The sequence below is a fragment of the Mustela putorius genome, unplaced genomic scaffold, assembly GCF_011764305.1.
Source record: "Mustela putorius furo isolate JIRA1106 unplaced genomic scaffold, ASM1176430v1.1 tig00537227_pilon_pilon_pilon, whole genome shotgun sequence".
Classification (NCBI taxonomy): domain Eukaryota; kingdom Metazoa; phylum Chordata; class Mammalia; order Carnivora; family Mustelidae; genus Mustela; species Mustela putorius.
In genome coordinates this window covers 17,311,263-17,538,978 of record NW_025422368.1, presented here as the reverse complement: position 1 = coordinate 17,538,978, position 227,716 = coordinate 17,311,263, and the positions used below count along the sequence as shown (strand labels likewise).

Here is a 227,716-nt window from a genome sequence, read left to right as displayed (position 1 = left end):
ACAACTGGGAACTTTGCAGAGACCTGATCAGTTCAGGATAAAAGCATTCATTCTGGGGGCACCTGGGTGGCTCAGTCAGTTAAGCATCTGCCTTCAACTAAGGTTGTGAATCTGGGGTCCTGGGACCTTGCCTCTTATTGTTGGGCTCCCTGCTCAGGGCAGAGCCTACTTTACCCTCTGCCTGCAGCTCCCCCTGCTAGTGTGCTCGTGCTCTCCCTCTCTGTGTCAAATAAATACATATAATCTTTTTTTTTTTTTAAGATTGTATATATTTATTTGACAGACAAAGATCACAAGCAGGCAGAGAGGCAGGTAGAGAGAGAGGAGGAAGCAGGCTCCCTGCTGAGCAGAGAGCCCAATGTGGGACTCGATCCAAGGACCCTGGGATCATGAACTGAGCCAAAGGCAGAGGGTTTAACCCACTGTGCCACCCAGGCGTCCCCATAAAATCTTTTTTAAAAAGATTTAAAAAAAACATTCATTTCAGCTGGAATAAATCAGGTTATTTTCCTTCAGACTGGTCACAGAAGAGGTTCTGACAATCCCATTCATTTACTTCCCAAACGTTTGTCTTTTCCTAGTAATAAAACCAATACGTGTTTATTTTAGCAAATTTGCAAGACGTGGGAAAGTTGAAAGAGGGCAATGAAATTCACCCATAATCATCTCTCAATAGAAACCGCTGATAACACTTTGGTGTCCTTCCTTGAATCATACTGAATACTCAGTTTTGAATCCAGCTTTTTTTCTCTTACTATTTTATGGTGCATTTTTTTCTAGGGCTTTAAAAGTTTTTAATTAAGTCATTTTTAATGCTGATATATTATTCTATGGAATGAATAAACTATACTTTATAAAATACTCTTGTTTTGGAACATTTAAATTGCTTCCAGACTTTTACTATTATAAATAATAATGCCATTAAAATCCTTGTACAGAAATTGTCATCTAAATTTATGACTCTTGGGATCCATTCCTTTAAGAAGAATTACTATAATGCACATTTTTCCTTTAATGCATATTTCTCCAGGAAATTTCACTGAGCATTTTACTATATAGAAGTCACTGTGCATGATACTACAGACAATACAAATATGAATTAAACCGAGTTCACCACTAAGAAGCTTACAATCTAGAAGGGAAAATCAGATAAAAGTATACATAACTGTAATAAATATGGGAAAGGGATACATTTCATGAACAAAGGTTTTGATTTGCCCTTTGGAGACTCAAAAATGAGGACTCTTTTCTCATGACAAATTGAAACCTCTTTGCCTGAAAATGTTTATTCCCTGCTTTAAAAGCTGTTTCTGATTGCTAATATTCTCATTGAAATGTTTATCGTTTCTCTGTGTCTACTTTGGAAAAAAAAACCTCTGTTGGATGTATTGCATAAGTATTACTGACTTCAGGTTTAATAGTTTGTCTTTTTCCCAGCAGAAATTTCAAGCATTTGAATATGAGCACTTTGTTTTCTAATGATGCAGGGTTATGTGGGTGGCTGCAAATCCCTATAGACGCAAGCCTTATAATAAAGCAATGGTGTCGCGAACCTTGTAATAAAGCAATAGTCACTGGGGAAAGGTGTAGGTTGCGATTATAGATTAGCACACACTCTCACAGATTCAGTATGTTAGCTTCCATTGATTTGTTATGGTAGGTACAAAGGCATCATCTCGCTGAGCTTAAATGACAGGTTTTGATAATAGTATTATCATTTTTCAAAGTCAGATGAAACTTTTATGTAGGTTTCTTATTTCCATTGTATCAAAAAACTTTGTAAAGGATCAGAGAGGAAATTTTCAGACTGTCCTTCTCATCTGTGTCACAGCCACCCAGCTCTGCCATGGTAATGTGAAAGCAATTGTGAACTGCTGACTGGCTCAATAAATATTTATGGACAGGGAAATTGGCATTTTACATAAATTTTATATGTCATAAAATACTATTATTTTGATTCCCCCCCCACCATTTAATTAAAAGCCCTTTTTCGTTCATGGGCCATACAAAAATAATCCGTGGGTGGGCTGCATTTGGGTCACAGGTCATCGTTTGCTGGCTTGTTGCCTAGACTATCTCATTCAAAAACAACAGTTATGTACAAATTCTAAAATAAAACCCTTTAAGCAGCAATACTAAAAGATTAAATACGAGGCTTTATAATTTTACAACTCCACAATAGCCAAACTATGGAAAGAACCTAGATGTCCATCAACAGATGAATGGATCAAGAAGATGTGGTATATATAATTTTACAACTCTAAGTACTTTTCTTAAAATTTGGATCAACCATTTCCCTTGTATTGGTATGCTTTTGGCTACAGGTAACAACAAAGTGTGACTAATGGTGGCTTAACTCTGAGGACAAGTAATGTTATCACTTATCAAGGATTCAAGACATAAGACATTTCAGGGTTGGTTGCAGAGCACACTGAACTCTGCAATGGCCCGGGGCTCTTTCCAACATGCTGTTCTGCCACCCTTAGTAGATCCCGCAACATAGCCTCTCTTGGTCACAAGATGATAGGCATTTCAGGACTTATATCTGTATCCTTACAAAGCCACATCTGCAAGCAAAGGGAGCACGAAGGAGGTGGGTAGGGAATCAGTTCTTTTCAATAGGTTATTCTCTTAATGAGTAAGAAAATTCTTCCCAGAAGTCCCACAGCAGTTTTCCCCTTAAGACCCATAGTGCAGAACCAGTCATATATGCATGTACACTCTCCCCTTAACTCATCAGCTGACAAAGAAAATGGGATTACCATGATCATCTGGCCCCATCTGGCCTCTGCTGTGAAGGAATACAACTTGTCCGTCCATATTGCCGCCAATATTTGAATGACATTGGGTTTTGTTAGGAAGGAAAAGTGGGGATGGCAGTTGAGTAGACAAGTGCTTGCCACGTTGTTTTAATTTTTAATAATTTATGAGTTGATATATTTAAGGTGTATAAAACCAAATCAACAGGAAAAACACAATTTATTGAATAAGATATGAGGCTTTTGTTACACCATATGCACTTTTTGTATTTTGTTATGTATTTTGTAACTCCATGGTACATTTTCTAACTCTTTCTATACTCTGCCACTAATTCACTCTTGATCAGTCCTGAATATTTCAGCTCTTCAAGGCCAAACTTGTATCATGACAGGTTTAGGTGACACCTCAAATTTGTGCAAATCTTCTAAGAGGTGTGTATATATTTTTCCTTGCACAAGTCACTAATACATGCAACACCTGGTAAAAATGCAGAAGTAGGAACTAAATTAACATGGACATTAATTAACTTTAAATAATACATGTAAAATTATATATCTATGACTATAATTTCTAACGTGTCATTTCATATATATGGCTTCATATATATGAAACTATTGAAATTTCAACTTGCATCCGCTCAATATATCATACTGTTTACTAAGTTCCTATTAAAATAAATGCATCATCTTCTTCAAGTAGGTTTTTATAAAATTATCTCCTGTAAATGCTACTACATAAAGGCAGCATGGCTCATGTTCATGGCTTTTAGTCACCTTTATTACTTTAATAGCATTTATATAAATTTCTACCCAGTGATAGCATCAAAGTGTATAACTAATAAATTTATAATTTATTTACTGAGGAAATAACAATTTATTATTAAAATGAGAGAACTTTTATCTTTCTCTCGTGAGATAAAAATAAGAATAACTTTGTTACAAAGTGTTGATTTCCCTTAGATTCCAGTTTTGGAAATGATGTCCTATTAATAGTTGAAGCAGCTTACTGATTCCTAATTTTTCTTCTGAATATTCTTTTTTGGTTTTATCTTGCTTATTAGGGACTAGATCAGTTGGAGACTGGTTAGGTTGTTAAAATTAAATTGAATGTTTGTTTAAAACATTTAAACTAGAACGAAGAGACATATGCCAATCTACATGTGATTTTTGCTACATTGGGAAGTCTAAAGATAAAATTTAAGGAACATGAATTAGTCTATAGTCTTCCTGTGCATTTTTCTAGTCTGACCCTATATGTTAATTCCTAGGAAAGAGTTGATTCTGAGCTGCCACCTCCTCTCCATACTGTGACTCCACCACAGTGTGGGGTTCCAGGTTCCTCCAACGGTCCTTCTGCATTCCAGCAGACAGAGAAGAGGACTAGCACATCTCCTGGTAAGGGTGCAGAAGCCAGGCCTGAGGTGACACATACCACTTCTGTCCACAAAATTCTGAAGACTGTAGTGACATGGCTCCACCTAAGTGCAAGGGAAGTGTGTGTCCAAATGAAAATGATGTGGGATTTGGTTAGCGTTCAGCGCTGTCTCAGTCACAGAGAGCTGTCGTACATAGAAACCTGTGAAATATGCACATCTCAGGCTGCCTGGGTGGTTCAGTCTGTTAAATGCCCAAGTCAGACTCCCTGCTCAGCAAGGATACTGCTTCTTCCTCTCCCTGCCCCCAGCTCTTGCTCTCTCTCAGATAAATACAATTTAAAAAAAGAAACAAACAAACAAAAAGAAACCTGCACATATCTGTGTCAGTATCCAGCAGAGCTCTCATTCAATATGTGTTAATTAGTGGTAAACTTCCTATTAGATATATAGATGAATAAAACAGTATATGAAGACTATATGTACAAGGTGATACTCAATATTTTGTTCTACTCTAACCTAAGATAACTTGAGATCAAATGGAGTCATTTGATCCATTCACCTAGTGTTTCAAAACACAGCCATCAAATGCAAAGTCTGTTAGAAATTGTTGCAGAAAATTGTAAGCAGCAGTAATATTGATAGAAGTAATGTCAGATGATATACATATATTTTTAAAGATGGTATTTATTTATTTGTCAGAGAGAGAGTGTGTGTGCACAAGCAGGAGGAGCAGCAGGCAAAGGGAGAGGAAGAGGCGGGCTTTTCTGCTGAGCAAGGAGCCCAATGTGGGACTCCATCCCAGGACCTGGGGTCATGACCTGTGCCAAAGGCAGATGCCTAACTGACCGAGACACCCAGTGCCCCCAGATGGTGTATATAAATTATAAACATTCCATCTGAAAATAAAGACATCCTCTGGTATATTATTAGGCAACTATGAACAACTTTGAATCAAAAAAGAAATAGAAATATGTATACATAACTCAAAATATCCAAATGAGGAAGCATAGAACTCTTGCTACAAACACTTGTGGTAAGACACCTTTTTGCCCGAAACAGGTATGTTTACTGCAGTTCTCTACAGAAAGAATGAGCTTTCTACATAGAAAGTATTTCTGTGTGTGTATGTGTGCATGTGTGTGTGTGTGAGGGGGGTGATTTTATCAGTAACCAGTTCTCTAAAAAATGTTGCAGGGGCGCCTGGGTGATTCTGTTGGTTAAATGTCCAACTCTTGATTTTGGCCCAGGTCATGATCTCAGGGTCCTGGGATTGAGACCCACATCAGTGTCCCTGCTCCCTGCTCAGTGGGAAGTCTGCTTTTCTCCCTCTGCATCCCTCCAGAATAAATAAATAAATCTTAAAAAAAAAAAAAAGATTGACAGCATCTGCCCACTTAAAAAATAGGTTATTTCAAGGTTATTCCATAGGTGGCTAGTATGATAGTATTGATTGCAATGCCACTTTTTTATAGAACCAAATACATTAAGTTATAAATTTTTCAATTATGATCAACTCATGGTAATTGTAGTAAAACTTCTTTCAATATTAACTTGTCTTTGAAACTACTTGCTTAAATTATTTCCAGTACTATACATGGCACAGTAGATAACACTGCAATTACACTGAAAGTGAAACAATGTTTAAGGGCAATGTAGTGATATGCATAATAAATCCAAAGGGAGCAAAACCTCCTTTCAACAAGGTCTGAAAGGATGCATTAAAAATTAGGGGGTATTTCCTTCTCCTCAGTGGTGTGTCTATTGAAGTATCAGCCAAATAACTGAGACAGTTGAATTGCCCTCCTCAAAGGTTACTTCAGGAGGACTGGATTAAGGGCTAACCTCAGTTTGCTAGAGGAGATGTTACCTGGGTGAAGGACCATTTGAATAAATGTGGAGTGGTTTCTCAGGTGGAAGTGATGGCTGGGGAACTTGATCTGCTTGAGTTGGAACGCTGGAGTTCTTGGAATGTCCTTTCCCCTCCTATCTTTGTGATTTTGGAACACAATCCCTTCATTATTAGAGTCGCGAGTTTTTAAGTGCATATAAACCAATTTAACATGTATTTTCTTCAATTTGCTGTTTAGCTAGTGTTAAAACAACAAATTAAATGGACTCTAACGTGATTACTAATACAGTCCTAAAAGTGTTCATGGTGATGGAGGGTTCTGATGCCCTTCTGGAAATCTGTGGATTGTTAGCACCACCTTTCTCTTTTACTTCCACACATCCCTCATCATCTCTAGTCTGATGCTTCTGGTAAGATAATTTGATTCGGTGAGACAAGGACAGACATTGATGCAGAAACTCGAGTAGGGATTCTAGGTCTGCAGCGACTCACTGTAGGTTCCGCGCTTTGGTTTCCTTGTCTGAAATACTTAATTCACTGGGTAGCTCTAGGACATAAATAAGATTATTATCGAGCGCCCGGCACAGCGGCGTGAGACCGCAGGTGAGCGCGGCTGACCTTTTGAGCACCCAGGTGTGTGCCGCAGGTGCGCGCCTCTCGGCCAATGGGCTTGCCTGTTACGCGCCGGGCGGGACGGGGGCGGAGCCGTCCGGTGAAAACCGGCTCCCGAGCCGCGCCCTGGGCGCTTCCAGCAGCACTGCGAGTCCTTGGCTGCTTGCCCGGCTGGAGGCGGAGGCGGAGGCGGAGGCGGCGGCGCGAACTGCCTGTACTCTGCGCGCTCTGCGCTCCGCCCTCGGGGCTTGCGGCCGTCCGCTCGCAGGGAGGAGGGTGGACGCAGCCCGGCCGGCCGCTGCAGCGGCGTCAGGTGAGTGCGGGCGCCGCAGAGACTGAGGCGTTGCGGCAGCACCAGGAGTCCGAGCCAAATTCTCAGCGCGGCCCAGAGCGTCCCGGGAAGGAGGGGACCGCGGGGCACTCGCCGAGGGGACGCCGGCGCCGAGCAGCCCGCAGTCGCCCCTCTTGAGTCGGACCTAGCGTGGAACGCAGGCGACGCCCCCCCCCCCCCCGGGGTCCGGTCACCCCGAAGGAGCCGGTCGAGCGCACATTTGCTGACGGACGAGCGTGATAGAGGCGGGAGCTGCGAGCGAACCCGGCGCGATGAACGGCGAGGGCGGCTACAACTTCAGGCGGACGGCTATACGGCGGAAGCCCGGTCCCTTCTGCCTGCCGCTGGGGACCCCTCAGCCCTGGAGACCCTCGGGGTCGCACTGGGGACGGCCCGAGACGGACGCCTTCAGGAGCCGGGCACCTGCGGACCGCCCAGGTGAGTGCCCCGCGGGGCAGGGGCGGGCGGAGGCGTTGCCGCGGGAGAAAGCCGCGCGGAGCGCCCTGCAGGTGCGCCCAGTCTCCTTTTGCTGCTAAGGGAGCCCAGTGGGGGGAGCTTCCCAGACGGCTGAGCGGGGCCGTCCACCCCTTACCGATTGTGTCCCTTTCCCCCAAAGATTGTGTCCCTTCCCCCAGAGGACCTTGGGCAGGAACCCGCGGGGGCCCGAGCTTGCCCTGGAGGTCCCTTATCAGGGAATTCCGGGACTATAGGTATTATTTTAAAAGTTTGGCTACGAAGTAATAAAGCCCATTCTTTTGAGACACTGAAGTTTAAGTTTCTTAGTTAAATTCCTGCTTCGTCAGACCTCGTGAAGGACTAGTACAACACATGTAGCCTACTTGTACTAGGCTGATGTTCCCCTTGGGCTCGCGTAGTTGTTGGTAACCTGGGACCAGCTATCCTGAGAGCTCCGGTTTTCGCTTTTGCAGAATACGCTTGACTCCCACCTTACGTGTGAAAGGCGGCGTCTCTCATAAGGAAACAGATTCCTAGTATCAAGAAATGGAACTATTATTGCTCTTTTCGTATAGATAAATTCAGCTATCAGTAATGCGGTATTTTGAGTAGTGAATTCTTGTCGAATCTTAGTATTGGAAGAAATCCTAAAGATCTGTTTCAAGCCCTCGGCATTTCGGAGGGGAGCTTGAAACTATGTGGAACCGCTAGGGATTTTTTCTTGATTTTTGTGCTCCTATCATACTATACCTAGAAACGTTTTGTATGTAGACCAGTTATGAGACAAAACCCTCATTCACGCAGCAGAAACGCAAATACTTTTATTCACTTTCATTTTGTTTTGATTAAGCAAATGTGTCATGATTATTTAAATGTGATAACTGTTGGAGTTTTAAAATTTCTGTAATCCTTGTCCTGAAGTTGTAGTTAGTAGTCCTAGGGTAGAAAAACATGATGGATGATTTACAAATTTAAAGCCACATTAGATAAGGGCAGAAATAGTGATGTGAGAAAATAATGCAACCAAGTAACTGAATTACAGTTGGTTACCTCTCAATTTCCTCTTCTGTGAAATGAGGACAGTGAAATCATCTCTTCTAGATTTAGGTGTGATTCACTCTAAAATGAATGGAAGAGTATTTTCCTTTCTTAGTATGTTTTGCTTTTTCTGAAGTTATTTACACATTTTAAAATTGAGCTACCATTTTTTTTTTTTAAGTGTGATCTCTACATCCAACATGGGGCTAGAACTCATGAAGCCAATGTCAAGACTCTCATGTTCCTCTGACTGAGTCAGCCAGGTGCCATGAGTTACCAATTTCTTTTTTTTTTTAAGATTTTATTTATTTATTTGCCAGAGACCGAGGGAGAGAGAGCAAGCGAGCATAGGCAGACAAAGAGGCAGGCAGAGGCAGAGGGAGAAGCAGGCTCCCTGCCGAACAAGGAGCCCGATGTGGGACTTGATCCCAGGACCCTGGGATCATGACCTGAGCCAAAGGCAGCTGCTTAACCAACTGAGCCACCCAGGCGTCCCAGAGTTACCAATTTCTTAATCACTGACTGTTTTCAGTTTTGAGGGCAATAGGATTCAAGTTCTTTACATCATGTTTTTATTTAAAATTACATTACATTCAGTTTCCAAACTGAATAGGTGAGCAAAAGATGAAGTGACTTAGAAGTAGGAATGAAAGGAGTTGTTGGAGGCTATAAATAATCTTCTATAAAGTACCTTTGCTTATAGAAGAAACAGTCCTTTTTTACTTCAGAGAAAATCCAGAACACTTTTTTTTTTTTTTTGAAAGATTTATTTATTTTAGAGCGTGAGTGAGTGCACATGCAGGGGGCAGGGCGGTGGGGGGGGATAGTGAAGGAGAGGGAGAGGAAGAGAGAGTCTTACCCACCTCCACACGGAGCATAGGTTTGATCTCAGAACTCTGATATCAGGACCTGAACTGAAACCAAGAGTTGATCACTTAACTGACTGCCACCCAAGTGCCCCCACAACAGTTTTTTTCTTTTTCTTTTTGAATTTTTAAAAACTATATTTCTTTTACAGAGAGAGCAAATGAGAGCAAGTGGGGGAGGGGCAAGAGAGAAGGAGACTCTCAAGCAGAGTCCCCACTGAGTGGGGACACTGCCTGGACTGGATTTGATGACCCTGAGATCATGACCTCAGCTGAAACCAAGAGTTAGACACTCAACTGACTGAGTCACTCAGACACCCTTTTTGTTCTTTTTAAAATAGTAGGTAGGGTCGTGATAGGGAGTAGAGGTGCAACTCTTGATCTCCCGGTTAGAAGTTTAAACCCCATGCTGGATGTAGGGATTACTTAAAAATAAAATCTTTAAAATAGGGGCGCCTGAGTGGCTCAGTGGGTTAAAGCCTCTGCCTTTGGCTCAGGTCATGATCCCAGGGTCCTGGGATCAAGCCCCGCATTGGGGGGGGGCTCTGCTCAGCGGGGAGCCTGCTTCCCTCTCTCTCTGTCTCTGCCTGCCTCTCTGTCTACTTGTGATCGCTGTCTGTCAAATAAAATCTTTTTTTAAAAAAAGTGTTTAAAATAATAAAATGATATGTAGAGTGTAGCAGTAACTTTTCTAGTCTGTTACATTGTCTTAATATTGTTTACACAAACTCAGAGTTCTTGGTGCTGTAGTTTCAAAGTTGAAAAGTGAAAATGACTTAATCTTCCAAGGTAAGATTGTTCCTCTTTACCAGGATATATAATCTATAGTATCTATTGGAGAATGATCCAGTGTTCTGACAGGAAGTCTTAACCTATTGAGTGGCCATGCCCTATTTAACTGGGTAGTGTAAAAACATTTTAGAAAGCGCTTCCTTCTTTGAATCAAATCTGCCTCCATATTCAGTCTCATCCAACCATTATTTTATAAGATCCTCTCCAAATCAAAAACTCAACCAGGTTTAAATCTGCAAGGAGTGCCAGTTTCACTGCAGCACCTAGAAAAGTATTTATATATGAAACCACAGCATTTAGACCCATTACATACAGAGTGGATGTTACTCATAATTGTTACTTTCCCTCTTAAAGAAGGAACAAAAACTTGAGAGGTCAAGAGCTTAACAGAAAATTCAGTTTCATGGTATTGTGTTATATCTATGATTGTGAAACCCACTAACTTTAGAGTTTTGTGATTTTTCCCAGGGGAAAAGAAAAAGTCTACCAACTGCATATGCTGTATATACCTGGCTATAAATTTCCTCGTCTAGGTGAAGCAGAGAGTTGAGGTGATTAAGATCTAGGCTTTGGGGTCATATAGCATCCAAGTCCTAGTTGTGTGAATTAGACCAAGCCTCTTAATTTCTCACTTTCTTCATTTATAAAATGGAGAAAACAGTACTTTAAAAGATAATAGAAATAAATGGCACAAAGCAAACATTCCAGGTAGTATCCTAACAAGGAATCTTTATTCTCTGTGTCTCAAAGAATCTGGCACTAGGATACTCTAAAAATACTTGTTGAATGAATGAATACCCTCCCCCTATAATGTTCATAATAATGATCTATTGAGTGTGTTTTCTGTATGAAATACTATGTGATACACACATGTATATGTATATGAATTTATTTTATAACAGTCCAAATAGTAGCAGTAGTATGCCCATTTTACAGCTGAAAAAAATGAAAGCACAAAGAGTTTTACTAACTTGCTTGGAGTCCTAAAACTGGTACTTGTTTTATTAGGATTCAAATTCAAGTGTGCTTAGAGTCAAAGGTGATGGTCCTATGCATATAACATTAATCATGTAATTCGATTACGGGAAAAAAAATCCATAAATTTAAACGGTTACTTGTATACACATAAAGTAAGATGAAAATTTTCTGTTGTGCTTCCCCCCAACCCCATACTCTGCATACTGGTTGCCCTTGATGGTGGGGAAGAGTTGATCTAGTCAGTTCTTTGTTTTGTTTTGTTTTGTTTTTTCTGCTATCATTCAAGGCAGCTTATTTCCGTAATTCTGTAGTTTTATGGGAATCCTGAAGGCCTTTATTGAAGATGACTTCCTGTAGAAAATATTTGTTTTTACTTGCAACCCAATGCTACTTTTATTAGGCAGGCATTTCCATGACTTGAAGATAGTGTAAATTTGAATTCAGGCTTTCTCAGGGGAGATCAGCATCATTATCATCATTAATTTTTCCACTTGGTGTAGGGGCAGACTTTATCGTCAGTTTGTTGTGATGGCAAATTTTTCCTAGGCCACCTTTTTATTCAGGTGTAGCTCTTTCAGTGTGGAACATTGGTGTCTGGTTTGAGGTTCAGTCCTTTCCCATTTCACAAGGTCAAGGCCAGTCTCCCTCTCTCCTGCAAGCCCCTCAGTTCTTGGGCTCTAGGTTCTTGGGAATGGTATTGCCCCCAGGGTAGCACAGGCTTACGAATTAGTTTGCCCTTCAGGTTTAGATTTACTGTTCTTTTTCTTTTTTTTCCCTCTTGTCCTTGGGAACTTCCTTTCTTATAATCTCAACAATGAAACTACATTTCAAAGCATAACTGTTGTAATGTATTCATCATCTTGGTACTTTGTGGCCATAGATGTTTCACATTGTATGATGTGCTAGCTTTACATAAGTAGAGTTTCTTTTTCTAGTTCTCACCATGGTTGGGGTACTTGGATTTTCAACACTTAACTCCAATATCCTGAGTGATGAAGATGACTTCTTCATCCATCTTACTTGGATTTCCTTCCAAGAGCTGTTAGTCGTCTCTTAAGGATGATGTCACCACTGTTGGGGGGAGGAGGGATGGAGATTTGGGATCCCCGGATGAGCACTTACTGTGTATTGAACACTGTCTCTGAGCTAGGACCATGTGTGTTTTACTTCCACTTCTTATTCTTATGACAATCCTATAAGATAGGGTTTATTATCCTTTTAGAGAAAAAGACCAAGTTTCAGAAAGTCTTAACTTGTTGCTGTACAAATGGCCTAATCTTCGGGGGCAAGATTTGAACCAGTTCTCTCTAGCTTCAGTGCTCACATGCTTGACCCACTAGTTCTGAAGGTTTCCCAGGGCTTTGAGAGGCAAAGTGCAATGCAACAATGATGTGTTATGTATTTAGGACTAAGATTATTTGTGACTTTAATGAATATAATGATCTGAGCAAATAATTTATCTGAGGATTTAGAGTAAAATAACAGTGTCCATCAATATTGTTTGTTTCTTGGAAGCTGCTTAAAGATGGACTTTGAAATAAGAAAGTCCTTCAGAGGGGCAGGAACCAGGAAGCGTTTTCTTACTTGGATTTCCTTCTAAGAGCTGTTAGTCGTCTCTCAAGGAACAGCTCTGCCAACTTGTGAACCTAAGGACATTCAGAGACTTATTCCACATTTACTTATTTGCTTGCATTCTTCCTCTGCTGATGGAAACTTAGGTTCATAGATCCAACTGGTGACAGAAGAGGATGTGGGACTTTTGGGGAATGGAATTAGGGTCTGCCCAAAGCCCTGGACTAATGGGGCACTGGATTCCTTCCTTGTTATAGTCAAGGTTGTACTGAAGTTCTTCTGTACATGCGTCTGCTGAAAAGTTGCTTGAAAAAGGAGTCAAACATGATGCATTTAATTTTGTGAGTATAGTGTGAGATTCACTCCGTTTGGATAGAAGCTCATGAACCTTTACTTTTTTAAAAAGCACATCAGATAATTCTCATGATCTGTTTGATTTCCAAATGTTCTCCTGATGGCTGCATCAGAGTTACTTGGAGTGCTAATTAGAAATTCCCAGCCGCACCCTAGGTATAATGAGTCAGAATCTCCAGGGGTAGGGTGAGAAAAGCCGTATTTTTAACAAGTGCCCCAGATGATTCTGAGGTGTAACCAGCTTTATGAACTACTGTGCATTCCCAAACATGGGCAAACCCTGCCTTCAGTCTTGAGCACAGGCAACCAAAATTTGCAGGTGCAAAGCAAAGAGTAATCTAGATGGCTTCTCAACTAGCACATCTTCTGGGCCCTCTGTAACTTTTGGCAAATTTTCTGCCCCTAACTGGCTGATTCTTTTTTTTTTTTTTTTAAGACTTTATTTATTTATTTGACAGACAAAGATCACAAGTAAGCAGAGAGGCAGGCAGAGACAGAGAGAAGGAAGCAGGTTCTCTGCGGGGCTCGATCTCAGGATGCTGGGATCATGACCTGAGCCGAAGGCAGAGGCTGTAACCCACTGAGCCACCCAGGCGCCCCTAACTGGTTGATTCTTAATTGCATTTTTTTACATCTGTTATAGGTCTTTTCTACTTTGTCTTATTTCTCAACCCCATCCTGTTCCTCTTGAAGGAGACTTTAATTTATGCAGATGTACAATTTATATCTGACTGGATTATCTGATATGAACCCACGTACCTTCCTTTCACTTCAGACTTGGCTTCTTTGTACTTGATAGCTGACCTCTTTCTCCCGTGGACAGATCTGGTCCTCAGCCACATTTCTCCTTTTTTACCTTCCCTGGGCTGCATGCCTCTTTACTATCCCGTCCTGGGCTTGTCCCTCACCCCCTCTTTTCCCTCCAGATGAGGTCTGCCTACACTTTATACTTGGAAGTTCTTTGGAGCTATGACCCAACAGCTTTCTCCCTTAAACTACTCTGTACTTCCCTTGTTGCCTCCACTTCTTTTTTCATCCCGGTCACCCTGTCTTTCTCCCCACTTCCTCTTCTTTTTGGCTGGCTTCTCTTCCCAAGCTGGCATTGGTAGGTAGTCTAGGTCAGCTGTAGATTCCCAAGTATTCTCCTATAGGCTGTTTTGGGACCTTTTTCTTAATTTCTCTGTGGTGTTTGCGTCCTTTTGTGTGTGTGTGTGTGTGTGTGTGTGTGTGTGTGTGTGTGTGTGTGTATTTATTTGACAAAGAGGAAGAGGGGGAGGGAGAGAGCGCACACTGGCAGAGGGAGCGGCAGGCTCCCTGTGCTGGAGCGGATGTGGGGCTTGATCCCAGGACTTCAGGATCATGAACTAAACTGAAGGCAGGCACTGAACTGATTGAGCCATCCAGGTGTTCCATGTTTGCTTGGAGGTGTTACTAACTTTAAGGCTTCAAAGTTTATTTTAAATCTGCTTTTCTCTCTTGTCTACTTGCCACCCTGTCATCTGCCATTTCTTACTGACTCACCTTCATTTCTTGATGATGGCCTTTGTCTTATTTCAGACCAGCTTCTAACCAGTAGTGTTATTATCCACCTCACACAGTCCCATTAATTTTCTTAAATCTGGGTCTTGATCATAATCTTCACATTATCAGCCACCTTCTGTGGCTCCCCAACTGCCTGTTATTGATGTCTCTGTTCTAAAATGATCACCTTAGTGATTCTGGGTCAGACTTCACCAGGAACCTCTCAGTATGAAGATGGACCTTTTAAAATTCATGCAAATATTAACTCTTATTTGAACTCTGAAAGTTGGACTAGTCATACATTGATCACACCTGAGAAATTGTGTGTGTGTGTTCAGGAATAAATTTGGCATGGTTTGAAGAGCATTGTCTAGAATTAGTTCTCTGTTCCTGGACTATAGTTGAAGGTGTGCACATCACCAACAAGTGTTCTCGTGCCTGTAATCAATTTTGTATTGCCTCACTGATGCAGGAATGGAGTGGAGAAGACAAACCCAGCTGCCATTCCCCCTTATGCATACCCATGCATTGAAACCAAACTCCGCTTCAGCATCTGCAGAAGCTTGGGAGCTGCCCCCATTCTGGGGAATGCATTGAGCCACCGGGCAGCCTAGCTGCAGACCAATCTGCCACCTGCTCTGCAAGGCTGGGCTGTTCTCTGGGACCTCTAACAGGATTTGGGTTAGGCCACATGTTAATAGTAATCCTAAAAAGTGCAGTGACTTTAAGAAAAGGTTATTTGTATTTTTAAAATGTCCACCTGCTCTGCAAGGCTGGGCTGTTCTCTGGGACCTCTAACGGGATTTTGGGTTAGGCCACATGTTAATAGTAATCCTAAAAAGTGCAGTGACTTTAAGAAAAGGTTATTTGTATTTTTAAAATGTATGCTAGTGAGTGTATTTAGGAGTGGAAAGTCCCAAATAAATAAGATGCCCTAACTGAAGGATACAGAGGGATCATGCTTATAGTTTCACATACAATGCAAAATGGTATATGTGAGTTTATCAAATTATAGCCAAATTCAGTTAAAAATGCATTTAATTTTCCTATCAAGGATTTTTGTAAACAAAGTCATCTTCATTTTCCCTGTAAAAAGTTGAGTTACCTATACCTTTTTTTCCCCCTAAATTATGCTACATAATGGTATCATATTGACAACATACCATACTGATAAATGGTATCGGGAGTCCAAAGCTGAATGAGACAGATGCCGTGACCTTTAGTGATTTCCATCCTAGAAGGAGGAATATGATCTATAATAAACACCAGGGTGTAAGTTAGTATTGTGTATAAGAGCAATAATTAGTGTGCTTGTAGTTCAGGGGAAGGAAATCTGTACCAGGTTGGAAAAACGAGTCTCCAAGTTTTATTCAGAGCCCTGTGCCAGCTACCTCCATCGGTATTTCTGTTCTCTTTTCAGATCCCTGTACCCTGCACTACAGAGTTTGCCTCCTCTAATCCCAATAAAGCTAGGGATTCTTCAGTCCTTCAACAGATATTTCAGTGTTTACTATGGATCAGGCATTGTGGCAGGGTCTAGAAATCAAGGTGAGAAGAATCCATGATAAGAGCTAAGTGTGGGCTTTGGAGTTAGACTGGCTGGGTTTGAATCCTCCTCTAGTAATTAACTGGCTGATTTGGATCTCTTTTTGGTTCTGTTCTCTCATCTATAAAATGGGAATATTAATATTACTGCATCATAGAAATGTTGGCAGGATAAAAATTGATATTCTTAAAGGGCTTAGAACAGTGCTTAGGAAGTGTTCAGGTAAATTTCAGTATTTTTGTTGGGATGAACACAAGTGCTAGCTTCACAATCTGGTGTTCTCTTCTCATTTTCTGTGTCTGTCTAGTCTACTGCTGTCTCACAAGATTGTGATTAGTTGCCTCCAGTCATCCCCACAGAGTGTGAGCTCCTCCCCAAGCAGCAGGCTATGCTGGGCACATGTCTTCCATCCTTTTACATCCCCTTCCTGCTCAGCCCCACCCACCCCCTCGTGAAAGTGCCTCTCACTGCTGACCTCTGTCCTAGGTCTTTCCTCTTGTGCTGTCTTGAGTCCCACTTTGATGTCAGACTTCCCTAAAGCCTGGATTGTGTTACAAAACCATCACCCTCTGCCTCTGTTTCCTAACATTCTGGCCTTCTCCTCTTTACCATGCTGCTTTTCTGGTGACACAAGTACCTGCTGGGCATCTTGCAGGATCGATCCACAGATCTCCTGGTCAGGATATGAGGCCCTCCCTCCCTTAACTTTCCCTGACTATTTGTTGTCTGTGTTCCTAGAAGAAAATCTTCCTGCACTCACTCTTCCCAGCCAACTCAAGTTGCTGCACCTGCTGTCCAGTCCCTAACTTGTGTGGTCCATTGCCATCACTCCTTAGGGGCTTTTTGAAGTCCATTTGAGGACTCAATAAATATTACGTACACAGAAGAACCCTGAATTAGCTTGGCACATTTTGGTTCAGCATGAGAATTTTTTGGCAACATTGCCAGAAAATGGAATTAGGTTCCTTTGCTGGTTGTGAGCTTCTTATTAATGAGGATGCTCAAGGAGGGGCTGGAGGACTGAGCGGCTGAGCTTAGAGGAGATATGCTGTCTCTCTGGCCTGTGCACCTTGTGCACAGACCCTTCTTGCCTCAGTGCTTCTCTGCTTTCCTTCTGAGTCTACACGGTTCCTGTGCTCCCATCAGCAACATGTGTTAGGGAAGGCCAGGGAGTGGTGTACTTTGGTCTTTGAGAATTCATGTACTAGGTGTCCTTTTTAGGTTACCGGTTGTGCTTATTCAGGTATTCTTGCTGCTGTTGATAAGTCTTGAGTAAGAGACCATTGGAGTTGGGAGGACCTGGGTGGTTCCTGCACTGGAAGACCCCGAGTGCTTTGTTGTAGAAGTTTTGTTCTCTTCTAGCTTTGCCTTTTGTTTTCCATTCCTGCTGCCCTTCTTTCTTCCTTGCCCACTTCCAAGCCTTGTTCTTCCTTGCCTGTTGGGTTTCTCACTAGTAGGACCTGTCTTTTAAGGTCAAAACTCTTCCCTCCCCCCGCCCCAAAACTCTTAATAATCATTGTCTTTCTGCCCAGATCTAATAGGCTTGTCTTAAAAGCCATCTGAGTGGTAGGTGCTAGGTATGATCAGAAGCAAGGTTTTAGCTTCCAGCTCTTATAGCAAAAGATGGGACTGTGGAGCAGCTGATACCTGAAATAGCTCTATATTATTTTCCAGATCGTAGTGTGTTTCATCAGATCTAAAATGTATATTTTATCACATTTTAACATCTCTGAAATGGGATGCTTTCTGTTGATGGCATTAAAAAAATTGTAAGATGGTGAAATGTAGATTGGCCTGAAATTTAAAACATGACTGCACAATATTTACTGCCTCTAAATAGTAGTAAAGATGACGAAATATATTCCTGGATTATATAACTAAGAACATCGACTAACAGCTTTCCTCTTCCTCTCCTCTAAACCCAAAACATACTTTGCATTGCTATCTCTCTGTATCTCTGGCAACTTCTTCAGCCTCCTTAATTATAATTACTATAAGAGTCATAATAATAGCTACCATTTATCCAGCACTTTGTTGGTCAGACACTGTCTTAAGTACTTCATGTGCATAAACTTACTCATTACAAATAGAATCCGTAATCTCCACTGTAGAAAAATGGAATCAGGGTGCCTGGGTGGCTGAGTGGGTTAATCCTCTGCCTTTGGCTCAGGTCATGATCTCAGGGTCCTAGGATCAAGCCCCACATAGGGCTGTCTGCTCAGCAGGGAGCCTGCTCCCCCCGCCTGCCTCTCTGCCTACTTGTGATCTCTCTTTCTCTCTGTCAAATAAATAAATAAAATCTTAAAAAAAAAAAAAGAAAATTGGAATCAGAAGCCCAGGCAGACTCAATAATTTGTTGAAGTTCATATGGCTGGGCGAGTCAGGATGTAAACTCATGCCCTTAACCCCTGGACTTTTCTCTCTCTCTCATTAATTTCTTATTGCCAGTTTTTAACATCTCTGAACCTAAAGATATTAGTTGTTGATTTTGAATAATGGAGGAAATACATTTCCCTGATAATTTTGTCTACTTTATCCATAGTATTAAAAACAAAAGCAATGCTCTGGCCCACTGTAGCTAGCAAGGAAGGAAAAAAAAAGATATTTTCAAGAAGAAAGAGAAACCTATTCTTAAAAAAGATTCTGGAGATGGAAATGGAAACCAGAAATAGCTTCCTGGTCTTTGCTGTGCAACCCAACTCAGGAACACTCACCTAATTCAAGTCCTTTACTGCTTTCTTTCTAGGAAGTTTTGATTAGACTAGATCCTACCTTTAGCACAGTGATAGTGACCTATTGAACTTGGATGGTACATGAATGGTATTGATTTTCAAGAATCCAGTTATTTGTAGATGTGCTGTGAACAGGCAAAACTACTTTTCTCCTAACTAATTAAAAAATAGAACTATAGTATATGGTTATATAATAGATCATATCTACTATACACGATATGTGTATATGTCTAATGTTAAATATATCAATATCATGAACCTACTGGTATTTGCCATTTTAATTTTTCAAAGAGAATTATGCATAACTCCCTCTTCCCCCACTCCTAACATCTTAGTGTAATAAAACTGGGTGTGAGTAGTCACACTCAGATGCCCGCCGCTGTGAAAGAACTAGGCAACTGACAAGGGTGCTAATTAGAGCCCCTCTGTAGTCCTTTTATAGAAAGTGGCAAACTCAGGCCACTGGTTATGAAAACAGTGAAAAGAAGGGAAGAGAAGGATTCAGGGGGAAGCAAGGAGGAAACTGCCAATGATGGCAATCATTGTTCTGAAGTCAGTGTGGTGCCCAGTGTAAGCTCCTTTTCAGTGGAGAACTAATGCCCGTTTCCAAGTTTGGGAACTGAATGGCCAACTTGCATGTTTTTGTTAACCTGGGAGATTTGCTTTAACCACATGGTGGGCACTGGGGAGATAGAACAAAGAATTCGAAAATTAAGATACTGATCTAATCCCTACTTCTCTTCCTCATGGTCTTGACGGTAGCTCATTTCTATAAATCCGAGAAAATTATATTGGCAATTACATGTATCATTGCACTAAAAGCTCTTGTTTTAGAATATTCATCCCTACAGATCTTTTGTTAATTGTCCATTTCTGGCAGAGATTTCTGGGTCCTACTATTTATACTTTTCCATCTGGAAAAGGTCTCAAAGCCAGTTCCTTACAATTAGTTCCTACAAATGTTATAGCAGCTCATTCAGAAAATAAGCTTTGTCATGGACTTTTAGAAAAGCTTAATAGTTTATATCTGCTTATTTTCTCTTATCCAAAAATACCTCTGCAAGAACAGATGAATAAATTATTCCTCTTTATTTTTTTCTTCTAATATTTCCTCTTTGCTCATGTGTTAAGTGATACAACTTATTGTAGACCTGAAAGTCTTGACTAATAGAAGTTTTGGCCACTTGAAACATCATTTTTAATGTTAAAAAAAGTATTGAATTCGTCAGTTTCATGTGTTTACTTACATTTGCCTTTTCACTGAGGACCCTCCCTGACCACCTGATTTAATGTTGAAAGCCTCGCTTCCACACTTCTCTCCTCGATCTTTTGTTCTTTATAACACTTGCCACTATCTCTGTTTTTTTAAGTTTTATTTTCTATCCCTGCCTCTCTTGCCCTAGTGCATATACTAAATTCCATGAGAGCAGAAGGTTTTTGTTTTTAAGATTTTACTTGTTTGAGGAGGAGAGAGAGGGAGGGGGAGAGAGAAAGAGGGAGAGCTCATGCATGAGCTGGGGGGAGAGAGAGAAGCAGGGTCCCCCCTGAGCCAGGAGCCCAACGTGGGGCTGGATCATGGGATCATGACCTGAGCAGAAGGCAGAGCTTAACCAGCTGAGCCACTCAGGCACCCCAAGAGCCGGAGGTTTTGTCTGTTGCATTCTTTTTTTCCAAAGGCAGGGTACAGTCAGGATCCCCATTGTGGAGACTGCCCAGCCTAAGCCTGCAGACTTGGGAGACAGGGAGGTAGGAGGTAGGTGTGTGTGGCGTGTGTGGTAGAAGTGAGCATAGTCCTGAGAGAGGGGGTGTGAGGCCGAGGCCCTTCCCAGAGCACTGGTGGCTGCAGCAACCCAAACACTCTTGGCTGAGGTTTTAACAGGAACAGGTGGAGGTAGAGTGTGGGGTCAAACTGATTTTAAGAATAAGGTAGAGACAAGAGTTGGTGTGAGGCCTTCAGTTCATTAAGTTGAAACTATGGATTCTGAGAAGCTTTCTTCATCACCTCTTTTAGTAATTTGTTAAATCACTTTGACATGAAGATGAAACTTTATGTTAGTATAATGAGAGCAGTGACTTTTAGTCTCAGTCCCTTCCTGTTTCTCCAGTACCTAGAAGAGTTCCTTGTTCACTGGGTTTTTGTGAAGTTGAGCAAGAGTATAAAAATGTAGCACTCAACATAGGCTTTCAATATGTCAGCCCAATACTTAAAAATCTGGCTAATACACACGTTTTATCGCACCTTACCTTAATTGTTTTCTTTACTCGGTTTCTTTATTTTTCCGAAATAGAGTTCCTTTAAATAAGTTTTTTTTGGTGCTGTTGAGAAGTAATTCAATTTAAAAGTGTATAACTTTTAAAAGTTTATTTGTTTGATATACAAAGTATCCTTTAATTATAGCTGTTGAAGTTATCTCTCTGAATTGTTTCTTTGAGACAGAGTTGTATCTTTGAAAATCTCCCCTGGGTTGGGGTGGGATGCGAAGGAAGAATCCTTTGACAAGCGGAGGGATTAGCTATTTGATCATGTACATTTAATCTGAACTACAAAACAAGCTGAGCCTTTTCCCTTGGTTTTCTAAGGTTTCTCACAGGACCCAGGAAGGTTTCTCCTTCAGCTCTTATTTAATAGTACATTCTAAACTTTCCATCTACATTTATATAATGGAGGAAAACCTTAAACCACGCTAATTTGTTCTGTGTTAGCTTGCAGTAGATCTTCCTTAGCTACGAAAAAGTTAGTTATCCTGTAACTAAAGCAGTAACTGCAGGTGAGCAGTTAATCATTTGAATACAAAACTTTTTATAGCTGGAATATCTAAAATGGTTTTGTTCTCCTCCCCATAAATTTAATGCACATGAAAATAATTTTAAATTCATAGGCTAAATTCATTTCTTAGCTCCTTTATAATAGTCTGGCGTTTTCACAGAAGAAAGCTTTAATTATGCTGTCTACAGGAAGGTCACTTCCTTCATGTAAATTAGGATTTTTGTGTATCTGGGCCCACTCTGGTTTCTTTATAGGCATAATTAACTTAATTGCCTTCTCAGTTCTTCGTGCCAGGGGGCAGGGAACGGTTTTAAACTTCTGTAGATACTGACATTTAGAAAATGATTAACTTATGAACAGAGTTCAGATTTATTCTAATGCAAAAATCTGTACAATGTGATGAGGCATCATCTGGTGTTTTGATGAAATTTTGTCTGTGCCCTGTATATAAAGTCAGTAGTGGACAGTAGTGGAGTAGCAGACAGATGAAAGAAAAATTCAATACAATGATGAATGTTAGAAATTTCTTTTCTGAGAGGCGTAGCTTCATTTCTTGAAAGTGGGACAAACTGGTTAAGAGTTCTGGCTCAGTAATCATACAGGTCTGGGTTCAAATCCTGCCTCTGCTACACTACAGCTTGAGCAAGTTGTCTTACCTCCCTAGGGGTTTCTTTATAATTAGGATTATAATGAATAATGAAAATATTCATAAGGTTGTAAGGGGTTAAATGAATGGCAAGTTTAGTACATTTACATATTCAGTCCTCAATAAATGCTGGCTACTAATTATATACAAACTATGTATGTGTGTGTATGGTGGTGTGTACATTTTTTTTTTTAAGATTTTATTTATTTGACAGACAGAGATCACAAGTAGGCAGAGAGGCAGGCAGAGAGAGGGAGAAGCAGGCTCCCTGCCAAGCGGAGAGCCCAATACAGGACTCATCCCAGGACCCTGGGATCATGACCCAAGCCGAAGGCAGAAGCTTTAACCCACTGAGCCACCCAGGTACCCCGGTGTGTGCATTTTAACTGGTAATTAGAATTGGACTGGGCTCTTTTGAAGACATCTGCTAAAACTAATGTAGCAAAACTTCTAGACAGATACCCACAGTATTTAAGTAGAACTAGCAGATTTCAAATTAGGAAGTGTTTTTATTAGCTCCTAAAAATCTTACAAAGATTTTAATCTGTTCTTAGTTTACAAAGTTATGCTTACAAAGTTTTTTAAAATATATATATATATTCTCCTTATTCCTTGAAATATCCTTTTCGATGTTTCACATTTGACCTGTGTCTTTTCATTTTCAGTACAAGTGAAATATCTTTCGTAGACCCACAATCTTACTATTGCACATAATTTCACTCATTTTACTCTCCCATCATCCTCTGTAACTCTGTATACCACTGATATATTGTCACCATGAAAATTATTTTTCATAATGTTGCTCTCCAATGTTAGGGTTAGGAGTTGGCAGACAATGCTTATTTACTTCTTTCATTTTAGAAAACAGTACATTTACATTTGCATTATAAAAATGGCTTGGAAATACATAGCACCTGACAGCATTGTACCTCTATAGGTCAGTCTTGAGATAACAGTAGTAACTATTAGGACACCATCCCACCTTGGAAAAGGAAGAAATATCTGCTCTTAAAATAATGTTGAAAGCTCTGCACTTAATTCATGTTAGCCTTCATCAGCAAATTCTTTAAGCTTGGTTTTACTTTTCCCCACTGTTCACAGCAGATGAAAAGCCACAAATTAGGAGAGGCAAGAAAGTTGGTCTGCAAGAGAGTGACTACAGGTGTGTGCTTTTAGACAATACTCCAGAAATTACCTGATAATCTGGCATAAAGAAGAGAAAAAAATTAGATACCATCCAGTGTTTCATTAATGGGTATTCACAACTATATCTTTCTCAATAAAAATGTTAAATAATGTCCAACATTGTAAAAGGCAATAGTATATAATTTCCTTAAAATTTCAACTGTAATAGTTTTCAGGTATACCTTCATGTACCAGACTAGGATTATAGTGTAATATAATAGAAATAACAATCTGGCTGTTAAATCATGACCAGGCGGCGGCGGCTGCTGCTGCTGCTGCTGCTGCTGCTGCTGCTGCTGCTGCTGCTTCTTCTTCTTCTTCTTCTTCTTCTTCTTTTTCTTCTTCTTTTTTTTTTCTTCCCTGTGGTTTCCATTGGCTTATCTCTTGGGTCTTCGTGAGAACAAAGCAAACAGTATAGATAATGGGTTTTAAAATTCTTTTCAAATGCTAGTGGTTGGTAAACAGGATTTTCTTTATCAACCCCAGTTATGATGTTTAAGAGTACTGCCAATAAGGAATTTAGTTGGGGCAGAATTTCTCATCTGCACTATTGGCACTCTGGGCTAGATAATTCTTCATTGTAGAGGCTGTCCTGTGCATAGGAGGATGCATAGTAGCATGCCAGCCTTTACTCACTACATGCACGTAGCTCCAGACATTGCCAGGTTTTCCACTAAGAGACAAAATTGCCCCAGCTTGAGAACCACTGGTTTATTGTAAGTGTATTTATATTAGGTATAAACTTAAAACCAAATGCATTGCTAACATTGTTTTAGCCATGCAAAAATATCCAATCACCATCATCTTCTTTTGGTAGTTCTGGGTACCTTCTGTTCTCACTTTTTTTGTTGAGTGACGAAAGAACTGCCTATATTTGGATATTTGTTTCCTACTTGTTTTATGTTGTCCCTATTGTGACTTTAAAGTACTGAAAAAGATGTCTATGACTCATAGAGGGGAGTATACATCATTGTTTTAGTTTCTCATTATCAAAGCTTCTAAACATTTTGGTGGGGCATATAATTCTTAGTAGAATGCCAAGTGCTGGTTGAAGAGGAGAGTATTTGGAACTTGCCGATTTGTAGCTGGTGCCCTGGAATAGCTGATACCCTTAACGCTGGTCTCTGGCTATGCCGATCAGCACGGACAAAGTGGGGCACAGTGCCAGAGAACCTACCAGGGAGATGAATGTTGCAGCCTTTGCTTCCTGCCGACCACAGAAGGTGTTGAAGGTTGCCTTTCTCATTTTTTTCTTCTTCCTCCTCATTCCATCAGGAGTCACATCATTTTTGTAGTGGTTTTACAGAAGCATGAATTGGACCAGGCGATGGGCAGGAGAACCAGAGAAGGCTGGGGCAGTGGGGAATGCTTTGAAGGAGAGCTCTGAATAGGTCCAGGAACAAGTGCAGAGTGTAAGAAGCACATGGGAGACCAGAGAGAGCTTTAAGAGCTGTTGCTGTGGAGTGGGCATTGTATTCGTTGTGCTTAAATGTCTTCTATATGCCAGGTGTTGAGCAAAGCGCTTTCTATGTGCAACTTTATGGAATTCTCCCTCCAATTTGCTGAGGTGAGCACTGTTCCACTCATATTATAGATCAGGATACCAAGGTCTTGGAGAGGTGACTGACTTGTTCTGAGTCTCACAGCTAGTGTATGGTAGAACCAGGAAGCACATCTAGGTAGGTATTTGTAAGGAGATTACATACATGGTCACTGTTGCTTTTTGGTAAGATAAATGTAAAATCACCCAGGCATGTCTCAAACCATGGTTTCTGCCTACTGCCATCTTTATAGATCTCTGGATCCGTATTTAGAGAATTACTTTTGGTGATATCCGTTCATGAGCTAGTAGTCCTCTGGTTTTGTGGAATGTTTTTACAGTAAATTCCTCTGCCCCTCCTACTTAAAGTTCACTGAACCATCAGCCCTAGGATCTGGTCATGGTGGCTTAGCTCTTTTCTGTCCCCAGCCATTCCTTAGCCAAAAGTTTTATCTTTAGAGCACCATTCTTGTTTGTAAATTTTCATGTTCCTCAGTGTTCTTGCTTTCTGACTAAGAAAAGGGTCAGTCAAAAAAATCTGTTTTAAGAGAGTTGTAGGAAAGATGTTAGGGTTCCAAGCCAATAGCCAAGAAAGAATTCTTGAGACATCTTTGGTGCAAAAAGGGGGTTTTGTTAAAGCACGGGGACAGAGTGCCTGGGTGGCTCAGTCAGTTAAGTGGCTGTCTTCAGCTCAGGTCATGATCCCAGGGTCCCGGGATGGAGTCCCACATCCGTCAGGCTCCCTGCTCAGCGGAGAGTCTGCTTCTCCCTCTGCCCCTCCCCCTGCTCATGTTCTCTCTTGCACATATGCACTCTCTCCCTCACTCAAATAAATAAATAAAATCTTGGGAATAAAAAGAAGAAAAAGCACAGGGACAGGTCCTGTGGGCAGAAAGTGCTGCACTGGGGTTGGGACTGGTGACATATATACTTTCAAGTTTGGAGGGGGTTAAGGATAACATAAGTCTCTAAGGAATTTTGGAAGCAAGATTTCCAGGACCTTGAGGGGGCTAGCTATTGTTGGGAAAAGAGCATTTATTACTGTCTAATAAAACCTTAGTCATGAGACCCTTTAGATATATATCAGTGGGTCATATGCTTTGGGGATGACTGCCAACATACATTTTGGGGGATAGAGATAAAGGAAGTTTCCAAGGAATTTTTATATGTTAAAGTTAAAGACTTACAGGATCCTGAGGGTCGGGCTAGGATTGCCTTTTGCCCTTAGCAAAGTATTAATATTAACATCAAGGCAGCTGAGTTCCTAGAGGAATGTCACTCTGCCTGCTTCCAGGACTTGTCAGTAGTGGGCTGTAAGTAGTAAGGAAATTTAATGTTTCTTTTGCATTTGTTTCCCACATCAGTAGGGGTAGTCATCAAAAAAAATGAAAATGAACCATAGTCTTTTGCACTTGATTGTGATGACAGTTTTGAAGAAGGAGCAGTATTTGAAAGGGCTTAAAACCAAATCAAAGTAATATGTTGTGAGGTAGTGGATTTTTGTTTGTTTTTTGGTTGTTGTTTTTTAGAAAATTGACAAGGTCTCTTTTTAAAAACCAGCTTTATTGAGATATAGTTAAAATACTATACACTTTACTCATTTAAAGTGAATCAGCTGACTTCTGAGGTGAAAAAACTTTGGATTATTTCAGTATAGTTCTGTAAAGCTCTGAATTAGGCAATGATCTCTGACAGGAGTCTCCGTTCTTCAGAAGTGCTTAATTATGGAAACGTAGGAACAAGGCAAAGATCAAACAAAATGGGTGGCATTTCTTCAGAGATCAGTGGAAAGTTTTGGCAACCCTTAAGAAGACACTCTGTCCCAAATTTGTAATGATTTAAGTGCGTTCTTCCAAACTGCATAACATTTGAAATGGTGATTGATAATGCATGAAGACACGGTTGGCTTATTAGAATATCTTTCACAGAAGCTTAGCAAATTGAAATAGAAAAGCAAGGGTCCAGGGTGCCTGGGTGACTCAGTCATTAAGTGTCTGCCCTAGGCTTAGGTCAGGTTGTGATCCTGCAGGGTCCTGGGATCATTCCACATCCAGTTCCCTGCTCAGTGGGAAGCCTGCTTCTCTCTCTCCCACTCCTCCTGCTTGTGTTCCCTCTCTCTCTGTGTCTCTCTCTGTCAAATAAATAAAATCTTAAAAACAAAACAAAATTAAAAAAAAAAAAAGGTCATTAATAAATAAGTTCCTGTGCAAATATTTGCTTTCTTTAACACTTCCCAGTTGAAGACTAAGCGGTGTGTCATGAATTGGCCATGAAAGAATGTGAGACAAATGGAGTATGAAGATGGTTCAAAGGTTCTTAAAGAGCTAGGAGAACATGTACTTAGCATAATGAGATTTATTAGAAAAAATGATATCCAGTGATGTCTTTAGTGAAATCTCTTTAGTCCTTATCAGAAAAAAAAAATCCTTTAAAAGAATATACAGTCTTCATAATACAGCTCTTTAAAAGTAAGTTTTGACATGCTTAGTATTTGTAAAAGCCTGTGTCAAGGTTTTCTTTTCCATTTACAAAATAGGTATTTAGGAAGTTGAACTTTGACTTACATAATTCTTACCCTTTGACCATTGCTTAAAAATGATGAGGTTGAAAGTTGGAGGTTGCCTCTGGTACAATAGCTTTTTATATGGGTACGGACTGAAGGAAACAGCTAGCTCATGATAGGATTATTGAATTAAATCTTTTGTTTCTGTGGGTGCTGAAAATGGCAGAAAGCCTATTTACTGCATTTCATCAGTAGGTCTTTATGCATTCATTATTTTGGGACTGAACTTACATGTTTCACGTAAGCAGTCACTGAAAATGAGGCCCAAGTTGAGACTGGGAATTGGGCTATACTGTGAATTGTGAATAAGATACATATTCTTTCTAAGTTTGAAATTTCTTTGCTAAATTACTAAACATGGAGACAGATCTGTCTATTTATGTATCTGTCTCGATGTGCTTCTGTAAGGACCTCCTGCCGGTGGAACTTCTGATTTTTCTATAGAAGACCAGAAGCGGGAATTGTATGTAAAAATTTCTTCATGGTTGCCACTAATGAAAAGTTACTTTGTTTTGTGGGCCACACTAACCTGCTCTTTTTAGCGGTGTGCACTCTCAGGCTGGGTGGTGTGGGTATGATTCTGTCCTCCGTGGAGAGACAACAGCAGCACCTGTTCAACACACTCAAAGTTGACAAGTCTGGAGCGCAGGGACATGCTGCGGTCCTGCAGCGGGACCCAGAGGAAGAGTGTAGATGGGAAGTGGCATTGATCTGGAGCCTAAAGCACAGGTCAGATTTAGAGGGGGGTCAGTGAGGGGCACACATCCTGCCCAGAGGGGGAAAGCACCAGCCGATTACTGGGAGTGGCAGTTGGTTCAGTGTGCCTCCAGCCTTCTGCTCTGGAGATGTCCCCAGGAGGAGAAGAAGGATAAAGCCAAGCGCTTCCCATAATCTGTGTGCCCCCACACCCCCAGCCTCTCAAAATGATTCATGCACTATAAGTTAAAAAAGAGAATGTGAAAATTCAAAAATAAGAAAAATCAGCTTTAAGACAGGTCCCCTAGACTGACCGGATTGTTGATTCTTAAAAAGTCTCGTGCGGGGGCGCCCTGATGGCTCAGTGGGTTAAGGCCTCTGCCTTCAGCTTGGGTTGTGATCCCAGGGTCCTGGGATCAGAGCCCCGCATCACATCGAGCTCTCTGCTCAGCAGAGAGCCTGGTTCCCTTCCTCTCTCTCTGCCTGCCTCTCTGCCTACCTGTGATCTCTGTCTGTCAAATAGATAAATAAAATCTTAAAAAAAAAAAAATGTCTCGTGTGTAGTGGAGCTGCTGTCCTGAGTAGTCTCACATTTTACTTTTAAGTAAAGAGGATATTGGCTGAGTACCAGAAAAATTAAAGGCTTTGGTCCCTTAAATTTTGTGTTTCCTTCACTAGACTTTCATATTTTAGAATCACCTTTATATTTCTCAGTAGTTTCCTGAGGTGTGGTTGGATGACTCAAGGTTACTAAAGTTACTCTTTGACTTTCCTGGAGTTCAAGTTTATTGTCTTTACTGTTAAGCATTCGATTTCTGATTTAAGGTGACGCCAGTGTGCTGTATGAACTATTGGGTTGTATTAGGTGAGACTATCTGTTCCATTTGCATTGTAGGAGATAATCTAACACAACTGAAATTAAATGTACAACGGAAAGGCTTAGCCTTTCTAGTCCTGGGTCATCCATTAACTTGCTCAGTGACCTAGGGCAAGTCACTTACCTTGAATGACGTGTGATGTTTTTCATCTGTTAAATAGAGATGTGTAGCCAGGTTAAATGCCTGATAGGGCAAGATTTGGAACAGACACACGCAAATGCTGTCCCTTCCCACCAGTGTACTGTCTGATTTGTTCACCTTGGAATCCTAGTGTGGTGTGTCATAGATAGCAGGTTCTCAAGTATTTGTTGGATGAAATCAATATGGAAAAGAAATCCACCCTCCTCCCCCACCATGGTACTAGAAGAGGCAGAGATAGGTATCGTCAGTGTTTGTTTTGATGAGTGTGTGTGTGTGTGTGTGTGTGTGTGTGTGTAACAAACTCAACTTATTGAGAGAAGGACACAGGTACAAGACAGAACTGTGTGGCAAAAATTAAAAGTAAGTGCTTGCCTGATCTGTTCCCAAATCTTGAGGTCCTACAGATTGTAATCTTGGCCTTTTTTATGCCTTTACTTGCTCATTCACTTTGGTTGATGCATTTATTTATTCAGAACTCATTTCTTGAGCACCTGCCAGGTCTTGAGTCCTGGTTTAAGCATGACGGTGGCTAAGATGAATTAGGTTCATACCATTAAACAGACCATCACCATTTTTTTTTAAAGATTTTATTTATTTATTTGACTGAGAGACAGAGAGCATGAGAAGGAAGAAGGTCAGAGGGAGAAGCAGATGCCTTGCTGAGCAGGGAGCCCCATGCGGGACTTGATCCTGAGACTCTGGGATCGTGACCTGAGCAAAGGCAGTCGCTTAACCAGCTGAGCCACCCAGGTGCTCAGGAGGCTGTCATCTTAATAGAGAAATGGACAGAAGCAGATCACAGTGCTGTATGATGCTAGAGGTATTATGGTGAGTGTATATAGAAGGAATAGTGGAAATGCAAGTAAGGGAGCCGTTGTATCTGGGCCCTTGGAGCAGAGTCCTTTGGGCTCGTAGAAAAAGGGGTACTTGAGCTAGGTCTGGAAATGTGAATGTGTGTTGGGGCACCTGGGTGGCTAAGTCGGTTAAGCCTTACCCTCAGGTCATGATCTCAGGGTTCTGGGATTGAGCCCCCCGTCAGGTTTCCCACTCCTCAGGGCATCTGCTTCACCTTCACTGCCTGCCTGCCCCTCACTCACCCTGCTTGTGCTCTCTCTTTTTGCCAAATAAATAAATGAAATCTTAAAAAACCGCGAACATGTGTTGAGTAAGAGGAAAGAAAAGGTAGGGCACTGGGGATCACCTCCTGTAAGCTGAATTATGGGGAGAGACATAAGGGAGGGATGCAAGGAAAAACCTGACACCATAAGATATCTCCTGAGACAGTTTTTCTGAAGTAGAGTTATAAAGTAATGTAGTTTTATGTTAAAATATTTCTTCCAGCATACTAACCTTTGTATTTTTATGTAATTTAATTTTCATAATACTCCTGGAAAAATAGGCAATATTGTTTCCATTTGTAGACTGAGAATTTGAGGTAATCAAAGTCAGATGATGTGTTTAGGGTAGTTAATAAGTACAGATTCTGTGTCTTTTAAACTTAAAATTTAACTTAAAAGTTTATTTTATTTTATTTATTTATTTTTAAAGATTTTATTTATTTATTTGACAGAGATCACAAGTAGGCAGAGAGGCAGGCAGAGAGAGATGGGGAGGCAGGTTCCCTGCCTGATCATAACCTGAGCTGAAGGCAGAGGCTTTAACCCACTGAGCCACCCAGGTGCCCCTAACTTAAAATTTTAAATAATTTTAAAAATTTTAAAAAATTTTAAATTTATTTAAATTTTAAATAGTATCAAATATGCCAAAAAAATTAAAATTATAGTACATAGAATTGTTTTTCCTGATTGATAGTAAGTGGTCTACCTGATGATACCCAATCAACCCTGAATATTTAGTGCATATGTATATTTTAAACTAAGGATATTCACTTATGTATTCATAATACAGCCATCAAAATCAGGATAGTAAATAGTTTCCAACAATTCAGGTCCTTTTCAACAGGTCCCATTCGAGTCTCACCAGTTGCCCCAGTCATGTCCTTTATGGCAGGAGATCCAGTTCAGAATTGCCCCTTGCTTTTAGCCGCTCTGTGTACTTATAGTCTCCTACAACCTGGAACAGAATCTTAGTCTTTCCTTCATTTTCATGACCTTGACACTTCCAAAGATTGAAGGCCAGCTGTTGTATGGAATGGGTTTGTCTGAAGTGTCCTCATGGTGAGATTGAGTTTAGATGTCTTTAATAGGCATATCACAAGACTTACACTGCTTTCCTTCTAATTGAATCTTAGCAATCATAAGATGACTGATTTCTCTGTCTCATTGCTAATGCTGTTCCCTTTGATCCCTTGACTAATGTGATTTCTGCCAGGCTTCTCTAATGCAAATTTCTTTCTCTGTAATTAATTACCAAGTATTTTGTGGTTGAGTACTTTGAGACTGTAAATCTCTCCTTTCTCATCAAACTTTAAGTTTATTTGGTTACAGTAGTATGTATGCATCATTTCCTGGTAGGTTTTTATCTGTTATACTCCTTTCAGGTTGTAGCTTTTGTTTCTGTTTGACAAGTTCCCATAATTCTTTGAGCACTTCTGGTGGGCACAAGTTGTTCCAAGGTCATCTTGTTCTTCCCTTTTGCTTCCGTACTGGAATTGTCCTGGCATCAGTGATTGTCCAAGGAGTCCTTGTTTTTCTTAGTGGAGAATGGTATAGAGAAACCAAGATCATGACTATGGGGGTGTTAACTGCTCTCAGGGCTTCTCAGCTAGGGGAATATATGCGGTTATATGCATACATCCATACACACACACACACACACTCACATATTTATACATTCTCAATCTAAAAATTGTGAGCTGTTCATAAAGATATACCTAGTTCTAACCTGACACCACAGGATTCATTCCAGTTTTCTCCCTTGCCATATTTGCAACATCTTTTCAGAAAGTGGGTATTCTGGCTATTAGCCTTAATGTATTTTCTTATTTGGTCAGTTCTGCTATACAGACCCAGTCTGTTGTTGCTGCTGCCTCTCCTCCCTCTGTGCTCTTGTCCTCATACTGCTTGGGCTCTGATATTCTGTCCCATGTTGACCCCGTTTGGATACCTTCTTGATTGAATGTGGGCATGACTCTAATTAGAAGAGTGGCGAGACTGGAGGCACTAGGTTTACCTCTCTTGCACTTCAGATGAAGCTTTGTGAAGGGGTAATTGAGATCTTGCCTGTACTCTCCTAATCTTAAATTGTATATTTTTAGTCAGTTTTTTCATGTGGTTAGGTTTCTTTCTGTTTTGTACTTTGTACAAAAGCAATGAATATATTTATGTGTGGTATTGTGATTCTTGTATAATGCCTACATGTATCATTTATTGGACAGCTTGTGGTATAAGTGGTGAAGCCATATGTTTGTGTAGTAACATAAAATGCAAAGATGTAAGAACCAGTTTCATCTGTAATCCTCTTTCTCATGGATTGCAATATAAATTAGAATATTGCACAATGTCATGATCCTCTAATTTTTTTTTTGAAGATTTATTTATTTTAGAGTGTGCATGTGTGTGCACACACATGTGAGTGGGGGGTGGGCAAAGAGAGGGAGAAGAAGAAAATCTCGAGTAGATTCCCTGCTGAGCACAGAGCCCAATATGTGGCTTGATCCTCGGACCTTGAGATCATGAGCCCAGCACGGTTCCACTGTGCTACTCTGCTCCCATGACCCTGAGATCATGATTTGAGCCAAAATCAAGAGTTGATTGCTTAACTGTCTTGAGCCACCCAGGCACCCTGTGATCCTCTAATTTTAAAATTATAGCAAAGACATTGCCAGTGGTGTATCAGTTTCTTTTGGTTTATATTTGTGTTTTTCCTTAAATTTATTTTTCTTTTAAATATGCATAAGGAGGAAATTACTAATTAAGGTCATACCTGTCTTTTAAAGATAACAAGAACAGGGTTTCTTACTTTCCTGAACTGCATGCCTTTGGAAATCCTTCACAAGTCAATTTGTTGGGAAATAGAGCTTTCTGGACTTTACTTTCTTGTGTGTACTTGTGTGTTCTGTAGGAAGATTATGTAAATGTGGGCACTCTGAATAGTTGTTGACTGATTGCCAATCTGATTGATTAAAATTGATTAAATATCATGCTGAGGGGCGCCTGGATGGCTCAGTCTATTAAGAATCTGTCTTCCACTCAGGTCATGATCCTGGCATCCTGGAATTGAGCCCTGCATCAGGCTCCCTGCTTGGTGGGGAGCCTGCTTCTCCTTCTCTTTCTGCCTGCCACTCCCCCTGCTTGTGCTCACTCTGTCTCTGTCAAATAAATAAAATATTTTAAAAAATAAAAAGCATGCTCACATTGAGATTCTTTTAAACTTTGCTCCTTAACATTTTCCATTCGTAAGTCTGTCCTGAAATAGCACTCTGAGAAGCCATACTTTTTCATTGTTCTTCAGTGATTTGGGGAACAGTTTTATAGGAAAATGTTTTGCATATATGCCCATGGTACAGGATAGTTCTTGAGGAGTTTACTGTCAGTATGTACCAGACACTATTCAGATCTCATCTTTCTTTCTTAGTGAATGTGGAGATCACTATGCACCCATGAACGGACAGATCACTCTTCATCCAAAAACAAGTTAAAGATGCATTTGTCTAAGAATGGCATGTTCGTTTAAAAAAAAAAAAAGTGGGAATCTGCAGAAAAAATTAGCAATATACATGTAGGTATACCAGTTTGTGAGGTACAGTTCTATTGCAAAGTAATATAACCAACTGGATTGGTTGGATGTGCTACTTTTTGGAAGTTGGGACCCTGAGACAAAAGGTAGAGAACTTAAGGGATCATAAGATGGGTGAATTATTTGAGCATTTTCCCTGCTCTGAATTCTAGCCCATCATTGCCCTATGGAACTATGTGATCCTTAATAGCTGAAGTGTATAAACACCTTATGCACAAAATGAACAATTTTTTTGTTACGGAAAATCTCTACTTTGCATAAGTTCGGAAAGAGTATGACCTCCAGTTCTGTCACCCAGTTTTGCCATTTAACATATGGACAAATGATTTTAAGTTACAAAGTATTTTTAAAACCCTTTGAATTTTAATGAAATGGGACTTGGAACTTTTAGCCTGCTATGTTCTCAGAATTAAGTAATTTATATTTAAAGCATCGTACATATGTAAACTTTGTCTATACCATGGCAAATGAGAAATTTTCCTTGGATTCCAGTTTATCATTGCCTTAGCTACAGTTTATTCCATTTCTCCTTTTGTTTTGTAAAATCATTAAGATTTCTTTCTGGGAAAAAACCTTTCCTCAAGGCTTAACCAACAGTAAATAAAACAAACAAAAACATTAATGCACAATGTGCTCGCTTCGGCAGCACATATACTAAAAACATTAATGCACTGATGATTGTGAGTTGCCTGAATTAATCAAAGGAGTTCAAGATGTTTGTGTAGCAAGATTTCTTTTGCTCCTGATTTTGTGGTATTCTTTTTTACTTCTGTGTCTGCTCAAACATCTACATAACTTTTTTTTCATTTTCAAAAACTGTGGTAAAATAATCATAACATAAATTTTGTTGTCTTCATCATTTTTATGTGTACAGTTCAGTGGTATTAAATACAGTTTTGTGCAACCATCTCCACCCTCTATCCCCAAAATTCTTCATCTTTAATAAAATTGAAACACTATACCCATTAGACACCAAATCTCCATTTTCTGCACCCCCCCAAAAAAAAACAAAAACCTGTGGGTATTTTTTTTTTTTTTTGAGTTTTAGGAAAGCTATATGTAGTCTAGATATTAATTCCTTATCAGAGTTGTAAATATTTTCTCCCATTATGTAGGTTGCCTTTTTATACTCTTTTGATAGTGTCCTGTATGCACAAAAACAGATTTTCATCAAGTCAAATTTGTCCATTTTTATTTTGTTACTTGTCCCTTTGCTTTGTTGTCAAATTAAATGTTGTGAATCTTTTGTCCTATGTTTTCTTCTAAGACTTATATTGTTTTAGGTCTTGAATTTAGGTTCTTGACCCATTTAAGTTTTTCCATGTGGTATTAGGTGAAGGTCCAACTTAATTCTTTTGCATGTAGATACCTACTTTTCCCAGCACCTTTTGTTGGAAAGACCATCCTTTCCCCATTAAATGGTATTGGCTTCCTTGTCAGACATCATTTAACCGTATATGTAAGGGTTTATTTTTTACTTCTCTGTTCTATTCCACTGGTCTGTATATCTTTATGACAATCCTACACTGTTTTAATTATTGTAGCTTTGTATTTAGTTTCAAAATCAAGAAGTGTGAGTTATCCAGGTTTTTTTTCTTCAAAATTACAGCAGGTATTCAGAATCTCTTGAGATTTCATATGACTTTTAGGATGGATTTCTCTATTTCTGCAAAAAAAGGTTTTTTTTTTCTTCAAAATTACAGCAGGTATTCAGAATCTCTTGAGATTTCATATGACTTTTAGGATGGATTTCTCTATTTCTGCAAAAAAATCTATAGAGATTGAATCTGTAGGTTGATTTGGGTAGTACTGACATTTTAACAATATATTTTTTAAGGATTTTATTTATTTGACGGGCACCTGGGTGGCTCAGTTGTTAAGCATCTGCCTTCGGCTCAGGTCATGATCCCAGGGTCCTGGGATTGAGTCCCACATTGGGCTCACTGCTCAGCAAGAAGCCTGCTTCTCGCTCTGCCTACTGTTCCCCCTGCTTGTGTTCCCTCTCTCGCTGTCTCTCTCTCTGTTTAATAAAATCTCTCTCTCTGTTTAATAAAATCTCTCTCTCTGTTTAATAAAATCTCTCTCTCTGTTTAATAAAATCTTTAAAAATATATATTTTATTTATTTGAGAGAGAGAATAAGCAGGAGGAGGGGCAGAAGGAGAGGGAGAGAAGCCGATTCCCCATTGAACACAGGGCCTGATGCAGGACCGCATCCCACAACCCCAAGATCATGACCTGAGCCAAAACCAAGAGTCAGATGTTCAACCGACTGAGCGACCCAGGTGCCACTCCATTTGTCTTTTAAAATCTCTTTCAGCAATATTTTATAGTTTTCACTGGGTATTCCTAAGTAGTCTACTTGATGCTCTTGCAAATATATTTTTACAATTTTCTTTTCAGTTCATTGTTTACAGAAATGCAATTGAGTTTTGTGTGTTGACTTTGCAGAATTTATTTTTCATTTATAACAGGTGTGTGTGTGTGTGTGTGTGTGTGTGTGTGTGTAATCTTTAGGGTTTCCTAAATGGCCAATAAGATCATCATCTGCAAACAGATAATTTTACTTCTTCCCTCAATTTAGATGCCTTTTATTTCTTTTTCATGCCTGTTTGCTCTGGCTAGAACTTCCAGTACTATGTTGAATAGAAGTGGTGAAGGCAGGCATCCTTCCCTGGTTTCTGATTATAGAGGAAAAGCTTTTAGTCTTTCTCAAATGAGTATGATGTTCACTATCAGTTTATCATATGTGGCTTTTTTTTTTTTTTTCATATGTGGCTTTTATTATGTTACAAAACATACCACGATCCCCACAACACATACCCTCCCCAATGTCCATTACCCAGCCACCCTATCCCCCTACCCCCACTTCTCCAGCAACCCTCAGTTTGTTTTCTGGGATTGAGTCTCTTATGGTTTTTCTCCCTCTCTGGTTTTGTCTTGTTTCATTTTTCCCCTCTCTTACCCTGTGATCCTCTGCCTTATTTCTTAAAGTCCATGTATCAGTGAGATTATATAACTGTCTTTCTCTGATTAACTTGCTTTGCCTAGCACAAAACCCTCTGCTTTCATCCATGTCATTGCAAATGGCTACCAGAATTTCTTATTTTTATTTTTATCGTTTAGTAAATGATGAAATAAGACAATTACTGGTTATTTCATCTAAAGTTTAAAATAAGTTATTTCTAAAACTAAGCTTTGAAATTCCTATTCTGACAAGATTTCTTAGCTCTTCAATGCACCTCACACTTTTTTTTAAATTGAAATATAGTTGGTATACAGTGTCAAATCCATTTCAGGCATATAACATAGTGACTCAACAAGTCTGTACATTTTGCTATGCTCACCACAAATGTAGTTACTATCTGTCTCCATATGATACTGTTACAATATCATTGACTATATTCCCCGTGCTGTACCCATTCCTGTGACTTCTTCATTCCATACCTAGAAGCCTTTACCTACCACTTCCCTTCACCCCTTTGCCCCTTCCCACAAGCCTACATTTACTACTTATTTTGATTTCTGAGGTTTGATTCATTTCAGGACTCTGCACTACATGGTCATCTGTCACTCTTTATCTCAGTTTACTCAGAAACTGTTTGTTTCGTCTGTCTTCTCTACTGAATTAAAAGCTGCAGGAGGACAGAAGTCACATGTTCTTCACTTATCTTGATAGTCTGGAACATATTAGACACTCAATAAATATTTATTTTAAAAAATCAGAAATGTCAAATGTGTCTGTCATGATGTGATAAATTCCATGTGTATTCTTTATTATAGAATCCATGCAGTGTGGATGCTTTTTGGGGTATCTGCCAGTCAGTCTCTGAATTGTTTCTTCTTTCCCTCTTCAAATGATAGATTTGAACTTCTGCTTCTGCCTATGATGGGATAACTGAATTTACCCTCCCATCTAAAACAAAACTAAAATAAGCAAGCAAGCAACCAACAAAACAGACAAAAGACGTGGCATAAGGTAACAAGGAACAATGATTTTGAGAAGTGTTATCCCCGGGAGATGGGAAATAGATGAGGCAAGTATTAAGATTTCCCAGGTTTTACTGCTTTGAGTCCACAGCTCAGGGAGGGCGAAGATCTCAGGAAGAGCACAGAGGATTCTTTGAGTTGAGAAGTTAGACCACTATGGTTAGGATTTCTAGGACAGAGTACCAGAGCTGCAAAGGGAAATCTCCAGAGATCTGTAGGGAGACCCCCTATAGAATACTGATCATTGTTTACATATAAGGAAACTACCCAAAGGCCATGATAAACCACTGATATAGATTATAAGAAACAGTGCCCAGTGCTCAAAGGGAATAGTCCTTTTTCTGAGTCATGGGACCTTGGGGAGAATACTCAGAAAGATTTTTGCCTTCATGGAGCAGAATAAGTTGCCCTAGACTGAGCAATGCCTTGGACCTACCTAACACATCATAAAAGCAAGCCCTGAGAGGCACAGATGGTTTTCACGTAATTTCTAATGGCATTTTGGAACAAAACTCAAGAATATTTTTAGTAGTATAAAAATATCCAGTATCCAGAAGAATAACATTAGCAATGTCTGGCATTTAATCAAAGATTACTAGGCATGCAAAGAAACATTGTAATCCTTAATAAGGAGGATAATCATTTGAAACCAATCCAAAACTAACAGACATTGTAACGATCAGAAGTCATTAAAACCGGTTACTATATATGTATTACATGTTGAAAAAAAAGGCAAAACAAATGAAAAACAGACCTGGGAGATGGAAAAAAGACCAAATTGAACTTTGAAAGATGGAAACTATAATATGAGATGAAAATCACACCAGTTGGGATTAATGGCAGATTAGACATTGCAGAAGAAAAGACCAAGGAACTTTTTAAAAAAGATTTTATTTATTTGAGAGAGAGAGTGTACATGCATGCAAGAAAGCATGGTGTAGAGGGGGGCAGAAGACAGTGGAGAAGCAGATTCCCTGATGAACAGGGAGCCCCACTTGGGGCCCTGTCCCAGGACCCCGGGATCATGACCTGAGCTGAAGGGAGATGCTTAACTGGAGGCAGACACCTAACTGACTGAGCTACCCACACGCCTCCAAAAGACTAAGAAACTTTTGAGCATAATAGACATTATCTGAAATAAAATGAGGGTGGGGGACAAGACTGAGAAAAACTGAAAAGAAGGTAAGTTAATCATGGACAAATTTAAGTGGCCTGATATAATTTACCTGTAATCTTTGAAAGGCATAGGAGACAGAAAATAATTTTGAAGGAATGGCCAAAAAAATTACCAAACTTGATGGAAACAATAAATCCATAAATACAAGAAGCTCAGGAAACTCCAAACACTAAGTTACACAGAAGCACATCATAATCACATTACTTCAAATCCATGATGAAGAGAACATCTTAAAAGCAACCAGACTGGGCCACCTGGCTGGGTCAGTAGGTAGAGCATGCAACTTTTTATCTCAGGGCGGTGTTCAAGCCCCATGTTACATGGGAGTGGAGCCTACTTAAATTAAAAAAAAAAAAAAGACATCCGGTGGGGAAATGATACCATACATACAGAGAATAAAGGCAAAGGTCTTTGACAGCAGATTTTGTCTGAAAATGCAGGTGAGAAAACAAGAGAACAACATCTTTAAAGTACTCAAAACAAACAAACAAAAAAACCTTAGAATTCTGCATCACCAAAAATGTCTTTCAAAAATAAAGGTGAAATAAAAACATTTTAGACATTTTCAGATGTACAAAAGCTAGAAGAATTCATCAAGAGATGGGCTTCCTAGTACCCTATTTGATTGGGCCCAGATGACTTCCTTAGCTGGGCCAATCCAAATATTCTTCTAGAACCAATATTACACAGTGTGTTAACTAGAATGTATTTTATTTTTATTTTTTTTAACTGGAATTTAAATTAAAAAATATATCCTTGTAGGAATGTGAAACTTGAACTGAGGAAATCCTGTTACTATGTGAAATTGGGGCTTATGTGTAATAGTCCAGGGGAACTGAATAACAAAGTTGAGCACAGAAAACAGTTCATGAAATGCAACTTGGAGGCAAGAAGCAGACATTCCCATGGTTTTCAGTGGTCTTCCAATTCCCAGTTCTAGTCATTCTTGAGGCTGAGTTGCAGACCTGCATTTTGAATCTGGAGAAGCCACTCCATCGTTAGGATAAATTTACCTCTTTTTTTTTTTTTTAAAGATTGTATTTATTTGACAGACAGAGGTCACAAGTAGGCAGAGAGTAGGCATACACAGAGAAAGAGAGGTGGAAGCAGGCTCCCCACTGAGTAGAGAGCTGGATTGGGGGCTTGATCCCAGGACCCCTGGATCATGACCTGAGCCGAAGGCAGAGGCTTTAACCCACTGAGCCACCCAGGTGCCCCTAAATTTACCTCTTTTTTAACATGTTCTTAGATACTTGTCACCCTCCCCCCCCAAAAAAAAGATTTATTTTAATGTAAATTAGATGTCCCATCTAGGCATAAGAACAGAAAGAGGAGTCAGTTGTGAGGATTTAGCATTTTTAGGCCAGTCACCTATTTAGGATTGTTATGGTTTTCTCAACTATAAGGTCTTAGATTTCTGTTGAGTCATGGAAGGAAAAAGATGCTCTAGCTTTTGCTTTTTTTTTTTTTTTTTTTTAATAAATGTAAATATTTATTTATTTATTTATTTTTTAAAGGATTTTATTTATTTATTTGACAGAGATTACAAGTAGGCAGAGAGAGAGAGAGGGAAGCAGGCTCCCTGCCAAGCAGAGAGCCCGATGCGGGACTTGATCCCAGGACCCTGAGATCATGACCTGAGCCGAAGGCAGCGGCCTAACCCACTGAGCCACCCAGGCGCCCAATAAATGTAAATATTTAAATGAAAGTTTTTTTTATTTGAGCATATGAATTTTGTTATCTATTTTTCTATTTTTATTTTTTTAAACATATAATTTATTATTAGCCCCAGGGGTACAGGTCTGTGAATCGCCAGGTTTACACACTTCACAGCACTCACCATAAAGATGCTCTAGCTTATAAAATTAGTTTTCTGTCTCACTATCTGGAGTACCCACACAGCCAGAAATTGTTGAAGAAATGAGGAAAACAGTGGCAAGAGCTTCACAGTGTTGATACAAGAGTCCCAGAGAAGTTAGGGTTTTCTGTATGGACTGTTTGCTTTTCTAACATCCTCCACAAGATGCCCCTATGCTCTGGTTGATATTAGATAAAATCTTTGACTTAAAAAAAAAATTGACTTTTGCCTTTCCATTAATCTCTAGTCTTTTTATTTTTACTGTTTTTAAAAAGGTTTATTTACTTATTAGAGAGCAAGAGTGGGGGGAGGGTCAGAGGGAGAAGCAGACTCCCCGCGAGCAGGGAGACCAATGCAGGCAGGGCTTGATCCCAGGACCCCAGGATCACGACCTGAGCCCATGCAGAAATTTAGCCAGCTGAGACACCCAGGGGTGCCCCTTTTCACTAATGTTTAAAATATATATATCAATGTGATATGCCAGCCTCTGGGTCTTTACCAAATGCTTGTTGTTTTAAGTAAGGTTTGGTTTCCATGTAGTCTGTATTTCTATCCTAGTCATTAGATATTATTTTTTTTTATTTAACTCAATAGGATCATAAGCATGCTTTTGACCAAATATTTTGCTGCTAAATATCTTAAGTTGACTAGACTTCAATTCAGAATCTTAGAAAGTTTAAATCTTTAAACAGTTGCTCTTTTTATCATCTTTAATATTCTTGTATCTAACAGTGTATTTTGTGATTCTTTGTATTTTTCCACCTTTTGGGTGATGTGGCAGTATTAAAGTCTTTTTTTGAAGGTTCTGGTGATCCTAAATATCGTTTGGGAGTGTTTTGACCTACTTGGAATGGCTTTTTGCAGTAGAGAGAATGTTTATCCCCAGGGTAACTCTGCTAAAGAATTGCCCCGTGTGAATGCTTCGAAACTTCCCACTTACCAGATCTTTTATTATTTGAACACAAGGAACAGCATGTAGCCAAAAAGCAGGGAGGAAGATTGCATTGTTCTTGACTTCCTTGAATTAAGACATTTTATTCATCTAGTGTTTTCTACAGATTGTTTGTCAGTAATATCCTGACGAGAGGATTTTACAACAGTTGCTTGCACGTGTGTTCCTTCTCAGTATGTTTGCTGTAGTGAGAAACAAGTTAATCATTTTGTTTAATACAACATGATACTTTTAGATAAAATTTTACTTTATACCTTACCTTTCTTACGCGTATGGCTCTATTAAGTATAGCAGTGTAGTCTTTTTTGGTATTTAAAGATGAACTGTCAGGTCACTGTATTTAAACTTACAGTATACATTTTCAATGTTTGCATTTACTCTATGCCATATATTTTTTAAAGATTTTATTTATTTACTTGACAGAGAAATCACAATTAGGCAGAGAGGCAGTTGGGGGGTGGGGAACAGGCTCCCTGCTGAGCACAGAGCCCAATGTAGGACTCTAACCCAGGACCCTGAGATCATGACCTGAGCTGGAGGCAGAGGCTTAACACACTGAGCCACCCAGGCACCCCTCATACACCATATTTGTAATTGACAGCAGAATATTTAGGTCATTTGCTTGATCTTTTCAGGTTTGGGTCATTTACAGTAAACATTTTTACCTACCCATTTCAGTTTTTGTTTTGTTTTGTTTTTTAAGATATATTTATTTTAGAGAGAGCACAAGCAGGGGGAGAGGGAGAGGGAGAGAGAGTCTCAAGCCAGCTCTGAGCTGAGCACAGAGCCCAATGCTGGGCTTGATCTCAAAAGGCTGAGATTGAGACCTGAGCCGAAACCAAGAGTTGAAAGCTTACTGACTCTACCACCCAGGTGGGGCACCTGGGGCACCAGTTTTTTTTTTTTTTTTTTTTTTTTTTTTTTTTTTTAATGCAAGTATATGCTTCTACAGAAATGAGAAAGAATCACTTAAAGTAAAAAATAACAGGACATGTTTTGTTTGGTGATTGCCAGCACTTGAACTTGAGGTTTTGTGATGTTTGTTGAAAGTAGACAATTGAGATAAATGTAGTATTCTTATGTACTTTGGCCTCCAGGAGGCAGCATGATCTAGTAAAATTTCTACATCCTAAGGATCCTTGGTCCTTTGTCATTTTAAGAACTTTTCATTATGAAAACATTTGCTCCTTGATTCATAAAGTTATACTGGGAACAAGTAACAACTGATAGTCATAGACTTACAGCTGGAGATTGTGATTGTGTTGTTCTCTTTTGTGACTATTTAAAAAGAAAAAAGAATTGTTGTCATTGCCATAGTAGTAGCCTAATGATTGAGAAAACAAAGGACTTAATAATTTTAATGGGCAAGTACTTTTCCATTTGCAGATCAGTTTTCTTATGGAAATGCTGTGTGAGTATTACTGTCATTAATAGTTTGGGACTCTTATTTCTAGCTGTTGTTTTTGCTAAAATACTATGGTAAGCGTTTAAGTATAATTTGATTAAAATTACTGGCAAATGTTATGGCTCTCTTATAGCTATTAAATGCTATCTAAAATTGGCTGAAATTCAAGAACTACATTATGTTAGTATTTTCATTTTAATTATACTTTCTGGGTGTGATCAAAATGTGTTCATGACATTAAAACTATTGTCTTCAGGAGAACAGGAATTGTGAATGTGTTGTCAGGGGATAATGCTTGAACAGCCATTTTGACCTATTTTTCTTTTCCTGTTTTCATGCCCCCTGAATGATTGCTATTTAGTGATTTGGATGACGGTAATACTGTAGAGGAATAATACCCATTGCTTTTCCTAGAATTGCTACTTTTAGGAGAATGTATTCTGCTCAGAGTTCAAAAGTTGGTTCAGGGGGCAAAGGAACTGGTGGGAAGATTTACTTATAACCTTATTTATGACTTGATATTGTTAATTTCAGTAATTTAGTTTTGGGTCTGTTTCAACCCAAACCTCAAAGTTCAGGTCACACTCTTTTGACCTTGAATGTACTTAATTCAGAAAGGGTTCATCAAATTCTGAACGAATTGATCAATGTGAAAGAAAATTAGAGTACCGTATATTCTGAAGAAGTCCAGTAGTTCTTTTTCCATAAAAGGATACAGTCCTTTAAAAACAGAAGTCTAGGGTGCCTCGGTGGCTCAGTTGGTTGGACAACTGCCTTCAGCTCAGGTCATGATCCTGGAGTCCCGGGATCGAGTCCCACATCAGGCTCCCAGCTCCATGGGGAGTCTGCTTCTCTCTCTGACCTTCTCCTCGCTCATGTGCTCTCACTGTCTCTCAAGTAAATAAATAAAATCTTAAGAAAAAAATGTTTAAAATAAAAACAGAAGTCTAAAAAAATATATAAATTATAAAAATGGAAATCTTAGCATAAAATCTGACATTTTCTGTTTGGAATGGTCTGAGGTTTCTACCTCCCCTTTTGTATTTCAGACACAAAGGTCTACAGTCACCTAATGCGCTGGGCTGCTTTTTGCATTTTTTTTTTTTTAAAGATTTTATTTATTTATTTGACAGAGAGAAATCACAAGTAGATGGAGAGGCAGGCAGAGAGAGAGAGAGGGAAGCAGGCTCTCTGCTGAGCAGAGAGCCCGATGCGGGACTCGATCCCAGGACTCTGAGATCATGACCTGAGCTGAAAGCAGCGGCTTAACCCACTGAGCCATCCAGGCGCCCCATTTTTTTTTTTTTTTAATGTTCGTTTAATGTTTATTGTCTCTGCATTTTCAGGGTTTGATACTTGGGACAGAATGGAAATGGGAGAGCTTGAGCTGGCATAACCTGTGTGATTTCTGTAATGAGCCGGCATGTACTTGAGGGAATTAAATCATTTGGAAATCTTTAGATTTTAAGAAGCAAAATAGAGTTTCTATCTCAACTTTTTTATGTATCCTGCGTTAGGTCACTAGAACATTACTTATAGGAAAATATAGTTTGTATCAAAAAAATTGAGTATTCTATTTCAACATTGTTTAGTTTCTTGTTTTTCTTTTCTTTATTTTTTTTTAAAGATTTTATTTATTTATTTGACAGACAGATCACAAGAAGGCAGAGAGGCAGGCAGAGATAGAGGAGGAAGCAGGCTCCCTGCGGTGCAGAGAGCCCGATGTGGGGCTCAATCCCAGGACTCTGGGATCATGACCTGAGCCGAAGGCAGAGGCTTTAACCCACTGAGCCACCCAGGCGCCCCTCTTGTTTTTCTTTTAACTAGAAATCAGAATTTTTTTTTTTTAAGGATTTTATTTATTTGAGAGGGAGAGAGGGAAGGAAGGACAGAGGGAGGGTGAGAGGGAGAAGCAGGCTCCCTACTGAGCAGGGGGCCCCATGTGAGACTCAATTCCAGGACCCCAAGATCATGAACCTAGCCTAAGGCAGACACTTAACCAACTGAGCCATCCAGGTGCCCTAGAAATCAGAGTTATATGAAAGAAAATCACTGTGAAACATTTTGTATTTTTTTTAACATTTTAAAACTTTTATTTATTTATTTATTTATTAACATTTTATTTTTTTTATTAAAGAGACAGAGAGTGAGAGAGTGCACAAGTGGGGTGAGGGGCAGAGGGGGAAACAGACTGCCTGCTGAGCAAAGAGCCCAATGCAGGGTGGGATCATGACCTGAGCTGCAGGCAGACGCTTAACTGACTGAGCCACCCCGGTGCCCCAAACATTTTGTATTTTAGCCCAAGTGTATCTAGGGTTATTTTTGTCCATTAACTTAATTCAGGATTATTACAGCTGAAATAATAATGCTTAAAAGATGTCCAGCTCCTCTTAAGATGGGGAATTGTAGTAACAAGGGTGAGATTTCAGTATCTAATTGCTAGGATCTTTTGTAAGAAAACATAAGTTATGCTTGGTTTATCAAATATGGAAAAAAATGTACGGTTAGAGCATTAGGTGTGCTTCAAGGATAGATTCAGGGGACCCAGCCCTCCAGGGTTGTGTTTTGTGGGTATGTATTTATGTGTGAGTATATGTACATGTGTGTGGGATGGGCTGTTTTCATTAAAACGATCAGCTTATTACACATTATTAAAAGCACAACATTGGGGCGCCTGGGTGGCTCAGTGGGTTAAGCCGCTGCCTTCGGCTCAGGTCATGATCTCAGGGTCCTGGGATCGAGTCCCACATCGGGCTCTCTGCTCAGTGGAGAGCCTGCTTCCCTCTCTCTCTCTCTGCCTGCCTCTCCATCTACTTGTGATTTCTCTCTGTCAAATAAATAAATAAATAAAAATCTTTAAAATAAAAAAAAAAAAAAAAAAAAAAAAAAAAAAAAAATAAAAGCACAACATTGTTATTTGTGCCCAGAACATACAGCATATAGGCATAGAATGCAAATTTCAGTGGAAACCAAAGTTCTAGAGCTTAAAGGGACCTTAGAGAGTATCCAGGTCTTTAGTCATCCATCTCTGCTCCCAGGAGCTGGGGTGAAGACTTCTGCTTTTAAACTTAATTATCAAATGATTAATAATTAAATTCAGTAAGGACAGGATTGCTTTCCTTCCTGTTAGATAATGAATAGCATTTCCTCATTAAAATTTTTTTTAACTCAAAATTTCTTTTAACCTTTATCACTTCTTGCCATCTATCTGTTTGGGAGTATGAACTGAATTCACGGTGAAATTTATTTAAGTACATATGAATGCAAATTAATGGGAAAAACACAAACAGCCTATTTTTTTGTGGCCTTGTTTGCTTGTGGCTGTGATTTTCTTTCTTTCATTCTTTTTCTAATTGGTATAATAGAGTTACATTTTCTGGTAATAAGAGTCCCCTATGTGTTATAACACTGAACTTGTTGGTAAATCAATATTTTATCCACAAGAACATGTTTTGCAAAGAGCATCATGAATTTCAAGTGCTCTATAGCCCAGACAATGACTATAGCCAGTGGTCTGGTCTGGTGTTTGTTCTTGCCAAGTAAGTCTAAGGCTCCGTTACAGTATTTTTCACATTATGCTGTAATCTTATTTATTTGATAATTGTGCTGGGAGTCTGGGCATTTGTAGGCAATGAATAACTGGGTCTTCCTTTTTTTCCTCAATGCCTGGTATATAATAGGTAGCCAATAAATGCTTGCTGAATGAGTGAAGGTATACAAGACCATATGTTAGAAACATCTAACAATGCGGTAGGGCTCCAGAATAAGGCGTGGTGGAGGATTGGTAAGAGATAAAGCTGGATGTAGATAATACCCTTATCCATATCTTAGGCTTTTAATGCAAGGCCAAAGGGTTTGGATTTACCCTGTAAGGAGTGGTAGGGCCATTGAGGATATCTGAAGAGGGAGTGGGTAACATGATTAGTTTTATAATTTAAAAAGGTAACAGTTTTAAGCCGTGTAGAACAAAGACTGGAGGAGCTGTATCAAAAGTTGAAGGCCAAGTGCGGTGTAGGGTGTGTGTATACTTGGAGGTATCTAAGACATTTCAGGTGTTGGGAGAAAATTTTCAAACTTTTGGTTATTTAAAAAAAAATCCTTACCAGGAATTGTTATATATGTTGAAAAATCGTTATTACATTCTGTTGATGGTGACTTCCTTGTGTGAATGTTACATTGTCGCATCCCATGTGTTAGGTAAGGCTTCCTGAAAGGAGAATTGCAACTCTGTGACTCAAAGGGCATGGCAGGGCTTTTTAGTCTTTGCTTTTAGTATTTTGCTAAAAGTTACAGTTCGTATGTACTCGGTTCAGCAGATTTACACAATTTGTTGGCCAGCTTTAAACTCTTACAGAATGATATAAGAGTGCAGAAATACTGTTAAGGAAACCACAGTTTGAAGATAAGCCTAACAGTAAAATGCAAGTGAAAAATAAGTAAATGGTAGAGCTTACACTTCCCTGTAGCCCTGAGTCACATTATGATGCAAATACAAGGTTTAACCTGATAGGACAAGAAGGTGACCAAAAAACTAAAATCAGAATTATCACAAAGATTGCGGTGCCTGGGTGGCTCAGTGGGCTGGGCCTCTGCCTTCACCTCCGGTGATAATCTCAGGGTCCTGGGATCGAGGCCCCGCATTGGACTCTCTCCTTGGCAGGGAGACTGCTCCCCGCCCCCCGCCACCCCCTGCCTGCCTCTGCCTACTGGTGATCTCTCTCTGTTAAATAAATAAATAAAATCTTAAAAAAAAAAAAAAAAGAAAAAGAGAAAGTTGACATCTGGGTGTTCATCCAGTGTGAAGTATGTGCTTGGCTTAAGCTTTATTGTGCTTTGAAATATTAAGTAATACTATGAATCCAGTATTTAAAACTACTTTTCATTTTATCTTTATATCCTTTTACTAAAAGTTCTATTTTTGTGTATTCTGTAATATATTAGTGTAGTCATACATATATAATTTATAAATGCTCATGTTCTGGGGTGCAGAAGCAGAAGTTTTAATGGGTTGTATGAAAAAAACCTCAAGAAGATTGGTTTAGAGAAAGATGCTGAAAAACTAAGGCAAAGAAGAGTCGGTGATCAAAGGATCTACTTAGATTCTTCCTAGGCACTGTAGACCTTATTGTGTCCTTTGTATATTTTCTGTGATAAGTTAACATTACTCCCCTGAAAATAGATACTGTCATTCTATAGACAGCAAAACTGAGATTCAGAGAAATGGAATACCTTGCCCAAGATCACAGTTACAATATGTATTACAGATTGAGTAGTTCAGCCCAGGTCTCTTAAAAATTCATGGGCTTTCTACATATTGTTTCTATTGAATAACTAGGGATTTTAAAACGCTATTAACTGAGAAAAAGAATATAAGTATCCCATTTTTTTCCAGTAGATTACTAGTGAATTTTTAATGGAGTTGTGTTTATAGAAACCCTACTTGAAACATCTAATCCATATACGATGTGTGTTATTCCTGTGTCTGAGGGTCCAACATTTATTCATCATGATCGAAGTCAATATGGATTTATCTAAGTTTTTGTATGATAATAGAATACCCAGTTAGAAAAAAAAATTTTTTTCCCTTTGGAATGTCTGTCCTAATTTGAATCCGGAACATATGGGAGGGGGGAACATAAGCACTATTGAAGCAACTAAAACTGATGTAAGTACAAAATTTACTGTTGTATTTAATTAAGCCCTTGTCAGATGAAGGCTTTCATGGCTCCTTATGTATCTCCAGGCTTGTAATAAAAGTTCTCAAATGATTTCTTCAGTCTTAGAAGCTAACAAGGTGAAGAAAAATGCCTCAGAGCTCAAGAGGCTTTTACTTATTGAGTTCAGTAATAATATTTCCCTTGATTCATCTATTTCTCTGGTTCTTTTTGATCTCCTTTTGCCAGGTACTTAATTTATTTGCTGTGAATTTATATAACTAGCAAAAATGGAATTTGAGTCTGCATATTTTCACAGAACACTGAGAGGTGCTTCAAAGCAAACAGAAACCTTCCTGGGGGAATTTCAAGAATGTTTTAAATGGAAATATCTGCTTGTTCCCAGTTTATGCCCTCTGCCCTGTGACTATTATTTTGTCCTTTTAAAGGTTTTAACTTTGCCCTTTTTGTTATGGATTTGGTTTGGTTCCTGCATGATGTCAGGTGGTTAATAACAAGTAAACACTGCATATCTGTTGTAGGAAAGTTGTCCATCCACCATACGGCAGCCTTAAGTGCCTTCACAGCTTACTCCACGGTTTGCCTTTAATGATGATTGTCAGATACGATAATGCATTACTTCTTTTTCTGCCTATTTCTTTTCCATCTATGAGGAAATGACTATATGCTTGTATTTAAAATAAAACTTAATTTTCATCTAAATAGGTTTGCAAGTATTTTTAAAAATAGACAAATCCTGAAAGCAGTTTTCTAAGTGCAGAAATGTTTGGGACCCAACTTAGCTCCCTAAAGCTGCCGCCCCTCCCCGCCTGCCTCCAGTTAGAAAGTATAACTGGGGCCACAATAAAGGAGAGAATCCAACCAACACATGCCAGGTACAGTGCATAGCTGTGTAGTGCTCACTAGGAATGTAGTATTTCCATTTTACATGGGAGGAAAGTAGGCTTCAGAAAATTTAAATGTGTTTTCAAGGTTATACCCTCAATAACTGACAAAGTGGGGATTGATTTCTGACTGTGGTCCCATTGCTTTACTTTTTCTCAAGAGAGATAACCTATATATATAAAAAAGTCTTAGCTTGGGCGCCTGGGTGGCTCAGTGGGTTAGGCTGCTGCCTTCGGCTCAGGTCATGATCTCAGGGTCCTGGGATCGAGTCCCGCATCGGGCTCTCTGCTCAGCAGGGGGCCTGCTTCCCATCCTCTCTCTCTGCCTGCCTCTCTGCCTACTTGTGACCTCTCTCTGTCAAATAAATAAATAAATCTTTAAAAAAAAAAAAAAAGTCTTAGCTTGCTGTCTGTTGCTTGGTAGGTTCTTAATAAATGTAGATTCTCCTTTCTCTTTCTCTGAACTTTTGTGACTTTCACTGAAACAAACAGAAAACCCACAAAGGGGATTGGCTGCTGTTTCCCCCCTTTGGGGGAAGGGACAACTTGATTAAAAGAAAAGAAACCTATGCTGATGCTGCTTTATCCCTTTTGGGCTTAGCATAAACGGACCACTCAAAAGAGACCTTTTCTTATCTTTTTAACTCTTGTTACTGAAGTACAGTTGACATAAAATGTTATTGAAGGAGCAGGAGGCTGGCTGAGGACAAAGCAAAAGCTGGCGCCTTGCACCCCCCCTTCACCCGCTCCCTTCCATATGTGTAGCATTCCTCAGGCACCCCTGACTGCCATAAAACGATAAATAGTTAACTTGCAGAGATCACAGTCCTGCAAGGTAGGAGTCTCCCCTGGTTTGCAAATGTCCTTGAGATTTACAACAAAGAAGTTACCTTATCAATAGCCCTAATGTCACCCTCCCCTCCATGAAAAACCAAAGAAGGAGGCGGAGGTAGAAGGAAAAGTAAATACTTCTAAACCTAAATCTCATTAACAGGGATGCTTGATAGCAGGAATGTAACATTCCACCAGGAGACTCCCAATTGTGTTCAAACTATCAATCAATCAGCTCAGCCCCACCCGAAACTTGTTTGTATCTGTCTATAAAAATCCCAGCTCCCGGACCTCTCGGCGTTATCAGGCGTTATCAGCAACGAGCCGCACAGAGGTCCAGGTTCGAACCTGCAATAAACGACCCTTGCTGATTGGCTTTGACTCACGTCTCTGGTGGTCTTTTAAGGTGGGGGTAATATTCAATTGGCATTTCATTATATTATTTTCTGGTATACAGCACAGTGATTTGACAACTCTGTATTACTCAGTGCTCACTGTAAGTATAGTTACCATCTGTCACATACAATGGAATTACAATATTATTAACAATATTTTCTCTGCTGTACTTTTCATCCCCATGACTTATTTTATAACTGGAAGTTGGTACCCCTTCATCCCCTTCACCTACTTGCCCACCCCCGACAGAGTTTTTCTATTTTGAATATAAGTGGGAGCTGAACAAGAGGTGCAGGGAGCTAGAAGCCATTTGACCCCTTAATAATTAGGGTTATTATGGGAGACTATGGACTCTGAAAAACAATCTGAGGATTTTGAAGGGGTGGGGGTGGGAAGTTGGGTGAGCCTGGTGGTTGGTATTATGGAGGGCACGTTTTGCATTGAGCCCTGGGTGTGGTGCATAAACAATGAATTCTGGTACACTGAAAAGAAATTTTAAAAATTAAAAATTAAAAAAAAATAGGGTTTTTAAGGAAGGGTTTGTTTGAAGATTTTTTTTTTTTTTTTAAATGAGTAAGCGTTTCAGGAGCTTACCTTTGCTTATAAGGCCAGACAGCTCCTGTTGCAAAGAAAGAAGTAAGAGGGCGTTCTGACAAGTTTAGGTTCTCAAACTTAGGTATATTAAATACTGGTGAGTCTCATCAGGACCCTTGGGTGTTTGCGAAAGGTCCATGCAGTCCCATTCATATAGGCTAGCTTGAGAATGCCCCGTCGGGACCTCAGAGCTGTATAGCACAGTGGCCTTGAATCTAACAGATGGATAATTTCTGAATAGAGATCATTTTCTATTTGTATGGGTGTTTAAGTCTCTTTAAAAATCCCATCTCGGGGCTTCTGAGTGGCTCAGTGGGTTAAAGCCTCTGCCTTTGGCTCGGGTCATGATCCCAGGGTCCTGGGATCGAGCCCGGCGTCGGGCTCTCTGCTCAGGAGCGAGCCTACTTCCCCCATCCTCTCTCTGCCTGCCTCTCTGCCTACTTGTGATCTCTCTCTCTCTGTCAAATAAATAAATAAAAATCTTAAAAAAATAAAATAAAATAAAAATCCCATTTCTGTGTTTTACCATTTAAATAAATGGTAACAAATACAGTGGCTTCTCAATTGATGGCTCATCTGAAAGTGAAGTTTGTCCTAATGAAGACAGGCTTTGTGAGATAGGTGGCATCTGAAGACTAGGGTCCAAGCAAGGGAGAGGCTCTGTCTCAGCAGGGACTGAGGAAACAAACAAACAAACAAACAAACTTGAACACGGCGCCTTCACTTGCTCTGGTCATGTGAATCCTTGCTGCCACTAGGTGGCAGGACAGGCAAGAATCCTGGGGCGACCTAGAAAGTTAGGAAGCCAGGTCAGCCCTACCTGCAGGGGGTGGGAGAGGGTGGTCTAGCCAGTCAGGATTCCACAGGGAAAAAAATGTGTGCCCTAGGGTTTATGTCTTTGCTACTTTTTAAAATTCTGTCCTTAATTCTGAGGAAGTTTCTGTTGATGGGATTTATTACTTAGAATGTGTCCTTTAACGGTATGAATCATAAAATCTTTGCTGTCAAAACCTTGCAAAGTTCTGTGATCAGGGAGTTAAGACACAATTATACTTATTTTATAGACACGCAAATAGAGGTCCATGGAGAAGTCGGCTTTCCCAAGATCTTACAGCAAGTCGCTGGCTGTTCTTACTCATCGAGTTCCAGTTCTGTGCCAAGTAAGCTGTTGTTTTAAGTGCTATTTGTGGAAAAATCTAGAGATGGGAGGATGTTCTAAATTGTACCTTCTGGTTATCCATAACCCTAAAGGGAGGCCCTGTCCTACCCAAACCAGGCACTGCTGGTCCATGGGTGGTAAAGACCAAACTTGTCAGGCCTGTGACTACAAGAAAATGATCTTCATTAGGTCATTACTTAAAATGCAGAACTGTGAAGGGTAGCTACCACACCATGATACTTACAGGATTGGGGGGATTAAAGGGGGAAATCTATATTTGCGCCTAGAATATAATCTAACACCATACCTAGAATTAGTAAAGTTTTTCTTCCCCTCTGTACCTGCCCTCTCCCTCATGATTTGCTCCGTATCTGCCTCTTGACTTGAAGATATTTGGACCTATTAATGATCAGTTGGACCAACGTGCTAAAGGAGGAGGGAGAACTTTCTTCTTAACAGTTCAGCCTTTTAAACTGTCTTTGTGATAGCAATGACCTTTTAAAAAATAATGTTACCATCAGTGACTTACTGTCAAATGGAGAGTAGTCAGTCACTGTGCTTTTGAATAGTGGTTTTCAAGCTTATGAACCACAACCCTGTATGACACCATGTTTGTGTGGAATAAAACTTATTTTTTCTGTGTGCACACATAACTCTGTTTTCTGTCAGGCCTGCTAATGGAAGGAGACTGCACTTTGAAAAATCTTATGCCTTAGTGAAAAAGATGGTAAGAAAACGAAACATTCTTTTTTGGCAGATTGGCAACATCCAGGGCCGAATTCAAAGTGAAAAAGTGTTGGAAGGTCAGGGAGAGACAGTAAAGTATCTCTCAAATGGAGTGGGCACTTTGAGACGGGAAAATACAGCCAGCTCCCTTGTAGAGTTTACACAGAGCTTTATTCAAGGTGCCTGACGGACACCGGGTATCTGGGCAGAGGGTGATCCTTGGCAGCCGCATAGCTGTTCTCACAAAGTCCAGCCCTTAGTCCACAGATTTTACAGGGTGAGGGGACACACAGAAGGGCACTGTAGTAGTATCAAAGGCTTCACATGCACCTCAAAGGGCTTGCATGCACTTACTTGACAGTTACCCTTTAATTAGATCTGGTGGCATCACCTGTGCCTCAAGAAAGAAAGACTATGTTATCTCTAAGACATTCATGAGAGGCCAAAATAAAGTCTTCCCCATCCTGGCCTTGGTGGGCATCTCTAAGGTATATATATTAATCTCCAAGGGACCCAGGACACGTAGCCCCAGGAGAGGTCATTGAGCAAATATGAACAAGATGGAGGCCCAAGATGGAGTCAGTATTGTCAGCACTCCTACAGAAGAGGAACTTAAAACATGCAAGTTTGGGCCATAGTCCTTGGAGCTTCAGATGGGGCGTTGTCTTTTTTATCAGCTTTCCCTACACGTACTCGTGCCAGACCTATGATTAAAGGCAGTGAGAATGGAAAGAAAATGCAACATAGGTACTGTGAATCACAGCTAACAGTCTTGCTTAAACTTTTACTCCTCCTGTATTTCTTCTGTGGGTAGGTTTTAAACTTATCTTGCAGTTCTTGGATCAGCGGACTTGTGTTAACTCACATCATCTAGCAAATCCATTTGAGACAGCTTGGAAATCCAGGTGTGAATGAAACAGACTGCTGCCACGGCTGCTGATGGCAGAGGGCAGCTGTGTTGACTGGTGCTGCCTTGTTCGTAATGTGCTGTGTGTGGGGGGCTCATTTGCTCCTCATCATCCTGTGAGAGAAAAGATGAAATTGTCTTTTTTGTTCACTGTGACCACCAGCACCAAAAGCAAACAAAGCACAGGGATCTACAAGGTTAGCCAGCTTCTCAAAGTCACGGAGCTAGTGGAAGAGACGCTAGGAAAAGGCTTCAATCCAGGTCTGCCTTACTACTAAAAATCTGGATACCAAAACCTTCTATGATATGAGTTTGGAAAGGTCAATGTCGAGAGTATTTTTACTGTGGATTACATACAAATTAAAATACTAATTCTTGGGGCGCCTGGGTGGCTCAGTGGGTTAAACCTCTGCCTTCGGCTCAGGTCATGATCTCAGGGTCCTGGGATCGAGCCCCGCATGGGGCTTTCTGCTCAGCAGGGAGCCTGCTTCCCCCTCTCTCTCTGCCTGGCTCTCTATCTATTTGTGATCTCTCTCTCTCTCTTTCTCTCTGTCAAATAAATAAATAAAATATTTAAAAAAAAATAAAATACTAATTCTTTGGGAGACAAGTTAAAGAGCACAGCACATGAAATTGTCCCTCATCTGTCATTGTTTCAAGGCAAATAACCCATTCTTACAAACTTTGTACTTTAGATATTTAAGATGCCTTCATTGGGAGGAACATTGATACCATTCCCACAGATGATTTTTTCCCTCTGTGCAGCAAACTTGGAAGCCTGTGCCTGTGTTTCATAGTTTGTCTTCACTGTTTTTGTCTGAAAAACCTGTGCAGTAAGGGGACTGGTGGTATCCTTGTTGGCAATATTGAGGTCTGAAAAGGTTATGTGAGAATTTAAATGAGAACTTGGGTCTTCTGACCACCTGCCCACTTTTTTTGCAGAAGCGTTAAGCCATGTGGGCAGAGTAACTGAATGTTTTGAGTAAAGGCCCAAGGTCTAAAATGGCAGAGGAAGAGCACCACAAAATGTACCTGCCACTTAAGTTTAAAATGTAGTCATGTCAAGACTGTTTGATCAATGTTCTATAAAGTGACCCCGTGACAGAATAATTAAGTTTTGCACTTAATGGCTATTTCACATATCCAGTAAGCAACCAACTCAACAGGCAGAAATGTTATTTGAGTTGTGATTTTTCCTTTCTCTCCCAACTTTTTTTTTTTTTTTTTTAAGTAGGCTCCATGCCCTGTGTGGAACCCAACGTAGGGATATGAACTCATGACCCTGAGATCAAGACCTCAGCTGAGATCAAGAGTCAGACATTTAACCAACAGAGCCACCCAAGCACCCTCCCCCAGCTTTCTTTTAAAGTTTTTGCTAAGCACTTATTTGCATGTGACCCAATAAAGCATGTTATGTAAATAAACCACTGGATATATCAGTGGTTTTTAAATCTTTTTTTTTTTTCTTTTTTAGGATTTTATTTATTCATTTGACAGAGATCACAAGTAGGCAGAGAGGCAGGCAGAGAGAGGAAGAAGCAGGCTCCCTACTGAGCAGAGAGCCCGATGTGGGGCTCGAACCAGGACCCTGGGATCATGACCTGAGCTGAAGGTAGAGGCTTTGACCCACTGAGCCAACCAGGCGCCCCATATCAGTGGTTTTTAAATGTGTTCAGTCTCTTTCAGGTGAAATTCATGACTCTACAAAAGATTAAAAAGGACAAGTGTGAGTAGGTCATGTATATCATAACCACTGAAAAGCTGATTTCATTATAAAACAGTAGGAGAATCGATAAAGTTTATTAATATTTCCTATGTGTTAGGCAGTGTTCAAAGGTTTTATCCTTTTTATTTTGTGAAATTTCAAAACCCAAGGTCAATACTATTCTGGTTTTTACAGTTGAGGAAACCAAGTTTTTTGTTTTGGGTTTTGTTTTGTTTGTTTTTTTAAAGACTTTATTTATTTGACAGAGACATAGTGAGAGAACACAAACATGGGGACTAGGAGAAGGAGGAGCAGACTTCCCACTGAGCAGGGAGCCTGATGAAGGGCTCTTCTCAGGACCCTGGGATCATGACCTGAGCCAAAGACAGGCACTTAACGACTGAGCCACCCAGGCGCCTGGGAAACCAAGGTTAATAAACTAATTGCTTCATATACTTAATTGAGGGTCATACTGTGATAAGTGGTAAAACAAGTATAATCTGACTTCTGATCTTAGGCTTTTGATAAAAAGGCTTTTTGATATATAGCCTCCTGGTGTAAAAGAAATTTAAGTTAATAGAAAAATTGGTCCTAATTGTCGTTTTAATAATTTGTAGTCTGAACTTGTACAAGTCACTTCATCTCTTTTTACCTTTTTGTCCTCATCTCTAAATTGTGTATATTATCTATTCGGGGGGTGTCTGGGTGGCTCAGTGGGTTGGGTGTCTGCCCTTCGGCTTGGGCCATGGTCCTGGAGTCCTGGGATCAAGCACTGCCTCAGACTCCCTGCGCAGTGGGGAGCCTGCTTCTCCCTCTGCCTGCCTCTTCTCCTGTTTGTGCTCTCTCTCTCTCTCTGACAAATAAATGGATAGAATCTTTAAAAAAAAAAAAAAAAAGAAAGAAAGAAATCTTAAAAAATCTATTCTGCCCACATCTTCAGTGGGGATTAAAAACTAGAGTGGTATAGTGGCCCTCGAGCAGGATATATTGTGGAAATGAGAGGCAATGAGGAGGTAAAGATGATAGAAAGTGCTAGAAAGTGTAGGTTTAGCAAGCTTATCTGCAAGAAATATTCCAAAATGTTGGTGTGGTGACGCTTATTTTTCTCCTAACATGGAAATGGTCAGGGTAGGCTGCAGGTACCATATTAATGGGAAGATGAGGAGCTGTAAGGAGAATGGAGAAGCAGCAGTTTTGGTGATCAGAGGATGGATGTATAGGGATGCCCTCTGGGTGCTGCTGCTTAGTGGGGTCGCCACATTAGAGAGCAGCAAGAGTGGGTCATTTGCTTAACCAGGCAAATGTTGATGGAGGGGGCGAGAGCTGGGTGGAGAGGTTCCACAACTATGTAGATAGATATTTGGAAATTCTGAGGTATTTTGAGGCAAGCATGAATAATTCAGCCATTTGTAATGGAGAAAAAATGTGTGTGATGCTCCAAAACAAAAATCAGTGTACTTTCTGCTACTGTCTGTTGTCTCTACCTGCCATTTCCCTTTCATTACCACCATGGCCTCAGCAGGTCATTGATGAGGCCAATTTATCTAGTTATGTGATTTTTTAATATTATGTTTGTCTTTTGAAGCTTTGAGCAAAGTATAAACTCTCTTCAGGACTCTTTCTCTTCTTAAGAAGCTAATAAGTAAGGGATAATAAGGTGTGCCTAGCTATATCCTATTCCACGCGTATTCATGTGTTCCTAAACAGCATGATTTGCTGGCAACACCATGATTGGAAGAAGGGTTAGGCATGTTGTGGTCAGGAGAGGCTGTTTCCCCTCACTGAATTACTCTTCCTCTGTAGTTATTAAACTGCTGGTAGCCAGGCTATGTCCCAGAGGGGATCCCTGTATTCAGGATTTTCCAGAGAAACAGTACCAGTAGGGTATGTGGGTATGCGTATGTGTACATGTGTGTTTTAAGGAATTGGTTCATGTGTTTATGGAGTCTGGCAAGTCCAAATCAGCAGGCTTAAGACCCAGGAGAGCCAACAGTGTAGATGACGTCCGAAGGCAGTCTGCTGGAGACTTCTCTCTTGGGAGGGCTGGGTTTTTTTTTGTTGTTGTTGTAATATTGGGGCTGTCAACTGACTGAACAAGGCCTACCACATTATGGAAGGCAATCTGTTTACTCAGAATTCACTGATTTAAATGTTAATCTTATCCAAAAACACTCTCCAAGTGGACACATAGAATTAACATCATACCCCTCTGTGGGGTGTGCTATAGGCAAGGCCTTCATAGAACATAAGAGCCTTTAACATCTCATCCTCAGAACATCTCTTAAATGCCAGCTTTTTTTTTTTGTTCAGTGTATTAGGTAGAAATTCTGTATTGAATCAAATTAACAGGCAAGAAGGTAATTTTAAAATTGTGTCATAGGGGCGCCTGGGTGGCTCAGTTGGTTAAGTGTCTTTCAGCTCAGATCATGATCCCAAAGTCCTAGGATCGAGCCACTCTTTGGGCTCCCTGCTCAACAGGGAGCCTGCTTCTCCCTTTCACTCTGCTGCTCCCTCTGCTTGTACGTGCGCTCTGTCTCTCTCTCTCTCTCTCTCTCTCTGAGATAAATAAATAAAATCTGTAAAAAATAAAACAAAAAAACTGTAATAGTTTACAAATGCAAGGAAATTAGGGATGTGGTGAGGGGAGAGAGTGGGAGGAGTTAAGTGTAAGACTATGTATTGCCACCTGTCGTGATGAGTACAGTTTGGCAAGAGAACAATAAACCCTTGTTTTTGTGACTGGACAGCATGTTCCCATATACTGTGTATGTGTCGGGAGCTGCTCCTTAGAATCTTCTTAGATCTGCAGGAAAGTCCCGTCTTCATTCTGGGAAGGAGTGGCTTGGTGGGGGCCTTTGACACTCTGGTCTGCTACCTAACCATTGAATTCTTCCTGCTGGCCATGCTACTGACTCCCTGAGAGGACCCCCTTCGTGGTGCCGTGAGCCCATAGGTTGAAGAATTGCATAGATCAATACAACTTGTTTCCATAGTAGCTGTCTTCTGGGCTGTATTATCTCATAAACCGTGGGAGAATCAAATGATTTGGAAGCAGTGATTTTGTTGCTAATACCCTTACAGATAGAGCAACCACAATTTTAATTTTTCTAGTTAGTACAGAACTGTATTTTGCACCTAGTTGCTCAGGAAGAGTTTGGAAAGCTTTATTCTCTTTCTGTATTCATTCCCTTTTCTCTCTCCCTTCCGATGTTCCCTGCAGCTCACATTTGAGTGTCTGTGATACGAAGAATGCTGTATTATTTTTTTCCTTAGGAGAAATGAAGTAAATAGGAGTTTTAGATTCCCTTGAGAAATGTTTAAATGAGATTGATCTTAGTATCAGGGTGGAAATAAAGTGCTTAATACTCATTGTTATGTACCCTCTAATACCTTTCAGTTTTTATAACTGAAATCTTTCATTTTACTCTAGAGAGTAAGCCTTTCTTTCGTTTGACTTGCAGAAGTGGTGGTGGTTTTATTTTCCAGTGAACTCTTACAGCAAGATGTTCATTAATTAAAAATAGCTGCCCCATACAGGAAACAGCTCATTTAGCAGCTCCTCACACTGTTCTAAAAACAGACTTGAGCCGCTCTGAGTGCTAAAGAGAAGTGAACACTGAAGACCATGTGAGAAAACTCAGGTAAAAGCATGCTGTTTTTTAAGAAGGCTCTGTGTGCCTTTCTCTCCATGTCATTCTGATGATAAGAGTCATGTGCTCACTATTAGAAAACCAAATATTACAGCAATATGTTCTGTAGAAAGTGAAATTCTCACCCAGATTGTGGTGTCTTCTTAGTCTGGTGGCTTCTGGCAGATTTTTTCTGTGCATATACAAGCAGTGTAGAAATATTTTAAAAATGGGATTATATATTCTTTCAACTTGGTTTTTCATTGATATGTATTGGAAATTTTCCACATCAAATTTTTCAAAATCCTCTGGTTTATTATTTAAGTTAGCATAGTATTTCACTGTATAGCTGTACTACAATTTGTTCAAACCAGCTCTCTGTTAATAGACTTCTGAGTTGATACTCTATTTTTTTTCCTCGAAGATCATTGTTTTTAGGGTTAGATGCACTTGCAATTGAACAAAGTTACCACATACAACATACTCCTAGTGTAATATATTGAGAGTTTACTACCTGCCTAGAACTTTTCTAAGCATTATCTTGCGAAAATTAGAGTAATTCTGTTATGAGGGATTTCTTCTTGTCTGTATTCTTGAGATGCAGAAAACCTCTGAGATCTTTGCATGCCATCATGGCCATCCCTAAGATAAACTGAAAGACAGGAGTCACTGAGGCAGACAAGTGAGCACTCTTTAAACCCAGAGGAGCTAAGCAGGACAGCAGGTGTGTCAGCTTAAGAGAAAGCAGAGGTGAGAAAATCTTAATGGTGTTACTGATGTTAACAAAAAAAAACAAACAAACAAAAAAAATTCACTGGTTGTCATAACAACTGGCTTCAGAAGCCCTGCCATCTTAACCCTTGTGACTGTGCCTGGAGGATTCCCTGGCTGTCACCACAGACTGCTTGGTATTTGTGTGTCCCCACTTCTCTTCCGAATTCCTATTGTGAATTTGTCTGATCAGCAGGGCCTTTCCTCGGATTTTCCTGTGCTCCTGGAGTGCCTTACTGAGCACCAAGAGATGTCCTCTAAAGCTGAGGTTCCCATCCCTGGCCAGTCCTCTCTGCTGGCTTATGTAGCTGCTCAGTGCTTGCTACTGGAAATGGAAACTTTCAAGTTTTTGTCACTCTTAGAGACTTGAACTCTAAAATAGACTCTGTGAAAAGTCTCTTGAGACCTAGAAGGTATATTTCATTTGCTTAAATGGTTGTTGAATTAACCCTAGGTATAATAGGTTAAATTCGTAGAGGAAAAAAAAGTGTACGCACATTATAGTTCTTCATAATTAAGTAGCCTAGTGTGACTAGAGAGAAGTAAAGCTTAAAATACTGCTAAAAGTGTTTGGGTTATTTATGGTTTATGTAATAAACCACTCCAAAATTTGATAGTCTAAAACGGTGACTTATCTCATGATTCAGTGAGTTGACCAGGAGGTTCTGTTCTGTTGGTGTCAGCTGGATGCTGGGATGGCTATAGTCCTCTGAGACTTGCTTGGGAGCTGGGACTCAGTGGCTGTTTAGGTAGCCTTGTGGTGTCTGTCTTCCCAAATAGAAGTAGATGCTACCCAACCAGTTAAGTTGGCCCCAAATTGGCACTGCATCATTTCTGCCATATTCTAATGGTGTAGGCAGTGATAGACCCAGCCCCAGCCCAGCGTCCGTGTGGGAAGGAACTGTACAAGGACATGAATACCCACAGGTGTGGTTCATTGGAGGTGGTCACCAGAATGACAGTTTACCACTGTGTGCTCTCTGGCCCGCACACATACAGACAGACTATACTCACCCATACATAAGACTCCCACACGCCTCACTCTGTTGCTACGTTAGCTTGGGTCCAGGAGCTCATCTAAATCAGGTCCAGGTGCAGATGAAGCTCTTTGGGTACAGCTACTCTCAAACAACTACCTGTGAACTAAAAGCACAAGTTCTTTGCTCTCTTCTCCCCACCCAATATACAATGGCAAGACAGGGACAGGAAAATTGCAACAGATACTCTCCTTCAAAAAGGTATTAGAGGGGCTCCTGGGGGGCACAGTCCGTTAAGCATCTGCCTTCGGTTCAGGTCATGATCTCAGGGTTCTGGGATCGAGCCCCACTTCAGGCTCCCTGCTCAGCGGGAAGCCTGCTTCTCCCTCTCCCACTCCCCCTGCTTGTGTTCCCTCTCTTGCTGTGTATCTCTCTGTCAAGTAAATAAATAAAATCTTCAAAATGGTATTGGAGGTTTTGGAGAGGTCACAACACTGATACACTGCTGGTGGTAATATAAAATGGTACCAGTACTTTAGAAACAGTCTGGCAGTTCCAGAAAAATTTTAAACATAGAGTGACCATGTGACCTGGCAATACCTTTCCAAGTGTATACATAAGAGAAAGGAAAAAATATGCCCACCCAAAACTTATACCTGAATACAACATAGCAACATTATATAGTCAAAAGGTGGAAACAACTCAAATATCTATCAACTGATGAAACATAAAATCTAGTATATCCATACAGTGGAATGAAGTACTGACCTATACTGCACCATGGATAAACCTTGAAAATATGCTAGGTTCAAGAAGCTAGTCACAGAGAGTACTTACTGTATGATTCCATTTATATGAAATGTCCTACATAGGTAAATCTATAGAAACAAAGTAGACTAGCTTCTTCTTAGAGCTGGTGGGTTGGGTGTAGGGTGGGGTAATAACTAAGGGTACAGGTTTCTTTTTGAGGAGATGGAAATGTTTTAAAACTATCTGGTTGTATCTGTGGATATATACTAAAAAAAAAGAAAATCTGAGTTGCAAACTTTGGGTAAATTTTATGATATGTGACTTATATCTCAGTAAAGCTGTTTTTGTTTTGTTTTGTTTTGTTTTTTAAACAAAACAGAAGAGGGAAATGAGAGACACCTAGCAGTCCCCAGTCCACAACAGTTCTAAAATCCAGCTAGGTAAATGTCAGTGGTTCCTTGTTTGGGACTAATTTTTTTGTTCTTGTTTTTGGGGGTTGGGGAGAGAGAGAGAAGGGAGGGAGGAACAGAGGGAGAGAGAGCATGCCAAGTGGGCTCCACACCCAGCACAGAGCCTGAGGAAGTGCTTGGTCTCAAAATCCTGAAATTATGACCTGATCTGAATCAAGAATTGGATGCCCAACTGACCGAGCCACCCAGGCACCCTGGGGCTAGTTTATAATCTAGGTGGTTCTCTGTGGCTCTTGTCTCTACTCTCTAGGCTCTTGGTTATGTCCTCTGAATCTTATTTTTCCATAAGAAATGACTTATGTTTGTAGCCTCTTCCTATCTGAATAAGGGCCCTGATAATTTTCATTTTGAACTATGTCTTCTTAGTCCAGATCGATGGTCTTTCCATTCATATGTTTTTATTTAGAGTTTGAGTATTCCCATGGATTTCTTTGGGGTTCACAACATTAGATTAAAACTGTTCCCACTAATCTCTTTGAGACAGGGCTCTACCTCGAACTGCCTTTAAGTCAGGGCATTGTGTGAAAATACCATTAAAATTCTTACAAGCTCAGGGTGCCTGGGTGGCTCAGTTGGTTACGTGCCTGCCTCGGCTCAGTTCATTATCTGGGGGTCCTGGCATTGAGCCCAGTGCTGGGCTCCCTGCTCAGAGGGCAATCATTTTCTCCCCCTCTCTCTGCCCCTTTCTCTCTCCCCCATTTGTGCTTTCTCTCTCAAATAAATCAATAAAGTCTTAAAAAAAAATTCTTACAAGTTCTACTGTCTGGTAGAGATGGTTCTTAAGACACACTTACAATCCTCCAAAGCCTTTTGGTCTCACACTGATTCGCAAAGTATGGTCTCTGTATCAGCAGCGTTAGCATCACTTGGGAACGACAGGGGTCAGACAGCATTGCAGACCTACTGAATCAAACCGTGATTGGATGCTGCAGTCTGGGTTTTAACACACACACACACTGGCCCCCCACCCCACAGCTGAGTCTGGTGCACATGAAGTTTTAGAACCACTCGTCTTAGTCTGTGAGGACCCAACCACCTAAAATCTTTGAGGGCTCAAAAAATGTTTGGAGGCCACATTTTACGGGCACTATAGGATTTGATCTTTGCCTTGAGCCATGTCCTACTTTGAGACATGCTTACTTTGAGCTTGCTTTTTGCTAAGATGCTCAAATGAGGAATGGTTTTATTTTTGAACCCATCAAGTCCGGCTCCTTTTTATTTCCTCTAAATTCTACTTGAAAAGGAACCACACTGTTCCTTTTTTAGTTCATTTCACTACTCCCATATTTTAGCATAGGCGGCTAACATGAACCATTTGGTTCTTTCAGCATTCTTCCTGAAATTCTCCTTCGTCAGATCCATGAGTTCACTAGGCACCCTTTATATTTCCATGTTACTGCATGCTTTGGGTTTGCTAATTATTCTGCCAACATGGATGTAGGTTCCTTTTCTTCAGCCACCAATAACATTTCTTCACTTTTTCAGATTTTTATTAACTGTCTCCTCAAGATTCTTTTCATTTCTGCCCACCACCAGTGTATATTTTAGGCTTTTTTTCCCAGGCTTTCTAGTTCTAAACTTTGTTTTGGTTATCTGTTGCTGCCTAATAAGTCATCCTTAAATTTTGTAGCTTAAAGCAACAACGATGTTTGGGCACCTGGGTGGCTCAGTCAGTTAAGCGTCTGCCTTTGGCTCAGGTCATGATCTCACGATCCTTGGATCAAACCCCAGGTTGGGCTCTCTGCTCGGCAGAGACCCTGCTTCTCTATCTGCCTGCTTATGCTTGCTCTCTGTCAAATAAATAAATAAATCTTTAAAAAAAAAAAAATTGTTTTCTTGCTCATAGCTTTGGAATCTGGCCAGGGTTTGGTAAGGATGACTCATTTCTGGTCTATGTGTTGTCTGCTGGGACAGCATGTTTAGGGCTTTAAGGTAGCTCACTTGCAGGCCTGGCAGCTTGGTGCTGTCAGCTGTGATTTTAGCTGGAGTCGTCAGCTGGGCCTTCATTCTTTCCCGTGGAGGCTTTTCTCATGTGTGTAACTATTTGGACATTTTCATAACATGGCAGCTGGACTCCAGAAAGGAAATAGAAATGGCCAGGCTTCTTAAAGATTAAGCTCAGAACTGGTACAGTGTCATTTCTGCTGTTTTCTGTTGGATAGTCTTTCAAGGAGGGGGAAAAAATAGATCCCATCTCTTGGTGTGGGAATAGTGGCAAAGAATTTGTGGCCATCATTAACCCACTGTAATCTGTTAGAGATATTTTTGAGTTTTGTTTTTGGTGTTTTGGTGTTGGTTTTGTTTTTTGTAATACTGAAAAGGCACTTGGCGTAAGTTATAAGTTGGTGGCAAGTAATTGTTTATTAGTTGGAGAAAGGTTCAAGCTCTGAAAGGGGGTGAAAGAAACATTTACAGATAAAGAGCCTCTCAGTATATCTGTGGAAATTTTAAATGTTGTACTTCACTGGTACACAAAAGTCATTTTTATGGGTAGAATTAAACTTAAATTCTTCATTAACAGAATATAGTTTTTAGCACCTTTGTTGTGTCAAGATTTGGATGTGGCAGGGATATCTGAATATATTTGTGGTTTTAATTGGTCTGAAAACAGAAATGGTTGTTTTTAGTACAGATGGCCTTATATATTACCAAAAGTAGAGAAATACCCCTCTTCTACAGACTTTCCTTTTTATAATAGGGATTAAATCTTGTTCAGGAATTGGGAACAATAAAAAGCAGACTCTGGGTGCATTGTAGAAATGATTGTGGTAAAGGCAGAAATAAATAATGGGCTGAAAGAGTCCCAAGGTTTTCTACCATTTGGAACTTTTGTGTGCAGCTGTTTCGACTGGTGAGAGAGGACAAAACAGCCAGCAGAAGTGGCCTCTAATTTTGTTTATTCACCCGAATCACGTATTAGATTTGCTCATATAGCCTGGTAAATGGCTTCCTGAATTTGTCAAGCACTTGTGTTAGTAGATTTTTTCACTATTCAAATTGGAGCTCTACTTAAAAAATCAAGCAGTGCTTTATTCCAATAGTTTATTATAGATTTCGTTTAGATTCAACAGTTTAAATACAACTTGTAGCTTTAAAATTAAGACTCTGACTGCTGTTAAATCTTTGACCTTTAGTTCCTATTTTTAGCTCAGAATCAAACATTTGAATGCTTTTGGTTTTGGTTATACGTTATCTTGATAGTACTGATAAGATGTTGTTAAACATAAAATAAGTTGAATATTTTTTCTTTAATTTGATCTTTTGTAAAAATGTTTAAGGCAGCACTTGTTTCCCTTAGTTTTAGTTTTTACTCTCCTATATCTAAGTAGTTGTCAAGCTGACTAATAACGTACTTCCTCTTTTTTTTTTCCCCCCCTTTCTCCTTGGTTCTTCTGTTTGTTTTTTCTTCTTTATTCTCCTCATACCCTGCACAGTCTGGTGTAGTGACCTATCCGGGAGTGAGATTATGGATAGTGTGGATAAGATGACCATGATACCTGTATTTGATTCTGTGGAACAGCCCTTTCTACCTGTCAGTGTCCAACTTCCCTGGCATGATAATCATGACCAACGGTTTAGAAAATGATGCCCATGCTTTCGGTTTTCAGAAATTGTCTTCCTCTGTTTCTCCACCAATTAGAATTCCGTTTGCTTTGGGATATCCTAGGGACTCATCAGCCCATCAAGCAATTATTGTGTGTGAACTGATAAACATTCTAGGAGACACAGAGGTAAGCAGGGATGTCACTGTTAATCGTTCCTTAGTCTCCAGTCCTCAGATTCTTCTTTATCCGTTAGATTTGAAAGCTGGGCATGGTATTTGGAAGACTTGGATCATACACTGGTCTGAATTACTGTGGTGCTCTCCTATTTCACAAATACACTTCACAATTATACTCATCATGAATAGGACCTTACTTATTTGTACAATCTACTGTGTTCTATTTTGAACTCCAGCTGTTAAGAATGTATTCTTGTGTATATTTTTAAGTTGTTCATTTCCCTTGGGTAGGTGCATAACTTCCTAATTACCTAACAGGTATTTTCACAGAATTCTCATTTCTGGGCTAAATAATTTTAATCTCTTCAAAATTTTCTTGTATCTCACTTTTCCCTGCAGCTTTTATGGATTGTCCAAATAGTTACATACACTTACTATTCAACAGAAGTTTTTCCACTTGACCTGCCCTCTGTAGATCTCTGAGCAGCAATGTTCACAAAGCATTATTTTCTATCACTTTTCAAAAATATAATTCATAAAATACTGTGGGACTTGGAATGGACCTTTGCAAATGTGTAATTTAGAGCTCCCATCTTGCAGTGTTACTGCACATGTAATACACAGCTTTGATACCTAGAAAAAATAACATCAAGAAAGGGAAGAAGTGCTACTTGTAATAGGAAGGTAGATATTCCATCCTTTAAACTTCCAGTGTGTCCTATGTACTGTTTTAATTGCAGAATTACCTATAATGCCCTTTTATTTCTTTGTAAATGATAGGAAGCCAGTCTTTCAGCAAAATCTGCTTATTTGCCCCAAGTGAACTTGTGTTTGTGTGATTCTTGGTTATTAACTTTAGTTAGCTCAGTTCACGCTGGATTCCAAAACCTGTGTAGACTACCCCCTTTGTATTTTGGTGTCATTTATAAGGTATTTCTAGGTCACTTCTAGGTTTGCTTTTAAAAGATATACCCATGAAAACTATAAAGTGCTGATGAAAGAAATAAAAATCTAAATGAATGGAGAGACATACTGTGTTCTGGGGATATAAGACTGTCAATACAATGAAGATGACAGTTCTCCCAAACTAACATATAGGTTTAACAACATTCCTGCTAAAATTCTAGCAAAACTTCTTATAGGTGTAGATAAGATTATTCTAAAATTTACATGGAAAGGCAAAGTAACCAAAACAGCTTAAAAAAAAAAAAAGTTTTGAAAAAGAAGCATAATGTGGGGAGAATCACTTTAATTTTAAGAAGTGATGTAGTGGGTGCCTGGGTGGCTCAGTGGGTTGAAGTCTCTGCCTTCAGCTTAGGTCATGATCCCAGGGTCCTGGGATCGAGCCCCGCATCGGGCTCTCTGCTTAGCAGGGAGCCTGCTTCCTCCTCTCTATCTGTCAAATAAATAAATAAAATCTTTAAAAAAAAAAAAAAAAAGAAGTGATATAGTTACTGTAACCAAGACTAGGGTATTGCCAGAGGGATAAACATATAGGTCAGTGCAACAGAATTGAGAACCCAGAATTAGGCCCACACAAGTGGAGCCAAATGATTCTTGATAAAGGTGCAAATACAGTGAACCTTTCAACAATGGTATCAGAACAATTGAATATCTATGGACTCCCCCACCAAAATTAACTTCCACCTAAACCTTAGACTGAATACATGAATTAACTCCAAGTAGGTCATCAATCTAAATGTAAAACATAAAACTGTGAAACTTTTTTTAAAGAAAACCTAAGAGGAAAATCTTCTAGACCTAGAACTCAGCAAAAAGTTCTTAGCCATGACACCAAAAGCATAAAAACCATAAAAGAAAAAAATTGATAAATAAGACCTCATCAAAGTTTAAATCTTTTGGCTCTGTGACTTTTAAAAAGGGCAAAAAGACAAGCTATAGACTGGAAAAAAGTATTTGAAAACCCTATATGTGACAAAGATCTCTAGAGTGTATAAAGAACTCTCAAAACTGAAGAGTAAAAGAAAGAAAAAAAGAACAGGAAAGAAAGAAAGACAGACAGACAGAAAGAAACCCTAAAAACCTAATTAGAAAATGGGCAAACACCACAAAAACATTCAGGTTAACAAGTGAAAATAAGCTCATGTGGACACTCATCATATATGATACTCAGTCATACCCGGATCATTCATCCCAGAGAAATGAAGACTTAGATTCACACTAAGGCTGTACACGAATGTTCATAGCAGTTTTATTTGTAATTGTCAAAAACTGTTGTCAATGAACATTAAATTGTTATGTTAATGGCTGAACTCACTGTGGTATCACCACAGCATGGAATTCTACCCAGTGAAAGAAAAGGAATGGACTATTGATATATTCAAGCACTTGAAAGGGCCACAAGAGGGGCACATGGGTGGCTCAGTCGGGTAAGCATCTGCCTTTGGCTCAGGTCATGATCCTGGGGTCCTGGGATCAAGCCCCGCATCAGGCTCCCTGCTCTGCGGGGAACCTCCTTCTTTCCTTCCTACTCTCCCTTGGTTGTGTTCCCTCTCTTGCTGTCTTCCTCTGTCAAATAAATAAAATCGTAAGAAAGGAAGGAAGGAAGGGCCTCAAGCATTATGCTGAGTGAAAAAAGCCAGTCTCAGAGTCACAGTCACATTCTGAGTAATTCCACTTATAGAGCGTTCTGTAAACATGACAACATGAGAGAGAACAGAGTAGTGAGTGCCCGGAGTTAGGGACAGTGAAGAGAAAGTGTTGATGACTAGAAATGGGTAGCATGAGGGAGCTCTTAGTGATGCTGGAATCCTTCAGTATCATGATTGTGACTGTGCTTACCCAGGTCTATACAAGTGTTAAAGTGGCATAGAACTAAACACACACATTGTACCAATGTCAGTTTCCTGGTTTTGATATTGTACTATAGTTATATAATATGATGTAATCATTAGGGGAAACTGGACCTCTCTGTATTATTTTTGCAATTTCCTGTGAGTCTATAATTCAAAATAAAAATTTGAAAAGACACCCAGATCTGAGGCCTATGCTGTCCATTAGCCACTGGTTGTTTTTAAAATTTCAATTAACAAAAATAAAATTAATTTTAGCACTCTGGTCACACCAGCCATGTTTCAGGTGCTCATGTGACTACTTTCATATTACACAATACAGAACATTTCCGTCGCCACAGAAATTCAATTGACAGTGCTGATTTAGACCAGCTCAACAGTGCTGATTGCCATATGTGTGGGTACCAACCCATTTCTTAGTGTACTGTCTTAAATTTATATATTAAAGATCATGTTCTGCATCAATAAAATTTAGATAGAAGAAATGGATTTAACATGACACTTCTTGAAAGTATCAAACTTCTTGAGGCTATATCCCATATTTTAATAAGAAAAGGAAATGAAACTTTGCTTCATTTTTGAAATAGGAGTAAGGTTTTTTTTTTCCTTATCTGCCAAAGCAGTTGCAGTTTCTTTCCATAATCACAATACAGGATATATAGGAAATGGGCAAAATAGAGGGGAGGGACAAGTTAGGGGAAAGAGATCAGCAAAATAAGTATTTTAAATATCCCATGCTTCTTGTTATTTTTTGTTTCTTAATAACCAGTCTACCAATAGTAGCTTACCATTGCAGAGGAAGCGTGGTTTAGCAACCAGACCTTAGACCAGAATTATATTTCTGGCTCAGAGTGGCCTTGAGAAAATGACAAATGTACTCTTCTCATTCTCCTAACCAATGAGCAAACTAAGCTAAAACGACTATTGCTTGAGAGAACTAAGGGCTGAGGTATACAAAAGGAGGATCCTTTGTAAAACTATTGGTTTACAAGTAGATTAAATACAAAGTTTTGAGGAATTTGGTTATGAAAAGGTCACATGGAATAGAAAGCAGAAGTTTACCAGGTACAGACCGTTTCAGTTTTCGAGTTTGGAGTTGAATACAAGAAAACTCAGGGTGAAAGTTTTTCTTCTTCCATCCAAGGTTAATAACTTCAAGAAAGCTTTGGGAGACTAAGTAGACATTTTGGATTTTAGAGACCAGGTTTTGAAATTCAACAGTGCAGGGTTTGAATCACAGCTCCGCCACTCAGTCTCTGAGAAAGCTGCCTAACTTGACTTCTCACTTTCACCATCTGTAAAATGGGGCTATAAAAAAACCTCTTTGTCAGGTTTTTCTTGAGAAGGACACATACGTAAACAGCTCTAGTTACTGATAATTTTATCAAGTCATGGAACAGAATGATGGTGTTAGGAACAGTTAAATAGCCTTGTTATTGTCCTTTTTTAAAGGTGTATTTTTAAAAAATATTTATTTGACAGAGAACACAAGTAGGCAGAGAGACAGGCAGGGAGAGAGAGAGAGAGGAGGAAGCAGGCTCCCCGCTGAGCAGAGAGCCCGATGCAGGACTCGATCCCAGGACCCTGGGATCATGATAAAGGTGTATTTTTAGTTAAATATTTAGATAATGTTTTTGGAGGTAGGATACTAATTTTTAGCTTTGTAATAGATTGGTTAATATCATGGTTTCTAAAGCCATTCTCAAATTTAAGTGCTGTATATAGTAATGACTAAACAGAGCAAATCTTGATTTGAAGCTAAGACAGATAAATCTGTTTTGTTTTTTTTTTTAAGATTTTATTTATTTATCAGAGAGAGAGAGCACAGGCAGACAGAACGGCAGGCAGAGGCAGAGGGAGAGGGAGAAGCAGGCTCCCTGCTGAGCAAGGAGCAGGATGTGGGACTCGATCCCAGGACGCTGGGATCATGACCTGAGCTGAAGGCAGCTGCTCAACCAACTGAGCCACCCAGGCGTCCCAAGATAAATCTGTTCTTATAAAAAAATCCAGTAGACCAAAATATAAGCAGCAAACTGAACAACCCCCACACATTTATGAGAGAAATGTTATTTCAGTATAATTTTTGTAACCTGTTTCTACAACTATAGCCACATAGTATCTGAAAGAACCTTGAGGAAGAGTCTTAATTAGTTATAAAGACATATAAAAATCTACAATATACAGGGTCAGATCATCAGAAAATACTTGCTTTTGATTTTTCTTTTTCTTTGATTACCACACTGCTAAAACAGTGAAAAAGATGTCGGGAACCAGAGCCAACCTACTCATTAGGATCCTTCTGGCCCTGGTACACTTAGCGGAGGAGGACAGTTGCAGTTTTAGCCAAAAGTTTACTGGCATGTGGTCAGTTTGAAGGGAACCAAGAATGCTGACATCCTCATTTGACTTCATCACTGGAGCCTAAGTACATATACCAGCACTTCCTGTATAAAACCTATCCTCATTCTGCAGAGGACACCCCAACCCTTGACTGATCTGGGTGGGGATGATGGCTTGGCTTGGTGAAGCCCTCACCTTGCTGGTATCCACACTATGTGAACATGTCATGTCTCTTTACTGTACCTTTCACTTCTTAGAATTCAGCTTTCAAAGCTGATAATAATATTTATCAAAAGCAAGACATTGTTGCAGGTGGCTTATTAGCTCTTAAAATCGCCAATCCTTGGAATATTCTACTGGATAACAGCATGTTTAAGAACTAATTTAGAAATATAATTCTATGGTGGGGCGCCTGGGTGGCTCAGTGGGTTAAGGCCTCTGCCTTTGGCTTGGGTCGTGGTCCCGGGGTCCTGGGATAGAGCCCCGCATCGAGCTCTCTCTGCTCTGCGGGGAGCCTGCTTCCTTCTCTCTCTCTCTCTCTCTCTCTGCCTGCTTGTGATCTCTGTCTCTCAAATAAACAAATGGAATCTCTAAAAAAAAAAAAAAGAAAGGAAATATAATTCTATGGAAATCATACAAAAAAAAAAATCTATCAGAAGATCTGGATTATATATAGCTTGTCTCCCTAATAGATCAGTATGGCTACATCTACCTTGACACCTATGGTTTCTGTTTTCTCACCCATACAATGGGAGGGTTTCTAAATTCCTAAGACTTCATGATTTTAATGAGTGTCTCCAAGTAGTTTCCTCTATACTTCTACTTGTTGGTTGATAAGCTACATGAAATGCTTTTTCTATCCATCAGAATTTCCTCACATATTTTCAAGCTCTTTAAGGTAGTATGCTATTTTCAATTTGTCATTCTTTCAGAGATACAGTAATTTGAAGAAGTGATACAGCAAAAGTGAACTGACCCTCAGTATTAAAGTTTGATTCTGACAATATCTGAATATCACATGAAAGGCAAATTAGCATTTGGATTATTATGTAAATGTTGAATTCACATGATAAATCATTAAGTGTCTTGAGAAGTCTATGATTTATTAACTAAAGCATTGACTTTAATCAGTAATTTTTTCTGATATAATATCTGGCAAGGATGAGAAATTTGTTCATTCGTAACGCTCCTCCTCTAAAATTCTGATGTTTTTATGAAGTTATTTGGCATTGTTAGGTAACCTAGGAAGGAAATAGAAGGCCCTTTTGCTCAGGAAACAGAGGGCATAAACACTATTTCACTGTGTTTTGCTTTTCAGCATTCTTTATGACTTTCTGATGAATGTGAAAAAAATCCCAAGACCATTTAAAGCCTGTTTTTAAAGGAGAGTTTGTTATGAAACTATAGGCTATAACTGCTGTAAAATCACATGCCGTTGGCCCCATCCTTACCATTCCAACCCAGGACCGTAGAACTCTCTCACTACATTTTGAAATACCTTCATGGAATTTTGAAATGCTATACTTGCGTAGATCTTTGAGGCTACACCAGTGCTAGAAAAGTTATGAAACCTAGCTCTGCACTTCCTATTAGTTAGTTCTTCACCATGTCAGACAGAAGATGTGTGCGTGTCTGGTGTCTAAATACAGACTTTTAGGTTTTACCCATAAATCAGAGATCCAAATAATTGCTCCACAAGCAGGAAAAAAGTATGATTAATCAGAAGAATAAAAGGCACTGCTGGATGTTGTTGGAAAAAAGTCCTTTATGGGGGGCTGTGAGTATTGTTATTTTTGCAATTTCTATTTCTAAAATATCTCAGGTTAAAAACATTTGAAACTTTTAATATACAAAGTATATGAGTAGATGAAGTAACTGGTATTTGTCTTTTGGTTACTACTAAATGACAAGTAATTTGTCGCTATTAAAATTATCATGGCTCTTGTTTAGAATGGTTTCATGGTGTGGTTTTAGCATGAGGGTGTACTTTTTCTTTTTTTTTTATGGTCCATGTCTAATACCTTGAGGTAATGGACCTTCTCCCTGGGATTTATAGCATAACAGTGTGCCCTTAGAGTGATGGAGGTGAGCTGTGCTTTGAGTGAAACTGTTGACCCTTCTAATCAGAGACTTACAACCTCTTACTATTTCTAATATCCAGTTCTTCCTTCTGTTTCTAATACATAAAAGCTATACTTCAGTCAATTTCTTAAAACTCCAATCAATTTCTTAGAACTTATTTGTGTAGTTAATGTTCTCTTAGTCATCAATTATTTGGGGATAAGATTCCCTGTACTTCTTTTTTTTTTTTTAAGATTTTATTTATTTGACAGACAGATATCACAAGTAGGCAGAGAGGCAGGCTGAAAGAGAGAGAGGAAGAAGCAGGCTCCCTGCCGAGCAGAGAGCCCGATGTGGGACTCGATCCTAGGACCCTGGGATCATGACCTGAGCTGAAGGCAGCGGCTTAACCCACTGAGCCACCCAGGCGCCCCAAGATTCCCTGTACTTCTAAAACATTAGCAAGGTACACTGATCATGTACAAATTTAAGGATTTCTTGAAATTACATGCTAGAGTCTGAATTCTAGTTGACTTGATCCTCTGTCATTATGGCTAAATAATGTTCTCATGGTCTTTTGTATTTAACTGAAAAGCTACTGAATGTTTTTATTCAAAAAAAGTTTTAAAAAGATTATTCTTAGTAAATAAGAAGATAAACATCAAGGTGCAACTAAAATTTTGAGGTGTTTTTCCTCTTTGTTCTGTGAAGTTGAGGTCCTATTTTATGTAGATTTTTAAATCATGGTTCTCCATTCCCATTTAACATTATATTACTTCTTGTTACTAAAAATCTTTAGTAAAAATTCAGTAACTGTATGGTTCCATTAAAAACTACATTAATTTAGTTAAGATGTCCTAGATATTTAAAATTTTTCAAGATTTTGGATTAAAAGTAACTGAGAATACCATCATTTTAAATTAGAAGACTATCTTGCAAAGTGTGGGAATTGCACTTTACAATTGAATTGCACTCGCAAACATTGCATTAGGATTTCAAACAAATGTGTTGGGTTCCATATTGGTTTAAACTATGGATTTCACATTTTTTTCAGCTTTTGCTTCTGTGTGGCAGACAGCCTTGTGCTAGCTGTTTTTCAAATGTGGATGACATTGCTTTCTTTAGAGAGACAAACTGGAGTGGAATCTGTAACAGTTTTGCAAATAAATGGATCACTGAGGAAAACTAAAAGAGGACTTCCCTAACTAAGGTTGATTCTTAGATGCACAACATCCTATGAATGGAAGACTAGATCCATGCAACAAAATAAATTAAGTAAGGGCTATGAAGATGTGCCTCAGAAAAACAGATTTACAGGGCTTTGGCCAGAGTTTTTCTCTTTGTTTCACTAGGTTAGAAGTGGCCTGGGATTCTCCTGATAATTCATCCGCAGAAGAAAAAAAAGCTTGTTCTTCATTCCCTTCTTACGGAGCCCCTATGTCACTGACTTGGTCAGACAGAGTTCTGACCTTTCTTGTGGAATGACTGGAACTGAGTATAGAGTTACTTTGAATTACTCATAAATTCTTTAATGTATCTTCTTTTTAAAACTTGATAGGCCCGATGATAAATTTTAATGGAATTGAACTAGCTATTATTTGACTACAGTCAAAATATGAAATTTTGGACCTTTCTCTTCAAGAAACTATTTTGGATAAAGAAATTTGATTTCAAGATTTCAGGAGACTTATTCTTTTTTCTTTGCCCTACCTCCACCTTCCCCTTCCTAGTTTAGACGGCAATATAAATTAATATCCTAACCTTTCTTAATAAATGAGTAAAAATTTTACTGAATATATATTATACTTAAGAATAGTCATTTCTCGGGCGCCTGGGTGGCTCAGTGGGTTAAGCTGCTGCCTTCGGCTCAGGTCATGATCTCAGGGTCCTGGGATCGAGTCCCGCATCGGGATCTCTGCTCAGCAGGGAGCCTGCTTCCCTCTCTCTCTCTCTGCCTGCCTCTCTGTCTACTGTGATTTCTCTCTGTCAAATAAATAAATAAAATCTTTAAAAAAAAAAAAAGAATAGTCATTTCTCTTAATATTTATTATAACTAAAATTTAGGATCTGGTTGCTACTAAATACAAGACCTTATACACACACACACACACATTCTTACATTAAGAAGTCGTCAATGTGAGATTTATTGTAGCACCTGTTTGTTTTAGTCTTTAATGACAAGTATGAATAGATTTATTTTTGAGACTGAAGTAGACTAAGAATTGGGCTGAAAACCGCAGTAGTACTAAGGGGCGTTTTGTCCCATTTTCATTCTTTTGTTTTTCAGACATCCTAACCTACATATGCTTCTCTTCAGAGTGTGCATCCAGTGTGCATAGTTTCTAAGGATCAAATTTGTAACTGAACCATTTGGACTCCTGTCCAGTGTATGCACTAGTTGACATTTCTCCTGCCCATTTGTTTAATCTTTCCAACTCATTTGATCCTCTGGCATTAGAGGTGACAGCTGCAATTGCATATGGGTTCATGAAGTAGCTGAGTAATAAAATGCCATGAACTGATTCTTGTGTAGTTTTACCAGTGACTGAGTTGGCAACTTAGAAATGCTACAAATGGTTTGGCAGGTCAGATGGAACATTATCTTCATAGGAAGAGAGTTTATATATTAAAAATTCTGGTATTGATCCTGACTGATAGAAGTTCCATTTCCTAAATCCTAGAAAATGTTTACTGAGCACCTATTAGACATAGTGTTTTGTGTTATGTGCATATTACCTTTAATCCTCAGATTAATTATAAGAATAATCTTGTAAGACAGGTGATATGACCCTCTTTTTCAGATGGAGAAAGCAGGTTTATGTACTCATGTCTACATATTTAGTATTACATGAGAAATAGCAGGGCTGAAATTCGTGTCCAGGATCATTTGTTTCCAAAGCTTGTGTCCAGTCCATTACACATTGTAGCAGTAGTTTTGTTCATTTTGAAAGGTCTTTATTTCCACGGATGGACATTGATCATTATGCTGAATGGTGCTATGAACATTATGTACATGTCTTTTGGTGGAATTATTGGGTCACAGGGTATGCATATATTCAGCTTTAGGAGATGCTAGCCTAAAAGTTTTCCATAGTGGTTGTAGTGTGTGAATATTTTAGTTATTCCAATTCCTTGCCAGTACTTTCTGCTGGTTTTAAAACATTTTAGTCAGGTGTCTAACGATATTTTGTTTGACTTTAATTTACATATCTCTGATGATTAATGATTTTTATGTACTTATTAGAGACCTTCTTTCTTGAAGTTCCCAGTCAAGAATTTTGCCCATTAAAAAAAAATCAGATTGTTTTGTCTGAGTGCTTTGTGTATTCTGGATATGGTTCCTTGGACAGCGAGTTACAAATGTTTGTTTTTGCTTTAATGTTGTCATTTTTATAATTAGTGGTGCCCTTTCATCAATGATGTCCAATTTAAGTTACATCCTTTAAAGTTAGGTCTCTGTGTTCTTTTTTAAAATTTTACCTATCTGAAGGTGGTGAAGGTGTTTTCATATAGTATTTCTAGAAGCTTATTGCTTGTTTATAATTGTTTAACCTTTTAGGTCTAGGATTCTTCTGAAATGGGTTTTTGTAAAAGCTGTGTGGTAGAAGGTCAAGATTTTATTTTTTTGTGCCATGTGGATCTTAAGTGGATTTAGCACCATTTACTGAAAAGACTGTCCTTCGCCTACTGTCTCTCAATGTCAGTTTTGTTACACAATTTTAAGGGAGAATTCTGACATTTGACATTTCCAGAATCCAAACCATCTTAAATTCTCTTCATGGCTTTCCTTAAGTTGTCTCAAGTGTAGGCCATGTTTTCTATTTCCTCTAGCCTCACCTAGGATAGTGCCCTATACACATTGTAGGAAAGAGTAGAGAATTTGCCACTTGTGGAAAGGTTTTTATTGACAGAATGGCAGCCATTTGGGTATATATCACTGCAGGGGCAGGAAAAGGAAGTGGCTTTGCTTTGCTAGGTGGGAGCAGTGTATGGGTTTTTTTGAGGCAAAGTCTTCCTAGCTGCACTTTTCACCTAAATTTCTTTACACGGAAAACTATGGAGGTTTGGATTATAGTTCTCACTGGACTGAAAGCAAGAATCACAGGACTCATTCACCGAAAACATAGTTCTTTAGCTGTACTCTCTGATGCGTTCTATATTTGCTCGATAAACATACATGTTCCCCATAGTGGGGAACTCCCCCCCCCTCATTTGTTTGGTTTCATTGGTTTTTAATTTGATTTTTAAGTAAGCACAAAGAAAGCATCCATGAAGGATTTTGGGTTCTGGCCATGATGGAATAATTGGTATTGGAATACTTTTCTGCCATAAGAAAACTATAAAAATGGAAAGATATATGCAGCTTTGTGTGCTTATATTAGGAAAGAAGTTTTAGAATCAGTGACGGTAAATACAAGGAAAGGCATAAGAAACATGAAAGTGAACAATATGCAGTAGAGAACAGACAAGAGAGAAAATACAACAAAATGTTTCTCCGAAATATAGTAAGATTGATAAATCACTGTTGAGACTGATCAAGAATAAAAAACAATTCCAATATCAGGTTTCTTATAGATATTAAAGGGATAAGTAGTTACTATGAGCAACTTAGATGCAATACACAAATTTCTTTGAAAGACAAATTAAGGTGGCCCCTGGGTGTCTAAGTCAGTTGAATGGCTGACTCTTGATATCGGCTTGGTCATGATCTCAATCAAGGCCCTGGATTGGGGCTGTGGCAGTCTCCTTGCTCAGCCAGGAGTCTGCTTGAGCTTCTCTCCTCCCTCCCCCCCAACTCCTGTATTCTCAATCTTTCTCTCTCTCTCAAATCTTAAAAATAACAGAAATTTTCCTTTTTAAAAAAAGGAAAGACAAACTGAGGAAACAAAACAAATGGGAAGAAATAGGAATTTGAGTAGTCATACAACCTACTAAAGAATTTGAACTGGCAATTCAGAATTTTCAGAAATAATGATGTTAACATGACGTTGCTGAACCCAGAAACCATTGTGTTAGGCCATGAGGTCTGTGAGGGCAAGGAATAACTTTCGAACCTCTTTATTTGCATGTGACATAACATTCTTGGGAAATGTTTGTTAAATAGAATTGATTGGATAACTCAATACTAAGTAGAGAAATTTCTTCCCTTGAGAAACCCTACAATTCTTTACCTTTCTTTAGTAAGGAACTGAACTTTGATCTAGTTCATTTCAGAAAATGTGCACACCCTACTGAAATGAAAGCACTTTAATTTCTTGTGTTTGTGAAACTATAGGATTTGGAAGGCCTCAGGGTTTCCTTGATTGAACATATAAATCATGTTGGGTGTGAGTGTGGGCTGTGTTGGTCCCAGACATGATCCTTTAACCTAAAACCATAAATCTTGCAGTCATGAGTTAAACCAAAAGTAATGTGGATCCTCTTCCTAGCAATGGCAGTTTGGGGTGGGCTGGAAAGGGCAGATTGTGGAGGGCAGCGTGTGTGTGTGTGTTTCCTAGCATTACAGTTCTGTTGAACACTATGTTGCCCATTTAAGAAAAAAACCTTTTATTTATTTTGGTGGGTGGGGAAGGGACAGAGGGAGAGAGAGAGTCAGCATGGAGCCCCATGTGGAGCTCAGTGGACTTGAGATCATGAATGGAGCAGAAATCGGAGGCTTAGCCTACTGAGCCACCCAGGTGCACCTATGTTGCCCTGTTTTTTTTTTTTTTTAAAGATTTTATTTATTTATTTGACAGATCACAAGTATGCAGAGAGGCAGACAGAGAGAGTTGGGGGAAAGCAGGCTCCCTGTTGAGCAGAGAGCCTGATGTGGGGCTCAATCCCAGGACCCTGATATCATGACCTGAGCCAAAGGCAGAGGCTTAACCCACTGAGCCACCCAGATGCCCCTATGTTGCCCATTTTTAAAGAAAGAATCAAATTATAGCACTCCAGTTGCTGCTTAAAATTCATGAGTTTCATCTTGCATGAGACATTATTCAGCTAACAGTTAAAAATCCTCCAAAGTGAACAGCATTTAGGAGACTATTAGAAACCTTATTAGAAAGTCAGATAGCAACTCTGCACAATAAATTAGCTTAACCTACAGAAGAAAATGGTACATCAGCTGAAAATAAGTCTCCTTTGAATTGGGAGGCAACTCTTCTTGGGTGGAAAGTTTTGTTTATTTGAAGAAACTTGAAATGACTATACTGGTATTTATTGGACTGTAACAGAAATTATGTTCCTTAGCTGTACCAACCACTACAACATGTTAAATAGCTTAATTATATATCAAAGTCACTTTTTAAAAAGATTTTATTTATTTAAGAGAGATAGCACACAAGGAGGGGTGGGGGAGGGAGAGAGAATCTCTGGCAGACTCTGTACAGAGCACAGAGCCTAATGGGGCGGGGCAGGGGTGGAGGAACCTCGATGCCACGACCCTGGGATCATGACCTGAGCTGAAATCAAGAGACAGAAACTTTACCAACTGAGCCACCCAGGTGCCTCACAAAGTCACCTTTTTAACCCCATCTACCCTGACATAATTAAGAATAAATTATTTATTTATTTATTTATTTATTTTATTTTATTTTATTAAGAAGAGTTTGCTTTTTTTAAAAAAATTTTCGTAAAAATTTCTTTAAAAAAAAGATTTTATTTATTTATTTGACAGAGAGGGATACAGTGAGAGAGGGAACACAAGCAGGGGGAGTGGGAGAAGCAGGCCTCCAGCTGAGCAGAGAGCCTGATGCAGGGCTCGATCCCAGGACCCTGGGATCATGACCTGAGCCAAAGGCTGACACTTAATGACTGAGTCACCCAAGTGCCCCTAAATGATTTCATATAATTTCTTAAAGAGCACAATATTTAGAAAAATTCCAATCCTGATGTGTATTATATGAATGTTTTAAAGGAAAGGCATCAAAATATTGGTCATGATTATATCTACATGATTGCTTTATAGGTGATTTTAATTTTATTTCTGTAATTTCTTAATCTGTAAAAATACATTGCTTTTTAGTCATTAAGATATTTTTGTTTAGTAATATTTGCAAGAGTTAACTAAAAATAGAATTTTTTTTCACGGTGAGCATAGCAGTTAAAATTCGTTGTACTTTGGGGGTGGGGGAGGCTGGCTGGCTCAGTCAGTAGAGCATGTGACACTTTTCTTCTTTAAGATTTTAATTTATTAGAGAGAGAGAGAGCATGAAGGAGGAGGGGCAGAGGGAGAAGCAGACTACCCACTGAGCTGGAAGCCTGTCACAGGACCTGGTTTCAGGACCCTAGGATGGTGACCTGAGCTGAAGGCAGAATCTTAACAGACTGAGCCACCCTGGTGCTCAGAGCAGGTGCCTTTTGATCTCAAGGTCCTGAGTTCAAGTCTCATGTTGGGTGTGGAGCCTACTTATAAAAAAGAAAAAGAAAAAGTAAAAAGAAGCCATACTTTTTATTGAAATACACTTAGAAACATGTTAACATAGTGCATATCTGAAATTGCTATAATTTTTCATACAGGTAAAGCAGGATATGTAATACATTGTTTTTGTAAAAATAAAACATTTTTGTTATATACATCTGTATGATATATGAATGTGTAGAAAAGAGTTCAGAATAAGTACCGCAAAACAGTAATTAGGGGTTATCCAGAGATAGTAAGGTAGTGAGAGTAAGCTGCTTAATTGCCTTTTGCTTATTTTTTTTAACAAATTTTTTTTCTGGGGTTGGTGCCTGGGTTCTCAGTCAGTTAAACATCAGCCTTTGGCCTTAAACAGAGGCAGCCTTGCTCTCCAGGGACAAGGCAGTGAAGGTGGAGATGTATGAAGAGAATGTAACTGGAGGCTTACGAACTGGCCAGCTATTTTCGACTCCAAGATTGGCTGACTCTGCTGTTTCTTTCTTTTTTTTTTTTTTTTTTAAAGATTATTTATTTATTTATTTGACAGAGATCATAAGTAGGCAGAGAGGCGGGGGGGGGGGGGAGGTAGGGGGAGGCAAGCTCCCCGCTGAGCAGAGAGCTCGATGTGGGGCTCGATCCCAGGACCCTGGGATCATGACCTGAGCTGAAGGCAGAGGCTTAATCCACTGCGCCACCCAGTCGCCCCGACTCTGCTGTTTTTGAGAGGAAAACCCCATAGTGTGATCACACTGGAATAGGATTAGGATTTAGATGACTGCCAGGTTTGTGTTGTGAGGTAAAGTCCGGGTCATAGCCAGGGAACATGGAGATCTGGTGTCAAAGTCACCAGTCACTGTCCAGCCACCCTGTAGGAGACCAAAGAAATAGGAAAGTGCCAAAAGAAAGTTAAAAAAATTTCCCTTGATGTACAGTTTTGCTAAGGCAGACGTCTCTTTTTCACTTTTCCCACTGAAAGCATCTAGGATATTAGTGACCTCTATAGGATCCCTTATATCTCCTGGGCTGCTAGCCATCTTTCTTTTGAGCCCCCTCATTTGTCCTGGACGAAGTGTGATATCCTGATGAGTCGAGATCATTAGTCCTAGATACAGGCTTACTGCCTGCTTGTTTAAGACCAGCAAACATACCTGCTCAACTTGCTTCAGAAATTCGTCACCTATTTCCACTCCCATTCACTCAGATGTGTTAGGGACCTGGCTTCATGGCCACTTCCCACATAGGTTACAGAGGTGTAGCCCATCTTTATGCGGTCTTCTTTCAGTCCCTACCCTTTTTTATTCTTTTCATTTGTTCTTGCAGCAAAGATGTAATGAGCATCTACTTTGGGCCAGACCTTGAAGAGTCCTTAGTAAACAAAACAAAGGCTCCTTATTTATGGAGTTTACCATCTAGGGTAGGAACCCAAAAATGAGTGGAAAAAGAACAAACATTTAATGTTGGGCAGTGATTAGTGCTATTAAGCAACAAAGAGACGAAGGTGTTGGGGTCGGTAGAAAGTCACAAGAGATAGGGTTGTGAAGTGACATGGCATCTAAGCGCAGACTTGTATGGAGTGTGTTACGGAAGCAAGAGGAAGATTTGGGGAAATGTGCTAGGCAGAGGGAACTGCAAGCACAGAGGATCTGAAACAAGAATGAGGTTTGGCATCCGAATGTGGTTGGGAAGTATTTAAATTCCTGTACAGTTGTTGGGCGGACTATTATGACGGCTGCTAAGACCTTTACTCTGACCCACCTCCTGCTCTATGCTCAGTAAGATATCGTTTACATTGGTTTTTTGTTGTGTGTGTGTGTTTTTTTTTTTTACATAAAGGGATGAAAAGCTTCTCTTCTGCTAATGGGGTCCATGTTTGAACTGATAACTACATATTTTGCCCATGAATTGCTGTATAATATCTAAGCACATTTGCTTGGGATGTGTTTTATGAATTTATTCAGTGAACATTTACTGACCTTCTCTGATTAATTGGTTGTGACCAAAGAGGGAGAAGGTAGAGAAGGAGTTGCTGATACAAGAGAAGAAAGGAGTTGCAGGAGAGCGTCCTGGAGAACCAGGAGAGGTGGTAGTGAGGTGGCACGGGAGGAAGGAATGTCAGAGAAGCACAAGGTCAGCACAGCCAGACATATGCAGGAAAAACAGTGTAGGGATACGGGAACGTAACAGTGCAACCTGCGGGTTGGGCAACTGGAATGTCCCTGCTGATCTTGATGGGAGCAGGGTCAGTGCGTGTGGGTCAGACAGAGGTGAGCTGAGGAAGTGGAAGCAGTTGACTGTAGAGGTCTCACCTTTTGAGAAGTGCAAATGAGAAAGAAAGGAGCAAGATTGGACAGCTTGACAAGAAAATGAAGCTGAGAGGGGTTTTGTTTTTTATTTTAGAAGAAACTTTTAAGTGTATGTGTGTGTGTGTGTGTGTCTGTGTGTGTGTTTCATGACAAGAAATGCTCTTCTTGGCTCACAGAGTAAACAGTTGTTTGTGTATGTGTCCCATCACTCTACTTTCAAACATGATTAAAACATCTTAGACCTGCATAGTTTTCCAGGTATTCAAAGAGAGTTCACCTGTGTGATCTTGAACTTCTTGAGAGGAAGGTACCAAGTATTGTGCCTAGGTTTCTTAGATGCAAGTCTCAAAGCTCAGGTTGGAGCTCCGAAGTCACCCCACTAATATTTTAGGGACAAGAAGTTTAATCCTGGGGCGCCTGGGTGGCTCAGTGGGCTAAAGCCTCTGCCTTCGGCTCAAGTCTTGATCTCAGCCTCCGCAAGGAGTCTGCTTCCTCCTCTCTCTCTGCCTGCTTGTGATCTCTGTCTGTCAAATAAATAAATTAAAAAAAAAAAAAGAAGTTTAATCCTTCCATCCCATCTTGCCCAGAATTCGGCAGTCTGTATTCACAGCATTAACTAACCAGGATTTGCCCCCCACCCCCCCATTCAGCCAGTTATCCTCTGGTTGCCTAAGAAAAGAACCCAGGGCATTTAGAAATAATTTACAGGGCAGATGAAGAAACTTTTCAGAATATGCTGTTAGGTCCTATGTGCCACACACACCCTTCTCCCCCACATGTGCATCTTCATACGTATACCCCCTCACACACACACTCCTGCCACACATACCACACACGCGCACACACACACCTTCCAATGTTCACAGTTGAGTTTACCTCAGTCCTAGTCTTAGAGGATTCTTGCTCACAAAGCCTGGCTACTCTTTTCAATACTTTCCTCTCTGGGGTTTGGGCTTATGATAGAAAGATAAAGCTAGATTGAGAGAATTGATTTTATAAGACCAGATAGGCCATAAATAAATCTCCAGGTTTCAACAATAAAGGTTCGGTTGATTATTTTTGCAGGATTTGCTTTCCTTCCTAGCAAAGGAAATCCTGTACAACTTAAGCTCAATAGTTTTGAATAAATTTGATCAAAAGTAATAGTGGTTTGCATGGGTTATCTTTCAGGATATTTATTTTTTGAGCTATAAGTGGTAATTATTGAGCCTTGAGTTTTACGAGCACAAAACCTGGGTTGTCATTTTCACTCTGGCCTTATCTCAGTCTCTTAAAATAAAAGAATTCATCATTTTGATCATTTTGATAATTTTATGGAATGACATTTGTGTGATGTATCTTTGCCACTTCCCTAGCACTATAAATCTATCACTGCTTTACCTTTTTTTTTTTTTTTTTAAGATTTTATTTATTTGACAGACAGAGATCACAATTAACCAGAGAGGCAGGCAGAGAGAGGAAGGGAAATAGGCTCCCTGCTGAGCAGAGAGCACTATGCGATGAGATGTGGGGCTTGATCCCAGGACTCTGGGATCATGACCTGAGCCGAAGACAGAGGCTTTAACCCACTGAGCCACCCAGGTGCCCCTATCACTGCTTTATCTTGTTAGCACCATACCTGCTCTCACCCCTGCACCAGAGGTAAAACTGTTTCTTAAACATGCTGAGGACTCCTTTGGAAAAAGGAGCCTGTGTCTCCTTTTTCTTACCTATAGAGTTTAGGTTGGCACTTTGCAAACTGTGGAAACCTAATGTCTTGCTTAGATAACATTCTTTGTTCTTATCCCATTTTCCACTTATTGAACCCTCTCATAAACATGTAACTTAAATGTATTTACTAATGTAATTAATTAATATAATTATTACATTAGCAGAAATGTATATTATATTAGACATAGGTACTCTCTGTAAAGAGTCTTCAACTTTCATATATTTCTGGAATTTTCTTACCCAAGAATTTAAAACATCTAGATTCCAACTTAAATGAATCACTTCTTTTAAAAAAAATGTGGGTACAAATGGAGAATGGGGAGAGCAACAGACTAGGACCCAATGCGTGGGTTTTAGAGTCAAAGTGAAGGATTTGGAAGGAGAGGGAATATTACCCTATGGAAGACAGCAGTAGATAATCTAATGATGTGAAAAATTGGATCCCGTTATTCACATTGGACTATGACATTGTTCTTCTGATTGTAAATAAAAATATCCCTGTGGGGTGCTTGGCTGGCTCAATTCTTGATTTCAGGGTCATCAGTTCAAGACACACATGGGGTATGGAGCCTACTTAAGAAAAAAAATCCTGACGCATTGTTAGACCTGAGTCTATCTGATGGCTGGACTTGCATGGAAAATGACTAGTATATAAGACCCCTGATATAGATTTATCCTCCTTATAATTGTTTTCTTTACAATATGGTAGCAAGTCCTAGAAAGGAAAGTACTTCTTTCAAATGCTAACCACAAGAGAGGAATGATGGGCAATTAAAAAAAAATTTACTTCCATCAAATCAGACCAGATTTGTTACTGTATCATCTTAACCCCTTGCAAACTAGGCAGAAAATTTCCATTTGTTTATTTCCATTTTATTTTATTTGTTTTCACTTATTTTCTTTTGCTCATAATAGGCTCTTTACCCTGCAAATACATTTTTTAAAAAAATTATTTAAATTCAATTAATTAATGTATTATTAGTTTCAGAGGTAGAAGTCGGTGATTCATCAGTCTTATATAACACCCAGTGCTCATTATATCACATGCCCTTCTTAACGTCCATCACCCAGTTGCCCCATTTCCCCCATCCCCCCCCCCACTACCCTCAGTTTGTTTCCTATGATTAAGAGTCTCTTATGGTGTGTCTCCTTCTCTGGTTTTGTTTTGTTTAATTTTCTCCTCTCTTTCTCTATGCTCCTCTGTTTTGTTTCTTAAATTCCCACTTAGGAATGAGATCATATGATAATTGTCTTTCTTAGATTGACTTATTTCTCTTAGCATAACACCCTCTAGTTCCATCCATGTCATTGCAAATGGCAAGATTTGGAGGTTTTTTGATAGCTGCATAATATTCCTGAGTTTGTGTGTGTGTGTTCACATCTTCTTTATCCATTCATCTGTTGATGGACATCTGAGCTCTTTCCGTAGTATGGCTATTGTGGACATTACTGCTATAAACATTCGGGTGCAATGCCCCTTTGGATCACTACATCTATACCTTTAGGGTAAATACCCAGTAGTGTGATTGTTGGGTCATAGGGTAGCTCTATTTTCAACTTTTTGAGGAACCTCCATACTGTTTTCCACAGTGGCTGCCCCAGCTTGCATTCCCACCAACAGTGTAGGAGGGTTCCCCTTTCTCTGCATCCTCACCAACATCTGTCATTTCCTGACTTGTTAATTTTAGCCATTCTGACTGGTGTGAGGTGGTACCTCATTGTGGTTTTGATTTGTATTTCCCTGATGCCGTAGATGTTGAGCACTTTTTCATGGGTCTGTTGGCCATTTGGATGTCTTCTTTGGAGAAATGTTTGTTCATGTCTTCTGCCCATTTCTTCGTTGGATTTTTCATTCTCTGGGTGTTGAGTTTGATAAGTTCTTTATAGATTTTGGGTACTAGCCCTTTATCTGATGTGTCATTTGCAAATATCATCTCCTATTCTGTCAGCTGTGTTTTGGTTTTGTTGACTGTTTCCTTTGCTGTGCAAAAGCTTTTGCCATTGTTTCCTTTGCCTACATATTTGTTCTAAACCATTGTTTTAAAAACTAATTGCAAAAAAAGTCAAATTAAAAACAATAGAATGTTCATTAAGAATACAAAATTCTTGGTAACACGGTATAAATATCTGAGAAAATGTCACCTCTTTTTGAATGTTGTATTTTGTGTTTCAGTGTCTGTACCTGGTTAGTGCTGTTTTTTAATTTGGTGCTGCTTAGGCAGAGATGATAAATTTGATTTCCAATCAGGATAGGTCATTTGAATCTGTTTCATTATCATACTCCAACCCTGACAATATCCAGTCACTTAATCATACAAACCTTTTGTCTAGAGGAGTTTCATTAAGAGTAGAAAGTGCCGAAAGTGTGGCACTGGTGACAGGGTCACTCAGAGTGTGCCCTACGTGGGATCCACTTACCACCTTACCTGGTACTTTAGTAACACCTCACATTCAAAACTTTATCATGGCACACATGAATTTTAGTCTGGGTTTCCTTCTGGTAAATAAATACTTGTTCTGCCCTTTCTCCTTTTCCTCTGAAACTAGTAAGAACGAGGAAGGACCCTCTTCATCCAACATTCATTCTTACTATTTCAGAAGAGAAGGAATGTTGGAGATGATCTAACCTAGCTCCTTTGTTTTGTGATGGAAGCGCACAGGATAGAGAGGACAAAATGGCGTGCCTATGTCATGAGTGGCTAAGCAGGCAGTCCAGGCTTCTGGATTTCTAATTAGGGAGTCTTTCTGTCATGGGGCATTACAAAATCTAAGAGCTTAAAAACATCATTGCCAAAATATGTCCCTATGCTTATGTGCTTGGAGGGCATAGCCCCTCAGCTCACTGGAGTGTGCTGCCTGCAGGACATTTTAACATTTCTAGACAAGCACTGTCACATCTATAAAACACTGTGGGAACTATATTAGCTCTAGGTGTTTCTGCTTTAGTATTAGATTGAACTGTATTTCTTTAGGAGACATCCAAGTTTTGCAGAGCTGGGGTGTTGGCAGGTTATTGTGATAACAAGCAAATACCTGTTAAAAATCCATGTGAAGCAAGAATGAGGAGGGCAAGGTCTACTATTAGATCCTGTGGTGTGAGAGGTTTTGCAGGACCCAAACCCAACAGGGACCCACATGCCATTAGTAAGTAGACATAGTGATTTAAGAGTGGAGTAAGAGTATTTTTCAGGGTACCTGGGTGGCTTAGTCAGTTGAGTATCCGACTCTTGGTTTCACTCTGTCAGAGTCTCGGTCATGGTGTTGGGGTCTTGGAATCAACCCCAAGTCGGGGTCCATGTTCAACGTAGAGTCTGCTTGTCCCTCTCCCTCCCTCTCTGCTTCTCTCCTCACTGGCACATGTGCGCATGCTCTTTCTCTCTCTCTCTCTCAAATAAGTAAAATCTTAGAAAAATTTATTTTTTCCGAATGTTTTATATTACATTTTCAAATGATGCTAAGTTGCTGGGTTAGAAATCGTTATTAAGTTGTTTATACCTAAACACGAAGTAAATGAGCCCGTTAGGGATGTCTGTTGGCCTGGAGTGCCTTGAGAGGCTAAGGGCTCCATAATTTGAAAGAGGTTGGGGACCTCTGACTTAAGAGTATCTTCTTGCTAAGAAAGAGATAAAGGTTGACTAAGGGGGAATGAAACCAGGTACATTCAATAGTGAAGGGAGATAGAACTATGCTCACAAGGTTATTTCCTCCCTTAGCTGGCATAGTTGCTACTCTAACAGATTCTAGGCAGTGATGTTGCCCCCATCTGAAGAAGATAAATTATTGGGCCTCTTTGCTTCCAACACTTTTTCAGCTTGAGAACCTTTCTGAGGATTGTTGGCTCTGTGACCTGCCCTACAGTTTACATTTGGAGGTCCTATTACTAGATTCTGGGCAATGTGGCTTGAGGTGCTGTTGTTGTAGACAATGTCAGAGTGCCCAGAGTTGACTATGGTTCTGAAGAGGACACTGTTGTTGACATGCCTTTCTTGAATCTGCCACTGTTTTTTCTTATGAATTCCCATAGAATCAATTCTCAAGAAATCGTGAGTCAAGTTATTTTTAGATTTTTTTGTTGTGGCTTGCTACTTAGTAGATCCACCCAAGAACATAGGGGAATGAATAGTGAAGAGGACGTGTAGTAGGAATAAATATTATTTTTAGAAAGTAATCATTCCTGATATTAGGAATTTTGGAAAATAGAAGAAAGGACAATATCACCAATATTTCTTCCTCACAACTGCTCTTATAATTTTGAGATAGGTAAGCCTAGGCTTTTGTTCCTAAGAATCTTTTCCTTTTCATTTAGTTGTTCATAGTGAGTGTTCAGTTATGTATTTATTTTTCCCCTTTTACTTCCAGGAGGGAGTGTAGCAATAATGACGTAGACCCTAGCTTTGGCCACAAATGAGGTTCAAATTTTAGCCTTGAGACATAGGACACTGAGCTGAATTTCTGAGTCTGTGTTTCCACACTTATAAAACAAGGATAATAAGATCTACTTTATTTTATTTATTTTTTTTAAAGATTTTATTCACTTATTTGACAGACAGAGATCACAGGTAGGCAGAGAAGCAGGCAGAGAAGCAGGCAGAGAAAGAGGGAAACAGGCTCCCTGCCGAGCAGAGAGCCCGATGCGGGGCTCGATCTCAGGACCCTGGGATCATGACCTGAGCCAAAGGCAGAGGCTTTAACCCACTGAGCCACCCAGGCGCCCCAATAAGATCTACTTTAAAGTCCCTCTGAAGTTTGAATAAAATATTTGTAAAGTGCTTATTACAATGCCTGGCACATACTAAGGGCTCATTGTATATTGTTATTAATATGCCATCATCATTCTCCTCATTTTTGTGACTTTATTTTTAATAACCACATGATATTCCATTAAGCACGCATTCTTGTGTAATCATTCACTTATTATTTAGATTGTTAGGTTGTCTCTAAAGGTTCACTGGAATAAAAAATTCTGCAGCAAGCTGTTACTCATTGCAGATTTAATAAGTGCTCGTGATACACAAGGACCTTTGCTTGGCACTGGGAGCACAGAGTCCATAGTGGAAGTCCCTGGCCTTGAGAGGCTCACAGTCTGGTGGGGTTTGGGGGGATGTGTACAGATAACTGGCCTGTGGGAAACACCATCGCTGTCCCAGTTACTGAGAAAGTGCTGAGGAGAGGACAAAAGGGCAGACTGCTTGGAGAGCTTGGGGAAGGCAGGAGAAGGTTGTAGGAAAGGAGTTGAGTGAGTTAATGGGAGGGGGCCCTGTTATCAAGGGCTCTTTAAGCCTTCACACAGAATGGGACTTGTATTAGTGCAATGGGAGTGGCAGTTTTGAGAAGAGAATTGGCATTGTCTGTTTAGGTTTGCAGCCTGTAGGAGGTGAGATGGAAGCAGGGTTTAATTAGGAAGTTATTATGAGACCAGGTGGTAAGAAGTGGCCAGATTGGAAGAAATAGCTCATGACATGAGCTGTCAGGTTGGATGAGAATGTGTCAGCGAAGGCTGGGAGGTGGGCTCTTGGGTGTTAGATTGAATGATTGCAGGAGAGGAGTTGCCATTTCCAAAAACAAAGAAGGATACAGGAGGAGTAGGTTTGGGGAGACAATCAGAAGTTGAGTTTGGGGGACTTAGATTTGAGATATTTATTAAACATCCAGGCAGAATAGGTAATTAGATTAGGAATTCAATGAGAAAGAGGTTTTTCCTGGAGATATAATATGGGAGGTATCAGTATGTTGTATTTATAGCATGTTTTAAAAACTTGGTATAGTTATTTTACCTTTTATTACTTATCTCATATAGAATTTTCTTTGGTATTTTCATCTTTTTGAAATCCAAATAAACTTTAGAGTCACTTTGTTAAATTTATTTTCTAAAGTATGTTGGAAATTTTACTACTACACTCTGCGATAATTTGGGAAAACTTGGCGTCTTTCAAATAGATATTTCTATTCAACAAAATACTAGGTGTCTTCATTTCATTTTCCTTTACCCCTTCTGGTAAGAATTCATTCTTTTTTGCCAGGTAGTTCACACAAATTTCTTGCTACTATTCTCATGAATTGTATACTTTGCCTTGCCCTTGTTAGTAATTCCCCTTTCGTTGGTATTCTGATAGTTTTTGCTCTTCTAAAGGAATTGTATTAATTTATTGGATAGTTCACTGAGCTTCTGGTACTATAAATAATAGCCTACTTGATTTCTGTTTTTTTTTTTTTTTTAAAGATAGAATCATCATCTGCAAATAATTTAGTCTCTTTCCTTTCGATATTTGTCTCATTTATGTTCTTGCCAGGAAAAGAACTCCTCAATTTAAGATAGGAAGTAACTGTGAAGGCAATTAATACCTACTTCTAGTCATAACGTAAAAGTTTTATTTTCTTTTTACCTTAGGCTTATCCTAATTATTTCTTTGCTGTTTTAAAATTTTATTTCTGATGGATTTTTGGAGTATCTGGAGTTTATCTGTTTTAGATTTGTGCGTTACTTCTGATAGTTGGTTTTGGTGTGAGGTTGTACTTGGTTTTCAGCCATTTTGCTCCTTCAAGGACTTACCCTCTGATTTCTTGAGCTCCACGGGTTGAGGGGAAAGCTGTTTCCCTGCTGACCCAGCATTTAACTTTCATGATTGCAGAAACAAATTAAACCTGTGGGAAGCACCTAACGAAGAGATTTCAATCCCATAATTGGGTAAGGCTCTAATGAAAAGTTTAAATTTAATAGCCTTCCCCTCAACCCCCAAAATCCACAAACACAGTAAAAATGAATATATACAAGTTATTTTTTAAATGACTAGGTGCACATTTATAAAACAATTGGTTTTGAAAACTTATTTTCAAACTAAGGTAGTTCAGCAAATTTAAAAGTTATATTGTTTAAAATAAATCTAAATACAAAACCAGTTCCACTTCTCATGTGGATTGCAAATCAGAAAACGATTTGCTGATGCAGCTTAGATTTCTAGACTGCTTTATCTTGAATTTTCAAGTTAACTTTCAAGTGTTATTTTCTGTTTCTCAAGTTAAGCTGCTTGTGACCTTTCTCCCTGAATGAGCAGTAGACATTATCTGAAACGTTAGGACTTTGAACCACCAAGGGTAGATTCGCTGAAAAGCTTTTAATTGGCCTGCATTGCCTTGTTTAAATAGCCAAACACCTGCTAGGCAAGCCCTTGCGCATGTGAGTGGCTATATGTTGCTTCCTTTAGGATTTGCAAGGCTGGAGCACAAAGACAGTGATTGTTACCCAATAAGCTGTAGTCACACACTTCTACCAATCGCCTTAGGAGGGCTGGTTACCATGGAATCCACCATCTGTTCACTCCCCGCTGGAATGTGATTATCCTTGCTGGGCTGGGAACTGGGAAGCGTGTGCTGTGTGAAATTATCTGCAATGGACTGGGTTAATGCGAAGCTAGATTTGGCTCGCTGGAAGAACAAATGAAGGGAGTTTTACTTAAACCATTTGTGACTTCTAATCAAGAGGAAAACATCCAGCTTTTATAAGGTAAGTAACCCCAGTTCTGTGTATCCAGTTTGTACTACATTTGGTGTGGGGCACTATCTCCATGTGGTCCCAGGAACCGGAGCTACAAGCTCTTCTGGAACACATCTCCAGCATTATACACTTCTCTTGTATTGAATCTGAGCAGCTTAATTATGCCTGTACAATTTTATGTTGATGGAAAAAATGAAAGAATTGCGTTTTAATCACTTTAAATGCTTTGTGCCTGTGAAATTGTGTTATGACCTCTGAAAGGGGCAAAGAGGCAGTCATTTTTAATGGTGTCTGAGAGTGAGTTATACCCATATTCTTTTTGAAATACGCCCATGGCCACAGCGTGTTCTTATGCCTGTTCGTTCAATAAGAAAAGGTCTCAGGTCAGGGACATTTGTAGGTTATGGTTTAATTAAGGATTATTCTAGCCCACATGGCTGACCTACCACTACTAGCTCATGTTTTGAAATGCAATGTTGATGCAGTTTTATTTTGCAATGCTTTTGCACAAGTTTTGTGGGCCCTGAGCATGTGGAAACAATGTGACCGTGCTTTACCGGCAGGCATGCAGGCACAGTGATAAGGGCAGGGGCAGTGCTAGGGAGCTCCGTTTCTTTTTCAAGGGCTTCCTTTGTTTTTCTGGTTCAACAGCCCCTTAAAATGTGTGGTGCATATTGTAAGCAGTCGAAGGAGATTTTGGTGCTAACAAATGGATGACTGACATTTTTCTGTGTGGCTAAGAGGTTGGTAGCTCAAACAAGGGACTTCTATGTCCTTTGTAAAGCAGCATTGTATCCCCTTCCCCAAAACAGCGCTCTAAAATATAAAAGTGAAAAACAAAAAGAGTGCTGTCTATACTCCAGATACTCCTTTTGTGTTTTTCTGTCATTTAAACCATAGTACCAAGGGCTCTCTGAGTCTTGCTAGGTCTGCCATTTTTATTTGCTATAGGAAGGGTTGCAAAGAAAAGCTTTTGCTTATGCAGCTGGAGTCCTTCTAATTGTGCTGTTTGGCTGTCACCTTAGACGTTGATGTCAGTGGGTCATTGGCTGCCTGGAGAGCTAGAAAAGGTCATTGCTAATAGGCCCTACCTTGTTTGATTTTCTTTTTTTAATGATAGTATAAAATTAGATAACCTTGTATTGGTCAAGGACTCATGGTCTTACTTCCAGAACAGGATTTGGGGCCTGACTGCTAGTTGTGGGTTCTTGGTATTAACTGTAGTTTACTTTAAAATCCTAACCTTCTTTTGCACTTACTGATCTATATACCTTATTATTATTTGAACTGTTTTTACTATGAAGAATTAAATTAGGTATATACCTGCTCTAAAAAGCATCTTTTTCAATAATAATGTGTCTCTGCTTGAAATTTTCCTTAGCATCTGTAAGAAATTTTAGGCTAATCTTGTATTACTGGAGTGAAATTTTCACCCATAAAAACACAAGCATTGTAAGTTTAAGGAGGAAATGAAATATTCAAAAAGCATCCATATTTAGGATGTTCATGTTGCTTTAGTTACCCATTATCTTAAAAACCTGAAAAAGGCTCTGAGTAAATGAGCGTGTGTGAGCATCCATGTGCCTGGGGTGTGGTTGAGCACAACTCCTTGAGCAGTTGAGGGAGGCTGGATCAATCTGTGTATTTCTCAAGTTCTCTAGTGTTTGTGAACTTCTTTACCATTTTTATCATTACCGAATTAAAGTTAAAAGTTTGTGTTTGCTTTCAGTGGGTATCCATGTCAGAATTCATCCCGGCGTTTTATGGATATTGGCAGGCACTTAATCACTTATTTTCACTTGTTAGCATATTTATTAATATCACCCTTGACTGAGTTTTCCGAGTAAGAAATAGTGAAGCCACAAGCATATTTAAATGTGTTGAAAACCACGGACGTGAAACCTAAGGCTGCTCTTTCAGAAATTAATGAATAGGACTGGACAGCTGGGACACTCCTGGAGCATTTGAGATCCCTACCAGCGTACCCGAGGGACGGGAGTGCACGGTCATAGAACTATGTGAGTTCGTTTGAGGGGATATGACTTTGGGACCTGGTGGTTCTTACTGCAGGCGGTGAGGTGTTTGTCTCCATTCATGAACACTGTCGGGAGTGAGACCCAGCATCATGTCCACAGTCTTGTAACGAGTTCAGACTGTACTCCGTTCTTGGGTCTCCTGCCAGGTGTTGCTTTCTGATTCTCACTGTCCTTACCTGTAGGTGCTAGATTTTTGTGGTTTCTGAGCCTTCTTCCAACTTTTCAAACTGATGGCATGCTACTTTTCAGTCCTTCAGTACAACTTAAGATTTTACCAAAAGGCAGTTTTATAATGTTTGTTAACCCTGGTTCAGAGTTATTTCTTATGAAACTACTATGTAGATGATGTATTGGAAACTCTGAATAAATAGCTTGTACTGATTCAAACCCGGAACAGTCTGAGTAGACAGCAAATCAACCCACCACTACTACAGGGCAAGCAAGTGCTTCTGTTGTTTCCTTTGACACATTATACTGGAATGCTGCCTGACTTGACTTACATTTGAACAAGTAGACTGCAGAGGTAATACATAGCACTTAAATGCTTACATTTTTCTTCCTGCATTTTATTGCCACATTCTTTGTAACTTCTAAACTGAGTCTGTCTCTTTGCTTTGGGAGTACAGTTTTCGAATCCCATTTTTTGAAGCTAATGCTTTTGGGCAGCTGTGGTCCATTTGGCCCTTGAGCTGTCTGAGATGATGGAACACTAGGGATTTGATGTGGAGAAGAAACTGCGGATGCTGTCATTGCTGATGCTGTGTTCACATGTCCTTGGTATTGATGCTGTTGCATGTTACATGACATTTAAAAACAGGTTTATGGAAAATTGCTCTCTTACGCTCTCCAACAATTCCATATTGCTGTGGTTTCAAGAAATGCTTAGAGTGAATGGATTTTATACACAAGTAAAGTTTTGTGTTTGTGTTAGATATAGACCTACGGGATGGAAAGCCTCTATCTAATGTGTGTGTGTGAACGATGCAAGCTCACCCAAAATCTGTGGTGCCAACATTGAATTTGACAGGATGTTCCTCTGTATGAGTGTGCTGTATTTTTGATTATCAGAGGCTGTTTCTTCTGAGATGCTTCCTCCTCTGTGTTTGTAACTCCTGCTCTGCTTCTGTAGAGGCAAACTTTGTAACAATTGGCAATGAATGGGTCTGTGGAAGCTGCAGCATGTTTTGGAATGGTTTTGTGTAGCACGCACATCCTATTCTGGTTCAGTTGCCAACACTTTAGGTTTAGAGGAGGCTTGATGGGGTTGGGTTGAGGGTGTCTAGCAATACCTTATTCTTAGAAAAGTTCCATATTTTACAAATAACCCCCACACTGAGGCTGATTGTTCTTTTGTAACAAATGTGTTGAGTTGCTGACTTCCCTTGTAAGGAGCTGTTTTCTTTCCTTCCCTCCTTTGCTTCCTTCTTCTTTGTGTAAATCCTGTGTTCTTTTTACTTTTTCACCAGTTTTCGGTCCTGAATTCAGATTAATAAGATCATGAGGCAAGGTATGTTTTCCATAAGGCAAACAGATGGAATTTATTGGATTTTTTTTAGATCCCTGCTATATATTGCTAGATATTTATTTTTTTAGATCCCTGCTATATATTGCTAGATATTTTTTTTTTTAATATTTTATTTATTTATTTGAGAGAGAGACAGTGAGAGAGAGCATGAGCGAGGAGAAGGTCAGAGAGAGAAGCAGACTCCCCATGGAGCTGGGAGCCTGATGCGGGACTCGATCCCAGGAATCCAGGATCATGACCTGAGCCGAAGGCAGTCGTCCAACCAACTGAGCCACCCAGGCGTCCCTATTGCTAGATATTTATTTTCACATAATTTCATATAATTTTCACATATTGTTACCTATTTTGGGGATCTGTCAGGATCATCTTGTTTCACAGCTCTCATTTTACAGAAAAGAATCAGAGACCTATAAAGATTAAGAAGCATATCCAAGGTCACAAAATTGGAGTTGCAGAAATAGCTAATATTGAGTATTGCATGTTGAATGCAAAGATACAGGGTAAAGTCAACTGACTTCCTACACTGAAGCCTTATGTTAAGAGCAGAACATTGGGTTGTCACCATAAAGTCCCACAGGTGCAATTTTCAGTATGTCCAGAGGAAGAACGGCTTTGAAAGCTGGTTCCTCAATAACCAAAGTCATGAGAAAGAGTTTTTAAAAAGCTTAGGCATTTTATTTATTTGAGAGAGAGATGGGTTGAGAAAGAGAGAGCATGAGCAGTGTGAAGGGTATAGGGAGAGGCAGATTCCCTGCCCAGCAGGGAGCCTAATGCAGGGCTCAATCTGGAACTCTGAGATCATGACCTGAGCTGAAGGCAGATGCTTAACCCACTCAGTCACCCAGGCACCCAAAGTTTAAGCATTTTTTAAAAAGATTTATTATTTTAGAGAGGCAGGAGGGGCAAAGGGAGAGAATCACCGGCAGACTCCCCACTGAACATGGAGCCTGAGGCAGAGCTTTATCTCACTACCCCGAGATCATGACCTGAGCCAAAACCAGGAGGTGGACGCTTAACCGGCTGAACCACCCAGGCAGCCCAAAAGTTTAGCTAATTAAATGAGAGCTAAAACTTTCAAGCCAACTCGCTGTTTGTGTTTTTTTAGTTTGCATGTTTTCTTCCTTGTGTCCATATCTGTGGCAGAAGTAAAGTGATGATCAGAGTGTTGCTTGGTGATTACGGAGTGCACAGCAGGTGGGGGTGGAGCCTTGGGGAAGGATACCCTGATGGACAAGTACAGTTCCACTTGAGGGCACACTTGTCATCTGGCTAGTGGCTAGTTTATTTCTGATGTGGGCTAATGCATCCTCTTTGAACATTGCTGGAGACATACAGCCTGTGATTACTGATCTGGCTCCCCTTTTCTCTGCTTCCCACCATGCCAACCACCTGCTTCCCCTTGCCCAGGACCACTCTGTGCTACCTATTGAGACTTTCTTTCTTTGGTTTGTTACAGTCATCAGTGTTAACCTTGCATTCACTCATTAAACATTTATTGAACATTTACTCTCTACTGGGCAGTATTGTAGGTGTGGAGGGTAGGGCTCAGAACACAAAGGAAAAAGACTTAATGAGAAGTATATAGTAGAAGGGGAAGACAGTACACAAATAAATGAAGACTGTTCGTTTCAAATAGTAGTGGCAAAGAATTGTGATGTATTGAGGAATTTCAGGGCAGCAAATTTCAGATTGGTTAACTGGGAAGTGCTTATGTGGGAGGTCTCATAAAGCTGAGACACAAATGATAAGAAGCCAGCATGAACCAGTGGAGTGGTTGGGGAGGTTGCTATCGCCACTTCAGTCAGGAGGAAATTAAGGAGCGCCTATGGGGATCATACTGTGTTCAGTTAGTGCTTCAAAAGCACACTGTGTGTTGTCTTTACTTCAGGACTTACTACTGAATATATGCTCTCTTCCCAAGTCAGAGTTTAGTGGGCTAGCACGGGAAAGGCATTCAGTACAGTGGTTTAGAGCACAGGCAGCCTGGACTCAGACTGCCCACCTGGAAGTCTAGGCTTGTTATTCTGGGCAAGTTACTTAACCCCTCTCATCTTGCATTCCCATTGTTAGAATTTATGGGGTTATCATGGACACTGAAGGAGGTAATATTCAAAAAACCCCTATTAGCTGCTAAAGATGATGGTGATAGTTGTGATGTTCTCTAGGGGGCATGGGTGAATAATCCCATGAATGTTGAAATATTTGCTCCTGTTTGGCAGTGAAAGACTGGACGTACTTTTAGCCTTCTCTCTATAAGGTAAAATTTTCTTTGATCTCTCCCATCAGTTTCACCCCTCACATCCATTCATTCATCTCATACATTCATTTATTCAACAAACACTTTTGTTTTAAAAACTACGTTGAGGTATGAGTGATGTACAAAAAGCCATACATCCTTGACATCTACAACTTGATGAGGTTTGGAGAGAAGTATACACTTGTAAAATCCTTTCCACCATCTATGCCTCCAAAAGGACGGTTTTTGCATGCTCATCTGCCCTTCCTAGCTTCTGGATGAAGGACTTAATGAGACGTGGTCTGTGCTCACAGGTGCTCAGTTAACTATCTGCTCATCAGGCAGTTGCATTCACTGTGGTTGGTGACTGAGGACATGCAGGGCACCGAGGAGCAGGTGATTGACGATACAGGTAAAGTGGGCTGGGAATTCTAGTCTGAGGCAACAAGAGCAGGGAGGCATGAGTTGGTCTGGCAAGTGCAAGTAGCTGAGTGCAGAACTTGAACTAAGGCAGGCTTGGGGTTCGAGAGTGCAGAACTTGGCTTGTGTAGACGTTTTTACTATCCTGTAAAGAATGAGGAACATGAAATATTCTGAGACTAGATCTCCGGTTTTGTAGTCTAGAAAGATAACTGGCAGCATAAATGATGGAAACCCTGGAAGGAATAATATCAGAGGCAGCATAAAAATCTTTTTTTGTATCTTTATCGTCTTCTTCATCCACAGGAGGTAGAGTTTCTCTTCTCTTATCATCACCACAATACAGTCGTCCTATCTTACTCCTGATATTTAGATTCCAACATCAGCACATAAAGTAAAACCTGTATAGAGCCCCCCCCCCCCAAAAAAAGTCCTTGAGAATTTTCTTAGGAAGGCATTGCTTTGGAGATCAATTTTTTCATTGAGGTTGGCCTGGTGTTTTTTTTTTTTTTTGTTTGTTTTGTTTTGTTTTGTTCCTAGGGTTGGAAGAGAGATTGCTACTGCTTTGCTTTGGGCATGAGATGAAATATTGACTTTGCTTGCATTTCAGGGCTATTCTGTATGCATATGAAGGAGCACCAGGTTTATGATTTCTAGTTCATGCCTATGACAAGGCGCAGGAGCATTGGTTGCCTCAACAACTTAAACTATAGCTGCCGTGTTTGTGCTGCTCACGTATAGCCGTTTTCTATGTCTGCAAAGGACATTAGTTCAAGCAAGTTTAAATGCACCTACAGCACAATTGCTGCTGTTGCATTAGTACTAACTTTGAGTGTTTTCTGTGTCAGACAATGCAAAGTGTATTCATCATCTCATTTAATGTTTAACAAACATGTGAGATGAGTGGGACTATCCTCGTTTGAACAAATTAATCTTGTTATGAGATGTATATTGTTCTCAAGTATACCAATAGTTAAGTGATAAACTGGGATTAAAACCTCAGTTCACTCTGGCTTCAATAAAGCGTTACCTTTTTTTTTTCCCCCTTTGGTCTAAAATCTACTATAACTATCTTAAAGATTCTAAAACAGCTAAAAAAGATCGTGTATTTAAGTTTAAATGTGTATGCAGAAATAGTTTTTTAAAAAATGATACACATATCTATTTTGGTGATGACACAATAATGGAAACATTTCCAAACAGTCCTTTCAAAAATGTTTTGTCCATAATGCACTTTTTCCTCTGCTGATTACAGCTACTTTCTCACTCACTCAAACTGTTACCTTTACCTCAGAAGGACAGGTTTTGCTTATTTTTTCAAATGTATCTCTAGGTAAGAACCTGTTAAATATGTACTGATACACTTCTCTAACAGGGTTAGTAAATGCGGAACATTTCTGTTTTCTTATAAAAGAAAAGACAAAGAGGTCTTTGGTCTGACAATTCACTGAAGTATTGTGCCATTAATAACTAAACCTGATGTTTACGATGACTTGTTACGCTAGAATCCCAATACATTATCTAAGATATGTAATCATCACAATTACATATGATAACATAATCTTGGTCTTTTTAACCAACCATGCCTAAAATTCCATAGGGCAGAAAAACCAGTGATTCTTCAAATATTTTGAAGATTTCTGGGTATGACTCATTCTTCTCATTCCTTCATCAGATGCTTTATCTAGCACTTTCCATTTGCTGGGCGTTAGCCAATGATACGCATAAATTTGATTAACAAAATCCGTGGCCCTCACCAGCACCCAATGTAATCACGAAGAGACAATAATGGATCCAGAACCATCAGAGATTTGAGGAGGATTTGCTTAGTTCTCTTTTCTGGGGAAGGGCTCTTTCCGGAAGAAGAAATACAGGAGAGCTGGGTGAGGCAGTTACTCTTCTAATCCTATGGGGATTTTGTCATTTACAACTTGTTGGTAGATTTTATTTTTAGTTTCTTTTTTTTAAAAGATTTTGTTTTTAAGTAATCACTATACCCAATGTGGGGCTCAAACCTCCAACCCCAAGATCAAGAGTTGCATGCTATATCAACTGAGTCTTATCTTCCAATCTTTGAAATGGCAACACACAACTATTGCAGGTAATTTGGGTAAATTGCTTTACATTTTTTTCATTTGTTTTAGTTCAGTTCAGCGATCTAAGTGTAAGCATGGGTTCTGTGCAGAGCCAAAAGCTGGGGACTGAAGATGAATAAAATAGTTCCTGGCCTCAGGAAATCAATTCAGTTGGGTAGAGAGACAAGGTAACAGCCAGTTGCAAAATATGTTGATAGCAGATAGAACCACAGAGTGCTTCCGGAACTCAGAGGAGAGGAATGCAACTGGAAAGAAAGGTTAACTGGAAGACTGGTAGTTCAGCAGTGTCTTAGGAGTGCGATAAAATTTCTTTGTTGTTTAAAAACAAAAATATAACCATTTCTTGCCTCAACATTCACACTGCTTCAATATTTTACTACTAAAATATATGTAACAAACTAATTCCATGCTTGGATAGATTTTAGACATTTTACATAAATATACATATTAAAACAGCCTTTTTCAAAGCAATTGTGCTTTTGAGGTAGTCAAACTATTGAATTAGCCAGTGGCTAGTATACCAGGTACAGAGCTGCTTCTTCTGAGAAAAGAGACTACTTTGACAATATTCTACGACAAAAAGGCAGTGACAAACTCTAATGAGGGATTGGGTGCTAATTTAGAAAAGGAGTGCCAAATGCTGTAATTCTATCAGGTAGGTGAAGGCTGAAGCTACATGAGCTCAAAATCATAAATACTCTACACCTTAGAGCTTTCCAAGTGGTCATGACCATGAGTTGAAGATGTACTCATAAGAATTGGCCTATCTCTGCTCAGCGGGGAACCTGCTTCCTTCTCTCTTTCTGCGTGCCTCTCTGCCTGCTTGTGAACTCTATTAAATAAATAAATAAAATCTTAAAAAAAAAAAGATTTGGCCTAGAAGTTGTTAATCATCACAGAAGAGACTCAATGTATGCAATGATCAGAAAGCAGAAAAATAAATCAAGGAAGAGCTAGATTATTGATCATTTTACAGCAATAATTTTATGCCTATTCCAATTGGGAAAATCAGCTTTACAGAAAAGCTACACCAAGTGTCAGCCCTGGGAGCAGCTTACTCTTTAAGGACCTACACTGTTTTCTAATGAACAGAAAGAACATGCACTCAGTATTACTTTACTTTGGCAAAAAGTAAACACACACACATAGACACACACACAATTAAAGGTCCTTGGTTCCTGTGTAGTTGTGTGTAGTTTCAAAAAACTTTAATGTCTGAAGTTAAACAAGCAGGTTGAATTTATAGCATAGCTATTAATATATTACTGCCACAATTTAACAAACCCACCAAAAATCGTGTCCTATCATCCTGAAGTTTTCTTCTCAGAATATTGTTAAGGCCACAAACAAGCAGACTGGCTTGACTTTGCTATTGTGCAGTTTAAGTTTTGTACCATTTCACTTATCTCAGTAGAAAATGAACAAGGAAAATGCTTCTCCAATTTGGCAAACCAATTTGGTTACCATCCTTATCCATAAATGGCCAAATCCAAAATCTGCCTCAGCATCAACCATTAGCAGACCTTAAAATGACTTTTATCACATAATCCAATCCCTGACGATCACACCCTTCAAGATATGACTCAAATTCACTGCTTCCTGCTTAATCCTACAGATTGTGACATCCCCCCTATAAGAACTTCACATCTCTTTCACAAAAGCTACTTGCCTTGTGTATTGTCCTAACATCAAACTTTTTTTTTTTTTTTTTTTTTAAACAATCACCACAGTAAACCTGTTTCTCTAATAAAACATTAGGGTTGAAAAGGACTTTAGATGCCATCTAACTCTTCATACATGACAGATGAATCTTCTCCACAGTTCTTGTAAGGGCTTGTCTCATTTCTATTTGAATACCATGAGTGATAGGAAAGTAGCTCTTGAATATACCATTCTACTTCTAAAGAGTCTAATTATTAGGAAACCTATCCTTAAGCTTTTCTTACACAATCCATAACACAAAAATACATATGAGGTTATGTCAGTTACTATTATTTTACTTAGGACAGGTTTATCTTCCTTACCAGATTATAGTTTGAGTCATTTTATATTAGTTTATTTTTCAATATTAAGATTACTGTAAGGTAATTGTTAATCATTTAAAATTTACAGACAACGGGAGCTTGACTGGCTCAGTTGATATAGCATGTAACTCTTGATCTTGGGGTTGGGAGTTTGAGCCCACATTGGGTGTAGTGATTACTTAAAAACAAAATCTTTAAAAAAATAAAATAAAAAAATAATATCTACAAACAAGTTGTAAATGACAAAAGGGATTTGAAAATCTCATAGTAGGGGCGCCCGGGTGGCTCAGTGGGTTGAAGCCTCTGCCTTTGGCTCAGGTCAGGATCTCAGGGTCCTGGGATCGAGCCCTGCATCGGGCTCTCTGCTCAGTGGGGAGCCTGCTGCCTCCTCTCTCTCTGACTGCCTCTCTGACTACTTGTGATCACTCTCTCTCTGTAAAATAAATAAAATCTTAAAAAAAAAAAAAGAAAGAAAATCTAGTAGTAACTGGTGTTTGGCATTAATTCCCTCTAATATTTTTTTGTGTGTATTATATAAACTGTAACAGTACAGTGCATGCATACTACATTTCATTGTAAGCACTTTCTATATTTTTTGAAAACCTGTTTTTAATATTTCTGTAACATCTAATCTCATGACTAAGTCATAATTCATGTAGCTATTTCCCTGTTATGGAACATATCCATAGTTTCCCACTTCTCTCCATTCCACTGGAGCACCTGATGTGAGGAATCATTTACTGGATCACTAGATAACTTACTACCGGTAGATTTCTAAAATTGGGACTGTAGGATCAAGGGACATAAACATTTTTAGAGCTCATGATACATGTAGCAGGTGTGTTCTCATATTTGCCTACCCTAACTATTTCCTTTCAAAGAGTTTCTGCTTCACAGGACATTCTGAGTAGGTAGATAAGACAAATGACCTCTGTGTTCTGTAGCCACATCTGATGGGATCATGGGTAAGTGCCGATCAATGCTTCACCATCAGAGTTTCTCTCCAAGGATTAGTAGTTGGGACTTTTGTTTCTGCTGGGCACTGGGACTAGGAAGTGGTGTGACTGAGATTTGGAGTGACCCTGTTTTCTGCCATCCACACAGAGATACAGAAGAGGCTGGTCTGAGGGAGAGAGAGAATGTAACTGCCTTGGCTCAAGGGTGTACTGTCCGTTGGCTCCAGGAGATAGTTTTTAAAAATTATTTCTATACATCCCTCTTTTCTTTTAAATTACAGGGTATTCTTCTATCTCCTGCAAAAAAAATATTTTAAAGGTTTTATTTATTTATTTGACAGTCAGAAATCACAAGTAGGCAAAGAGGCAAGCAGAGAGAGAGAGAGAGAGAGGAGGAAGTAGGCTCCCTGCTGAGCAGAGAGCCTGATGTGGGGCTCGATCCCAGGACCCTGGGATCATGACCTGAGCTGAAGGCAGAGGCTTTAACCCACTGAGCCACCCAGGCGCCCCTCAAAAATAGTATTTTATCTTTACCTCATCTTACCTTAAGTTTAATTTTTGTATTTTACAGTATGCATTTTAGTGCATAATACTTGTGTTTAATGCATTTAACTTACACACATACCAATGGATACATCCACACTTGAAGGTGCATTGCCTAGTTTTCACACTGAGAGGGAGATGCCATCATAAAGTTTGGATGTCACTGTTCTAACAAGCCCTTCTTGACCTCCCTAACCCCATGGCAGTAACTATGCCCCCCTCAGATGTGTCGGTCACTGTTCTACTTGTCTGCTCTCCCTTTGACTCCTTGGAGGAGACAACCATTCAGTGAGATTGCATTAAGTGTCTGATCCAGTGTGCAGAGGGCCTATAGACACAAACAGGACAGTCATGGTCCTTTTTCTTCGGACGCTTTGAGAATGGCAGGAAAGACAAATGCTGAACAAGGACACTGTATGAACTTTCATTTAATTACAGTTGTAAATGAGTCTTCAAAGGAAACCTACAGGGGATAGTGAGACCTAATCATACGGAAGACCTTAAGGCCATAGGAACTGAAAAGAATAGTCTGGTAGAAGGCACATGAGATGCCACTGAAAGTGATGGTGCAGACTTCTCCAAAAAATTCCCAGGTATTAGCAGCCTGCCATGTACGCTGTATTAAGCCCCATGTAAGGGCTCAAAAATTCCTTGTGAATAAATGGATAAAACAATTTCAGAACAAACCTCTAACTGATGGTTCAAAATTTTATTTGATCTGCACAGTGTTTTTGAGTTATTTTGTGTTTTTGAAATTTTAGAAAAATCCATAGTCTAGGTTGCCGTAAGTAACTCTAATTCATACTGTTTTAGACTGGTATCCTTACCCATTTGTTATGTGCCTAGATGCGAGATCCATTTGCCTTTCAGTCCTCTATGTAAAGAATAAAGGTTACGCTACTGACAGTGAACTGTTGACTAATAGATTATTTGAGTTCTAGTGATTATACAAACTAAGTATTAGATCTTAAAGACCATATGGTTATTTTATCATTCTTAGTATAATATTGAAAATCTCTTTCACCATTATTGGTAAAGTTCACAATACACAGATTGCTAGGATAATAATTTGAAAATTTCAAGCAAGTAAATGTGTAATTTATCATGTACTCATTCTTCAGTTTAAGGCCCTTATGATGGAAATTGCCCATTTTCTTTTTTAAGTTCTTTTTTTATCCTTGATCTTCATTCCTACCACAGAAAAAGGTATCTGAAAGCTTACTAAAATTTGGAAGGACTAATATTCTTTCTCTATTTTTTGCAGTTTTCTTTATTTCTGTAATAGATTCCTGAGATGGCATCAAAAAGGAAATTGCATGTTTAAGTGAGGTATCTGTGGGAGAAGAGGGAAGAAATAAGTAAAATGGATGATTTGCAGATGGGATGGTGCTGGTTATATTTAAGTTATCTTTTCTTTCCATATTCTGCGTTTGTCCTTTAAGAATGTTTGGGCCAACACAAAAGGCTAAGCAGCTGCTGTTACCCCAGCAAGCTGGGCATTATGATCTTGAGGAAAGGAAGACAAGTAATTAAAAGAAATCTGGATGAGGCAGCTGATCAAGAAAGGAGAGAAACAAAAGCCCTCCCACTGTTCTCCCAAGTTCATAGCAAGTAACTGGCTGTACTTTACCCTTTATCTGACCTGCCAAGGGCAAAGCCTAAGTTTTATTTTCTTAAAGCCCCAGAGGAGCTTTTCTGGAAGCTGTGTGGCTATTTCAAAGTTGGAAAAAATAATAGTTAGGTTCCTGTGGAAATTTATGGAAAGAAAACATTTTTCTTGACTTCCTTCTCAAAACCAGTGATTGATAGAGGGAGCATGGTTTGGGAACATACTTTGACAGCAAAGTGGCAAGAAATGAGTCTAGAAAGGTAAGCAGGGGACAGAGACTTGAGCCTTTGTGTAGTTTGGATTCCTTCTGAGCCCAGTAAGCAGCCATAGAGGATATCATCTGGCAAGTGATGAATAACTCTGTAAGCAGCAGCAATGTTTGCAAATCTGCCCCAGATGTCTTCACCATACAGCCCGAAATCAGGCCCTTTCCTTCCCCTTTGCTGCCTAACAAAACCTCAGGAATCCTTCAAGGTAAAGTTCAGTCTTCTTCAGTGAAGGAGGTCACTTGCAGATATATGGAAATGAGAGCGTGAAGCTGAAAGAGAGGTCAGTCCTGGAAATGCTTCCAAATCTTCTGCATAGTGGAGGAGTTGTAGCCGTCAGGCGGGCCCATTGTCCAGAGTAGATGCTGAAGAAAGAAGAATGCAAAGGAATGGTACAGGCAGTAGAGAGTTGGCGAGGGAATTCATAAGCGTGAAGAATTAGATTGGCCGTGGCAAAGATAGGCTGGCTGAGGTTGAGTGTCATGAATTCATGGAGGAAAATGTTCTAGTTGCAATAACTTTTTATCGTGGTACAAATATACATGGCATAAAATTTACCGTTTTTGCTGTTTATACGTGTACAGTCAGTTCTGTAGCATTAATACGTTCACATTGTTCTGCTACGGTCACCACCAGCCATCTCTAGAACTTTTTCATCTTCCCTAACTGAAATTTTAGATCCAGTAAGATAATTGCTACAGTATTTTGTTCACACACAATGTCAACCTCAGCACCAGAACCCTGTGGGTAGACATTGTTGTGGTGCACACAGGGGAAGGAGCTGCGGTGCAGGACAAGCACCTGCTGGAGAAAGCAGCTGTAAAGAGTGACTCTGTTGTGAGATGGGTGAGGCAGGAGGACTGCGATAGGGTTGAGCAGAGAAGAGAAACGGATATGTAGTGTGTGTCCAGCATCATGTTAAGTGCTGTGTGTATGTTCTTTAATGAAGCTATTATGAGAGCTAAAGAAGACGTTGATTCCAGAGTTTAGGAAAGGGAGGAATCTAGGAGGTGGCAAGATGAGGATGGTAGAATTTGAAACCTCAGAATTAACTTGCTGCTGAAGTAAATGTGATTTCCTCAAGGAAATGCACAGCTCTTCCAAGGTAGGGTAGTCACTTGGTATGGATCAAGTGGAACCCAAAGAAGTTGTGCAAAAATAATAATGATCATAATTAAAGAAGAAACACTGTATTTATCAATTAACTTTGTTTCTCCTTTGAATTTAGATAATACCAACTACCTGGGATTAAGATAAAGGCTAAATGAGATAAAAAGCATGTCACTGAGCTCCTGAGTGGCAGTGTTTGTTTAGGGTCTGACTCTTGGTTTTGGCTCAGGTTATGATCTTGGAATCATGAAATTGAACCCTGCTTGGGCTCTGTGCTCAGCAGGGATCCGGCTTGAGATTCTCCCTCTCCCTCTGCCCCTTCCTCATACTTGCGTGCTCATGTGCTCTCTCTCAAGTAAATATATCTTTAAACAAACAAAAAAGCATGCCAGATGTGAAGGTGGACTGCAATAGAGGGAAAGGCCAAAAAGAGAGACATATCACCCACTTAAAGTGTGTTTGCTGTTGAGCTGTGTAGGCGAACATGTGAAATGAGTGGTGTGATGGAGGAAATCCATAGTGGTAAAATCAGACAAACAATAAATTGGGATATGGAGATGAATTCCATAATTTACGTTAGAGAATAGTGTTTTTATTCTCTAGGATTATGCATTTTTACTTAGAGAATTATGACATTTCAGGTACAATGTTTCTTTTATATACCTAAAATATATAAGCTATCTCTATCCACATGCCATAAGAAAGATGTGTAGCTTTCCATGGGCTTCCGAAGTAGAAGAGTAATGGAGTTGTATTAGAACCCAGAGTGAACAGTGATGTTATCTAAGATTATATTATCATCCATCTAGAAACTCTGGTCTGAGGGGTGCTGTCTACTTTAATACTGTGCTATGTGGTTGGGACTTTAAGCATCTAACTGTGGAATTAATATAAAACATTTATATTACATATTTTTTTAAAGAATCTAGGTTCAGGGATAGTAGGCTTTCTTTGAAGATCTCTATAAAAATAATTTGGTACAAAATATTTAAACAACAGCATTTACCTGGCACATATTCAAAAATATGTAGGTCTTACTTCATTAAGTCTCAGACATGCAAAATGGAAATTATGCATCAGTTGGTTGGCTTTTTAAATTAAAATGTGTTTTTTTAGGCCAACAAAGGAATCATTTTAATATCAAATTGTTATTTGATTTTATTAGATTGTTGTTAGATGACTAAAGAGTGCAAAATGGGTTAAGATTTAGATTAGTTTGGGGGCACCTGGGTCGCTCAGTGGGTTCGGCCTCTGCCTTAAGCTCAGGTCATGATCTCAGGGTCCTGAGATCCGGTTCTCTGCTCAGCAGGGAGACTGCTTCCTCCTCTCTCTCTGCCTGCCTCTCTGCCTACTTGTGATCTCTGTCCATCAAATAAATAAGTAAAATCTTAAAAAAAAAAAAAAAGATTCAGATTAGTTTTGTTCTGTGATAATGGAGGTTGCCTCTCAGTTAAATAACATTAGAGAATGAGTATGAGGATTTTACTCCTTAGCTGATAATTGAAAGTCACAAGTACTTATTGTTGTATCTAAACAAACTAAAATACGAGTATTCACTTGGTGTAACTGTCCTGTTATTTATTGCCAAAGTACGTTTATTCGTAAATAATTATTAAATCTACTTTTGCCATTAGTACATGGAAGTTTTCAATTACATGACAGATGATGTGCTGGATAGCTTTAAATAAAACTGCCAGGTCTAACAACTTAATCTACCACCTTTTTAAAAACATTGTAGATTAATAAATTTTGTTCAGGAAGTACAAGTTGCATGGTAAAATTTTTGTTTTAAATCATTCCCATTAGAAATGGTAAGCTATTGAAAATAATAGAAGTAGGCTTTAACAGAAAAAGTAAACTAAGGTCAATATAATGAAAAAAAAAACAAGTGGTTATGAAGTACCATCTGAATGTGCGGCAGAACTTTCTAAGACCTTATTCAATCAATTAGTGAAGAATAACCTTTCTTTAAGGAGACACATAAGAACAGAGAGCCAGCCCGTTAGATCTTCAGGACATAGGGTATTTTATGAATAGCTGTGAGTTGTTTAGTATTGATTTTGGGTATTTTCAGGGCTGATATCTGTGACAAATAATCATAATAAATTAATGAAATGCCATACACTATTGTAAACTTCAATTTTCCCAAATAGACTTTATGTGAAACTAATTAGGTCACTTCTGAATTTAAGATTTTTTTAAATCACAGGAAACAGATAAAATGAACCAGTGATTATCTTTGCTATTGATGGGAAAGGCAATGAATATACCCAAAATCATAGTTTTGGGTTTACAGTAATACCATTCATTTCATAGCCTGTTGCTTTTTATTTGCTTCTTAATTTTTAAAATTAGAGGATAATTTATATACAACAAAATTCACCCTCCTGAGGGTAGAATTGAGTTTTGACAATTGCATTTGGTCATGTAACCACCACCACAATGAAGATCTAAAGCAGCCCTATCTCCTCCTAATATTCCATCATGCTCTTTAAAAAAATTTTTTTAAATTTATCATGCCCTTTTGTAATCAGTCAGTCCCTCTCCCTACCACCTGCTGCTTCAGATTTATTTTCTGTCCCTATAGGCTTTCCTTTCCATAATGTCATATAGAGTCCTGTATGTGTAGCCTTTTAAGTTGGCTTCTTTCTTTTTGTTTCAAGTTTTTATTTAAATTCTAATTAGTTGGGGTACCTGGGTGGCTCAGTTGGTTAAGCGTCTGCCTTTGGCTCAGGTCATGATTCCAGGGTCCTGGGATCTAGTCCCACATCCGGTTTCGTGCTCAGCAGGGAGCTTCCTTCTCCCTCTGCCTGCTACTCCCCCTGCTTGTGTGCGTGTTCTCTCTCTCTCTCTCTGACAAATAAATAAAATCTTTTTTAAAAATTCCAATTAGTTAACGTAGAGTGTAATATTGGCTTCAGGAGTAGAATTTAGTGATTCATTACTTACATATTACCCAGTGCTTATCACACGTGCCCTCCTTAATACCTATCATCCATTTAGCCCATTCCCCCCACCTCCCCTCCAGCAACCCTCAGTTTGTTCTTGATCTTTAAGAGTCCATTTTATAATTTGATCTGTCTTCTTTTTAAATCCCCCTTCCCCTTGGGGCGCCTGGGTGGCTCCGTGGGTTAAGCCGCTGCCTTCGGCTCAGGTCATGATCTCAGGGTCCTGGGATCGAGTCCCGCATCGGGCTCTCTGCTCAGCAGGGAGCCTGCTTCCCTCTCTCTCTCTCTCTCTCTGGCTGCCTCTCCGTCTACTTGTGATTTCTCTCTGTCAAATTAATAAATAAAATCTTTAAAAAAAAAAAATCCCCCTTCCCCTATATCATCTATTTTGTTTCTAAAATTTCACATGAGTGAAATTATATGGTGTTTGTCTTTCTCTGACTTATTTCACTTAGCATAATACAGTCTAGCTCCATCCACATTGTTGTAAATGGCAAGATATAATTTTTTTTGGTGGCTGAGTAATATTTTATATGTTTGTATATACATATATATGTATCTGTGTGTATACACACACACAAACACACCCCCCACATCTTTTGCAGGGGCAGGGAAGGACAAAGGGAGAGAGAGAATCTTAAGCAGGTTCTATGCCCAGTGTGGAGCCTGAGGTGGGGCTGGATCTCAAAACCCTAAGATCATGACTTGAGCTGAATCGGATACTTAACCAACTGAGCCACCCCTTACTACATCTGCTCATCAATGGATGGACATTTGGGCTCTTTCCATAATTTGGCTATTGTTGATAATTCTACTATAAACATTGGGGTGCATGTGCCCTTTGAGTCAGCATTTTTGTATCCTTTGGGTAAATACCTAGTTGTGCAATTGCTGGGTCATAGGGCAGCTCTATTTTTATAAGTTGGCTTCTTTCTAATGCACATGTGAGTGTCCTTACGTATTCCTTCTTATTGCTCAGTGTTATGCCATTGCATGGATTTACCACAGTTTGCTTATCCATTCACTAATTGAAGGATGAGTGGGTGTTTCCAGCTTTTGGTGACAATGAAAAAAGCCCTGTAAGCATTCCTGTACAGATTTTTGTGTGAATGTAAGTATTCTTTTCACTTGGTTAAGTACCTTGGAGTGTGATTGCTAGGTCATGCAGAAGTACACGTTTAACTTTGTAAGAAACTTTCCTGGCTACTATTGGGGTAGCTTAGAATTTAAATTTAGTACAAGTTTATGGTAGATGCTGAATATAATCACAATTTACCATTTGTGGACAATAAGAGTCGGTGACAATAGTTATACTTTATTTTAATTACCACTTACTAGCTGCAAATCATGTCTTGATTTTCTGGCTTTCATCCATAAAACTTCAAAAGTGGATTGCATTATGTCTTAATTTATTGTACAAAAGTGAATTTAGTTTCTTAAAGGTTGTCATTTTATTCGTGTTATTGGCCAAAATTTTCAACCTCTTGAAACTCATTTTCTCTTCTACAAAATGGGAATTACTATTTCCTACCTTACCTGTATTATTCCTTTTACAGAAGAGTCTGTAAAATAGTGATAAATTATTAATACCTTACAGTGAGGATTTAATGAAATGCTGCATAGAAAGTGCCTAGCAGTACCTGGCACAAAATAAATACTAACTATTAAAAAAAGGAAAAGCTATTTATTTGTTTGAAAACCAAGCCTGAATTTACAATTTAAACATTGCTATCAAAGCTAAGAAAGCACAGAAGTTGGGACATTTTTATGACAGGGACGTGTTCTGTTTTTTACATTACTGTAATTTGCCAAGGTTAAGTGGTCTTGGAATCAAATAGAGACAGTTTTCCTGCTGCAGTGAAATTCAAATCCATGGGTGGAGTTTGCAAAGGAAACAAAAGACAATTCACATTTCTTCTTTCTTTGACTCCTTCTCTCCGTGTTTCTAATTATCTATTCTTTTTAGATCAGTTGTAAAACCTATTTCTTTTATTAAGAGTTAAGTTGATAACCCCCACTTCCTAATGAGCAGGTGGTGGTTACTGTGAGTCTCATTTGAACAAATACATAGCCCGTCATACCTCATCCTGAACATTGCCCTCCTGTCCAGACATTGAGCGTTTCCTAAGCAGGTGCAAGTGACCCAGAGCTTTAGGACTCCGTGAGTCAAGAGTCCAGACAGGCAAGTCTCTGCCCCATTAGCTCTCCAAGTGCGGTCCGTGACGTGCAGACCCAGACTGGCTGTGTCTGCGTCACTTGGGAGCTCGTCAGAAAGGTAAATTCTGGAGCTCCACCACAGACTTCCTGAATTCAACTCTGGAGACGGGGTTAGGCAACATATGTCTTAAAACGCCATCCAGGTGATTTGATGCAACTGGAGGGTGACAGCGATTGTGTGTGGACATCTGAAGAGGGGATTATAGAGATTATTTCCAACCATGAGAGTGATGTCTGTGTAACCTGTTACTTCATTGTGATTTTATAAATGTCTTCATTGATATTTTCTGGTATTTCAGGGGATCAGGAATTTTAAAGCACTTATTGAATGATATATACTTATAAAGATATACAAAATAAGTAATAAATATTATACCAGTTAAAAAGTATTCAGAAATCACCTATAAAATTTGTTTTCCTTAGGAAATCTGTGAGTAGTATTTACTCACCAAGCTCAATGAGCTGTGCTAAAATGGAAGGTCGAAGTGGCAGAATAACATTTGTGATCATTCAAAATGACATTTTTAACATCTGAAGCCTGTGAATCCTGGATTCTGTAACCTCTTCAGTCCAAGGCATGGACCCAGTTAAAGTGGAAACAAACAGTTTTCATGTTGGCTTTTTTAGAACATTACTAATAGTTAAGGAATTAGTCAGTTTATAAACCATCCTATTCCCAAATGTATTTCTAGTTCACTCGGAGCTTCCATGTGCCTCCGTTGTTGTTTCTTTTACCGTAATAAATAGAAGTCTCCCATCTTCAGATACTTGGCCTCATGAACAGCACTGCGGCAGCCCTTCCTCTGGGGGAGGTGTGGCATATTATGCATGAGATTGTCTGAGCTGTAAGGTCTAAGAATGCCCTGAAGTAAACAGTGTCCTGGTGGGGCTTCTGGCTTGCCTGTGTGTGATCTCCAGTCTACCAAAGGCTTTAAGCCAGAGTGAGATTTTATCACATGATCATTAAAAGAGTAAAGGCAAATATTTTGTCAAACCTGAGTAGACTATCAGTATATGTGAAGTCATGTCCACTGATCAAGGTAAGTGGTTTTATTTTCTAGTGTATCTTTCTTATGTTTTTTTAGAGTGTGTGTGGTCAGTTGACAATTGAGCATGCCGAGGGGCATACAAGTGGCAGAGTGTAGTTTTGTTTCAATGTTAAGAATAAGGTTCACTTTATTTTTCAACTTTAACATTAAAATATGTACTATGGCTCTTCCAACAGGCGTCTTCTGGGTTTGCAAAGTACAAATTTGTTTAAGTTCTGTTTCTCTGACTCATTCTTACTAACGTTAGAACAGTTTGAAAATTGAGTCAGTAAGCAGAGAAATGCAGAGAAAGAAAGAATTTTCTTTTTTCTTCCGTTTCTGGTGTGAACAAAGCTCACAGATGTTTACCACTGATCCTTGCCTAGAGCTATTGCATGGAGCAGCACTGTGGTCAAACACCCCCCCCCCCAACACACACACACCCGCCACCACCACCCCAGTCTGCTCGTTTTGGTAAAGTTCAGGGGACTGAGTGTTCTGGGTTTTTCATTTTAGATAACATTGTAGAGATAGGCATGGGGTATTTTTAAATTGTTAGTGGTATTGAGCCCCTGTTGTTTCTTCCAGTATTCTAGAGAGCATATATATGGGAAATTATTCAAAGAAGAATGGAATTCTACTGTGTGGTAGAAATATAATCATGTGATAGGAAATTTCTGCTAAAAATATTTTTTAAGACTAAAATGGGTTCATTTTGTGCAGCTAATATTCCCTTTGTTTCTGCATGGACAGAATCCCTCCTAAAGAATGCTGAGCCAGGTGGGCTGCACCTTACAGCGGCCGGCCTGCGTAGCTACCAGGATTCTCTTCCCTCTGATGTCACTCCTTACTTCTCGCAGGCGGGCTCACTCGGTGGGGTTTGCACTGCATGTGGAAGCCCGAGGGTGGGGTTGGTTGTAGCACTGCAGCATGGAAGCTGAGGCTCCTTTCTGGAGCTGCACAGCCTTGGCTGGCTCTGCTCCCAGGTTCCCGTAGTCTAGAGAGGAAGGAGCCCAGTGGGTGCCTGCCCCTGGTCTCTCCATCATCTGGGTGGAAGCCTTCACTCCTTTGTGGGGGTTCTACTCTTCTTGTGTAAGTAAGTTCAGAGTTTGTGTCCTCTCTTCGGGGTTTACCAGCATATTCCAAATATGAAAATATTTTTTAAAGTGACAATAGGGAAGTATTTTCTTTATTCGAGACTAAAGTTGTTCCCTCTTTGCTTGAAATAGCTTCTGTCCCTTCTCATTCCATTGTCAAACAGTTAGGGGTGATTAGAGGGACTTGATATTCCCTCCTGGAAGGCAACTCTTAAATGGAGAGAGAACTACTAGAATTTTCTGCTCCGAAGGACATCTCCCCATAGTGAGTGACCTGAAATGTAGGCTTAAGAAGCTACTTTTAAGGTTTTTAAACTGAAAGAACAGTAATAGAGCACTTCCTGTCCCCACCAGTGGTTTATTTTGTTGCTGTTATGTTGTCTAAGAAAACATTTTTTGCATGCATATTTAGTGTACATGTTATTTTGTAAAAGTTTTATCTCCTTTTAGCGACTGGAAGAACTTATCCTTTACAGAACCTGTACTTACAGGCAATCTCATATGGAAACTGAAAAGTGAAAAGTAATATGAGGAGCACCCAGTAGGAAGTATTATTTAATCTTTGCAGGGATGATAATATGGGCTTCATTTCGTAGTCATCCAAAATATATGTAACTTACACTGTGATCCAAGAGTAAGATTTAAACTTTCCCAGGTCTCCTTAGACACTAGAATACCATTCATTAAAATAAATAAATAAACACACCTTGTTTTTTTCTTCCTGCATTTAAGGCATTTAACTTTGAAATTGTCCCATAGGAGGAAAATAAGAAAAGAATGAAGATAAAATAAAATGTAACCATCTAGAAATGTTTCCTCTTAATAAGTTCTTGTAAAGCTTGATTTAAAGGGGACAGAAAGCCAATTCATGGATTAAAGTGTGAGAATTATTTATGGGTTTATCCTTCATCCAGTTTCTTTCAAAATTCATCTGGATAATTGGAAATTGACCAGCATTTAAAAATTTAGAACCAGGAGTTAAATTCTGTGAACTATTATTTGCTATGCGATAATATATTTCTCAGAGTAATAACAATGATATGTTGCTGGGTCACATTACTGGGAAGTATGAAATCTATTTTGAATATAATGAAAAGTATATAAAGCTTGATTTTATATACTTTTACTTTATATACTTAAAAATGATTATTTTTGTGACTTTGCAAATATAAGCCCCCTAATGACTATTGAACTGGTGAAGTTACCGATTTATAAAGAATATCACCAGTTTTTCTCTTTTAACATTGCCCAACAAAATTTTTTTTTCTGATTTACTGTCAGGTTTGCTAACTTAGAATGGAAAATAGCAAAATACAGAATGAAATGATTAGCAAAGAAGATATTTTTTGTATTTCTTTATTCTAAAATTCACTAACTTATTTAGATACAGGACAATGTTAAGGAGACATGCTTAGGGATAGGGAATATAACTGTACAGTAGTTCTCCTTCACCCAGGGTTTCACAAGCAGATGATCCTTCTTCTGATGTGTCGTCAGAAGGTCAGTAGTAGCCTAACAGTATGTCACAATAACTGTGTCATTCACCTCCCATCAGCTTATCATGCAGACATTTTATCATTCCACATCATCACAAGAAGAAGGGTGAATATGGAGCAATAAGATACTTTGAGAGACAGAGCAAGCGCAGTGACATAACTTAGCATAGTATGTTATAATTGTTTTATCTTATTATTGCTAATCGCTTGTCTGTGCCTAATGTATCAAATAAACCTAATCATAGGTATGTATGTATAGGAAAAAAGAGTAAATATAGACTTCAGTACCATTTGCAGTTTTAGGCATCCACCTAAGGTCTTAACATCCTCTGTGGATAAGGTTGGGGGTGGGGCAGGGAACTAATGTATTCACTAGACCCAATTCTTTTTTTTTTTTTTTTAAGATTTTATTTTATTTATTTGACAGAGTGAGAGAGCACAAGCAGGGGGAGAAGCAGACAGAGAGAGAGGGAGAGGCAGGCTCCCCACTGAGCAAGGAGCCCGATGAGGGGCTCTATCCCAGGACTGTGGGATTCCAAGGTCCCAGACCTGAGTTGAAGGCAGATGCTTACCTGACTGAGCCACCCAGGCGCCCCTCACTAGACCCAGTTCTAAAAACCTTCCAATATTCCTGCCTTCAAGGAAGTTTAAGTATGTCTCTACCCAGACACAGGTAAAAGCAGTGACTATGCCTGACAAATATAATAATATAGATACAAAATATGTGTTTGGAGAACAGAAAAGGAGGAACAGCTGACTGATTAAAGGAAATTTCCTCAAAAAGGTAACATTGGAACTAGAGTAATATGATAAAAGACTTTCAAGCAAAGGGAACCAACAAAGGCAAAAAATACAGAGACCTAGGAAAAGAATATAATTATGTTATTGAAGGTAGAGTGCTGGGTTGTGTATGGCTGTGAGTAGATAGACATGAAACCTTTATAGGTAAATGTCTAATGCTAAGATGTCTGATAGTGAAGAGCCTTTTATGCAAATTAGAGTTTTTTTCCATGGGTCTTGCAATTCTGTTAAAGGATTTTAAGCTAGGGGAGGAATAAGATTGGTTATACCATGGAATGAATAAAATAAATTTGGTCTTTGTAGGAACAATCCTCTTAGACGTAAGTAAGCATGACACATATAATGCAATTTTAAAATTCAGAACTAGAAAAGTGGTTATATATGGTGAATTGGCTTACTTTTCTTCCTTCCTCTGTCAGCCGGGGTTGGGGGGGCAGAAATAATAGAAAAACTAGATGGAATATTTGCTTTTTAAGTTTTCATGACTGAAACAATCCCCTACACTGTTAGAAGCTGAACACACAATGCTATTGTGTTCTGCTCTAGAACCCAGCCAGGGAAAAATACAAGGCCGCGAGGCCTGCTAGTCTGATTACATAGCAGGGAAAGCAAAATCTAACTTGTTAAGCTGTTAAATATTACATATTTAGTAAAATGGGATTTATATTAATGTTTGTGTTAAAAGAAAGGGTAGTAAAATTAAAAAAAAAAAAATTGGGGTGGGATAGATTAAAGACGGTCTCCAAACCTTTTTGTGGAAAGCCACCTACCTTGTCAGAGTTTTTAAAAATTGCCACTCTTCAAATAGAAGTGTTGAGGTCTACGTACTACCCACCTGTGACCCATAGCCAATCAATGATAATACAGCAGTAAAAATTTCTCTCATTTATAAAGGTAAGTAACTTTCTCATAGTCACAAAAGTAAATAATCACGTCAGAACTTTGGCCTTTTACTAATCTACCCTCTTTTCTCTTAGGAAAAAAATGCCCTTCCCAGATAAATATTGGCCTTGTTTCCCACAGTAGGTCTGGCTGGTTGTTTTTTTTTTTTTTTTTTTTAAGATTTTTATTTATTTATTTGAGAGAGAGAGAGAAAGAACACAAGCAGGGAGAAAGGGAAGGAAGAAAGAGAAACAGACTCCTCACAGAGCAGAGAGCCCAACGCAGGTCTCAGTCCCAAGACCTGGGACCATAAACTGAACTAAAGGCAGACACTTAACCAATTGAGCCACCCAGGTGCCCTGCTAGAGTTCATTTTTACCATGATTGCTGTGAAACTAAATTTAGGTTTGAAAACTGAATGAACAGTGTCAATAACTGCAAAATGAAGTGTAAGAGGACAGTGGGCTGAGAAGTAGAAGTTTGGCAGTAATTTTAAGGAGGCACTGTGAAGTAGGCAGAAGCTTATAGACACTAGTTAATAAAGAGTGTTAGTCTGGAAGGTTTTAGCTGCTGGAAATCAAGTTTAGAGAAATCAAGTTCAGTAAAGCAGGTACAGAATTAAAATAAGCAAAGTCAAGAAGGATTTGGTTATGAAAATGATTTTGTGTGTGTGTGAAGAGAAACAGTAGTCAGTTTTTGGTTGCTTATAATGAAGATAATTAACAATTCTGTTTGGTCTTAGCAACATCCTTGTCAAACCTTATGCAACACTGGCCAGTTTGATTTTCTTCTTTCTGGATCTGCAGATAAATTTATTGTGAATAAATGGAAAATAGTTTGGCAGTGGGTAGAAGGAAGAGGAAAAGCCAAGATTCTGGTTAATTTATAAACCAGACATCTTGAATAAATGAGTTGGCTATAGCTCTTAGAAAAAAACAACTTTATTTTGCCCTTCAAGTTCTTTTCTTACATCTGTTTTTATTCCTTTCAGAGTTTTTGAAGTCAATAAAATTTTTTAATTTTATTGTTTCAGAAGTCTCCTTTCATAGCAGGGCTTTCCATACTTGGCCAGAATAATCTCCCTCTTTTGAATTCTCAAGCTTCTAATTGATACCTTTTCAAATATACAGAGGATGTCTAGATTTTTGGCGTTTTGTGGTATTTTAGAGAGAGCATGTGCATGCACACAGATGGGGAAGAGGGAGAGAGAATCTCAAGGAGACTCCATGCTGAGCACAGAGTCCATCATGGGGCTCGATCCCATGACCCCGAGATCACCACCCAGGCTGAAACCAAGAGTCAGATGCTCAACTGACTGTGTCACCGAGGTGCCCCTCAGTAGTAGATTCTAAAATCAGATAATTTACTTTATCTACCATATAGCAAAGAGGGCCTCATTCTTTAGATTAAATTTTGGGTTTACCTTAAATAGCCAGTTGATGCTGTGAACCTAAAAAATTAAAAAAATTCATTTCATACAGCTTCCAGTGAAAATACTAATTTGATCTATGCCTGTTATGATATCAGAAACAGTGGATCTCAACCTTGACTATGCCTTGCAATCACTTCAAAACAGATACCGTGGGACACCTGGTGGCTCACTTGATTGAGTGTCTCCCTTCAGCTTCGGTCTTGATCCCAGAGTCCTGGGATCAAGCCCCAAGTGAGGCTCCCTGCCCAGCAGGGAGTCTTCTCTCCCTCTGCCCCTCCCCTGCACTTGCTCTCACTCGCTCTCAAATAAACAAAATCTTAAAAAAATACAAAAATAAAACATAGATACCTGGCACCCCTCCCAATGATTTCATTGACTTGGGATGCAGTGCAGGTATTGCAGGTTTTATTTTTTAAAGCTCCAAAGATGATTCATGGGTGAGCGCAATTGACCAAGAGCATGACCTATTGATTTATTAGTTCAACATGCTGTAGATAACTGGAGAAGATAATTTTTACTAAAAATACTAGGAAGGCAACTGAATTAATAACATAGTAAGCATGTGGTATTTAGACCAATAAGAAAGTAAAGATCATACCATGTAGCACTATTAGGTTACCCCAAAGTCATTTGTAAGCCCAGATGTGCTAGATGAACTATGTTAGATCAACTGTGCCATGATGCCATTAATGAGTTTCCTGAAACCTAGAAGTTTTTACTCAAAGAGGTCACATGGCTAGCTGGGGACAGAACCAAGAGTGGTTCTGGAAAATTATAGTGCTAACGTAACACAGTGTATACGAATAATAGTGTTATCATACAGCACTTACACCACTAATCCATAGTTTGTTGACTTGAGTATTTAGATCAAGGTCTGGAAACCTTTTCTGCGAAGGGACAGATCATAGGTATTTGAGGCTTTGCAGAACACAGGGTTTCTGTCACAGCTACTCTTTTCTGCCAATTTAGTGAGAAGGCATCACACACAGTATATAAAAGAATGAGTGTGGCTATATTTCAGAAAAATTTTATTGACAAAAATAAGTGATGGACCAGATTTGCTCTGTGAGCTGTGGATTGTAGACCTTGAGTTCAGGTTTATTTTAATTTTCCCACTGAGGGACTTGTGGGCTCTAGCTTGTAGCCCCCTGATTCAGGGGCATTTTAAACTTCCTAGTTGAGAGCAGGGTGAGAATCCTGGTGACCCTAAACACTGATAACTCCACTGGTACTCATTGATCCTGTTTTGGTGCCCTCTCTTGCAAGGTGCTAAGTACACACTTATTGAATTAATGTATACATGCAACTTTTAAACTTTTTTCTATTATCTTCAACCAACCTGTGTAACCAGTCTCCCAGTCAGGGAAAAAGTTGGCACATATGCCAGCTATGGAGAAGAAATGCGCTTCTGTTCTTTGAAGTCTGTGGCAGGCTGTAATTGCTGGGTTTGGTAGAATTCTCGAAGTGAATAGGGATCTGATTTGCTCTGAGGACATTTATTATCCTAATTTCTTAGAGCAGATTCTAAGACTTTATTTCTAAAAAGGCATTCTTTTCTTTTTTAAAAATTTAAATTCACGTTAGTTAACATAGTGTATTATTAGTTCAGGGTAGAATTTAGTGATTCATCACTTGCATGTAACACCCAGTGTTCATTATATCCAGTGCCCTCCTCATTGCCCATCACCCATTTAGCCCATCCCCCCACCTCCCCTCCAGCAACCATCAGTTTGTTTCCTGTAGTTAAGAAGCTCTTATGGTTGGCCTCCTGTGTTTTTATTTTTCCTTCCCTTCCCTCATGTTTATTAGTTTTGTTTCTTAAATTCCACATATGAGTGAAATCATGGTATTTGTCTTTCTCTAACTTATTTTGCTTAGCATAATACTCTTAAAAAGTATTTCTTAAACTTGGTTTTGTAATAACTAGGGTGTTGTTAGTGATTAAAGAGTATGTTTAGTTTCTCAGAACAATATTTCAATTCATTTGGATTTAAGATCTCTATCATGCTTGTATGTGGTGAGTGGAGACTTTGGCAAAACAGAGCAAATACTGGAAATCGCACTTCAGATCATGAGTCCATTCGCAGTACAAAATACAAATGGCCTGACCCTAGTTGTGGTGGAAATTTAAAGCCCTGGTGTGACTCTTGGCTTTACCACTATTTACCAACCTTACTAGAACTTGGAGATCTCTGTCCTACATGCTTCTGTCGATGCTGAAGATCGACAGTGGTGAGATCTGTGGGAAAGTGCTTCATGAGCTCTTTCCTAGCCTCTCTTTGTAGAGTCTGAGTCGACTGTAGTAGGAACCACAGAGCACCCCCAAGCTGACTAGGACTGCACTGTCATGGAGGGAACCTGAAAGATATGTCCACTGGTACTCAAAGAAAATGTGTAAAAGTATATAATGGAGTGGGCTTCTTGGCCTCAGTAGAAGATGAGAAATCTCAAAAATTGAAGGCCAAGTGAGAAGAAGGTGAAAACAGGTTAGAGGCAGAGAAGTCTGGAACTCTGTCTTGATCTGTTTAGATACCCCAAATCAAAATACACATTCTTTTTTTTTTTTTTAAGATTTTATTTATTTATTTGATACAGACAGAGATCACAAGTAGGCAGAGAGGAGGAAGCAGGCTCCCTGCTGAGCAGAGAGCCCAATGTGGGGCTCCATCCCAGGGTCCTGGGATCATGACCTGAGCCGAAGGCAGAGGCTTTAACCCACTGAGCCACTCAGGCGCCCCTTAAGTGGGATTTCTTGAACCTCCTGGCTACCCAACTTTGACTGAAACGGAGGCACAGGAATATAACAGTGGCTGGAATATAACAGATGCAATCACTTGATGATCTTCTAAGTGACAGCCAAAGAATTATGCACTAGAGTCCTTATCCAGAGTGTTTACAAACTGTGTGTGGATGTGACCTCTCACATTAGCCTAGTCACTTAACCTCCACCACCTCCATTTATCACTGCCTCCATTTACCACCTTCATAAATGACACAACAGTGCCTGCCTCATTAGATTCTTGAGAGGAATTAATGAAATGATGCATATAAAGTGCCTCACATTCTGCATACTTGGCTCAGAATAAACAATAAACAATGTTGTGTGTGGTTTTTTTTTACTACTGTGGTTAACAGTATCTGTTGTATACTGTGTAAGTTTTAAAGCATTAGGAAATCCCAAGTTATGATTGTTAATATTTTTGTGATATTTAGGGAAACAACCTGTGTATGTTGCTGAAGGATATGTATCTTGGCATCAATGCATCCCTGTCTGAAGCTATGCATTGTACTGCATTTATCCAAATGCTTCTTCCTGTCTAGAGAACAAATCAGTTGAGAAAAGGCCATTTTGAATACTAGTTTTTTTCAGGGAGCATAAGCCTATTCTAATTCCCTGTTGGAATTTTGGGTTATAAGTCTTCAGGAGGAAGTCAAGCTTCCTATCAAATGCATTGTTTTGCCTGATCTTGGGATTTAAACCCCAGGGAGGTCACAGCAAAGGAGCAGTTGGATCTGTTTGTGACTCATCAGTAAAGGCGAGTGATGTGCTTTTATACTCAGGGGTCTTAGGATATTTTTCTCAATGAAGTAAAACTGTCCACAGTATTCTATGTATTGCTGTTCTCTGCATGGTTAATTATTGTAATACTTTACATCCTATTTTATAGCCACTTTGAAGGGGAAAAAGTCCCTTTGGAGATTTTTCTGTGTTTGCTAAGTTTCAAGTCTGCTAGGCTGTGAGAGTTTCCAGGTGAGAGGAGGAGACGGTGGAGAGACAGTGGACTAGCAGAATTAGAGAACTGTGATCTCACCTGGGCTCTAAAACTTGAGTTTTAGATTACAGAACTCAAACATCCAGGGCCTGGTGCTAGTGCTGCTTTTTTGGTCAGCACATTGTGTTGTGGGATTGGGCAGCCACAAAGCTGGGGGCAGCAGCATCACCTCAAGAGCCAAGGGCAGCTTAGAGTTTCAGCTCAATTTGAGTCAAGGACATGAGTGCAGCCAAAATGAGGGCGAGGTCAGAAACAGATGCCAGTAGCAGAGATGGGGAAGTGGGGGGGAATAGCCAAGCCTATAGCTGTCAGAAGGCAGGAAGGATCCTAGGGCCACTTTTCCAAAAAATATGTTCCAAGACACATTAGCCCTGTAGGATGTTGTCTTGTAATCTATGATGACAGGTTTTCCTGGACATATAGTGGGTTCAAAATCAAACAGGTTTTTCTACTTTAGGGCTTGTTGTAGCCTCTAACATACCCAGTGGTATCATGCAAATACAAGGTAAAGCTGTAAAATTTAGCAGGTCATTAGTATTTCACAGAGAATCATTGTTTGTGTTGGGGGTAGTGGGAGATGGAGTGGACAAGAGGGTTGGGGGGGGAGGGAATGAGAGATGCTGTTGACAGAGTAGAGTTTCCCAGAACACACTTTGGGAGAGGCTGCCCTAGGGTATGTGGCATGTGCTGTGAAGTTTGCTGTGGCTTTTCGCCTGGGTTCTTGAGTGGACAGCTTGAACCCTGTGGAGTCCTGAAGGAACCTGCAAATACCCACAAATTTTCCCCAGGCTCTCAATAACTGTTCTTGTTTCATCATCTAGCCTCATCACTTAACTAATAATTGTTATTGCTATTAATAAAATTAAGGAAATTAGTCCTCATATAAAAAAGGTTAAGTGATTTAACCCGTAGTTACTGAGACCAAAAACAACAACAACAAAATGGGTCAGAACTTTTGTACCGTTGGCCCTGCCTCAGGCATATAGGTCTACCCTGCTCCCTTAAAAGGCAACAAAAAACACTTTTTTTAAGGTTTCAAAGGGAATACATTTGAAAAATTTAACAATGAGTTTGAAAAATGAGGCAGATGGCGTGTTTAGGGATGAACTTAATGAATATCAGGGCATACTGTTCATTCAAGCATTCCCACAGGCTTCTGGAACTGAACATGCAACTGTATCCTTGCATGCTTACTTAAAATGAAAGGCACTGTTTCCTTGTCACATTAGCCAGGAACCTAAGCAAACATCATCTTACTCTTCTCTGTCCATCTCTTCTTCAGCCAGGCCCCTCCCTGCCGCCCTCAGGATGTCTCACCAGGCACTCGTCTCCTCTCTTCAGCCTCTGCCATGGGCATGGTGCCAGTGCTTAGCCTACACTAGACCAGGGCAGGTAGCAGGGGGATGAGGGAACTGGGGGAAGGCGAGCATTCCAGATACCCATGGATTTGCACATACCTCTTCTCTCGTGTAAATCATGAGTTACATGAGGGTGCAGATTATGGCTTATTTGGTCTCTTGTCCCCAGTAGTTAGCAGAGTCATGGGGCATTTTTAATTAGGGAGTTACTGGTACATTTAAGTAGACAGAAAGAAAAAGCAAAGAATGAAATGAAGTAGGAACTTGATAGGGTCTGTTAATCCCTTTGTGGCTGATTATTAGATATTTGCATTGCTGACAGAACAGTTTGTATTTTGGAGGCATAAAGACAAGACCTGCTAAAATTGAATACCAAACTTCTTTAAGTGGTCATAAGTACTTATCTGTGCTTTTCAGAAAATTGTCAGATTCACTGTCAGATTTTCAGAGTCATTGTCAAAACGGCAGTTATGATTAAAGTCCAATGGAAGAAAATTGAAAAAGGTTTATGGAGTCCAGGACATGGTAAAGGGTGAAGGATAATGATTAAATCATTTGAGATTGAAATTATCTGCAGTAAATTCTCTATAGCAAATATCAGACCTCATTTTATCATTACAGATGCTGTTACCTTTATTGAATAAAGATTCATGTTTGTAGCAGGCCATGTGCTTATTAATTAATTATTAATTTGCAGAAGGGTCATTATGTGGCTTGAATTGAACCAAAGTGGTTTATTGGGCCTCCTAGAAGTAGCAGAGGGGCTGGGTACTGAAGCACATGACAGGTGCTGAGAAACTAAGCCAGTATGAGCAAGTGCTAGGTGGTAAATCGAAAGTTGGGCAGTGGTCAGGGCAAATACAAGCAAGGCATGCAGAGAAGGAGGCAAGCGAGGAGGGCCCGAGGAAGCCGGAGGGAGGAGAGAGGGAAGGATCTGGTTCCCTGATCCACTACCCTCACATCCTATAGCACTGAGTATTCAAGGGGAGGGAGAAATTCTCCTCTGTCTAGAGTTCTTCTAGCTGGACTAACAATTAAATTTACATGAGACAGATTAACTGGAGAAAAAGCCACACCTTTATATGTGTGTATGGAGGCCCAATTATAAAATTGAGACCTAAAAGGATGAGCAAGGCAGGCAGGTTTTATACTTTTGGGCAAAGAGACAATAGTGAGAAATTGACAGGACAAGGAAAACGTTAGAATTCCCTACTAGCCAAAGCTCCCAAACAGAACTTGGGCTGAGGTTGTAGATTAGTAAGAAGTCACCAGGGTGGTTTATGCAGCCTCTCCACTCTAAATTCCCTATCTCTATAATAAATATATCTCTACCTCCTGGAACAGGGAGAGAGATCTTCCACATAGAAGCTATATTTTCTGCTTTCAAGAAGACAAAGGAGGATCTGAGTGTCCTTGTACAAACTGTCTCTTAAGTAATTTTTATTTGAAATAATCAGCTTATGCAGAGTGTTTAGATAAATCTAGGTCCCAGTTTAATCCACCTGGTTACTTCTTACTTTGCAGTAAGAAGCAACTCAGAAATGGGTGTAATGATAAATTGAAAACAACTGATCAGATAAAGCACAGCACCTCTTCTAACTCTAGGTGGTGAAAACTAGAACCACCCTTTGCAAGGAGGCAAAAAGAAACACATACTTGATTGTGGTTTCTGTTTACTCCCACCTTCCGCTCTAGTCAAGGCGACAGACAGAATGATCTTTGTGCTTTAAATAGCCAGAACTTTCTGTAATCTTGACCGACAGTCTCAGCTGAATATAACAAAAAAAATGAACTTCCATCAGTGCATGATTTAGGGGTGGAAGAACTACCTCTTGCTCCCTTCCTGATGCAGAGGGATGCTGGAGGAAGTTCAGTCTCTACAATCATACCATGCCAAGGGCACAGCAGAGCTATCCCAGCACCAATACAGAAGTCATCGTGGAATGTATACTTTCAACACGTCTATGCAGGAATTCATGGGACCTAACAAATGGTCACACTGAAAGGGGGAAACAGATTCAGAAGCCTAGCACCAACATTTCTTAAATTGTAGTGGTAAAATGTAGTCAGCAACATAACAGGCACTCTGGTCCTGCGCCTCTTGCTACTCAAAACTGGAATTTTGACAAGCTTCGTGCAGTTTGTTTCAGTTCATCTAACAGAATTCTAACTTTTAAGGGAGCAGACAATAGCATTCTTTAGAAATGTTATCGTTTTTGTTCCTTATACATAACAACAAAAAAAAAAAAAAACGCTCAGTAAATAATTATGGAGCGTATTTCAGGAACATAAATATTTCTCTTTTGAAAGCATTATTTCTGTGTCTTTAAAGACTGTACATTTCTTTCATCTCATTGCATGCATGCAATGTTGCATTTGATTAGGAAAAATGCAGTAGTCAACAGTTGCCTTTTTATACATTTTATTTGGGCTCATCCAGCTATGGGACCTTGAAAATATTGACTGTCTACAGTTACCTACCTTCAAGGCTTATTTTGAATTCATACTGCTTTTGAACTTTAAAGACATCAAGCTATCTGCTTTCTCTGATAGTATAAAGTTCTGTAATTTTAGGTAGCATCATCTGATGAGGTCTGAAACATTGGCAGCCTACATTGCCTATTAGTGATTCTAGTAAATGTAAACAAAATTACAGATTATGATGGATGGAAGCATTTGAGTCAGTTGCTGAGATTTTTAGCTGCTGCTGTTTTTATCAAGACATCTGGATAGTTACACAATTCCAGATGTTTAGAAATCTGCGGGGTTGTGAGAAACATTACTTGAGTAAAAGGTTTTTCCTAAATACTTAGAATTTGTGTAGAAGTAAACTTGAATGTTTTAAAACTTAGATAAGAATGGAAATGTTTGAAATTTCATGTAGAATTGGTCTCTCAAATAGTTATATGTACGTACTTATTATTGAAATTTAGAAAACATCTCTCATGGGGATGCCTGGGTGTCTGAGTTTGTTAAGCATCTGCCTTTGGCTCAGGTCATGATCCCAGGGTCCTGGGATCGAGTTCTGCATTGGGCTCCTTGCTTAGCAGGGATCCTGCTTCTCCCTCTTCCTGCAGCTCTCTGTGCTTGTGCTCTGTCTCTCTCTCTCAGATAAACAAAATAAAATAAAATAAATTCTTAAAAACAAAACAAAACCCTCTCTCATGAAAGGCAAATGAAGGTAGGCAAATGAAGAGAAACTTGCCTAAGGTCTCTAGAGTTCATTTGTTCAAAACTATTTATTGAGCATCTACTGTGTGGCAAGTGATATCAGAACAAAGGTCACTGCTTTCTCAGAGCTGTCATTCTAACCAGGGGTCACAGATAATAAGTAAATATAGTTTCAGGTGTACAGCATAACTCAATATTTGTATACATTGCAAAATGTATACAAATATACATTTGTAATATGCATATTTTGTAATATGCATATACATTTGTAATATGCAAATATACATATGTAATATACATATTACAAATGTAAGTCTAGTTACCATCCCTCACCAAAGTTACAATTTTCTTTCTTGTGATAAGAACTTTAAAGATTTTACTTTCTTACTTTTTAAGTTTGCAGTACATTATTGCCTGTAGTCACCATGGTGTGCATTACAATCCCATGACTTATTTTAGATCTCTAAGCTTATACCTCTTGAATCTCTTCACCCTTTTAGACCACCACCCTAGCCCTTTTCCCTCTGGCAGCCACCAATCTGTTGTTCTCTATGTATGTATTAGATCCCACAGATAAATGAAATCATATAGTAATTATCTTTGACTTATTTCACTTAATATAATACCTTCAAGGTCCATCATGTTGTCATGAATGTCAAGATTTCATTTTTTAAAATGAGAACTATATTCCATTGTGTGTGTGTGTGTGTGTGTGTTTATCCATTCACCCAATGAAGAACACTTAGGTTTTTTGCATGTTTTGGCTATTGTAAATAATCCTACAGTGATATAGGGGTACATATATCTTTTCAAATTAGCGTATTCATTTTCTTTAGGTGCTGGAATTGCTGGATCATATGGTAGTTCAATTTTTAACCTTTTGAGTAACCTCCATACTGTTTTCCATAGGTATTGCACAAATTTGCATTCCTATCACTAGGCACATGGGTTCACTTTTCTCCACATCCTTACCAACACTTGTTGTTTCTTGTCCTTTGGATACTAGCCAATATGACAGATGTGAGATGATAGCTCATTGTGACTTTGATTTGTATTCCCTGACGATTAGTGATGTTGAGCGTCTTTTCATGTGTCTGTTGGCCATATTTGTGTCTTCTTTGGAAAAATGTGTATGCAGATCGTTTGCCCATTTTTTAAAATTGCATTGGTTTTTTGTTGAGTTATAGAAGATTTTTGTATATTTTGATAATAATCCCACATTGAATACATGATTTGCAAAACTTTTCTTCCATTCAGTAAGTTGCTTTTTAAATTTTTATTGGTGGTTTTCTTCATTGTGCAGAAGCCTTTACTTTGTTGTAGTCCTGTTTGTTAATTTTTACTTTTGTTGCCATTGCCTTTGGTGTTAGATTCCTTACCCCCCGCCAACTAACTAACTAACTAACTAACTAACTAAATAAATAAAATAACCCCATAAAACAAAAGACCAATGTTAAGGAGCTTAGCCATTTATGTTTTCTTTTAGGAGTTTTATGGTTTCAGGTCTCTAATCCATTCTGAGTTTTTAGTGTATGTTATAAAGAAAGTGGTCCAGTTTCATTCTTTTGCATGTGGCTGTCCAGTTTTCCCAACACCATTTATTGAAGAGAGTGTCCTTTTTTCATTGTATATTCTTGGTTCCTTTGTCGTAAATTAATTGACAGTACATGCATGAGTTTATTTCTGGGCTCTGCATTCTGTTCCATTGATCTATGTGTCTTGTTTTTATGCCAATACTATGCTGTTTTGATTCCTATAGCTTTGTAATACAGTTTGAAATCAGGGAATAGTATGCTTCCATCTTTGTTCCTCTTTTTTAAGATGGCTTTGACTCTTCAGGGTCTCTTTTGATTCCATACAAATTTTAGGATTGATTGTTCTTATTCTGTGAGAAATACCATTGGATAATTTGATAGGAATTGCATTGAATCTATAGATTATTTTGGGTAGATGGACATTTTAACTATTAATTTCTTTAATCCATGAACACAGAATAACTTTCCATTTGTTGGTATCTTTTTCTATATCTTTCATCAGTGCCTTACAGTTTTCAGTGAACAAATCTTTCACCTCCTTGGTCCAGCTTCTTACTGTTTTATTCTTTTTGATGCAAATATATATTTCTTAATCTCTCTTTCTGATAGTTTGGTGTTACTGTTTAAAAATGTAGCAGACTTTTGTGTATTAATTTGTTTATTCTAACAGTTTTTTGGAAGCCTTCAGGGTTTTCTATATATATTAAAACCATGTATCCAGATAGTGACACTTTGACTTGTTCCTCTCCAGTTTGTATGTCTCATTTTTTTTTCCTGCCTAATTGCTCTGGCTAGGACTTCCAATACCAAACTGAATAAAGCTGGCAAGAGTCGGCGTCTGTGTCTTTTGCCTGATTTTAAAGAAAAGCTTTTAGCTTTTCTCCATTGAGTATGACATAGGTGTGGATTTGTCATATACGGCCTTTATTATATTGAGACATTTCATCTATACCCACTTTGTTGACAGCTTTTATCATAAATAGGTGTTGAATTTTGTCAATTTTTTTTTCATCTATTAAGATTATCATAGTGACTTTAACTTTCATTTTGTTAATGTGCTATATCACATTGATTGGTTTGCAAATGTTGAACCATCCTTGTATTCCTGGATAAATCCCACTTGATCATAGCATATGATCCTTTTAATGTGTTGTTGAATTCAGTTTGCTAATAATTTTAGGGATTTTTGCATCTACGTTCATCAGGGATAATGGACGGTAATTGTGTGTGTGTGTGTGTGTGTTGTCGTTGTCTGGTTTTGGTGTCAGGGTTATGCTGGCCTCATAATGAGTCTGGGAACGTTTCCTCCTTGTTGTTTAGTTTGTTGTTGTTGTTTTTGTTCTTTGTTTTTTGTTTTTGTTTTTGAATAGTGGGGAAAGAATAGGTATTAAGTCTTATTTGAATGTTTGATAGAATTCACCACTAACACTTTCTTGTTCTGAACTCTTGATTGTATTAAGTCTTATTTGAATGTTTGATAGAATTCACCCCAACACTTTCTTGTTCTGAACTTTTGATTGTTGGGAGTTTTTTTTTTTTATTATTATTATCATTATTGATTCAGTTTTCCTACTAGTGATTGGCCTATTCAGTCTTAGAAGATTGTATTTTTTTTTTTTTTTGTGATTTATCCATTTCTTCTAAGTTGTACTATTTAGGGTGAATAATTGTTCATATTAGTCTCTTATGATCCTTTATACTTCTTTGGTGACAGTTATAACTTCTCTTTCATTTCTGGTTTCATTTATTTGAGCCCTCTCTTTTTTAGTCTAGCTAAAGCTTAGTCAATTTTATTTCTTAGATATGGTTCTTAGTTTCATTGTGCTTTATTTATTTTAGTTTCTATTTCATTTCTTTTCACCCTGATATTTATTATTCCCTTTCTTCTAACTTGGGATTTTTTTCCTTTTTCTGGTTCCATTAAGTGCAAAGTTAGATTGTTTATTTGAGATATTTCCTGTTTCTTGAGGTAGGCATGTGTCTCTATAACCTCTTTTATCCCATTGATTTGGGTATGTTATATTTCCATTTATATTTGATTCATGATATTTTTTAATTTCTCCTTTGATTTCTTTGTTGACCCATTGGTTGTTTATTGTCATGTTGCTTAATCTCATATTTTTTTATTTTTTCAGTTTTCCTCTTTTAATTGATTTCTTGTTTCGTGCTATTATAGTTGGAAAAGATGTTTGATCTAACTTGTGTGTTTTTAAATATATTGAGACTTCTTTTGTGGCTTAACATGTGATCTATCCTGGGGAATGTTCCATATGCATTTGAAAAGAGTGTGTATTCTGTTTTTGTATGGAATATTCTGTATATAACTATTAAGTCCATCTGGTCTAATATGTTGTATAAGGCTGATGTCTCCTTATTGATTTTCTGTCTGAATGATCTATTCATTAAGCTAAGTGGGATGATAAAGTCCCCTACCGCTATTGTTTTGCTGTCAATTTCTCCCTTTATGTCTGCTAATATTTGTTTTATATATTTAGGTGCTCCTGTGTTGAGTGCAGGAATATTTATAGAAATTATATCCTCTTGCTGGATTGACCCCTTTGTTGTTACGTAATATCCATCTTTGTCATTTTTACAGTCTTTGGCTTTCTTTTAGCTTGCACTTACATACAATGACTTTTTCCATTCCTTCACTTTCCGTCTGTGTCCTTACATCTGAAATGAATCTCTTGTAAGTAGCATTTAGGTGAGTCTTATATTTTCAGTGCATTTAGCCATGGAATTTAGTCCATTTTTTTTAACCTAATTATTGATAGGTGTGCACTTACAGCCATTTTGTTAATTGTTTTTCTGGCTGTGTTGTAGTTCCTCTGTTTCTTCTTTTCTTGCTCTCTTCCCTTTTGGTTTGAGGACTTTCTAAAGTATTATGATTAGATTCCTTTTTTGTTATCTTTTGTGTATCTACTATAGATTTTGGCTTTGTGGTTACCATGAGGCTCACATATAACAGACTACATATATTATATATATAGTATATATATTCTAACTATATATATTTGTCTAATATAGAGAGAGATTTGTGAGATTTTTTTTATTATTAAAATGAAGTTTTTCTAGTCTAGATTCTCTTAAAAAATGGTACCAGGAGTGAAATTATACCTATTTCTTTTGCATATTTAAAAATTTTTTGAGAGGCACATAAGCAATTTCCCAACAATGCATTCATCCCTGTGAAGAAAACACATCTGGTTTACAACCAAATAGCTGGATACAAAACAATCATCTAGGAGAGGGATTTAAGGTTAACTTGCAAATTATCAATAATGTCAACATACCATGATAAACAAGAATTAAATTGAACACCAGAGGAAAGGTGTCAGGTTAAGCAGAAAAATGGTTTGGGGAGATTGTATTAAGAAAAACAGGAAGAAAAAACTTGGGGCGCCTGGGTGGCTCAGTCAATTAAGTGTTTGACTCTTGATTCCAGCTTGGGTCATGATCCTCAGGATCGTAAGATCGGTTCTGCTGCTGGTATCAATCGTCTCTCTCCCTCTCCTTCTGCCCCTCCCCTTGTCTCTCTCCCTCTCTAAGAAAAAAGAACAAACTTGTTTGTGGATTTACATGGTACAGCTAGAAAAGTTTTGGCGGACTAAGAATTTTGGTAGAAATAGAAAATTTGAGCCAGCCCATACAAAAAGGGATGTTTTTGCGTAACCAAAAGAGGAAAAATGTTTTACTCTTATCTCCACTGCCATCTTCCTGGGCTCTTCCGCTGTCCTTCCCACATTCATCCTCTGAGTTTTCTATTTCCTGGATAACCTATTAGTCTAGACTAATCTCTCTGTATATGCATATATGAGTCTAATCAATAGGAAATTAGGTTTGTGAATGCATTCTAAAACTTCACAGTTTTACTCCCCACCCTCCATGGTTGTATTTTTAATGTCCCATTTTACACCTTTTTTTTTTTTTTTTTTTTTTCCAGAAGAAAACTATATCCTGGGTGTATTTTCTTCTCAATTTTATTTTACTTTATTTTATTTTTTTAAATTTCTTTTCAGTGTTCCAGAATTCATTGTTTATGCACCACACCCAGTGCTCCATGCGATACGTGCCCTCCTTAATACCCACCACCAGGCTCACCCAAGCCCCCACCCCTCCCATTTTACATCTTTTTATTTTGTGTATCTCTTAACTAATTTTTTTTAAGACTTATTTATTTTAGAAAGAGAGCACAAGTGGGTGAGGCAGGGAGAGGGAAAGAATCTCAAGCACACTCTTGGAGTGTGGAGCTGGGCGCAGGGCTCAGTCTCACAACTCTGAGATCATGACCTGCCGCCAAACCGAGAATCAGATCCTCAATTGACTGTGCCATCCAGGCACCCCTCCCTTAACGAATCATTATAGTTACCGTTATTTTTACTACTTTTGCCTTTGAATTTTTGTACTAGCACCGTTATCATTACCATATATTTACCTATAACAGTGAGGTTTTTACTGTGGTTTTTTTTTTTTTTCTTACTATTCGGTGTCCTTTCTTTTGAGTGTAAAGAAGTCCCTTTCACATTTTTCTTAAGGCCAGTTTAGTGGTGGTGAACTCTGCTAGCTTTTGTTTGTCTGAAACGTTCTTTATCTCTCCTTCAAACGTAAGTAATAACCTTGCTGGATAGTGTTTTCCTGTTTAGAAGATTTTAACTTCAGCACTTTAAATACACCATCCTACTCTCTTGTGGCCTGTAAAGTATCTGCAGAGAAATCTGCTGGTAGTCTTATGGGTGTTCCCTTATATATAACAAGTTATTTTTTTTTTCTTACTGTTTTTAAAATTCTTTAACTTTTGATATTTTAATTGTAATGTGTCTTGGTGTGGGTTTCTTTGGGCTCATTTTTGAGGAATTCCTTGTGCTTTGTGGATCTAGATGTCTGTTTTCTTCCCTAGGTTAAGGAAGTTTTCAGCCATCTTCAAGTGAATTTTCTGACATTTTCTCTCTCCTCTGGAATTTCTATGAGGAGAACATTAATCTGTTGTCCCATAAGTTTCTTAAACTATATTCACTTTTTTTTCTATATTCACTTTTTAAAGTTCTTTTCTTTTTATTGCTCTGTGGGATGAGTTCCATCATGGATGCTTTTGTTTGTGTCATCTATTTTGCTATTGAATCTCTCTACTATATTTTTCAGTTTAGTTATTCTGTTCTGTAGCTCTTTGACTTCTATTTGCTACTTGTATTTCTAACTCATTTTTGAAGTTCTTCTCCTGAGTTCATTGAGCATCTTCATGGCCAATATTTTGAACTCTGTATCAGATAAATCTCATCTCTGTTTTATTAAGTGTTTTGGTGGGGGGGAGAGGTTAATCTTGTTCTTTCATCTGGAATATATTCCTCTATTTTCCTATTTTGCTTGATTCTCTTTTCATTTCTGTGTATACTATGTGAAACAGCTATGTCTCTCAGTCTTGATGAATGGCCTCATATAGATAATGAAACTTATTGCTAACCTTGTCCTTTATTATCTCTTGAACCTTTGTGATTGTCGAAGCAATGTGATTTATTCCTGATTGGCCCCAGGTGTTGAGGGAATGGCTAACCCTTTGAGTCTTCCAGAAAGTGGAATCTCAGTCAGCTCCTAGCTCTAGGCTAATTGGAAGCTTAACTCTCAGGCACAGAGTCACCATGGCCACCAGAGAAGATTCACCAAGAAAAGCGATGAAGCCAGGGAGATGCACTCTGCTCTGGATCTACGCGGCCGGCCCTGTAGAACCCCTGCCCCTCCTCCTTTGCCCATCAAAGACTACAAAATCTAAGTGGGATTTTACAGTACTCCAGTGAAGTTGGGGTGTCTTTGAAGACTGTCTTGGAACATCTTTGTTCTTTCCTTTTTTCTTCCTCTCACGATCACTAAGTGGTGTTTATCCTCACTAATGCACTTAGAGCAATCTTTGGTTTTTCAAGTTAAGTCTCTGACATACCTCCACATTTGACCTTTAATTTGTGTTGTTCTATAGCATGTAGTCAATTATATTTGAATTTTAAAAAATGAATCTTCAATGTTTGTTATTAAATCAGGATGAATGAAAATCCAGGAATCTGTGACTCTCAAGTTATGAGCTCCAGAGAACCATGAGATATTTTGGGTTTTCAAAACTCAGCCTGGGACACTATAGTTTTATGACCTTGTGCACTGGTTTAACTGAGCTGCATCCTGTCTGTTGATGCCAGGCTGATTGTGGTTCACATTTATGGACAGTGCTTTTAGGAGATTTAAGTGAATTTCCAAGATGTGCTTTTAGGAGATTTAAGTGAATTTCAAACTCTGTAGTAGAAGAAACCCAACCTTAAAGCAGGCAAATGCAGAGTGGAAGAGAAGTCTGTTGCTCAGATCCCATGTAAAAGAAACAAAAACAAAAGCAAAAAACAAGGAGCACAAATATATACAGTCTTGTGGGACCACAGCTGTAAACCCTGCTGGCCTCCAGACCAGGCAATGTGCAAGTGTCTCCTTGGTGACAGTTGGAAAGACTGGGGCTCCAGAATAGTGTATAAGCTCATTTCTGGGAGAAACAGTTAAGTTGTAGCAAGACCAAGGGAGTGCACAAAAGTCATGTCCCCTGGCCTGCATACCCTGAGATCATGTCTGTGGCCTTTTAGTATGTAGTAATCCTAAAGTGTGTCCTTTACTCTGAGGTTCTAGGACAAGTAAATGCCGTTTTTCACATGAGAGTGGGGTTGTGTTTTGGTCTGCTGTCTCTGCAGTGTTCTGGGGGGTAGGAATCCATCAAGAACTGTCACTCCAGTGTTTCAAACCTGCTGGGACCAGAACCACAGTCTTCCCTGGCCCAAGAGCCAGGTGCTTAAGGGACATCTCTGTGAGGGGTGTACCTACCTTCACTAGCAAGTTAGAGGGGAGTGCAAAAATGGCACCCACCAGTGCCTCTATCTCTAGAGAGAGTCCTAACAACCTTTTGGCAGATACTCTAAGATTAGCAAATGAATCTCATTCACATATGGGCTAGGTGCTTTTCAAACTGCTGCCTTTGTGCTGGGTCTCAGGGTGGGTGAGTCTGCAGTCAAATGCAAGAGTGGAATCTCTGTTTCCTAGAACTGTATATTCTTCTGAATGTAAGCCCTCTTGGTTTTCAAAGCCAGCTATTTTGAGGGCTCCTCATCTCTCTGATATAGGTTACAGGGTCAAGGTGCTTCAAGCATGTCACCTTGCTCCCCAAGGAGAAGCTCCATATTTGTGACATCCTTCCTAATTGTGGGTTGCCACAGCAAGTGTAAGGTTTTTGGTGAGACCCTCTCTGCTTCTCCTACCCATATTGATGTGGCCCTGTAGTTGCTTGTTATAGAAGAGATGTTCAGTTAGTTTTCAAGTCTTTTTCAGGGGGATTTATTTCATAGGTAGCTGTAAATTTGTTTATGGGAGGTGAGTTCAGGGTCTTCCTGTGCTGCCATCCTAAATTGCCTTCCTGAATAATGTAGTTTCTAGAAGGTGATAAGTGCTGTGGAAAAAAATAACCTATACAACTAATAAGAGTAGTAGATGTACTGGGATGGTCAGTATAGTCCATACTGACAAAATAAAATTTGAACTAAGATGTGAAGAAGACAAGCAATTAGCCAGCAATTATATGGGGAAGAGCTTTCCAGCAGAGAATGCTAGACCGAAGGTGTACTTGGCCTGTTTGAGGAACAGCAAGGAACCAGTATGACTTAACAGTGAACAAGGGGGCAATATTAGCAATGAGGTCAGTGGTAAGAGGACAAAGACCCAATCATGTAGAGCCTGTCAGCCCTTTTAAGGAGGTGAATTTTTATTCTGAGTGAAATATAGAGCCATTGGAAAATTTTTTAGCACAGGAGTGACATGATCTGATCAGGTTTTTAAAAGGGATGTCTCTCAGGGCGCCTGGGTGGCTCAGTGGGTTGAGCCTCTGCCTTCGGCTCGGGTCATGATCTCAGGGTCCTGGGATCCAGTCCCGCATCGGGCTCTCTGCTCAGCAGGGAGCCTGCTTCCCTCTCTCTCTCTCTCTCTGCCTGCCTCTCTGTCTACTTGTGATCCCTGTCTGTCAAATAAACAAATAAAATCTTTTAAAAAAGTCCTGTCTGAAAATATGGACTGTACTACATGGGTGGTTGGGGGGGGAGGGTAGGAGCAACGAGACCAAGTTGGAGTGTTTTGCTCTAATCCAGTTTAAGTTTATGGTCATTTAGGCCATAATAAGAGCAATGGAGAGGTAGTGGTAAATGGTGGAGTTGGCAGAATTTCTCGATGGATAGGATGTAGAGTGTGAGCAAAAGAGGACATGAGGTTGCTTCCAAGCTTTCTGGCCTAAGCATCAATGAAGCTGCCATTAGCTGAAATGGAGAAGACAGTGGTTTGGAGTCATTGTTGAGAGACAATGGTATCAGATTTAGGTATGTTGAGTGTGAGATAGCTCTTAGACATACTAGAAGAGATGCTAAGCAAGCAACTGAATGTATTAATACTTCTTGATCTTTTCCTCAATAAGCAAGTGATATGGTTTTTATTTTTGTACTTTATTTTATTTATTCATTTTAAAGTGTGGGGCTTGAACTTATGACCCGGATATCAAGATGTGAACTGAGATTAGGAATCCAGTACTCAACCAACTCAGCCACACAGGTGCCCCTTTATTACTTTTTTGGCAGGAATATTTTTAATTAATTTTCAATATATATAGTTTTATTCAAGTTTTTCAACATTTTTCTTTATTTAATTATATCTTTTAACCAGTTTTTATAAACTACCAATTTTGAAAAAAGTATTGCAAATATGTTTACATCTAAATGATCATCAAATCCATTTTATGTTAGAAAATGTTTTTTTCCAAAATTTTTAACTTATATTCAGTTGATTAACATATAGTATATTACTAGTTTCAGAGGTAGAGTTTAGTGATTCATCAGTCTTAAATAACACCCATTACATCCCATGCCCTCCTTAATGTCTGTCACCCAGTTATCCTACCCCCCCCCGCCCCCACCATCCCTCCTGTCCAGCAACCCTCAGTTTGTTTCTTGTGATTAACAATTTCTTGGAGTGCCTGGGTGGCTCAGTCAGTTAGGCATTTGCCTTCAGCTCAGGTAGTGATCCCAGGATTCTGGGATCAGCCAGAAGCACTTCTCCCTGTCCTACTGCCCCTGCTTATGTGCATGTGTGCTCTCTTTCTCTGTCTCTGTCAAATAAATAAGTAAAATCTTAAAAAAAAAAAGTTTCTTATGGTTTGTCATCCTTTCTGATTTCATCCTGTTTTATTTTTCTTTCCCTTTCCCTATGCTTCTCTGTTTTGTTTCTTAAATTAAATCACATATGAATGAGATCATATGATAATTTTCTTTCTCTGAATGACTTATTTCACTTAGCATAATGCCCTCTAGTTTCATCCACATCATTGCAAATGGCAAGATTTCATTTTTTTGATAGCTGAGTAATACTCCATCATATATGAGCCAGATCTTTATCCATTCATCTGCTGATGGACATCTGAGCTCTTTCCATAGTTTGGCTATTGTGGACATTGCTGCTGTTAACATTGAGGTGCAGGTGCCCCTTTGGATTACTACATCTGTATCTTTGGGATAACCACTAGTAATGAAGCTCCTGGGTCATCGGGTAGCTCTATTTTCAATTTTTTGAGGAACCTCCATACTGTTTTCCAAAGTGGCTGTACCAGCTTGCAGTCCCAACAGTGTAAGAGGGTTCCTAGGTGCCCCTTTAAATTAAAGCTTTTTCATTTATTTTTTTTTAAATACATAAAATTTGCCATCTTAACCATTATAAGTGTATAGTTCATTGGCATTAAGTACATTGGTATTGTGTGATACCATGACAGCCATCCATCCATAGAACCCTTCATCTTGTAAAACTGAAATGCAGTACTCATTAAACAGTAACTTTGCATTCTCCTGTCTCTTCAGTCCCTGGCAACCACCATGCTACTTTCTGTCTGCTTCTGACTTCTCTGTGTAACTAGTATAAGTTGAACCAAACAGTATTTGTGTTTTTTAACTGGCTTATTTCACTTCACAAAATGTCCTGATGGTCATCCATGTTGCGTCATATTTCAGGACTTTCTTCTAAGGCTGAATAATATTCTGTTACATGTATATGCCACATTTTGTTTCTCTCTTCATCTGTTAATGGATAGTTGCATTGCTTCCATGTTTTAGCTATTGTGAATAATGCTGCTGTCTATAGAGGTGTGCAAACATAAAGGATATATATTTTTAAATCTTTAATACACCCGACTTTCATAGATTTTCTCTTTTTCATAAGTAATTTCTAAGCACCTTTTCATTATAAAAGATGTAAATGATACAGCTATATAGACACCAAAACGTGAAGGTTCCCATTCATCTTCTCTTCCTACTCCCAGTTCTCCCAGTTAAGTTTGCCCTGTTCCTAACATCCCTTTCTAATGCATTTATGCACATTTGTATGCATTTTTCTTTTATAAAGGGGATCCTACTATACATATTTTTCTATAGTTTGTCTTTTATTTAATAATGTCTTGGAGATCTTCCCAATCTTATTTTTGTTTTTCTGTTTTTAACAATGGTTCATATGTTCCATAAAGTTGCATTGACTAGTCATATACTTTTGTATATGTACATATACATATACATATGCTTTATGTACGTATATGTATATGTACATATACTTTTTATGCACACAGGGTTCTTTCTGTACATTCCTAGATGTCAAATTCCTAGGTCCAAGAAAATTTCTTAAATTATTTTCTTTTCTAAGATCCTTTATGGTTTGCTTGCTTTTCTGGAAAAATTCTTATGGAGCTCTAGAAATTTGGAAAATGAATTCTAAAATAAATTTCTTGGTTATGGCTTTGTTCCCCTTTGCAGAAGAGTTGTAAACCATGAGTTTTATAACCTTAATGGGTTTATTTAAAAAAAAAAAAAAAACCTGCTTGATCTTTTTCCTTTTTTATTATGTTCAGTTAGCCACTGTATAGTACATCATTAGTTTTTGATGTCGTGTTCAATGATTCATTAGTTACATATTATAACACCCAGTGCTCATCACAAAATCTAGGTATTTTAGGTAACACATGGGAGATAATGACCCTTATTTGAAATTGTAGGACAAAAGGAAAATTTTTGAAGAGATGATAAGAAAACATTGTTGAAAAATGTCTTTTAATATTTTTAGTGTAGAAACCTGGCAGATACCACCTTACCCAGGGTCCAGGGTTAATATCACATGTGTTAATCACATTGATAACATGCCGTGATGTAATACGGTGAGATGGTAGGTAATACAGTGAGATGGGCACATTGTCTCTATGACGTCCTGCCCTCAAACTCATAAACCCAATTTAATCATGAGACAACATTAGAGAAACTCAATTTGAGGGACAGTCTACAAAATACCTGACTGTGACCCTTCAAAGTGCCAGCATCATACAAAACAAGCAATGACTGAGTAACTGTCTTAGGTTGGGTGCCTTAAGGAGACAATGAGAACTAAACGCAATGTGGTATTTTCGATTGGATCCTATAACAGACAAGGGATATTAGTGGAAAAATTGATGAAATTGGAACTGAATCTGTGGTTTAGTATTTTTTCAGTATTAAATTCTTGGTTTTTATAAATGTACCATGGTTATATAAATGCTAATTTTAGGAACCTGGGTGCAGTTCCCTGTAAACCTAAAAATACTTCATACAAGTTTTGGGGTGGGGGTGCAGATCATGCCTGGGTGGCTCAGTCGGTTTAGCATCCGACTCTTGGTTTCCACTCAGGTCATGATCTCATGGGTTGTGAGATTGAGCCCTATGTCAGGCTCTGCACTCAGTGGGGAGTCTGCTTAAAGATTCTCTCCTTGTGCCCCTCCCCTAGTTCATGCTCGCATTTTCTCTCTCTCTCAAATAAAAAATCTTTTTTTAAAAAGAAAGTTGTAGGGGCGCCTGGGTGGCTCATTGGTTGGATTACTGCCTTCGGCTCAGGTCATGATCCCGGAGTCCCGGTATCGAGTCCTACATCGGGCTCCCAGCTCCACGGGGAGTCTGCTTCTCTCTCTGACCTTCTCCTCATTCATGCTCTCTCTCACTGTGTCTCTCTCAAGTGAATAAGTAAAATCTTAAAAAAAAGAAAAGTTGTAGTTTTGTTTCCTTTTTGTTTCCTTCTTTAAGGTATCTTTTTGCTCTGGACAATGTACCCCTGAAAAGTTTGTCTTCTCTAGAATACTACTTCTTACCCGTTAAGCCCAAGAGACCCTCTTGTCCCAAGGAGGGGAGTCCATTGAGCTTTGATAGACTTGAGACTTGGCGCAGTTGGAAGAGATGTCAGACGGCCATAGCAAGGCCAGAAAGATGTGATCTGGGGGAATGATACTACAGCAAGAGAGCAAGCCTGAAGACTCACAGAACTGAGTGGACTTTGCTTTGAGATGGATGGCCAAAGACTGTGAAAGAGCTATTTGAGAATGATTTGGCAAAATATCACAGTTCAACACAAAGTTTTCCAAATAGGAGACAAAGTCACCCTAATCAGTAAGAGAGATTATCTACCACTCCCAAGTGATACAGAAGAAGACAAACAAATGAAAGTGAAGCCGTAGTGGTAAGCTCTCCAGCTACAGTCAAAGATGAGGCTGGATTTATTAGCTGAAAATATCTGAGGCCTCTTGCAGTTAGTATATATCTAGACATTCCTTAGAGGAGATGTGACCCAGCAAGCACGAATCAGTAACCCAAATGCAGAGGAATGCAGAATGGGTAGGACCAGTGGCTAAAAAGATCATCGACCTTCAGGAAGAGACATTTTTTAAATAGGCCCCCTTCCCTTACACTAATATCATGTAACTGTTGTACTTTTATCTGAACCCAAGATTAACTGTTTAGTCACTCTTCTCGGTAAGATGGACTCTAAAAGTTAATATTAAATTTCTTGAATAGGTGAACCATCTGGTTGCAATTTTGTTTTCGGTTCCCTGTTATGCAATTGGCACCCAAATAAGAACTGTCTCCAAATGTGAGTAGGCTGAGTCAGTCATAAACACTCAAAAAAAAAAAAAAAGTTTTGTTTTGTATTACTATTCCAAGATTAGTTAGAAGATGAAATATTTAATGAAATGGCCCTTTTTTAAAGGGCACGTTTCTTTACCATGATGTGTTTAACCTAGAGTAGTGGTCAGCAAACTTTTCCTGTAAAGGGCCAGATAGTAAATATTTTTGGCTTTGGAGATCCTGGTTGGCTCAGTTGGTTAAGCGTCTGCCTTCCGCTCAGGTTGTGATTCTGGAGTCCCAGGGTGGAGTCCCATATCGGGCTCCCTGCTCAGTGGGGAGTCTGCTTCACCCTCTACCCCTCACCCTGCTCTCTTTCATATGTGCTCTCCAACTCTCTCTCTCTCAAATAAATAAAATCTTCAAAAATATATTTTTGGCTTTACAGCCACAAATGGTCTCTGTTGCCTATTTGTCATTGCTTTTTTTTTTTTTTCTGTAATCCTTTAAAAATGTGTTTCCTGTATCTTTCACCATATTTTCATAATTTGTGATAGTGGCTAAAGTTTGTAGACTGGTATTAAGCAATGATCTAAAATCAAGTTTCTGGTTGTAGATTTATTGCCAGTGACCAAAAAAAAAGAAAAAAATATAAACATGATTTCAATGGATTTATAAGAAAATGAATATGATTTCTTACTGCAGGCATTTTGGCACATTCATAGAAGATACTCTAATAAATATGGGACTTGGGTAAAACCCATCATACCCTGAATGTTTGCTATCCAGAAATAAAGAGCATAGTTTTAAATTTCAAGTTACTTATTCAAGACATCTTTTGTTTCTAAATAGGCTAATTATTAGAGTAGTTTCATCTTTTAATATGTAAGTTGGTGATCTATTTTTCAAAGCTTCAGTATAATCTGTTTTCTCATTTAACCCATTAGCTACCTCCTTTTACAGTTTTGCTGCTGTAAGCAACATTCTTGCTTTCAGTGCCTCATTTTACAGTCACATTATAGTTTGTGCCTCTGATTTGGAGCTAAACTCTGGCTTTTCACTGTTTCTGTCCCAAGGCCATCCTTCCAGACCCCAGCTGGTGGCCTTTAGGCCCAAGAAGCCATCATTGGGATCACTGTGGAACAAACATCCTAATGCTCCTAATAAAAGGCTGAGTCGTTGGATATCATGCTACGGATTTTAGAGTTATAATTTGCCTCCCTCACATGGTGTTTCTAAAAAAGGTAGATAGGGTCCCACATTTAAGGACTTGAGCTTTTATTTCTTCTCTTTGTATTTGTCATAACATACTGTCAAAAAAATCTATAAATCTTGCATTCAGAGCCTTTGTTCTGTTTGTCTAAACAGTGCTTCATCCAGCTGGCAGGCCGTTTGAGCAGAAGGGTGCCTGATGAAAACCCATTTACTTTGTGGTCCCACTGGATCTCTCAAACTTGTCGACAGTACTTGGAAGGGTTAAGACCTTCTAAAATTTGTTCTACCAGGATAAATTTCAAGGAGAACACAGAAAATAAAGCAGCATGTGCAGTTTTTAATTAATACTGCTTAAGAATCAAAATAAAAGAGAATCATTTTACTCAGTAAAAAGGTGATTAGGTTTTATTAGCATTTCTTGTTTTGAATAATTAAGGCTTTTTTTTTTTTTAAAGATTTTATTTATTAATTTGACAGAGAGAAATCACAAGTAGACGGAGAGGTAGCCAGAGAGAGAGAGAGAGAGGGAAGCAGGCTCTCCGCTCAGCAGAGAGCCCGATGTGGGACTCGATCTCAGGACTCTGAGATCATGACCTGAGCCGAAGGCAGCGGCTCAACCCACTGAGCCACCCAGGCGCCCCAAGGCTTTTTATCTTACAGTTCTCTCTACAGATATTTGGATTCTGTAAAAATGAAACTATTTTTTTAAAAGATTTTATTTATTTATTTGACACAGAGAGAGATCACAAGTAGAGAGGCGGGCAGAGAGAGAGAGGGAAGCAGGCTCCTCGCTGAGCAGAGACAAGATGTGGAGCTCAATCTCAGAACCCTGAGATCATAACCCAAGCCAGAGGCCGAGGCTTAACCCACTCAGCCACCCAGGCACTCCTGAGACTCTATTTTTTAAACAGTGATGGTTTCTTAAGTAGAATACTTTTATTTAGTTATCACAATATTCCTGGTAGAAATTTTATTTTCTCCTAAGCAGGGTCCAGTCTGTTGTTAATATCATTGGGTCAGCTAGAAGAAAGAGAAATTTAATACAAGTGGTATAAAGAGAAAGCAGTGGCATATGATTTCTTAAAAAGTCTCTGAAATTCAACAATTCACTTCTTGTATCAGGAACCAAACAGAAAATTGATCTATTTTCCTACATTTATGTCTTATGATGTATTTCAGTCTCTTTACATTTTAGAGTTTTGAGCTGTAGATAAGATCGTGTAATCTGTATAATCCTTTTTTTTTTTTTTTTAAATATATGGGGGGATGCCTGGGTGGCTCAGTGGGTTAAGCCGCTGCCTTCGGCTCAGGTCATGATCTCAGGGTCCTGGGATCGAGTCCCACATCGGGCTCTCTGCTCAGCAGGGAGCCTGCTTCCCTCTCTTTCTCTCTGCCTGCCTTTCCATCTACTTGTGATTTCTCTCTGTCAAATAAATAAATAAAATCTTAAAAAAAAAATAGGGTAGCTAGGGAGTGCTACTCTGTTTAAAAAAAAAAAAAATATATATATATATATGGGTATTAGCTTGTATGTGTAGATCTGGAGTCTGAGTAAGCTCATGAGTGAGAGGGGCGTGTGTTCCTTTCTCACTGACCCATTCTTCCAGAGTCTTTAGGTCAGCTGTCCTGTCGGTTCTTTCCTGCTTTGTTCTTCGGAGTCGATGACTGGTGACTGACTGGCTGCTGGAAGAGACACTTGAACAGATGAATACTGGGGCCCTCCTGTCCTCGCCTTCCCCCGTAGCAGCTGCATTCTGCCCTTTCTGTGGCCTTGCAAGGAAAGGAGGGAGAGAGGGTGGGGGGTGTGCGTGTGTGCGCGCGCACCCGTGTGTGCGGCGATCTCTGTCAGTATGCATTACAAGGTTTCTCGAGCACATGGAATGAGATCTTTCCCAAGAAATTCTGTCAAGGCAGGCATACACTGGAGATGGGTTGCTCTGCTTAGTCTTAGATCTGTGATTGTTTCTTGGGGTAAGAAGAAATTTAACTCATGGGACATAGCTGTGTTCCACCTCTCTATTTACCTGTTCTTTCTTTTTGAACTCTTGCAGGCAGCAGTACCTGTCCAAAGATCACTGTTGTTCCACCTTATTTGAAAAGAAGCAGGACCCCACAGGTTGATCAGAATGTATCTAACGAAGAGGCTCAGGGAATAAATGGAAAAACGCCCGCGAAACACTCAGCTGCAAGTCCAAAGCCACAAGGTAGGTTTTGGTGTTTGTTTTCTTTTTGTTTGTTTGTTTTTAATCAGGTTGGGTGTTTTGTTTTTGATGAAAGCTACCCAGAAAAATGATAATGACCAAAAAAGGGGTTTTAAGCTTTAAATGGGAGATATTGGGTGGATTTTTTTTTTTAACCCAGGGAAAAAAATCAGTCTCAGGCAGAGTTGGGTATAAAACACCGTATATGTTTTTTCTGATATGATTCTTTTCTCATTGCAGAAATTTACATGTCCCCTTAAGGGGGACATGTTATGCCTGACTTAGTACTTACTATTTGCATAATAAATGTGTGACAAATGAATGACTACTGTCAGAAAGTCAGTGTGACTTGCTCAACGTCAGAGGATCTGTGAAACAGATAACTGTAAAACTGTTTAATATACTTAGTAAGAATGTGATTTTATACTATTCAGGAACTAGGGCTTGAAAATGCTTCTTAATAAAGTCATCCACAGATACTAAAATAAACGGCTCCTCCATTCAAGAATTGAGCAGTTAATAAGGGGAAAAACAACTATGATGGTAGAATCTTTGACTTTTGTTCAGGGACCATTTCCTTTTAGCAATAAATTTCTCGTGAATGGGGTATTAGCTTTGAGGAGCACAAAACTGCAATTTTGATGACAGAGAGCAAGGCTTTGGAAACATTAACACAAAGCTGGAGCCCTACTGTGATTTAATGTGTAGTTTCTTCCCAATAGATTTTTATTTGTACCAAATGATGAACATTCAGCCAAGAAACAATACTGGGCATTTTCAGAATTACTACACTCTGGAAAAAATAAATTTCTATTTGATTTATGTGGTATTCACTTTTTGGTCTCTTTTTTGTTCTTTGAAAGAGAAGTTGTTACAGAGGCACCTGGGTGGCTCAGTTGGTTAAGTAACTGCCTTCTGCTCAGGTCATCATCCCAGGGTTCTGGGATCGAGCCCTGTGTCAGGCTCCTTGCTCCGTGGGGAATCTGCTTCTCCCTCACCCTCTCCCTCTGCCTGCTACTCTGCCTGCTTGTGCTCTTTCTCTCTCTGTCAAATAAATAAATAAAATTTTTTAAAAAGTTGTTACAGAGAACACATCATAAAAGAACAAGTGTTACTCTTTAAAGTTCTTAAGTTTTTAGGATTTCTGAAAAAGTCTTAAAGGTGTTTAAAAAAGGGGGGCTTAAAATAGAATCTGACAGATTGTGGGACATTTTTCTTTTTGTTCTCACTACTAGCTATATTTATGGTAGTATGGGGGTAAGGCTATCAAGTGAAGTCAAATAATTGGTGATTCAAATGAATGACTCATTCATGAGTTCATAACCTTTTCTTTTGACCATATTCCTCCCTATGTAAATGATATGAATATGAACATAGAAGTTTTTGTGATCATGATTTAAGCTATTTTATTTGCAAAATACAGAATTCCATCTTGCTTATTAGACCTGAGCTGACAAAGATCAAATGAAGTAAGAATATGAAAAACAAATGTAATTCAGTTTTATGTAATTGTCCAGATCACAAACAGGAATTTCATTATTTATAAAGCCTTTTTTGGGAAGATGTTTTACTTCCTTGTGCTTCATAGTCCATTATAGTCCATTGAGATAAATTACACCAGTGTCCTTCTGAGTTGCTATGTGCCAAAATAATCGTATTCCTTAGGGAGATAACACATGATCTTGATTTTTGCTGTTTGGAATTATATTAAAGTCAACATACTGATATTTTAATACATTTATACTTCCTTTTCTGAATATGGATTAATACATATAATTTTAGGGGCACCTGGGTGGCTCAGTGGGTTAAGCCTCTGCCTTCGGCTCAGGTCATGATCCTGGGGTCTTGGGATCGAGCCTCACATTGGGCTCTCTGCTCAGCAGGGAGCCTGCTTCTCCCCTCTCTCTGCCTGCCTCTCTGCCTGCTTGTGATCTCTGTCTGTCAAATAAATAAATAAAATCTTTTTAAAAAATACATATAATTTTACAAAACTATAAGGACTATTTCCAGGTATTAAATAAATCATTTAGAGAACATTGTACTTTTTGAAAGTACTCTCATTCATTGTTTGGTTCTTCCCTAGTTCCCCAGCTAAAATTTTAACCCCACTGTCACCTTTGACATTTCATATTTCCTCACACTTACTTAATTTTTTTCTCACTCGCTATCATTTAACCTACTCTTTATGGCACTCCTCCTTCTTAGTTTCTTTCTGCCTTTGTACTGCAATCCCATGTTGCATTGCAGGCCTTCAGTAATCCTTGTTGAATGACTCCCTGATCCATTGCCATGTTTCCTCTACTTTGTTTCTACTGTTCTTTGTTTAAAACTTGGAAGAATGTGTACTATATAGAGAGAAACATTCGGGAAATGAGGCTACACCTTGGTATTGTCAGATCAGCTGCCAAACCAATTGGGCACTACTTACTTATGGGCCAAATAAAAGAGTTTCCCCACCCTCTAGTGGAGAGAAGCTTGCTTTTAATTCTCCAAACCCTTAAGAATATTTGGGTGACTGAGGCAAAGAAAGGAAGGGATTATTAATGGGGACTTCCTGTACAGATCCAGGGATTATCCCACTGACACCTTATTCTCACTGTGTGGCAAGTCCCTTACAAATTTATGAATGGTGAGCCTAGTGAGGCTTCAAGATCCATTATGTAACTTTAAGGTTCTTACTTTATTTATTTTTCAAATTTTTAAATTTTTATTTATTGAGAGAGAGAACAGATAGAGAGAGCACAAGCAGGAAGGAGAGGGAGCCCAATGCGGGGCTCGATTCTCAGGACCCTGAGATCATGACCTGAGGTGAAGGTAAGCACTTAACCAATGAGCCACCCGGGTGCCCCTAATTGAAGATTCTTATTTTAGATAAGTGTTTATTATATTATTTTAGATAAGTATTCTCAACTGGAGATGATTTTGCAGCTCTCCTACCCCCACCCCATGGCCTGCACTTGATACTGTCCAGAGACTTTTTTTTGCTGGACACCACGTGTGGCAGTTTCTGATGGCAGCTAGTGGGGAAAGGCTGGGAATGCTGTTCAACATTGTACAGTGCACAGGCCAGCCCCCCTAAAACAAAGAATTATCTGGCCTGATATGTCAGTAGTTTGAGAAACTCTGATCTGGATCCTCAAAAGAGCTCATAATTAAATCTTTTTTTTTTTTTTTCCTCCCATGGAATGCTAATAGTATCATAGCTACCATTTATTTTAGTGATATTTAAAGGAGAGACAGTATTGAATACCTTTATTAGTGGTGATTATGTAGTAATGTGTCTGGAACAACATTAGGTTTTTATTTTTATGTTTACTAATAAGTTATGAGGATATAGTATATAGCTCGGTGACTATAGTTAATAATACTGTGATGTATATTTGAAAATCACTGAGAAGAAATCCTAAAAGTTTTCATCACGTGAAAAAATTGTGTGGTGGATGTTAGACTTCAGTGATCATTTCACAATATATACAAATACTGAATCATATTATACACCTGTAATTCATATAATGTTGTACATCAATTTTATCAATTAAAAAATACCAACAAGTATTTTTGAACAATCACAGTTTTAAAACAATGAAAGAGCTGAATTTTAGATGAGATAAGCTTCTATTTGAATCTAAGTAAGAGTCTGTTGCTTTTGAAATGGATTCCTTTAATAGTTAGGGCTTGTTTTGCCTCAGCCTCAGAAAATACCCTAAAGCCGTGGAAAACAATGGTTTATTCACTTCATATCAATCCTACCCTTCAAACAAATAAATTACTGAGCAACTTCCAACATAAGTCTTTCTTCTTGTTCACCACTTTCTATATCGGCCTATTTCCTGCCATGCTAGACATAAACTCAAAATAACTTCTTTAGCAATTAAAGCTAATAGTTCTTTTTCTCTCAGGAGCTTTGATCCACAGCATTCTCCATAGTTGTTTATTTTGTAGAGCTCATATATCATCTCTCATCAGTCATTAAAGCTTAGTGTTTAAAAAAGTTTCATGAACTTCAAAAACCACATTATTGTTTGAATAATTTAAATGTGAGGTACTCAAACCTATTTCATTTGCTTCTAATGTAAAGCATCCTATGTGTAATGTTCCGTTTTTAAAGTATAATATGTTATAAATTTATAATGTATTAAAAATAGCCATCTATGTAGGGCACCTGGCTGGCTTAGTTGATAGAACATGGAACTCTTGATTTCAGGTTCAAGTCCCACCTTGGGCGTAGAGTTTATGTAAAAATAAGATGGCCAGCTCTTGTTTTCCATAGTAAGTAAAATGAGACTAATCAAAATCCACTGGCAATCCCCAAACTTAAGCTGGCAGTTCATTTTTTTCATGCTCGGTAATTATCTCAGATGATTAGAAATTTTTAAATTGTTTTGTTCTATTTACGGTCTGTAACGTTGGCTGCAATAGGGCCCATTTTCCTTACAGTCAACTAGATATCTCAAAGTTAGCATGTCCACAACCGGACTACTGATTTCTCAAAAAATTGCGTTAGGTGTTGTGTCCGTTGATGACAGTTCATCCTTCCAGTGGTTCTGGCCAAAGGTCTCCAGAGTCATCCTTGGCTCCTCTCTCTCTCATACCTCACATTTATTCTATCAGGAAGCCTACCTTTAAAGCATACTGGAATCCTACCTTCTTCTAAGTACCATTATTTTACCTGAATTTCTGCACTAGTCTCCTGACCCTGTTTCTGCCCCATTTCCACCCTGTTTCCTGACGTTCTCAACAAAGCAGCCAGAGAGACACAGTTGGTTAGAAGTCCTGTCATGTTACTCCTCTGCACAGAACTCCAGTGTCTTCTCATTTCACATAAGTCACTCTCCTTACAACGGGCCACCAGCTTTTGCATTGCCAAGTTACCAGACCCTCCCTCTGACCTCTGTACCTTCTCTTGCCTGCTTGCTGCTTTGGCTTCAGTCACATTGGCTTCCATTTCCTCTAGCTTGGTCTCTGCGGGATGGAAATACTCTTCCCAAAATGACTCGCTCAACTTCAAGTCTTCTTCAGATTTGCACTTTTCCAAGAGGTGCACTTCAGTACCCTACTTCATATATGCTGCAATCTGCCCTGCTCCCCATTTCCTACACTCCAAATCCCCTTCAACTTGTTCTGGCATTAGCCCTCCCCCCTTTTTTCTTAGCTCTCACCACCTTCTCCTAAATGGTTTACTTACTCGCTTTTTTGTTTCTTATCTTTCCTTTTGTTCATTGATAAGATCAAATACATAGAATTTAATAGTTATTCATTAAATACTGAATTCACGAAAAAGTGAAAATTTAACAAAACCCTGTAATAGATATGTAAGAATTTCTGTAGGATATGTATTTTGTAAATGTCAAGTTCTTAATGGTTCTGTTAATTTAAATTCCCTCTCGAAATACATGAGATATCATATTGATGAGGGAGCACAAGGCTGGCTGAAGACAAAGCAAAAGCTGGCGCCTTGTACCCCCCCCATCCGCTTCCCCTCTGTCAGTTGTGTAGCATCCCTCAGGCAGCCCTGACTGCCAAGAACAATAAGCAAACAGTTAACTTGCAGAGTTCACAATCCTGCTTACAAATGTCCTAAATCTCACTAACAAAGAGGATTGATAGCAGGATTGTGACACCCCACCAAAAAGTCTCCCAACTGTCTTAATGTTAATGGCTGGTCTAAAGACAACATTGATCCAGCCGCTAGGGCAAGGCCTCCGGCAGGCCTGGAACATCCTGGCACCTTGTAGGCCCTATTTAGCATATGAAAACTCCACTGACACCTCCCTTCCCCTCACCTTCCCCCAACCGCAGGGTACAGAACCTGCCATCCCTCACAGCCGGGGGCAGCCGCAGCTCTTCCTGCCCATGGGTCCTGTCCCGTGCTTTAATAAACCACCATTTTGCACCAAAGATGTCTCAAGAATTCTTTCTTGGTCATCGGCTCCGGACCTCAGCCCACCGAACCTCACCTAGGTTCTAGAACTTCATCAATATTGCTTGATATCCTCACTGACTCTTGGTATTGATTTAAAATTTCGGGTTAACCTGATGGGGCTGAAGTAGAATCCAATTTAGATTTAATTTTCATTTCCCTGATCATCAGTAAGGTTGAACACTGCTTTTCCTATTTCCATCCATTAGGCTGCAGAGGGAAGAAGTAGTAGGTTGAGTTTAAGACAGATTCAATGGAGGTGCTGCTAGAACACCTAGAAGATGTCCAGGGAGCATTTGGAAATGTTGACCTCCATAGGGTCAACGATCAGAAATGTTGAGAAAGGGGGCAAGGGAGGGGAAGACGAGAGTATTTTCACTCACCAGTTATGTTTTTGACTAAAGCACACATTATTTCCCCCTAAGGCAGTGTTTATGACACTGTAGCCATTCATGTGTCATCTAGAAATTTGTGTCATATACATGTAATATTTGTGTTCTTTTATTTAAAATGTGCATATTTATTTTCCATTTGGGTTGTCTCCCTTGATGAGATGCCTCCTCTGTGCTTCTAAAATAACAGTACCCGGTGGCCACTTTTTTTTTTTTTTCCCCAGGTGGCCACTTTTATCAGCCTCATTAAACTGTCTCCTCACTAGACTATGAACTCTTTGATGACATTTTTTTCCTTCACATATTCCACAGATTTGCCAAACACTGTGTATGTGGTTACTGTGAATATATTTGTGATCAAAATAAACTTGTTTTACCCTCACAGAACTCCAGCCTTGTGGAAGAGAAAGCTTTACATCTGTACTATACTTAATATTTTATTTCTGGTTTCTTTAATACTAGTTATGACTACTTAATCATAATAATATATTGTAAGCACTTTGGAGACAAAGTACACAATGCTATGAAACAGTTTAGGTAGGCGTAATTGAGATGGGAGAAGTTAGTGGAGTTATCTCTGAGAAACTGACAACATATTATTTGAGTTTTCTAAGCATCTAACAGTGTCTGATATGTAGTAAATAATGTTCACTGAGTAAACTCTAGATGGATGAATTAAAATAATTTTATAACAATTTTTGTAATAATTTTTATAGAATTATAGAGAAAGAGAACACATTCACTTCCTTTTTTGAATATTCTAATTAGGAATGTTGAAATTATTCCTAATATTAAAACTGCTTGTGTGTGTGTGGTGGGGAGGGGTAATATTGTCATAGTTTGTTATTTTGATATAATTCTACACAGGAAATTTTTCCTTAAAATTAACAAATACCATGCTTATATAAGTCCCTTCTTTCTCAATGGATACTATATTTAACCATCCCCCCTGAGCATTTCTTGGAAAATAACACCATTTCCATAAAAAGAAGCATGTCTTTTTTTTTAATTGGGATTTTCTTCTTGTGTTGAAAGGGAATGAGGTGAATTAATTGTCATACCTGTAGCATATTTTTTTTTCTTTCTTTGTAAGAATTGATAGCTCACATAGAAATGATGACATCTAGGCCAGTGAGCATCAGGCAACTGTCAACCGAGTTTATAGAAGAAATAAGAGGACTGAAAACCAGGGTAACCAGCTGGGGGAAAATGGGGCATGTAAGTAGAAGGAGACATGATTCCCTACCCTTCCTTGGGAAGTGAGAACAAGGATTTAAAAAAAGAATAACAAGGAATTTATTTGATTTGTTAGAACCTGTTGTAGATAAATGCATACAAATTATATAATCCTTTACCCAGAATGTTAATCTAAGAGGAAAATTACATTGGTTTTCAAAATTGAAGTAATTCCTGTACTGATGAAGCAGGCACTTAGGGTGTATTTTCTCCTCTACAGAATTCCTCATCTGTTAGAGATATTCCATAGACTTTAATATTTCAGGAAATGATCTGTTAACTGAGGGAAGGACTTACTACTAAGCAAATAATTTGTGGTAGTAATGCAAGCCAACTATTAACGTAGTAGACAATAATAACAGAACTCCTATAACCCCCTATTGCTGGTTTTATACTTGGGAGCATTGCTGACAGAGGAAGGAACTAGAGTCTGGGTACCAGTCATAAAATCAGATCAGTCTTTTTCCTCTAGGGCAAGCATTTAACCATTCTGAACCTTAATAGACCTAAGAGGTAAAAAATGCTACCTATCTCAAAGTACTGTAAAGTGAAAATTTTCATCGAAGATCAAATGAGGTCAGGAGCTTTTGTTAAATGGGAAGATGCTATAGTAATTACTGTTGTTTGATATTGTTTTATTGACTTTTAGGTCTAATTTACTAGCTCTGGATTCTATTATATTAGTTACTACTCTATATTTAGAAACTGTTTCATAACAAGCAGTGTATCCCTAGGAATTAGTTTCAAAGTTAGTACTTTCTTTTCTCTGTTTAGATAAATAACTGCCATGTTATCTCTAATAGACGGTGGAAGTTCACAGCAATATGTAGATGGCTAGATGTTTAATAAAGCCATATTTAAAGTGACTTAAAATTAAAAGATCCGCTTGAATCTTGGAGATGGGATTTATAGAGGTCACGGCAAATGTCCTAGATAGCGATCCCTTGGTTAAAATTCAGTACAAATTTGACCCCTTTACAAAAATTTGATAATGCTGAAGATTTTTCCACCCAGGCCATCAGTTTCATTTGTTATGGAATACGTATCCATGAAATACTGAATTCTTTTAATCCTTCTTCTACAGTGCCTCCAAAGCCATTGCATCTGCAGAATTCACCTTCGTCCAATATACACCAAACCCCCAGGCATAAAGCTTTATCTAGTGAGAAACCAAGGATGGAGGAAGTTAAACCTGCCTCTGCTTCTTGTGTCTCAAAAGAAAAACCCAGTAAGGTATCAGATCTCATCAGTCGCTTTGAAGGAGGCAGGTAAGAGCTAATTCACAATGGGAACAAGAGGAGGGGAGAAGAAAGCTGGGCTGTGTGTGTGTGTGTGTGTTTTAAGATGATAGAGAAATAGATTTTCTAAATTATAAGAATTTTATTCTACTAGGTTTGGGAGGCCTTTAGAAAGAGTAAATTTTAAAAATACTTAACCTTGCCCTAGTATGAACTGTCATTTACTATATATTCCCTGTGTGCAGCAGGGTCTCTGCCGCCAGCTTTTTCATCACATTGTGTGTGGTATAGATCAGTTGATAATGTGCTCTCATTTCCTTTGTATCTGCCTATGTCACGTTGTGTTATGCCTTGGGGTCATGCCATGGGTAGCTAGATGTCTGGGTTGGGAAAACAGGAGGTTGTCTCTCCTTGTTTCTCACTGTGCATGTTTGTGACTATAATTTCTGCTGGTCTGTGCCATCTCTGTGGCCTTCTTTCTGACCTACTTTTTATTTAACATGAGTCTTCAGTATCCATTCAGCTCCCATACCCCAATCCCCACTCCCTCGTACCCTACTAGGTTTTGTGAGGAGACATTGCCAATAGCAAAATAAGTTTCGGTTTTATATTTATTAGATACAATTTTATATTCTTTAGTCCTAATGTTTCAAAAAAGGTAAAATATGAATTTCTCACTTAAAGATAAAAATAAACTCCCATAAGTTGTTTTTCTCCTTTATGACTTAAATTGCCTTTTCTTAGAATTCCCATAGCTGACATAAATAGAATTTTTAAAAATTTTTAATCAGAATGATTTTGATTTACCTGTCACCAGAAGTCTGTATTTAATTAAACAATGTATATAAACTCCCTTTCATCCTTGAAGCCAAATATTTCCATTCATTGCAGTGTAATATTTGGGTATGGTTTCCTGCTAGGTGATTACATTATTTATTTGCAGGATTTATTGTTATTTACATAGTAGATCATAGCTTGGAAATACTTCAGAAATCTTCTGAAAATTGTGACCAAGTACAAAACTGCAGTGTCCTTCATTTAAAATGAGACTATATTTAGAAACAAGTTCTTAAGAAGAAAAGTAGTTCAGAAGCCTGTCTTCATTTTCATTCCCAATCAATTGTGGGAACTTGAGTCATAATTAAACTTCAACATCTCTCCCTCTAAAGTAGGAATTTTAATACCTTTGCTAACTTAAATTATAGTAATCTTTACCAGAATGATTTTTTTAAAAGATTTTATTTATTTATTTGACCAAGATCACAAGTAGCGAGGCAGGCAGAGAGAGGGGGGAAGCAGGCTTTCCACTGAGCAGAGACCCCGATACAGGACTCAATCCCAGGACCCTGAGACCATGATCCCAGCCAAAGGCAGAGGCTTTAACGCACTGAGCCACCCAGGTGCCCCTACCAGAATGATTTAATTCCACTTTCAATTTTTTTTTTCCCTCAGGGCAACTTGATTCAGTAGCGAAGAGTCACCTTTCATATTTGCAGTTCTCAGGGCCATGTCCAATGACTGCATAATATCTGGGAGGGCTGGAGCCCTAAGCCTTGTCTATAGTGCATACCAGATTTGGGGGCAGGTGTGGGAAGCCCTTAAGCCAATACTTAAGTCAGTATTGACTTAAGTCAGTTGAGCCTTCTGGTTCTCACCATTTTGGTAACCCACTGTTTGCATTCCTCCCCATACACAAAATGTACAGTTTTTTTGCCTATTAGTACCAGTTTTCTTTTACTCTTTCAGACCTCACAGATTCAAAGTCATTTTTGGATGCAGAGTTTGAAGGTTGTTATCTAAGGAGTGGTGTGTTGTAACCTAGACATTTTAAGCAAGCTTATTCTAAGTGTAGATAGGATGTAATGTGAGTATTTAGGCAAATCTGGTGAAGTAGCAGTCTACTGCCAATATGAAAAATGATTATACGCTCTTAGTGAGGCATTACTGGTAGGAACTGACCCCTAAAAGTGTGTGAATGGGTTAGTGTTGCACTGGGTCTCTAGGACTTGAATGGGAAGTTGTATTTCCTTTTGAGTGATGTCCGTATGCCTATGGTATGTGTAGCTTTCAAGTTTTACCCCAGTTGTTACAGTTTAAAGTCGCATTTTGGGGAATGGGAATTCAGCAGACCGAATTACTGCCATAAACTGACAGGAAGAGTGGGGTCATAGGTTACCGACTATTAGACAACACTATGAATCAGACGGTATATCAGAATTTTGCTCTTTGCAGTAATGCAAGTAACACTATTAAGATGAGTGATTTGGAGCACCTGAATTTTATTTATTTACTTATTTATGTATGTAAGTATTACTATGGTCCCACGCTTCCTTTCTTCCTCTCTTCCTCCTCCTTCCTTCCTTCCTTTCTCTGTCTTTCTTTTTTTTCTTTCCTAGTGTAAGAGAAACTAGCCTTTTTAACCCATGAAAAGATTTCAAGATTTTAGAAAGAAATAACATCTTGCACAAAACTGAACACTGGTTTTTCCCGAGGACACTTCAAGGCCATCTGTTTTTCCCCTTGGTCTGGGATCCACAAAACAGCAGGAATATATGTATAGGTACAACCACTGATTTTAGTGACTTCTCACCACCTTATCTCTACCCCACCTCAGTGTTCATGTCCCCTGGAAATCACTTATTACAGGAAATTCCTACCTTTTTTTTTTTTTTTTTTTTTTTTTTTAAGATTTTATATGTCAGAGAGAGAGCACAAGCAGGGGGGAGTGGCAGGCAGAGCAGGTAGAGGGAGAAGCAGGCTTCCCACTGAGCAAGGAGCCCAAAGCAGGACTTGATCCGAGGACCTGCGATCATGACCTGAGCCGAAGGCAGCCACCTAACTGACTGAACCAACAGGCATCCCAAATTCCTACTTTTCATCCAAAACAGTCCTTTCCAAAAATCCTAAGCAAGCCTAAAGTTGGTTCAGAGGATCTGCTGAGGAACTTTCTGCTGGGTCTCTGGACCCTGATGTGGGCAAGGAGAGGAAGACCGTGCCATTCAAATCACGAAGTACTGCTTGAGAAGTCGTCTAGGCCAAGGAGTTTACTCCCCTAGAAGGCACCCATTAACAGTGGAGTATGTGACACACACTTACATTGACAACCACCAACTTTTATATATATGGCATTTTTCCTGCCAAATTTTTCCTTCCCTTCCTGTGGTGCTGAGCTTACCATGTCTTTTATTAACATTCTTGCCATCTGTGGCATCTCTGTTCCAGTCTCCGTTCCAGATCAGCAGTGTCTAGGAGGAGTGGAATGTGAAGGGAGAAGGTAACACACATCTGAGCACTGTCCATGGGCTGTGCTGCTGGGTCCTCTAGCCTATAACCTCTCCCTGCACCGGGGAAGGTCTGGCCTGGACTTTCTTCCCGCGTTCTGTGTGCAGGCGACTCACCTGCTCCTTGTTCCCTCCTGCATGTTCCTAGTGTATTACAATGTGGGGTTAAGACCATGGATTTAGAGTCAGACTTCCAGGTCAGACTGTAGCTGTATCATTTCTTAGCTGTGTGACATCACCTTATCATGCAAGTTTCTAAGTTTCAATTTCTCTATTTTGGGGTCCTGTTTTACAATTATTATGAGATTGAAGCAAATAATGTAAAGCATACCATGCATTTTCTGGCACTTAATAAATGCTATCTGCTGTTGTTGAATGACTGCCACCATTACAGTTACTCTTACCAATTATTGATCCCTTTCCAGATGCCTAGCACTGTGCTACGAAGTGGGGAGAAAGCAGAGAACAAGATAGGCGTGCTCTGCTCCCTGACAGAGTGTTAGTCTGTATTCGTCTTGTCTCCTTATTAGGTCATAGGAATCTCTCCAAGATTGCAGCCCCAGAGATTTATGTTTTTCCTCCCCTGCAATCCTAGATTAAAATGTTATGCAAACATTTACATAGGGACATTGTAATATATTGGCAGTTAGGTTCTATTGTACTACCAGGGTTATATATATAATGTCAAGTAATAACAAGGGTTTTAAGAAAAACTAAACGAGATGTGAGTTTATAGCAGAGTGCACTTACAATAGATAGAATAATCCAAGAAAGCCTCTTGGAGGTGAACATGTGAGCAGAATCCTGCATAATAAGAAGGAGTCAGCCACCCCGATGTCTTGGTGAAGGTCATCCTGGGCAGAGAGAAGAGCAGCTGCAGAGACCCTTAGATGCACACATTGGCTTGCTGGGAGTGTGGGAACAGCAGAGACAGGACTGGCAAGAGATGGTGAGTGAGGACAAAAAGAACTGAATGGGGCTAGGGCAAGTGGGGGCTCATGTGTACAGACTCCTAGGCCAGGGGCAAGAGGCCAGATTTAACTTCTAAGTGTACAGGGTGCCCTGGGAGAGTTTGACCTCTACGGCTGACCTGGAGAAACTGGGTTGGAGAGGATGGAGACTGGAGGCAGGCAGGTCAGTTAGGTTATGGCAGCAGGGCTAACAACATTTCTGAGACTGTGTTCTGCTTCGTAAACAGAAGGAACTTTTGATTTCTAACCTGTTCCTAAATTGGGATCTGAAGATAACTTTTAATATGTACAAAAGTAAAAATCTTGGCAAAAGATGGCTTTCACTATAAATACTTCTCACATTTCAGTCCTTACTGATGTGCCGTATTGACAAACAGTGCAAGGAAATGTTCCAGACCCTATTGCAAATGTTCGGTCTTCCCATCTTTACTTGGATGTTTACTTAAGTGTCTGTAGCATCCCAAGAGACTGCGAACTATGCCCGACTATTCCAATTCACGTTTCTAAAACCATCAGAGGAAAAGTCTTCACTAAATATCTCCTTTCCATTGGAATAAGCTGGTCTTTCTTCTAGAACTTTTCCATGCCAGTGTTCACATGCTTCTCTTGTATTTTATCTTTCAGCACATTATCAAATTACAGTGATTTGAAGAAAGATTCTGGTGTGAACCTGAATGTTCCTAGGACCCCAGGAAGGCATGGACTGGCAACCACCCCTCAGCAAAAGCTCCTCTCCCAGCACCCACCACTGAAGCTAGAAAATGACACTGATCCAACTCAGGGTGTACAGACTGGTGTGGCTAATGGTGTGATAGCTGCACAAAACCAGATAGAATGGGAGGAGGATAAAGCGGCCACTCTTAGCCCAGAAACTCCAGTTCAAGCTCTGGAACCCTTGCTTGCTGTGAGCCTAGTGAACGGAGAAGGAGAGGAGGAAGCGACCACAGGCCCTGCATCCCCCACAGCAAAGGATGATGATGGAAATGCTGCTGACAGTAGCTGTAGGACTCCCAGGGTCAGCCAGGTACTCCCCCTGGAAGAAGGAAGGGCAGACACGGAAGCCCAGGTGCAAGAGCGGGAAGATGGAGAAAGCCCTCTGGAATCGGACCAGCTGGACCCCCACCCCGAGATGAAGGTAACGCATGGGACCGGGTCATAAGTAGAGGAAGCACCAACTGCGCTATTGGTTCTAAAACTGGGGCACCTGGGTGGCTCAGTGGGTTAAGCCGCTGCCTTCAGCTCAGGTCATGATCTCAGAGTCTTGGGATCGAGCCCCGCATCAGGCTCTCTGCTCAGCAGGGAACCTGCTTCCTCCTCTCTCTCTGCCTGCCTCTCTGCCTGCTTGTGATCTCTCTCTGTCAAATAAATAAATAAATAAAATCTTTAAAAAATAAAAAAAATAAAACTCTACTTACTAGCACCCGTGAGATGTATGAGTCAGATCACCCGCACCACCAGTTAAACAATTTTTAAGCATTAGCTGCTAATGAATGTTACCCCTACTCTATAAGGAAATATTTTGCTTTTTCTGGTGTTATTTCTGTTGGTCTTTCTATTATGATTTCAAGAGTCAAAACATTTGGAAGACATCAATATAGGAAAACCACAAGCTTGTTGTTTTTACTTAGAGAGGAAGAAAATGTTCTTTGTTGCTCTAGATGTAAGGGCTAGATCCCTAATATTTATGGACTAAGCAAGAGGAAATGGTGTAATTTTCGCTTTTCACACATTTCTAGTCTAGACCTGAAAAAGTAACTTGTACTAGCACGCGTTTCATTTAAGGACACAAATATGGGAGTGCTCACAAATTACTCAACAGATTGTAACCATAACTCTTTCCAGGCTTCTAATTGTTTCTGTCATTTAAAAAAAAATTTCTAATTAGTATAGTTTTAAAGCAGTCAACTTAATCTTGGATTTAAAAGCCTCTTTAAAGATCATCTTAGGAGCCACCTAAGCGGCTCTGTCAGTTAAGCATCTGGGCTCAGGTCATAGTCCCAGGGTCCTGGGATCAAGCCCTGCATTGGGAATTGTTACTCAGCAGGAAGCCTGCTTCTCCCTCTCCCACTCCCCCTGCTTATGTTCCCTCTCTCTCTGTCAAATAAATAAATAAAATCTTAAAATATATATATATCATCTTAGTTAAGCAATTCATTTATAGAAGTAGGGACAATTCCAGAAAGCCAAAGTGATTTTTCAGGTCACAAAAGCTTGGACCCTTGTGCCCTGACTGACAGGCCAATATTTGATACAAAAATATCACAAACTTAAGTGCCTAAACGCAGGATGTATCGATGAATACAGCATCACGAATAATGTACTAGAGAGAGGGGAAGCTCTGGCAAACTAGAACTTTCGATCCTTTCCAAAGAGGGCTGCAGTTCAGTGAAACTCATTCAATGGCATATCTGTCTGTGTGCAGAATCTAAGCTTAATAGCTGATTTGCTGGTGAGATACGTTCCTAATTCACCTGGGCTATAGGGAAACTTTGATACAATTCTAGGAAAAAGACCATTGCATTTGTATTCTTTATGTCAATAAGATGCTTTGGAAGAATTAATAAATACAACTTTTACAAAATACCTGGAATTTCTCAGATCAAAGGTGCAATATAAGCATCATCATACAGTTCACTGGAAGACAAAGTTGTTTATGTGTCTGAGGACCAAAAACAAAACACACACACACACACACACAAAAGTTCCCATTGCTCAGTTTCTCTTTTTAATTATAAATAACAGTCTGTGTAGGAGAGTTGAAATTTAAAATTTGGCAATTATAGGAAAATCTGTCAATGACAAATCCAAGTTCTAAATTTATTTAGGATTTTTTATGGTGCTGGCATTAACAAAGGGAGAAATTCAAAAGGACTGGTACTAAAATATCAGAGTAAAAAGCAGTTTGTGTATTTACAACTTTAACTAAAATGAAATCCATGTTAGGGGACAGCTTTTACTAACCCTGAAAAAGGTCCCAAATAGACAAAAAGATAGGGATTTATTTTCTTCTAGTTAGTGAATAAATTTTAAGTGCTGACTGTCAGGCAGGGAACCTTTAAATAAGGAAATGGGTGGAAGAAAAGTGAGTCATACTTGGTAACGTTATCTGAAGCATTAAAGAGACAGAGCCCTGCAAAGTGAATCTCTTCACTACATCTTGTGGTGGTGCTGCTGTGCTTGAACCATGGTGAATAGAAGAGGAGGTTAGAATCAAGAAGCTCCAGACTCCTTTAATAGTTGGGATGATGCCACCAGCAAGTGCTTATATAGCAGTAAGAACTATTCTTATTAATATTTTCATTGGTCATGCCTTTGGTTACTGGGTAGTACTTTTTATCCCCTGACCTATATTATTATCTGTACATTCTCATAGATGAGTCATATTTGGTTTGGGAGAGACTTGAATAGGGGCTTTGGTGTTAAACTAGTGCAATGAAGTAGCACAGCTGGCCTTTCTCCCATATGGGAGTGAGTAGTGGACAGCACATGCTGTGTGTAAGAACAGAAGTGCAGTTCTCTCTGTAGAGCTATTGATACAAAATACCACATGTGTCTCTCCTCCGAAAGGGAGTACTGGGGGGACGCCTGGACGGCTCAGTCTGTTAAGCTCTGCCTTCGGCTCAGTCATGGTCCTGGGATCTTGGGATCAAGTCCCATGTTGGCTCCCTGCTCAATGGGAAGTCTGCTTCTCCCTTTCCTGCCTGCAGCCCCCCTGCTTATGTGCTCTCCCTCCCGCGCTCTCTCTCTCTCTTTCTCTCTCTCTGTCAAATAAAGAAATAAATCTTTTTTAAAAAATAAAGGGAGTGTTAGGATTTAATTTCTATGTGGTGATAATATTTCTCCTTTGTTGCTCTGGTGTCTGTTACATTGCCTTTGTTCAAATACGCAAATATAAATGTTAGTAATGTTAAGATGGTAAATTTTATGTCACAGTTAAAAAAGAAAAATGAAATGTTAAAAATAAGTTAGTCGTATATAGTAGAACCATTGGAACCAGGAAGTTTGGGTGCTGCTTTGGCTCACCCACTAACTAGTGGTATGACCTTAAACAAATCAAATTATTTGTGCCTTTAGTTAAAGAATATTAACTGGGTGTGATCACCTTTTCAGTGATACTGTAATAATCACGTTCTGCTGTTGTTGATGAGTATCTTCCTTTGTTAGCATAGCCGGTATTGCCAGCTGCCTCTTGAACTGTCTAGTGTATCAAATCTCTTAAGATATAAAGGAATATCTGGGTTTCACTCTGCAGGCAACTGAACAAAATTACTTCGGACTTTATATAACTCAAGGTAGAGACATCTCGATAGTCTTAGCTAAGTTTAAGCCAGTATTAAATGTAATGGCTGTTTCTTAAATGCTGGCCAAGAATGGGAGAAGGAGGGATTGGGGGATGAAGGGGTAGGAGCAGAGTAGAATTGCAAAGATTGTCCAGAAAAGCAGATACACACTAAAATAGATCTTGAACAGTCATCATTAATAATGAGAACTAACTTGAAAATTGTCTCAGCTTGAGTTACTTTCACTGATATCTGATATATTATTGTGATCAAGAATCACTTCAGTGGTGAATACAGAATATTGTTACTTTTACTTTATAAAAGATAATACCTACCTCACTGAAACTATTGTTCTTACCATACTTTAGCAAAGCTACACTTTTCCAATATTGAAACTTTTCGTAGCATCAGTGATCTCGAATACAGCCAGATGCCTCCAAAGTAAGCTGATAGTTTTTTAAAAGCCTCTGAAGTAAAGGAAAATTGTGAGCACTTTGTGACACCTTTAGCTCTTACCCATAAGGTGTTATCAGTATCTTTAAATTAAAGTGAATTGTGCATTACAAGAGATTAAAAGACTGAAGTCTGCTAAGGGGGAGATGTCATTAGAAGGAAACCTTAAAACCCCTAAGCGACAGGGGACAGGAAACGGTCACATGTGCCTACATACTTGAGGGCTTCAGTACTTCAGGGGTAACAGTATTATAATCCCTGTTTGGCATGACTGACTTGGGTTATCATAAATAGCTTAACTATATTAAGAGACTCAGGTAAATGGGTCAGGACATTTTAGAATGACTTTCATTTAAGGATGGATTTTTTTTTTTCTCAGATTTATGTGCTTCAGTGAGTAAGCTTCATTAGAAATACATTAGTATGGAATGCATTCATTGATTACACCATTTAATAAACACTTCTTTTTATAGTTTTCATGAACCTTTTAATACCCAAGATCTACTTTTAACAGGTTGTAGTTGTAAATCTCCCTGTGGCTTATTACTGTTTCCTTCCTCTGTATTTCATATTGTAAGCCAAATATAAACCTTCAGATGTATGCTTTCTAAGACTAAAGTTGATAGAAATTACAAATCTGCTATTGGCAACATAATAATAAGTCTAATAATAGCAGTTTTATCAAGAATATTATAGACACCTTTTATTTTATTTTTTTTTTTAAGATTTTATTTTTTTATTTGACAGAGATCACAAGTAGGCAGAGAGACAGGCGGAGAGAAAGAGGGAAGCAGGCTCCCTGCTGAGCAGAGAGCCTGATGCGGGGCTCTATCCCAGGACCCTGAGCTGAAGGCAGAGGCTTAACCCACTGAACCACCCAGATGCCCCTACAGACACCTTTTTAATTAATCCTTCATTTCACCAAAAATGAAAGAAATTATATAATAAGGTGAGGAATTGATGAAGATAGAAATTTAATACAATTGATAGAGAATTGACAACATAGAGATTTATAGAAATATTTTTTTAAAAAATTAAGTTTTTTTTCTAGTGCCTTGTTTTTTTTAATTACCATTTTACTTATATTTTGACATAAGCCTTGAGAGTTTAAAACCTTTGAACCTACTCAAAAATTAAGAAGATAATCATCTTTTAAGGAAAAGAATGACAGAATCAAATTTAGAAGTAGTGCAAATAGAAAACCAATGCTATAATCCAGGTTAACACACTTTCCTTTTTTTTTTTTTTTTTTTTTCTTTTAACTTCACTTAATTGTGAACCTTAACACTGTTGATTTTGCAGGATATAATATAAGGTATCAGAGTTTTCTGTGAGTTAAAACATAATACTAACCTTGGTTGTCTCTTCCTTATGACGGGCTACAAGTTCTTTTTTTTGTGAGGCTTTAAATATCTTTGCTCTCTTTTGAAAAATAAAGGAGGCAGCTGTTGAGATCATGTTAGACCTGAAGACAAATAAGTTACTCCCTAGCTATTTCTTCTCTTGCCAACTCAGCTTCCATTCAAAGAGTGTGAAAGACAGCAGAAGCAATGGAATTATCCAGCTTCGCTAGTCAGTCTTTGTTTTTGCTGGTATTACAGGGAAAGTTCTCACTTAGAACTGAATGGTGAATTTAGAAAGTTCTTTATTTTGTGGAGGCTCCATTTAGTATAGTGGAAAGGTATAAGAAAGTAAAATGAGAAAAAAACGAACTTCACAGAGACTGTACCTGAAAAAAACACCTGTTCCATTTGTAAATTCAGTATGTGGGGCATACTGTGCTAGGTGCTAGGAACAAATGAACAGGACATACCCTACCTCCAAAGCCTCAGTCTACACAGTAAAGAGACATAAGTAAATCCCCATACTATGGTATGATCCATGCTTCGCAAACACAGATAAGGAATGACCTGTGCCTGGGAGAGGGCTGACTAGGGGTGCAGACTGCTGAAAAGCAGTTGAATTTAGCTTAAAGCAAAATGATGGGGAAGTTGCTGGGTAGTTGAGAATGGACAGGAATGTGGTGAGGTAGTGAAGAGTGGCTGTATCTAGTCAGAGACAAGTGGATAGATGTCATATTTGTGGGTGTTTCTGGCCTGATAACAAGAGGCCAGAGGGCCAGAGAATTGTGTGTAGAAGTTTGGGTTTCAAAAGAAAACATAAGCTATGGATTGCAGTGGGTTTGTATGCTTAAACTGTATTGTTCCTTGCTGAAAACTGGGTTTTTTAAAATTGTGGATAAAAGTTAATAATCCTCATAGAAAAATCAAGAAAATGCAAAGAAAATACAAAGATCACCCATATTTCCATCACCCAAAGAGAGCTGCTTTAGTATTTAACATTTCAGCTTGTTTTTCTGAGCTGATTTTGGGGGGGAAACCTTTTTTTTTTTCAATAGCCTAGTATATGGTCATTCTGCATCCTGTTTTGTAGGATTAAACATAGGAGTTTTCCTGTGTTATTTCAAACATTCCATAAGTCTAATACTATCTGGCCTCTGACCTCTGAGGCACTTAATTAAAGCATGGAAGTGACATGATTATACATCTGTGGGTTTTAGAGAAATGAGTCAGATAAAAGGAAAACAGATGGATCAGTTGTAAGCAACTGCAGTAATCCAGGTGTGAGAGGATGAGGTCCTGGACGGATGCGGCAGTGGGTTAGGACAAGGAAGAGAGATTTCTGAGGGCCTCCTGGATGGAGGTAGGGAATGAGCCATGTTCAACTCCTAGCTTGGAGGAAGTGGCAGATGGTGTATCACCTACTGAACTACAAGAGAATAGAAGGAGCAAACGTATTTGGGAGGGCAAAAATTTAACTGGGTTTAGACATACTGAATTTGAGGCATTTGTGGACTGTCCTCATGAAGATGTCTCAGACAAAAATGAAATACTCTGGAAACGTTACAGTCAACTGGTTAAGAATGAAGACTTTAGATTTAAAAGAGATGAGTTCACACTCCAGCTTTGTCACTTACCAGTTAGGTGACCTCAGATGACCTCAGACATAGTACTTTACTGTAATTTTGGCAGGTCTTGGTTTCTCACTATATTCATGAAATAGTTGAGGTGGCTGACAGGAAAGAACGTAATTGTGTTTGGAATGATGGGAGGGAGCAGAGTTGCTAATTAGGTTGAGTTTTGTACTACTGAGTTTATGGTACCTGTAGGACGTCCGTTGGAGATATTAATGAAGCAAGTGGAAATACAGATCTGGAGCTCAGGAAAGAGGATAAGAATGTAAGAGGATGTACATAAGGGTGTGATTAATTTTGCTAAAATAGAATGTGCAGGAACAGGAAGAGAAGGGCAAGGACTGAGCCGTGGAGAGCACAAACATTATCAAAAGGGGAACATACTGAGTTGTGTGAGAGGGGAAAAAAAGAGAGAACAATGTCCTGAGAACCACAGGATTTGGGGGAGGGGGGCACAGGATTATTGGTGAGCTTATAAGAATGGTCATCATTTAGAATAAGGAAGGAATCTTGAAGCCTTGGCCTTACTGGGACAGTATAGCTAACTAGCTCATAGAACCAGGGTAACCAAATTAATAAAAGCAGAACATTTACATTGCGCATATACTGTTTGCAAGGCACTGCAGAAAGTACAAAGAGGAAACAGCTGAAAAGGAGTATTGAGATAAATAACCATCATGTAAGATATCTTGAGTCAAAGGGGAAAAGAGAACTCAAAGATAAAGTCAAGGTTCAGAGCATGGCTGAGAGGGTGAATTCTTCCTTGTTAGCATAAATCAAGGAGTAGGGAGAGTCTGGAACTCAGTGAGTGAGATACTAAGAGTACAGTTTAGAGGTGACTCTTAGGCTTGGTGCTGAATGTGTCCATTAGGAAAGCGCCCCCAGAGAGGCCAGTGAGATAGCCTCCAGGGGTTGAGGACAATGGAAAAGGTTAGGTCTCATGGTGACTTGTGACTAAGGTTCTGAAGGCCAAGGTCAAAGGTAGTGGGTATAATCAACGGTCTCCCCAGCATTGCTGAGTGGCCTGAAACAAACAAACAAAAAAAGTGCAGTGGGAGTGAGGCAAGTGAGGTACTGCAGATCAGCAGTACCAAAAGAACAAGGAGATAATGGAGTCAAAGATGGGGTTTAACAGCATGTTGACATGAATCAGGAGGTTTGGGAAAGCAAGGTGTTTGGAGGTCACAATGCATATAAAGACATTGTTTGGCATAGGTGGGAGAGAAATCTTAAAAACAGAGCCGTTGTTGTATGATAAAACAAAACTAAAGAAAATAAAACAAAAGCAATATACCATCACCCTGGGGGTCAGGAAGACAGGCTCAAAAGCCAGACTTTCTAGGTTTGCAACCCAGCTCAGCCACTTACTTACTAGTTGTATGACCTCTAACAGATCACTTAAATCTCTCTGTACCTTAGTTTCTTCATCTGCAACGTGGAAATAATAATACCTGTCTTACACAGTCATTACAAGGCAAAAATCACTGAATCGTAAAGGATTTAGAACACTGCCTTAAAACATAATGAGAGCTGTCTGTTCAAAAAACATAAATTAAAATCCTGTTTCCTCATCTGTAAGTCAAGATGAACAGATTCATGACCTGAGATATCCCTTGATAGATCCAATGTTCAGCGTATCCTGCCAGGTGACTATCCCAACAGCTGTCGGTTCCGGGTGAAGCTGACGTGCTCCTTTGCAGGATGCACAGAAATAATTTTGCATGCCACTTCCTTTTTTAAACCCTGGTTTCCTATATTTTGTTTGTTTCTCTTGCTTGAGGACCATCGGTTATTTCCACATAGTGCACTCACTTATGTGCATGAGGTTTTAACTCGGGAACTATCATCAGAAACACTTATTAGTGACCTAATTACTTTGATCATCTGCTTGGACTTGGGATAGGTGAATTCAGTTATTGATTGTGAGCATATATTAAATTGTCCTTAGTGCCTGATCTTTAATTTCTGCAAAAGGCAAAGGGCAGTTTAGTCTAATGTATACTAAACTGGGCATAAGAAGAACAAAGTTCTCTATTTACTACCACTTACTTCCTGTCTGATCTTGTGCAAGCTTAACTAAATTGTGCTTCTCAGTCCAAGCTCTCTTTGTCCTTCTCCCTGCCCTATCTCAAAAGGATATAATGTAAACCTTCTGATTAAAACTTCTCACTTGACTATTCTCTGTTTTGAACTGAATAAATAGTGTAGAGGACATCAGATTGGAAAAATAGTGGTGCTGGGGCAAAAGTAGGCTTGGACTTTGCTCCCAAAGCTTCCTGAAGGATCATGCTAAAGTAAAAACTGTTTATTCTTGTGATACTATACATTAAAGCCCTGGGAAAGGGATAACGTGTGTATCATAGTGAGTATTCTTTTTCCTGTAATGTGAACCTGGGGATAATTTCTTGCTGATTACAGATCTTCCCTGAAACCATGTGACCTTCCTTATGGCATTACTATATGATCTTAATTGAACACAAAATCTGTACTTTAGTCTCTCTCTCTTTTTTTTTTTTTTAAATACGAGAGAATGAATCTACACCTTTATTTACTTTTCATTAAATTTAAATCCTTGGATACAGCATCACACGGATTCTGTGACCAATGGCTTTAGCAGGAAGGTTGCCTTGGAATTTCGCACAAACCATGCCGCTGTTCACATGAGCACGAGTTACTTTTCCCCAGATTACTCTGGTTTTGTTTGGTTTGCCACCAGGAGTCACTGTGTTGTTGTTTGCTTTGTACACGTAAGCACATCTCTTGCTTAGATAGAATTCTGTTTCATCTCGAGCATATACACCTTCGATTTTAAGAAGAGCTGTGTGCTCCCTCTGGTTGCAGAGACCCCGCTTATAGCCAGCAAAAATGGCCTTGGACCACAGCCTTCCAGATGGTATTCGGCGTTTTAGAGGAGTCCTGTTCCCAGCATACCTCACTTACTGGCGCCCAAAGTTCAGCAACAAGAATTCCACTCAGCTCCCTCCCTTATCTTCTTATCTCACAAATCCATAGGGGCGTCTCTTAAAGAGCCATAACAAAGCAAGAACTTTATTTTTACGGACCAAGGAACCAGGAATCCTGGTTCAGTTACTTCCTAGCTATATGATGTTAGGCAGGTTCCCCATCCTCATTAAGACACTGCTTCCTTATCTATAAAATGAGAAGATAATGATATCTGCTTCCCAAGATACGAGTAGGATTCCATTAGATAATTCATGTGAAACACATACAGTTTGCCTAGCACCCAGTAAATACTCTCTAAATAGTTGGGGCCCTCACTGTCTCCCACTTGTGATCGCCTCCCTTGGCTTCCCTGATCTTTAGTATAATAAGAAAAAAATCTGTACAGTTCTGGAATATTGGAATGAAGGTGTCAAGACAGGTTAGAGACTTTAAGATGCTTTTTGAGATGATAGGCCAATTATGTGACATTCAAATATCATTGTCATCTCATTTTAAATTATCATCTGGAGCCACATGGAAGACTTTAATGTCTAGGAAGACATTAAAAATGAGCTATCAAAATGTTGATGCATCTCACAAATTGTACAAAATCAAGTGTTTATTCCCTAAGTTGACTCATCTTACTTTGAAAGAATGGACTTCAGGGAAAGCGGAAACATACGTATTCATACAAAGCCACATTTGCCTTCTTCGTGGAAGAATGTAACTAATTGGTTAGAAACTTCCAGGACCTAGAAACATTCATTCTGGTTGTAAAAAACCCAATAATTTATATACATATTATTTTAAATATAACCTATAGTGAATATATGGAAAGAACTGTAAGAACTTTTAATAGTTTTGATTCAATGTATTTAGAAAAAAATTCTTCCTGCTTTAAATAAAATCATGAGAATATGCACTGAAAAGTTAAAAAGTACAATTGAGTAGGAAAGCATGAAATCAATATCTGATTCATTTTTATGTAATTGAAGGTTTTGCCCTTAAAGCATCTTCCAGAAAACTCTAATTGTTGATGAACCTTTATGAAGTTCTTTCCAAAATGTCTTCTCCCCTACTTGGTGTTTTGAGGCATGTGGCAATGAGTATGGCACTGAAGAATGAATTGCTGGCTCCACACAAGCGTCTTCTGCCTACCCAGTAAATGAAGTCTGTGAGCAGCAGTGGGGGCTCTTTGTCTGGGCTCCTGCCATATGGAAGAGTCATGCCAAAAGGTCTGAAAAGGAGCAGCAGGAGCTGGTGACATCTGTAAGTGGGGAGGCAGAACCGACAGTGCTGCACATTCAGGAGCCAGCAGGCACAGTGACTCACCACCAGACTGAACCTGACCTAGTGGGAAGGCAGAGGATCTCTGCTGAAAGGCTGCCACACATGCGAAGGCGCACAGTCCTAGCCCAGCAAGTGCACTGTGCAGAGAGGAGAGAGAAGCAGAGGAAAGTAAATTGTGTCCTTTTTTCCTGTAAGAGGCATGCATCTTACCTTTTCAGTTGGGATCGTTTAGACATACTCTATTGTATTTTTGTTTGAGGCAGTACTCTGAGAATCCGCTTTCAGTGTAGGGACGTGGTGATTCTTTGCAAGTGAAAAAAAATCTGCTTATTTTATAGAGGAATATCAAAGGTAAGATGGCTTTTCTATAGCATATTCTCATTATGTTAAGTGAAGTCTGTGTATTAGGCTAATGGGATTTCTTTGTTGTTAAATCAATATTGTGTGGCTATTACTATTTTCCAAAAAAATCATTAAGAATATATGACTTAGTAAAGTGCTGAGCACAAAGTAGGGATACATAGTTTTAAGTGGCAAATAATATGAGACAATATTATATAACTTGACATATTTAACTTTCTACTTAAAAAATTTTCCATGCTGGGGCACCTGGGTGGCTCAGTGGGTTTAATCTCTGCCTTCAGCTCAGGTAATGATCTCAGGGTCCTGGGATCGAGCCCCACATTGGGCTCTCTGCTCAGCAGGGAGCCTGCTTCCCCCTCTCTCTCTACATGCTTCCCTGCCTACTTGTGATCTCTCTGCCAAATAAATAAATAAATATCTTTTAAAAATATATATCATGCTGTATCTCAAGTGTATCAGCAATTTTATTTATTTATTTATTTTTAAAGATTTTATTTATTTGACAGACAGAGATCACAAGCAGGCAGAGAGGCAGGCAGAGAGAGAGAGAGGAGGAAGCAGGCTCCCCGCCGAGCAGAGAGCCCGATGTGGGACTCAATCCCAGGACCCTGAGATCATGACCTGAGCCGAAGGCAGAGGCTTAACCCTCTGAGCCACCCAGGCGCCCCTGTATCAGCAATTTTAAAACAGGTTTGTTATTTAAGCATAAGTCGGACAGAGTAGTAGAGGCTCATGCTCACAGACGGATCAGGTATTTCTCCCTACATGTACTCACAGATGAGTTTCAGTAACTAATTTTTTAAAGATAGAACCCAGCAGAGGTGCCTGAGTGGCTTAGTCTATTAAGCCTCTGCTGTCGGCTCAGGTCAAGATCTTAGGATCCTGGGATGGAGCTCTGCTTTGGGTTCTCTGCTCAGCAGTGAGTCTGCTTCTCCCCTTCCCTCTGCTCCTCACCCCACTCTTTCTTTCTCTCTCAAATTAATAAAACACTTTTTAAAAAATAAAATGAAATTGGGAGGCTCAGTCATTAAGAATCTCCCTTTGGCTCAGGTCATGATCCCAGGGTCCTGGGATCGAGCCCCACTTTGGGCTCCTTGCTTGGTGGGAAGCCTGCTTCTCCCTCTCCTGCTTCCCCTGCTTGTGTTCCCTCTCTTGTTGTCTCTCTGTCAAATAAATAAGTAAATAAATCTTAAAAAAACAAGTGAAATGAAATAAAGTTAGAAACCATTATATCATTACATCAAATATGACTGAATTTTTAATATCTGATAATTCTTAAGATGCTGAGAAGCCTGTTATAATTAGAAATTATATTAGAGAAAGAATGTGTAAATTCAAATGCCTGGTAGATACCACATTTCATTTTCAAGTGGGTAGTTTATAATTTGTTAGTCTGTATCCCATGCAGACACTTATTACAGTCTTGTTTCTAGTTGCAGAGAAGAGTAAGAGTGAGAACCATAACGTAAAGTCCCATGCTTTCCTATGTGATTGGAATCGGATTCAGTTACCTTTTAACAGTGTGACTTTGGACAAGTCACCTGGCCTTTCTGAGCCTTGGAATTTTTGTTTTGTTCTATGTGTGTGCTGTCTATAAAACAGGAATAATGTATCTATGCTATAGACTTATCATAAGGCTTAGTCAACTTACGTAAATAAAATATAACAGTGTCTTGTGCCTAACAAGGGATCAGTGAATAAGTGTTAGCTGTTCTTCTAGTGAAATTGTTGTTTGGGTCCGTAATTTCCTCACCCCCACCACAAAAATCCCTAGTAATTTTTCATAAACCTATATGATGTGATGAAACTGAATGTCAGCAAGTTTACTCTTGATTATCTTGTGTTGGTTTTGGCAAGGTCAGGGACTTGACATTAGAAGACCATCTGTGGAAGGACACAGGTTTTTGCTAATAACTGCTGACATCTCCCTTGGATTTTGCAAATTATGATCAGAATACCTTCAATTTGCCAAGTTCAGCTAAAGTATGATTTAGAGTCAGCAAAAGATCGTTTATTATAAGCTTCCTATTTAAGATCCTGTAGGATGTGGAAGACCTCAGGAGTGACTTCACTGCATAGCAATAACTGACCATATGACCTGTTGGTTAATGAATTTGCTGACTCATAAAAAATGTATTAAAAGATGGCGCAAACTTTGCTGGGTGGTTTTCTTTAGAGGTATTTGTTAAAACTAGAATCAGAGCATATGAAAGTATGGGAATGAGTCAAAAAGAGTAGTATCACTATTAGAATAAAACTCAGGGCTTGGAAAGAGCCCCCACTAATAGTAATGACAACAAGGATGTGTGTCAAATGCATTTTGAGAAGTGGAAGACACAAGTCTCAAAAGGCACATACTGTGTGATTCCATTTATACAACATTCTGGAAAAGAGAAGCTCTGTTAACAGAAGCTGGTGATAGGAGAAAGGTGTGGGGTGGAGAGGAGGGAGACCCAGTGCATCTACCCTCATGTTTCATTGGCTCCTGAACCAGTCACTCTGTATTCTCGATTTTATACCAGTCAGGGCCGTCCTTTTGATCTGGGGCATGAGGATAATTTCTCCAAAGGAAAGCCTACACATAGAACACTGAACAAATCTGGATATCATTAAGAAATGGAAGGAAAGGATGTCAAATAGGCAAATGATAATGCTAATACTTTAACCTGAATTTGTTTAACCAAAACCTTGGCTACTTGTGGGATTTAATGACTACATAGTTTTTATCTCAATATTTTTGAGACCACTAATTATTTACATAGTATTATGTTACTTTACCTGAAGACTTCACATAAAAATACCTCATTCCAGTGCTGCTGTAAAAAGCAAAATAATAATTTTTCATATTCGAACAGATAATGCATAGGGGCACCTGGGTGGCTCAGTGGGTTAAGCCTCTGCCTTCAGCTCAGGTCATGATCTCAGGATTCTGGGATCAAGCCCTGCATCGGGCTCTTTGCCTAGCAGGGAGCCTGCTTCCCCATCTTTCTCTGCCTACTTGTAATCTCTTTCTGTCAAATAAATAAATAAAATCTTAAAAAAAAAAAAAAAACCAGATATTGCATAAAGCATAAAAGTAGACCTCCTATGTCAAACACAGTGAAGCATTCCTATAGCTTAATAGCATTTTATACATAGTTTAAAATGTAGTCTTCACACAAATTAGACACTGGTTTAGAATATACTTTGTTCTGCTTTCCTATTAGTTTTTACTAAACACTTACTGGGCTTCATACTTGCCTAGAATGAAAAGGATACTTCAGCAAGTAGCTAGGTAGAAATTTTTCAAAAAAAAATGTTCAGATGTAAAATACAAAATGAAAAAAAGTGGGGGGGTAAAAAAATAGAAAATGAGTTCTGATAGGACCAAGCCCAAGAGCTTTGGATAGTTGAAGAAGGCTCCATGGACAAGGAATGGAAGGAATTCAGGAGGCCATCCAAAAACAAAGTAAGTCTTAAACACCTAGAGAGATAAAGCAAGAATGTATGCCATGCAGAGAGGATGGAAAGAAGAAAGGTTGGGAATGGACATGTTTGGATAACAGTGTATTAGATTGGTTTGTTTGGAGGGAAGGGTACCTGCAGAGATACGAGAAAAACATCTGAGGAAGTGAGTAGAGATGGGATTTGAACAACCTTGAATGATACATAGAGTCTAGATTTTATTCTGCTGGTGAACAGAGGACTGTTGGAAGTTTTCCTTCTATGGCAAGTAGGAAGATCTTGGCAAAGCAGAGTTAGAAAGATTGCTCATACAACAGCATACAAAGTGGGTCTAACTAGCCAAAAAAAAAAAAAAAGAAAGAAAGAAAGAAAGGTAGGGGCACCCGCAGTGGGTTAAGCCTCTGCCTTCAGCTCAAGTCGTGATCTCAGGGTCCTGAGATCGAGCCCCACATCCAGCTCTCTGCTCAGCAGGGAGCCTGCTTCCCCCTCTCTCTCTACATGCCTCTCTGCCTACTTGTGATCTCTCTCTGTCAAAAAATTAAATAAAATCTTTAAAAAAAAATGGTAGAATCAGATCACCTGGGAGCTGGTGACTGGCCTGGACTTGAGATATGGTATGAGCAAAACTGGGTGGCAGTGATGAAAATTTTAATGTTGGATGCTAATATGAGTAGGAGCCCATAACAGCTGGGTTTTGTGGTAGGGAACTAAGTTTAGAGTGATTCAAGATACCAAAGCCAGGTAACTGGAAAGGGATGGAACCATTACCAGACTGGTAAAGTTCTGGTGGGGTGGGGTGGGGTGGGTGGCATCGGGTAGGGAGGGAGGTAGTAGGAGAGAGGTTTTCCTGAAAAGATGAGTTTGGACTTACATTAACAGCAGGCCAAAGTGGTAATAAATGTCCAACAGTAGTTAATTTTGGATGATTGTTACTCATTCATTCATTCAGCAATATTTTATTGAAGAAAGAGAGTTACAGTGTTAGCAAGAAAAAAATGTTCCCATTCTCATGGAACTGGCAAAACTATACAAATATATTTAAGGAAATAATAAAATGTTTGTATTTAAAATAATATGGGTAGAGGGAGGTGAGCATAGATGAAACAAGATTAACAATGAATTGATAGCTGTTGAAGCTCAGTAATGGGTACATACTGGTTCATTTTACTGTTATATGTGATTGAAATTTTCTCTAACATTTTTTAAAAAGGCAAAAAGTTGGGTGCATAATGCTAATAATTAGACAAGGTATCTGATAGATTGATGAAATCACAGCTAAAGTGTGGTCTGAGAGAGGTGGGAAGAAAATGAGCCAAATACGCTGTCTGAGAAAGATAAAAGTTGTTTCAAGGACAAAGATGATAATGTTAATTTTGACTAAATTTAGGCTAAAGATGTTATAAGTTAAACCTAGCAGATTATTTATTTTTAATTTTGTTCATTTCTGGTTGGATGGTCCTTCATGGCTGAAAGGAATTGAGTACCTGAGAAGCTTGAGAAAACTGTTTTGACTACTTGATAAGGTTGTTTATTACCTGAAAAATATGTCCAGGATTTATTTTCTAATATGTGAACATCTATTGTATTTTTAGGAAACTAATGAGCAAAAGCTTCACAAAATAGCCAACGAACTTTTGCTTACAGAAAGAGCTTATGTCAACCGACTTGACCTCTTAGATCAGGTAAGATTTTCCCTTTCAGGATAATTTTTTGGCATTGTACATTATTTTTAGTAATCAAGGGGTTTTAGAAACTATAAAGGACATGACTGTTCTTGGTCAGTGGAAGCTTTTTCTTTAAGAAAATCTTTAGGATTTTTAGCTTTGGCAGTGAATTCACCAGACACAAAGGGTTTCAGTTCATAAAGAACAGATTCAAGGACTCTGAGTCACAAAATGCCTTGATCCGTATCTTTCAAAAATCAACACTACTATGTTTCTTGTCCATTTATTATGATCCTAGATCCTTAGGATCTGTTATATTATACATATCTATTACCATTATAACCCAAATAAGAGACTGGCGATTCTCATTCGTACATGAATATGTCACTGATTCTGTCTCATGCACTCTTCACCCCCATGTGAGTCATCTGAATTGACGGAGTAATAGGGCCAGAAGAATTTTGAGCCTTCACTTACTTGTTCAAGCTTGTAGGAGACCTCTAATACAGTGCCTGGTATAAAGTTGCATGGTCAATATTTGTTGGAAATGACATCCTACTTTCTCACATTTTGTACTCTCATCATGGTGGAGGCTTGAGTATCATTTCAAATACATGTACAATTTACAAGCAAAATTTTAAAATACATCATAAGAAGCACTTGAAAACCAAGGCCTCTTAATATTGTTTTAATGATAAAAAAAAAATAAGATAATTGATAGATTGTTCATAGAGTCTCCTCTGACTAGAAGAGAAAGTTGCCATGTTTGAGTGTTGATTCTAAAAAGAACTATCCGACTTCTGCCATTGGAAAACTGGAACTTCAAGGGAACATGCCATCCTGGGCAACCTTCTTATCATTGGTTCCCAGAGTGAACTCTAGCCCTGTTAGAGTGAGCCTTAAGGGATCAGATTAGGGTTCTGTTCTTTGAAATAATGAGTTCGTGACTTAAACACTAACTTTCCAAAGAATTTCACTGTAAGTCCATCAATTCATGTTGAGTTGGTACATTTGAAACAATTTTTCTCCTCATGGGCATTACAGACCTGAAATATTAGGTATTCCCATGTTTTTTCCTCTTAATCAGGTTTTGTGGTTTTTTGTTTTTTTATTTTTTGTTATTTTAGCCATATTAGCTTGTCAGCTACTACTGTTGACCTTTTAGAATTTTAGAGTATTAAATACTTACAATATCCTATCTATTGGAGTTTTTAAGGACATAATTTTGTGTTCTTTTTGCCTACCAAGAAAATGCAGTGGAGGTGAATTTAGAAAATTAACAACCATCTGGACATTATGAGGGAACAGACCTCCTTCTGCCTACATTTAACAGAATGGTAATTAAGAGGTATAGTAGCTCTAGTGGAGTATAGCTTAAGACTGCAATTATTTTTTTTTGTTTTTAAGATATTCGTTATTATGTGCAGGAGATCCTTTTGTCCTCTTTTAAGTGTTCAGGTTATCATGCATTATTACTTAAAAGCAGGGAAACATCTGTGAGCTGAAATACTTTCTTATCCACTGACCAGATAACTTACTAAGCACCTGTTCTGCTGGGGGAGCTAAACTATGATGGCCTCCCTCCCCAAGGGGGCATACAGTTTTAATAGGGAAAATGAGATTTATGCCAACAAATTACAGTAAAGGGAAGTATGATATACATGCCACAAAATCATTCAAAACATAAAGAGGAGTGAAAAATACCACAGTTATATATAAAGTTTTCCATCTCTCTTAACTCTACCTGTAGATAGGAGTAAATCCCTTTCCCTCGGTTGGAAATTCTCTGGCATAGAAAGATTAAAATCCCCTAGATAGAAGCATGGCTTAGGTTAGAGTCAAGTTTTCTAATTCTAATTCCTTCTTCTCAATCAAAGCATATATTCAGACATTTCAAAAATGATTTATTTCTTGAACCATGAACCTTTTTGTTGATTGAACAAAAGTTACTGAGAGCCCACTCTATGCCTAGCACAGTGCTGGGTGGGAACCAATAAATTTAAAGTAATGTTTGCTTTATTCTCTTATTCAGGTATTTTACTGCAAATTATTAGAAGAAGCAAATCGAGGCTCATTTCCAGCAGAGATGGTGAATAAAATCTTTTCTAATATTTCATCAATAAATGCCTTCCATAGTAAATTCCTATTGCCAGAGCTGGAAAAACGAATGCAAGAATGGTAAGAGGAGTAGATGGCAAATGATGTGTCTCAGGCAGTCACGTTAGGTGCTGTGTTATTCGCTTTTAAATTGAAACAATACTGCACAGAGAGCTATAGCCAAACATGGGTTTTAAATTTTTACCATAAAGACCACTGATAGGAATTTCATCTCTGCTCTCCAAACTATCTTTTGACTAGTGGAGATGAGATATCAGGGGGTAATCTGGAGCTTTAAAAGCTCCATAGCAGGTCTTTTTACTATGTCATTCCTAAACTCCCTTTAAAAAGGTACTACTTTATTCTCTACCCATGTCACAGCAAGGTGGGTCTGATAAAGCACCAGGGAGTGTATAGAAAGTGATCACTTCATTTGGAGTCCTATTAATTCACACATACTCTGTAAGAAATCTTAATGCTTTGTTTCTTTGTACAGGGAAACAACCCCTAGAATTGGTGACATCCTTCAGAAATTGGCACCATTCCTTAAGATGTATGGAGAATATGTGAAAGGATTTGATAACGCAATGGAATTGGTTAAAAACATGACCGAGCGTACTCCCCAGTTCAAATCAGTAGTTGAAGAAATTCAGGTAATTGGACTCTTCTGTTCAAGGCTATGAGTTAATTTTTCTGTACAAATCATAAGGTCTTCTGATCTAAATTTGAGATTGAGACATCTTGTGAGGCTCTCGGTCTCAGGGGTTAGAGTATTGGTCTTCTAAATTGAGACATCTGTCTGAGACAGCCAAATGCCATGCTATTCTGAATTACGCAAAAATCATCTCTGCAAAATTAACATATTTATTGAGCACATGCCTTGTGCTAAGTAGTAAATTCTCCATTTACATTTGAGTCTAGCTTTTATAAAGATTCACATAAATTTATAAAGTGAGTTCCCATTCGGGTCTATGCTTCTCTTGCTTTCTTTCAGAGGTTGAGATGATAGAATGAATATATAAATGAATATAAAGAATGATTGCCATAAACCCTGACATTCTGCAAACATTATTATTATTATTCTGGGTGTGTGTGTGTGTGTGTGTGTGTGACTTTATATATGTATACTGATTTTTTTTTTTTCAATTTCACCAACCTGGATAATGTGCTTTGATAACAGCATAGTAATTTCTGTTTGATTTTCTAGTTAAAGTTAATGACTTATTATTATTTAATAAAAATAATAATCAATAATAAAAATAAAAATCAAAAAGGAATTCTATAGATCACGTAAGATTTTTATGGCAGGGATTCTGTTGCTCCTTCTGTTTTCTTTTGTGCTAGATAAATATTTTTTATTTTACCATTTTAATCCTTTAAATTTTAAAACTGTTTTTCATTTTTTCCTGCTGTTTGTTGGAGGAATTATAATATGTATTTTAATTTATCACAGTCTACTTCAGATTAATACTGACCTTAATTATGTAAAATACAGGCATTTTGCTATGCACCATGCTTTTAGTCTGAGATACATTACCCTTGTATGTTTTAAATCGAATAATACAGAGATGTAATCATTTCTTATAACTTTATGTCTTTGAAGGAAGGGAGGATGTGAGAAAAAAAATATATCTATAAATATGTTTATTAAACCATATATTTGCCATTTCTGAAATAAGTTTCTTTCCACATAAAGTGGTAAATGTTTCTTGCAAGGCAGAGAATGAATAGCAACAAATTTTCTTGGTCTTTGTTTATCTGGGAATATCCTTATTTTTTCTACATTGTTGAATTGTGTTGCTGGATACAGAATTCTTGGTCAATACTTTGTTGTGTGTTTTGTTTTTTTTCTTTCAGCAAAATGAATATTATTTCACTGTGCTCCATCCTCTCTTGTTTTATATGGGAAGTTAGGAACTGTATTGATATTTTTTGTATGTGATGAATTGTTTTTCTCTTGATACTTTCAAATTTATTTCTTTACTTTTGTCTTTCAACAGTTTGAATAGGATGTGTCTAATGTGACTGTATTTTTCTTAGGGTTGAATTTCTTAGATGTGTAGGGTTTTTTAATTAACAATTTGAGAAGTCTTCAGCCATTATGTCTTCAAATAATTTACTCCAATTACACATATATTGGTATTTTTGTTATTCTACAAGTTTCTGAAATGGTTCATTTTTCCTTATTCATTCTTCTGTTCTTTAGATTGTATCATTTCTCTGAGTCTTTTTTTGTGTTCACTGATTTTTTTTTTTCCTCCTGCTGTCTGGAATCTTCTGTCAAGTCCCTGTGGTGTATTTTTCATCTCAGCCCTTGTGCTTTTCAACTCCAGAATCTCTGTTGGTTCTTTTTTTAATGCCTCTTTCCTTCTTGGAAATTGCTAATTGTGCATTCATTGTTGTTATGCTTTTCGTGTTTTTCAATTTCCTTTAATTCTTTGGACATTTTTATAATGTTCATATACTGGCTACATCCAGTATCTGTATTCAGAGACAATTTATTTTGATTGCCTTTTTTTCAGTTTACTAAATAGTAATAGTTTACTATGTCTTCGAATGTCTCTCTCTCTCTCTCTTTTTTTTTTTTCCTGCTGAATATTGGACATTTTAGGTAACCTATTATAGCAGCTCTGTATTCTGATTTCCTCCACTGAAAGTGGCTTTGGTTAGTTTTGTTTGCTTAGTAACTTGCTTAGACTAAATCTATAAAATCCTCTGGTATGCAGTTGCCAATATCTTTACTCACTATATGGTTTAATATTTCTGTGTGTGTGTGTGTGTGTGTGTGTGTGTGTGTGTGTGATTCCAGCCTTCAAGGGCTTGCCCCTATGTCTGTGTAGGTTATGGGGTCAAACAGTTATTGAACAGAGATGACTAAACAAACTACCTAGAGCCAGTAAGCTCTTGTCTGCTGATAGACCAGTGTATGCAGAGGGGAATGCATTTTAAAGATCAGACCATTTTCAAGTCTACTGGACTCTTTTACATCTCTTGTTTGCATATTCAAGCCTCATGGTAGCCTGGAGACTGTGCTGATTTAAGCGGTCTTCTGTCTCTACTGATCATTCACACAGCCTCAGCCAAGAATATTATTATCTAGCCTCCTCTCGCCCCAGCTTCCAACTGCAACTTCAGGCCAGTAGAGCCATTGGTCTTCCCCACTCGCCCACCTTCACTTTGACTGACGGTGTTGCTGGATGAGTGCATTGCCCACCACTCCAAATCTGAGGAGCCCTCTCAACTTTAGCAGAGACATGCCAGTCCCACAGCCAGTCCCACCCAAACTGAGCCTTCCAGTCATTGAATCTTCATTTGCTAAGGGAGGAATGGGTGTGACCCCAGGCCAGAATGCCACAGATTCTCATTGTTCTTACCCAAAGGTCAACAGTTTTTATAAACGCTTTTCAGATTGTTCTGTGCCTTTGGTCTGTTTCCAGATTGCCAAAATGGTGGTTTTATCAGTTTTATCCAGCTTTCTAGTTGCTTTTTCCAGGGAGTTTTTTACTGTCTTTTCCCTTAGCCATAGACAAAAGCCCTGCTTCTTTCCATTCACTCTTTCTTTTTCTTCTCTTGTGATTAAACACTCATCATCTACCTTTCTGAACACTGGCTCCTTTGATTCTTTTACCAGCCCCATTGGCTTAAACTGGACAGAGTACAGGGTTGACTCCTCACATTCTTTTTGGCCTTCACACCCACATGCTCCTTGTCCTCTATCCATCATGTCCTACAGATGCCTCTAGGGTTGTTGTTTCTAGTTATTTCCTACCTGTAAACTGTCATAGTCCTTGGGAATCAACCAACTAAGTTTAGAAGTTTGTGACTTAGTCCCTGGACTTCTCTGAGCCAGAGTTTCCTCATGTAAAAATGGGGGGGTCTGTAGTATTTTCCTATATTTCATCTACATATAATATATATATTTCCTGTACACATATACAATAGAATCAAATGGAATGACTAAACTTATATCATTAATATTTTATTCTTAATTAAGGAAAGCTATTACTTTTTCAGCTTCCTTGTTGATTTCAGGCTCTTTATACGTTTTTTTCCTGGTCTGCACCATAACTTCCAAACTACTAATTTCCCCATATCTCTCTCAAGCCATACTGCAGTAGGTTAATATTAATACATATCCTATCTAATAGTAACTTCTAACTGCATTAGAAGAAGCAAGTCTAAACGCAGCTTACTTACTACCCCAGATTTTTTCTTCCTTATCCCCTGTTTATATAGATATATCTTATTTTATATTTATATTATTTATATTTATATTTATATTTTCCATCCAAACTCAATGTTACATGTCCCACTGCTATGGACCTGCTCTCCAAGGTCCCTCTTTCTGCACTTGTCCCCTGGTCTTCCTTTCCCTTCCCAACAGAGGCAGCCCTCATTGGAGTTCATGTCAAAAGCTCTCTTGTCTGTGAAGGCTTTCACTTCTTTGAATGCAAACATTATGTCTTAATACAACTTTAACACCCGATAGTGCCTTGATTGTGGTATGAGCTCAATAAATAGCTTAATGGGATTCCTGGTTTATTTAATATGAACAGGAACACATCTTATTTTTCAAGTAATCTTTTCCCTGCCTTATGTTAACAGTTTATTAAAAATAAGGGCTATAGACTCAATTTTGCTGTAAGAAAAGGAGATATATTCATAGAGTTCAGTTTCTAATGGAAAAGACTGACATGGCCTAATGAAAAATTAAAATTTTCTGAGAGATAATAAGATGCTCAGAACTTATTCTTCTATGTGGAGTCTTTTTTAAGTTCAAAGGAAATGACATTTATGGTAACCTTATTATTAAATAGTCTCTGTTGAGCCCAAAGTCATTTAAAACAGTTGTGCTTAGTGAACCTCATTAAATATATGCATCTTTTAAAAAGCTCTGAAGCATGATTCAATAATGTGGCCAGACAAACCCTTCCAGTGACTAATTGAAGTGGTTGCCAGCAATCTGGAATTTTCTTTCTTCCTTCCCTCCATTCTACTTGGTTTTTCTTTCTGTTCTTAGACTAGATTGATGGGGCTCAAATTTTAATGTTCTAAGAATCTGGGGTATTTTAAAATGCATGTTCACAGGCCTTAGCCTCAGAGATTCTGTTTCATAGGTCAGGAAGGGGTTCAGAATTTGCATTTTTAACAATGCTTTAGATCGATCTGATGCAAGTGATCCACAGACCACACTTTGTAGGGAAATACTGCCCTTGAGGAAAGTTCTGCAGGACAGTGAGTTTTTACATTGGCTGACTTAATTTTTAAATCTTTCTTCAAAAACCTTTCTCATTGTAGAAACAGAAGATCTGTGGGAGCTTGACTTTGCAGCATCACATGCTGGAGCCTGTTCAGCGGATTCCCCGGTATGAGATGCTCCTGAAGGACTACCTGAGGAAGTTGCCCCCTGATTCTCCAGACTGGAATGATGCTAAAAGTAAATGCTTCTCTCCCGCCCTCTCTCTATTATGGGGTAATCAAGTGACCAGGCAGCCTTGTGGTTAACAAGCAAGATATGTCTCATAGCCAATTTAGTAAAATATTGTTGCCAAAAACTAACCTCCCTGGAAATTGTCATCAACATCTCAGTTAGGCAAGCACTTCTGAGCCCAAATCACAGGTTTATAGCAATGCAAATCGCATTTCTCCTGCTGATTTCACGTTAATCATTAACTTGAAAATCTGAAACTATAGTCTTAGAGACATCTGGCCTAGCAATACATAATTACCCTCTCACAGGAAGAATACAGCCATTCAGAATTACTGGTGCTGCTGGTTAATTAGATAGGTTGATGTATACCAAGAAAGCTAAAATGTAAAAATAACCTAAGCAAAGTTGGCTCTACCTACCCTGAAAGAGAAGAGAAAATGATGCTTTTTAGTGTCAGTTAACGTCTTCTCAGGAAAACTTTATTCCTATTCTTCTCGTTGTCTTCTGTTTTTTCATTAGGTCCTAATGAATGGGTTTTGTTTTGTTTTGTTTTAAGATTTTATTTATTTATTTGACAGAGAGAGATCACAAGTAGACAGAGAGGCAGGCAGAGAGAGAGAGGAGGAAGCAGGCTCCCTGCTGAGCAAAGAGCCCGATGTGGGACTCGATCCCAGGACCCTGAGATCATGACCTGAGCCAAAGGCAGCGGCTTAACCCACTGAGCCACCCAGGTGCCCCTGAATGGGTTTTTTTTAAGGCTCAGGAGTTTCAATACTTTAGCTTTCTCTTGTACTTTTAAAAAATCAAAGCCAATGATTCTTGATCTTTAGGGGTTGTAAGTTCAAGCCCCTCATTGGTTGTATAGCTTACTTAAAAAAAATAATTTATAAGGGGGTGGCTCCCTGGCCCAGCCAAAAGAATGTGACTCTTAATCTAGGGGTCATTAGTTCAAGTCCCACTTTGAGTGTATAACTTACTTAAAAATTATTTTAATTTAAAAAAAAAAAATGAGGGGCACCTGGGTGGCTCAGTGGTTTAGGCCTCTGCCTTAGGCTCAGGTCATGATCTCAGGGTCCTGGGATTGAGCCCCACGTTGGGCTCTCTGCTCAGCGGGGAGCCTGCTTCCCTCTCTCTCTGCCTGCCTCTCTGCCTACTTGTGATCTCTGTCTATCAAATAAATAAATAAAAATCTTTAAAAAAAAAAATTTTAAAAAAATGAAGGGCAGAATGCAAATTTAAGGGATAGAAATGGCTTAGTGTCAAGAACTAACAATGCTGCTGTACAATCTTAAAACATAGATACTTTGCTAATAATTTCTTGTCTTTATTATAAGTGTATCCTGGCAAGAGATGAGGAATACAGAATACTGTCTTTGGTCTTGGCAGCCTGGGTCTTTTTTTTGAACAGGATGCTTTCTCTGATACACTTCTCCCACCACCCAAGTGAGTCAACAACCACAGGAACTTCTCTTCTTCCCTTTCACCCTTTACAGTTTAGAATTATCCTGACTTGACTTCTTCCACTTTCCACTTCATGCCCACTTCCCACTCATCTGGGCTGTGTGGTTGGTTTTAGTGGCAGAAGAGGTAGTAGTAGGGTCACCACTCCTCTCTTCCAACTGCTGATCCCAGGTTATTTTATTCTGTCTTCCTCTACCTTGGATCCTGTAGGGAATGCACAGAATTGCCCCAATCAGGATAGTCCTCCAAAACCTAAATAAAAATTCAATTTCTTCTATACTCAAAGACTTAGACTTGCCCTAAAATGGCAGTGTCAACAATGAGAAAGTTAGCAACACTGTAGGGTATTTTATTACTCTCTTTGGTTGCCCGTTGCTCCTAAAATTGTAAGGAAATAACGGAGGTGCTTTTAGAGACCCAAAGGAGAGAAGAAAGCAACACAAGTGCATTTTGTTCAGCCATGGAACAAAGAAGGCAGAGAATTTGGTCTAGAAGAAATAAAGTTGTTGTAGTAACAAAATTAATCAGGCTGGTATTCATAAGATAGAAAGGAAAGAGCAGGTCAGGATTGAGGGCATTCCCGAAGGTTGATCCAGCAGGAGGCCTTAACCTCCACAGCTCTTTGCCAACAGTGCTGGAGGCCCTCCCTTGCCCATACTGGGCAGTTCCCATTCCCATCTCTCCCACCACCGGTTCCGCATAAAACCTTCCATCAGCATTGGCATCAGAGAATTCCCTGTCACCTGAGCAAGACTAGCACTGTATGTGTGTTTTCCCGAAGAAAGTTGTTTATGCTTGGTGGTTAGTTTGCTCATAAAACTCACAAAACAGTATTCCTGCTGAAATGTTGTAGAACTTTGAGCCAGAAGACGGAGGTTACAGCATGGCCCTAGAGTATCATAGTTGTGTGATCTTAACCAAGCCACCTCACTTGCCGTTGTCTCTTCTGCCAGGCGGGGCTAGCTAACCGACTCTCCATTCAAGGTTGTGTCAGAATGAAGAGACATAATATATATGAAAGCGTCTAGCAAAGCACCTTGTGCCAGTCTAGTGTACATGTATTTGTTAATTTTGAAGGTTCATTATATAGGTCATATGTATAGTTGTATATGACTGTTTACAAGGAAATGCCCTCATGTTCCAAGTAATCTGCTTACAAATAAACTCGTTAAAGTTCTGTTTTGTAAATGGAAATTGCCCCTGCTTTTGGTGTCAGATGTGGTCATCAGTCTCAGATTTCTTATTGTGGTATGTTATTCAACTACCTAGTAGCATAGGAACAACAAAATACATTTATTTAATTTCTTTTTTTCCATTTAGAATCACTTGAAATTATATCTACAGCAGCAAGCCATTCTAATAGTGCAATAAGAAAAATGGTAAGTGATTTTCAAAGGAGTTGGGAATCTTCTAGTTAGATAATTGTTGATAACATAGCCTAATGTTATCTGTAGGTTTGGACCAAAATGAATTGATACAAGTGAACCAAAAAGATTCTTTATTAAATGTTCAGTGTTGTGGAGAATAATCCTCTCCCCTCTTCTCCCAGGTTTCAGTTTGCTAATAATGGACACATTTTATACCAAATTTATGCTTAGTTCCAATCCCTTCTGAATTATCCAGATTTTAGCGAAGGTCATTGTATTATTAAAGCCACTAAGGTAGAACCTTCCTTTATTTGGTCTTGCTGTGTTTTGCTTTAATTTTCTAGGAGAACCTAAAGAAACTGTTAGAGATTTATGAAATGTTGGGAGAGGAGGAAGACATTGTAAATCCTTCAAATGAACTAATAAAAGAGGGACAAATCCTCAAACTCGCTGCTCGGAACACATCAGCACAAGAACGCTACCTTTTCTTAGTGAGTATTATAGTGTGAGCTGGTCACATAAGAGTAATTCATTAACGTTGTTCTGTACATGTTGGAAAAGTAGGGTGCCTGCTTGCTAACCAAAACAATTCTGTCTAACCTGGTTTGGTCAGCACTGTCAGGATTCCACAAAAGTGAATGTCTTTAGTAACTAAAACTTGTTCTTTCAAGGACACAAATCTTAGAATATTTTTAAAATATTGTTCTGTGTACTTACCACATATCAGTTACTTTAGTAACACACAGCTGAAGACAATTTAACCTGTCCATCATGATCTTAGCTATCAATATACGGGGGAAGGTATGATGTGTTTTCTCAAATGTTCCTTGTTTCAGATTCACTCCTTCCTTTAATTCTTATAGGTGAATGGGTACCATTTTCTGACTGGAGTTCTCTTCCTAATTCTCTCTGATCGCTACTTTTGATCTTTACAGTTTGAGGAAATGTATCCTCATATCGCCCTCGGCCCGCAAGGACGGCAAGAACCCTGGTTCGGATGCATCACACTTATATACGCTTACATGACCAATCAGTGAGCAGGGTACAGGAGGGAGCGAATCAGGCTGTGCACCTAAACGAACAACTTCGCTAGCAACCAATGCTGTTTACTTCCTCTTTAAGCGTTCCACTTAGTCTCACGAGGCAATCCTAACCTGGCAACTAGCCAGGCGCCATCTTTTAATGGCGGAGGCCACCCTGGCCAAGGGCCTGCCTCCGACATCCTCAAGCTTGTGAAGTTTGTGCCTAAAATATCTCTGTGAAAAGTACATGAGTTTGCCATATAGTTCCTTTTCACTGGAGTAGGTCCCTGTCCCTTCCTTTACTTCCTGGAAGTGACATTTAGTCTGCGGCTTATCTCAAATGTAAGAGCTCTTCCTGGGGCATCCAGGCCATTATGTTTTTACTCTTCTGTTCATTCTAGTTCCTTTCTCTATCGGTATACTGATAATCACAGTAATAGCCAATGTGGAGTAACAATAAGTTAACACTTAGTCGTAGCTCAATAGATGTTAGCTGCTATTATGATTGTTATTAGAGTCACAGAAACAGAGATGCATTGGTCATGAGGCTACCCAGTGCTTGGCACATTCTCAGTGTGTGACTCACATCTGACTTTGGGCTACAAGGCAGTCATCCCACCATAATGTGAGTTTAATTGGGAGCTTACAGGTTTTCATTTTCTGGGTACAGCCTCCTTAGAAAGGAAAACTTATAGGAACTAAATATCACGTATAGGGGTGTTCAGGATCTCTCATTTTCCAAAAAGAACATTTGGTCACCATATTATCTAGCTGTTCTCCCGAGTTTGTGTAACTCAAGAAAATTGAAAATATATGTCTACACAAAACATGTTTATGAATGCTTACAGCAGAATTATTCATAATAGGCAAAATATTTGGACATATGGATATAGTGGTATATCTATGCAATGGAATGTTATGTGGCCATAAAAAAGAGAATATTGGTACATGCTACATGGATAAACTTTGAAAGCGCTGTGACAGGTGAAAGAAGCCATTCACAAAAGTCCATTCTATATGATTTCATTTATATGCAATGTCCAGAGTAGGCAAATGCAGAGAGGCAGGAGATATAAGTAGTAGTTGCCTGGGGCTGGTGGGGAAGAGGAAATGAACATAGGGTTTCCATTTGGAATCATAAAATGTTCTGGAATTAGATAGTTATGAGGATTGCACAATTTACAGCTATATTAAAAACCACAAATTGTATATTTTAAAAGGGTAAATTTTACATTATATAAATTATGTCTCAATAATTTTTAAAATGTATAGATTTTGTCCAATTTAACTGTAAAAGTCTTCATTTGAGCACACAAAAGTACTTCACCTCTCAGAGGTTATATAGAGGACTAAAAATGTAAAGCAAGGATTGTGATGTCCTGTCAGGGTTCAGAGGCCTATTTATTTTGAAATACAGATTTTATTACTCAGGTGTGGTGAGGCCACTGGATCAGGAGACAGTTGCCATGAGAAACATCATTATACTCACAGCTTCCCAAAGGGAGAGGCATGCCATAACATGGGGTTACTGAGAAAACAGCAGGGTCCATAAGGGGGCAAAGGGAACACATGTGAGCAAGAGCCTTTCTTAGGGTTCAGTGAGAAAGAAGGGGCAAGACAGCATAAACAGGTTTAAAATCTGCTCGTTTAAATAATTCTATCAGGCTCTGGGGCATGCAGGGGCTGCTCTCTGGTACCTGGTCCTGGCAGGGGAATACTGGCCCAGTAAGGGCTTACAAAAGAAGACGGCGGGGGTGGGCTCTGGATGGGTTGCTTTCCACAGGAAAGGCGTGCCTGTAGGTGAGTCATTTACTACTTCTAGGAAGTGGGTAACCCTAAGAGGGACAAGTTCCTCTGTTGTCAGCAAAGCCCCAAGATGTCAAAGCACCAAGAAACAGATCAAAAAAGACATACTTAATATACTATTTTGGGTAAAATGCATAGAAGTTCATGTCTCTTCCCTTTGCCTTTACCCTTCCATTAGGTGCTTTGGTACTGCTCCTTTCCTGTCTTCTGGATTATACTACGGTTTCAATAGTTAAGCTTCTAGCTCTGTGTCTAACCGATTGCCTGGGCTTAATTTTCACATTTGAGAATTTTTCTGGAAATTGTTTAAGGTTGAATACCTTGTTGCAGAGCCAAATTAAGCAGCTCTTTGGAGGACAGATGGCAAAGAGCCTTGGGGGAATACAGCCATAGTGACTTTGAAGAAAGGACCCATCTTGTGCCAGTTATTATAAGCTATTAAACCTCTCTTTGCCGTTGCCTCCCTGGAGGATGGAGGCGTAGAGCAGGAGTTCCCGGAATTGGTCGTGGGAAGACCATCTTAGAAGCGTGTCTGTAGGTCCATTCTGCTAATCCCTGCATGCCGCCTACCTCCACCCCTGCTCTGTCTTTGTCACACACGCTTCCTCTCCGCAACACACTTTTCTTGCCATAGAGCATCTTGGTTGTTTGTATGTAGAAACTTCAGAAGTACCATTTTAATCCTTCTGTCTCTAGAAAATGAGGGCTAGTTTTCGGGTATCCTACCCTGGTGATCTCACATTTCTCTAAAGAGCCCAATTGCATGTAGAATCCGATTTCAGCTTTCAGCCGAGCCTCCCATGTTTGCTCATTCGCTGGCCCCCACACCATGCTTTTTTCTGTTACTGCCGGACACTCTGTTGACTAAATCAATTAATCACACACCTGACATCTGAAAATTTAAAAAAAAAAAAATCACTGGATTATCCCATAAAATGGCCCAAGAGGTTTTATTCTTGGCCCTTTGTTGTTCTGGTCTTTATTTCCTTATTGCTTAGCAGCTTTTAGGTTTTTTGCCCCTTGACTCATTTAAACTTTGAATACAAGAGCAGGCACTGGGAATTTTTTCCAATCATGTACTTTTACAAACTTTAAAGCAAACTTTAATGAAACTGTCTCTGGTGAAACATAACATTGAATTGTTTCACTCATATATTTCAAGACCTTCGAAATAAGTAGCTGAGGACCACTGGAGATGAGGAAGGGGGACTCTGTGCTTTTAATAAAATCAAGGCTGCCTTCTAGCTACCACTTTCAGAACTTACCCCACCAGCCAGAGATCACACGTTCCTCACGCCTTCTGGCCATGGATAAAAAGCAGTCTCCTGCACTGAAAGGGAAGGCCATCTCCTTGGTGCTGCAGTTGCTCTGAGTTCCTCTTTGAGCAGAAACCCACACGGAAGGGGATGGTGGCTTTTGCCACAGCAGCAAGGTTCACAGAGGGTGCAGAGGACATCTATGGCTTGGTAAACAATATTTATGTCCTTACGCTCATACTTTGACCTCTAGGAAAAAGAAAAAGAGTATTTATGGTCTAGCATTAGATTGTGATAGGAGTTATGTAAGGTTAATAAATTAACCTTACATGTAGTAGTTATTGACAGTTTACAATGTAACGTGCCACTTAGGAAGCATCTGTAATTGGGGAAGTGTAATCCTGCAAGCATAAAATGGAAAAAGAAACCTATCATTTATAAGATAGTCTGTCATCTTGTAGGAGTGTCACCACAAAAACCACATGCCTAGAACTTCCATATTCATGGACTGTTTCTGTAAAATGACAAGACTTTGCTGAACCTTATAAAGTGAACTTGAGTACAAGTAGTAGATAACTCAGAAATTTTATGCCACAGCATTACATTTGTCGCTCAGTTTGCAGAAGCATGAGGTGGTAGTTGCCATCTTGAAGGTTGAGCCTTGGAGCCCCCAGGTAACTCAGTCAATTAAGTGTCTGACTCTTGATTTTGGCTCGGGTCATGATCTCAAGTCGTGAGATGGAGACCCACATTGGACTCTGTGCTGGGCGTGGAGCCGTTCTGAGATTCTCTCTCCCTCTGTCTCTGCACCTACCCACTCTCTCTCTCTCTCCCCCTGTCAAATAAATAAATCTTGAAAAAAGAAAGTCGAGCCTTGTGCCTGTTGGTGGCTGCTTTGCAGTTCCATGTGCACTGTTCACAGCCTTGACCAAATCCCCTTCCGAGAAGGCCTTCCTACAAAATCGGAAAAAAGCGTTAACAGGAACAGTTAGCAGCAAGCCGTGTCTTAATCAAGCTGGGGTGGGGAGGAGAGATTTTCTGAGTGTTTTCAAGTCCCTGAATCCCATGTACTGCAATGAGGCTGGGGATTGTCACACTTAGAACGCAGGGGACAGTTGATGGTAGGTCATTAGGGTTCCCTGCTGGCAGTGGAAATGTGAAATGTGGTACCGAGGTGCATGTGCACCAGGGTGTTTAGTACCCTTTTATTTCTGCATTATTCAGTGTGGAAAATAAATTTATGACACTTGGTTACAGGAAATAGAGTGCAAGGAACAGCTGATGAGAAATCTGCTTTCAGAATGAGTGCAGTGGGCAGTGTCCCTTAAACTAGTCAAAATGTTTTAGAAATCTGTGCACATCTCTTGTCTTGATGACTCTGTGGAGCTAAATGGAACCTAGCAGAACAGGACATTTTTCTGGATTTAATCCTCTGACCAAGACTTTCATATATATAGTAATCCTGAGACATGAAAGGTTACATAGTGCACAAAGTTTTAAGTCCCCAGTTGTTCTTGTCTTTGAAAAATATATGTAACTCTAGAAGCAGTGTCAGAAACAATAAATATGAAGGAGATAGAAGTATGGGCCTTCTTTAGGAATCCACCTACAAATTAACCTAAATATTTAGTCTTTGCTCCTTTTGCATGTTTCAGTATTTTCAAAAGTGAATTAAAAGTCTCCCCAAACTTACTCTTTGGTCCTAATTAGTAGGGGTGGTTCATTTTTTTTTTATTTCTTTTCAGCGTAACTATTCATTGTTTTTGCACCACACCCAGTACTCCATGCAATATGTGCCCTCCCCAATACCCACCACCTGGTTCCCCCATCTCCCCACTCCCCGCCCCCTCAAAACCCTCAGGTTGTTTTTCAGTGTCCATAGTCTATCATGGTTCACCTCCCCTTCCAATTTCCCTCAACTCCCTTCTCCTCTCCATCTCCCCATGTCCTCCATGTTATTTGTTATGCCCTACAAATAAGTGAAACCATAAGATAATTGGTTCTCTCTGCTTGACTTATTTCACTCAGCATAATCTCTTCCAGTCCTGTCCATGTTGCTACAAAAGTTGGGTATTCATCCTTTCTGATGGAGGCATAATACTCCATAGTGTATATGGACCACATCTTCCTTATCCATTTGTCCGTTGAAGGGCATCTTGGTTCTTTCCACAGTTTGGCAACCATGGCCATTGCTGCTATAAACATTGGGGTACAGATGGCCCTTCTTTTCACTACATCTGTATCTTTGGGGTAAATACCCAGTTGCAGGGTCATAGGGAAGCTCTATTTTTAATTTCTTGAGGAATCTCCACACTGTTCTCCAAAGTGGCTGTACCAACTTGCATTCAGGATGGTTCATTCTTGAGTAGAAATGGAGCATTATACATAATTTGATTCAGTTTCAAAATAAAGTCCTTCTTTTTAAAAGAAGAACTGGTAAAGCAGATCTTTAAAAATTTTTTGCTAAAATAGATGACTTTTCTATCCATACATGATGAATTCTTAAGATGTAGGCCAATAAAAAACAGTAACTTAGTTTTTTACGTAAGGTTTAGTGTGTTAATCCCACATGTTCTGAAATAATAACGGGTTTTTTAAAACTTAATATTAAACACACTGGCAAAATAATTGTTAAATAATACTTGTTTCCTCTACCAGCTATTGTAGACAATTAGAAATTTTCTTGCCTAAGGACTTCAGCTTATATGGTTGAGAACTTCAATTCCTGGTGTATGTAAAGTTCTTTATAAATTGTTGTTGGACTTAATTGAACTTATTTTCTTCATAGTATAAAATGATAATTTGTTTACTTAAATATCAATAAAATATTATGAACCAATAAAGGGAAGTATAAATGTTAAAATAAGGTAATTCTGATGCAAGCATAAAATCTCAATATAGTGTTTAAATAATCTTGCTCACATAGAGGGCATGATATTCCCTAGGGCTACTTGTAATACATGTTGCTTCCTTCTTGTTTTCCTATTTACTGATGTGTGCCCTGTGTCCTTGCAGTTCAACAACATGTTGCTGTACTGTGTACCAAGATTCAGCTTGGTGGGCTCTAAATTCACAGTTCGAACCAGGGTTGGCATCGATGGAATGAAAATTGTGGAGACTCACAATGAAGAATATCCACACACTTTCCAGGTGTCTGGGAAAGAGAGAACACTGGAACTGCAAGCCAGGTGAGAGAAGCCTTCCTATCACACAGCTTTCCAAAAGCATCAGAATGAGTTTAGGACCGAATAATTCTGAGGATCTTTCCCAAATGAATACTATAGACCTCTAGGAATCTGGATAGACATAAGGAAAGAAACAGAATCTCTTAAAACGCAGGAATCATGTTATCCCTTTTGATTCTTTCATTAGTGCCTAGAGAGTAGTTTTCAGACAGTAAGAATTCAGTACATTAAATTGACTCTTCAGATTTGCTAGGTGCTCACAGAATGAAGTGGTTGCGTTCAAGCCAGAGTTTTGAGTCTTGTAAGAAAGGGTGCTCCCCCAACTCCTCCCTCCACCCTTCCTTTTGGTGCCAATGTTCGTTGATGCATCAGAGAGGCAGAGTATAAAAGGTAATGATTCTCCTGCCACATTTGGAGGATATAGGAAGGGGGGCCATTTGGTTATAGTGGCCTCTAGAAACCAGGACTTCTGGAAGGCATGCTTCATACAAGCTTTGTTGAGTTGGGAATAAGGATGGGGGTTCTGGCACCCATCTGCTTAACATAAACAGATTTGGAAAGAAAAAACTATGAGATACAATGGCTTATAGCTACCTTGTGTGTAAACCTCTGAATGATAGAGTGCTGTCAGGTTTTGAAATATCTGCCTGAGAAGACTGCCTTCCATCTCTCCTACAAAGTCTTATCATGGTGCGATTTGGGAACCTTCAGAAGGTCACACAGATCGGGGGGTTAAGTACCAATCCTGACTCTCGGATGGTTCTGATATCCGAGAATCTGGAGACTCAGCACTTCTGTTCCTTTTTGTTCTCTTACACCAATAGCATATGGCTGCCTAGATGAACTCATCCTGGATATTTGTACGTAGTAATTGTGTCGAAGTTTGAAGTTCAGACTTTTAAAGGAGAATAATTCATTTTAGCAGAAATCTGCCCAGGGAATCAGGGAATTGGTGAAATAACAGTGAAGGGAAATAGGGCAGGCTGGTACAGTTTGAAGAAGTAGCCCTTTGGTTTCCCACAGAAAATCTATACTGAACCTGCCATTACTTAGCTGCCAGGGACTAAGGACTAGAAGGTGGCATTTCAAGCATAAGTTAAAAGCGTAGAGGACTTGGCTTTGCATGGCATGCTTTTCCTACCTTATGGTGGGATTTGGGCTCCAACCACCAAGCCCAAGGGAAGAATATATTATGTATGCTGTGTTTGGAGGCTCCTGACCTGAGTCCTTGCTCAGTGCGTGATTTACTGAGCAACTGGTTCTGGCAACAGGGAGGTTGCATCAGTAGTTCTGACCATCAGAGGAGTCTTCATTGCAGAAGAACTAAGACACCACTGCTCTGAAATCCAGCATACTTCCAAATCTGCAAATTCAGGAGAGGTGTTAAAACAGCAAAAGAAAGATTATCAAGGTTTTTGGGGGAGTTGGGTGAATGGAAACCCCAGCTACCTGATGAATTTTCTTAAGTACAGACAGTAATCACTTTGTAGAGTTCCAGTATGCAGTATTGGATATATTTTAATTAGCATTGAAAACATAGTCATTTTTCCTTAAATTTCTTATTCCCCTAATCTCATTGCTCAGTTATATTTATGATTATATAGTGAATTGAAGAGATGAATTAAGTGATTGCTTTTCATCTTGTCTATGATTCTTTCAAGAATCAGGACAAACATTGAAAGTCTCAGAACATCAGAGTGTTATGGGGATTACATGAACCCAAAGTTCAGTATGTATTTGGAGATATTTAAAGATCATTCTCTTCTGAAGCCACCTGTGAAAAAAGGGTTCTGCTTTTCCTGCTAAATGAGTCAGCCTGAAGACTGACCTTTTAAACTCTGCTTCCTCTTTCATATTGAAAAGAATATTAAGTATTCTGTCTTATAGACTTTTTATGTAATTATTTTATATTGCTAAATGAATAAAAAAATAGTAAGTAAATTAGAGGAGTAAAAATTCTGCATGACTTGAGAAAGTAGAACAAAAAGCATTAAAGACTTGTCAAGTTTCTTTGCATTTCAAAAGCTAGACGCATCTAGGAAATAACTGTGTTTCCAGAGCAGCGGAACTCATTTTATCCAGGCAGGGGACTGCAGTAGTGAGAAATCTCTTTTGAGGGACAAGATTAAATGCCCCCCACCACCAAGGCTGTTGGTCCAAGGATTCCCCAGGTGAACAATAAGCAGACTCTTCCATTTGAGGGCATGGATTCCAGCAGCATTCTTGGCACATCTTGACACTCACGAAGAAATTTGCATGAAAGGTAGATGATGTCATAGGAGCAAAACTCCTGCCAGACTCACCCTATGTGATACCTGGGAGTGAGGCATGTGACCTTCAGGCTGGAACTCCAACTTAGCCCTAGCCTACCAAACACATGCAAATAAACAGAGCCCGCTTTTGGCATTCTTCAAATTCTTCCAGCATAGAGATCTAGCTCTGTCCAGAGTCTACTAAAATGGGGACTTTTCTAATATACTCTGTGACAGCAGCCAGCTGGATAAGCTACCTGCAAGGGAGATGAAATAAATAAAATTTGCCTCAATAGGAAAATGGATTTGACTATAGTCAAGGAAAGTTTTTCCCAATAGAAAGTATTAAATACTGAAGTAAGTCCATTAACCTGTGAAACTTCCTTCCTATAAGCATCTAAAATGTTTGCTTTGCTTTATCTGTAATAGGTTAAATACGGTATTGCCTAAAGCTTTCTAGCAAAATTGTGTATCAAAGGAAATGTTAAATAGCTCCCTGAGGCCTTACAAAGATGTTTTAGATTCTAGAGGATAATTATAATATTTTCTAAGATGGTTTGTGACCAGTAGCCTTCAGAAGCCCCCTGTTTTTTCTTAAAGGTGAATTGGAAGACTGGTTGTGTATCTGGTACAATGCTAAATCTGCAATTACCTAACATACTGAGCTAGATGATGGTTGTTAAACTTAATATTAGGGCAATTTATTAGTGGAAGCTAAATGTAACTCTCCCAGCAAAGTGGGTGGTGTAAAACTCTGTTTTAGGGGTGCCTGGGTGGCTAGGTGGTTAAGTGTCTACCTTCCTTTTCAGGTCATGATCTCCAGGTCCTGATATAGAGCCCTAGAGCAGGCTCTCTGCTCAGCGTGGAGTCTGCTTCTCCGTCTCCACCCCCCCATGCTCGCTTGCTCTCTCTCAAATGAATAAGATCTTTTTCAAAAATTAAAGATAATAAAACTCTGTTTAAAAAAATTTATTTGTTCAGGGATGCCTGGGTACCTCGGTTGATTAAGCACTGACTCTTGATTTCGGCTCAGTTCAAGATCTCAGGGTCATGTGTCAGGCCCCCAGTCGGGCTCCACACCCAGCTTAAAGGATCTCTCTCCCTCTGTACCACCCACTTTCTTAAAAAAAAAAAAGGCATTAGTTTGATTGCCAGCGATTCTGTTTAATTTTTATTATAACTCCTTCCTAGGCATCCCTGAATTTTCCAGAAAGTTGGAACAGCATTAAAGCATAGTTTTATTCATGAGGTGTAACTCATTAATGTTCTGTATTCACTTGAATTTTGTTTTGTTTTAGTTCTGAGCAAGACAAAGAAGAATGGATTAAGGTAACCCATATATCTATTTTTTTATTTTTGTTTTTTGGTAACCTTCGTCTGTGTGTACAAACATGCACATATAAGAGTGTACACATATTGTCATCAGAACAAGGTCATTTAATTTTTAAGATCATTCTTACATCACAGACATTTGTTTGATAAAGCATTTTTCATTAATTTGCATGTGATATTTTAATGTGTGCTCTGAATCTCCTTTATATTTTAGGCTCTTCAAGACACCATTGATGCTTTCCATCAGAGGCATGAAACCTTCAGAAATGCAATTGCAAAGGATAATGACATGCAGTCAGAAGTTTCTGTAAGTTGAAAAGAATTCTTTAAGTTCTTTTCTCTTTGCAGTTGCAGATCTGTCTAATCATTTGCTTATGTTGCCTTTTCTCTTTGCAATGCCAAACCTGGCTATTTAGACAGAATCTCATTCTTTCTTACATGAATACAATAGTGAGTGCCTTTGTGTGGTGCTTAAACTTCTTTACACCTTTTATTTCTTTTCCTAGGTCTTGAGTTTCAAAGCAAGATATGAGCAGTGTTGTCAAAGTGCTTTTTAATAAATAAGTAAATAAGTAAATACATAGATGGAAATGACAGCTTTTTCTATTAAAACTCGATCCTATTTAGACTGCTGAGCTGGGGAAAAGAGCTCCAAGATGGATCCGAGATAACGAAGTAACGATGTGTATGAAATGCAAAGAGTCTTTCAATGCACTGACAAGAAGAAGGCATCATTGTCGAGCATGTGGACATGTAAGTGAGATTTCTTAATGATCATAAGGTTGCTAGTAACTAGATAGGTGTTATATAATCATCAAGTTTGAAAAGACAAAAAAAAGTTATTTAATTAATCAGCCACCTAATTGATAAACTTATTTTGGTGATGACTATTTGCAAAGCACTGTGCTGGGTCCTGGAGAAAAATGGTAAGCAAAATGATACCCCTCTTCACATATCTTACATTCTAATGGAGAAAATAACAAAAGTCAAGTAAATAGACAAGCATTTCAAATTACTATAAAAACAATAAAGAGACAATGAAGAGGTTAGAATGGAAAATAATGATAATGTAGGAGGACTTAAAACCACTTTTACTTAGAAAAATGAAGACCTTGGGCACCTGGATGGCTCAGTTAAGCATCTGACTCTTTATTTCACCTCAGGTCTTGATTTCAGGGTCATAAGATCAAGCCCTGTGTCCAGCTCCATGCCCCAGCAAAAAGCCTGCTTAAGATTCTCTCTCTTCCTCACCCTCTGCCCCTCCCCTCTCCCTGTCTCCTTATTAGAAAAATAATAATAAAGAAAAGAAAAATAAAGACCTATCTGAAGGTTGTTATTTAAGCTGATGAGGGTGAGAAGGAGCTAACCATGCCAAGGGAGGTGGGAAAGGTGTGGAGTGGCACTCTATGTCAGAAGCCCTGAGATACGAGAAGGTTGGATCTGCTCTTGAGGTGCCAGAGGTCATGAGGCAGGAGCCCGATGAGTAAGTAGAACTGTGGCATAAGAAATAGTTATCAGTAAATAATAACCAAAGGAGTTGATGTCCTTGAGAAAGCAAGAGACGGAATGTAAATAGCATAAGTGGAAGTTCAGGCTTCTGCTGGGAGAGGAGACTTCCCTCCATTATAACAAAAAAGAAAAAGGTAATGATGGGTGCAAATGTGGGTGTGTTTTTGATTTTGTGGTAGGAGATTTTCAGCAAAATGATAACTGTGTTGTCATTGAAGTATGAGGAAGAGTCATGGGCTGAAAGAAAAGGGCGTAAGAGTGGAGGGGGAAAGAGTCAAGAAAGAGGGCTCAGTATGAAATAGTTGTCTCTGGGCAGGGGAGTGAGCGTCCCCAAGGAACAGGTGTGGACTGCTCTGTGCCCATTAGAGGTTTATGGTTATGCATGTAAAGGGACACTCAGTCCATTTACTGGCAAGGTGGTTCTCTCACAAAATTCAGTACCTCTGGCCAGAGAAGGCAGGTGACAGGTTTTCAGTGATTTGAGTTGTTTCATATAGAAAGCGTGAGGAAGAAGAAGGCATGAAATGAAGTAGGAAAGAGATAATAGGTTTGGGATAGCCTTGTAAACCAAGGTGAAGGTGATATACTTTCTTCTAAAAAGTGACAAGTAAACAGAGAAGGGTAGGCGTTGTAGTGCTGTGATTTAATATATTACTAATATGCTAAAGTGCAAAACAGTTCGTATTGATAGTTCTTTTAGATTATTCTCTTACTGCAGATTTATTCTTCCATTTTTTTTCCTGAGTTTTCTCTCAGTGAAACAATTCTGTGATCAAATTCAGTTTGATAGCAAACAACTTTTACCCTCCTCGTTAAGACTTTTTGATCTGTCATTGAGTTTGCTTGAAATGATTTCAGGCATTGACTGGTAGTCTTACCTTCAGTAAACAAGCAGAAGAGTATTTGAATGTGGATTACCAAAATACTATAATGTGACTTGGAAATAAATAAGGTGGTAGCTGATATGAATGTGCAGATGCAGGCATGTCTAATTCCAAATCCAACAGTAATTTCATTGTAATTTTGAGAAAACAATGAATAGTTCTTTATCATGAATTTACATGCTATGAACCCAAATGAAGTTTTACTAATATTTATATGTTCATAAATAGTTTATTATAAATTGGGAAAATACGCTTCTAGAAGCAAGAAGATAATTTTTTTTTACAGATTTTAATTAAATTCCAGTTAATATATAGTGTAGTATTAGTTTCAGGTGCACAGTATAGTGATTCAGCCCTTACATACAACACCCAGTGCTCATTACAGCAAGTGCCCTCCTTACTCCCCATCACTGTTAAGTGCCTTCCCTACCTCCCTCTGGTCATGATCAGTTTGTTTGCTATAGTTAAAAATCTGTTTCTTGGTGTGGCCCTCTCTCTCTTTTTTTCCCCTATGCTTATTTGTTTTGTTTCTTAAATTCCACATATGAGTGAAATCCTGTGATATTTGTCTTTCTCTGACTCCTTTTGCTTAGCATAATATTCTGTAGCTCCATCTATGTCATTGCAAATGGCAAGGTTTCATTCTTTTTGATGCCTGAGTAATATTCTAGAGGGAGTGAGTGTGTGCGCGTGTGTGCGCACACACCACCACATCATCTTTATGCATTCATCAGTCAGTGGACATTTGGGCTCTTTCCATAGTTTGGCTATTGTAGATAATGCTCCTATAAACATTGGATGCATATATCTGTTTAAATTAATATTTTTGTAATCTTTGAGTATAATTGCTAGGCCATAGGGTAGTTCTATTTTTAAATTTTTGAGGAACCTCCATACTGTTTCCTACAATGGGTGCACCAGTTTGCATTCCCACCAGTAGTGCAGGAGGGTTCCTTTCTCCACATCCTCCCCCAAACCTGTTGTTTCTTTGCATTGTTTATGTTAGCCATTCTGACAGGTGCAAGGTGATATTTTATCATTGTTTTGATTTGTTTCCCTGATGATGAGCATCTTTTCATGTGTCTGTTGGCCATCTGTATGTCTTTGGAAAAATGTCTATTCATGTCTTATGCCCATTTTTTAATTAGATTATTCATTTTTTGAGTTTTAGAAGTTTTGTACATCTTGAATACAAATCCTTTAACAGATATGACATTTGCAAATATCTTCTCTCATTCACTTGGTTGCCTTTAGTTTTTTTTATTGTTTCCTTCACTGTGGAGCTTTTTATTTGGATGAAGTCCCCAGTGGTTTATTTTTTTTTTGTTTCTTTTGCCTCAGGAGACAGCCACTAAAAAGTTGCTATGGCCAAGAAGATAATTTTTTTTAACTGGAAGGTTTTTTTTTTTTTCCCCTAACAGTTATCCTGTAATAATCAGAACAAAATACTTTTCACTAAGAAATAGCAAGCATTTGCACAGTACTCATTTGTTGGCACTCTGTAAATGTTCATGGGATGCCTTATGAGCAAAGTATACAAGGACAATCTCTCACAGAGCTTATAGCCTAGTGAGAATTACAAACATAAACTGTGAATAATCGTACAAGTATATGGTTAAAAATGAATCAGTATATCAAGAAGAGTAAGGAACTTCATAGCATAGTGACAAGAGATAGTGCCCCATTCTGGAAGTTAGAGGAGTCTTGAGGAAATGAGAGTTGAGTCAACATTTGAAGGATGAACAAGAGTTAATTCACTGAAGCAGAGATGAGAGACACTTCAGGGGCTCTAAGAAGCCTGTGTCACAGGGGATACAGAGGGGAAGAGGGGTAGGCCATGGGGATAAATCTGTTCTTTAAGAGCAAAAGGAAAACTGTAAGGATTTTAAAAAGAGGAGAAACCTATCAGATTAGCATGTTTAAGACAACATCTGGTGCTGTTTGGAAAATAGCCTGGAGGATTATTAAAATAGAGGCTAGAGAATGCTCCGCTAAGAATCCCAGTAAGCATGCTACAAGGACCAGTCATGAGACCTAATAGTCCAAATTATGACATTGATAACCTGGATGTGGAAAGAAGATGCAGAAAAATAGACAGATTGAAAAAATATCAAGATAAAATCAGCAGGACTTTGTAATATGGTGACTCTATGGGGCAAAGTAGAGGGAGATGTTGAAGACGATGACTCCTAGGTTTCTGACTTGGCTTGACTGGTTAGATGGCTGTGCTATTTTCTACAATAGGCAGCACTAGAAGGGAAAAGGTTATTAGGAGGGGTGGGATGAGTCAGGAGAGATCTGAGGGCAGGGAAGATCAAGATTATTAGTTCATTTGAGGAGATATTGATGAAACATCCAAAAGTATGAAGGGTAAACGTCTGGACCAAGCCTTTGAAGACCTTCTTTAGAGTGAGGCAGACAAGGGTGAACAAGTAGAGCCTGTCACCAACAGAATTACAATACCATGGTATATATTCCTGATGTTCATAGGGTGTTCTTAGTCTAGTATAAGTTTGTGTTAAATATTTAATTCTTTCTTTTTATTATTACTGTGATTATTGCTCAAATCGTTGATTATTCACTTTTTTAAATTTAAGGTGGTTTGTTGGAAGTGTTCTGATTACAAAGCTCAACTTGAGTACGATGGTGGAAAATTAAACAAAGTTTGTAAAGACTGTTATCAAATAATAAGTGGATTCACAGATAGTGAAGAAAAAAAAAGAAAAGGAATTTTAGAGGTATGGAACACTTAATGTTTGGTAATGTTTAAATTTTTATGCAAGGAATGTAGAATTGTCTTTTAACCCTGAAGAATACAAAAGCATATTTTGTTATTTCTCTTAATATTTAATAATTTGAAGAACAAGCAAGATTCATACTTTTGTCCTATCTTGCTGAATTTGGGGATCATACTCAGTTGTGTAGAAAGAAGAGGGACAAGTGCTATATTTTAATCACGTGCATTTGAGAGTGAAATATAATGCTTTTGTGAAGATGGCTATAGTCAAATATTAGAGTATTAATTGTCTCTTCCGGTGCCTAACTTATGGTATATTTTTAATAGAAAAGCTTCTCTGTCAATTTTATCATATCGGCTTCAAAAGCCATTGTCTGAAATTATTAGAATTCATATTAAAGTATTTATTACCTGAAAATATCTACCAACTTACTGCATTAAAAGCATCATTTAATAGCCAGTGACACTAATCTGGTAACTGCATTGAAATATTATTGAAATGTCTTGCAAATGAATTTGACTCATGTTTTCAAACTAAAGTCAGAGCCTCCCAAGCCGGGAAACTGTAATTCAGCTTGTATCTGAAATGAGTTTTATACTCAAAAGACATTAATGTAAGGAATAAATTATATAGTAAGGCCTTTGTGGCAGAAAGTTCAACATAGCCTGGAAGGTCTGTGAAGGATAATAGGCTCATGATCAGACTCCAATATATCTAAAGTCAGAGACACACTTGGTTTATAAAGAATTTCCATGATTTATTAAGAATCAATGAACATTTATTGAGCATCTATACAGTGTAAGCTTACAAAGGTCATTTCTGCTAAATGAAAAAGAATCCATTGGAAAAAATCCATTGGAAAAAGTGTCCATTGAAGGTTAAAGTATAGGCTGACAAGCTAAAAGTATAAAACTGAATCCTTCTAGGGTATATATGTTGCTTACAGGCAGACCAAAATGAGGCTTTCTCCGGCAGGAAGGTGGAGACCCATTTCATTGACTCCCAGGAGCACAGCCTTGAGACTTAAACACAGCAACTGATAAAACTGGCATAATGGAATGAGTCAAATAACTTGTGTTAAGGGATGAATTTCAGGCTGTATCTATGAAATAAAAAAACTCTAGGTAGTTTTCTCAAAAAACCTTTATTGGGAGGACAAGTTACCAGGTTAACCCTTTTAATCAAATAAATATATAATGTGAGGTCAAGATAATATATATATGTGCACATGCACACACATGTACACACATATTTGAAACTGGCTTCATGCCAGCGGGTTTGTTATGTGCTCTAGACCAAAAGTCAACAAACTTCTCCAGTAAAGAAAGGGTCAGAGAGAAACTATTTTAGTCTTTTCAGGCCAAGAGGAAAAGCGGAATATTATTTCTATAACAAGAAAAAAAAATATTTTCACAATTTTTTGAAAGAATTCAAAATTTAGTAATAACTTAGTATAACTTTTTATAATATGGCAATAAGCCTGGAATTCGTTGCGAGTAGGGGAGAGTGCAGTTCGTTTAACTGGAGTCCAGAGTTAGTGTTCGCTGTCGTCAAATTGATTTTAAATGTTCATCCTTAAAAACTATTCTTAGCTCATAGGCCATACAAAAACAAGTGGTGGGCTGGTGGGCCCTGGTTTGCCAGCCACTACTTCTTAAACTGTCTGTGATGAAGGGCCAGTTTTATTTCCAAATCACCACAGCTCAATATTTTTGTGACATAATTATGTTGCCTGTGTGTTGTCACAAAGCCCAGTTGCTCTAAAAGTTTCTAAGTGCTTATTCTTACTTTCTGTGTTTTATATTGAAGGTGTAGCAAAATAGTCTGAACTAGCACTGTTCAGTGGGCATTGAGTAGCACTACCCTAATGATTAGAGCAATTGAAAATAGAAACAAACCACTCGCTTCCCCTAATGTGCATAATAAAATCTATCATTTAGTCCAAGGGTTTTGTTTTTGTATTTTTTTAACCAGAGATATAGGTATCAGGAGACAAAGCAGAAAACTATAAATGAGTCTACAAAGAATTGTTGCCATTTTCAGAACTTTTAAATTATCTCAGATTCCAGGACAAAACTTGCTGGTCAGTATTTGCCTTTTTGCTGTTGCACTGTTACACAGTTGAAGCTGGTATAGCATTGTGGTAAAAGGGCAGGCTCGGGATCCAGACCCAAATGCCTAGCAATACCGTTCCTAAATGTGTGACCTGGGGACAGTTACTTCATCTCTGAACCTCATAGATAAGAGAAGGGGTATCTTCTTATTGTCAGTGTAAGGATTAAATGAAATAATACACATAGTGAACTAAAAAATGTGCGTGCATAGCAAGCAGTCAGTGAATGTTTAACTTTATTTAAATTTCAGGTCTGGTGCTACAAAGAGTTAAAATTCACTTGAATATTTTCCCTGGCTCATGAAAAATCTAGATGAGTATTTAAATAAACATTGCCATGAACCTTTTTGGACATTCCCAAGAGAAATTTTATATGAATGTATTGTACTTTGTGATTATTCCCTTAAGGTGAATTACTTCTCTGCCTGGTTCATTTTGTGTTCTCTCTCTATCTCTCTCACTCTCTTTCCATTATATTTTTCTAGATTGAATCAGCAGAAGTATCTGGAAACAGTGTAGTGTGCAGCTTTCTTCAGTATATGGAGAAGTCAAAACCTTGGCAGAAAGCTTGGTGTGTGATCCCCAAACAAGACCCTCTTGTGCTGTACATGTACGGTGCCCCCCAGGTATCTGACCGGTATCTTTCTGAAGGGGGTCCTGGGGCACAGGCGGAGGTGAAGAGACACTGAACTCAAAATCCTTCCATTACTACTCCATAGAACAAGAGAGCTCAGACAGTTGCATTGTCTTTCATTACAGTTGAACAATAATTAGGAACTAAAATTCAAGCTTAAACTATTTTTTTAAGCTTTTTTTTTTTTTTTTTTTTAAGATATAGCCCATAGTTTCTTCACCCTGTGCAGCATTTGCCTTCTCCCCCCTCTCATTCCTATTCAGTGATTTGAGAAAGGATTAGCTGGATTAGGAAGGGGTATGGGAAGCAGGGGTGAAGCAGAGGAAGAACCAAGGAGGAGAAGGAGCCTGTTTGGTGAAGGGAAATAATTATAGGTTTGGGTTTTGTTTTATTTTTTTTTCCTGAATGGATGGATACCTGAAGAAGAAAGGAATTTGAGAGGAAAGGGAATTTACGTCAACCTCAGATTTTCATCGTCCAGTAACAAGTTTCTGAGCTACACCTGCAGGAGTAACAGACGCAGGTTTAGCTTCTAACCAGAACAGCACCAGGCACTGTGGAAAAACACCTGCATTCGCCTGGAAATAGATAAAATCTTAAATGTACCTGTTGTATTTTAGCCTATATCCATATTAAGGGCTGGTAAAAAAAAAAAATTTTTTTTAGAAATAAACTTAGCACCTGGCTGGCTCAGTCAGTTAAGCACCTGCCTTCAGCTCAGGTAGAGATCCCAGGGTCCTGGGATCAAGTTCCGCATTGGACTCCCTGCTCAGCCAGAAGCCCGCTTCACCCTCTCCCTCAGCTGCTCTCCCTGCTTGTACCCTCTCTCTCTCTCAAATAAATAAATAAAATCTTAAAAAAAAAAATGAAAGAAACTTAAAATACCAAGGTATATAGTGTCTTCTATTTCATTATTTTCCTATACCCTTTTCTTGTCCTCAAATAAATTGATGCATGAATGAATGGATCACCAAATAAAACAGTTCGGTAATCAAATCATCATTAGTGTTTGGTGGTTTTGTAGAGTAAGATAACTATTATTCTTTCCCCTTTTCATCTGAATGAAGAGCTAAATGGACTCCTTCACAGGGGGTGGGGTGTAGGGTCTGTGAATCTTGGCTGATTGAGGTATCTGCTCTCATTCATTAATTCACTCAGCCAACATTTTCAGTGACCTCATATCTGGGCAGTATGCTAAGCATTGGATCCCAGACTCTGTCCACAGAGAGCTCATAGCATATGTCTTTGTGGAACAGCAATAGGGAAAGGGTTAGTGGGAGCCAGATCACAAAGGGCCATGGATAACAAGCAAATACATCTCACAGTCCTGTGTACCATGTTCTTTTTCCTTAGGACGTCCGAGCCCAGGCCACCATTCCACTCCTCGGCTACGTTGTGGACGATCTGCCAAAGAGTGCAGACCTGCCCCACAGTTTCAAACTGACCCAGTCCAAGTCTGTGCACAGCTTTGCTGCAGACAGTGAGGAACTGAAACAGAAGTGGCTGAAAATCATCTTTTTAGCTGTCACAGGTGAGACACCAGATGGTCCCAACAAGCATCCAGCCACCTTGGATGATCATGCTGAACCTAAGAAAAAATTAGAATGCTGAACTCCAGGACCATCCATGACATGGAGGTCTCAAGATTTACAGCCCAAGACATTCCCAGCCCTCCTTATTCATCTCTTAGCACTTTATGTTGGAAAATATAGGCTCATAAATGCATCTTTTGGGGGACTATTTTCCTATGTTTCTGTACCCTTAGTGAAACTGATGTGCAGAGCCATTCTACCGATAAAAGTTTGAAATAATGTGAAAATGGAGCATTTTTTAATGAGCTATTCCTTGCATATGTACTTTTGTCTTGAAGAAGATGGTATCAATGGATTCTATCACTATCAGGTTAGAATAGGCCACTTGCATCTAAGGTCCTTCCATGTCTTCTCCCTCACAGGTAGGACTTGTAACAGTTTGAAAGATATACCTCCATGTTGCCAAAATAGATCCGTGGTATTAAAAAAAAAATACAGGGACAGTTTAGGCTATTAACTTATTTAATTTAGTTTATAAAGCTCAAGCTGCATAAACAATGTAAGTTCTCTTAAAACAAAAAGGACAAATTGTTGACATTCAAACTTTCAACTTACTAAGAAAAGATAGTTTTTGTAGAAATATTCCTAAGAAGAAACTATCTCAAGTATATAGCAATTATGTGTATATAGTATTAAATATGGATATAATTATATTATACATGCTTTTCTCTTCAGCTTTAGGTTCATATTTGTCTCTAATTTATTTTTTAAATATAAAGCATGTTTTATCTTGGATTTGAACAATTTCAGAAATGTTTTTGGTGTTTTATGTTTAACTGATTGACATCTAAGGGTATTGATATTTTTATAATAAGAAAAAGCAGTAATTTATGTGGCATGGGATATATTAGTTCCAACAGTATTTTTAAAGTACTATTTTTTTCGTTCTGTGCCTATTTAAAACAGTGCCTCTCTTTGAAGGTGCTAATAATACCTATTTAAATATATAATGAGGGTTTAATTAATGCTTCAGTCTTGAGTATTTGGCCACTGGGGTGGTCGAAGTCACACAGGTTATTTTACCTTTCACAGTCCTGCAATTGTTGCAGCAGTTAATATCAGCATGTGCAAAAATGTTCACAGAAACCTAAACTGTACAAGATACCTGACTTTATATAGAACTGGGACATATGGAAACTGTGTTTATTGTAATGTTTTTCTATTCTATAAGGCTATTAAGCATGGTTAAATGAGGACTATACATAATTAACACTTAGATAACTATGTGGGCCTATGCCTTCATCAGATGGGAAACGAAATTCACATGTGTTAACCTGTGTTTGAGGGGCAGGTAAATAGAAATTAGAGGGAGTTTATGCTCAACTCTTTAAACCACCTCAGTGAAGAAAAGGAGGGGGAAAACACAGTAATGAAAAGCAATATTTTAATGGTAGGTTTGGGAGGTACAAGATGTTTGAAGAGAGTCTGAGCATTTTTTCCCATCATTTGGGGAATTCTTAATAGTCAAAACATGATTTATCACAAAGGCTGCTCTTCATTATATTGTGGTTGTGATTAAGATCTCACATAAAATTGGCTATTTAAGTTAATCTTTTTCTCAGATTAGGTATTTTTTTACCCATTTACCCTGTTAAGCCCCAAACATTATCACTTTTAAATTCCTAAGTCTGCTAGAAATCCACAAGAATGACCCCACTATCTTGGCTTTTGAAAATTATGTCTTTTTTTTTTTTTTTAAAGATTTTATTTATTTCTTTGACAGAGATCACAAGTAGGCAGAGAGGCAGGCAGAGAGAGAGAGGAGGAAGCAGGCTCCCCTCAGAGCAGAGAGCCCAACGTGGGGCTCCATCCCAGGACTCTGGGATCATGACCTGAACAGAAGGCAGAGGCTTAACCCACTGAGCCACCGAGGTGCCCCAAGAATTATATCTTAAGTGTAGAATGGATTCACTCAGAATTTAAGACAGCCACACATTTATTCAGGCCTGTCGTTTTAAGAAATATTTGAAGTCTCTCCTTTTTTCCCCCCACTCCAAAGGCGAAGGTAAACTAATTATGGCTGACAAAATTAGATTGCCTTCCTCTATAAAAGGAATTTCAGCCATGATCATTAACATTAAACCAAATATTTGGAATCAGAAAAAGATAAAGTTGTAGCTTCTTTTTTTTTTTTTTTTTTTTTTTTTTTTTTTTTTTTTTTTTTTTTTTTTTTTAAAGATTTTATTTATTTATTTGACAGAGAGAAATCACATGTAGATGGAGAGGCAGGCAGAGAGAGAGAGAGGGAAGCAGGCTCTCCGCTGAGCAGAGAGCCCGATGCGGGACTCGATCCCAGGACCCTGAGATCATGACCTGAGCCGAAGGCAGCGGCTTAACCCACTGAGCCACCCAGGCGCCCAAGTTGTAGCTTCTTAAGCCCTATCACATCAGGGACCCACTGAAAGAAATGTTACATTACTTCTCTTTTCTAGTTGCGAATCCTATGCGGGGAGGTGGTGTGTGTGTATGTACAAAGTATATATTCAAGGTGGCTTTTGAGATGGTTACACTATAGCTGTAGGTGATATATTGGCATTCTTAATCTCCAGAAAAGAGAAGCAATAAAGACATAGAGGGATTATCAGGAGAACATGACTTTTGTAAATTGTGAATAGAGCAATGGAAACATAAGGGCCAGTTTAGAAGATTTATGGGCCAGATTGTTTTTGAAAACTCTTTTGAACAGTGAGAAGATTGTTATCCTGCAATGGGAGTAACATGGATACACTCAAGTTTTGGCTCAGTAAATATCATTGTTACTTAATTTAGATTATCAAAAGAATACGTAAAAAGAATATTGTCATGCCCTTAACATTATCCATTATCTTTAATTTTTCTAAAAAATTAGAAATAATAGTACTAGAAGAGAATTTCTGGTTATCCAGTTACCATCTTTTATGGCACACCCCGTGTTCTTTAGACAAGCACAAAGAGAAGCATTGAGGCAGGCTTACCTGTTTCTCATAAAGAGTCACTAGTGCTTTTACTTGGAGGAAGGCAAGGGAATACTCTTAAGCATTTAGTAAACATCCAGCTAAACCAAAAGACATCAAAGTGTGATTGGTTTCAAGAACCATCATGTGTCTTGGTTTCTGAGACACCTGAGCAGCATGACAAATTGAACATAAAAAACCAATTGATTGCTTTCCAATTAAAAACAACATTCCATATAGGTTTTACTCTTTATTTTCCCTAATCTGGTGCTTTCCAAGTCATCTTCAAAGTGCCCTTTCTCCAAACTTTGATAAAAACTGCTATTCATTACAAAACATTCCAATTTTTTTAAACTTAAATTTTGCTTTTACTGAACGTCTACCATTTGGTATATGAAGTATGAAATGTAGTGCAGACTTATCTCCAGGTTTTAAGTGGGACTCAATAATGAAAAATGCCACCAGCCACTTTTGTAATAATGGCATCTACAATGCCATCATGTATGCAAGCAATAAAATTCTTCAGGGTATGTTTTTATACTGAAATTTTAATAAGAATGCCCCTAGCCACAAGGATATAGAGAATTAACTTTTAGAAATGATACTATAACTCAAATTTCTGGGTATAGGGAAGGGAAGGGGGGGCATTATTCCTTGGATTGAAATAAGTGTCAAAAGCATTTTTCCTTTTGCAAAGGGTATGGATGGTGAGAGAATTAAGCACATCTGCACTACTTCGTCAAGCTACATTTCAGTTTCCACGAAGTTTAATACAGCATACAGGTTGGTGTACTTACCTTCATTGGGTGACCTACCCCAATTTAAAAAAAAAAATACTCCAACCTAAAAAATTACTAAACTTTTTATAAGAATTAACCTTTTAAATGTGCCCTGTCCCCATATATAAATACACATTTGGATTTTTTAAAAAGAGTACTTGTCATAGTCATAAGTATATAAACTATAAACTTCATAGTACTGCAGGGTTGTTAAAGATTCATTGATGCCTTCTTAAAAACCTTATATCAAAAACACTTTCGTGAGCTCACAATTCTGTTTTACTTTCCCTTGTCTACTTTGTGGAAACAGGGTAGGTTTTTTTTGTTTGTTTCCTTCCAAAGTGTAGATCCCATTTATGATTATATTTAAAGCCTTAGGTTCTTATTCTGAGAATATTATCTGTGATAACTCTAACAAGATCTTTCTGGACAAGATACATCCAGAGGAAAAGGCACCAACAGGAGCAAATAAACTTTTAAGGAACAAAGGTCTTATTTTTTGCCAGGTATCCTTGTATAATGCAGAATAGAAGATTAATTAAAATTTCCTACATCATGTGATGTTCATGTTAGCGGGTCTAAGATTAAGCACATGGTATTTATAAGCTAAAATTAATTCAAAGGCAAGAATGTCTTAATGTTTTCATTCTTCAATTTTGTATTCTTTAAGAATGTATTAATATAAAAACTGTGGCTAACCAGTTCTTATTCTCTAGAACTGTATTGACACCGGTAGTGGATCGTGTTACTTCTTCATTCTCATCCAATTTTAGTAGAATCAAATTGCTTTTTATTTTCATATTACTATCTACTATAGATTCTTCAGATGTAGAAAATGAGTAGGATATATAAAGACCACTAGATATACTTTTAAAACTCTTTCTGTGAATTTATGCATATATGTATATATGTAAAAACATTGTTGATTTTCCAATTGTTTTTCCATAGGAGTGAAATTTTTATAGAGACTGTTCTTTTTAACTTAAATATTTTAACATAAATTATTTACATGGGTTTTTAGTACAATTCATTCTTGTGTGTGCCCTGTAATCATGTTTCCAGAAGATTACTTTCTTTATTGATACGGTAAAAAGGAATAAAAAATTAGGAACTGAAATAAGCAAGAGTGAACAGAGAAGTGGACAGAAAGAGAATTCTGATCACCAGATCAGAGCAGTATATGTTAGGACAAAAGAAAAAATACCTAGACTGCAGAAAGGATATGAACTATAAGATAAAAGTCTTTGTAGTTGAGCACTGATGGGATTTGTTGCACCAAGGCCTTTCTCCATTAACTACTTTTTCCTTCAGGCTTAAAATTCTTTCATCCTATGGGCCATTTTCTGCACTGTTTACTGAGGTAAAAAAATTCCTTTAAAGTCAATCATGGTTTTTCCACTTTTTGACCGAGGATTTGGCAGAATGCAGTATTTTTCTGTGTTTTGAGATGAACTAGCACATAGCTCCTACAAGATAGTTTTTAAGTCATTGGGGTCACTAGAAGTCACATGATGGTATACTTCTTCCTAAAATTTGTTATGGTAGATTTAGTGAGAAATTAAATCAAGAAATCTCATTGTAGCATATTTTAATAAGTGAATACCAAATACGTAGAGTGAGATATATATACACATATATATATCAGTTTGGAAAGAAACATAATAGTCTTGGGGACCATTATGAAAACGGAATTGCATTATATATTACACATTATGTGGATGTGGAATGTATCACTTGGGGGAGGGGTCTCCATTCATTAGCAATCATGTCTGTATATAAAACTTTTTTTTAACCAAACTAGCATTTTATTTTGTGAGTGACAATTGACTGATATTTTTGAATGAGTGTTATCTGGGTTTTGGAATTGTGATCAGTTTTAAAAGGTATGTTACCAGAATTTTAGAGTTAACTCCAATGTGAAAAAGTATACACAAAAAGTAATTCTTTTCTAGCTATATGAATGTAAAATACTTGCATATAGTGTATATATTGTGTAATATATGTATATTTGGTCATAAAGGCTAGAGTTGGAAACATTGTAAAATTATGCACTTTAATTCCTATTAAATATTAAACATTTGTATCTTGTAAATAAATACATCCTTAAATGAATTATAAAGACTTAAATGTCATTTCATTTAGGACTATAGATGTTCACAATGATCTCGGTTGTCAGAAATTTTGGTTATCTCCAGTTACTCCAATACAGTGCCGATGCTCCTTCCCACATCCAAACCCCACCAAAACCTGTGGAAATCTTTCAAGAATAATGCAGTGACAGAAGCCAGGGCTCCCCAGTTATAGAACTGGGGACTCCTCCCTGTGATAACTCCAGGATAAGGTCTACAGGAGCCACAAAAGCAGTGCTACTCTGTTCTCCGAGAAATGACTGACTGCTTTACTATATTGTTTATGGTGTTTGCCTGCGCTGCTCAGTCTTAGCTGGTGAAACAGACATGAAAATGGAAGTCAGAGGAAATGCATTTGAGTCTTAGTCCTGCTGTTAGTACTATTATGTGATCTTAGACAATTTACCTGAGTCCCAATAATAAACTCTTATAGTCATTCCAAGAAATACGAGAAATGCACTTGGTGACTACAAAACACTATATACATAAGTATTTTATGGAATACTTCACTGGGTTTCATACAGTTACTTTACTGGCTTTTGATTTAAAACGTAAAAGATATCCCAAAAAGGAATGTGTGAACAGTTTGATTTAAGACAGAAAATATTTCCGGAGATAATCCTTTTTAGAAATTAATACCCTTGTTGAGGTCTCAGTGAATTACAAATGCTCACCAGGATGAGTGTAGTTACCATCTATCACCATACAAAGTTATTATAATATTATTGACTATATTCTCTACACTGTACTTTTCATTCCTGTGACTTATTTTTATAACTGGAACTTTGTTATTTCTTAATCCCCTTCACATACTGCTCGTATCCCTCCTCCCCTCTGGCAACCACCGGTTCTCTGAGTTTTTTTGTTCGTTTTTTAGATTTCGCATATAAGTGAAATCATATAGTATTTGTGTTTCTCCACATAATACCCTGTAGGTCTATACATGTTGCAAATGACAAGATTTATTAAAGATTTATTATTGGGACGCCTGGGTGACTCAGTTGGTTAAGTGGCTGACTTCAGCTCAGGTCATGATCCCACTGTCCTGGGATTGAGTCCCACATTTGGCTCCTTGCTCTGCAGGGAGCCTGCTTCTCCCTCTGCCTCTGCCTGCCACTCTGCCTGCCTGTGCTCTCTCTCTCTCACTCTAACAAATAAATAAATGAGATCTTTAAAAAAAAAAAAAAGGTTGTTAGAGTGCATGGGGTGAAAATCTCAAGTTGACCTCACTGAGTGCGGAGCCCAATGTGGGGCTCCATCTCACGACACTGAGATCATGACCTGAGGTGAAATCAAGTCAGACACTTAACTGACTGAGCCACACAGGCACTCCAAGGATCTTTTTTATGGCAGAACATTCCATTGTATTCATATATACCATATCTTTATCGATGGATACTTAGGTTGCTCCCATATCTTGTCCATTATAAATAATGCTGCAATGAACAAACCAAAAAAACCACATCTTTTTAGATTACTGTTTTATTTTTCTTTGGGTAAATACCCCAAATAAAATAAAATTATGATATTTCTATTTTTAACTTTTTGAAGAAACTCTGTGCTGTTTTCTTAAGCAGCTTTGTCAATTTGCTTTTCCATCAACAGTCATGAGGATTCCCCTTTCTCCATCCTTGCCAAGACTTGGTATTTCTTGTCTTTTTGATAGTCATTCTGACTGTATAAAGTGATACCTCATTGTGGATTTGATTTGCATTTCCCTGATGATTAGTGATGTTGAGCACCTTTCCATGTGTCTGTCATGCATCTATAGATCTTTAGAAAAATACCTTTTCAGGTCCTCTGCCCATTTTATAATCAGATTATTTGGCATTTGTGTGTGTGTGTGTTTTCTTTACATATTTTGGGTATTAACCCCTTATTTAATATATACTTTGCAAATACCTTCTCCCAACTACTAAGTCACCTTTGTTTCCTTGATGGATTTTTTCACTGTGCAAAAATTTATTAGTTTGATATAGTGCCAGTTATTTATATTTGCTTTTGTTCCCCTTGCCTGAAAAGACCTATCTAGAGAAATATTGCTAAGGCTAATATCTGTGAGTTTACACCTATGTTTTCTTTTAAGAGTTTTGTGTTTTCAGGTCTCAGGTAGGAGTCTCTAATCCATTTTGAGTTTGTTTTTGTGTGTGGTATAAGTGGCCCAGTTTAATTGTTTTGTATGTGGCCATCCAGTTTATTGAAGAGATTGTCTTTCCCCATTTTGGGTCCTGTTGTAAATTTATTTACAATATATACATGGGCTTCTTTCTGGGTTCTCTGTTCTGTTTCATTGATTTATGTGTTTGTTTTTATGCCACTACTGTACTGTTTAACTTACTAGAGCTTTGTAGTATAAGTTTGAAGTCTAGAATTGTAATACATCCAGCTTTGTTCTTTCTCAAGATTGCTTTTGCTTTTGGGGTCTTTTGTGGTTCCATATAAATTTTAGGATTATTTGTTCTAGTCTAAAAAATTCTATTGGTATTTTGATAAGGATTGCCTATGTTCTGTAGGATTTTTATGGTTCCAAGTCTCACATTAAGGTCTTTCATCCATTTTGACTTTATTTTTGTGTGTGGTGTGAGAAAGTAGGCCAGTTTCATTCTTCTGCATGTTGCTGTCCAGTTTTCCCAACACCGTTTGTTGAAGAGACTATCTTTTTCCCACTGGATATTCTTTATTAAAGATTAATTTGACCACATGGTCGTGGGTTCATTTCTGGGTTTTCTATTCTCTTCCAATGATCTGTGTGATTATTTTTGCGTCAGTACCATATTGTTTTGATTGCTATAGCTTTGTAATACAGCTTGAAGTCTGGGATTGTGATGCCTCCCAACTTTGCCTTTTCCAGGTTGCTTTGGCTATTCTGGGTCTTTTGTGGTTCTGCACAAATTTTAGGATTGTTCTAGTTCTATGAAAAAATGGTGGTGGTATTTTGATAGGGGTTGCATTAAATATGTAGATTGCTTTGGGTAGTATAGACATTTTTAACAGTATTTGTTCTTCCAATCCATGAACATGGAATGTTTTTCCATTTTTTGTGTGTGTGTCCTCTTCAATTTCTTTCATCAGTGTTTTATAGTTTTCAGAATACAGGTCTCTTACATCCTTGGTTGGGTTTATTCCTAGGTATCATGTTGTGGTGCAATTGTAAAGAGGATCACTTCCTTAATTTCTCTTTCTGCTGCTTCTTTATTGGTATATAGAAATGTAAGAGATTGCTCTATGGTGATTTTGTATTCTGCAACTTTACTGAATTCATGTATTGGTTCTACCAAATTTTTTGGTGAATTCTTCTCTGCATAGAGAATCATGTCATCTGTAAATAGTGAAAGTTTGACTTCTTCCTCGCCAATTTGAATCCCTTTTATTTCTTTTTGTTGTCTGATTGCTGAGGGTAAGACTTACAAAACTATGTTAAATATGTTTAACATAGGGCGCCTGGGTGGCTCAGTGGGTTAAGCCGCTGCCTTCGGCTCAGGTCATGATCTCAGAGTCCTGAGATCGAGTCCCGCATCGGGCTCTCTGCTCAGCAGGGAGCCTGCTTCCCTCTCTCTCTTCTGCCTGCCTCTCCATCTGCTTGTGATTTCTCTCTGTCAAATAAATAAATAAAATCTTTAAAAAAAAAAAAAAAAAAAAAAAAAATATGTTTAACATAACATGTTAAACTATGTTAAATAACAGTGGTGATAGTGGACATCCCTTTATTTTTCCAGACCATAGAGGAAAAGCTCTCAGTTTTTCTCCATTGAGGATGATATTAGCTATGGGTTTTTCATATATGGCCTTTATGATGTTGAGGTATGTTCCATCTAACCCCACTTTGTTGAAGGTTTTTATCTTGAAAGGGTGTTGTACTTTGTCAAATGCTTTTTCTGCATCTATTGAAACGATCATATGGTTCTTATCCTTTCTCTTACTAATGTAGTATATCACATTGATTTGCAAATATTGAACCACACTTGTAGCCCAGGAATAAATCCCACTTGATTGTGATGAATGATTCTTTTAATGTACTGTTGGATTTGATTTGCTAGTATTTTGTTGAGAATTTTTGCACCCAAGTTCATTAGAGAAACTGGCCTGTAGTTCTCTTTCCTGAGGAGTCTTTGTCTGGTTTTGGAATCAGAGCAACGCTGGCTCCATAGAATGAGTTTAGGAGATTTTGTTCCATTTCTATTTTTTGGAAGTGTTTGAGAAGAATAAGTATCACCTCAAGTCATGATCCCGGAGTCCCAGGATCAAACCCCACATCGGGCTCCCTGCTCAGCAGGAAGTCTGCTTTCCCTCTGACCCTCCCCTTTCTCATGCTCTCTCTCATACTTGCTCACTCTTTCTCAAATAAATAAAATCTTTAAAACAAGTCTCTTATTGGCAGCATATAGATGGTTCTTGTGTTTTGGGGTTTTTTTTTTTTTAACCCATTTTGATGTCCTATCTCTTTTGTTTGGACCATTTAGTCCATCTACATACAAAATAATTATTTTTTGTTAAGATTTTTAAGTAATCTTGGGATGCCTGGGTGGCTCAGTTGGTTAAGTGTCTGCCTTCAGCTCAGGTCATGATCCCACAGTCCTGGGATTGAGTCCAATCAGGCTCCCTGCTCAGCTGGGAAATCTGTTTCTCCCTCTTGCCTGCTGTCCCCCCTGCTTTCTCTCTCTCTCTCTCTCACACACACAAATAAATTACATCTTCAAAAAAGATTTTTTTAAGTAACCTTTACACCCAACATGGGGCTGGAACCTACCACCCTGATTCAAGAATCATACACTCCACCAACTGAGCCAGCCAGGTGCCCCTCAAAATAATTGTCTGATAGATATGTATTTACTGCCATTTTACTACTTGTTGTGTCATTGTTTCTGAAGATTTTCTCTGATCCTTTGTCACTTTTGGTCTCTCTTTTGCAGTAAAGATTCCCCTTTAATATTTCTTGCAGGGCTGATTTAGTGGTTACAGACTCCTTTAGTTTTGTTTTTGTTTTTGTTTTTTTGCTTTTTGTTTTGTTTTTAACTAGATTCCGTGCCAGCATGGAGCCCAATGTGGAGCTTAAACTCATGACTCTAAGATCAAGACCTGAACTGAGATCAAGAGTCAGACACTTAACTAACTTAGCCACCCAGGCTCCCCAACTCCTTTAGTTTTGTTTTTTTTGTTGTTTTTGTTTTTGTTTTTGTTTTTTTCTGGGAAACTCTTTATCTCTGTTTCTATTCTGAATGACAGCTTTCCTGGATAAAGTATTCTTGGGTGCAGATTTTTCCCATTCAGCACTTTGAATATATCATGCCACTCCTGTCTTGCCAAGTTTCTCTTGAAAAGTCTCCGGTTAGCCTTACAGGTCTTCCCTTGTAAGTTAAGGGTTTCTTTTGTCTTGCTGCTGCTAAGATTTTTTCTCTTCATCACTGTATTTTGCAGTTTTAATTACAGTATGTCTTGATGTTGGCCTGCTTTTGTTTATTTTAATGGGAGTTTTCTCAGCCTCCTGCATTTGGCATTCTGTTTCCTTCTTCATATTAGGGAAGTTTTCTGATATTTATTTCTGCTCCCCGCCCCTTTTCTCTCTCTTCTTCTGGGACTCCTATAATACAAATGTTATTATGTTTGATGGAGTCACTGATTTCCCGGTTTATTATTGTGTTCCATAGTTATTCTAGTGTTCAGCTTCATTATTTTCCATTATTTTGTCTTCTATTTCACTTATTTGGTTCTCTGCTCTTTCCAGCCTATTTATTGCATTAAGTCTATTTTCCAAATCTCATTTATTGGATTTCTGACTCAACTCTATTATCTCTGTGGTAAGGATCTCTTCTGATCTCTTCCATTATCTTTTCTTAAGTCCAGTGAGTATCCTTATTGTTGCTTTGAATTCTCCATCAGGCATGTTACTTACATCTGTTTTGCTTAGATCTCTGGAAATGGCCTTCTCTTTTTCTTTCATTTAGGATAAATTCCTCCATCTTGGCATTTTGTCTAAGTCTCTGCCTTCTTCTGTGGGTGAAAAAAGCCAGTTATGTCTCCTGATCCTAAAAGTAATGGCCTTATGGAGAAGAAGTCATGTAGTACCCAAGGCCTGGTGCTTCAGGGAATGTCTCTGGTGTGTGCTGCATGTGCTCTGCTGTTGGGTTTGGGGGCTCTATCCTTAACGACAGTCATCTGCAGGGGCTCTTCTTGCATGCTGTGCAGTTTTTGGTTTCTGGCCTGAATGTGGTAACTTTTAACTAGGCCTGAACCACCATCACCTCTTGCCTACATGACTGCAGTATCTTTCTAATTAGTCTCCAGGCTATCATGCCACCCCTCCCATTGTCAAATAATCAGCCAGGGGAGTTAGGTAAAGCACAAGTCAGATCGTGTTGCTTTTCCTCTCCAATCCCTCCAGGAACTCCCCATTTCACACCCAGTAAAGCCTAGGGCCTTGAGTGGCCTCCTAGGCCCTATATGTCTCCCACCACCACCACCACCCTGTACCATACATCTCCTTGCTTTTCCGTAAAGAAGCCAAGTACATCACAGCCTTATAACACATACACTGGCTGGACCCTCTTCCTGCAATGTTCCTTCCCCAGATACCTACATGAGTAACACCCTGCCAGTTTAAGGTCTTTGTTCAAATCTCACCACCTCAATTTCCCTTGAACATGTTATTTTAGATTACAACTGCCTTCACTACCAATGTAACTCTCCCATTCATCTATTTTTTCCCATAACACTTATAGCATCTTGTAGCCAAATAATTGGCTCTTTTTATGTTTATTTTTTTCCTATCTGCTCTACCTACTAGTAAAAAGTTCCAAATAAGGTCCATTTATCTGTTTTGATTACTGATGTCCCAAATCTACAAAACAGTGCCTGGCACATTTTAAGAGCACAAGAAATATTTATGCAGTGCACAAGCTAGGTTATGTAAAAGGGGGAAAAAAGTGAACAGAACATTTCTTCCAAAGTATCAGATTGTGACTCTGGACTTTTGGAACAGAGGTCGAGACGAAAGGAAATCAACATTTTATAAGCTAAACTTCTTTAATACAAAACCAGATTTCTGATTAAGTGTTTAAAACATAGTCAAGGACTTCAAAATGTAAAAATCTTGGTTAATTTTTTCATAATGGATTTTTGCTTTCAAATATCAGTCTCAACCCACTATCACCACCATCACCACAGCACCTCAACTGCGGAAATTAGAGGCAACTGGTCACTGTTCCAAAAAGAGCCAGAGGCACTGAGAGACACATGTCCTGAGGAAGTGGGACTGGCAGGGGGGACCTCATCCAGGGTTTGGATAATGAGTGCCTAGTCTGCAGCCACTTCATAGAGGAAGTGATTCATGGATTGTTTTTGTCCTGCATTTAAGTAAAAATAAAACCAGGTTGCTTTGTCTTAGTAAAGGAAACTCTCTGCTTTTATACAGTAAGATTGGACCGTATAGTCCATTATGTTTTTTTCACAAAAAATAATATTTTAAATCACTTAAATATATTATTATCATATACTGTGAAAAAATTAAGAATGTTCTGTCTATAGAGAATCATGTCCAATGTTGAAAGAAACATACCTTGTCCTAAATATCATCATGTAGTTTTTCTAATATCTTCTCCACAGTACCTGCTTATGTATCTGTGTATATATGCTTGAGGAGTGGGGAACAGGAAGGCAGGAATGGGACATAAGGAGAATGAATCAAAGGATCCAGGTTCAGTTATAAATATAGAAGAAGGAATCTTCAAATATAAAAAAATTATTTATGGGGCACCTGAGTGACTCAGTCAGTTAGGCGTCTGCCTTCAGTTTGGGTCATGATCCCAGGGTCCTGGGATTGCGCCCTGTGTCATCAGGCAACCTGCTCAGCATAGAGTCTGCTTCTCCCTCTTCCCCAACCTCCCCACTCCCATGCTAGCTTGCACTCTTTCTCTCATAAATAAAATCTTTTTTTTTTTAAATTATTTGCTGGGGCGCCTGGGTGGCTCAGTGGGTTAAGCCGCTGCCTTCGGCTCAGGTCATGATCTCAGGGTCCTGGGATCGAGTCCCACATCAGGCTCTCTGCTCAGCAGGGGGCCTGCTTCCCTTTCTCTCTTTCTGCCTGCTTCTCTGTCTACTTGTAATCTCTGTCTGTCAAATAAATAAATAAAATCTTTAAAAAAAATTATTTGCTAAAGCAGTCATGATGCTTTTCTTTTTATTTATTTATTTTCAGTGTAACAGAATTCATTGTTTATGCACCACACCCAGTGCTCCATGCAATACGTGCCCTCCCCAATACCCACCACCTGGCTCCCCTGACCTCCTACCCCCCACCCCTTCAAAACCCTCAGGTGGTTTTTCAGAGTCCATAGTCTCTCGTGATTCACCTCCCCTTCCAATTTCCCTCAACTGCCTTCTCTTCTCCATCTCCCCATGACCTCTGTTATTTGTTATGCTCCACAAATAAGTGAAACCATATGATAATTGACTCTGTCTGCTTGACTTATTTCACTCAGAATAATCTCTTCCAGTCCCATCCATGTTGATACAAAAGTTGGGTATTCATCATGATGCTTTTCTAAATATATCTTTTAGTTGAGTTTTGACTTTTGAACCATCTTAATGTTTTATGTACACACACATAATAAAACTAAAATTGTAAAACAAAACCTAATATGGAATCCAAATGCAAACAAGTGAACCTATCTGTATATCAAGTAATAGCAAAAGAATAACACAGCCAAACTGAAGATAAGAATTAGAAGAACTAATGCACATTTTTAAATGTAAAATATTGACTACATATTCTTAAACTAAAGAAAAATAGACTTACAAACAAATATTGAATTCTAGGTCTTTGGTTTGTTTTTTCAATGGTATGGCTTCACAATTCTAACATTACTTTTGCTGAGTTTTGGAACCAAGAAAATCAAGTAGTATGTTGAGTATAATGGAAACCAAATTTCTGTCAGAAAAGGCAGTATGGAAAGGGTGAACATGATAATAAATCCTGTATTTTGGACTAAAATTGCAGGAATCAGTATGAATAGATGGTTTTATAAAATTAGCTAGGTGAGTATAGTTATACAGATATAGATATATTGATCTGTATAGATATATAGATATGTGTATGTTCATATATTTCCAAGCTGTCTGCTGCAAGGGTCTAGAAGCAATAACACCCCAGTAATAATGAGCATATCTATGTTGGTTTCTAAGTACCACTTTCCACTAAAAGAAATCAGAGGTTCTTGGAAAAACAGCCAGTTCCAGGGCTAGGGCAGAGAACATTCAAAATAAATATGGAATATTATATTGTGCCAGAAAGTGGGAAAGTGCCCAAAGAATAATGGGGACACGTCAGAAGAACCAGTAGTCAGCTTAAAGAGACTCCCACTGGTAAAATCTGGGATAGTCAAACATGAAAATAAAAATGATAGTAGTTATATGTCAACTTTTTTTTTTTTTTTTTTTTTAAGTAGTGGTGTCCAATGTGGGGCTTGAACTCACTGATCCTGAGATCAAGACCTGGGCTGAGATCAATAGTTGGATGATCAAAAGACTGAGCCAACCAGGTGCCCCAGTGATATGTCGATTATATCTCAATAAGCCTGAGAGCCATGGGAAATGATGGTAATGGATTAAATTCCATTCAGTAAAATAGGAACACATGAATTCAAGCTGATATGAATGAATGAGTGAATGAATGAATGAATGGAGAAAAAGGAAAATTTCTTCCCCATAATAAAATACAAACAAATGTAGAAGGAATGATGAATTTTAAAAAATAGCATTTTTAGCTGTTAGGCATCATGAGTTCAAGCCCAGGACACTCCATGTGGAGTCTACTTAAGAAAAAGGTATTGGATATGGGGCTCCTGGGTGGCTCAGTGGGTTAAAGCCTCTGCCTTTGGCTCAGGTCATGATCTCAGGGTCCTGGGATCAGCCCCGCATCAGGCTCTCTGCTCCGCAGGGAGCCTGCTTCCTCCTCTCTCTCTCTGCCTGCCTCTCTGCCTGCTTGTGATCTCTGTCAAATTAAAAAACAAAAAAAAAAAACCAAAAAAAAAACTTAAAAAAAAAAAAGGTATTGGATAAAGGATTAGTAATAATTTAGGTAAGAATTATCAATAGACACTATTACAGATGGGTAAGAAATTGTTGAGGACAAGTATATCTCTACAGTCTCAAAATTGTACCCACAAAATTCGTACTAATTACAAAAAGAAAAAAAAAACTTTACAATGAAAAAACCTGGGGACAACACCCTAACAAATTAGTATCACCAGTGAATACAAACTGGTATCATGGGCTATTGGTCTGAAGCACTAAGAAGGGCACAATATCATTTCTGTGGTATTTCTACCAAAAATACAGAACCTAATCTAATCAGGAGGAAATACCAAACAAGCACAATTGAAGGAATATTCTACAGAATGCCTGGTCTATATTAAAAAGTGTTAAGGTCATAAAATACAAAGACAGACTGAGGAACTTTTCCAGAATAAATGACTAAAGAATTAGGACAACCAAATGCAAGGGTATGTAATCCCGGGTTGGACCTACGCCAGAATATTTTTTTCCTTCCATCAAGGATATTACTGAGACAGTAATTAACATTTGTAAGTGAGATAATTGCATGTGCTAATTTCGCCATTTCAGTCATTGCAATGTGATTATGTAAGAGAATAGTCTTGTTCTTTAAAATACACACACAAGTGTTTGAGACAAAGAGGCATCAGGTATGCAACATACTGACAAATGGCTCAGCGACGAAAAAAATCAAAGATTAAGCCAATGAAATAAAATGCTTCTAGAGAATCTGGATGAAGGATAAACTAGATTTCTCATAATTCATTTCTAACTTTTCTGTAAGTCTACATGTATTTCAAAAAAATTTTTTTCTAATGTTTTTATGGAGTTTAACCTAGTCCTTTATTTTCCTGAATTGTTTGTAAGCCTACATATTGCAACCTTCCTTTTCTTTATCTCTTTCCATACAAATAAAAATTGTCTCGTAAAGATAAAGAAAAAATAACTGTAAATTGTCCCAGGAAAAACAATAGTTTCAAGAAATAGTTTATCTTGAGTCATCCATTCATTCGACATCTAAATATTAATTGAATGCTTTCTGTATGCTAGTTGGTTATTGTATCAATATTTAAGGTCTAAGATTACTCTGAATATACTGAGAGTAGGTTTCTTTTTAAATTTCTCCGAACACACAAAGAACTATTCCCGTATTTTGTCATTCTTCTAATCAGAAGATGTGTTCGTTGTAAGCCAAATACCCTGGATTTTTAAAATACATGAGCTGTAGTGTCTCAAAAATGTGTATTTGTCAACATTCATATGGAAAAGGTTTTTTTTTTTTCCATATGGAAAAGTTTTGACCCTATGCTTGTCAGCTGTGGTTCAACCTAATATAATATTTATAAAGTAAAATAAAAACAGGAGAAGCATCCTATTTTAAGCACAGTGGAAATATGTATCAACAACTATGTGGAATGTTTTAAAAGTATACAGTTTTTCCTCTTTTTGCTTTCCTTTTTTAAGTAGGCTGCACACTAGACCGAACAAAGGTCTTGAACTCATGACTTGAGATCAAGACCTGAGCCAAGGTCGAAAGTCTGATGCCTAACCAAGTGAGCAACTCAGGGGCCCCAAATTACACATTGTTTCAAATAAAAGGAACTGGGATTGATACGGAAAGTATTGCCTTGCTACATATTAATAATTGGTTTATTTAAGGCACCCAAAAAATGGTAATAAATTTTTAGAAAAAAAAAAAAAAACTGTGTGAAAGGCAAAGAGATAACAAGCTGGGTAAATCTGTGACCTTTCTACCTTCCTGTGTGCATTTGGGCTTCTCAGACACACCAATGGGCTGCATAAATGTATTTCATTTACTCTTAAAATGCCAAATTCCAGAGGGTCTGAGGTTCTATTGTTTCCAAACGACATTAGAAAAAGTGCAATAGGACAAGTTGTACATTTCCAGATTCAAAAACCAAACCATGAAACCAAAATGGAATTAGAACACAAAGTCCAGACTTCGAGCAGCCAAAGTAAAGATCAATGTAAGTTTAAAGCTGTGGGATCCTGAGTAATTTCATCTTAACTTTTCTTCTCTGTATCTTCCATTTTTTCGTAAGTCTAAAAATAGAGTCAGAAATTAAGAAGAAACATGCCATTATTAAGGAAATGCTGCCATCCCCCTACAATTATACAACCATTAGTAACAGTCACTTGCCAGAGTTTGGGGCAGTGACGGTGGCCAGGCAGAGAGATTCCCCTGCCCAAAGTTTGCCTTAGTATTTGTCATCTAAGCCCCAGTTATAGGACGCAAGTCTCTCAGATCTTAGTATGCAACAGATTCCTTGGCCAACATAACAACCGAAATGCAACAAATAAAAATTCTTCAGTTTCTGCCAATAATCTTGGTCTTTAAGAGCTCTGAAGAGGGGTGGGCCTAGGATCAGGGCCAGATGGAAGGTACAGGCTCCAGGGAAAGTATTAATTTGGTGCCTTTTAAAACTAATACTTTTAAATACTTGCTTAACATTTACTTAGAGAAAGAAGGAAGGACAGAGAAGTAAGACTTCTGGGGGCAGTTGGCAACCTCTTCTATTGTGTTCTGGGCTCTCCAGTTTTGGCAAAAGAGCTGCATATACTTACTACTCACAAAATGAAAAGACCAGAATCAGCTGGACCCAGTTTCACTAGAAAGCGGTGTAGGGATCATTTACTCACCCGCGCCCCCTGGGGGTTTCAAACTGTGACAAGTGACTTTAACCACATTTGGTACTCTGAGAGTTTTGGTAAATACAAGTTTCCCCCAAAACACTGTTTTCTACTATGGCTAGTGCTCACTGATTCTTTAGCATCCCTTGTGCAATGGCAACAAGATGGCTCACCTGCTCCCCCCGTCCCTTAATCCAGCTCCGCTGGGAAGGAGACAGTTCCTAACCCAGCTGCTCTATGATCCTCCCAGTTGTCTTTCTGTTCTCTTATTTCTCCTTAATACCAGAGGAAATTCTTCAAGTGTGTCTCCCACCAGTCATAATGAAATCTAAGAGAGAGACTGTCACAGCTCAGTCTTGAGTTGGGATCCCCAGATTATGGGTATCTCTTTAAAACACAAGGGATCCGGGGTGCCTATGTGGCTCAGTTGGTTAAGCAGCTGCCTTCGGCTCAGGCCATGGTTCCGGGGTCTTGGGATCCAACCCCACATCGGGCTTCCTGCTCAGCAGAGAGCCTGCTTCTCTCTCTCCCTCTGCCTGTTGCTCTGCTTGCTTGTGCTCTCTGTTAAATAAATAAATAAAATCTTAAAAAAACAAACAAACATAGGGATCCACTATTTATAGCCTGGGGTCTTATTATTTTCATTCAACGTCATACCCTAAGCACTTCCCTACCTCCAAAAGCAGTTTTTCATAGTCATAGCAAGCATTTGAGGGCTCATTATGTGCTGAGCACTATTCTAGGAACTTTATATGAATTCTTTCGTTTTTACTCCTCCACAACCTGTTCAGCAAATCTCCTACATCCTATTTTTCACTAGTTAAGATAATGCTTTAAGGAACATTCTTTTTAAGTTTATTGATTTATTTCGGTAATCTCTACACCCAGTGTAGGGCGGGAACTCACAGTCTCGAGATCAAGCATGCCATGCTCTTCTAACAGAAACAGTCAGGATCCCCAAGGAACATCTTTAACTTGTTATTGAGAGCCCACCTGTGACTGAGGTTAGGTGTCGTAGAAAACTTCTTAAGGCAGGTGGTTCTTCCTCGAGGAGAGAGTTGCAAACAGGCACACCCATCCCGCGCATGCGCCTGCTGGCATGTTTGATGTGCCTGGGGCTATGCCTGCAGGTGGTGGACAGGGTTATATCATTTTCTCCCAGATGATTCTGATTCACCCCCTTCTTCCTCTACCTGCTCACCTCCATTTTTAAGAGACACGGTGATAGTCAAAATTGAGGTAAGCAAGTTAGTTTTCAGCTCTCAGGCTGAATACCACAAGCCTTGCCCGGATGAGACCTCACGGCTCGGACCTGTGCCCTCCTGCCATCCTGCTCACCTCCCAGATGCAGAAGGGCTTCACCAACGGTCTCGGGTATGTCGCAACCTGTCATGGGGTGACTAGGATGAAAACAGAAATAGCTCTCCAACTGCAGAAGATCCATAAGGGATCTTTTAACGGATTCATAAAGAACCTTTCTAAAAAGGTAAAATGTTTATAAAGGAGAAAAAAAAATTTTTTTTAAAGATTTTATTTGTTTATTTGACAGAGAGAGACAGAGAGGTCACAAGTAGGCAGAGAGGCAGGCAGAGAGAGAGAGAGAGAGGGAGAAGCAGGCTCCCCGCCAAGGAGAGAGCCCGATGTGGGGCTCGATCCCAGGACCCTGATATCATGACCTGGGCCGAAGGCAGAGGCTTAACCCACTGAGCCACCCAGGCGCCCCAGGAGAAAAAAATTTTTTATAAAGGGAGAAAGGGAGGAGGCAGATGTCCAGGGTATGTTCCTATGGTTTGCTTCCTCACACCCAAGCGCATCGGCTCTCAGCCTGTTCTTCCATCTCCTTTCTCCTGCCTCAGCAGGGACATTTGGCAGAGTCTGGCGACATTTGGCAGAGTCTGGCGACATTTTCGGTTTGTCAGCCCTGGGAGAGGAGTAGTGCTACTGCATCTAATGCAGAGAGGCCCAGGATGGTCCTACAGGGCACAAGACAGCACCCTGCCACCAACAGCTCTGCAGTCTGAAATGCCAGTAGTGCCAAAGCTGAGAAGCTCTGCTCAAGAGCCTTTACTTGCCTATGGCGCTCTCCTCCTTTCCTCGGTCCCCTTGTCCAGAGCTCGCCTTTAAGTCCAAATGGAAAGGGGATCTAACCAGAGTGCTTTAGGGGTGTCAAGCAGTTTGCTTATGTTCTCAGTCTGTAGGTAGTATTTAGTAATAAGTTTCTTGGAGCAAAATTCCTTCTCTCAGCTATGAAAACTGCGGACTCGTGGAGACACATGGCTCGCCTAAATCCTGGTGGCCTGGGAATGTGTCCTTTGACCAGCAGAATTGGAAAGTTCCCTTCCTTAAGTGGCCTCGAACTATGAACTTTTCTTTCAGAGCTATGTCTAGTTCTCTAGCTTAACAACTTTTTAGGATGTTTCTCAGTTTTGCATTCCTCTGGGCTGCGATTCAGCCTCCCATAACTACTTCCCATCCCCCACATGTCATTATAGTTTGTGTTTCTACTAAACTTGTAAATTCAACAGAGAAATAGAATTGGCGTTAGCTGTTA

The 227,716-nt window shown here is 38.8% G+C and overlaps 2 protein-coding genes across 7 annotated transcripts; one reads left to right on the top strand and one right to left on the bottom strand.

Moving 5' to 3' along the window:
* The first annotated feature begins 7,086 nt into the window (after positions 1-7,086).
* Positions 7,087-206,852, top strand: FGD4 (FYVE, RhoGEF and PH domain containing 4). 6 transcript variants are annotated; one of them, XM_004771804.3, is made up of 18 exons: positions 7,087-7,365; positions 52,722-52,817; positions 145,348-145,500; positions 154,130-154,313; positions 159,160-159,670; positions 175,875-175,964; positions 177,979-178,124; positions 178,540-178,696; positions 183,342-183,480; positions 186,256-186,314; positions 186,647-186,793; positions 193,402-193,574; positions 197,122-197,152; positions 197,370-197,462; positions 197,783-197,908; positions 202,146-202,286; positions 204,885-205,025; positions 206,387-206,852. In XM_004771804.3, the coding sequence occupies exons 1-18, from the start codon at positions 7,200-7,202 to the stop codon at positions 206,642-206,644; spliced, it is 2,811 nt and encodes a 936-aa protein (XP_004771861.1). In that variant the 5' UTR covers positions 7,087-7,199; the 3' UTR covers positions 206,645-206,852. The 6 variants fall into 6 exon arrangements, with proteins under 6 accessions (XP_004771861.1, XP_004771862.1, XP_004771864.1 ...); XM_004771805.3 differs by lacking the exon at positions 52,722-52,817; XM_004771807.3 differs by lacking the exons at positions 7,087-7,365; positions 52,722-52,817 and adding an exon at positions 72,268-73,402.
* LOC123389997 (60S ribosomal protein L35a-like) lies at positions 168,807-170,711 on the bottom strand. The gene is made up of 2 exons (XM_045073217.1): positions 170,686-170,711; positions 168,807-169,158 (listed from the first exon to the last, which is right to left on the bottom strand). The coding sequence occupies exons 1-2, from the start codon at positions 170,709-170,711 to the stop codon at positions 168,807-168,809; spliced, it is 378 nt and encodes a 125-aa protein (XP_044929152.1).
* Positions 206,853-227,716: the final 20,864 nt, after the last annotated feature.

Bases quoted from the DNA above. Each gene is read 5' to 3' on its own strand.
- FGD4 (XM_004771804.3), top strand. From the start codon at position 7,200: ATGAACGGCGAGGGCGGCTACAACTTCAGGCGGACGGCTATACGGCGG. The intron at 52,818-145,347 runs GTAAGCTGTTGT...GAACTCTTGCAG, and splicing joins GAGTTCCAGTTCTGTGCCAA to GCAGCAGTACCTGTCCAAAG. The intron at 186,315-186,646 runs GTAAGTGATTTT...TTAATTTTCTAG, and splicing joins ATAGTGCAATAAGAAAAATG to GAGAACCTAAAGAAACTGTT.
- LOC123389997 (XM_045073217.1), bottom strand. From the start codon at position 170,711: ATGTCTAAACGATCCCAACTGAAAAG. The intron at 169,159-170,685 runs GTAAGATGCATG...TGCTGGGAACAG, and splicing joins AAACGATCCCAACTGAAAAG to GACTCCTCTAAAACGCCGAA.